This window comes from Amblyomma maculatum, chromosome 7 (genome assembly GCF_055883805.1).
Source record: "Amblyomma maculatum isolate TAMU_Amacu chromosome 7, ASM5588380v1, whole genome shotgun sequence".
Lineage (NCBI taxonomy): Eukaryota > Metazoa > Arthropoda > Arachnida > Ixodida > Ixodidae > Amblyomma > Amblyomma maculatum.
In genome coordinates, this window is record NC_139350.1 from 104,067,873 (window position 1) to 104,356,230 (window position 288,358).

At 45.1% G+C, this 288,358-nt stretch overlaps 2 protein-coding genes across 2 annotated transcripts; both read right to left on the minus strand.

Moving 5' to 3' along the window:
- Positions 1-19,281: 19,281 nt before the first annotated feature.
- LOC146184239 (uncharacterized) lies at positions 19,282-222,308 on the minus strand. The gene is made up of 20 exons (XM_084608511.1): positions 222,117-222,308; positions 207,410-207,450; positions 206,560-206,661; positions 206,400-206,498; positions 196,802-196,906; positions 194,346-194,450; positions 191,913-192,017; positions 183,948-184,101; positions 164,205-164,356; positions 155,458-155,625; positions 145,781-145,947; positions 142,245-142,397; positions 132,442-132,591; positions 131,314-131,460; positions 126,820-126,933; positions 26,424-26,582; positions 24,650-24,808; positions 22,876-23,034; positions 21,102-21,260; positions 19,282-19,486 (listed from the first exon to the last, which is right to left on the minus strand). The coding sequence occupies exons 1-20, from the start codon at positions 222,229-222,231 to the stop codon at positions 19,282-19,284; spliced, it is 2,718 nt and encodes a 905-aa protein (XP_084464637.1). The 5' UTR covers positions 222,232-222,308.
- A 56,084-nt stretch (positions 222,309-278,392) lies between these two features.
- LOC146184240 (uncharacterized) lies at positions 278,393-282,077 on the minus strand. Its single transcript, XM_084609313.1, has 2 exons — positions 281,109-282,077; positions 278,393-280,534 (listed from the first exon to the last, which is right to left on the minus strand). The coding sequence occupies exons 1-2, from the start codon at positions 281,227-281,229 to the stop codon at positions 280,326-280,328; spliced, it is 330 nt and encodes a 109-aa protein (XP_084465439.1). The 5' UTR covers positions 281,230-282,077; the 3' UTR covers positions 278,393-280,325.
- Between the last annotated feature and the right edge of the window lie 6,281 nt (positions 282,078-288,358).

The window sequence follows — 288,358 nt, forward strand, 5'->3', positions numbered from 1 at the left end:
ACATCCAAAAGCACATCAAAATTGTACAGGGGGAGGATGCTCCAGAGGTGGTAGACAGCCGGCTATTGCAGATGTGGGAAGCCAAGCAGAGTCGAAAGATGCCTTAAAAACCAAAATAAAACAGGTGTCTTAGAAGGAGGATAACGATGCCTAACAAAAAAATAGAAGAAAACGCACAAAACCTATGCAGGCAAAACTGGGGAGACATATGCAATCAAATGGAAAACTAAATGGACATGTCTAAGACATGGAGCATAATGCGACACCTGCAAGATTCAGAGAAAACTAAAACACACACTTTCATTAAATTGATAAAGGCTAGGCACCATCATGGAGGCAGCGATGATGACTTCCTTAAAGAACTTAGACAAATATATCGGAGAAGTAAGGAAAGATAAATTATATACCTAAAAAGGACACCCAAAACTGAGACTAGATGCCCCCTTAACGCTAGCTGAAGTGGTAGCAGAAATCTGTAGACTAAAGACAAAATTAGCCCCACGGCAGGATGGGATAACAAACAAGATGCTAAGGAACTTGAATAACGGCTCGGTAGTGAATTTAACTATAATTTCATGCAGAGATACTAGGAAATAGGAGAAATCCCAGAGCAATGGAAATTTGCTGAGATAGTGCTAATACCGAAATCCGGAAAAACGCCAAGGATTGATAGTTTGAGACCAATATCACTCACATCATCTGTAGCTAAACTATTCGAACATGTGATTCAGAGCCGACTGAACAGATACATGGAGGAGAATGAGCTATGGTCCCGGGTGATAACAGGTTCAGGCAACCTCTTAGTATGCAAGATATTATACTCAGGATACACCCTGATATAGTAAAATCAAGATCAAAAGATGGTAAAGTTTTCTTAGTATTGGACCTGAAGAAGGCATTTGACAGTGTATAACAGGATGCTATTCTACAGGGCCTCACAAAACTAAACGTAGGGTAAAGTATGTATGAACATATAATTTTGTAATTGACAGAAAAGCAAAAAAAGATACCAGGGAGTAGAATCTCAGATATTCGAACCGGGGAGCAGGGGACACCACAAGGAGCATCGCCCACACTTTTCAACATAGCCACGCATGGACTTCCAGAAAAGTTAAGGAAAATAGAAGAAATAAAATTCAGCCTATATGTGGATGACATAACCATTTGGACACACAAAGGTAACGATCCTGAAATCGAGAACAAATTGCAAGAGGCGGCAAACAACACTGTACAATATTAAAAAAGGACGACATGAAATGCTCTTCAGAAAAACCGGAGTTGTTTATTTATAATCCAAAACATCCAAAGCAAAAAGAACAAGTGGACGTAAATATAGAAGTGGAGGGACAAGCTGTCCCGAAAGCCGAGCAAATGAGGGTGCTAAGAATAGTCATCCAAACAAACGGATACAACGGAGAAACGATAAAGAAACTGGAAGGACAGGTCATACAAACGACAAACCTTATAAGGAGAACAGATAATAAAAAAGGAGGCCTTAAGGAAAGTAACCTATTAAGGCTCACACAAGCTTTTGTAATAGGCAGGGTCGGGTATGTCAAGCCATATTTACACCTGAAAAAGGCCGAAAAATATACGATCGATAACATGATCACAAAATGCATTAAAAAAGCACTACACATCCTGGCAAGCGCCTCAACAAACAGGCTAATGATGCTGAGAATACAGAACATATTCTATGAAATAATTGAGGCAACACTAGCTACGCAACAAAAAAGGCTAGCGAAAACTAAGGATGGAAGGAACATATTGAGGGAAATAGGTATACAACCGAAGGAATACTGAGACAAGACAGAGGAAATGAGAGGGGAGGTCCGGAAACGAATCCATATCCCCCCATTATCAAAGAACATGCATCCTGAATATAATAAGCAAAGACGAAAAAAAAGGACTGAAACACAGACACGGAGATTCGAGGCATAAAATCCAGGTAGAATTGCATATGTAGACGCTAAATACTGCGGCAAACGAAAAATGCATGCAGTCGTACTCAATGGCAAGCGAGAAATGGTACAACAGTCTTTATAAAAACAAAATCGATACAGACAGCGGAACAGGCCGCCAGAGCACTGGTTCTTGCTCAGACAGAGGCAAAATACATAGTCAGTGACAGCAAAAGCGCAATCAGGAGCTACACCGCAGTAGTAATAACAAATATCGCGGCTAGAATCCTCGATCAAAACCGAATAGAGAGAGACGTCACCCTTGTTTGGACGCAGGCCCACGCAGGCGTGCCCGGAAACGAGACAGCACACAAACTAGCCCGAGATCTCACAAACCGGGCTGGAGGAGCGTCACCGGAGCAAGGCAAACAAGAGGACCTGAATAACTATAGCAATATAACGCACTACAGACTGAGCAAGCGGGTCCTACCACCACCAGACCCAACGTTAGGCAAAAATAGGCAGACGAATGGAGAAATACATACCCGACCCCAGTTCTAGTCAATCATATATGGCCGGGAATATGATTAGACCTATGTTCATTTTTTAAGGAAAGGGGATCACTAGATCACATAATATAGGAATGTGCGAAGTTAACAACAGGGCTGAAATATAACGAAAGGAACCTGGGAGACCCTTCTGCAAAGCTCAGACCCAAGAGCCTAAAGAGAAATTGTTTGACTAGCCGAAGATGCCACCGGAGTCCAAGAACTACCGGCCTGCAACTAAGGCGACTGTCTCACCTACCGGGTCTAACCCCCGAAGAGCGGGATAGTCACTCTGCCGGACAAATGAAAGTTATATCTCTCTTGGAATTTACATGCATGAACAGAGGAGCTAGTAATAGAATTAGAATTAGTAATTCCGGAGCAGTCCAGGACGCCGTAACGTTGAGCTGCAACTAACTGCCTGCTTCATTCTGTGCAGCCTGTCATCGAAAAAAAAATCCTCAAGCCATCACCTGAAATCCTGCTTATTGCCTACATCGAGCGTCCACGTGCTGCGGCTGCCAGATACCAGGGGCGCACCGCTCTCAAACGGATCGCTCTCAAAATCGCTCTCAAAGGCCTATGTCCTATTGGTCAGTTCTGACCGGTCAGTTCTGCGTCACCGGTGGACGTCATCAGACGTCATGAACACGAAAGAAATGATGACGTTAGGCACTTAAATATGGCCGCCAATTGAGAGCGTTTTTTTGAAAGCGACAGAAGCAGTCTCAAACGTTTGAGAGTGAAAATGGCGGCCGCGTAAATTGCGATGCGCCGCTTTGAGGCATTGTATCGGCGATCCACAGCGAAGAATGAAGCACGAGGACGCGTTTGACTTGCCGGACAAGTTGCTCCGGCTCTGTTCAACTCGGGAACAAAGTGTAGTGACTGCGCGACGATTGCCGACGAACATCGATGAACGGCGGCTTGCGGGCGAGTGCGTCGTCACCGCGGCGGCAAGCGCACCGCATTTTTTTGCTACCGGAGGCTTCCAACCACGATTATACCGTGCTTCCAACGTACGTAGGGAATGTAAGATCGTTTGCATCACGCAGTGCGTCGGTAGCGGAAGCCATCGGACGGAACGATGATTGCCGTCAAGGATACGGAAATACTACGCACGTTGTGAACATCACAATAGTGAGTAGATTTTGTTATTGACTGCGTGTGTTTGCCGAAGAGTTCTGAAGATCATAGTAAACTTGTATTGTGCCTGCTTTATCTCAGATCTGCGAAGCGAACACGCGCATTTCGTGACCCTGGCTGCCCCGCCGGACCAACGCCTCCTCCACGGCGCGTTCGTCTAGCGTTTGTGAATGCGCCGTAAAAACGCCTGCTTCTTTTCAATTCATCCTTCTGTCAATTATATATGCGCGAATCAAAAGCGTCCAAAATAAAGTTGTAAGTTCAGTGCAGTTGTGTGTGTCCCTAGTCTTGTCTTTGTCTGCCAGCGCTGCGACACCATAATGTTTGATAGCGGTACTCCTGTGCACCGAAAGGTGATCGAAGGTCTGCTGAACACCTGCGTCTTTTTCCTGATTAAGATCTAAAAACCTGTGTTGGTCATCGAACGATCTTGATTATATGCATTGATGTGTGCAATACCACTTGTTGTAAGTCGGCTTCTCTGCAAGGCTTATTTTTTTTTTTTTTTTTTTGAAAGCAAGCCTTGCAGGGAGAGACTGACTTAGATTTCGGCTTCGGCAAGAGATACATTTCCTGAATATGCTGAGACGGGCTATATGCCAAAGAATGCATGTTGCAGTGAAATTTTGTTCATGGCAAAAGCAATAGGAGACAAATATTTATAGTGTTTAAATTTATTTGCTGCCTAAGAAATCGGGGTGCTTCTGTTATGCAGGTAATCATCACTACCAAGTTACAAGGCTGTCCCTACAATGATGCTTGCCTAAACAGCATTGGCACACGTTGTAAGCATTCCTGCGAATGTTTACGATTCTGGCTGTGGGCTACTTAGTATGGATCTTCAATTGAGTGCTAAAGCATGCTCAAAAGCTGTTGAGATTAGCAAAAGATGGGCCTAAGTGGATGTCATATTTTGGTTACCCATGAGACGGCAACTACCCACTGAAGTCATGGCTGATTACACCAGCGCCAAGCCATCCCAGTCCCAGCTCGCTGTCTCTTCTCTGCTACCGTCTTGCAGCCTGGTAGAGTCGGCTGTCGTCACTGTGGTGTAAACATGCTTAAACTGAAAAGTGCAGTATTACAGCAAGGCAGTAAATGTTCATGATGTTGACTGTAATCAGAAAATACTACCAACAAAGATTTTTTTTTTTTTTTTACTGCCACTTATATTCAGTAGAAACACTTATTTCTTGGCAGCAGCATTTCACTCGAGTGTTTTTACTGCAAAAGAGGCAGCATATAGAGAAGCACATGTACCTTGATATACATTGACCATACAACATTGACATGTACATTCGAGAATAAATTACTAGGCCCAAAGAAGCCATTCCATTGCATATTGAAGCTACCTATACAAATAGGTACTGTATGCATGGTGCAGTATACAAAATGCTTATATATCAGATATAACAAAGCTGTAGCTGCTGCTCTGCTGTAGCAGCTGCTAGGAGAATAGTGCATTTTACTTGGCTTCAGTGCCCAGAATGACTGCTGAATGACAAAAATCTTAGGTACAATAAAATAACTGCAATCATAACAAATGCATTGCCGGGGCTATGTGTGAATAAAGGTTATTTTACACTAATAAAACGTGCAACACTGTCAAGAAGAATGCTAAACAGCTTGAAGACAGTAGAGGAAGCTAAACTATAAGCATCCAATAAATGACTACGCCATAAATGTGTGATATACACATTTTGCACAGCTACTTTTGTCATTGGCATTTATTTTCAAAGTCTTTTCAACCAATAACCAAAAAAAATCATCTTCTGTTCAAACTGATATTTTAATAGAAAAGTCTTGTACATAATTCACACAATATTGAAAGAGAATGCGTAATGTGTGTAAAATGAACATATTTTGAAACACTAAAGACTCTTTGATGGATATAAAGGCACTTGAAAGCTAGTTGTCATAGTGCGATCGCAGAAATTGAGCCGATTTCGAGCTCGCTCGCGGCATCACATGCATGATACGCTTGCTTTTCCTGCCGACAGAGTGGACACCGTCTAGCACGAACAGAAACTATGACACCGTCAGAGAGGCCTTGCAACAATGTGCGACCAACACCATCACTCTTACCGCTGCGCGAAATGCAACATACTAGACATCCCTACCTTTATCGCCTCTAAACTGAGGTCTGGTAGAACAAACTCGTTCTCGCCTCGGTGACAATTAAAAAAAAAAAAAAGAGTGCTTTCTTTCTCTTGCACAAACCAAAACGGAGCGTAAACGTCGGTTTCTGTACCTCACACAGAACATCAGCTACTGAACATGAACGGAATGGAGCAGCAGTAGCATCAATCGCAATATGAAGAACCGAGCCCAATGTGCCTGAGGTCAACTGGTTGCGAAGCACAGCAGCGAGTCACTGTGGCTTGCACGACAAGTCAGTGGTGAAGGGTCGTGCGTGGGATCTCGTTTCCCGCACTGCAGTCGCGAGCTCTTGCATAGCGGCTGACACCTACTATACTGATACTGTCAGCTTCCATCTATCGGTAGAAGTAATAGTGTAGCCTTCATTTTCCTCTTGTATTTTCCAAAGAAACAACACTAGATCACATGGCTACCGCTCGTCGCTCTTGTCATCGTATTTTCCAAAGAAACAACACTAGATCACATGGCTACCGCTCGTCGCTCTTGTCATCGCTGGTAAGCACTGAAAAACACTCTTCAGCAAGCTATTTTCGTGACAAACACTTTCACCAAGCTGTTCACTGCAGGTTCGTAGCCTTTACTGCTTTCAGTCAGATGTTTCCGGCAACTAACAACATCCGCAGAGGACCTCGATTTTAAACTACGCGTAAAAAGCAGCAACTAGACGGGAAAATCAGCTGTTTCTTTGCAGGCCGCCATGTTCACGCCTCGCTGTCGTCAGCTGACCCTCGCGGCGAAAATCGTTACCTAGGCGCACATTTAATTGTAATACTGAAAATGCTTCTATTTTTAGTTGTCGTATTATAGCTTCGAACAATGTTTCTTAGGTAAATAGAACATTTATACTTTTATTCGCTGCGTTTTCACGAAAAATTTTTGCACACGGCCCCTTTATCGTGCAAATAAAAGTTTCCGGGGTGGGGCTTTGCTATTAAGCACCCTAGCCTGCTTGTAATTGGCTAAAGCCGTGATGTCGTCACACTTCACATGTCTGAGCCTCGTCATTTTGACGTCACGCTCTCAAACTTGAGAGCGATTTTGAGAGCGGTGAGTAATACGGCCTCAGCTGTGCCTGCGCTTTGCTGTTGGGCTGTTGGAGGGCCGTCGGCGACACTTTATCATCCGGCAGTCAGCTGCGCTTGCGCAGCTCGAAGGGCCATGACGTCACAGGAAGGCTATAAAAGCCGCTGTCTAGCCCACCCTCAGCACCATTCCGGAAGAGTCCAGGACGCCGTAACGTTGAGCTGCAACTAACTGCCTGCTTCATTCTGTGCAGCCTGTCATCGAAAAAAAAATCCTCAAGCCATCGCCTAAATCCTGCTTATTGCCTACATCGAGCGTCCACGTGCTGCGTCTGCCAGATACCAGCTGTGCCTGCGCTTTGCTGTAGGGCTGTTTGAGGGCCGTCGGCGACACTTTATCATCCGGCAGTCAGCTGCGCTTGCGCAGCTCGAAGTGCCATCGACGTCAAAGGAAGGCTATAAAAGCCGCTGTCTAGCCCACCCTCAGCACCATTCCGGAGCAGCTGCAACTAACTGCCTGCTTCATTCTGTGCGGGTACGTGTGTGAGCCTTCTTTTACTTAAGGTGCTTCTTGCTATATAGCGGCTCTTGGATTGCTCCGTACGTCTGTACATGATATTATGGGAGACAAGGCACCTTCGACTATAAAGGAAGACGTGAAAGCACTTGCTGACATGTCAGCACACTTTGAGACAAATGAACTAGAGGTGAAAGAGGCCCTCAAAAAGGTAATTGAAGATGAGCTTGAGCCAGTGCGGAAATCCATGGAGTTCATTAACACAATTTTTGAGTTGCTTAAGGCAGAAATAGTTGAAATGAAAAAGGAACTGAAATATGTGAAAGCTGAAAGTGTAGAAATAAAGAAAGACAACGATCGCCTCTCAAAAGAACTAGAAGTCGTGAAGAAAGAGGTGATTGACTTGCAGCAATATAGCAGGAGAAGTAATCTGGAAATCAAGGGGCTTCCTGTAGTCCAGGGTGAAAACCTTGTCGCTACTTTGACAGATAAATCACGCCATTTGCAAATTGAAATCAGTGAGAGTGACATGGATGTCGTTCGCCAAGTGCCATCAATGAACAAAAAAATAGTCAAATGTGGTGGTCAAATTTCATTCCCATACCGCTAGAGACAAAATGCTGAAAGCTGCCAAAAAACAGACTAAACACATTTCACCTAGGTTTCAACAGCTCAGAAGAAAAGAGTTCACCAGTCTATGTAAATGAGCATTTGTGCCCGGCAAAGAAAGTATTGCTGGGTCACGCTTTGAAGGCAAAAAAAGAGAAGGGTTGGAAGTATGCCTGGGTCATAGAAAGTGAAATCTTGATGCGCAAGACAGACGACTCGCACGTGCTGCAGGTGACGCGGATGGCTGACCTCGCCCAGGTACAGTAATAAATAGGCTACCCTGTTATCGCTATATCTCCAAATGACTTACACTTCTGCTCAAATCGAAAACAAATGGCTTGGGCGTGGTCAGGTATCTGTGTTACACTGCAACATCCGGAGTGCTAGGAAAAACCTCGATCATTTGGTTGCTTATCTGTCACATTACTCGTATAGTTTTGGTGTTATTGCGCTGACAGAAACATGGCTCAAGCAAGGTGAAACTGTTGAAATTCCTGGGTACAATTTCCTCTCACGACCGCGGGATAGTGTATCACGTTGTGCTGGCCTCGCACTTTTTGTTCGAAAAGGGATCGACTACTGCTGTAAATGCAATGCAGGTTATGAAGCAGGTGTAGTTGAAACACTGTTCGTTGAAATGAAGTGTGGCATCATTATAGGTGTTGTTTACCGCCCACCTAGCGCTTGTCTAAACAAATTCTATTCTGTAATGGAAACTACGCTATTATCACTTGCGACGGGTAAATCGTCTTTGATTGTCTGTGGTGATTTCAACATTGATTTGTTGAAAGATGATCGCCGTGATTGCCTCTTGCTGATACTTGACAAATGTTATAGATGAGCCAACTCGAGTCACTAACCAATCCGCCTCGCTGATTGACCATGTGCTTTGCAACAAGGACATAAATGTGTTTGCTGGTGTGTGCGACATTGCCATCTCAGACCACAATCCCATCTTTATTCTTTATCCCTGTGACCCTTTGCTCTATCCTCCCAAGCAGTAAAAAAAACGTACGACCCGAATCGATTACGATCAAGTGCGATCGCTGCTTCAGTGCACCGATTTCGAAGGCGTGCATGATGATGACATAGATATTGAGTATCAGTACCTGGTAAGGAAAATCACAGACGTCATTGACCGATCCACTTACACATACACTAGGCGTAACTACGACTATGGTATATGCCCTTGGATGACAAAAGCTATACTTGAAGTCCTGAAAAAGAAAGATTCATACTATCATAAGTGGAAAAACAATCGGACTAATAGGTATTACCGGGAACAGTTTCGACGCAACAGAAACAAATCGGTCGCCATGATGAGGAACTCAAAGAAACAATACTACACTAATCTAATTATGAGACAGGAAGGAAATTCTAAAAAGATATGGGGGATTGTGAGCGATGTTGTTGGATTAAAGAAAAAAGAACATATCCTTCCGGACTTAATCTCAGAGGAGATGGCTGATACCTTCAATAAAAATTTCGTCGATCGAGGAAGAAAATGGTTAATGCCTTTCCTTCAACGCCTCACCTAGGAAGACCTATAGCAACAAATAATACCTTCGCTTTCCGGGAGATAACTGAAGAAGAAATGACGTCAGTAATTAAAACCCTGCGTGAAAACAAAGCTCGTGGTTATGACGGAATACCATCGAAGGTGCTAAAAGACAATATCGACATTCTTTGCACCCCCTTATGCAACATAATTAACCATGCGATGGTTAGCTCTCAGTATCCAAAAAAAGATTGCGAAAGTTGTGCCAGTCTACAAGACAGGAGATCCCAATGACCCCAGTAGTTACAGACCCATATCTGTGCTTAGTATAATCAATACTGTTTTTTTTTTTAAATTAATATCCTTGCAATTGAACAAGTTTCTGCTTGATAATATTGTAATCTGTGCTGAGCAGCATGGCTTTATCTCAGCCAAATCAACAACCACTGCTGTCACATCACTTTCTCACCATAATAACACTGCTCTTCACAAAAATCAAATTGCAATAGTAATATTATTCGACATAAAAAAGGCATTTGAGTGCGTCTGTCACTCAGAGTTATTGGAAAAATTAAAAGCGCGTGGTATTAATAATGCCTCTCTCCAGTTCTTTGATAGCTACCTTTCCGCCAGAAAGCAAAAAGTAGCGCTGAGTGACACACTCCACACTACTACCCGTGACTTGCGGGGTCCCGCAAGGATCTGTATTGGGTCCTGTTTTGTTTTCCATTTTCGTGAATGACCTACCGCAGGCCGTTCAATTTTCAAACGTCTTTATGTATGCAGATGACACTGCTCTTTTGTTCACATCTGAGTCACTCTTGGGCCTAGAAAATAGGATAACGTCCGAACTGTTTATTGTTTCAGAATGGTTTCGTGCTAATAAACTAACAATAAATGTAGATAAAACTAAATATGTAGTATTCCACTCCAAGAGAAGAAACATTGACCCTAGTACGATTCACATATCTCTAAACAACGATTGTGTTCAGCAAGTTTGTTCTTTCAAATACCTTGGTATCATCTTTGACCAACACTTGCACTGGCAAGAGCAGATAGATAAGCTATCTAAAAAGCTAGCTTTCAGTTGCTACGCGCTTACCAAGGCGAAAAGGTATTTCCCGTACACCATACTACGTTCCCTGTATTTTTCGTTATTTCACTGCCACATCAGCTACTGCTGTGAATCTTGGGGACAAACGTACAAAACTTATCTACTTCCCTTACACAGACTGCAGAAGAGAGCATTGCGTGTAATATATCACGTATCTTCCAACTGCAGCAAAAATAATTTATTTCTAGAAAATCGAGTACTTTCTTTGGAATCCATGCTTAAATACAAAATCTGTGTATTGGTAAATAACATCATTAATACTAGTATTCCTTTGCCACTTGGTATTTTTTTGTTACCATCTCGCAATACAAGACATGCATTAAATGGTAATGTCAACCTCCCTGCCTCCCACAATGTGTATGGAGAACGTTTAGTGCAATTTTCAGGAGCAAAACATTGGAACACGTTGCCTATTAATGTGAAACGTGCAGGTAACTTTAAAATGAGTTGCAAAATGTTCTTTATTAACAGCCAAGACGAGTTATGATCCCTTCCCCCCCTCCCCATTTTTTTTGTGTGCTCTTGCGTTTTGTATTAATTGCCTATGAATTGTTTGCTGAAATGTATTTTCCTCCGTGCGTCTTGATTCTTGTTTGTCTGTTTTAGTCTTTTTTGTGTGTGTGTTTGTATGCGCTCATTACGGCTGCCTGATCAAGATTATTCTGTACTGGACCGTCTACTAGCCCAGCAGCTATCGGTCCAAATATTATTTATGTATTTTGTTTCATACAAATAAAGATCACTTTGATTGATTGATTGATTATCTCTTTAATACCTCATGCACTACGTGCATAGACTCTTCCTCGTAAGACATTTGTGACCCTGTCTTCTTTACGAATACAATTTCTGGGCGATACCCGTGGCTTAAGTTTCCAAACCTCTGCACAGTTTAATCCTTCTAAGCTGCGCTAACAATTTTCCCGCCTTATCTGAAGCTGAGAAGAACGACTCAAATTCGGCTTGTTACAGCGACAGCTTTTTGGGGCTACTTAGCCGAACAGCCCAGCGTGACACTGTGGAATATACAGCGTCTATCGCTAGGCCGAAATTACTCCTTACTTATTATATGCCGACTACTAAGGCGCGAAGACGGCAGAGGAGAGAGATAAGAACCTCTTTCCACTTTTGAAAGGAGAAGGAAGAGAGGGAGAATGGGAGGGAGGATTGGTGGCCTAGTGGCATGGGGGATTATGACCAGGCAGGAAGAAAGCGAAACCTTTTAGGGGGTCCAGGGCATAATGCATGCAGTACAAGTGGCGAAACCCGGGCTAAAAGGCTTTCGCTAAGCCATGCGCTGCGCCGGTATGCTTATTTCCAAGGTTTACCCCGAAGACTTTGTACGGAACCTTCTCAGCAGCGAATTTACGATTCATATCGTACACAGTCAACATCAAGTCCTGTACTTGCATTTCCTACATGACCATGTACACATTTTGTTTCCAGAAAAAAACGTCACTTGTCAAAAACAAGAATTACACCAGGTCAAGATTTTCGAGCTTTTTTTTTCAAAATCCGCGGCTGGTAGGTGTGGGATAACGTAAGATACTGCTATGCACGCATTGATGAGAATGGTCGAAGATTTAGATGGGGGGTGAAACTTTCGCTTCTGCATCGTGTCCTTCCCTTACAACAGAAATACAAAGAAGCGCGCTTTTGAATATCACAGCAAAAAGACCAGAAGACTACAGATAGAAGATATGCGGATATTTTGATTGTTATCGTGAAGTTGCACAATATGTGAAAAACAAAAGAAGCATAATATGTCTTTCCGAGATGCCGTCGACATTTGCGAGTATATATGGACTTCGCGAAGTACAATGATCCGGTCTGGTTATGTGACCGTTTTCTTCTCTCCCATGATGGAATGATTCGCTAAAAAACAATCTGGCTGATTTTAGTAGCGGAAACAACTTTTGGGTGATGACGCAAATAATGATTCGTTCATAAATGTATTCATCAGAATATGTTATTACCTCCAGTTTTAAAATTGTGAGGGGTGAATGAATTGTTTACTTTTTTGAACAATTTATTTTATTTTTGTGTAACAGGATGATTGATATATACGCAAATGATTTAGGATGTTTTTCTCAATAACAGAACATTACACCTGACTGGAAGGATAAGCCACCGCTATTCAACTGGAGGTCATGGCGGCTTCCATGGTGAATAATTATCTCACTGCACCCGATGAAGTTACTCTCGGAACGAGGACATTGGAATTACTACAAGTGCATTAGTGAGGCATATCGTTAGGAGATTTACGCTTTCCACAATATTTACTGGACATGTGAATTTTCTTAAGGGTAGGCTCAAGATAGAATTCGTATTAGGAAAAAAATCAAAAGAAAACCAACGAGGCCAAAACACGTTCCAAGCCCCCGGAGCACACAGCGCGTGAAGCTTAAAAACGCGGGAAGAAGAATAACACCATTATTCCACCACGTCGCAGACAATCAAAGAGAAATATGCCCATGGATCGTTGCAGCGCTCCCGCGAACGCTGTACGCGCATTCGCTCAAGTTCATTTATCGAGCGGAGCAGTACACTTTGGCTCCACAACCACCTCGAGGCTACAAAGCTGGCCATCATCATTAATTTTGATTCCAGCCCGCAGGCACACTCGACCTGTCTCACCAATGTCTCGACTTGCCCATATGCTAGAGTTCGGCGACGGATTGTATCAGTAAGTCTGGATCGGCTGTTTCTAACAGGGAATCAGTATTCGATTTTCAACGCCGGCGTTCTCGTAGTTCACTGGGCATGCGAAGTTGTAAAAAACAATGGCACAGCTAGTTTTTTTTTGTCTTAGCGCTCGCAACGGTGGCAGCTGTTGCAGCGTCGGCTTAGCTGTACAGTCCTGCCATCTGCGTGAAGCGGCGTTCTGGTTGCACATTTCTCCGCCCTATCATCTCGTTCCATTGCGCCACCCGGGCCGGTCGACCTCTCTTCTCCCTCGCACGTCCAAATTCCTCCTTTCATCTAGCTCAGAGAATAATGCTCCCTCACTCTTTGCGTGGGATTTCCCCCTTTCACATTGCCACTAGTTTCCTGGATACGTAACAGCCGTCAATCATGATTAAGAAGCGCGATATGAATCGAATATTTTAAATAAATGTAAGTCAATTCAGTTCCGTCTACCAACCTCGGCAGGTGCCACTTAAATTCATGGCAATCAATGAGAGCTTACGGTCGACCCTGTATATTCTACGGTAAAACTCTGAGCTATGTTGCTAAACCCGCTTTTTCAAGAGCTTTCGCTCTAGGCTCCCACACTGAACTACTTTCAGCGACACATGCAGGCCCACTCCACCCGGAGTACCACGAGTTATGCGCCCTTTCCGGACACTACCGGGAGGATGGGCTTATGCGACCTCTCCTCCGCCCCGACACAAATGGAAGTGTGACAGCTAGATGAAGAAAATATCCCCTGCCCTCGTGTAAGGAGGACGCAGAATAGGCGAAACATTCGGATGTAACGAAAGCTTGAGAAAGAAAATAATTCCTAATTACGCAAATAAAGCACGTGCTACTTCCTGAAGAAACTGGGGTAGCACGAGAGAAAGAAGATGAGTACGCGGTATAGAAGAGGGACTGAAGAAGAGTTTAGGAGTTGGGGAGGGTACCCATTTCGCAACCCCAGCCAACGTTTCAAGCTGACGAAACAACGTTTCCAGCCAAAGAAGACAAGTTCCCAAATCGGAACTTTGCCTCGGCTTGCAAACTGAGGCTTCTCCACAACCTTTGTTCAGTGCTCTTTCATACCCTACAGAACCTGTAACACAGGTACCCTTATTTCCTTCAGTCTACCAGACAGACACGTTTACTCATGAATTCGGTTCGTCAGTAAAGTATTCATTCTTCTGGTATAAAATACTAAATATTTTTAATACAGCGGTACAGAAGTGAATAAGAGTGGGCATGTTGGTTAAGCTTCTTAAATCAAAGAACATAGCTCAGGAAAAAAAAGAACTTTGACGACGACAAGACAGGACAAGCGCTAAATTTCAACAGAGTGTTTATCGTCGAAAGGATAACATATATAGCCTTCGAGATCAGCAGAGAATGAGAAACAAAAACAAATTTCTATCACACTGGCACGTGCTACGCCAATATTTCAAGCTCTTTACTTGACAACGCTATAGGCGCCTGCCCTAGCTATCTCCAGTGCTTCCATTATTTCCCTTGTCGGCTCGTTGCGTTGTCAATACAGGATGATTCTCTTATCAAACAGGGGATGGCAAGATGCTTCCGCATCACATCTACAGTGCGCAGCCAGATAGCTGTCTGTGGCATTGGTGCCAACGTTTTTATTGTGCTTCAGAAGACGCACGTTAAACGTCTGCCAGTTTGGCCAACGTAGTGCTTTCTACAGTCGTGTATATGACACAAACGCATCAATTTACAAAGAAGCACCATTCCCTGTACATTGGTGCATTGTGATCGTCGAGCTAGCCCGCTGCTATCATTGTGTGCACTGCGGTGGAAGCCATGTCTGTTATGGTCAATGCAGAAGTACTTAAGGGGATCTGTAGTACGGCTATAGGTGGTACTCTGCACTTTTTGTGTAAGGTGGGTCGCACTTCCTTTAAGCGCAGCCTATCTTAACGACCGTTTATATTCATCTTCACAAAAGCCGATCTATGAATTAATGCTGCCTAATTTTCTTTCCCTGGCTACGCGCGTTTTCTACACGCTTGAAGGGGGGCGCACCACTAGTCTTGCCAATCACTGCTCTGATTAAAAGCGGGATAAACGCGGTCCAAAGACGAGGTGCATTAGGTACACTGGACAGAAAGCAAACTGTAATTTACATCTAAAGCGGAGTCTCAAACTAGTTTCTGCGAAACTCAGGCGTTCCGCGGTGTCCTAATGCGGTTTCTGCGAACTCCTACCGTTCTACACCCGCCCCCCCCCCCTCTCCTCTATTCCCTATTCCATATCATTTTACACATGCGGACCTGACACCAGCTCTTTCAACCCAATTTATAGCGCCCGCTTTTATTATCCTACTCATTTCTCTGTTTCGGGCCAACAGCGTACACTATGCGCCACAAATCCGTCCTTGGCATCGCGCTGAGAGCAACATCGCCAGGTTGAGATAGGGGGGTTCCTAGGCAAAGATTCAGAGCTAGTTGAAGTTCCGTGAGACAAAAAGTTTGAGAACCCCTGATCTAACGGAACATTCGATCTCGAGGCCACAGATATATTATAGGAAAGGTCAATTATGTGTACTTTTGTTTTGCTGACGAGGAGGTCTGGGCATGTTGATAGTACATCATATGATTAACCGTAGCACCCCCCAGACGAGGACAAAAGAACAGTAGCGTTCGTATGCCCACAGTTGTCCCATCCTCGTCTAGTTGTGCGTTGAACTTTTATTGTGAAAGCAATACTACGTCACGTCTAACTGCTCGTCGCTGTGTATCGTGTCCGTGGTCCCCTGGCCGGAGCTGCCAACCTGGGTCTCTCGTTTCACATGGGATGATTTTGTCAGAATCAGCCTGCTAGGATCCTGGAATTCACGTTACCCCTATAGGCCACTAAGGTACGTTCATACGGGGTGGTTATAGCGAGGCTTTATATGTGGGCTGGGGAAGAAGAACGCTTCTTCTCTTCTCAACCGGCCTTGTCAACCGCAACTTATGCTTTTCCTCAATATTCAGTTCAGTAGCGTTCAACCCTTCTAATTGTTTTGCTATTATTTATTTTCGCATATGCAGAGAGGAATAACGTGCGAAGTTTTACCGCCATCGTTACACAGCGATGCTAATCTCGGCTAAGCCAGGCAGGCAAACCATGTTCTAGAGTGGAACGTCAAAAGAGACTTAACCCTATTGTTATCTTCTTGCTGGTCAGAGCCGTTTCCACAAATGCCCGGTCTCCCAGCTAAATGTTATGCTTTAAAAATGCGGTGTTTCCTAGCTCCATTGTAACTAGCTCAAACCTGTTGAGGCTAGCCTAGTCTCTTGTATTTTGTGTTGGCGAATGTTAGTAAAAGCTAACTAGGTCTCCTTTCAACTATTGCTTACGAAACAAAGTGGTAATATATAGTTTTAGAGTGCTTACGAAACTACTTAGCAGCGATGTGTCTATGAAGGAAAATTTTTCACCCCCATCCGTAGAACATGCCAGTAGCTTACTGATTTGAAGCCTACCAAATCACCTAAGTTCCAATTGTGTCAAAACAAATTAAGTTAAATGCTAAATGTACGACCACATCACCAATGAAATTAAGCTGATAAATGATTTGCCAGTAAAATCATCACAAGAGCGCGCACATGCTGAGTAGGCACACAGCAGGAGTGTGTAGAATCCCTCGTATCAAGTGAGGACCGTCCATGCTCAACCAGTAATACTACACGAGAACAAAATACACCTTCAACGAGCAAAGTAGCGTCGATGAGTGCCCTTTATAATGGTACCAGCAAATTCGAAGATGTGCATTGTGCATTGCACACCATGTGCAATCTAGGCCGAAAGGCCATGACGTCAGAAAACAGCACAGGAGCGTCACTTGAAGCTGCTTACCTACACCACCTACAAGCACCAGGACTGACGTTAAAGTACTAGTCGGTACGCGTTTTGCAGCGAAACCTACACTGCGGTAGGTTTTCGAGACCTTGGATGGCTGCAGCTACGTTGTAAAGAGGCGTAGCTAGGGTGTCCTCATAAAAAATCAGCCTGCAATGACACAATAATTCACGTTACCCCTATGCAACGGGCAAGAGCTGCTAAATCAGGTTGCTCCTTTCATATATTGAAGGGTAGTTGTTACTTGTGACTCCTAAGACACGCTGACCCGTCCATATGGCTTGGTTGAAACGTGACTTTATAAGGGGGCTGATAGCTTACGCTTTCGCGTCATATCCTTAAAAGATTACCTTAAGTGGCTTGAAAACAGTGTCATTGTAAATTAAAAATTATTACAACGCATGTGAGTAACTTGAGAGTTGTTATTAATATGAGAATGGTGTTAGGCAAGGAGACACGATCTCCCCAGGACTATTCACAGCTTGTTTAGCGGAAGTATTCAGAGACTTGGAATGGGAGCAGTTAGGGATAAGGGTAGATGGAGAATACCGCAGTAATCGGCGATTTGCTGATGACATTGCCTCGCTAAGAAACTCGGGGGATGAACTGCAAATGATGATTGATGACTTAGACATGGAAAGTAGAAAGGTAGGCTCGAAAATCAATATGCAGAAGACTAAGGTAATGTTCAACAGCCTCGGGAAGGAACAGCATTTTACGTTAGGTAGCGAAGTACTGGAATTAGTAGGCGAATATGTCTACTTAGGAGAGGTAGTAACCGCAGATCCGGACCATGAAAAGGAAATAAGAAGAAGAATAAGGTTGGGATGGAGCGCATTTGGCAAGCACTCGCAGATTATGACTAGCAGCTTACCGGTATCGCTCAAAAGGTAAGTGTACAACAGTTGCATCTTACCTGTACTCACCTATGGGGCTGAAACATTGAGGCTAACCAAAAGAGTTCTACTTAAGTTTAGGACAACCCAGAGGGTTATGGAAAGAAAAATGGTAGGGGTAACATTAAGAGATAGGAAGCGTGCAGAGTGGGTCAGAGAAATAACTCAAGTTACCGACAGTCTAGTGGAAATTAAGAAGAAGAAATGGGCATGGGCAGGACATGTAGTGCGAAGAGAGGATAACCGATGGTCGCTAAGGGTAACAAACTGGATTCCAAGGGAAGGAAAGCGTAGCAGGGGGCGGCAGAAAGTTAGGTGGGCGGATGAGATTAAGAAGTTCGCAGGGGTCAAATGGATGCAGCTAGCACAGAACCGGGTTAAGTGGAGAAATATGGGAGAGGCTTTCGCCCTGCAGTGGGTATAATCAGGCTGCTGCTGATGATGATCCTTTTGTCTCCTTGAGTCGCTGCACCACTTTAAAGACGGGCATGTAAGCTCCTTACTGGCGCTCAATGCGGTGCGCCATCTGGCGAATATCATGAATCGAAGTATACGTCCCGAATGACCATCGCGCATGCAAAGTCAGGTGTCGGCTCCAAGCGGTTACAAAAGGTGGCAGTTGGCACTCCGGACGTTTGTAAGGTCCCAGAAAATGTGCCCAGCGCTTCGTTTGGACCCTGATGAGGAGAGTGCATTATATCGTTGAGCAGCCCTCACTTGCATCATCACGAGAGTGTGAAACCACGTTGCCATTCGCACATTTATGTTTACAAAGAGCTATGCGTGCGAACCAAACATGCGATATCAACCTTTAATTGTGGCACACGGCAGCATTTTACAATTGCGGAAAATTCTGTTTTTCCATCAGGCATAAACTGCTCTGAAAATTTTGTCACTGTCAGTTTCTCTTACTTTGTTCCCCGAGTGCGTGTTCTGTTGCGTGAAGTAGATAAAAACAGAGATGCATACCAAAATTATTCTGCAATTCTTTAAGACCTTTCTGTCACACAAAATTTATCTACGGGTTCAAAAAAGCAAAGAATTACTTTTAAACGTTCTAAATGAGTTCTAAGCAAGAATACGCTAAAGCTACTCTGACAACAACAATATATTTATATATTTTAGATGAGTATTATGCCAGTCCATTCAAAAATTTATTTGTAAAGCTCGGATCAATTCCATACCGAGCAAAAGTGCAAACCTTTTGTGGCCTTAATTCATGCTGTTCCGTTGGGCTACAAATTTGGCGCTGATATAAAATGGCGCAGCTACTTCCGTATATTTTTAACATGAGTTCTGGCTGCATTTAGAGTGTGTCTTTTGGTAAAGTTGGCACAAATCACAGAAACTCGAAGCCGGCTCCGAGAGAGGAATTCGTCACGCACCCCTCGGTGCGGCCGCCTTGTTCTGCTCGTCGCTGTAGGCCGGCTGGTGTCTTCGCATGGCTGGACCCATCTCCCTTGGCGTCTTCTTCAATAGCTGGCGGCCCTGCTGAGGTTGGAGCAAACTGCTTTCCGCCACGTTCTTGCAATGGTGAAACCGCCCTGCACATTTTGTCAATGCTTGGAATTACGTTTCCATATGATAGCACGCAGTTTACATTAGGTAGCGAAGTACTGGAAGTAGTAGGCGAATATGTCTACTTAGGAGAGGTAGTAACCGCAGATCCGGACTATGAAAAGGAAATAAGAGGACTAAGGTTGGGATGAAGCGCATTTGGCAAGCACTCGCAGATTATGACTAGCAGCTTACCGGTATCGCTCAAGAAGAAAGTATACAACAGTTGCATCTTACCTGTACTCACCTATGAGGCTGAAACATGGAGGCTAACCAAGAGGGTTCTACTTAACTTGACGACAACGCAGAGGGGTATGGAACAAAAAATGGTAGGGGTAACATTAAGAGATATGAAACGTGCAGAGTGGGTCAGCGAAATAACTCAAGTTACAGACATTCTAGTGGAAATCAGAAGAAGAAATGGGCATGGGCGGGACACGTTCGAAGAGAGGATAACCGATGGTCGCTTAGGGTAACAAACTGGATTCCAAGGGAAGGAAAGTGTAGCAGGGGGCGGCAGAAAGTTAGGTGGGCGGATGAGATTAAGAAGTTCGCAGGGGTCAAGTGGATGCAGCTAGCACAGAACCGGGTTAAGTGGAGAAATATGGGAGAGGCTTTCGCCCTGCAGTGGGTATAATCAGGCTGCTGCTGATGATGATCCTTTTGTCTCCTTGAGTCGCTGCACCACTTTAAAGACGGGCATGTAAGCTCCTTACTGGCGCTCAATGCGGTGCGCCATCTGGCGAATATCATGAATCGAAGTATACGTCCCGAATGACCATCGCGCATGCCAAGTCAGGTGTCGGCTCCAAGCGGTTACAAAAGGTGGCAGTTGGCACTCCGGACGTTTGTAAGGTCCCAGAAAATGTGCCCAGCGCTTCGTTTGGACCCTGATGAGGAGAGTGCATTATATCGTTGAGCAGCCCTCACTTGCATCATCACGAGAGTGTGAAACCCCGTTGCCATTCGCACATTTATGTTTACAAAGAGCTATGTGTGCGAACCAAACATGCGATATCAACCTTTAATTGTGGCACACGGCAGCATTTTACAATTGCGGAAAATTCTGTTTTTCCATCAGGCATAAACTGCTCTGAAAATTTTGTCACTGTCAGTTTCTCTTACTTTGTTCCCCGAGTGCGTGTTCTGTTGCGTGAAGTAGATAAAAACAGAGATGCATACCAAAATTATTCTGCAATTCTTTAAGACCTTTCTGTCACACAAAATTTGTCTATCTACGGGTTCAAAAAAGCAAAGAATTATTTTTAAACGTTCTAAATGAGTTCTAAGCAAGAATACGCTAAAGCTACTCTGACAACAACAATATATTTATATATTTTAGATGAGTATTATGCCAGTCCATTCAAAAATTTATTTGTAAAGCTCGGATCAATTCCATACCGAGCAAAAGTGCAAACCTTTTGTGGCCTTAATTCATGCTGTTCCGTTGGGCTACAAATTTGGCGCTGATATAAAATGGCGCAGCTACTTCCGTATATTTTTATCATGAGTTCTGGCTGCATTTAGAGTGTGTCTTTTGGTAACGTTGGCACAAATCACAGAAACTCGAAGCCGGCTCCGAGAGAGGAATTCGTCCCGCACCCCTCGGTGTGGCCGCCTTGTTCTGCTCGTCGCTGTAGGCCGGCTGGTGTCTTCGCATGGCTGGACCCATCTCCCTTGGCGTCCTCTTCAATAGCTGGCGGCCCTGCTGAGGTTGGAGCAAACTGCTTTCCGCCACGTTCTTGCAATGGTGAAACCGCCCTGCACATTTTGTCAATGCTTGGAATTACGTTTCCATATGATAGCACGCAGTTTACATTAGGTAGCGAAGTACTGGAAGTAGTAGGCGAATATGTCTACTTAGGAGAGGTAGTAACCGCAGATCCGGACTATGAAAAGGAAATAAGAGGAATAAGATTGGGATGAAGCGCATTTGGCAAGCACTCGCAGATTATGACTAGCAGCTTACCGGTATCGCTCAAGAGGAAAGTATACAACAGTTGCATCTTACCTGTACTCACCTATGAGGCTGAAACATGGAGGCTAACCAAGAGGGTTCTACTTAACTTGACGACAACGCAGAGGGGTATGGAACGAAAAATGGTAGGGGTAACATTAAGAGATATGAAACGTGCAGAGTGGGTCAGCGAAATAACTCAAGTTACAGACATTCTAGTGGAAATCAGAAGAAGAAATGGGCATGGGCGGGACACGTGCGAAGAGAGGATAATCGATGGTCGCTTAGGGTAACAAACTGGATTCCAAGGGAAGGAAAGTGTAGCAGGGGGCGGCAGAAAGTTAGGTGGGCGGATGAGATTAAGAAGTTCGCAGGGGTCAAGTGGATGCAGCTAGCACAGAACCGGGTTAAGTGGAGAAATATGGGAGAGGCTTTCGCCCTGCAGAGGGTATAATCAGGCTGCTGCTGATGATGATCCTTTTGTCTCCTTGAGTCGCTGCACCACTTTAAAGACGGGCATGTAAGCTCCTTACTGGCGCTCAATGCGGTGCGCCATCTGGCGAATATTATGAATCGAAGTATACGTCCCGAATGACCATCGCGCATGCCAAGTCAGGTGTCGGCTCCAAGCGGTTACAAAAGGTGGCAGTTGGCACTCCGGACGTTTGTAAGGTCCCAGAAAATGTGCCCAGCGCTTCGTTTGGACCCTGATGAGGAGAGTGCATTATATCGTTGAGCAGCCCTCACTTGCATCATCACGAGAGTGTGAAACCCCGTTGCCATTCGCACATTTATGTTTACAAAGAGCTATGTGTGCGAACCAAACATGCGATATCAACCTTTAATTGTGGCACACGGCAGCATTTTACAATTGCGGAAAATTCTGTTTTTCCTTCAGGCATAAACTGCTCTGAAAATTTTGTCACTGTCAGTTTCTCTTACTTTGTTCCCCGAGTGCGTGTTCTTGTGCGTGAAGTAGATAAAAACAGAGATGCATACCAAAATTATTCTGCAATTCTTTAAGACCTTTCTGTCACACAAAATTTGTCTATCTACGGGTTCAAAAAAGCAAAGAATTACTTTTAAACGTTCTAAATGAGTTCTAAGCAAGAATACGCTAAAGCTACTCTGACAACAACAATATATTTATATATTTTAGATGAGTATTATGCCAGTCCATTCAAAAATTTATTTGTAAAGCTCGGATCAATTCCATACCGAGCAAAAGTGGAAATCATTTGTGGCCTTAATTCATGCTGTTCCGTTGGGCTACAAATTTGGCGCTGATATAAAATGGCGCAGCTACTTCCGTATATTTTTAACATGAGTTCTGGCTGCATTTAGAGTGTGTCTTTTGGTAAAGTTGGCACAAATCACAGAAACTCGAAGCCGGCTCCGAGAGAGGAATTCGTCACGCACCCCTCGGTGCGGCCGCCTTGTTCTGCTCGTCGCTGTAGGCCGGCTGGTGTCTTCGCATGTCTGGACCCATCTCCCTTGGCGTCCTCTTCAATAGCTGGCGGCCCTGCTGAGGTTGGAGCAAACTGCTTTCCGCCACGTTCTTGCAATGGTGAAACCGCCCTGCACATTTTGTCAATGCTTGGAATTACGTTTCCATATGATAGCACGCAGTTTACATTAGGTAGCGAAGTACTGGAAGTAGTAGGCGAATATGTCTACTTAGGAGAGGTAGTAACCGCAGATCCGGACTATGAAAAGGAAATAAGAGGACTAAGATTGGGATGAAGCGCATTTGGCAAGCACTCGCAGATTATGACTAGCAGCTTACCGGTATCGCTCAAGAGGAAAGTATACAACAGTTGCATCTTACGTGTACTCACCTATGAGGCTGAAACATGGAGGCTAACCAAGAGGGTTCTACTTAACTTGACGACAACGCAGAGGGGTATGGAACGAAAAATGGTAGGGGTAACATTAAGAAATATGAAACGTGCAGAGTGGGTCAGCGAAATAACTCAAGTTACAGACATTCTAGTGGAAATCAGAAGAAGAAATGGGCATGGGCGGGACACGTGCGAAGAGAGGATAACCGATGGTCGCTTAGGGTAACAAACTGGATTCCAAGGGAAGGAAAGTGTAGCAGGGGGCGGCAGAAAGTTAGGTGGGCGGATGAGATTAAGAAGTTCGCAGGGGTCAAGTGGATGCAGCTAGCACAGAACCGGGTTAAGTGGAGAAATATGGGAGAGGCTTTCGCCCTGCAGTGGGTATAATCAGGCTGCTGCTGATGATGATCCTTTTGTCTCCTTGAGTCGCTGCACCACTTTAAATACGGGCATGTAAGCTCCTTACTGGCGCTCAATGCGGTGCGCCATCTGGCGAATATCATGAAACGAAGTATACGTCCCGAATGACCATCGCGCGTGCCAAGTCAGGTGTCGGCTCCAAGCGGTTACAAAAGGTGGCAGTTGGCACTCCGGACGTTTGTAAGGTCCCAGAAAATGTGCCCAGCGCTTCGTTTGGACCCTGATGAGGAGAGTGCATTATATCGTTGAGCAGCCCTCACTTGCATCATCACGAGAGTGTGAAACCCCGTTGCCATTCGCACATTTATGTTTACAAAGAGCTATGTGTGCGAACCAAACATGCGATATCAACCTTTAATTGTGGCACACGGCAGCATTTTACAATTGCGGAAAATTCAGTTTTTCCATCAGGCATAAACTGCTCTGGAAATTTTGTCACTGTCAGTTTCTCTTACTTTGTTCCCCGAGTGCGTGTTCTGTTGCGTGAAGTAGATAAAAACAGAGATGCATACCAAAATTATTCTGCAATTCTTTAAGTCCTTTCTGTCACACAAAATTTGTCTATCTACGGGTTCAAAAAAGCAAAGAATTACTTTTAAACGTTCTAAATGAGTTCTAAGCAAGAATACGCTAAAGCTACTCTGACAACAACAATATATTTATATATTTTAGATGAGTATTATGCCAGTCCATTCAAAAATTTATTTGTAAAGCTCGGATCAATTCCATACCGAGCAAAAGTGCAAACCTTTTGTGGCCTTAATTCATGCTGTTCCGTTGGGCTACAAATTTGGCGCTGATATAAAATGGCGCAGCTACTTCCGTATATTTTTAACATGAGTTCTGGCTGCATTTAGAGTGTGTCTTTTGGTAACGTTGGCACAAATCACAGAAACTCGAAGCCGGCTCCGAGAGAGGAATTCGTCACGCACCCCTCGGTGCGGCCGCCTTGTTCTGCTCGTCGCTGTAGGCCGGCTGGTGTCTTCGCATGGCTGGACCCATCTCCCTTGGCGTCCTCTTCTATAGCTGGCGGCCCTGCTGAGGTTGGAGCAAACTGCTTTCCGCCACGTTCTTGCAATGGTGAAACCGCCCTGCACATTTTGTCAATGCTTGGAATTACGTTTCCATATGATAGCACGCAGTTTACATTAGGTAGCGAAGTACTGGAAGTAGTAGGCGAATATGTCTACTTAGGAGAGGTAGTAACCGCAGATCCGGACTATGAAAAGGAAATAAGAGGAATAAGATTGGGATGAAGCGCATTTGGCAAGCACTCGCAGATTATGACTAGCAGCTTACCGGTATCGCTCAAGAGGAAAGTATACAACAGTTGCATCTTACCTGTACTCACCTATGAGGCTGAAACATGGAGGCTAACCAAGAGGGTTCTACTTAACTTGACGACAACGCAGAGGGGTATGGAACGAAAAATGGTAGGGGTAACATTAAGAGATATGAAACGTGCAGAGTGGGTCAGCGAAATAACTCAAGTTACAGACATTCTAGTGGAAATCAGAAGAAGAAATGGGCATGGGCGGGACACGTGCGAAGAGATGATAACCGATGGTCGCTTAGGGTAACAAACTGGATTCCAAGGGAAGGAAAGTGTAGCAGGGGGCGGCAGAAAGTTAGGTGGGCGGATGAGATTAAGAAGTTCGCAGGGGTCAAGTGGATGCAGCTAGCACAGAACCGGGTTAAGTGGAGAAATATGGGAGAGGTTTTCGCCCTGCAGTGGGTATAATCAGGCTGCTGCTGATGATGATCCTTTTGTCTCCTTGAGTCGCTGCACCACTTTAAAGACGGGCATGTAAGCTCCTTACTGGCGCTCAATGCGGTGCGCCATCTGGCGAATATCATGAATCGAAGTATACGTCCCGAATGACCATCGCGCATGCCAAGTCAGGTGTCGGCTCCAAGCGGTTACAAAAGGTGGCAGTTGGCACTCCGGACGTTTGTAAGGTCCCAGAAAATGTGCCCAGCGCTTCGTTTGGACCCTGATGAGGAGAGTGCATTATATCGTTGAGCAGCCCTCACTTGCATCATCACGAGAGTGTGAAACCCCGTTGCCATTCGCACATTTATGTTTACAAAGAGCTATGTGTGCGAACCAAACATGCGATATCAACCTTTAATTGTGGCACACGGCAGCATTTTACAATTGCGGAAAATTCAGTTTTTCCATCAGGCATAAACTGCTCTGGAAATTTTGTCACTGTCAGTTTCTCTTACTTTGTTCCCCGAGTGCGTGTTCTGTTGCGTGAAGTAGATAAAAACAGAGATGCATACCAAAATTATTCTGCAATTCTTTAAGTCCTTTCTGTCACACAAAATTTGTCTATCTACGGGTTCAAAAAAGCAAAGAATTACTTTTAAACGTTCTAAATGAGTTCTAAGCAAGAATACGCTAAAGCTACTCTGACAACAACAATATATTTATATATTTTAGATGAGTATTATGCCAGTCCATTCAAAAATTTATTTGTAAAGCTCGGATCAATTCCATACCGAGCAAAAGTGCAAACCTTTTGTGGCCTTAATTCATGCTGTTCCGTTGGGCTACAAATTTGGCGCTGATATAAAATGGCTCAGCTACTTCCGTATATTTTTAACATGAGTTCTGGCTGCATTTAGAGTGTGTCTTTTGGTAACGTTGGCACAAATCACAGAAACTCGAAGCCGGCTCCGAGAGAGGAATTCGTCACGCACCCCTCGGTGCGGCCGCCTTGTTCTGCTCGTCGCTGTAGGCCGGCTGGTGTCTTCGCATGGCTGGACCCATCTCCCTTGGCGTCCTCTTCAATAGCTGGCGGCCCTGCTGAGGTTGGAGCAAACTGCTTTCCGCCACGTTCTTGCAATGGTGAAACCGCCCTGCACATTTTGTCAATGCTTGGAATTACGTTTTCATATGATAGCACGCAGTTTACATTAGGTAGCGAAGTACTGGAAGTAGTAGGCGAATATGTCTACTTAGGAGAGGTAGTAACCGCAGATCCGGACTATGAAAAGGAAATAAGAGGACTAAGATTGGGATGAAGCGCGTTTGGCAAGCACTCGCAGATTATGACTAGCAGCTTACCGGTATCGCTCAAGAGGAAAGTATACAACAGTTGCATCTTACCTGTACTCACCTATGAGGCTGAAACATGGAGGCTAACCAAGAGGGTTCTACTTAAGTTGACGACAATGCAGAGGGGTATGGAACGAAAAATGGTAGGGGTAACATTAAGAGATATGAAACGTGCAGAGTGGGTCAGCGAAATAACTCAAGTTACAGACATTCTAGTGGAAATCAGAAGAAGAAATGGGCATGGGCGGGACACGTTCGAAGAGAGGATAACCGATGGTCGCTTAGGGTAACAAACTGGATTCCAAGGGAAGGAAAGTGTAGCAGGGGACGGCAGAAATTTAGGTGAACAGATGAGGTTAAGAATTTCACAGAAGTCGAGTGGATGCAGCTAGCACAGAACCGGGTTAAATGGAGAAATATGGGAGAGGCCTTCGCCCTGCAGTGGGTATAGTCAGGCTGATGATGATGATGATGATGATGATGATGATGATGATGATGATGTGAGTAACAAGACAGCGTTGCACAAGTGCACAAATTCTTGCCTAAAGCCCTTTGTGTACCTGTAGCAAAAGCTTCGACCCCGTCTCCTTGATACTCTACACTACCTGTACCAGCATCGTCCGATACGAAGCGGAGATGACAGTGGCCGTTGCGCCCATGGCATTTCCGTTGCAATCTCATTTTCTTTTTCGAATGGTGTGTTTGCGTACGGCAGTTCACGCCACAGATTAAAGGCGGCGGACACGAAGCGGAAGCTTTCGCGATGCGCGATCTGTACACAGGACATTTAGACCGCTATTGCGCAGTGCAGAAAGAGCATGATAAACGGCGCTAGAGAGAAGACAAACGCTACAAAATGTGAAATAAGAGACACATGCGTTCACTGGTCGTTGACTTTCTTTATGCAATGCGAAAATATGAAGATAATAAAGTTTGTGCGCTGTTCCGTTATTCTCAGGTAAATGGTACATCGCTAAAATATTACTTCGTTCGCTTTGTGTTTAATTTCGCAGTACACGTTTTCTATTTAACGAGTGCTTACATTATTAATATTCGCGTATGATACTAATCGAAAGATTGCCTAGTGGCACCAAAAGCTAGGAGTATTAAGCAGAATAATCGCGGATAGCAAAAGATTTTGGAACGCACTTCGCTCAACTGGTGAATCTGAAAAAGGCCGAGAAGTTTTCCTTTGAAAGGCGTCGCTTCCACAACAGCCAGTCAAAATGCAAGACTTCCTTCTCGAGCTGCGATGTGAATGACCCATCGCAGTGCTTTAAGTTCATGGGAATATTTCGTTGAATAGAAGGAGGAGTTATATTCGGCAGTCACGCCGTTAGCTAAGGCGCTTTAAAAAAGGGTCTTAGTGAGCCAACGACCTATATACAGTTCATTCCTGGTTGAATGTGTGGTGCGAGCGGAATCTGTCTTTACTAGCAACTCGAAGCGAATGAACAGCAGCTGAGGGCGATAAGGGGTCATGTATTGAGAACAGAATTAGGCCTGTGTGACGATGGAATTTGACCAGCTGAACTTGATGTTCTGGCAGGGACATTGAGGCGACGTAAACTTCCCCGCCTTACAGTGCCTCGGACTGACACTGTTTTTTTATATATATTGAGAACTCCGCTATTTTCTGACGATTCCCAGGTTTATTAAAAGCCTGTGCGAGATGTTAGAAACATCCTGGAAGTATTTTCTGGAATCAGCTGGAAGGTGTGTACAGCACCTTTCGTCAGTGGTTAGAAGTAGAATGTTTCTTCTCTTTTAGATCTGTCAAACATCAAGGCCTCCGCTACCAGTGACCATAGTGGCATGTTGCTTTTTATGCTGCATTATTTCGGAGATACATCAGAGCAAAAAGTTTCGTTTAAACCGTGGTCCCTAAATTAACGATATTTTTTACAGCAAAACTGGGAGAACTCCAGCCTCCCGCCAATTTAGTTGAATTTTGAGATGCCTCTCAGCCATAATCACTTCACGTTATGGTACATCAAGACATTGTCAGTTCCCATCTGTATAAGGTACTGTTTCATTATACGCAGCAACCTCCAACCTCATGATCACTGCATCACTCGGTCCACCGTTACTGTCCCTTGTGAGAAGGGACCAAGGAGAAGGATTGCAGGCAGCCTAATCACTTTTCTGAAGTCATTTTCCCTTCTAAAGTAAATAGCGCAGACAGATACGAGGACATGAGAAGCGGACAGGACGAGCGCAGACCCTCAACCGCCTCATAACTTGAACGGCGATAGAGCGCATTGTGCTCACTATTCGTCTGCTCGTTTACTTTCTGCGATGTTCAATTCGAAACAACATTTTCTCCATTATTTATTTAGGCATCACACAAGTGTCGGTGGCTAGTGATACTGAAGAGTGGGGGCCCTGTGTGGCGGGGGTCTCATATCAAATCCCCGGATTGCGAGAATCGCAATCCGGGCGTGGCAGAATTTGATGGTTGGAACGGCGCTACGAAACTCAGGCAAGTCTACTTTGCTCTACAAGAACGTTCCTGAGCCTGGTTCGAAAATTATGAGACTTTTATGAAGGACTAGGAGACACTCCAAGCAGAATTTTTGACGGCCTTTGCGAGCTCTGTCCGAAAAAGAGAACCCAAGCCCTCCTCCAAAAAAATCTTTATCTCCAAATTGAGCGTTTCCTGGCCTATGTTGAGGAGATGAAGTATCTCTTCCACCACGCCGATCCCAGCATGACAGAGAAGACCCAAGGCGAACCTGTCGATGTGTGACATGAAAGATCAGCTATTTGTAGATCTTTTCGCCAGCTGCCAAAGACTCTTGCGGAGTTGTGCCAGAAACCAGCAAATAGCGAAAAGACCTTAGAAAAGCAAGGACGCCACTCTACAAACCGTCTCTTGAAACGCTGTCTGCATGCCCCTACGAGGCTACATCTACAAGCGGAGATAACCTCCGTGAGATCGCCGTCACGTCATTCGTGATGAACTGCGTCGACACCTGCCGTCGCAAGCGCAGCCGCAGGCAGTGTCGCTCACGGATGTCATCTGTTAAGAAGTCCGGCAAGCATTGGGCGTTCCTCAGGCGACGGCTCCGAGAGCTCAAACACAAGAAGCAACAGACATCAATTATGCAGCTTATTTACGTCGTACTGCGTGCCGACGTGACCTTCCAACCCCTCGCCGCTATAGTCCAGTTCTCGAAAGCCGCTTTTGGCCTCCTCCCACCAAGCCTACCAACGAACTCCAAGCCCCAGAATATGTTACGCTTTGAGGACGTCTCACGAACGACCACTTTGTTTTGATTGTGGTGTGGCTGGACACATCCTCCGTCACTGTCCGCACAGGCGAATCGGCCTGCTTGATTTCGCATCGACGGCCCACGACCTTATCCTGGTGGGTGATTACGCAAAACAGACGAATTTCTGAGGAGGGGAGAGCACGCGTCGCCAAGTCGTTGGTCACACTTCCCATCGCCGTTCAGGTCCTGCTTTGCGTCACCGGTCCAAAGCTACATGCGTGGCAGGTCTCCTAGACCGCGCAGGAAAAACTAAAGGCAGCAACCTTTGGAGGTGAGATTTCTCTCCGGCAAAAAACCGAAGATCCCCCGCCAATGAAGGCAAGAGACAACGATATCACATTTACGACGACACTCCTTATGAAGACTACTTCGATGATCTCGCGTTAAGGCTCTTAAAAGACACCGCCGCTACGTACGACCACAAAATCGGCAACAACATGATCAAAGTGCAAGCTGACACCACCGCCCAGTGATGTGACAACGATGTGCCTCGGCCGGGGCCTTAATAAACGACGAAGCCTGGATAGGCCACCAAGGCCCATGTGCAATACGACGATGTGAACAAGCGACCTTGAAGTTACTGTCAACGGTCGCACAGTCACTGCCTTAGTAGGTCATCAGTGGACCGGTTGCCTTCCAGCTCAGGACATTAACGACCGCTTGGGATTGGCCCAGTGGTTCGCACTGCTGGTGATAACCTCATTACTCCTTCCGGGCGGCGCACTGCAAGAGTAACCGTAAAGGGGCGTACTTACACAAGTAGCTTTGCGGTCCTACACCAGTGTTCGCGCGACGTGATTTTAGACATAGACTTTCTAAATGGACATATGGCGGTCATCAACCTCTGAAACAAGCTCATCAAGCTCTCGGCGGACAAAGCTATACCTGCTATGACGACTTCGACGCAAAACGTCGATCTAAACGTCCTCGATGGAGAATTGAACGTGCCGCCCCAATCAGGCGTCGTAGTCTGCGTGGGTAGCGCAGATATCGAAACCACTGAAAACGTCATCGAAGGAAACACCCATTTGCTCTCGGATACGAGGTCTCGGCATCGCCAACTTCTGGAGAGAACAAGCTCAGATGTTGGCAACAAACTTCACAGAAGAATGCCGGCATCACAACACGGGCATAACGATCACATTTAAACAACAAGTTAGCGGACATACGAGATCTATTCTCCCTCCCCGACCAACCCCTAGAATATGCACCTGACCAAGTTTGCCAGCCTACGTTTGACATCAACCGGCATTACCTCATAGCAGATACACCAAGTTAACAGCAACCTTCGAAGCTACAGGGAGGGCTTCTCATCTTCGAAGGTTACACAAACACCACTTACCAAGCACCGCATTATAACAGACGAACACGCCCGGCCTCTGCGCCAAAGCGCCTACCGCGTATGGCCGCAAAAACACCGAGCCATCCGCGAGCAAGTCAATAAAACGCTTCGTGACGACACTATCAAGCCATCAGAGTCCCTGTGCGGCACTATTCGTTTTGGTGAAGAAGAAAGACGGGACATTTCAATTCTCGTAGACTACCGCCACCTAAAGAGCATAACAAAGGAGTATATGTACCCATTCCCGCTGATCGAGGACGCACTGGACAAGCTTTGTAATGCAAGGTACATCTCGTCGATGAACCTGAAGAGCGGCTATTGGCAAATTGAGACCAACAAGAGAGATTGTGAGAAGACTACATTCATCACACCAGATGGTCTATTCGAGTTCAAAGTGACGCCATTTGGTCTCTGATCCACACTAGCGACGTTTCAACGCGTAATGTACACTGTGCTGGCGAGTTGAAGTGGCAGATTTGTCTGCTATAGACCGTTTCACCGATAGCAAGCTGGAGAGGAGGAAAACACTCTCCAAAAAGATTCATTCGCCGGCCCATTGTTGCCAGTCCCGAGTGGCCTGTGCATTCGCATGCTTCATGCATAGCACAGCGGCCTTGCACCTCGGTATATTGTCGTTTGAGAGACCTAAATACCTTTAATAGCGCCCCTTTTAGTTGTAATGCCATCGGAACAGCAATGCGTGTTCGTGGACTGCAAAAATAATCAAAGAAATCACAAGAACCTTAGTAGTACCGAACATGGAATGGTAGTAATGATATAAATTTGTTGTCTAAGTTGCCTGAATGTTGCTTAACATTCTGTGACATAAATATAACATTAGTAGAACATTTAAAAGAAACATTTTTCTAATATTGCCTTTGGAATGTTATGAGAATGTTATTAAATGTTTGCGTTGCATCGTAATCATTATTTTAATGTTACAAACAAATGTTCTCGAAATATTGTCTTCGAAATGTTAAAGTAATATTTGAATCAGAACTATAAAACAACTTTAGCATATACATTTCGAACACTGAGTCCCAGCACTTTTCCCCTTTTTCTTCCAGTATAATCACGTTTTTTTTTTTCAATAACACTTCATTGCAACTAGAGCTTTGAGGTGATGCCTACCGTAGAATGCAAGCACAGCCCTAATATGTTTCAAGAAAGTACTACTAATTATCCATTCGCCACTATCACTCTTAAAACACCCATCAGCGATGGATATAAAAGGTTGACTGTATGCTATCTGTTCAGAGGTCAGTGGAGGAATAGTGTCGTATTATGAAGTTGTTCTGTATTGTGGTCTTTGTAAAGCGTGAAAGCTGTGTACCATCACGAGGAGTGGGCTTCCATGCTTGTGCAAGGTTGCTCCACTTTTTCACGAATGTTACATTTATGTTGCATATATATTAGGTTTATGTTGTTTAAATGTTTATGAAAACATTATACCAATATTTATACGTAAAGTTGCTAAAAGATTAGGAAGAAAGGACAATAAAAACATCAAAATAACGTTCGACTGAAACAAAAGTATACCATTACTCCAATGTTTCGGTGCTACCTGGGATGATTGTGAAAGCGTATGCGGGAAACATGCAACGATAGTCCGAGTGAGGCTGTGATATGTTTCTGCTTCATCGCTTTCCAGGAACGTTTTGCACAAGCCAGACAGACTTAGCACCTATGACGGACTCACGAATATGATGCCCCTTTTACTTCCTCCGCCGTAGTAAACACGCACACCGCGCCGGTCATGCCTCCCGCAAGCCTTGAACGCCAACGACACGGTGGATCTCTTCCGTCAGCGCCAGAAGAGCGTGCTAAAATCTGTTCTTCATTTAAACAATAAGTCAACAGCAAAAAAAAATCTTTCTTCGGATCTTTCACCCGTACCGTGTTGTTGATAATCGCAATACGAACAAATTTCTCAACATAGCCAGCTGCCGCTCGTGCGGCGCGCGGCTCATCGTCTGCACGCAGGCTCCGCTGCTAAGGCGCCACAGAAGTTTACATCTTTGTTTTACTGATACAATATGATCAGCCGTAAAATAGTTTCGCGAGAGATCATTTACTCTGGTGCTGAACAATTTTAGAGCGCCATCGGATGTACCTTCGATGCGAAACAATTAAGCCTAGCGACAACTATGAAGTAGAACTCGGCAAGAGTGCCGTCGTCCGCCGAGCTAGCGGCCGGCGCCGCTTTCGTTAGGGCTGCTGTATGTGCTGCGAATTTGTAGTCTTTGTTCATGGTGAAGCTGAGAGCACACGTTTTTTGGCGTTTTGCTCAACAATACTTCGAGCAAACGATATTGCTACGACGGGACGGGGATACGATGTTGCTGCGCCGCCTGACGTACACCAAGGATGCAAAAAAACGTCGACGGATGCACTTCATACACAACTTCTTTTATGTGCTGTTCTTGAACCGTGGTTTAACTTAAAACTATACATTATTGAAGCAGGACAGCTCGATAGTATGCTTTTCACCACTAGGTCGCCGGTGCACCACTGACACGTATGCATTCGCCAAGCTCAGTTCGCGATATCAGCGCGGTTAGCGTCGTAACCGCGCTGAATGCTGCCCGCGCCTTTAATGCGAAATGAAAGCAGCGCAACATCGACTATAAATATGCACTGTCGAGAGGAAATGCACGCCATGGATTGGGTCGCACTTCACGTTAAATCAATACTGGAAAGCATGTTTCGTATTATCTATTCCGCGTTCGGCAGCTGCCCGTACCGTTCATTCGCTGTGTGCATGCTTGTGTGTGCAGTTACCCTTGCGATTATAAAATATAATTGAAAATACATGTATCGTGAAAGATTCAACAGATATATGCTCACAGTTAACTCTGATGAGTCCGGCCTGCGGAAGCTAAGCGCAGTCCTTCGCAGTCGCCCGGCCGCTAGTGCTGTTTCCAACAGCTCCCGCCATGCCAAATGGATGGTATACGGTTTGCTGGCACGCTCAAAAAAGACACAAAATAGCCCCAAGGTGTTGAGTAGCTTTCACGAGCACCCCGAAACAGCACTTTTACACTGCCGCATCGCAGCATCAACACGCACAGTACAGCCTAAGATGACGTCAAGAACAGCCGGAGTGGACTTTCTCAGTTTGGCTCATACGGGGCTTCGAAGACCATCTTAAAAGGCTGCGGACAATGCTCGAAGCAATCAAGTCGTCAGGGCTAACGCGGAAAGCAGAGAAATGCCACTTCACTCACGGCGAACTGCAGTTTCTAGGTCACATCGTGTGCAAGGATGGTATTCTCCCAGACCCGGGGAAAACAGCTGCGATCGCACAGTTTTCATCACCTGCCGACAAGAAAGCTGTGCGCAGATTTCTTGGGCTGTGTGCTTACTACCGCCGATTTGTCAATGACGTTTTGCGCATCGCCGAACCGCTGACTCAAGTTACAAAACTTCAGGTGGCGTTTAAATAGGAATCACCGCAAGCGGGAGCTTTCGAAGAATTTAAGCGCCGCTTACAGTTCCTTCCTGTCCCCGGACACTTCGACGAAAACGTCGAGACAGAAATACATACAGAGGCGTGCAATCATGTCTTAGCCGTCGTTCTCGTTCAGAAAATCGGCAGACAGCAAAAAGCTATTCTGTACACTAGCCGTTCCATATCAAAAGGCGAAAACTATTCCACGATGCAGAAGGAATGCCTTACCATCATTTGGGCCACATCAATATTTCGCCCCTATTTGTGACGACGGCCATTGAGGGTTGTGAGCGATCACCATGTTCTTTGCTAGCTCATCAACTTAAAAGATCCCTCCGGCCGCCTTGCGCGATGGAGCCTGCGGCTTCAGGAATTCAACATCACAGTCGTGTATCAGACGTCCGACTGCAAGCAATCCGATGCAGGCTGCTAGTCACGGGCTCCCGTTGACACGCCGCTGACAGAAAACGACAAAACGGTTTTTTAGGACCGGTAACCGCCAGCTGGTTTTCACAGCTGCAGCGCTCGGACTCTGATTGTAAAGATCTTACCTTACCGACACCGTTCAAACGTTTACACGTCAGGGAGCCCACAACTACGATTGTTACAATGCTGACGCACGTAACTGACGAGTAGGCTCTGGACGCCACCACCTACCTTCAGCGGGCAGAGGAAGCATGACGGCTTGCCCTGCTGCGCGTAAAAGACCAGCAACACACTGGCGCCCGACGATACTACTTGCGACGACGCGACGCAGAGTACAGGCCGGGAGACCAAGTATCGGTTTGGCGCCGATACGCTGCTGCGGACGGAGTGAAAAGCTCTTGCGGCGGTACTTTCGACAAATAGAGTCCTTCAATGCATCGGAAAGCTTGACTACCAGGTAATCCTAGTCGGCACGACCACATCCAAACGGCGCCGGGCGGGACGAGAAGTCATCCATATTGTGTGCCTCAAGCCATATTATGCGCGCTAAAGTAATTTCATATCTAATGTTTTGTTTACCTTTCTGCGTTTATTTTTTAAGCATCGGGTCAAAGCCTTTTTAAGGGGCTAGTAATGCCGCACAACATTCAAATCTTTATTTCTTCTTTTTTCGAAAGCTGCCGGCATGCGGCTTTATCAATCTGATTTTGGCACTGGATCAATTCTGTATTCTTTGTTCATGATTGTTGTGGCAGGATCCAGCTTTATCATTTTTGTTTTGTCGCGCAAGATGCGCTAAGATATGTCTCGAAGATGCGGCCACTAGCGTATCTTTCTGCAATGTTCTGTGTTGTGCTAGTCCACATTTGGTGAGGACGTCTGACCGGCCCGTCAGCCCTGTTTCACCAACTATAACTCTGCCCAGGGGGTTAAACAGGACTGACGGGCTGGCCAGACGTCCCCACTCTCTACGTCCCCTTCACCAGAGGCCACGTAATCTCACAAAAATATTCGCTCGAGCACCACATAAAATCACCTAAAATTTATCTCAAAGCAAGTCTTCAAATTTAACAATGCAGCTGAGATCTGCGCAAATAAATTCCATAAATATTGACGAGATAACCGAAAGATAACATTTGGAGACACCCAACGAGCGCTTCAACACTCCCCTTACCCCCTATATTCAATGAATAGATATTTTTAATCGAAAGGATAACAAAGGTAACTTCTCAAAAGCATCACTAACCAACACACACAGATACACACACACACACACACATACACACGTATATATATATATATATATATATATATATATATATATATATATATATATATATATATATATATATATATATATATATATATATATATATATATATATAAAGCCTGTAGAACCAGATATACTTCACGCTTCCGCAAAACAAACGCCTGGATCGCCAAACTTTCAATAAACGAACGTGATGCTTTAGATTCTTTGAACAAACAAAATGATATCACTATAGAACCCGAGGACAAAGGAGAGGGCACAGTAATTTTGGATACAAAAAATACATACAGGAAGCAAACCACCAATTTAACTATACCCAATTTTGGAAATCTCTTCTTGCACACCCCACCGTCGACCATCAAAACCCTATAACGACAACTCTGAACCAACTAACCCCGGAAGGAGAAATAATACATCGAATAAACAAGGAGCTTACAGTAGCCAACCCGTCTCCGGGCCGATTCTACTTTCTCCCAAAAGTTCATAACGAAAACAACCCCGGTCGACCAATATTTTCCGGCATCGGCACTCTTACGGAACCCATTTCCGCTTAGATAGACTCCCTAATCAAACATACTTCTCACTCACCGGTCCTACATACGTGACACCAGCCACTTTCTCGAAGAGTTCACGATAATAAAAGTTTCCGAAGGCGCAATACTTGTAACCCTATATGTGGTTTCTCTCTACACCAATATTCCACACGATGATGACATCCAGGCCCTAGTCACAGCTTACAGAAAACTAGCTATGTCATCCAAACGAGCGGCACGGCCAAGGGAATAAAACGGCACCAAATTACGCCAATGTATTTATGCATCATATCGAGCCAAATTTTCTTTCCTCAAATCCGTTTAAGCCGGCTTTTTACAAGCGATTCCTTGACGACATATTAATGATACGGACAGACACAGAAAACAACCTAACCTAGTTTACTTGAGCATTTACTAACATCCATCCAGTACTATATCTTTCACACACACCTACTCCGTGAACCAAATAAACTTTGTGAACCTCACGACCCAAGTCGAAGGGCAAACTACTCACTAGCATCTACAAAAAAGCCCACTGACAGCCAACAATACCTTCCTTTTGAGATGCCATCCACGACAATGCACAACATATATCTCCTGCTCCCAGACCCTTAGATTTAAGCGCGTTTGCTCGCGCCCTGATGATTTGGAGGAAAACGCCGACTGCCTGCGGACGGTCCATAAGAACAAGCACTATCCGGCTCCTATCATTGACGACGATATTAAAGGGGTCATGCAATGCCTAAAATGGGGTAAAGAAAATCGGTCGAGAGATAGGTACTCCCTCACAGGTCAATTAACCGCAAGAATGTTTTAGCTAGCTTCATTAACAGCAGAGATATCGGCTATTAAAAATGGCGCTCCTCCTTGCTCCCCTCAACTCAACACTCGGAGAAACCAGAAAAAAAACGAAGAAAACAGCTCGGGAACTCCACCCCGCTAGCCCCGCCCACGAAGCGTCATCGGGTGACGCTCGGTTCTCAGACTTGCGGTCGTCGGGCCTGTTTTCCCCGAGCTTCGCCTATGCATTCACGGTCTCTGCCTTTCCCGTCCCGTCTGCGTTTGCATGGCTTTCAACCTTGTCTGCTGTCTTCCTCGGCCGCCGGTTTCTTCAGTTTCTTGACCTCTCTGAATTGTGTGCGACAGCAGCCCGAACGACTCGGGTCGTTCGCGAGCGCATAGCTGCAGGTAGAAAGCTGTCCGCACATACCGGCGGCCGCCGCGGAGGGAGCACTTCCCTTCATATCCCTGTCCCATTCAGCGCAAATTAGCGTGCACTCCTGCTGAGCACGGCTTTCTACAAGACCGCTTTCTTCTCTCGCGCTGCCTGGGTCAGTCTCTTCGGTACCGTCTTCTGCGGTTTGACCAATGGCGGCCGGTGACCCTTCGCGGAGTTGACGGGATAGCATCGACTCTGCATGGATGCTAGCAGACGATCGAGCGTGCGAGTTGCCCGCGTGCAAACATATGCCGTCGTCGTTTTTAGTCCGGAGCTGCTTTCATTATGGTCGGCGAGAGGCATTTCTTGTGCATAACGAATGGAATGTATACGCGTACGTATCACCAACGAGAGCACGGACTGATGATCGCTACAGAGTTTGGATATCGGATGACTAAATGAACACGAATTATTCGTCCGCGAATCTTAAAATTGAGATTAACAAAAAGGATAATGCAGTGGTTTTTTTTTTTTGACGTCCTTTCGCACATCGTTTAGGAAGTGCCAATGTGTAGCGTGCACGCGTGTTTATCTCATGTGTACGCATCGTCCGAGCCAGAATCGACGGCGCAAAACAGCAAGCAGCTCGGCACATTCAGTTCGGCAGCGCAGGTTGTCACCGATTTTCGCAGCGACACGCAAGAATCGTGCACATGAGCATGCGAGCGGCTACGCTAGAGACGCAGCGAAGCGGGTGATTCCAAAACGCCGTCCGCCGTGGCTTCGACGCAAATAAACGAGGCCTAGCGACGACCAGGGAGCAGCGCACGACCGGAGTGCCGTCGGCCGCAGCGCCCGCGGACGGCATCTCTGCAGTAACCTGGCGACATCTGTGCTGCACATAAGCGGTGCGAATTTGTTTACTTTCGCGATGAAGCTGAGGAAAGACCTTTTTTGACGCACGTTTTCATTTACACGAAGGTTGATGCTGCCTTTTTAACCGGTACGGTGTTGAATCGGACCAGCTTGTGCTCTTTTCGCACTGCTGCACCGACGCGCACTTTCAGTCGGACGCACATCGTTTAGGAAGTGCCAATGCGTAAAGTGCACGCGTGTTTTATCTCATGTGTACGCATCGGCCGAGCCAGAAACAACGGCTCAAAACATGAGCAAAGCAGCTCGCCACATGCAGTTCGGCAGCGCAGGTTGTCACCGCTTTCCGAAGCTACACGCAAGAATCGTGCACAGGAGCACGCGAGCGACTACACTAGAGACGCGGCGAAGCGGACGATTCTAAAACGCCGTACGCCGTGGCTGCGATGCAAAAGAAACAAGGCCTAGCGACGAGCAGGGAGCAGCGCACGACCGGAGTGCCGTCGGCCGCAGCGCCGCGCCTGGCGGCATCGGGTGCTGCACTTACGCTGCTTACGCAGTGCGAATTTGTGTACTTTTGCGATGAAGCTGAGGGTAGATCTTTTTTTTTTCTGACGCACGTTCCATTCAATTATCAACACGCAGCACAAATGGTTGATGCGGCAAAGACGAGACGGGACACGAGACTACAGTACGCTGCTGCGCCGTCGGTCGGTAAATGAAGGTTGATGCTGCCTATTAATTCGGTACGGTGTTAAATCGGACAAGCTGGTGCTCGTTTCGCACTCCTGCAGCGACGCGCACTTTCAGTCGGACGCCAACACCTTTTCGGTTAACATCGCGGACCGAAGCGCCAAGCTTGGGTTCACGCATGCATTGCACATGTAATTGCAGCACTCGAGCAGACGACTTTCGCAGCTACCGGAAGTGTGTCCGTGACGTAGTGGCCGTCGCGGCTGCAGCCAATGGAAGCCTGTCGTGGCCTGTCACTCTGTGACATGTGACGTAGGTAATCACGGCAGAATAGTCCCGAATCTCGCCGCCACGCGGAAATGGCGCAGCCCGCGAATTTCAAAAAACGCTGTTTTTAAAAATTAATAATAATTCGCTGGATTTTTTCCAAGGTGTTGTACTTTGGACGATTGCTCAGAAGCATTTATTCTACACATTGAAAACGTTTGTCAGTGACCTTTCTAGCCGTTTCATGACCCCTTTAATAAGGTTACCAAACGAAGTGGCGAGAAGATTGTCAGGAAATGTGAAATTGCGCCCGCGAAACTTTACCCCTCATACTTGATACTAACCTTCACAAATAACACCCCTAAAATCATCCAGACATTTTGAAGAAGCACTTTATTATTACTGAGCAGAGTGACCGACTCTAAAACATTTTATCAAATCCTTCACGGGTAACCTATAGACGGCCAAAAATATACAAAGTTACGTAGTCGACACTAAATTATATAAACTATCAACCGCAGGTTGCCTACCTTGTGGCAAGAGTTGATGCCAGTTGTGCAAACACATGCAGAGAACAAAACAAGCTAACAGCACACATTTTAAGTTCAAACATGACCTTAAAGAAAACCCTAACTGCGACTCGGGCAACGTTGTATACCTGCTAGAATATGGCCACTACCAGACCAGATGCAATACATAGGTAAAACCCACACTTTCTTTAGAATCAGATTCAATAACCACCGCGCACACGTCATGCCACTACCTCATCTTCCTCTATCCAATACACCAATCAAACAGGTCATGCATTTGAAAAACTAAAAGTTACTCTACTACAAACTAACTTCAAAACTAATCGTGAGTATGAACAATGTGATCCGTATTTTATCCATAAATTAAACACTGTGGATTGTGGCATAAATAAAAATCCGGAAACACTTTCGGCCCTTCGGGGTCACTAAACAATTGAAGCGTTTCAAGTAGCAGATTCACTGTGAAGATAACCTTAGACCTGTGCGCCTGCGTTTACTTAACTGCCTTCACAAAACGATACAGCTTGCACCCTCGTCTGCTATCATAACCAAAGTGTTTTGTCCACATTTCTTCCCAATCCTTCACTCCCATTATAGTCCCCCCCCCCCATCGCTTTCTTTTTTCTCTTCCCTTTTTTTCTTATTTTGCTACTCTGCCTGTCCCACTCTTTAACGGCAGGAGATGAAACCATCAGAAGCTCTTCTTCTCCCAATCTTTTTCATTTTTTCATAGCTCCCCGAATATTTGTTGCTTGTCCGCCCACCCTTACTCATGTTTCCTCTTTTCCCATTTTTTTTCCGCATACAACAGGTCCCCTATAGTCGAGTTTTTCTCAACCTTTCCTCCTGTGATCCCCTTTCCTGTGTCTGCACAATTATCAAACCTTTAAAGCAGAAACTCAAGCAATGTAACGACAATCTTGAGAAAGACCGGACCTCGGTCAAAACGTCGTCGAAGAAAGCATAGAAGAAGTGCTCCCTATCTCCGCCATATATATGTATATGTATATATATATATATATATATATATATATATATATATATATATATATATATATATATATATATATATATATATCCCCTTCATGGATCACTGCCTTGTCGTGGCGAAGGGGCTTGCTAAACTCGATGAAGTCGTGAGCTCTGCTGTGTAGGGCCACCCAAGATAGACAGGTCACGACAGAAAGTTCTGACAAAATGTGATTCACTGGAGAAGGTACTGGCAACCCACGCCAGTATTTCCTGCCAAGAAAATCCTATGACCAGCCACAGTAGAGTTAATGATATGGCGCCGGAAGATGAGCCCCACAAGTTGGAAGGCGTCCCACATGTTACTGGGGATTAACAAAGGGCGATTCCTAGTAGCTCCAGGACGAATGAAGCGGCTGGGCTAAAGCCACAAGGACGCTCAGTTGTGGATGTGTCGGGAAGCGACCGGAAAGTCCGATGTTGCAAGGAGATATATCACATAGCAACATGGAATGTAAGATTTATGACGCAAGGTAAACTGGATGTTGTCAAGCGAGAAATGGACAGATTGAACATTGATATCTTTGGTATCAGCGAGCTCAAGTGGACCGGAATGGGAGAATTTAATTCCGGTGACCATTATGTCTTTTATTGTGGGCTCGAATCCAGGAGAAGGAATGGTGTCGCTCTCAAAGTAAACAGAATAATGGGCAAAGCAGTGCTAGGGTACAACCCCAAAAACGACCGAATGATTCACTTCGGATCCAAGGCGATCTTTTCAACATAACAGTTATCCAAGTCTATGCACCAACCACTACTGCTGAAGAAGCTGACGAGATATTTTATGCTGACCTGCAATGCCTTTTAGACTGGAATGCTAAGGTGGGGAGTGAAGTAATATCCGGAATTACAGGCAAGTTCGGTATTCGTGTGCCAAATGAAGCTGGGCAGAGGCTAGTAGAGTGTTGTCAAGAAAACAACCTGACCATAGCGAATACTCATTTTCAACAGAACAAGAGGCGCCTGTACACATGGACTTCACCAGACGGTCTATACAGGAATCAGATTGATTATATTCTTTGCCGGCAGAGATGGAGAAGCGTTATACAAGCAGTAAAAACAAGGCCTGGGGCCGATTGTGGCACCGATCAGCTTCTTGTTGCCAAATTTAAGCTTCGATTGAGGAAAACGCAGAAAACTAGAAGGCCTTTCAGGTATGATCTGGATCAAATTCCATCAGAATATGTAGTGGAAGTGAGGAACCGATTTTAAGAATTAGAACTAGAAGACAGAAAGACTGAAGAGATGTGGACTGATGTTCGCAATATAATACAAGTTGCTACTAAGGTAGTTCCAAAGCAAAGAAATGCAAGAAAGCAAACTGGTTATCTGAAGAGGCTTTGTAATAGCTGAGGAAAGGAGGAGGGCAAAAGTTATGGGGGAAAGAGAAAGATACAAGGATCTCAATGCGGATTTACAGAACATAGCAAGAAGAGATAAGAATGCCTTCCTGAACATACAGTGCCAAGCAGTTGAGGACAACAGCCAAATGAGCAACACAAGAGCTCTGTATCAGACAATCATAGATATCAAAGGAAGCTTCTGTGCTAAGCTGGGCGTGATATAGGACAAACGAGGCAGGGACCTCACTGAAGCCTCAGAGATCAAGAAAAGGTGGCAGAAATACACAGAAGAACTGTGCAAGAAGGACCCGGATGTGCACACCCAACATAAGACGGTTGTGATTACTGATCTCGAGCCGGGCATCCTGAAGAGTGAAGTTGAATGGGCCTTAGCCAGCCATGCTAAGAACAAAGCTAGCGGAATTTATGGCATTCCAGCTGAGTTGCTTCAAAACCTCAACCATGACGACGCTGTTAATGTTCTGTATACATTATGTCAGCAAATTTGTACAACCGTGCAGTGGCCACAGGATTTAAGAAGGTCAGTTTACATCCACATTCCAAAGATAGGCAGTGCCAAAGATTGTTCCAACTACTGCACGATCGCGCTTATTTCGCATGCTATCAAGGTGATGTTGAAATTCCTCCAAGGTAGGCTGCAGCAGTATGTAGATCGGGAGCTTCGGACTTGCAAGCTGGGTTTCGCAAGTTCAGAGAAACTAGAGACCAGATTGCCAACCTTCGCTGGGTCATGGAAAAAGCAAGAGAGTTCCAGAAACCCATCTACTTCTGCTTTATTGATTATGCGAAAGCGTTTGACTGCATAGATTATAGCAGATTGTGGCAAGCTCTCCAAGAGATGGGAGTTCCAATTCACCTCATCTGTCTCCTCAGGAACCTGTATGAAGGGCACGAGGCCACAGTCAGAACTGGGCATGGTTTTACTGATTGGTTTCCGATCGAGAAAGGAGTGAGACAAGGCTGCATACTGTCACCCTTCCTATTTAACCTATATGTTGAGGGCATCACGAGGAAGGCCGGTCTGGACGAGTCTTCAGCTGGAGTGAAGATTGCTGGGAAACGTATCAAAAACCTTAGATATGCGGATGATACCACTTTAATGGCAGAAAGTGAAGTGAGACTCAAGAGACTTCTGTTGCGCGTATACAAAAAGAGAGTGAGAAGTTTGGGCCTTAACTAAACATTCTAAAGACAAAGATTATGGCGTCATGCCCTATCAAGTCCTGGAGCATCAAGGGACAAGAAGTGGAAGCTGTGACAGATTTTCTCTTCTTGGGCTCTAAGATTACCCCTGAAGGAGACTGCAGCCATAAAATTAGGAGACGCCTGCTTCTTGGAAGGAGAGCCATGGCTAGCCTTGACCGCCTAGTAAAGAGCAGAGCCATTACACTGCCAACCAAGATCCGTATAACTCGTACTATAGTCTTTCCAGTTGTGATGTATGGATGCGAGAGTTGGACTGTGAAGAAGGCTGACCGTAGAAGAATTGACGCATTTGAGTTGTGGTGCTGGCGGAGACTGTTGAGAGTTCCCTGGACGGCCAGAAGATCAAATCAGTCGATATTGCCGACCATAAACCCTGACTGCGCATTGGATGGTCAAATTCTAAAGTTAAAGCTCAGCTACTTTGGTCATCTGATGAGAAGAGAGGAGTCGCTGGAGAAAGATTTGATGTTGGAAAAGGTTGGGGGTCACCGGAGAAGGGGTAGGTAGCGAACGCGATGGTTAGATGGCATCTTCGAGGCGCTGCAGATGAAGTTATGTGATGTTAGGAAGATAGTGAGAGACCAGAAAGCATGGCGTGATATGGTCTATAGCATCACGAAGACTCGGACACGACTGAACGACTGAACTGAACTGATATATATATATATATATATATATATATATATATATATATATATATATATATATATATATCTTGTAGTAGATCTAACCGACAGCAGCTCACGCGACAAATCGAATACGCCAACGAAGTAGAGTTGGAAACCAGGTTGACACTGGAGTGCTGCTCCGAGCGACGCGGTAGAGTCATCGCTTACCATCATGAAGTTCCAATATGCATTACGCTCGTCGGCTACCATGCAAAAAGCTCCAAGCAATCATCCGAGCCCATTCCTGCCACCATTCTCTGTTACGGCGTACAACGCCAGCGCGACCCTGTTTCTTCAGCGGTACCGATGACCACGGCGCTGATGACTGGCTTGCCTTTTTTGAGCGTTTTACCAGAGCAATCTTACATTTTATACTCGACCCCTTAGTATGGACACGGCCGTTAGCTCCTCCAGTTTTATACAATGTAGCACTGCTCATTGGGACAGGTACTTTCCGACAGACTTACATTTTCCTTACGCAACTGAAAGAATTGTGCAGCCTATGCAGGACCGGCTACTAATTTCAGAATAATATTTTCACTCTATCAGATGGTTGCGGATATGGTTTTCTCCTTTATCAAAATTTACCTGTCCCGACGTGCATCGAGTCTATAGACTCCGGCAAAGTAAAAGAACGCCATACCTCTGGCAGCACGGCCCCACGATATAGCAGTTAAGGGAAATGCCTCACAAAGTGACGACAAAACCTAAAACCTGTCTTCGATGCGTGTAGCGTGTGTCCACTTTTAAGACATACATAGAGGCCTACCGACGTAAGTGCTAAGCACAGTCGTGGACGGTCCCTTTCAAGAGTGTTGTCCGCTTGTTTCGGTTCAGGATGTCCAAAACAGGTGTCAGTATACCGGGCAGCACACAAGCTCACCATTATGCGCAAGCATTGGGGACATGACAAAAAGCGGTAGCCCCAAGCATTCGGCCAAATCGAATTTTACAACGCCTTTACGTCTTGTAGGTCGACGTATAGTTATTTAAGAGAAGGCATTCCTCTTAATCCCCTTTAATTCTACGGATCTGACAACCCAATTCAGTTTGAGTGGTATGTCTACTTTGGAAAACTGTACGTTAGTTACAAAGCGTCAATAGGTTTCAAAAGTGTATTGCTGCAAATGTCGCGACGCCCGACCTCGCATTATTAAGGATCTTCACGCCGCCTTACGGACTAACGGGCGCAGGAATAGGGTAGCAGATATTGTACGCTTTCGAAGAGCAACGCCTGTAACCATCTCGTTTCTTCCTATAAAGCTTTTAAAGCTGTAATGCAGGGGGAAGAGATAAGGAGACCCACTTGACTAGATAAGTTCGCGAAAAAGAGATTATGTTGAAGCCTAAAAAGAGAGTAAACCAAATTGCTCATCGGCAACACAAAAAACATAGGACATGTTATTCTCTGTTATCTGTAATATGCGGCCACAGGTTAAGGGAACCCACCGGGGAATGCCGGGAGGTGTGCTTGATGCGTTGTGACGGACGACCGGCTTGACCACCCTGGCACAATCCTCCGAGACAAGTGCCCGTTCCGCCGAGTCCTGCACAAATGTTTCGTCGATAGAGCTTGTAGGCCGACGGTATTGTTATTAAACAAGGCATTCCTCTAGAACAGCTTTAATTCTGCGCAACTGAATTCCAGCGTCGTCCTTGTGCACTCCTTCCTTGTTAAGGCGTCCCCTTTTCGCTGATTTTCACCTTCAACTATGCACCAACTGGCCCAACGAGCTACGCTTCTTGAATTCTACACATATTTGGGCGTCTTCTTACGTTTTCAGTCTCCTTCAGACCAGGCAGCCTTTTGCGTCAGCGGAGTCGCCTACATTTCCTGCAAAGCCCGAGTTCCAGCGTCGTCCTTGTGCACTCCTTCCTTGTTAACGCGTCCCCTTTTCGCTGGTTTTCACCAACTATGCACCAGCTGACCCAACAAGCTACGCTTCTTGATATCCCTATTCAGTGTGAGTGATACGTCTACTTTGGAAAACAGTACGTAAGTTACGAAGCGTCAATAGGTTTCAAAAGTCTGTTAATTGTTGCAAATGTCGCGACGTCCATCCTCGCATTATTAAGGATCATCATACCACCTTACGAACTCACAGGCACAGGAATGGGGTATCAGATATTGTACGCTTTAGAAGAGCAATACCAGTAGCTATCTCGTTTCTTCCTATAAAACTGTTAATGCTATGACGCAAGGGGTAGAGACAAGGAGATCCACTAGATTAGATAAGTTCGCGAAAAAGGATTATATTGAAGCCCAAAAAGAAAGTAAACTAAGTTGCTCATCGGCAACACAAAAAAGCTAGGAGATGTTATTCTCTGCTATCTGCAATATGCGGGCACAGGTTAAGGGAACCCACGGTGGAATGCAGGGTAGGTGTACTTGAGGCGCAATGCAGGTCGCCCGGCTTGACCACTCTGTCGCGATCTTCCAAGACAAGTGTCTGCTCCGCCAACACCTCCACAAATGTTTCGCGGATTGAGCTTGTAGGCCGACGTTATTGTTATTATACAAGGCATTCCTATAAGGCAGCTTTAATTCTGTAGGACTGATATCACAAGTCACTTTGAGCAGCTTGTCAACTTCGAAAAACTGTAGTATCACTACGCAGCATTAATACGTTTCAAAATTGTGTTAAGTAATGCACAGGTCGCTCAAGCATCATCACGCCACCTTACGGACTCACAGGCACAGGAATGGGGTAGCAGATATTGTACGCTTTAGAAGAGCAATATCTGTAACTATCTCGCTTCTTCCTATAAATCTTTTAATGCTGTGACGCAAGGGGAAGAGACAAGGATATCCACTCAATTAGATAAGTTCGTGAAAAAGAGATTATGTTGAAGCGCAAAAAAAAAAGTCAGTAAACGAAACGGTTTATCTTGAATGCAAGAGAAACTAGCATATTTTTTTTGTCGCAGCTTTCATCAAGCTCTGCAAACTGAAAACATAGGACTAAAATAAGACCTTTCAACTGCACGTGAACGACAAAAACATTATCTGCGGAATTCTGATCTGGCGAAAGATAAAGTGTGTGCTTATGTTTTTATTCATTTATATATTGCTTTGTTTAGTTTCGTATGAATAATTCTTCAAACTCATGCTTGTACATGTCGGAATGATAAAAAAATCAAAAGTGAACCAGCAAGTAACAAGTACCACTCAGGGCATGCAGGAGTAGTTAAAAATCTAAACTAATCCTAACTGCCAATGCACAGTAGAAGGCAGTGTATATTTTTTGCTGCCTCCTCTTGGAACAAAGCGATTCGAATACCATGGCAAACCGTTTTTTCGGGGGGGGGGGGGGGGGGGGGGGGGGTAGTCCCAATATACGATTCACGAAACTTCTTGGCGGGTTGTCGGCACTGTCCGTTCGCCCGTTGCTGCTCGACGCCATCTTGACTCATTTGAGTTCGTGCGTGGTTTGTGTAGTTTGCTAAATGCGCTTTCTTGATACCGGTGGTGCCTGTGTTTGAGCCTCACGTCGTAGTGTCTGTAGTAATTTTTTTACCTTTAGCCGGCGCCAGCCTGTTTTTTCCGCATCCCCTCATTTGATTCAAATTTGGGGAGATTTAAAGATCCGAGGTTTAATGGGTTAACCACGGGGCTCCAAGTGCGAGGTTACATGCATCTAGCTGGGTGTACGGTGCTTGCTGAAAGTTGTTTGTAAATATTTTTGCATTGTACTTAGGTGTAGAATTTATGGGATATAGTAAACACTCGCTTTTCACCCATTTTAAACTTTGTAAGCAGAGTATGAAACGTGCCGTTTGTCACAACCTAATCCATCAGCACTGCTAATCTCACCAGGGATAATTTAAATATGAGGACGCCTATTTAACGCTCTCTTTTAAGAGCAGAATGCGATTGTATTGTCGGAATCCATTCACGTCGCGCATTCAGTATGTATACAATTGTTCAGCTTGAACCAGTGACCCTCTTTGGTTTATGACCAGCATGTTTATACCGTAGTTTGAATTTCTGAGATGGACTTCCTCTCCCTCTCAAAATGAACTCAAGTTTCCGCTTAATATAGTTTCCTTAGGTTACAAGAACGTCCTTCAGGAAGTTGGGTAAATATAAAAAAAAAACGAAAACACTGGTTAGAGGGGATCCAGGCACTGGTAGTGGGCATTGGTAGCGAGTAAGACCGGAGCGGGGGTGGCTCAACTTGTAGACAGCTTGTCCACAAAAGGCACTTCTTCTTTCTTGGCGATCTGTCCGCCTGATTGGAACTTCCTCTTTACAATCTTGCCCCCGCAGAAAAGAGGAGCCATCCTGGCGACTCAAGGATACAAAAGGATCATCATCATCATCATCAGCCTGATTATACCCACTGCAGGGCGAAGGCCTCTCCCATATTTCTCCACTTAACCCGGTTCTGTGCTAGCTGCATCCACTTGACTTCTTAATCTCATCCGTCCACCAAACTTTCTGCCGCCCCCTGCTACGCTTTCCTTCCCTTGGAATCCAGTTTGTTACCCTTAGCGACCATCGGTTACCCTCTCTTCGCACTACATGTCCTGCCCATGTCCATTTCTTCTTCTTAATTTCTACTAGAATGTCGGTAACTTGAGTTATTTCTCTGACCCACTCTGCACGCTTTCTATCTCTTAATGTTACCCCTACCATTTTTCGTTCCATAGCCCTCTGGGTTGTCCTCAACTTAAGTAGAACTCTCTTGGTTAGCCTCCACGTTTCAGCCCCATAGGTGAGTACAGGCAAGATGCAACTGTTGTATACTTTCCTCTTGAGCGATACCGGTAAGCTGCTAGTCATAATTTGCGAGTGCTTGCCAAATGCGCTCCATCCCGATCGTATTCTTCTTGTTATTTCCTTTTCGTGGTCCGGATCTGCGGTTACTACCTGTGCTAAGTAGACATATTCGCCTACTACTTCCTGTATTTCGCTACCTAATGTAAACTGCTGTTCCTTCCCGAGGCTGTTGAACATTACCTTAGTCTTCTGCATATTGATTTTCAAGCCTACCTTTCTACTTTTCCTGTCTAGGTCATCAATCATTATTTGCAGTTCATCCCCTGAGTTGCTTAGCAAGGTAATGTCATCAGCAAATCGCAGATTACTGAGGTATTCTCCATCTACCCTTATCCCTAACTGCTCCCATTCCAAGTCTCTGAATACTTCCTCTGAACAAGCTGTGAATAGTACTGGGGAGATTGTGTCTCCTTGCCTAACACCTTTCTTTATGGGAATTTTGTTACTTTCTTTATGCAGAACTATGGTTGCTGTGCAGCCACTATATATATCTTCCAGCACTTTCACGTACGGCTCGTCTACCCCCCGATTTCGCAATGCCTGCATCACCGCCGAGGTTTCAACTGAGTCAAATGCTTTTTCGTAATCAATGAACGCTATGTATAAGGGCGGGTTATATTCCGCGCATTTTTCTATCACCTGATTGATGGTATGGGTATGATCGATAGTAGAGTACCGTTTCCGAAACCCTGCTTGATCCTTTGCTTGATTGCAGTCTAAGGTTGTCCTGATTCTATTAGCGATTACCTTAGTAAATACCTTATACGTAACAGACAGTAAGCTGATTCGTCTGTAATTTTTAAGGTCCTTAGAGTCCCCTTTCTTGTGAATGAGGATAATGTTTGCATTCTTCCATGGTTCCGGTACCGTCGATGACACCAGGCACTGCGTATACAGGGTGGCCAGTTTTTCTAGCACGATATCCCCCCGTCCTTCAGCAAATCTGTAGTTATCTGATCCTCTCCAGCTGATTTCCCCCTTTTCATAGTTTCTAGTGCTTTCTTGACCTCGTCCTTCGTCACTGGTGGAACGTCTGATTGTTTTTCCCTACCGCCAATCTCATTACGGTCCTGACTACTATTGCTACTGTAGAGAGTTGTATAGAACTCCTCGGCTACTTTGACTATCTTTTCCATATTAGTGATGACGTTGCCCGCCTTGTCCCTTATCGCATACATCTGGTTTTTGCCTATGCCCAATTTCTACTTTACCGCTTTAAGGCTTCCCCCGTTCTTTACAGCATGCTCAATTTTCTCCATGTTATACTTCCTTATATCGGCCACCTTGCGCTTATTGATTAGCTTTGATATCTCGGCCAATTCGATCTGGTCTGTTGGATTGGAAGCTTTCATACTCTGGCGTTTCTTAATCAAATCTTTCGTCTCCTTAGACAGCTTGCCGGTATCCTCTCTAACTATCCTACCGCCTACTTCTACAGCGCACTCAGTAATGACATCTCTGAAATTATTGTTCCTTGCATCTAGGGTAATGTCACCATCCTCAGTTAGAGCTGAAAACCTATTCTGTAGCGAGATCCTGAACTCTTCTGCCATCCCCCTCACCGCTAATTCGTTGATGGGTTTCTTTCTTACTAATCTGTTGCGTTCCTTCTTCAGATTTAGGCTAATTCGGGACCTCACCATCCTGTCGTCACTGCATCGCACTTTCCCGATTACCTCTACATCTTGCATAATGGCGGGGGTTGAACACATTATGAAGTCGATTTCATTTTTAGTCTCTCCGTTAGGACTTTTCCATGTCCATTTCCGGTTCTTCCGTTTGCTGAAGAAGGTATTCATGATTCGTAAGTTATTGCGCTCTGCAAACTCAACTAGTAACTCCCCCCTGCTATTCCTAGAACCAATGCCATAGTCACCTACTGCCTTGTCTCCTGCCTGTTTTTTCCCTACCTTGGCATTGAAATCGCCACAGTATACTGCGTCTTTACTTTTCGCATTGCCGATTCCACATCTTCATAGAAGCTCTCAACTGCCTGGTCATCATAACTACATGTAGGTGCATAGGCCTGTACAACCTTCAGTTTATACCGCTTATTAAGCCTAATTACGATGCGTGCAACCCTCTCATTAATACTATAGAATTCATCTATAAAACCCGCTATATACTTATTGACAAGGAAACCTACTCCTAGTTGTCGCCTCTCTGGTAAGCCTCGATAACACAGTACATGCCCATCCTTCAGTACAGTATATGCCTCATTCGGCCTCCTAACCTCACTAAGCCCTATGACATCCCATTTCATGCCCTCTAGTTCCTCTAACAGCACTGCTAAGCTAGCTTCACCAGCTAGGGTTCTAGCATTAAACGTTGCCAGGGCCAGTTTCCAATGGCGGCCTGTCCAGCGGACAAAAGGATAGCGGGATCGTAATAGGGTTTCAAACGGTCCGCGTGAACAATCTCACGCCCACAGCGACGATGGTCGGTGGAAGCGGCTAGCGGTTCAACTAGGTAATTGACGGGAGACGTCTGTTCGAGCACTAGATATGGTCCGTGGTATTTGGCAGTAAACTTGCTGGTCAGACCTGGTGGTGTCGATGGGACCCAGAGCCATACGTGAGCACCGGGAGAGAATTGATGCACACGGTGGCTGCTGTCGCTGTGCGCTTTCTTCTGGGCTTGCTCGTCCGAAGTAAGCGAGCGAGCCAGCTTGCGACATTCTTCAGCGTGCCTGGCAGCTGCTGAAAGTGATGTGTACTCTGAGATATCAGGACGGTAGGGGAGGATGGTGTCGAGTGGAGACGAAGGTTCACGCCCGTACAGCAGAAAAAATGGTGAGAATCCGGTAGTTGCTTGAACGGCGGTGTTATAGGCATAGGTTATAAATGGCAGAATCTTGTCGCAATCGGAGTGGTCGGAGGCGATATACTTGGACATCATGTCACCCAGTGTGCGGTTGAAGCGCTTTGTGAGGCCATTCGTTTGAGGGTGGTACGCACTGGCTGTCCGGTGGAATCTGACATTCGCGTAGGAGCGCTTCGACAACCTCGGATAGGAAAGACTTTCCTCGATCACTTTGAAGTTCACGAGGGGCCCCGTGCCGCAGAATGAAACGATGAAGAAAGGACGCGATGTTGGGTCCGGTGGCATCCTGAAGTGCTGCTGTCTCCGCATAGCGAGTAAGGTGATCGACGGCCACGATGATCCAACGGTTCCCTGCAGGTGTGTATGGCAAAGGTCCATACAAATCGTTGCCAACACGATCGAATGGTCGGTACGGGCACGGAAGATGCTGTAGCGGAGCCGGCTGATGGAGAGGAGAAGGCTTGCGACGCTGGCAATCGATGCATGAACGCACATACTTATGGAATTGAACGGCGGCGCAACACGGAAACGGACACAGACAAGAAGGGGACACCACATGCGCACGTGGTGTCATGTGGTGTCCCCTTCTTGTCTGTGTCCGTTTCCGTGTTGCGCCGCCGTTCAATTCCATCATGCACCAACTCGCCCCCCAGGCCGTTATTCTGCACATACTTATTGACGAAGGTGTACATACCGCGCCAGTAAAACCGCTGTCGCAACCGTTCATAAGTCTTAAATACACCCAAATGACCACGCTGCGGATCATTATGGAAAGATGCGCATATATCACACGGAGCTGGCGAGGTATGACGAGCAGCCACTTACGGCCATCTGACATATAACTTAGTCGATAGAGGAGACGGTTACGAAGGGTGAAATGCTGCGCTTGAAGACGAAGGGCGCGAGGAGGCGGTGAAAGGGACGAGTTCGTAAGAAGATCGATTAGTGAAGTTAGCCACGGATCCTTGCGCTGTTCTGATGACATGTCGTCGATGGACAGGGAAGACAGGGCGATGCTGGAGGCAAGTGACAACGGAGCGTCAGGCGGCACCGGCGAGCGAGATAAAGCGTCTGCGTCGGAATGCTTGCGCCCTGTACGATGGATAACTCGGATAGCATACTCTTGCAGTCTAAGCGACCAGCGGGTGAGACGGCCGGTGGGGTCTTTTAGTGAAGACAACCAACACAAAGCGTGGTGGTCTGTAACAACATCGAATGGGCGCCCATACAAGTATGGCCGAAATTTCTGAAGCGCCCAAGCAATGGCCAAGCATTCCTTTTCTGTCACCGAGTAGTTGGTCTCGGCCTTGGTCAAAGTTCGATTTGCGTACGCCACAACGTATTCATCAACACCGTTTTTTTTTGGGCAAGAACAGCGCCGAGGCCGGCGTCGCTGGTATCGGTGTGCACTTCAGTAGGAGCAGCAGAGTCAAAATGGCGCAATACGGGGGTGAGGTAAGTATCGTGCGCAATTTCGTAAAAGCAGCATCGCAAGCCGGCGACCAGGCAGAAAGATCTTTGTGAGCGCCGAGAAGTCGCGTCAGAGAGGCAATGATGGTTGCAAAGTTCCGAACGAAACACCTAAAATAGGAGCATAAGCCTATAAAGCTGCGTAATTGCTTGATAGATGTTGGCTTCGGGAACTCACCGACAGCGCGGAGTTTAGATGGATCAGGAAGGATGCCATTCTTGGAGACTGAATGCCCCAAAATAGTAAGTTGGCGAGCGGCGAAATGGCACTTTTTCAGATTGAGCTGCAGACCGGCGTTGCTAAGGCATTGCAAGACAGTTTCAAGGTGAGTTAGGTGGGTCGCGAAGTCGGATGAAAATACAACAATATCATCCAAGTAGCAGAGACATGTGTGCCACTTCAAACCGCGGAGAATATTGTCCATCATGCGTTCAAATGTGGCGGGCGCATTACACAGGCCAAATGGCATGACGTTGAACTCATAGAGCCCGTCGGGCGTGACAAAAGCTGTCTTGGGGCGATCGTCCTCAGCCATCGGAACGTGCCAGTAGCCAGAACGTAAATCGATTGAAAAGAAAAATTCCGCTCCATGCAAAGTGTCCAGCGCGTCGTCTATGCGTGGTAGCGGATAGACGTCCTTTCGTGTGATCGCATTAAGGCGTCGGTAGTCCACACAGAACCGAATAGACCCGTCTTGACTAAAAGGACCGGGGACGCCCAATGGCAACTGGAAGGCTGAATTACACCCCTACTGAGCATTTTGTTGACTTGCTCATCAATAATGCGGCGCTCTGAGGCTGATACACGATAAGGGCGTTGGCGTAATGGGGCGTGCGTACTAGTATAGATGTGGTGAGAAACAGTTGATGTACGACCCAAGGATATCTGCTGGATGTCAAAGGAAGCTCGGAATTGGTTCAGCAAGTCGAGGAGCTTGGCGCGTTGATCTGGAGCGAGAGCACTGTCGATGGCTTTGTCGAAGGTTGCCAGAGACGATGAAGGAGACGAGGAACGAGGTGGGCTAAGGGCACTGACGTTGTGGGAGATTGTGTCGGCACAGGTGGAGAAAACTGGTGGGATGGTCACAAAATTTTCTGATCGAACAGGCTCAGCATGCCCAACCCACTCGCCATGTTGCAACGTGAGTGGATAGAACGAATCGTTAGTAATGGCTAGTTCGGTGCGTCCGATTCGTACACTAAGGACGGCGCAGGGCAGGGGAAGACAGCGTCTCGAGCCGAAGAGGGAAAATGGGGTGAAGAGCACTGTACAGTCTTGAAGAGATAGGGACAGTTTATAGGCACAATCGCAGCAGATGAAGGCGGGATATCAGTAGCATCCGCAACGTGGCATTTGGCTTCCCCAAGAACGTTAGCGGTAGTCGGTGCGGTGTACAGCGGAAAAAACTCTACTTCGGCACGAGCGCAATGAATTACGGCGCGATTGCGACACAAGAAGTCCCATCCTAAAATAATGTCATGAGAGCAGTCACGGAGAACGATAAAACTTATGACGTAGAGAACGTTCTGAATGGTGACTCGAGCCGTGCAGGTACCGATCTGTTCGATGTGCTGAGCAGTGGCGGTGTGCAATAAAACCCCAGAATATGGCAGAACAACTTTTCGTAACAAGCGGCACAGTCTAACGTCAATAACCGACACAGCAGCACCAGTATCTACAAGTGCAAGAGTACAAATATTTTCAATGGTAAGTTCAATTAAATTGTTCGGTGGCGAAGCAGGACTTTCACTGGTCGACGGAAGCGCAGTTCTGCGGAACTGCGTCTAGTGCTTTTCCGGCATTGCCGAGGTAGAACGGCGACGCATCGGCGACGGAGAGCGACGGCGCGGAGAGGTTGAGCAGTTGTCATTCGAGAAGTGGTCAAAGTTGGACGAGAGCTGAGGGGACGCACGGAGATGGGACGGCGGCTGCGCGTAGTTGACCGGGCTCTGATCGAAAGCGTACGGGGCCGGGTGACGGCGGCACAGGCGTGCAACATGGCCAGGGAGACCACATGCAAAGCAAATGGGCCGGTTGTCAGATGTGCGCCAAGGGCGTAAAATAGGTGGCGCACGGTGCTGGGTGAAAAATGCCCGCTGAGGTGAACCGTACGATGGAAAAGGCGTAGGAGATTGTGGTCTTGCGGCAACCTCATCCTACTACAGTGGAGTGTGTGCGGGCGTCGGGACAGCGTCGGCATGAATGAGCGGAGCTGTCAGTGGAGCGGCATGAAGACTTGGTTGTCGAGGGGGCGAAAGTGCGTCGGCAACCCTTTCCTGAATAACCTGGCGTATGGTCGGAGCCAGGTGTGAACTGGAATGCGGAACGTTAGGAATTAGCGATAATTGCCGTGCAACTTCTTCCCGTACGAAGTCTTTGATTTCTTAAATTAGTGTGGAGCTGACAGGGGCGTCAGTCATAGCCGCGATTGTGGCTTCAGGTTGTCGAGAGACGATGCGTTGCCGACGAAAGTCGTCGTAGCTTTGACACATTGTGACAACCTCAATTACAGTACGGGGATCTTTTGCCATCAGAATGTTGAATACGCCTTCGTGGATGCCCATCATGATGTGGCGAATCTTCTCGGCTTCAGTCATCGATGCGTTTACACGATGGCACACATCTAAAACGTCTTCGATGTAGCTAGTGAAGGTTTCTCCTGTCTGCTGCACCAGCTCGCGCAAACGATGTTCGGCGCGAAGCTTGCGGACCGCAGGGCAACCGAAGACATCCACAAAGCGAGATTTGAACACAAGGCTCAGGTTGGAATGTCAGCCTCGTGATTGGTGAACCACAACTTTGCCACTTGTGTAAGGTAGAAGATAACGTTGTTAAGTTTCAAGACGTCATCCCACTTATTGTGGGTGCTTACACGCTCATACGACGAAAACCAGTCCTCTACGCCCTGATCGTCGGTACCGCTGAAGAACGGCGGGTCCCGCTGTCGAAGACCCCGGAGCATAGAACTGAAGAGGCCGAAGAGGCCGAGGTAGCGGGGCCGGTGGTGTTGGTGCTGGAGTCAGTCATTGCGGTCGGAATTCGGCGGCTGCGGAGCTTCAGGGCGAGAAAATAGAAGAGAAATCCCGCGACCTCCACCAAGTGTTAAGCGGGGATCCAGGCACTGGTAGTGGGCACTGGTAGCGAGTAAGACCGGAGCGGGGGTTGCTCAGCTTGTAGACAGCTTGTCCGCAAAAGGCACTTCCTCTTTCTCGGCGATCTGTCCGCCTGATTGGAACTTTCTCTTTACAACACGATGAATTCTTCTGCTAAAGCAATTATCAGCCAATGCCGCATGCCAAACATCAAGCTGGGCTCACAATTGAAGCAGCTATGCAGCGCCTGCTAGTTGGAGGCCCATGGGGCGTGTATGCATTAGTTTCTGCTACATGGGTGCAACGTCATCAATGTTAAAGCTTCTAAACAAAGGAATATTCTAAATTTATGTTTCAAGCCACCGCAGAAGAAATTGGCAGGAGTGGAAAAAGAAAGTTGGAGAGATAACTTTCCATCACTAAACTGCGGAGAGGCGAAAGCCTTTATAGCGCATTGGTTGTTGAGTATTTTTTGCGATCTTTATTGAACTGCGGATGACTGCTTACTGATTCTTTAGCGCCTGTTACATAATTTTACAAACTCTGAAATTTCGAAGTTTTAACGTTTATTCATGTATGTGACAGCTACTGCGGACGGACGCAAGCACGGATGCACACACTCGTGAAACTCTAAATGCTTCCGTATTTGCGTTCCTTGATGCGCTTTCGTGTCAGTGCTCAGTGAAGTGTGGGGTTGGTCACACGGCATCGCTCTTACTGTGCAGCGTTCTCATAGCCACGTGACATTCCGACACAATCCGGAAGTGCCTGAAGAGGATTCGACGCGCATCACCTTTCTAGGTCTTATTTTTTCATCGCGCCGCCGGCTTCTCCCATGACGTCCCGTTACTGCTAGGATGCGCCATGACGTCATCGGCGGCGGTATCCATGGCAACCGTGTTGGCATGACGCTAGACAGAGAATTAAAATACGCTTTTTACATTCCCAGCGTGGCTTAGTCTGTTAACGCGCTCGCCTGGGGATCGGAGGCGTAGGAGTTCAATTCCCATTGGACCAAAACTTTTTTTCTTAAAGAGTAAAAGATGCGTTCAAAGAAACGCCGCATCAATCCTCTCGCGGTATCCGTGGAGTCTCGCGAAGAAGTGTGACACTTCTCACGAAAGGACAGCCCGAACAGCCATGAGCTGCAATAGTCTCTCGCCTTAAAAAAAAAGATAAATCGCCGCCGCGAATGTTAGCGGCGGCTCGTATCTTTAAATGAGTTTTGTAAACGACCGCTGGTCGGGTTTCAGTGTTGCCCCTATAGGGAGCGCACGGGGCGTATAATATTAGTTTGCTGGCATGCATTTATTGCGTGTCAACCCTGCATACGTTGGCGGAACGTTGACGCAAACTGACTAGTGCTGACTATCAGCAGTGGATTGTGCCGACTACCCGTAGCCGATAGTCGGCGCCAGGCTATTGGTGTATACGTCCCGTTACACTGTGAGCAACAGTCCCACAAAGCAACACCTAGCAGACGGAACTACCCCACCTAATTCTGTGGATTTGACTGAATCTCTGCGTGAGTAACGCGGCCGCGGTAAATGTCCTTTTCTCTGGAAAACCCGGAGTCGCGGGAGCGTTGGCGCCGACGTTGTGACCAAAACATCAGCGGTATGCTTAAGGCAGGTGATATGACCCTGCTCTGATTATTCGGCGGGTTCTATGAACCTAGAGACTACGTGCCATAAAGCAATGTAGCTCAGCTGATACGGATCCGAGGGTCTCCGGAGGGTTCAATTACCAACTTCGAAGAGCTGTCCGTGCCAATCAGGCAGCTCTTTGAAGTTGGAAATTGAACCCTCTGGAGACCCCTCTTGCAGCGTCTCAGTGGACCCCGAGGAGAGATTAAAGGCAGAGTGTCTTGAATGGGGAACCGCAGGCAGTGCTGTCCTGCAGCTTCCTTCTGTTCGAGCATGCCGCTCGTGTACCTTGCCATCGTCTTCGATGTAGTGAAGCGAAAGCTTCAATAGCGAAGTTCCAGAACCACACATGAGGTCTCCAATGAAGAATTGACTGTCACACACGAAGCATAATGCGTGCAATAAAGAAAAGAGCGAAGCATAGCGCTTGGATGGAAGAAAAACGGTCACTGAGAGATAAACCCTGGTGGAAAGCGAGCGCTTAACAAGGGAGCGAAGAGCGCGCAGACTACTATTGCAACGGAGCTAGCCATCAAATGACGCGGTACAACGCAGCATGTCTCAAACTCAGGAGTAGTATCCGGTGTTGTACCGTAGCTGAGGAATATATAGATGAAACTGCTGTATTGGGCGTTTTGTTTGTATGTTATGTGGTAACGTCAATGATGTGATTTGCCTCGTAATGTAGCAAGAATAAGAAGTCAGCGACTGACAAACGGAAGCTCACGCGTGACCACCATGCTTGGGAGTACAGCGCAGCCACAAGAGGCGCTGCTACTTCGGACAAGCACGAGAAGCGGAATCAAGACCGGGCTCGCCGTGCGGCTGCAGAGAGAAGACGACGTCTTACGGTACTCCAAGTTTGGACACGTTCGCGGAGGTGTTCTTTGTGTGTCTCGCTGTCGTTGGCTCATTGCACGTACAAATTGTGTACGACTGGTCTTTTACAATCGCCACCTTTCTTGTTTGCTTGCATTCTCCAGAATGACCTTATTTCCAGAGAACTTAACGAGAAGGAAGACCACAAGTATAGAGCAAGGCCGGGTGCAAACTAGGACAGAGATGCAAAAACGAGCCTGCCACTCCAGCCATCGCGCCAGAAAGGTATTGTTTTTAATGTGCTAGGCCAGTAACCTTACTGAAGTAAAACTTGTTGCTGGGCTAATTGGCTCACGACCGTACGGGAGAAAAGCAAGCGCAAAAAATACAAACACAAAAGAGGAGACAGGGCAACGCGCTTCCTGTCTCCTCTCTTGTGTTTGTGTTTTTGCGCTTACTTTTCTCCCGTACGACCAGTAACCTTAGCTCTGCTAATATTTCAGCAATGTGTTGGCTGACGACTGTGAGCTAGTGAAGGTGTGTCCGATAACAGAAGCAAAAATAAGCAGTCGGTAATGAAATATGCGCAACAAAGTTCACGTATTAAGCGAAGATCAGCTAAGAGCAGCGTACGTCTAGAGCATTTGATGCTATCGCGTTATACCTTCAAAAGTGGGCGTGTCTACTGAACATTCTGCCTCTGCGGCGCGCTGTCTTCGTCTAAATTACAATCCCTAGTTGCGTAGCACACAATCGTGGAAATCAACCTGTCCGCACCGCATTTTGAACCCCGCGTAAGACTTGTGCAGCCTAAAATAAGCGTAACTATGAGGGAAAACTTGCCCCGGCTGAGATTTCCACGACCAGTTTCATTCCTTCTGCCACATTATACGCGCGCGGCATAATTTGTCCAAACCGCTTCGACGAACGGTCATGATACCCCCCCGCCCTTTCTTTCCGCATGCTTTACTACTATGGACCTTCGCTCCACTGTCTTTCTTGTTTGGCCTCGTCTATACTGCACTGCTCGTGAACTCAGTGAGGCTGCCACGCAGCTTCCCGTGAACAACGAGGGCAGCAGAACACAGGCCGAATCTGCCACATTTAGCTGCAGTCGAGTACCCTGCCTGGCAAACAGAGAGTAGTGCCACCAAAGGAGCTTTGCTTCCTCTAAATTATACCGCTTACCATGTAGAGCCGTTCGGGGCACGTCCCTGCTATGAACGTGGTAAAGAAATCGCCACTTTTTTCGAATATTAGTTACCCCGCTGACGCCAGTTCTCTCCGAACTAGTAGTCATTTGTTCGCAGTGTTGTGCCTCGATGACCTGCTTGATTGTTACCGTCGACTACTGTGTCTGCAATGCCACTTTTGCCTAACGCCCATTTGGTATGCCTATTTTATCTCATGTCGGAAGATGTGGAATGAAATCCAGAAAATTCAAATGATATCTCATTTGTATTGCTCGAATCCATTACGCTAACACTGTCCCGCCTACAACAGTGCCAAACCGCCTTCATCGCCGAACTCTTCGTAATCCGCGCTGCCCAAACTAATATAGAAGGTATAGCGGCAGCCTGCCCTCGTGTGCCGACCCACTGGAAAATGTCGCAGTTACTGAAGGCTCTCAGGTTCTGCTTGCAATTTCAAAACAAGCATCAAAGCATTTCTGCGGAAATCAAAAGCCTTACCGAAAAACTTTATGGCACATCCAATCGCCTCCGCTAGACCAATTTGATTTTTTTTTTAAAGAATGCCAATGACGAAACCTGGGCTGAGTTTGAGACTCGAATTATTTCAATTTCCTCGAAGAAAGTTGGCCTAATCTTAAATTCAGATGACATATTTAACACGCGTACAGGCTAGAACGATTCCACCCAGAAAAAAACTGGCTTGATAGTTGTGAAACAAGTGCATTTCAAGTTGAAATAAACAATTGTATAGGAGGGGACCGAAGCTTAATGATTTCGTTTGGTCAAATCGTGATGATTTTTCAACATGTGTGCAAACTGCCCAAAAGATTCTTTTGCCTTGCGCCGAAGAAAGAAGCAATAATTTTGAGATCCGATTTTACAAGCTCATCGTGAATTGCCGGGTATTCATGTGCAATACGAAAACGCATTCTGTTGATGAAATGAAACTATAGCCTTTGCCGCGCGCTTGCAAGCCAACGCCACGCACCCGACCGCAGTCGCCACGCCTGATACTTCGTAAACACTTATACTTTAGCTATTCTACTAGCCCAAATTCGCAGTTATCTGCCCAAGAAAACCGTTGAAGGCTTGCTAAACGATAGCAATAGAAATATAGCTATATTTACCTAGTCGTGACTAACCACGAATATCTTGAATGACGAGCTCCTGCACGATGTACGTTCCTTCACAATCCACATGTGTGACAGAGTGAGGCGGAAGGGAGTCTTTCTCTGTTTGGCGGATCAGTAATCATGAGATTATTCCTGTGAAGTAATCAATTCTCCCTAGTACAATAATTCTAATCGCATGCTATCGTGCCCCGGACTCCGGCATTTCGTTTGTCAAGGAGCTTTGTTCAACGCTACTGCATCGCAAAGCCCGCTTTCTCCGCGCAGGATAATTCTTGCGCCGATTTTAATTTCCCTAACATTAACTGGTTGCACATATCAGCCCATAGTGATGGATCGAGAGAGGTTCTTGAATTAGTTCTTACTTTCCACTTTAAACAAAATTGACATATCAAGTCGCCAAAACAATACACTTGACCTTGGTCTTGCTTCTCACCCCGAATCTATCCAGTCATTATCGTGCACTGCCGGCTTCAGCGACCATTGCACCTTACTGTTTAGCTTATCCCTACCAATCGCTACTCGTCAACCATCCTTTAAGTTTATTCGAGACTATAAGAAGTCTGATATCTCAAGTATTAAAACCCAGTTATAAAGTTTCTTTATCATTTCAGCATGGCTTCCTCTGCAGGGATCATTAATGAAAATTGGCTGCTAGTCTAAAAAGAATGAACACTAAATAGTCTATATGTGCACCTTGTATGCGTTCTAGGCGATGCCGGCCGACTGGTCTTCTATTATCCCCAGAAAGCTTTCTAATTAAAAGGAATTGCTTTTTTATGCAGCAAAGCATTCGGTCAGCGCTCTCAGGTGTGAAGAATATATCTCATGCCTTTACAATAACACCAGACTATCACGGTGTTCAGAAAGAATATTTTATTATCGGGACTTGGTCGGACATCATTCGATCCAATCCAAAAAATTCTGGTAAGTTTTAATTTAACGTAATAAGTCTTCGCATATTATCTGAATTGGTTAATAATGCCGGTTTCGCGGTATTATAAGACCAACGTAGTCAGGAAACGAACTCTTACTTTTCTTTTTTTCACTAATGAACCTACTTTAAGTACCTCTCCCTCATCTAACTCTTCATTTTCAAAGTTGCCACCTATTGCTATCTCATCCCAAGGTATTTCAAATCTCATTGATAAGCTTAACGCTCCAAGAGCACAAGGAGTAGGATAATATACAATCTAAAATATTAAAGGTACAAAGGACCTCTGAAGACAGATCTTGCAGATACTTTTCGTGCTGTCGATTGCTACCGGCTCAATTCGAGCCAACTGGAAGCTGAGTAGGCAAATCCGCAATTTACGGCAAGCAACCGTTCTGTGCATTCTACTACCGACCGATTTCATTAACATGCACTGTCTGTAAATTACTCTGTTCAGTTCAGTTCGGTCGTTCAGTCGTGCCCGACTCTTCGTGAGCCTATGGACCATATCATGCCATGCATTCCGGTCTCTCACTATCTTCCTAACGTCATATAACTTCATCCGCACGCCTCGAGGATTCCATCTAACCATCGCGTTCACTGCCTACCCCTTCTCCGGTGACCATCATCATCATCAGCCTGACTATACCCACTGCAGGGCGAAGGCCTCTCCCATATTTCTCCACTTAACCCGGTTCTGTGCTAGCTGCATCCACTTGACCCCAGCGAACTTCTTAACCTCATCCGCCCACCTAAATTTCTGCCGCCCCTGCTACGCTCTCCTTCCCTATCTAGTTTGTTACCCTAAGCGACCGTTGGTTACCCTCAACCTTACCAACATCAAATCTTTCTCCATCGACCCCTCTCTTCTCATCAGATGACCAAATTAGCAGAGCTTTCACTTTAGAATTTGACCCCCCAATGAGCAGTCAGGGTTTATGGTCGACAATATAGACTGATTTGATCTTCTGGCAGTCCAAGGAAGTCTCAAGAGTCTCTGCCAGCACCACAATTCAAACGCGTCAATTCTTCGGCGGTCAGCCTTCTTCACAGTCCAACTCTCGCATCCATACATCACAGCTGGAAAGACCATAGCACGAGTTATACGGATCTTGGTTGGCAGACCAATGTCTGTGCTCTTTACTAGGCGGTCAAGGCTAGCCATGGCTCTCTTTACCAGAAGCAGGCATCTCCTAATTTTATGGTCGCAGTCTCTTTCGGGGGTAATCTTGGAGCCAGAGAAGAGAAAATCTGTCACAGCTTCCACTTCTTGTCCCTTGATGCTCCAGGACTCGATAGGGCAAGACGCCATGATCTTTGTCTTTTTAATGTTCAGTGCAAGCCCAAACTTCCCACTCTCTTGTTGTACTCGCATCAGAAGTCTCTTGAGGTCTACTTTACTTTCTGCCATTAAAGTGGTATCATCAGCATATCTAAGGTTGTTGATACGTTTTCCAGCAATCTTCACTTCAGCTGAACACTCGACCAGACCGGCCTTCCTCATGATGCACTCAGCTAAATAGGCAGGGCGACAGTATGCATCCTTGTCTCACTCCTTTCCCAATCGGAAATCAATCAGTAAGACCATGCCCAGTTCTGACTGTGGCCTCTTGCCCTTCATACAGGTTCCTGAGGAGACAGATGAGGTGAATTGAAACTCCCATCTCTTCGAGGGCTTGCCATAATCTGCTGTGATCTACGCAGTCAAACGCTTTCGCATAATCAATAAAGCAGCAGTAGATGGGTTTCTGGAGCTCTCTTGCGTTTTCCATGATCCAGCGAAGGTTGGCAATCTGGTCTCTAGTTCATCTTCCCTTGCGAAACCCACCTTGCACGTCCGGAAGATCCCGATCCACATACTGCTGCAGCCTTCCTTGGAGGATTTTCAACATCACCTTGCTAGCATGCGAAATAAGCGCGATCGTACGTTAGCTGGAACAGTTTTTAGCACTGCCTTTCTTTGAAATGGGGATGTAAACTGACCTCCTCCAATCCCGTGGCCACTGTAGGTTTGTCCAAATGTGTATACAGAACGTTAACAGTGTCATGGTTGAGGTTTTGAAGCAACTTAGCTGAAATGCCATCAATTCTGCTAGCTTTGTTCTTAGCAAGGCTGGCTAATGCACACTCAACTTCACTCTTCACGATGCCCGGCTCGAGATCAGTAATCACAACCGTCTTATGTTGGGTTTGCACATCCGGGTCCTTTTTGTACAGTTCTTTTGTGTATTCCTGCCACTTCATCTTAATCTCTGAGGCTTCAGTGATAAATTTAACTCGTCCTTGAAAACTCTCCTCAAACCGGGCCGAACGGTTGGAAGCAAATTACTCGATCACAGTATATATTCAGAAGTAGCATCTCACGTTCATTCCAAATGCTTTTTTTTCCAAACCAGCATGGCTTTAAATCTGGTTATTCACGCTAAACATAACTTTTCCATTACACTACCGATCATATACTAAATTTAGATTTTCGTTGGAGACTGGTGTCATATATCTGAACTTTTCGAAAGCATTCAGTCGTGTACCCCACCAAAGCCTTTTATTCATACCTTCATGCTTGTGTTTTGATCCTCTGATAGTAACATGGACTCGTTTCCTAACCGGTCGCTGTCTGTTCACTGAAATTGATGCTGATATTTCGCCTACAACTGAAGTTCCGTATGGCGTACCGCAGGGCTCGGTGGTCAGCCCAACGCTGTTCTTAATTTCATAAACGATCTCCCGGCCGGCATTTCATCGGCGTTCACCTTTTCGCAGATGACCGCTTCTTGTACCGCCGCATACCCACCAACAATGACCAGCTGTATTAAAGTGTGTGTTTACATCATAACGACACGGATGCTCCAACAGTGAGAGGCCTCGCTATTTATAAATCTCCACGTTAAATCTTTTTTCAAGCCACGACTGCATTGTAGTACTTTTCACAGAACGGAACATGAGCATAACAAAGAGCTTAGCAGGACCTTTTTAAAGAGAGCCACCCGAACGCCATTGTATTCCGCGCCCCGCCATGCGCCTTTTGAACTATTGTTCGCGCCTCCTTTTGCAGCCACTGAGATAGTGTATGGAAGTCACGGGATATGATTAACCTGTATAGGGGAGAAAACCTGGGCCAGGGGGCGCTGCGCCGCTCTGTGCGTCAGCGCCCTCCATGGAGATCCCGTCAAAACCTCCGCGCAGTGCGGCCGCGTCGTCTGCTCTCCGCTGCATAGAAAAGGATGCTGTCGTCTGCTCCGCGCTGCTTTCCAGCACGTGTTAGCGCGCGCGTGCTCGGTTGTTTCTCTCCTCCTCCGGCCGCATTCTGGCCGCCGTCGCGCTCCAGCAAAGGGGGCAAGAAAAAAAAAACTGGAATGAAAAAGTGACGGCGCGCTTTTTCGCAAAACTCGTGAAAGTGTTTTTCTCTCTTCTCTCTTTCGTGTTGAAACGATGGTTGTCGTTTTTTTAGGTATCTCGCACCTCTGTTTGTAACTGGCGGTGCCGCAGCAGCCATCGCGGAACCAAGTCGGCCTGAAGAAACAGATATATGTCATTAATTAATGCCATCACTCGGCGCTTATAAAGGGGAAACACATACGTTAATCGTTCTATCCTCATACGCGATCCTGCTTCGGGAGCTCAAAACTGCGCATTCGCTAGAGGAGATAACTGAACTAGGGATTGCACAGCGTAGCTGTGGAATTAAGAAGACAAAGGTTTACATGGAGAGATGTCCCCGCCTGCATGAAAAGTCGTCAGGCATTTCCTCGCCCTTCGTCTCGCGGAGAGAGGAAACTGCCGAAAAAATGGCATGCCTCGGCTTCTCGTCAGTGATCCAGGTCGTTAAGAAACCTGTCATCGTTAAAGGTAGATAAGTCATTGATTTCGGATGGCAGCGCCACAGCAGCGAACTCCCCCTGACCGCTGTCAGCAGGAACCAAATGGTAAGGCGGCATGCTTTGTTACTTTGTAGGGAACGCGTCCTAAACGCGCCGAAAGCAGGCACCACAGCGCCGGCAGCATCACCTAAAACGTCTGTCCCCAAAGAGTTGAATAGGCCCCTTTGGAGTGAGCAGTCACAAATGGAAAGGAAGCTCCTCAACCAGCGCCCGGAGCACTCGTCGCTGTGTACACGCGTATCAATTCTCAACGAGAAGGCTGAACCCTTCATTCTCTGAACAACATGGAAGAGACATCAAGAGGTGCCGCCTCAAGTCCTTCAAAATACCTGTCGCTTGCCTCTGCCTGCCTTCGAGTACCGAATTCGCGTTCATGTTTTTTTTTGTCTGAGCCTGCCAACAAGCGCTCTTTGAAAACAATGTCCGCGGCGATCAATTAATCATGATTTCTCACTTTCGAAAGCACCGATAAAAAGCGTGCCTCCAGCCAGCCTCTATGTCAGCCGGGGTACAGAAAAAAGCAAAAATAAGAAACACCCCTGGCAAAGAGCGCCGGCTTTGCGCGCACAGACGCACGACCATCCCCCCTCGTCCTCACTCTCCTTCTCCCGCTCCGCGTGCACGTGCGGCTGCCTGTAGCACGCGCTCCCGAGCGAGCGGGCTCCGCAGACTCCGCAGACAGCCGCGCGCAGCGCGGGCACGGATGCGCGTAGGTTTCGTAGTTCCTCTCGGTTCCGTTGGAAACCGAGCGCTGGCGTCGCGGAGCAAACTCCAGCTTTGGTTCCCTATATCAGCACTCCTAGCCACATACAGAAGAACGGGTTCCAAATTGATTGTTTTAATTTGAGGATAAAAAATACTAGTTTAGCGAAAAGTTTCGCTTTCGCACCGCTTGGTCGTCAACCGTGTGAACACGCAGCGCCACACCTGTGGGCAGTCGCCACGGTCGCATGGGGCTAATACCAAGCGCTTGCATCGCGGATGAATCTGCAGCATGAATTTGTTATATGGAATCCTGTGAGAAAAAAGTCACGAAAAATGTCTAATAAAGAAATAAGCGTGGTTATAGCTAGTGCATTCAATCTGTAGAAGGGGGCGCAAATACCAAAATTTTGGTTCAGGAAAGACAGTTAGTAATTTGATGCAGTATATGATGTTTACGTTCCAAAATGACACATGATCTTCAAAAGGACGCCAAAATGGTGAGCTTCGGATGATTTTGACTACCTGAATTTCTTTACCGCTCGCTATCGCACCGTACTCGAACGCCTTATTGCGTTTCATATCCTTCGAAAACCAGTCGCAGCGGCCAAGATCGATCCCTCGTACACCTGCTCACAAGTCGATTGCTCTAACAACTTAGGGACATGGTCTGTAGCGACGACACAGTTAAAGGTACTGCGTTGAAGAAAACTTTATTCAGTGTTTAGTGCAAAGCTTACTTCCCTCGTTACACCTAAAAGCCATAGCCATACCCCGGTTTGAGGAGAGTTGTCCAGGACGAGTTAAATTCTGGATGGCAAAAATATTTAGATGGCCTCGTCATGCGATGCAGCAGCCACCCTACCTACACACCTTATAGTCTTTCCAAAGTACCTGGCGCCTCCAAGTTCTAGTGCATCATCACCATAAACCGCGCGTCTACATCACGACCGAGTCGAAATAGATGCAGGAAGAATGCTACAGGCCTTGTGTGAAGTGCATGCAATATATTTAGTGTCGGTTTATCGACTGGGGGGGTGTGATAACGTCACTGATCAGTAAGCAATAATTGGTGATTAATCAAAGAAACCAGCGCTGATTAAGCAAATAACCTAGTGTGTGTCAGAGAATTTTAACATGTGCTCTGGCTTGTGGGTGGGGCTGGTGCAACAACGTCGTCTGAAATTGTACTAGATGAGCATCGGCAGAACATGTTATGCGAAGGCAAGATAACCTGTGGTCTCTACAAGGAACAAACTGATTCCAAGGGATCGAGGGCAAGCATAACATGGCGGGGAGGGGGCGGATGAGGTTATGTTGTCGGCGGGTATCAAATAGTTGCAGCTGGCAAAGGAGAGGTTAATTGGAAGGATATTAGAGGGACGCTCCTTTGGGCCATTGTGCGTTCTGTTTAAAGCTGTTGACGTGTGGCAATTGAGTCCACGACGTATAGGTCGGAAAATGGGATGAGGTTATTGACAATAGTCACGCGATTGAAGTATACGCCATTTGCACGCCAGTGAACTTGCTCGCTTCTGTTATTACCTTGATATCTGGAGTACCATTCGACATACACCTGGAGGTGATATCGAGAGCGGATCTAAGGTAATAGCGTGCGGCATGTGACCACGAGGCAGTATTTTGTTTGGGCGCTGGTCATTCGGCGGAGATACCTTGATATCTGGAGTACCATTCGACATACACCTGGAGGTTATATCGAGAGCGGATCTAAGGTAATAGCGTGCGGCATATGACCACGAGGCTGTATTTTGCTTGGGCGCTGGTCATTCGGCGGACGGCTTCGGTTGAGTCATTAGAAACTGATGAAGAGCCACCGGTGTTCAGTAGGTTGTGCTGTAGCAGTTCTGTTTCCGTGAGAGCACAGATGATTGCGAAGAGCTCTGCTGTTGTGCTGCTTACTCTTGCAATGATGTCGAAGCGGCAAACCGCTTCGAGTTAGTCCTTGAGTATATTCTAGCCGTGCAGTAGGTGCTTGTGGTGGATATCGGTGAATATCTCTTATTCAGTTGTTGCAGCAACAGTGATACCGCAGGGAAGTGTGTTATGAGCGTGATTGTGCTCCCTGGACGTCTTTTTGGCAGGGCGCGTGAAAACATCGCTTGTCAGATCTGAAGAAGGTGTCTCGAAAAGCTGATAGTTTGGTTTATACAGATGTCGTATTCTTGGAGGCCGGCGTTTTGGGCCTTGTAGATGGGCCAATCAGAATGAATGGCCTTCGCGAATTCAGTGAGTGAGGTCCGTAACAGGTTCCATTTCACTGAGGTAGGCGAGTTTTTCGAGAATCGTGGGGCGCAGAAGGCCGGTAATTGTTCGAAGTAGCTTCTTGCAGAGTATTTTCAGTTTGGATAGCTGGCTCTGCTTAAGGTTGTAGCGTAAGGTGCTGTCAGTAATCTCCATTGGTAGGGCAGACCTGCCAAGCGTGCGGATGATGCGGGCGAAGCGCCACCTCTATAGTTACCCATATATGAGACGTGTTAACTTAATCAGCGGAAACCATTGGCACCTCAGCTCACAGGTCCATGTTCCAGAATTGCCTTTTTTGTTGAAATAGGCACCAAGTATTTTTATGCAGTCATTAGGGGATGCTTGCTGTCGTTTGTCGCCTACAAACAGTTGTACTGGCTCGTTAATGTATTCTGCACCCTACACAAAAGAATTTGGTCTTTCCCGGTGAGAGAGGCGTGCCAGTGACCTGGAGAGGGGATTAAAGTGTATTAAGTTCAAGTGTGGTTTTCTCTTTGTCTTACGTTCCTTCGCGCTGTTTTTTTTCACCCGTTATGAATGTAATAAGTTCAGCTTGCATTTCTGTCATCACTATTTTAGTGCTCGGGTAATTCGCTCGTTTAATGCGCTTTGTGATGTCTCAGTGTACATGGTTTGCGTACAGCTTATGTAGTGCCGGAGGCGTGTATTTATGAGGCACATTACCAGATTGAAGGCGCATGGCGATATTATTGAGCCTTTAGGACGCCGATATTGTTCAAGGAAGTACAGTGTACGCTCCGGTTTTGGTGGATCTCGGATGCTCAATTTTCTAGGAAGCAAGTTGTGTCGGTGAGCCACTATCTGGGCATAGCAAAAATCTTCCTGAATAACCTGAGTGACATTATCAAATGCCTTGCGCTTACCGTATGAGGCGAGGATGTTTGGAGCGCGGATTGGACTGCCTCTGCGGCTGTCGTCCATCAGACGACGAAGCCAGAGGCTGTCATGGATGCACATATTCGGTTGTAATCCGGCTTGGCTGGGATGTATGTGGCATTCCGGCGTTCAAGAACCGTACGTTTTGTTAATTTGCATCAGGTGGATACAACAGCAATCTGTCGAAGGTTCCAGAAGACGGAGCGATCTTTGCCGGTTTTGGAATGCGCTTTATGACTGAGCGTTATTTTAGCTCTATTGGGCTTACACCAGAAAGTCAGATAGTGTTGATATCACTGGAGAGTTTCTTTAAGGGGCCACTAGCATTGATGACCATGTTCCAAGTGGCGCGATCTCCTCCCGGAGCACTCTGTGCGTTGGCTTGGTGGAGAGCCCAGTTCCGCATACATAAACTTGAGGCTCCCTCCCTGCTCTTCCTCGGGCGCGAAGCCGAGGGTTTTCAAAAGTGCTTGAAAACACCACGAATAATGAGAGCGTACTCAGCTAATGGTAAAGCCAGGAACATTTTGTCATGAAAATTACAAAGGGCCAGCTGAAACTCGTCCCAGCCAACGCCCAACGCTGAATACATCAAGTGGCAAAGGCCGGCTTAAATCGCGGAACCCAAGCAATATCGACAGCTCTGTGCCAACACCTGCGATGGGTAGATAGACCCAAGGCAAGATTCATCCGTGGCTATCAGAAGCTTGCTCCACCAGAAAACATAGTCTGCAATGATCGCATTTCGAAGCGAAAGATTCATTGGCCGCGATGCAGTGATTTTGCCGCGGCGCCAATTTCCACCGTGATTGCACCGTACTTTCCATTTTCACTCACACCTTCCTCCCTTACGACCCAGTTCAGGTGTTCACAGAACACGTGCGACAGATACTGCGCCTTTCTTTCCTATGAACTAATTAAAACGGAGAGGCAGCCCTGAGTTGCGCGATGTCACATTGAAAAACCTTGAAGGTCGAAGACGTATACTGCGCCTTGCCTTTCTTAAAAATCAATGTACAATATACAATAAAAATATCGAAACATGATTAGGTGTAGACAGATACTGCATCTTTCCTATCTTTGGTTATAAACCAAAGTACAATATACAATATAAATGACCTCGCTAGTTGTAAGGGCCCACAATTTCGTGGACACCATTCAAAAGCATACGGCTCCTTTCTGTGCCCAAAACCTAATTTGAATAAAAATTAAGAAAAACAGCCGACTGAAAAGCAGGTGTTAAACAAGTTATCGCGGCATCACTCAGCTTTCGCTCTATCACTAAATTCAAGCCATGCTTAAACCCCCATAATTTTTCCTCCTGCTACTGCCCTAACCGCCATTCATGGACTTCGGACCCTAATCCTGAAATAAATTCATTGATTCATTGATTTAGTAGAGACATTTGCCAGGCAGTGGGTATAGTCAGGCTGGCGATGATTGCGGTGATAGAATAGTGTGAGGGCTTAGTTTGAGTCTTTGTCTTCTTCTGATGGTGGTTGTCGACGGCCAAGGAAAATTCGCGAGACGGATGTCGAGAAGCTGAGAAGAACGCTTGGTGTGGGGCCGCTATGCGATCGAAGCGGAGGCGGAAGGCCGAAGTACGAGCATAAGCAAGTACGCAGGTCCGCTTTTAATGGGAACATGAAGAGTCAGTTATTTTTTTTGCTTAGTGGAAATCTTTTCAGTGCCTCTTTCTTGCCGTGGGGGTATTTATCCGGTAGCACGTGGCAATTTTATTGCTCGGAGTTTTGTGTCCAAGTAATTAATTGCCAATCGAAGAATTCTTGAGCATGCTAACCTTAACTACCTTCGGGATTAGGTTTTAAATGACTGGAAGTGCACCCTATCCTCCTCTGGGGTGGGTTTGAAGGAAGGTGTCTGAGAGCACCACATTTATCCAGCGAAGTTGGCCGCTGCTTCGGACACCCACCTTTATTTTTGGGGCTTTCTTTAGCGTGCAATTCCGCACCTTGAGCGGAAGCTGTCTCACCCCAAAAACATATTAACACAGACATGCTTCAGTTTTTCCCTTCAGTATCCTATAATTTACGGAAATAAGATCTAGAAGCAATAATATGAGAATAAAATTTCGAAGCTGAATACAATACTACCTAAAGGATATAGGTTAAGCGGCGAAGTGTGTTGTGCACATGCTGTCCAAGTCATTGTCTGAGTTGCAAAATAAAGCGCACCCCACAAAGCCTTAACTGTAAAAAAAGGACATTTAGCATTAGATCTCTGGTCAAGTCTCCCTGAACAACAATATTTAAGAACATACAGCCATGCACTTGTGAAAAGAAATGTTGCACATTGTCTTTTTCATTTTCTGCTAGCGCAAATGGAAATATCCTGTATATTTCGTCTCTGACGCTGCCCCGATATCACCCTTGCCTATATCCCTACCTTCCTCCATATGTTCAGGCCTCTCAACAGGCTTGATAAATGAAATCCGCTTGTCTGTGGCACTTGGAGTGAACTGTGAATGCTTAATGTTTGAGGTGTATTGGCAATGTTTGCCAGCGTAACCCAAAAGCAGCGATAAAGCAAATATATACGAATAGTACGTTTTCAAGACCGGCAAATCACCAGCACCATGCATCGACGTGTGGTTCTGTGGCTGCCATTGATCAGCAGCCATGGGTCGACTCCCGTTGGAAAAGCTATAAAGGAGGCGAACCGCCCAGCTGCTTGCGATGCAGCGTGGAACGATTGCAGTAAGTAAAGTAAACAGAATGACGATTCTAGAAAGAACAAACACTCACCGGGAGTTGATGGCTTCCCGGTTCCGTCAGTCTACGCCGCATGGCCCACAACAACTTGGTGTGCCCAGTAAGTGGCACAGCAGGAGGCCGCCTTCCCAATTCCCAGGCAGTGGCTTGCAACTACGACGTGAAGTGTGAAGTCCAACAAGGAGAATTTTATTGCTAAAGCAATACTACTCACACTTTCAAGCCTTCGCGTGGCCCGACCATAGTTACGTCTTAACCACGTGACGCTGTGACGTCACACCCCACATGATACACGGGCTGGCAGGAGCTGCTAACTTGGGTCTCTCGTTTCACATGGGATGGTTATATGAGAATTAGTCTGTTAGGACCCTGGCATTCGCGTTACCCCTATAGCCAACTAAGGCACGTTAATATGGGTTGGTTAAGGCGGGGCTTTATATGTGGACTGAGGAAGAAGACAAAGAGAAGAAGAATGCTCGGTCACCCATAGCTAATGCTTTCGCTCAATATTTGGTTCAGCAGCAGTGACCCCTTGTAATTTTTTTTCGCGTGCGCTCAGATTTTTGAGGAGGATATCAGGGCAGGTTGTGGTACCAAAATATATCTGCCAAATTAGGCAGTCTAGAAACACCGGAACCTGTGGCTGTGCAGTATAAAAATACCAAAATTAGAGTTACTGAAGAAAGAGCTCACATTGTATTTTATCTCGATGCCTTCTACGACTAAAGCAGCTACACATATCGCTTCTCGTAGGTACACGCCATGAAAACGTAATTAATAAATCTTGTTGATCAGTCATATTACGACAACAATTATACTCACAGTTTGCGTCCGTTCGGACGCATATTTCATGAAAAAAATAATTTTTGTGTAATGCCTTTGTTATGCATAAAAGTTCTACAGGTCAAATTTTAAACATCATGTATACTTGTATGCAAAGTACAGGAAGTGGATCATATGAGAGAAAATGTAATAACAGATAAGGCAGCAAGGTATATGTGTATAATTCTGCTGAAAATCCTGGTATGGAATTTATCCGTGATACGGTACAACAGCTTATTGCACAAAACGTGCACGTATAAACCACGGTCGAGATGTCATAAGCGACCGTACTCAGTCAGCGGTCATAATTAGCGAGAAAAATGTGGCCCAACGTTCAAGACCACGCGTCCATACATCAACGATATTTAGAGAGGCGCTATTTAGAACACGGCCGCGCGTATTCACAGGGACCGCAGTCCTTCAAAGAATCCGCCGTGGTGGCTAAGTGGATAAGTGCTCGCTTACAGAGGCACAATATCTGGAATAGAACCAGGCATCGGCACCCGTGTTTCGATGGTGGCGAAACTCGGGTTCCTCAGGTTAGCTGCACGATGTCAGAGCAAGCAAAACATTCATATGTGGTTCAGTAGACCCGCAGTCATCCCATAAGAAGTCCCTCACAGCCTGAGCCGCTTCAGTACGTTAAACGCCTCACACAAATACAGATGCTACGACCTATTCCGGTACATTGTTAATTTCTGGTAACCCACAACTCAGAATTCGAAGACATGAGGGGATTCTCAGACACCAGAGCGGAGTCGTCATGGGAAGTGAAGGACAGCGCTGCCATGTACTACCTTGTCTGTTTGAAATAGGTGCCGAATCCCAATCTAGGAGCGTTGTCAGATGCTAAACACGCACCTTGAACGGGGTGGCGCAGGCTTCAGGTGTAAAATTAGTCGCAGAAACCCGTCGGCAGGAACAAGACGTGGGGTAGATCGAAATACTATGCTCGCTTCTTTTTCTTATAGAACCCCGGATGATTTAACGCGTGCCGTCGCGAGCTACTTCGTCTACGCGGAGCGCGAGCTTGCACCGACCGTATCGCCTGAACGAAATTTGCAGAAAAAAAGAAAGAACATTAGGTGCAATACCTTTGTAACGGCATAATATGTCAGCATGAGTCGCACAGGCCCACGCAAATGCAGAGCCGAAACGCCTCTACGAACTGCGTATGCGGTATTGCACAGATGTCTCAGTCAAAACAAATTTTAGACAACATTATTCCAAATGCTCAATTTTAAACGAAATTCAATGAAAATGTTAAATAAAACTGCAGAAAGCTAAACGTGCCTCTAGACGCGTTATTATTTCCTCCGAAAGCTCCCAGAACAAATTAATATTGTAAACAACAATTTATCTTTTAAACCTGCTTCAATTTATTCCTGAAGGAAAAAGAAAGCGTGGTTTATTATTTCGCCTTGTCTTGAATCAAATGCGATAATCTTCCTAATCAGGGGGGTAGAAAGCTTGATCCTTATAAGTGTTATTAACGTACAGCATTAGGCAGTGCTCTCCAGAATTTACCTTTGGCATTGTGGCTTTGCCAGCGAAAAATCGCGGGCATGGCTCTGTCAAGCGCGTAGCTGGCAGCTGACAAGTACGACTGGGTACCGATGTGTCGTAAGGTGTTGCGTCGTCACGGGGCTATGAGATTGCCGATGTGTCAGCAGCTGCCAACTCTGGCGCCTTATTCCAAAGAAGAGTGGTAGGGGAATCAAACGCACCAGGACATTAACTCCGACTGAAATATGTTGCCCCTAGGCCTTGCAGAAATGTTTGTATGGCTTGGTAAGCGAGTCGTTATGTTTGGGACGGGTGGCTTTTTACAAACCATGGTAGCTTAAGACTGCATTCTAAAGCCTATAGGGGCAGTGAAAAGTACAGACTTCTGAGATAAAACGGCTACTTTTAAGGAAAACAAAAAGTGAAATGGAGAAGTACCGCGTCCTCGCTGCATACCGTCTTCTGCATGCATCTTCTGCATGCGGTCTGGCATACGCAAAACGCTACTATATGCCGAGAACTCAGAAACGATGTCGTACTTCTCCTTGTTCAGCGATCCTCCGGAGTTTGTATATTTTTGCAGTTTTTGCAGGGCGTACAAATTGCTTTCGTAGTTAACCGATTGCTGTATAAGCAGGTTCAATCTTTTTACTGTTTATTAAAAGGTACCGCCGATGTGGAAGATGTAAAATTCGCAAAAAACTTGATTTAAGGCAGTGGAGGCGAACAGTCTGTAGAGCTAAGCTTTCATGGAGTCCTCGTGACTAAACACGGCGTATAGACGATCTGCGGAGGTGTTTGTGGTTGGAGTTTACTAGTACTGATGACAAAGGTACCCAAACTGCAACATGGATGTGAATGTTCTGTTTGAATTTTTATTGGATATACAAGATGACCTAGAAGCACGTAGTGTGGGCAAAAACTAAGTTACTAAGTTCTGCGACCACATGATCTGGGTCGTTAGGAACAAACAAGATAATGTGAATGCGCAACCCCTAACGGTATTGAACCCGAAGCCTTCACTCCTTGTAGTAGGATGTACTCGAATCACTTTGCCGCCTTGGCAGGGCTTTCGACGTAACGTGTATTGTAATGTGTGCTGCATTTTTAAGCGTTCTCCACGACTGTCTTTTGCTTTTTAAATTTCACCTCTACCCACATGCCATTTCCTGGATGAATCTCAGATGCTTATACCTGCTTGTGTACCTCCAGGGATTTTGCACCAATGCTACAGCCACTACGGGCACAAAAACTCGAAAGATATGTTATGCATTGAATTTTTTAACCTTATTTTTGATATTCTAAACTATTTATCAGTAATATAAGCTACTTGAGTCACTCCCCCAAATTGTCATCTTGTGAGCATGCATGCATTCTGTTCACCTTAACGCTATTTGAAGGAATACAGCGCATAAAAGCCTGTTATGGAGACTGCCCTGCGCCAAACTATATTGAAGATAGCACTACTTGTGCCATGTTTCTGATATCTGATGTGTGTATAATTCTTTTGATTTTGATCTCATGTACATATCCATTTTTGGACTGTGTTGTGAAATCCTCTGCGAGATGCTGCCTGTAGGGCCCCAGGGCCCAGTCAAGCTATCTGTGACAGCTTTTTCCCTGGGGGCCCCCAACTTGTAGGTTGGAAATAAAGTGGATTTGGTATTTGGTATGTTTCTGCACTGGTATGTGGCATACTTAATTTCTTGATTCAATAATGCGCCAAACCTCCCATAAAAACCCTGCTAGCTTACAATCATTAAACAGTGATTTGTTTCTGTCACCTCCCCTCTGAGTAGCACAATTGTGGAGCAGGTGTTAGGGCTCATAGGAATCACTGTCGATTCTATTTCAGGCAGTTGGTTTCACTGCTGTATATTAAAGGATGTGAAATTCTGCAGCAAAATAAAGGAGCGAAGTGGATCAACGTACTGTTAAAAACTTCTGAGACAATTTCACTTCCAACTAGCATCGCAATTGCGGCCTCGTGAAACACTTTATTTATGAATTCAAAACACAAGCACACAGACATTAATGCGCAAAGCTGTTGGCAACAGTGAAGCGGCTGCACGAAGACCAATCTGGATTGACGGATGAGGTGTTTCAACGCATGCTATTAATCGAGAAGATGCCTCTTCGTCGTAGCAAGCTTTTTTGAAAAAAAAAAAAACGGCTGAGTGGGCGAGTTGGTGAACCATGACAAACAGTAATATAAGAGCGCCACAAAAACCTGACAAGGCGCAGAGATGTTTGGACACAAATACAAGTCCGTGTACAAGAAAGGACTGTAGAAGAACGGTTGATTAGGCGAGTTGGTGCACCACGTCAAACAGTAATATAAGAGCGCAATAAAAACGTGAGAAAGAAGACAAGAGGACAGCAACGGCATCGTGGCGCGTTGATATAAAACAAAAGTCCGTCCACAAGAAATGAACTGTAGAAGAACGGATGATTGGGCGAATTGGTGAAATATGACAAGCAGTAATATAGGAGCGCAACAAAAACCTGGCAAAGAGGAGAAGAGGACAGCAACGGAGCAGAGATGTTTCGACAAAAAACAGAACTCCGTGTACAAGAAATAAACTATAGAAGAATGGTTGATTGGGCGAGTTGGTGAACCACATTAAACCGTAATATAAGAGCGCACCGAAAACGTGACAAAGAGAAGAGACGAGGACAACAACGGCGCAGAGATGTTTCGACACAAAATAGAAGTCCGTGTACAAGAAATGAACCGTAGAAGAACTGTTGATTAGTCGAGTTTGTGAACCATGACAAACAGTAATATCCGACCGCAACAAAAACATGACAAAGAGGAGAAGAGGCCAACAACGGCGCAGAGATGTTCCGACACAAAATAAAAGTCCGAGTACAAGAAATGGACAGTAGAAGAATGGTTGATTGGGCGAGTTAGTGAACCACGACAAACAGTAATATCCGAGCGAAACAAAAACGTGACAAAGAGGAGAAGAGGACAACAATGGCGTAGAGATCTTTTAACACAAAGTAGAAGTCCGTGTGCAAGAAATCGACTGTAGAAGAACTCTTGATTAGGCGAGTTGGTGAACCACGACAAACAGTAATGTCCGACGCAACAAAAACGCGACAAAGAGGAGAAGAGGACAACAATGGCGCAGACATTTTTCGACACAAAATAGACGTCCGTATACAAGAACTTGACTACAGAAGAACAGTTGATTGGGCGAGTTGGTGAACCACAACAAACAGTAATATAAGAGCTCAAAAAAAAACGTGACAAAGAGGAGAAGAGGACAACCACAGCGCAGTTATTGGGAACAGAAATGAAGCGAGAGACTTGGACTTGCCCGCCAGTGAAGAGTTGGTGAGTTGCATGTGTATAGGCTCCCGAAGCACCGCCGGCAGCGCTGCTGCTCCTAGCGGGGAGAGCCAGTTATGGCATAAAAGGTGAAACTAGGAAATCGGCAGTGTGTTCCCTTGACCTGCCGCATATCCGCTCCTTGCCGTTGCCACGAAATCGGCGCACATTTTATCAAGCCGGCGCGGCGCGAGGCCCGCGCGGCTCCGCATCGAAATTTCCGCAAGGTTCTAGAAAAACCTCCTTCCCCGCGCGAGAAAGCGCGTAGCTTTGTACTCGTCGCCTTCACCCTCTTTCTCATCACCCGGCGATGACGGTGATTCATCAGTCTGGAAAATGCCAGCTCTCTCCAGAACTTTCGGCGGCGCGTAACCAATGACGACACGCGGCTTGACGGGAGGAAAAGGGTACGCTTCATCAAGAGTGTGTGCGCGCTACCCTTAGCGTGTCTTAACAGAGAGACACGGCGCGCTCTTTTTAAGAAATCGCGCCGCATTTCTTGCGGCGCGGCGTGTTCGCTAGTGCTTCGGCTGGACTGCCAGGGATCACCCGCTGCTGGCAAGCCCACAGACCTGCGAGGGAGCGGCGCTCGTCTTGTATGGCGGCCACATCGTTACTCTCGAGGCGTCGGACTGCAACAATGCCCGGTGAACAATTTGGTGTTTTTTTATGTGACTCTCATGTTTGATCTGTGTTGTAAAGCCTCTTTGTTATTGAATACCTCTTTAGCTACAAGCTTAGCGTTTGTTCTCCTGGGAACCTCTCGTCTGTACAATTTTAGTATTTGCGTATTCCTCTGTATCGTCTCTTGCTGTGTATAAAGTGTGTTTTGTTACTTCTCACCCCAACCCTTACTCTGGATTGAACCGGCGAAAGCTAGGCACCAGACGGCCATCCCCTTCTGTCACTACAAGGTAGTGGAATTCTGGCTAAGCTTGCCACGCAAGTCGAGGGCATCTCCTTTGCGACCGCCACAGCTACCCCCACTCAATCTAAGGGTGTCTGGGAGTGTGCGCATCGTTAAGGGCGCATCATTATTAAACCTCATAATTATTAACGGGGGACAGCCGTGCACGTGCATACCTCTTGGGCATCTGCGGCGCGTCGTACTGTAGAATTATCGCTATGGGTTCAGAAAAATCTGCTAATATTGCGTAAATCGAACTTGAAAAGTTCGTGTACAACGTGTGCTCTCTGAAGCAGGCGATTGATATCTAGCATACATGACGGGACGTGATGTGCTCTACGGAAGTCAGAGATCACATTGCATACGCTGTTTGCTTTTGTTAGTCATTTGCAGCGACAGCCTATAAAGCAAATTCGGTCGAAAAGCCACCGGCGTAGTTGTGGTAGTAGTCCGCACCGCCTGTCACAAATAATCGAGGGGTGCACAAAAAAAACGTATCTTCTTCATTTTTGTTATAAGATTGATGATTAATTGGTGTGTAACAGGTGATGACGAGTTTTGAAATGAATATATTTAATTTATGAATTCAAGTGATCAAAAACTAAGCACTTGAATAAGGGGTAAAAGGTGTCACAATGCTGAGAATTAGAAGTTAATGCTTCATGATGCTAAATTAAAATGTTCGAATTGTAAAAATGTGCAATTGAATAATTAGTTCATTCGGTAATATAAAAACTAAAAATGCGTTCGAATGTGTCAAGCTGCTTAGAACTGCAAGCCAATGTTTCCTAATGGTAAGTATCGGTGTGTAAAATAAAAATAAATTTCAAAATAAAGATTTCAAAATTCAAAAAAAAAAAAACTACAGCAGGATAGCTATTCAAATGCGAAGTAGGTGCGTAGCACTGCTTATCCCTGCTATACCTATTCATTGCTTGCAGTCGCGCAGCCCGTTGTCCTGTAGTTTCTACCGCACGTTTGTTTGTCTTCGCTTCGGCATCAGGTTTCACAATGACGCTCAGTTTCTTGAGCCGTTTCCAGAGCATGCTCGGCACGTTTCCTTATTATTTGTTCTTCTAGATTCTTCCACCCTTAAGTTGCAATATCACAATCAGTAGGCTCACGATCCCGCTGCCTTTCTAACCGTTGTACTTCACGTTAAAGGGACACAGCAGTGGTTTCCAACTTGCTCACCTTCCACTGTGCTGAAGTAGACTCATTGTTGATCAGGTCTGTGAAGTTATTTTTACGATTATTGCAATAACACCAGTGCAATTGCCGCTTGAAAGCGCATCGTTCAAACTTCCCGCGGCCCGCGACGGCGCAAGAGACGAGGAGTATGAGAAAAACCTCACCCCCGCCGGCGTGCGTGACGTCCCCGTCAGGATAGGCCGGGCGCTCCCAACAGCCCGAGTGCGTTTTCAGCTTGTGTTGTTGCTCGTGTTTCGAGGTTGCTGAAGTTCAACGTGTCGCTTGAATTGAACACCCGTCCCAACATGCGGAACTGCTGTGTCTTCGGCTGTACGAGCAGCTTCGGCCGCGACGATGTCAGTTTCCACAAGTTCCCGACAGGCAAAATACTCCGAGCGCAGGGGGTCACTTCTGTGAAAAGGGACAAGTTCACGCCGACCATATTACTGGGCAGTAAAAACGGCAGTAATTGCTGAATTCAGTATGTTGTATTCTGAGAGCAGCTGCAATGCACATGGCAGAGCTATCTTCTTGCAATATATAAACACCTATTGTGAAAGAATATAATCTCCTAAGCAAAAATACGATTATTTGCGCGAAAAAAAATCGCAGACGAGCCTGTTTTTTTTCTTCTTCCAATTTTTTTTTTTAATTGACCACGACCGAATTTGAGCAGTTCCCTTTCGGATCGATGCTTTGCACCAGCAGCTGCGAGCCTCGATTATCTGTTTCGTCGAGCTTACCGTATAGTTGCCACTGGAGCATAACCATGAAAAGTAATATTGCGAATATACTGCTGTAGATCAACGCAGATATGCAAGCTAGAGTGACATAATCCACTGCCGCATCCCTATATCGAAAACCAGTGCCGCTGGGTCCCAGCGCCCTAGTGCCATACCTAATTATGGGGCCAGTATGACGCTGGAGACTGGGCGTACTGGGACGCGGCATAGTGGCAAGCGCCGCACTGGTGCACTGGTCGCCCGGAGGTAAAAAAACGCGTCGGATAGAAAGTAAAAGCTGAAAAGTAACGAAGCACCTACACTACATTAAAAAAGCTGAAAAAAAACTAGGCGAAAAAAGAAACTGGACCACTAGCGCGCTTCGAACTCGGTACCTCATACTCTGTAGCTTTCTCCGCTAACCACTGGGCCACGCCGAGTTTTATTTTCCTTTATTTCCTGTTAACAATGATATTTACAGTGGAGCAAAGTCTGAGTATAAAGCCACGAAGCGCTCTAGCAAAGGTAAGGGTGCACAAAGTTTAAAAACTCTTTAGTTTAGCCAGTTAGCTCAAAACTGGCATCCATTCAGGTTTGTCACTTTGGGGATGGCGGTCAGGTTGTTGATATTCTCAATGAAATACTCTCTCGCTGAGCGAGCATCCACGTCGGCGTATCTCACAGCCATTCTCGTTTTACATACACTGTAGAGGCAAAGCAACATGAACAAGTGATATGGCACACCCCCTTGATTATGTCCGGCAGGAACCGTATATCATAGGGCGTATTTGGCAAATCCTTTTTTAAAGTACTCTGCAAGATATCCCACAGAAAGACTGCATCCCAGCAGTCAAGAAAATTATGGTCTAAGGTTTCCGGCTCATGGTAAATCAAGTAGTTCACGGACCACGGAACAAAGACACATTTTTCTCTCAACCACGGTTTAACAGGTAATGTGCCACTGTGTAATAGGACGCACGTGGTGTTTATACCAAAAAGCGATGACCCCGTCAAATTGCTCTCAGTGAAGTCATACCGGCCTATAACGCTTGCCAATGTGGATTACAAAATCTTCATGAAGGTCCTAGCGAAACGATTGCAGAAAGTAATTAAAGGTATTGTTGGGCCACATCAAACATGGGGAATTAAAGGGAGAAGCATAGCTAGAAGCATTTATGAATGTTGTGACGTGTTTGAAGATCACGTTACAATGTTGCAACTAGACCTGGAGAAAGCTCTTGCCCGGGTTAGTCACGAAATTTTATTTTCAATACTGGATCAGGTAAATGTAGGCTTCGTCATATTAGATAGACTTAAAATGGCACATGCGAATTGTTTCATTAGCACAATTGTAAATAAGGAAGTCACAGAAAGTTTTCAGATAAGATCGTCCGTAAGACAGGGATGTCCACTTTCTCCTCTGTTCTTTGCCACATATATAGAACCGTTTTGTTTGAAGGTGATAAAAATGAAAGGGTCCGAAAATTTAGACTTATAGACAGCGATGTAAAGATATTTTCATATGCGGACGACATAGCTGTTTTCTGTCAAGATCAAGACAACGTTTCAAAAGCAATCACAGATGCTAGTCGATTTTTGTAGGCAAATCGCCAGTGAGGTCAACGAGGACAAATGTTTGGGGCTGTGGGGTGGCCTTGATTTATCAATGTTCGCGCGTTCAACTGTATGCAATTTGTTCGATGTTGCGAAAGTTTTTATGTTTTGCCAGCATTGTCTATGTCAAGAGTTAGCGTCCAGAAATTTCAACTATTGCTGGCGGTTTTTGTCTGGGGTTCAGTTTGGGAGAGAACAAGTCGTACAAATTTGTTTCGCTCGGTAAAAAGTGGAGGACTTGGTTAGGGCCCATTTTTTTTACGACAAAGAGTATCCAGGTTTATGTTCTTACGGAACCAAACCGCCATTTTCTGCATATCGGTTTTCAAGTTAAACTGAGCCAAGACTTACCCAAATTTTTGGTGTCCTCTAGCAACTTTAAACATAGAAGACTGATTGTTTTTTTTTTTCTGTGAGGTTGTAGCTTCCTTCAAGATTTTAAAAGTGAGACTCTCAATGAAATACCTAAGCGCTGTAACCCAAACGTAACTGTATAAGGGCCTTCTTGATGTAATGATGCCAGTGCTGTTCTATTCATCAATACACTGCAGAGGGGAAGGTAAGGATGTCCTAAAAAGAGTTAAAAAGATGCCAGCATGGTCGTCAGCAAAACGTTTTTTCTTCATATTACTTAGTGGGCCACGCCGAGGAATGAGGACTTTCGAAACATTTTGCATCTCATGTGATGATCGCATTCATAAAGTTTGGACTTCATGTTTCGAAGTGTACAGGCCCCATTGCTTCCGCTCTAACAATTACAACTTCTAGACCATTCAAGCTTGCTGCCTGCTCTTACTGCTTGTAACTAATGATGTGGATGTCTATGCGTACTATTTTGTGCACTGGAATCACTTTAACATACCGAGCTTGGCATCGCTGGAAAATGTACCAGCGCCGGCTCTTCAGTAGTGTTCTGCTACCGTGGGCATGATTTTCGCTCAACACGGAGCTGTAGAACAAACCTTCAAGGAAAACGGTGCGACCAAGCTTCAATACCGGCAAGCGCAGCAGCGAGGACACTAATTTGCTGGTAACTAAATCTTATTTGTATGTAAACATGTCGGGAAGCGATGCGATGACCGAGGGCTTGGTTAATTTGTACTCAGAGCAAGAAGGAGCTCAAAAGCTTGAGAAATACGCAAAATATTATGCATTACAAGTGCTGTATGTTGTTTTTTCTCTCATGGGCCCATCGCTCGGTAAACTACTCTCTTTCTTGTTTTTTTTCTTTCTCGCTGTTTATACTAGGCCACGATGCAGGCTACGGTCGCTAATGCGTAGGTCCTGTTTGAAGCTTGCAATTGAGCCCGCATTGAACATTTTAGCAGTAATCATTGTGTTAGAGTGCCCTCAAGATGAGCTGTGAAGTTTTATATGCATGGTAGCCCACATTATTCAATTCCAATATTGGTTGTACGAAATCGTTAGTGTGTCATGAGATATCAGAGACGCGGTGATCGTGGTCTCTTTCGAAACGCTCGAAACGACCTATCGAAACATGAAAACTCTAGAAAAAAGATGCTGCCTTTGTTTGATTACAGGTGCGCAACGACATAGCAGCAAAAAGCGCTTACTTGAACCATATTTTTCATATGCGCCCCGATGGTCGATTGCGAGTACGCTGTTGCCATGGTGGCCCCTGAGGGATGCTAACCGGGACCAGTGCTTCTCCCAATGCATCGCGGATGCCAGTGACACACCCAGCGTCAAAAAGCTGGTCCCAGCGTTTTTCTCCTATCGTACAGTGCAACAAATGTCTTCCCATCACTGCTCAAGTGAATATCACAGACCTCCAGTGTCCCTAGCAGATCCAGTGCCAAACCGGCGCAAAAAACTTACTGGTTTCGCACTGGAAGACGCTGGGAGACGCTGTTTTTTTTAGGTTCAAAATATGTGGCTGGAACATGCCGAATCATGTCTCACCATGTCTCGAGAAAACCGAAAACACTCTACACCACAATCAAGAATACACCGAGTACTCGGTTCGCACGCAGCAAGGTAGGCAACAAGCAAACACCTAAACGGGTTGCGTTACTTCTTTACTAGGCAGAGCGTTAGAGACGCCTGAATCTGCCTCCGAGTCGGAAATATAATGTTAGAAGCGCTTCGTCGTAGAAACGCTCCCACACATACAAGTAATTTCGGCTAATAAAAACACATGCAGCTTTGCAAAATGCCGTTCTACATGCCAGAGCCACATTTCGATGCCAGTAGACGCTGATGGCTGGCCTTCGCTTCGTCGATGCTGCGTCGTTTGCGACCGTATCTGGTACGTATACATACGACGAGACCCAGATAGTCACTTTAGCGTGTCACTTTAGTTTTTATAACGTCGCAGAGAGCTGTGACGGCTGCAATCTACATGCAGCGCAGCGCAGGATGCATATCGGCAAAATCTCGGATCCTCACGACTACGTCACGACAGCTCGACCAATCGCAGGCGGCGGCGCTGCCCGCGGCGTGTCTTGAGGTGTCGGCAGGGCTGGTTGCATATTTTAACTAAAAAAAACATTTGCACTTGTTTCTGCCTATATTTAATTAGATAGTTGAGTTCGCGGCATGAGAAACTGTTACAAATCACTAAAATCTCGATTTCTGCGAAATGTGCTGCAGTGGCCTTTTAGGCACAGCGAGCCTGTGCCGCAGTGCCAGACGGCCCTGCTTTATTCATTGCGACGCGATGCGAACGCGGGACGCCGCCGCCTTCTCAGGTTTTTTTACACCATTTTCAGCATATAATGAAAACAGGCAAAATGTACCCCTTTACAGTGCATTGCTCTGCGGCCGAGAGGTCTGGGGTGGGATCATAGAGAGACACTATAGGAGGAAACGCGCTTAAAGGCGAGCGCCAGTTAAGGCGCGGAGGTGAGCACAAGCCGCTTCACGACGCGGCGAGCAGTTCGGAGCCGCGCGTGAACGTATGCTCTCTGGGAAGGCTCAGGAGTGACTGATGCGAGAGGAGAGATGCCGAAAGTGAGGACGCGCGAGCGACACACGACTGCTCACTCCGGAGTAACACAGACTTGTGCAACGCTACCCAGTGACGGCCGCCACGTCCGCAACTGACACGGCCCTCTCTCACTGCCTTATTATCTTACTGGGTACATCTATGCGACCGCTCCGCCCCCTCATTGTTAGGTCGCATGATGCAGGCGTCACCACATTCCCTTCTTCCTCTTTAAATCCTCTTAGAGACGGATGGCCAGAGAGAGCGAGGGAGAGAGTGGCTTCTGCTGCAGCTGTGTTACCGCTCCGCCTTCTCAGTGCTGAGCCGAGCGACTGACGCGTCGCCACCTTCTCTTTCTCCACTTCAAGTTCACGAAAAGAGAGATTGAGCGGCTTCGGACAGACATCGGTGAAATCCGTGATTGCGGCTAGTAGCGCTACGCACTAAGAGTGTAAAACACCACCCGTGTGGGCGTGAAACCTTATCACGTCATACCCTTAACGACAATTAACTTCTAATTTTTGTGGTTTTATTTGGTTTATAGGGTTTAAGTCTCAAAGCGATTCAGGTTATGTGAGACGCTGTAGTGGAGGGCTCCAGAAATCACGAAACACTTGGCATTTTTCAACGTGCATTGACGCCACCATACATATCGCCTCCACCGAAGATCAAAATATTTTATATGCTCGAAATGCTGAACGCTCTATAAGCATTACGAATCAAAGCACGCAATGGCGCACTCAATCGATGTTCACTGCTGTCGAATATGAAGAGCACACTGTATGTTTTCGTATGGTATCCTTGTGTAAATAATCGTGTTCTCTAAGGGTTGAAAGGTCACCGAGTGCGAAAAACCTTTTTATGTGAGTCATATCTATTGGTCAGAGACACGCATTCTCCATTCATTTAAATATCACCCACTTAATTGCTCGTGAGGAAGCGGAATGTTTAAGCTACGGAAAACTAGGCTCGGTTAGAAGCTAGGCTGGCAAGCTAGAAGAGGCTAGACTCGGGAATTTTGACTCTCACGCCTTGTGTTAACTTCAAATATGTGAGAATCTGAGCTTCACTGGCGCACGACTGGTTCCGAGAACTCAGTGTTCAGTGCCTATTGGGTCACGCTAGTCCACGCGACGTGCACGCGTGAACCTAGGGCACAAACATATTCGAAAAAGTGTTAAGAAAATTTAAAACACGTTTTAGTACTTGTAGCTTGACTCCTACTCCCTAAGGTTTTAACCGGAACGCTAACAAGGTTAGCATTTGCTTAGAAAAGTCTGGGAAGGAAATAGCAGTTTTGAGATTGTGGTATAGTAAGTCAACGCTTGCTCACATTTCTTCAATCAATGCAGGTAATATCTCCCATGGTAAGTGAGAGCTTTTATTTCGAGGCGGACGATTCTCTTGCAAAGCTGGAGCTCCCGCTCACTTCAAAGCGAAGCTGCTGTGGCCTACACATAGATATGTAGACTCATGCGCCAGAGTGGCAGTAGCCAATGGTTCGGCCTCTTCTCCCACGATGTGGAAAAACCTTCATACTATATTGCAGTGTTTCCGTAAATTGGTGGGTCAATCCTGAATTCAGGAAATATGCATTCTGGCAAGCAGGGTTTAATATTTAACTTCATGGGCAGCTTCCACTTTTTAATGAAAAGTTAATCTGTTCCTCTCATTTCATCCTCCATACCAGGAAGGAGCCAGCATTCTTGAATGGAAACCTATGAGTCAAATCTTTTTATCGCTTCGCACAAATGCATCCACTGAAAAAGCACACACGTGCGCCCGTCACCGCCCCCCCTCCTTCCTACACACTGCAAGAACAGAAGGGCGCGTACGCGCGCGAGCTACAGGTGAAGTTATACTCCGACGTTTTCGGCGTGCAGGCGAGTGCTGGTCGAAGTCGGATACGTCAAGTTGGCGACGCCGCGCCAGGTGCAAAAGCCGCCCGCTACAGTGAAACTGATTCTGCCGTGGCGAGACGGCTGCAGTTCAACAGGCGCATGTGCAGAAGGTGAGAATCAACGAGAGAAGTGTGCGCGCGTGCGCAGAAGGCCCGGCGCGGCCAGCGCGAAATACAACCAGGCAGCACACCAACATCGCACCAACCCCGGCCCAATGTCGACTAAAATTGGTACCAAAATTGGCGCAGCACTGTTTTTTTGAGAAATTGCTACATTTTTATATATTGGTCCGGCGTATATGCGAACACTGCACCTCTCTCGGCACTGCCAACATAGGCAATAAATAGGCAGTGCCGCTAGTATCACATATTAGTATTTATTGACATACAATAAGTATTCATTGGTACACGTGGCATTGGCACTGCCACTGGTAAGCCCCCTTTAGCCATGCAAAGTTATTTCGCCCTTGCCCTTGACTAACTGCTGCCATTTTCTTTAAATAACTCTCAGTCTGGCACTTGTGTTTTTCTGATGCAGTTATTTCCCAATACCATCTTGTATGTCACCTGCCTAAGGAGCCATAAAAACCACGCAATTAAATGAGGCAGGCAAACTATTTTCCGAAAACATTTTATTGAGAGCGCATATACATGTACCGTCTTTGCCAAAAGTAACCAGGCTGCATGTTTTGCTTCTCACTCGTATTATACAGACAATAATGATTCCCAAATAATCATTTCATAAAAAGTGAGTATAGGCATTGACCTTTAGTTTTCACAAATTTAAAGCTTCATATGTAATATGAATTCACTATCATACGGCCCAGAAGCAGACGCTGCAGCCTGGTTACATTTGGCAAAGACCGTACATGCCACAAGGACATCAGAGAGTCAAATTGCAGTGCAGGAAGAGAAGGCATTGGGGACAGGGTCAAGATGGGAGGGGCTAGTTGGTGGGATTGGGAACAGGGCTCTAAGCCGCATATGACCAGGTAGTGCAGGGAGAAGTGATGGGGTGCAGTGTGCATTTGGTCCTGATGGAAGGGGCTGGGCATCAGGACCTGATTTGATGCACATTACATTTGTAGTACGAGAGGTGTTGCAGCAGTTGGAGGCTGGGCATAGGTGCCTTCCAGGGCAGGTTCGTCATGGATGAAAAATGGCAGTGGACTGTGTTGAGTATGGTAGTTGACAGTGTAGGGTCGATGGATCAAGTGACGAGGTTGAGGGACCAGCCGAAACGCATAACCCAGGCAATAAGCTGGGCACCCCCCAGGAAGCAGAACCATTCAGGAACAGTTTGCTGAGGAGAATGGGCAGTGAGTCTTACAAATGACATCTGCACATAAAACAAGCATATATCACCATAACATCCAAACTCAGCTTCTCAACACTTATCCAAACACATATCTGAAGTCTGGGTGCCCTATATGATTGAGCACAAAGTGGAACCCCGCTATAGTAAACTCGGATATAGTAAACACTTTGATATAGTAAGTGAAACTGAAGTGCCAGTTCATCTTCTATAGACAACTGTACACTTTTCCACCTTCATAGTAAAAACGTTTTTGTAAAAATAGATTATAGTAAAGTGCTCCTGGCCACGGCAATGACTCCCACGATATGACATTGCCACCCGCGCACTACCTAGAACAGCGAGGCAAAGATTTTTTGTATTTGAAAACCGAAAAATCACGCCGAGTGTTCGTTCAGGTGGCTTTACCACTAGACGTAGCAGCAGTCAGAAGAAGCCTTCTTTACAATGACCTTGGAGCCGTGAGAGAAAGCGCGCAGCGCGCAGGAACAAAAAGTAAAGCTGTGTACAAATATGGCAAGGAGGCGGCGTGGTCCGTTCAGAAAGTAAAGGAGAGTAAAATTGCAGCAACAAATAGGGAAGAGGAAGAAATGGGTAAACATTCACTGCAATCTGCAGCACAAAGCATGAGGCAGCGGAGGCTGAAAGTAGAGCTGCAGCGAGTGAGGTCTTACAGCACTTGAGTGCCACGCGCCTTTATCATTTATTATCTTTTAAAAGACAGAATCAGCAAAGAGGGACATCATGTTCATGCAAGGCTTTGGCTTTCACATGAAATTGAATTTGGTTGCATTCGTAATCACGTCCTCATGCTTAAAAGGTACTTCCACAAGATATGAAAAAATTTATAATGTAAATATTGCACAAAGAGATGATAAAAGCGAGATGGAAGGTATTTCCGAGATCTTTTTTTCATTAAGCAACAGGACGTGTTCAGTAAGTGCCTATTTAACTACCGCACAGCATCTTCAGGACCACGTCATCACCGACCAGTGAGATAATAAAGGCTATAATATAGTAATTATTTTTGCTGGTCGCAGTGATTTTACTCTAAAGGAGTTCTACTGTATATATTGAATGCCTCTTTCGACACATGTTTCTTTTATATCGTTTTACCACAGGTCTCTGGGCCTGGAAGGACATGCAGCATCTTATGATGTAGCGATAATAAAAATACATGCAAAATATTACGCATCCCACATACAACCAATATTTGTGAGGAAAACCTGCTTTTGGCAAACCAATAACTTCAGGTGGATTCTTAGTGTTCATATAAAATTAGAGATCCCGAAAAAATTACAGTTCAGGCTCCAGAACTTACCACTTTTTGAAAAAAAGTCCTTAAAAATCCTGCAATAAACAATATGGATAACTAAGCATGCAAAACCGGATGATATTAAAGAACACATTAAAAAAACATTTTTTTGCAATACACCAGTTACAGGCACACATACATTACTGCGGCCAGAATAAATAAAATATTGCCCTGCGAGAATCAATCAAACTATATTCAATCTGAGTGCTTCAATCAAACAAAAGCTAACTAAAGGTGATGTGTACATTGCAGATATTCTCAAGGCTGTGTATACATTATATATTCTCAAGGTCAGTGTTGAATGAGACACACCTGTTTGGTTTGCAACAACCATACCATTTCATGTTCCAGCTTTTTAGTTCTCACTGTTTTATTGCATTCTGCATTCTACTATAAACAATTGCCTCACTTGTAATGTACGAAGCAATAGTTTTCATACAGTGCTGCTTGTTCAGCTGAAATTATTACAGTCAGCCTGCAATGAGCAATTGAGAAAGCACTATAAATTTACTTTGCATAGGCAGGAAAATATTATGCTAAATCTGAGTACAATATCATACTTCCTTGTCGGCTAGCAGCCTATCAGGTATACGTTTCCCTCATCACAGCTTATCATATGGCCATTTCCAGTTAGGCAGTTAGGCATACATGGGTCATTCCATATCCAGGTACCAGGTGTGGTGCTCGGGCATCTCTGATTTCTTCAGACCAATTCAGTGTAGCTGTTGGTATAAAGAACAGTAATCTGCCTGAATATCTGAGGCGAAAAATGATTTTCATTGCTTAAGCACATCTTAAAATACAATGCTTGATGTGACTGTCCGATTACAAAAAAAAGATACATCTAGCATGACAGCGATATTTCATTTTCATCCAATCACAAGTTGTTGAAACACCAGTCTAATCCTGAGCAGAAAAGTTGTTTCGCACACATTTTATATTTCAATATATATAAAGTGTTGCTATTTTGTGAATTTATTTCAAAATCAAAACTTCTTAACAGCCTCACGAATTATTTTTTTTTTTTCAAAAATTGACAATATTTTGTATTCAAATTAAAAATAAGATTGTGCCTGGAGAAATAGTTTTGTTTCCAGAGAAAAACACATATGCAAAAAAGCACCAATATCTCTCAAATTTAATGTGCAATGCATGAACTGAGAGTTCATTTAAAATTACAAGTACAATAGCCCTGTATACATGGACTTGACAGCACCGGGTTGATTTAGCGTTGAGTAAGCGAGGTTATCATTACTCGACCCGGTTGATGTCTACATGAACTTGATTTCTAGTAGTGAGCAAGTATCGCAGTGGAGCGTAGGGTCGAGATTCGAAGTTATTGTGCAAGTTTCTTACTCGTATTTGATTCCATTACCTTTACTATCAAGAGCTTCGATTCTATTTTATCATAGATGAGCGCAGAAAAGCATTCAATTTTGCTGACGCTCCTCGCCGCTCTGGAGGCTTTTTGATATCCCAGAGTTCCCCATAACTCGACTCCCTGACTCGACAGTGTCTACATGCTTTTAGATAAGCGGGTAAAGCGAGTTAACCTACCCCCTGCAAGAGAGTTAACGCGGCACGTTCCGTCGCCTATTTTACTCGACCCGACTGTGTATACATGAATCCTACAACTAGTTTTTTACTCGACAGGCGTACTCGACCCAATTCTGTTGAGTTCATGTATAAAGGGGTGGAACGCACGTGTAACAAGTAACAATGCTGTTGAGAATCCAATCTATTGTCTTCTGGCTCATCCAGTGTATTAAATAAATATCTTGTCTGACAAAGGAGAATATTTGGAGTTAAGCAGCTAAGCAACACAAGATCCATATGCGCGCTCCAAAGGATGACTCCTCAATGCACTTACACTTGCAATTTGCTTGATAATGTGGCAGTTCACCAAAGCATCATCTGACCAGACACGACAATTAAAAAGAAATCGGGGGATCATTTTTGCTTTCAATAAGACATACAAAAGCCGTCTGGTATGGTTTTTGTTGTTGGCATAGCTTTCAGAAACTGCGGGAGTTCGGCAAAGTATTACACGTCTCATTTCATTTGGCAGAAGTAGTAAGTGGATTCAGAAAAAAAATGAGTATGGAGTATAACGGGTGACATCCCGAAATGAACATAATGGACCAGTGATGCACACTGTGTATGTTAAATGGCGTCACTGGTCACATCAGACAAAGAACATTGTCACTGAGTATCACAAATTTGAAGCCCAGGAGGTGGGTTGGTTGTAGGCAGGTAGTTAGAAATGGGCAGTCCCCCTGAGAGGTGAGCGGGAAGATCACTGCCACCCATTATGGAGAAAGCTTTGGCAAGCATTAAGGCAAAACTTCACACATATAACAGCAATAAAAGCACAATAAATGCAACCCTGAATGAGCAGCTGCACTAATAATTTCCTTTTGTCTTGCAGGCCACCCCCCCTGCACTGTAAGCAAGCCTGCTCAAGTTTTCCAAACTCAGAAGCATATGCAAAAACAAAATGTTCTCTAAAAATGACAAAATTTCAACGAGCACTTCGTGATGTTCTTCTTTCTGTAAATGTCTTGCTATAGCGTTAAACAATAAATTCATTGAAGCTGTAATGTCAAATGGCAAATGGCAAGTCTGAATGGCTTGGGGAGATAACTATTTATAATTCTCGCTTTGAGCAAAACAAATAGCCTGGTTTAGGTCAAAGTAATATTACATTCTACATGGCTAAAGCCGGTGTAAGCAACCAGCAATGTACAAGCAATCAGTAACTGTATATCTGTATGAACAAATACGTACAGTGCAGGCAGCTGTAATGAAGGGAGAGTGGAAGGCAAACAACCTGAGCAATACTGAATTGCATTCTTCTCTGCAGCCTCAATACATGCTTCCTGCGAATTCTTGTAATGCAAACATAATCAAGTACGCTATATATTTCATCGCTTAAAGGGCCTGCACCTCCCAAGTCGAGTGTTATTCAAATGATAACAACTTCGTCATTTCAATAAGATATGTCTGTTATTGTTCTATAACACCACAGGTTTACTCAATCTTGCCAAACTTGAAATACTCACATACGGTTGAAGTAAAGCAGCAAAATATAGAACCAGCTTTTAAAGCACTCCCAAAGCCACGAAGGGTATTATTTTCTGCATACTATGGGCAAGACTCCCGAACTAGTAAGTCGAGCTCAAAAGGCAGAAAAAGTCTATAGCACGCAATCATATAGCAAAAAGCTAGCAGAGCATTTAAAGCCAATATATGAATACAACACAAAGGCAACATGTCATACCTACCGAGGCAATGTTTCTTTACAGATAGCATGTTTCATGGCAAGGCTCCCTCAGTTGTTGACAGGTTATGCGGCACCAAAGGTTGATGATGTTGTCATCCTCACATTCAGGCAGCACCCCTTTGATGGCAGATGATTGCTGGTGCAAAAGCAATGCGATGATACAGGTGGACAGCTGGACTGCGGGCGTTATGGAGGAAAGATCCCTAAATGCAAGGAATGAAAATCTCCATAAAATCAATGCCTCTAAAACATGATACCAGTATACCACCGCTCTTCTCTGCTCAGTTCACCTATACTTGTCATTGAAAGCTGTCTCGAAAAATGGACTACTGGCAAGTCTATGTTACACATGGAATAAGATGGCTGAGCCAGAATGGCGGGTATCAGTAAGCATAACGACCGGAAAATGCATACTTGATATTCCATGCAGTCCTGACGCTGATGCAGTGTCGCGGTGCGAAGAAAAAAAAGCAGGCGCGGGCGCCAAACATACGCCACACAACCGACGCGACTAGAGGTGTGCATGGGCATAAATTTCGAGCCCGACCCGGGCCTCATGCCACAAACCCGAGCCCGGCCTGACACTGAAATTGCAAGAGCCCACCCGGCGCTCACAGTTCAGGCTCGAGCCCGGCTTGACATACTATAATTGCAATTGAAGCGACGATACAGTAAGAAAACAAAATTACGCAGCACTGCAGAATCTGCATTGGAGTAATACGAAAGCACGGATGATGCTGCTGGTTGCTTCTAGTTTGTTAATTCACTTCTTCTTTACCCATTTTAGTCTTTGCTGTCTTCAAAATGCATGCCAATCCCTTCGTATGCCCTTTTTTCGCTCTACTTCCGGCTGCGTGACGTCACATCCGCTACGTCACATTTAATCACTTCTTGTTTATTCATTTTAGTGTTTGGTACTTTCAAATTGCGCGCCAATCCCTTCCTATGCCCTTTTTCGGCTCTACTTTCGGTTGCATGATGTCACATCCTTGACATCATCCTAATTGACTGATTTAATTAACTACTTTAGTATTTGATACATTCAAATGTGGCACCAAGCCATTTGCTAATGAGACCATTTTCGTATTCGCTTTTTATTTTTGTCTCTAATTATTTGCCTAATTAGCCTATTGGTCTAATTATTGTTTCGCACACAACATTACATTATGCTCTATTGATTGACACCACTCATTAACCTCTACTACTTCTCAATTATCACAACTGCAGCGGACACGATTTTGCGTATTTTGCCTCTAATTAATTACCTAATTGGCGTAATCATTATTTTGGACACAACATTACGTCGCCCTCTATTGATTGACACAACACATTAACCTCCCCACTTCTCAATTACTCACAACTGCTGTGGACTGCAACATTTATTGCCTGTAATTACCTAATTTCCTTATTGGCGTAATTATTTTTCCGGCCGCAACATTACGTCAGCCTGTATCGATTGACACCCCTCATTAACTTCTATCACTTCTCAATTACTCGCAACTGCTGCGGACATGATTTTGCGGACGCGGTCTGCGGACAGAAAACTGTGAACATACCGAAGTAACGCTTTCGCGTTAATAGGCGACAATCCCTGGCACATACGTATAAGGTATTTACTAAGGTAATCGCTAATAGAATCAGGACAACCTTAGACTGCAATCAAGCAAAGGATCAAGCAGGTTTTCGGAAACGGTACTCTACTATCGATCATATTCATACCATCAATCAGGTGATAGAAAAATGCTCGGAATATAACCAGCCCTTATACATAGCATTCATTGATTACGAAAAAGCATTTGACTCAGTTGAAACATCGGCGGTGATGCAGGCATTGCGAAATCAAGGGGTAGACGAGCCGTACGTAAAAGTGCTGGAACATATATATAGTGGCTGCACAGCAACCATAGTTCTGCATATAGAAAGTAACAAAATTCCCATAAAGAAAGCTGTTAGGCAAGAAGACACAATCTCCCCAGTACTATTCACAGCTTGCTTAGAGGAAGTATTCAGAGATTTAGAATGGGAGCAGCTAGGGATAAGGGTAGATGGAGAATACCTCAGTAATCTGCGATTAACTGATGACATTGCCTTGCTAAGCAACTCGGGGGATGAACTGCAAATAATGATTGATGACCTAGACAGGAAAAGTAGAAAGGTAGGCTTGAAAATCAATATGCAGAAGACTAAGGTAATGTTCAACAGCCTCTGGAAGGAACAGCAGTTTACATTAGGTAGCGAAGTACTGGAAGTAGTAGGCGAATATGTCTACTTAGGAGAGGTAGTAACCGCAGATCCGGACCATGAAAAGGAAATAACAAGAAGAATAAGATTGGGATGGAGCGCATTTGACAAGCACTCGCAGATTATGACTAGCAGCTTACCGGTATCGCTCAAGAGGTAAGTGTACAACAGTTGCATCTTACCTGTACTCACCTATGGGGCTGAAACATTGAGGCTAACCAAGAGAGTTCTACTTAAGTTTAGGACAACCCAGAGGGTTATGGAAAGAAAAATGGTAGGGGTAACATTAAGAGATAGGAAGCGTGCAGAGTGGGTCAGAGAAATAACTCAAGTTACCGACAGTCTAGTGGAAATTAAGAAGAAGAAATTGGCATGGGCAGGACATGTAGTGCGAAGAGAGGATAACCGATGGTCGCTTAGGATAACAAACTGGATTCCAAGGGACGGAAAGCGTAGCAGGGGCGGCAGAAAGTTAGGTGGGCGGATGAGGTTAAGAAGTTTGCAGGGGTCAAGTGGATGCAGCTAGCACAGAACCGGGTTAAGGGGCGAAATATGGGAGAGGCCTTCGCCCTGCACTGGGTATAGTCAGGCTGATGATGATGATAAATCACTGGCAATGCGTCGCGCGACGACGCCAGCGCCTTTCGCTGCCGCTGGTGCACATCGCACGGAGCGAAGGACCTCAGTCACCGACAGAGACGAGTTTTCAGCATTGCTTTCCTACCGCCACCTCGTCGTTCGGTAAAGGGGAGTACAGTTCCGCTATATGCAGTTCTTTGCACTAAACAGCATGAAGTATGATAAAACACTGATGAAATTTCTTGAAACGCATAGCATTAAAAAAAAAACACGGTCCCAGAGCAGCGGTGCGCTTCTAAACTGCGATGCAGACATGATTGCAAACAGTAGCTTTCTCCTGCCATTTTCGAAAATTAGCAATTTCTAGCCACACTAGCCATCTTTTTTTTTTGGTTTGTATTGCCACCATATCAAGCTTTTATTATACCGTATCGACGCGCTCATATATGCACGGATCAGACGAAATGAGCGTCTGTAGGTTCTTCGCTCATACCGGAATAAGGAAACAAACTTCGCAGGCAAAACAAAAAAAGAACAGAACGAAAGGCGAGTACCCCAAAGCCTTTTGCGATTGACTGCCTCGCGAGCTGGTTCCGGGTGGCATCTAAAATTGTCTAAAACCAGCGACGAGCAGCAATGCTTTGGCGGTCCTCAGCCCACTGCGCATGGTGCCGCCGCGCGACTCACGCAATTAGTGCTTTATCGCACCCAGGCCGCATCTCCGCCTTCTCAAAAGATGCATGAGCTCGGGATCAGGGTGTCTGGCCCAGCCCAAACGACATGAGAAATATGCTTTTGCCCGGACTCCGCAGACTCCACCCGAGCCCGACGGATCCCGAGCGGCCGAGCCACGCGACGGCTCTGCGCCGCTCCGGGCGCATTTTCGAATATGCGAAGTTTGAGTTTAGGGCTATGAGGCCAGGCAGTTGTTTACTGTAGGAACTTAGTGATATCTAACGAAAACAGTAACTGTTTAACTTGAAATAAGCTGCACAATGATGGGAATCATGTCGCGGACACTACAGAACCACTTTTGAAAAGTTAACAATGTAATAAATATGCTAAAAGAAGACCAACCTCCCTAGCACGTGGCTTGTGCAACCAGCAGCAACAATGAAATGTAAGACAACGCTTGTAATTTAAAAAAATCCTCAATCTATGAGGCTAATACTTTGCTCCGGTATACACAAAGGCTTTATAAAATCGGAATAAAAAATTTGAAACCTTACATGGAATATTTCCTGAAGAAAGAAGTATTTTCCGTGCGGGGTGCCACCGAACGGGCATTGTATGTATGTATGTATGTATGTATGTATGTATGTATGTATGTATGTATGTATGTATGTATGTATGTATGTATGTATGTATGTATGTATGTATGTATGTATGTATGTATGTATGTATGTATGTATGTATGTATGTATGTATGTGTGTGTGTGTGTGTGTGTGTGTGTGTGTGTGTGTGTGTGTGTGTGTGTGTGTGTGTGTGTGTGTGTGTGTGTGTGTGTGTGTGTGTGTGTGTGTGTGTGTGTGTGTGTGTGTGTGTGTGTGTGTGTGTGTGTGTGTGTGTGTGTGTGTGTGTGTGTGTGTGTGTATGTATGTATGTATGTATGTATGTATGTATGTATGTATGTATGTATGTATGTATGGTGGGTGGGTGGATGGATGGATGGATGGATGGATGGATGGATGGATGGATGGATGGATGGATGGATGGATGGAATATAGGAGTGTTCCCTTTGAAACGGGGTGTTTGCTTTCTACAATACTAACATTATGTCACTTTTCTGCTTTTAAGCCACCAATCTTCCAATCGTTTTTTGCTAGCTTGAACTGCAGTTTTATTCACCCGGCGACTGTTATCTCTAAACCCCAGAGCTTCAGGAAGAGTGACTGCGCCTGCATCGCACTTCCGGATGGATACCATTATATTTGAGTATGATATGGTCAATTGTTTTTGTGGATTTACCACATACGGCACATGTGTCATCTTCCTTGTTAAAGTTCTTTTTGTAGCTGTGTGTTTTAAGACACCCTGATCTAGCTTCAAAAAGTAGGACACTGCCTCTTGAGTTATCAAAGAAAGCTTCCTTCCTGATCAGGCTTTTCCACTTTCGGTATAGTTCCTCACTATGTTTCTTTTCCATCGAATTTATCCAATTTTTACCTTCTGTGTTTTTCACCTGTTGTTTAACGCTCTTTATTTTTTCGTCCTTGTGACCAACATACTTACTGGTTAGTTTCCTAGTTCTTCTCCTCCATTGTGAGTCAACGCAATTGACGAAACAACGGAGCGCCCTCTTTGAGACAAAATGGCAACTGTCGCCGTCACTGGCCGTCATGCCGGCTAAGCAATATTCGCGCCATCCTCTGGGCTTCATAGTAATCGCTTTTTTAGCAGTAATCGCTTACCCCGTCTGGGCAACGTGAAATTGGTGAAATACCGTCGGCCGAGGAAATTTTTGGCTTTTTCTGCAGTACTGGGGGCTTACATCTCTAACTGGTGCCAGGTTCCGCACCTTCCGTTTAGCAAGCGTTACGCGAATGGCAGGACTTGAACCATCCTTGAACGATGCGCTGCTACTGCTGCTCATCTATGTAGGGCTCTGTGCCAGCAGCGAAGCGCATCGTCACCCTGAAGAGACGCCTAGCTGTTTTGTTTACAACACCCACGCCTATTTTGCTTACTTATAGCATACCCACAAAAACGTTTTCACACAATGGTGCTCAACCGAGCGGATTATTTCAATCGTACTGAAATGAGAATTTGAAGCAAGTTTGTTGAAAATTATAGAGCTAAGCATCAGTACCACGACTTGCCACCTCATTAAGCTAGTTGCATATGATGCTTACATTTTACCTCATAACGGGCAGTTGTATATTCGCACTGTCAGCATCATTCGATCTATCTACTAGATTAGTCGTTTGTTGGCCCGATTCATTAAGCTCTTGTTTCTTTCTCACAGTATTTTCTTGCGTACATTTATTGTCAAAAAAAATGCGGTAAAAACACATTTCTCTATGAAACCTGTTATGAGAGGCCGAGAATGATTGAAAGAAGTCTCCTGTGAGTTTACATGTGGGTGTCTTCTCTCCATGAACAATATTTGTAAAAAAAAAAAAAACTACCTTCCCCGCGCCGCGCCTGTATCTGTTCTCATTACACAGAGAGAGAATACATAAGCTTTGATACCGAATTAAGCTTAATTGTAAAACAACGATTGCTTTATTTAGTTTTTGAATTCCACAGTGTTTTAGTTATTCCTTCTTGCCATATATAGCGCAAGCATTGTATTGCAGTGAACGTCGACGGAATCGCGAAATTGCTCGGGTGAAGAAAAGCGGAGAAAGTTAGACTTCTTTTTTTTTTCCCACTTGTAAAAAAAAAGCAGAAATTCTAAATTTATGCTACCCATTTTTGATACTGCAGTGATTTGAATATTCGTGGCTTGTTTAGCAAATAGCTGGCGTACTCGTTTGCCAATTGAGTGTTTCAAAAATCAGAGCATTCACCAGTACCGCCTGTGTGCGATATTCCATCAGTGATTATTGCGCCGCGGTCAATGCAGTCATACTTTTGCTCTGTCGGCGCCAGCAACAGCGGCGCCGACTTGCCCGAGTGGATGCGCTCTGCAGGTGGAGTTGTCGGGTTACATGCTGCTCAATGCATTCCAAGACGCAAGCCCTGGACGCTTCACGTGTGGTTCAAGGCGCACACAGCCGCCGCCCAGGCAGGAATTTACGACGCAATGCGTTGGCCGCTGTACTTAAAGTTGATATTTCTTTCCTACACCTATTTCACATAAGCAGAGCTCGCGTAACTTACGTCTAGAAGTCTAAGAAGAGGAGTAGAACGCAGGCTAGCAGCAAGGGAACGACACAAAATCTACATTATCTTATTATGACTTTCCATGAAGCAATAGACACAATAAAAACAATTGCCAAAGGACTGGAGAAGCGTTTCTCATCTGCACTTCCTTCATTCTTGATATCTGTAATGTCAATGGATCCAGTTAATTACGATCCTCAAATTTCTGTTTCTGAGCGTTCTCCTATAGTTATGAGATTACCAGCTGCTGATCCCGGTCCTGATAACGTAACTTCAAAAATGATAAAGATTCTTTTTGAGGAGCCACCTGACACGTTATTAGAGCTAGTAAATTATTCCATCAAACATGCTTGGATACAGCCAGAATGGAAACTTGCCAAAGTAATTCTTTTACTTAAGAACAACGGTGGTGCCTTTTCCATAGATAATATTACACCCATTTCATTAACATTAAAATTGTAAAATTAATTTAAAGAGTCATACTTATATGTATTTCGGACTTCATGAAGAAAGAAAATATCCTCAGCCCTTGCCAAATTGGTTTCCGTCAAAAGTGTTCCTTCTGGAATGCGCATGCTGACCTCAAAAGTCGAGTTCTTTTAGTGCGGCGCCAAAACATGCACGCTGCCTTGACGCTTGATATAGCCAAAGCCTGGGATAGTGTTAAACATAGCATTCTATTGCAAAAATGATTATATATTCAGTTTCCACATTATTTAGTAACCTGGATATCTGCATTCCTTCAAAACCGAGAGTTTTACTGTGCAATAAATGGCGCTCATTCTGGAAGATATAAGCAAGCCAGGGGAGTGCCGCAAGGAGCAGTCCTCTCAACTGTGGTTTTCAACATACTACTCAGCTCAGTTCCAGTTAATTATGACGTTTGCACTTACGTATATGCAGATGATATCGCGTTTTTTGCCGCTGCATCGGATATTCAATTCCCTTATCTCCGCTTGCAAACGTACCTAAACCCTATTTAGTATTGATTGTGTGGCTTGCGTCTCACAATAAATGTTAACAAAACCCGGTCCTTGTATTCAATATAAAAGATCCTGTAAGTCTGTTTGTAATGTATCAGCAACAAAAAATACATCAAGTTAAATCAGTAAAGCATTTAGGGGTCACTTATGATGATAATCGTTCATGGCAGCCAGAAATTAACTATATTGCTACGAAAGGGGCTCGGGCCGTGGGCATGTTGCGCCGAATTAGTCGTCCCCGGTCTGGAATGCGGAGAGATGTGCTTTTAATGGTTTATGTTATGTATGCGCGTCCAGTTTTAGAGTTCCGTTCATCCTTGTTTTCTGGTTCAGGAGCTTATAAATTTCGGTCGCTTGTTCTCTTGGAGCGAGCAGCACTTCGGTTGTGTCTTGGACTTCCAAAATAATTTGTAAAAAATATGCTCTACCTTGAAGCCCGGATTCCTCCTTTTATATGTAGATTACAAATTCTAACTGTTCAGACGTACCTAAGGAATTATTAAGCAGAGTTACCGATCTATGTCTATTTTTTGCTGTCAACCGACCTCCTTTTTCGGTGTCCATTGGCCTAAATTTCACACCCCGCAGGCAGTTATGGTCAAAAATTTGCTAGACCTTTTAAATGTTTCCCTTCCTTTTATTCTACCCATACAAACCAGCTGGTCGTCAGTTGAAATTGTCTTTGATGACATATTCCTGAATAACGTTAAAAACTTATCAATTGTTCTAAACGGATCATTAGATCATTAAGAAGCCTTTGTGCTAGATTAGCAATAACTACTGACGCATCTCAGTACAATGAAAAGGCGGGTGTGGATATATATTGCCCGCATTGAGAATGGTCTTTTCTTGTTCGTCTTCCGGACTTCACCCCAATTTTTGAAGCAGAGTTTCTGGCGGTGGTACTCGCTTTACGGAAACTAGACTCATCTTTTTCTAAAGTGGCTGCAATTTCTGACTCTCTATCTTTGTGTTCATTCCTTTCTTCGACAGTGAAATCTGCAATTGTAAAAACCTTTCTCTCCTTGATCCCTCGACATTTGAAACTTGCACATATGCTATGGGTATCAGGCCACAGCCATGCGAATTTAAATGAATATGCTGATAGTTTGACAAAAGAGTTCCTCAATGGCGCCGTATTATATATCCTTCCTGCTACAGCGTACATCACCGCAGCGAGGCTTCGGAGAAACGTCCTATTAAATATGCAAACTGGGCATCTTTCAGGACCTGATGACTTCCTGCATCTAAATTATTTTTAGAATAGGAAATTATGCCATTCACGGCAACAATTGAGATTTCTCTAACAAAGCTGCGATGCCGTATCCCACCTTTAAACTTCTATCTTCACAGGTCTGTTTTGGCACTTTCTCCAGTCTGCGCATTTTGCGGTGAACAGGAATCATTAGATCCCTTTTTATTGTTTTACCACCGCTTCACTACGTTGACAAGACAGTTGATGGAAAAGCCATCGCAACAGCTTGACCTCAGTTTAAGTAGCCCGATATTGTTATCAGTTGGCGCCACCATCCCTAGGCACAGTCACAGGCCTGTTTTCACCGCCATGCAAAATGTTTTGCGGCAATCAGATTGTTTGCCTTGCTAAATATTTCAACATCACTTGTTCTACAATTCCAGTGTCAACCTCCCGTGTGTGTTACCACTTTTCATTTTATATTTCATTTATTTCCTTTTTGTTTCCTATCCTCTACCCCTCAAATTACTTCTTTTTATTACATGGAAGAATACTTCAATAATTGTCTTTGCTAGCCAATTCTTGGCCGATACCCCTCTGTGGGTATGTGCCATGTTATTTGTTCAACATCAACAACGACAAGAGCGGGAAGCAACATTTGTGAAGTAGCGGCAAGAAATAGAGACGCTAGACGCTGAAATCGAGCTGCTTGAGCTCGAACTTGAGATAAAGCGAAAGGCAGGCGGAAAAGACGAGAAATAAGAGCGGCAGGAATCGGACACACAAAAGTGAGTCGTGATCATTCAGATGAGGGGCTGAATGACTACTCAATAAGAAATAACGTTCAATTGCGACGCTTCAAAGTTAATTCCGAGTAACAATGCTGCAGGACGAACTTAGATTCAGGAGGGAAGCGCGATTGGACATCTGTTCAGCTGAGATCCGTTCGGCTTCAGACTGTAGCCGATTTACCAACTTCAAAAGCAGCGAATAAGAAACGAGTGTCTGCCCGTTTAAATTTGAAATCAGTTAAAAATCAACAGAGAGATGCGCTGCAGGCAAAGGGAACAGTTGACCAGCTAAGTAGCCGCGTTGACCGGATAAGGGATCTCGTGCAAGTGTGCGGCGTAGAGAAAGCTAGAAAAGGGAAATGTTGACTTCAGTCCGAAGGAAAGCGGCATGCGAGGCCAAGTTGGATACGTGTGAACGTAAGGACGAACTAAATGAGAGCATTCAAAAGCCACTGGCGTAGAAAGACACAGTATATGCCCAAATGCACAGTTCTGAAACACAAAGTTCAGCGCAGTCTTGGAATGTGTGCACAACATCAGTGTGGAGGAGCGCCACCACATGGTCTGTGACACAGGGGAGCTAGGCGATCTGAAAGGCAGTCAGGGTAACATGCAAACAACAGAGAACAACCCTCAATAAAGAGAGCCTGAGGTAGGGAGTCGTTGTTCAGTAGATGATCTAGAGTTTGCCCTTGGCTGGAATGCTATTGAGAGCAGTAAAATAGAAAGCTGGGCCAGTTGGTAAATATTCATGTTAACATGGAGCCCATTGAACACGAAGACACAGATGAGAACAATACGGACAGGCGTGTTGTTTATCAACCGGGAGAGCAGTGTACCCGCTGGGCTTATGGGAATTCCGCAGGGTTGGTTAACAAACGAGATGCACGCGGAAGGCACTCAGCCACGAGAAGGGCAGAGGGCGGCACTGCCGAAAGTTGAAGACAATGAACGCCCCTGTCTCGAGTTAGCAGTGCTAATTGTCAGTGATGAGAAGGGTGGGATTGTTTCGAAACCTCAAGAAAACATCCGCACTGCGTGTCAGAAACCCAGGAGAGTAAATTCTGAAAATGCGACGAATGGGGGTATTTCAGATAATAAGCTAAGCAAGAGTGAAGGACTGTTGTCTTTTGAGGGCACTACGTTGGCAAACTTAATTATTAGGCAGTGTGAGACAGTCTAGGAATTCGGAAGCAAGAGCGTGCAGAAGTTGAGCCACACGGACGCTGTCAGCGAGAGGCTATTATTAAGCTTCACAGGCCATAACAGCTCAGTGTGTAGGACTGTAAAGCAGCTGCAGCGGAGTACATGGTCCATCGAAATGTGCAAGTGGGATCGTGAATACACGATATACAGCCAGTCGATTCAAGAGCGATGACGCTACGCTTGTAGGGCCGAGAGGCCATTTTGTAAAAAGAAGGAGTATTCACACCGTGCGAGTCGAAAACCGCAAGCTGATTTTGGTGGCGAAACGCCCATAAAATATTCTACGCGTGAAAGAAACAGAGCCATTGTTAAACAGAGACAGACCAAGTGCGAAGCTCTAAATTCAGTCACCCGAAAGGCCGTCTGTAAAAGTAGTAGCACGAACGCTAGCGACTCAGAACAAAAACGGGCGCCTCGGAAACGCGTGTAGTCTGTTTGCGATATGGCGGCGTCTGCAAGAGGTCCAAGCGCTAGCGCGAGAGATGGGAAAAGGAGAGTTCTGTGGCCATCCGAAGCAACTGCGAAACCTCTGAAAATGTGTCTGTCCTCCAGAAGACCTGAATCGCGCCGTCTGGAGAAAAAGACAGTAGGGATAAAGTGAAAACCGCCTGAGATATCTAGAGGGAATAGGGGGCACGGAGCTCGGAATAGACCAGCAGGCAATTCGAATGAAACGAAAAACAACGCCTAAGCTGGTCCTCCACGCAAACATTTGAAAAGAATTGCCGGTAACATGTACCGAGCCGCTCTGTCGAAAGCAGTCAGTAAAGAACCGTTTAAAGACCCAACCCGAAGGGAGAGGCGAGAAACTCGTCGCGCTTTGTTCTTCAGCATTGCTTTTTGACTTCTTTCGCATTGTAAAAGCATTCATGACGCTAAACGTATGCAGAGAAACGGCGGTCAAGCACGGACTTGTCGCGACTCCTATCGTAAAGCCTCAACAGAGGTACAAAGAGACAGGCCGAGGCCCAACAGGGCGCACCAGAAAGAGTGATGCTTTCGACATGGCGGAGTTGTAATTACCCCTGCGTAGCATTTTTAATCAGCTGTTTATTCAGCTTCCAGATTCTTGGAACGAAATTCTACTTCGTTTTGAGCTAATGCTTTGAGGCTAACTAGACTTTTCATCGCAGAATATAAGTCAACTGTACCTTTCAGATGCCAATGCCAAATGTCTAAAAAAGGAGGTACTCAGACGAGCTTATGAAGTCTTACATAGACTGGAGAGACGCATTAATGAGAATTTAAACTCAGTTTGAGGCCCAGAGGTGTCCAGTTTTAGCTACAATTTCGTTTGGAAATCATTACTCTCAAAAGCACAGACACTGCAAAATTGCTTTTATTAACTTTTGTGGCAACAATTGAGGAACAAGCTTGGCGATAGGGGACTGCCGCTTTCGAACCATCTCAGTTTCGAGCAATGATGCTTGTCCGGTGAGAGCTCTAAGGTAAATCTGAACGATGAGAGAAAAAGGTGAAGGAAAGTTGCTTCGATTATTGCGATTGTAAGGGGAAGTGAGCGATGTTGGTGAAAATGTTAGGTTTTATTTTCTAAGCTCAGCGGAACACCCACCCAACTTTGGTATACAGCCTGCAGGACTTGTCTTTCGTTGATTCAACTGGTATATGGAAGCTTGCTCTGACTCGAAATTCGGGCAAAATTGAGGTAATCAGGATCCAGCAGTTTGATTTATTAGGAAGCCTGGTGGATGTTAAATGAATTCCTAGCGCTTGCGCGAGCGACAATGCCGTGTTGTGTGGAGACCTTGGCCTGCCTTCCTTTTTTTGTGTTGGTTGCCTTTGGTTGTTGTTGCCTGAGAAGACACTGTCTTTCAAACCAGGTCACTGTTAATGTTCGTGCCCCATATCTGGAAACACGCACCGCTCGCTTACTCGTGCACTTCGGCTGTGCCGAGGACAAACCCGACGATGAAGGGTATGCTGCTCTGACGAAGTAGCCTTTCTTCGCCACCACCCTAGCTGCACTGCCCACCAAACACAGTTTCCTAATGTAGCCTTCTGAGGCCGATTATCGCCTCGCTTCCAGTAGCGACTTGAAAGCGTCTAGCAGTTACGAAAAAGGCGCAGCGCACAGTACCTGCCACCGCGCTGACAGCGCACTCAGCTGCTCAGTTCAGTCGTTCAGTCGTGTCCGACTCTTCGTGACCCTATGGAACATGTCACGCCACGCTTTCCGGTCTCTCACTATCTTCCTAACATCACATAACTTCATCTGCAGTGCCTCGAGGATGCCATCTAACCATCGCGTTCGCTGCCTACCCCTTCTCCGGCGACCCTCAACCTTTCCCAACATCAAATCTTTCTCCAGCGACTCCTCTCTTCTCATCACATGACCAAAGTAGCTGAGCGTTAACTTTAGAATTTGACCCTCCAATGAGCAGTCAGGGTTTATGGTCGACAATATCGACTGATTTGATCTTCTGGCAGTCCAAGGAACTCTCAAGAGTCTTCGCCAGCACCACAATTCAAACGCGTCAATTTTTCGGCGGTCAGCCTTTTTCACAGTCCAACTCTCGCATCCATACATTACAATTGGAAACACCATAGCACGAGTTATACGGATCTTGGTTGACAGACTAATGTCTCTGCTCTTTACTAGGCGGTCAAGGCTAACCATTGCTCTCTTTCCCAGAAGCAGGCGTCTCCTAATTTCATGGCTGCAGTCTCCTTGCGAGGTAATCTTGAAGCCCAAGAAGAGAAAATCTGTCACAGCTTCCACTTCTTGTCCATTGATGCTCCAGGACTTGATAGGGCAAGACGCCATGATCTTTGTCTTTTTTAATGTTCAATTTAAGCCCAAACTTCTCACTCTCTTCTTGTACGCGTATCAGAAGTCTCTTGAGTTCCACTTCACTTTCTGCCATTAAAGTGATATCATCTGCATATCTAAGGTTGTTGATACGTTTTCCAGCAATCTTCAATCCAGCTGAAGACTCGTCCAGACCGGCCTTCCTCATGATGCACTCTGCATATAGGTTAAATAGGCAGGGCGACAGTATGCAGCCTTGCCTTACTCCTTTCTCGATAGGAAACCAATCAGCAAGACCATGCCCAGATCTGACTGTGGCCTCTTGCTTTTCATACAGGTTCCCGAGGAGACAGATGAGGTGAATTGGAACTCCCATCTCTTGGAGAGCTTGCCACAATCTGCTGTGATCTACGCAGTCAAACGCTTTCGCATAATCAATAAAGCAGAAGTAGATGGGTTTCTGGAACTCTCTTGCTTTTTCGATGATCCAGCGAAGGTTGGCAATTTGGTCTCTAGTTCCTCTGCCCTTGCGAAACCCAGCTTGCACGTCCGGAAGCTCCCGATCCACATACTGCTTCAGCCTACCTTGGAGGATTTTCAACATCACCTTGCTAGCATGCGAAATAAGCGCGATCGTGCGGTAGTTGGAACAATCTTTGGCACTGCCTTTCTTTGGAATGGGGAGGTAAACTGACCTCCTTCAATCTTGGGGCCACTGCAGGGTTGTCCAAATCTTCTGACATAATGTATGCAGAATGTTAACAGCGTCATGGTTGAGGTTTTGAAGCAACTCAGCTGGAATGCCATCAATTCCGCTAGCTTTGTTCTTAGCAAGGCTGGCTAAGGCCCATTCAACTTCACTCTTCAGGATGCCCGGCTCGAGATCAGTAATCACAACCGTATTATGTTGGGTTTGCACATTCAGGTCCTTCTTGCACAGTTATTCTGTGTATTCCTGCCACCTCTTCTTTATCTCTGAGGCTTCAGTGAGGTCCTTGCCTCGTTGGTCCTTTATCACGCCCAGCTTAGCACAGAAGCTTCCTTTGATATCTTTGATTGTCTTATACAGACCTCTTGTGTTCCTTAATTGGCTGTTGTCCTCAACTGCTTGGCACTGCATGTTCAGGAAGGCATCGTTCTCTCTCCTTGCTATTTTCTGAAAATCCGCATTGAGAACCTTGTATCTTTCTCTTTCCCCCATAACTTTTGCCATCCTCCTTTCCTCAGCTATTTGCAAAGCCTAACATCTCTCATCTCATTGCATAGCACAGCCACTGTACTTTATCCTTCTCGAGTAGAACCATGCGTTGAACCACCTCGCCCGGTAGGTCAAGCGGTCTTCGTAGAACGTACTTCATCCTCGATTGCGTCAGCTCCACCGCTACCGCCTCAGGCGAATGCCGGCGCCGCATAGGTCACCGTCATTCCTCCCTTTGTGAACACTCACATCGAGTTGCTAGCGGCTCTCGCCACTAAAAAAAATGCTCACAGCCCGCATAAACGTGACCACTTCAAGCGGGTGCATAACGTAAACCGCAAACGTGGATGACTAAAAAAAGACATTACTTATGCGGTCGGCGCTGGTCAGCAGTGGCAGTATTGTGAGTGTAGTTGTGAGGATGAGCCATCGGTAATTCTGCGCCTGGGCCGTCTTTGTTGACGAAGGAAAGTTGGCCTGGGAAATTAGAACCTCAGCGAGAGGACGGCATGCTATCTATCTCGCCTCCTTTTTTTTTTTTTCTGCGGCGCCCTGTTTCGTTTCGTACATGTACGCTCTTATTAAGTTCTTTTTTTTTTATGCCGGAAAGATTCATGCGCTAGAAGTGCACTTATCCTTGACGTATAAGTGTCCAGTGCCTGTTTAGTGTTCAGCGCGCTTTGCTCAACCAACACCACCTAGAATACTAAAAGGCCTGTGCAAGCTTATGTGACGTCATCGTAGTGAGGTCATATTGAAAGTCGGCTTGACCATACGCGGTTGCGTTTTTTTTATTCAACGCTGCTCTGGAGCTACTTGAAATTTTTAGTGCTAGCGATGAAGAGGGTTATACTTGTGTTACCTGTGTTATGTAATATTGGCAGTCTTTTGAAGCATATGAGAAGTTTGACACAATCCACCTCGCGTTTGTTTCAATGGCAGAAATGAAGTTGCGAGGAAATTTTCACATTCATTCGGAGTTACTGAATGAACATCAAGACTGGAACGAAGTTCATCTAGAACACATTTATTATTAGAGGGATAGATAAAGATGAGGACGGTGGGCAAAGACATTGCTCAGAACGGTGACCTTGACAACACTGTATAGCTTGTCGTGAACACGAGGTCGCTTTCACGGAAGCGCTGGTCACAAAGGTTTACCGTAAATATAAAAAAGCTGCTTAAGCTGGGAGCATGTATAATAACATAGCGAGCAGCTAACTTGACTTTAAAACAGTCATTTACTACTTCAACTACGATCACGTGACCACTATCAAAATAAAATAGGTTACATAAGAAAATAATTTAGGTTCCAAAACATTTTTTTTCCGCAATCAAAACAGGGCGAATGCTGCTCGATTATTATTAGCTGTGCTGTCCAAATTGTGTGCTCGATATGGGCACGCCTACGCTTTAATACACTGTGCTAAATTAAATAGTGGTCAATAGCTGCGCGAGTATTAGGAAGCAAACAAGAACGCTTTCTTACCACAGTGCACTTCATCGGTAATAAGTTTTTCTAGGTCACAGCCTTTGTCCACGCTACATTTTGAGTCGAGGCCGACAGAAACTTGTACACTTGCGCTTTGGATTCATTGGCATAGTTAGAGCGACAGTTTAGCGCACAACGACACCCAGACATTGTAGATACCTTGCTCGCAAGCGCCTATGAAGCACGGATTAGGGACACAGCAAACACAGGCTGAAAACACGCGCACTCAGGCCGAGTCATTGCAGATCGCTTTGCTTGCGTACGCGTGCGCTCTACGCCGCCGATCTATTCCCAGATCTCACTGTCGTGACGCAGAACTTGTGGAAAGGGGGACTTGCTCTGGCCTTCTCTTAGTCTAGGTGGTGTTGGCTCAACGCGAAAAAAATAAACGTCGTAGTGTTAGGCGTTGTTCACGCCGACGGAAGGCTGAAGTGTGTTGCTTGCGAGCGAGAGGAGATAAAATCGAAGAAACGTAGACAAATTCATGTTTTGGTGCACTTCCAATCTCTCTTGTCAGGACGGAAGCACATTAATTGCCAAGCAAGGGGTATCAATGCAGCATAAAAATTTGATTGCAAAGCCAAGCACCTTGTCCTCAAAGCCATCTGCCCTCGAGCCGAGGCTGGCGTCGTCCACTTGACCGACTGGAATATTGGAATCGTGTCACGCAGTCATGAACAAAAATTACGAGACGCCTATCGCTGTTCCAAATCTGAAACAAAAGGCAGCGCGTTGCGTGCGTAGACGCTCATTTACTTTAGGTGACGCTGCGCTGGGCGAGGATGAGGTACTATCCACGTCAAATGAAACGCGGAACGCGTGGCGATAGGCCCAACTAAGGCCACTTGCCTTTCGTTATCAGTGAGAGGCGCGAATTAGCGGTTCGCAATAGTGTACTTCTATTTTATTTGGCATTTGTTTCCTACTTTGCCACCGCAGCGCCACATTCATACTTAGCGCCGATTACACCTTGTACAGCGCTTTGATTGCGCTTCCACCGACGCCATGTTATCAGCATCTGGTTGCGATGCAAACAGCGTGGGCCGCCGACCAGGAACTGTCGGTGCGTTACGTGATGTTTTAATCGCTCTTGTTTTTTGATAAGCGTCTTTACCCAGAGAAACAGCGCTGCGGCAGTTGCGATCGGTGGTGTCTGGCGCTCCAATGGCAAAATAAGAAAACGTACCTCAAATAAAATAGAAGCAAACTATCGCGAACCAAAAATTCGCGCCTATCAATGATAACGACAAGCAGGCGGCCTCAGTTGGGCCTATCGCCTCGCGTTTCGCTTTTCGCGTTTCATTTGATGCCGATAGTACCTGCCGTTATCTCCCTTAGTTACTCATTTCGGTTGAAGCGCGGCGTATTCCACGCCTGGGCACGGGTTGTCGCTTTCTGCTGATTGCGCTGCTCGAACCACGTCGATCGAACAATGCGCTCATCGTTCTCGGCGCTCAGCCATTTGACAACGATAGGAGCGCGTTTAGCGCCGCCTTTGCACCGCGTCTTTTAGGAAAACAAATAGGTGCCGGGTGTGCATTGAGAAACATATTTACGTACAGAGCGGACACTTCTATAGGGCCCTGCGGCCGAGCTACTGCACTACCGCCAGCGCCCCGAGCGGCTGGTCAGACCGCTAATTACGTCCTCCGAAATTTCAGGCGTGTGCTTTTGCTGTTTCGGTTTTGGTTTCGATAGCAGTGCTTTCGATTTTGATTTACCTTTGGCTGTTAAAACATTAAACTACAACGTCTATAGTGGCGCGTAATCTCTGTAATGATGCCTTGCATACAGACGTAATAAAGTCGCGGATCGCGGACGTTTTACTGGAAATACCGCCAAGGTTCTCGAAGAACCTAAGCGCCGCTTACTTTGTTGATGCAGGTTGGACTAACAAGATTGAAGCTGTTCTTATTCTACTTCTTTCATGTCATTTAGCCTGTTTTCTCAGTTGAAGACAAAGGAGGCATGGGTTCCATGCAAAAAAGTTTCTGCGGTTTTATTGAGAATTGCACAAACAGATTACTGGATCACACACTTTATAAATTGCAAAAAATCACATAAGGAAGCAGGCATGGTAAAGCACGCTGCCCAGTGCCACGAAGAAGAAAAAAATTTCGCATGCCAGCAGCGTGTTTTTCCTCGATAACTTCACCCGTGAGAGCAACACAAAAGGAGTTGTGAAAGGCTAGACACAAGTAAGGAGGAAAAAATGGAGGTACAGCCCACGTGGAATTTCTCTACTTCAGCCTGGACCAATATATGCTGTTCAAACATTTAAACACGACACATTGAATACATAATATTTTCACAATACTATGCTTATACTCCTAATTGCGATCAAAACGCCCTCTGACCGTATGAAAAAAGCATTACAAGGAGCCCATTGCACAAGACTAATAGCAGTAGATGTCTTAAAGAATTCAGGCCACAAACAGGCAGCAGCGCTTTTCAGACCACAACAAGAATGCTTTAGCCATGGCAAGGAACTCGACATGTAAACATGGTGCTTACGAACCGGCAAAAGCACATGCATTGTGCAAATACAGCGAGATAAACATCGTTCACAAGACGATCTCAAATGCTCAATACAGTGTTCTTGTAGTGCGAAATAAAAGTTTATGTTAGAATACATGTGATCCACCACTGATCTCCGCGTTTAAAACCGTGGGTGTTACGGGTTACTTTCGAAAATTACGCAAAAGAAGGAAGCACATGTTCTTCAGCAAAACACGGTCCAAAAACAAACAGTAACTACACACTGACAGGGCGTCATGGTTCATATTCTATGTTACATCTGAAAGATACGCTCACGCAGAGCAACAAGTGACTTACTTAAAGCATTTTTCGCTCAAAAAGCACCAAAATAATTCTGCTGGCAAAAGGAAACAAGTTACCTGCAAAATGAGGCGACGCATTGAAAAGTGCGGTGAGGCATGCAAAATTTCGTCGCCTAGGTTTTTGGGAACGGCGAGTAATTAATGGCGACTGTTGAGGGCGAATTTCTTGAAAAGCACGTCGTCAGGTAGCCAAAGAGAAAATAAAGCACTCTGGTAGGCTGTAGGCTCTCTGCCGCTAGCACTATGCAGGTAATTATTGCTTGAAGATCAGAGCCGGTACGTTGTTGCGCACCGAAGACCACAGTTTACTGGGCTGATGAAGGTGTCTGCTCTTGCGTCGGTCCGGCAGGGTTGCGGGGGCACGGGAAAGACAATATGCATCCAAGTCCTTACGGCCGGATGTGTAGGTCACTGGATGTCATATTTTTGCAGACGCGAATTCCCTCTTGCAAGGCACCCTGAAGGATCATTAATATTGGCTAGCTAGAAAAATGCGTGATGATCCATCACTACTTTTAAAGGTTTCCCGTACAGATATGGTCTGAACGTCATAATTGCTAACACGATAGTGATGCACACTTTTTCAATGGCATTATAGTTGCCCTCGGTCTTCGACAATGAACGACTTGCGTAAGCAAGTATGGAAGTGTGGATGCTTTTGAACCTCAACTAGGATGGCACCCAAACCTAAATTACTCGCATTGGTGTGTGCCTCCGTATCAGCGTGGTCATCAAAGTGCACCAGAAGAGGTGGTGATTGAAGGCGGCGTTGAATGTTCTGGAATTCCTGCTGCTGCGGTGTTCCCCATTGGAACGGTGCATCTGCCTTAACAAGAAGCGTGAGGCTCGAGGCAATTTTGGAGACTTTTGGCACAATGCGGCGGTAGTGGGCACATACTCGAGTAAGCGCTGAACTCTTTCTGTTCTCGTGGCGGCGGCATATTCGCGATGGCAACGGTTTTCTCGGAATAGGGAAGGACCCCTTCCTTGTCGACGACGTGGCCTAAGAACAATTCTTGGTAAGCGAATTGACATTTGTCAGCTTGTAAGGTAGGAAGCCGGGAATTGTATTGCTTTTAGTACCGCCTCGAGGCGGCGAACCTAGTCTATAAAACTTGGGGCGAAGACACCCACATCGTCAGGTATACGAGACAAGTCTGCGATTTCTGGTTCGGATGATGCCAATAAGACTTTGAAAGATCGCTGGCGTGGACAAAATGCCAAACGGCATTACCTGATACTCAAACAATCCGTGAGGAGTGATGAATTCAATCTTTTCGCGGTGACTCATCCACGTCGATTTGCCATTGCCCAGATTAGAGATCCATGGAGGAGAAATACCTTATGAAGCATAGAAGATTTAAAGTGTCATCGATTTTGGGCATGATGTAAATATCTTTTTTAGTAACATTGTTCAATAGTCGGTAGTGAACATAGAACCGTATAATCTTCCGTCTCTTCTTGACAAGTAATACAGGTGCCGTCGATGTGCTCTGATATGGTCCAACAACGTCGTCACCAAGCATTTCCTTGATTGGGGGATAATTCCGGGACGTTCTTTAGGTTAAACACGATAGAGTGACTGTCGCAGTGGTTGTACTGTACCGTTGGTAATAATATGATGTTTTACGAGATGTTTGGCAGACACCCGGCCATGTAACTTTGCAACTGCAGGCGACCAGAGGCATGCCTGCAAGTTTTCTTTCGCAACATTGGCGCCGAAGTTTGAGGATAATGAGGTATTTATTGTATGACGCTTGAGTTATTCCCATTATTATCATTATTATTATCATGTAATTGCAGTAAAAATGTAAAAACAGTATGTAACTAGCAGAAGTCATGTATACGTTGAAGCTTCAACAAAACTATAAGGTAAGATTTCCTTTCCAGCGCTACAGCACACGCGCAGTGAAGTACATCAAACATAATGAATGGGCACCTATTATCCAGTGATAAATGAACTTTTTTATTCTTTTCGAACACGTCCATCAAACGAAATCTGTAATTAAAAGCCTGATAAGCTTCAGAGGCCTGAAAACGGCTTGTTTGATATCAGACAAAAGTTTGAAATTGTTCGCGTGAAGTATCAGACTAAATATGCGGTCATTTATTGCCTTCACGGGAAGCGCTTGCTTTCATCTTGGCAGCCCGGGAGCGCGTCTTCCTTCCTTCGCCTGCACCCGGAATGGTCTCACGTTCGTGGACCGCAGTGGAAGCCGCTGCTTCGCCGTCCTTGGATTTGTTTTTGGCACTGAATAGGGTACAGATGCAAACAGTTACGGCATGAACGCGGTATAAATTATTGCCTGTTATGAATTTGATTACGACTGCCTAGAAACGATAAGGATTCATCTTCACCGGCTTGTGGCGAAAGCGTATTGCTACAAGGCGCTCAAGCTTATACAACGGCGAGCAAGCATCCTAAATATGTCCCCAAATACAGGGACGCAAAGAAGCAGCAGAGTACTGGACAAGTGAATAAATTAGCATACACACAAATTAAAAATATTTGATGTTTATGTACAGCCTATAACAAGTACAGGCTCGTCTTAACCGGCTTAGTTAAGTATCCCCCTCCACTGCGCGAACTGCCATTAAAGCTGCAGATTACTGAACGTTTGTTCGAGAATGGCAGTTATGATTAACAGCGATGGTTCCCATTCTACGTGAGGAGACATGAGCCTAGTGTACATCTGCAGCTGGCAAGCGTCTTATGTCAAGTTCGGGGGTAACACACTGAGTGCTGCATCAGTGGCCTGAAAGCGGCGGTGTCGAAGATAGCTAAGAATTAGCGCAGTAAGTGAAGGGCGGTAAAGCCGTGCATCATTCACTTCGACTTGTTTTTTCATTGACAAGAGCACAAGTCAAGTTAGCACTCACGATGTTGTTTGTGAGAGCGTCACATCGCCACACATCGATTCGATGGCTGATGCTCACGCGTTAAAATTGTTAAACATTTAATCATTTGGACGCTGTATATGTCGCTGTAATGTGATTGTGACGACTGTTCAATGCGGTGCCTTTTTGCATGGAAAAGGCGGCAAAACAAAGCATTGGTGACCTCTAACTAGCTGAGCGGGCACAGATAAATGTTCGGGAGCACTTAAGCTTCATTCTCTAACCAAATGACGCTACAGCGAGAATGAGCCCTACCAGTCATTTAAATCAGTCGTAGTTCTTTCTTGTGTAACTGTTACTGAGTGGTCATTTTTACAACGCTCAGATGCTCTTCTCCTGGCTCTCTGGCAACGAAGAGGCTATCATGTCTGAAAACGGCCGTATCCAGGTGCCCGCTGTGCTGCGTCGCCTATCGCGCAGCCGAGCCGCCATCGCATGTATACATAGCCCTCCACTTGGAAAGGCGCACCTTGCGATTTTTTTCCCACGCCGATATTAACAACAACCGTGACGATGAACACGCTGCATTTCCTAAGCAACAGGAACCTTAGGTCATCCCCTAAATGGAACTGCACATATAAGGTTTTCCATTGATGGTAACTCTGCGCCCCATTTGATATTTTACGACTCCTATCTGGCAAATTCGAACGCTTCTTTTGCAGCATTTACTAGCCGCCTTAAGTAATGGGACATACAGTATCAAGCAAATGTAAAGACAGCCTATTATTTCCAAGCTTTTGCGACCTACGTTGACAGCCGTGCTGCCCGCCAGTGGGGGTGGTGTACATCAAGAAATGTTTCGCAAACCTGGGGAACCTACTTGCGGTCGCTGCACCACTTTAAGACGGGCATGTAAGCTCCTTACTGGCGCTCAACGCGGTGCGCCATCTGGCGAATATCATCAATCGAAGTATACGTCCCGAATGACCATCACGCATGCCAAGTCAGGTGTCGGCTCCAAGCGGTTACAAAAGGTAGCAGTTGGCACTCCGGACTTTTGTAAGGTCCCAGATAATGTGTCCAGCGCTTCGTTTGGACCCTGATGAGGAGAGTGCATTATATCGTTGAGCAGCCCTCACTTGCACCATCACGAGAGTGTGAAACCCCGTTGCCATTCGCACATTTATGTTTACAAAGAGCTATGTGCGCTAACCAAACATGCGATATCAACCTTTAATTGTGGCACACGGCAGCATTTTAAAATTGCGGAAAATTCTGTTTTTCCATCAGACACAAACTGCTCTGAAAATTTTGTCACTGTCAGTTTCTCTTACTTTGTTCCCCGAGTGCGTGTTCTGTTGCGTGAAGTAGATAAAAACAGATGCATACCAAAATTATTCTGCAATTCTTTAAGACCCTTCTGTCACACAAAATTTGTCTATTTATCTACGGGTTCAAAAAAGCAAAGCATTACTTTTAAACGTTCTAAATGAGTTATAGGCAAGAATACGCTAAAGCTACTCTGACAACAATATATTTATATATTTTAGATGAGTATTATGCCAGTCCATTCAACAATTTATTTTTAAAGCACGGATCAATTCCAGACCGAGCAAAAGTGCAAATCTTTTGTGGCCTTAATTCATGCTTTTCCGTTGGGCTACAAATTTGGCGCTGATATAAAATGGCGCGACTACTTCCGTATATTTTTAACATGAGTTCTGGCTGTATTTAGAGTGTGTCCATTGGTAACGTTGGCACAAATCACAGAAACTCGAAGCCGGCTCCGAGAGAGGAATTCGTCACGCACCCCTCGGTGCGGCCGCCTTGTTCTGCTCGTCGCTGTCTGCCGGCTCGTGTCTTCGCATGGCTGGACCCATCTCCCTTGGCGTCCTCTTCAATGGCTAGCGGCCCTGCCGAGGTTGGAGCAACCTGCTTTCCGCCACGTTCTTGCAATGGTGAAACCGCCCTGCACATTTTGTCAATACTTGGAATTACGTTTCCAAATGATAGCACGCAGTTTACATTAGGTAGCGAAGTACTGGAAGTAGTAGGCGAATATGTCTACTTAGGAAAGGTAGTAAACAAAGATCTGGACCATGAAAAGGAAATAACAAGAAGAATAAGATTGGGATGGAGCGCATTTGGCAAGCACTCGCAGATTATGACCAGCAGCTTACCGGTATCGCTCAAGAGGAAAGTATTGGACAGTTGCATCTTGCCTGTACTCACCTATGGGACTGAAACGTGGAGGATAACCAAAAGAGTTCTACTTAAGTTGAGGACAACCCAGAGGGCTATGGAACGAAAAATTGTAGGGGTAACATTAAGAGATAGGAAGCGTGCAGAGTGGGTCAGAGAAATAACTCAAGTTACAGACATTCTAGCAAAAATTAAGAAGAAATGGGCATGGGCAGGACATGTAGGGCGAAGAGAGGATAATCGATGGTCGCTTAGGGTAACAAACTGGATTCCAAGGGAAGGAAAGCGTAGCAGGGGGCGGCAGAAAGTTAGGTGGGCGAATGAGGTTAAGAAGTTCACAGGGGTCAAGTGGATGCAGCTAGCACAGAACCGGGTTAAGTGGAGGGATATGGGAGAGGCCTTCGCCCTGCAGTGGGTATAGCCAGGCTGATGATGATGATGATGATAGTACGAATACATGGATTACATGTCTAACGTTCCGTTGTCATTTCGAATGATCGCTGTAGCAAGAGAATAGTATTTCTCGAAGCACTTTTTTTTCAAGTTTATTTTTTTTGAGGTTCAATGGCTTCTTCTCTAAGCAGGCGCTCACATATGTTTTATGCGAGATTTTATGACAAGCGTGGAAGTATTTTCCCTTGGAATCTATATGAAAGTAAATGTGCTCCATTTGTGCTGTAAAAACTGGCACATAAATAACTGAGGCATATGCCAAAATGGAGGGTAGAATTTTGTTGGTAGATTGTATAAATTGTGCTGTTTATTTGGTTTAGAGTTTGATGAACGCGTGCTCTTTTAAAATTCTAAAAAGATTTGGAATGCTCACCTGAGACGAACATTGGGTTTGAAGGTATTCATGTATCGCATTATTGACTGAAATATTTTTCTTAGTTTCTTAGTGTTCTCAAAGCATTGAAATGTGATTTGCTGGAAGCTCGTTTCCACATTTTCCACAAGAATGTTCGACACTTTTTCTGAGAAAACGTTGCGTGCAATGTATGTGTGACCAATGTGAAGGCGGCATAACGTTACATCAAATAGGGCCCTCTTGGTGCTTCCAGGCTTACATTAACATAAATTAGGCTTCACGAAATGGATTTCTTCTTTAGTTCGTTGTTCCTAGCCTTGTGCCATTTATATTTTGATTTAACGCATATTACCTATACGCAGTCTTTATGGTCTATTGAAACAGTTTTATTTCAAAAGTGTGGGCTCGTGTTATGCCCCACCTCTTTCATTACCATCTATGCCGACATGGCTTGAGAAACAGCTAAATCATATAATATGCTTTTGCGTTGTGACTTCTCTATGTTGTGCGTGATATCTCGTGCGAATGACTGAACTACGTATCTTGACTGGAGTGCTTTGATGGATTAAACAAGTCAGTGTAGACTGTACTGCTTTTTATCTTCACATTTAATATTTTCTGGGCAGCTATAATCACGTGCATTCGTCAGTACAAATTGATACCCAATGTAGATGTTTTAAGTTTTTTGTCATTTTCCTGCTCGTTTGTAGTACGTTTTTCTTTTGGTTTTGACGTATATTTTGTGAAGAAGGAGTAGCAAAGGATTGACCGGTTTGGGTATACAGAACAATGTTCTAGATGTGCACCTAGTGTCGATACAGGGGCGTAGCCAGGGGGAGGGCTTATGGGGCTTTAGCCCCCCACGAAATTTTTTCGTACTGTCATACACCGCAGTCCAAAACAACCACCAGAGCCGGAAATCAATCTGGACTTTTGTCTCCAGTATGTCTTTTTCACGCTTAAAAAAAGAGATTTCGGCGCGAATAAAAACAAAAAAAGATGCATTTAGTTTTCTTAAATTGTTCATCGGATCATAAAAAGGAGAGCAGCCATACTATCAGATAAGGTGACAAAGCAAGCAGAGATGGGATGCGTGGACTAAGAAAAACTAGGAGGGAGCGTGACGCCACCTGCACAGCCTCCGCCGGCCAAACTCCATCTTCTGACGCCGCGCTGTCTTTTCCCTCTCGGGCCTCTTGTTCGCACTGAATCTTGGTGTTTTTAGCCGCTATTTATGCTCCGGTGGAAATTATGTCGAAGTGGTCTGCTGAGAGTCCTCGTCTGTTCGTAACACTTCAGTTTGTTAGAGTGTAGGTGCTGCATTATAATCAATGTTATAAGCACACTGGAGAGGGTGCAAGCAACTATTTCATCTGCGGGTCCGTCATGAAGACTCCGTGTTCGAACTAATGTTAATTGTGCGGCTGGAAAACTAGCTATGATGAATATTTAGTTCTGCAATCGATAAATTGAACAAATGATTTTCGTTTGAAACAATACATGCGCAGGATACTCGATGGAACGAAAGCCTCGGACGGTACCAATCTTCCGCGCAATATTTCCATCCAGGTATGCACAATTTATGGCGCAGTTCGGAGATGACAGGTTGGTGATAGGTATCTCGATACGGAGGAGGCTGAGCAGTGACGTCAGCCCCCTCGAAAAAAATTTCTGGCTACGCCACTGTGACGATAGGATGACAAAGGTAGTTTGGAAGAGACTATTTTCAGTAAAGGATGGTTCATCAGTTTTTACGCAAAATATGTTAATGAGTGATATTCTCCACGCACCAGATGAGAGATGCAAACCCAGGTTTTGTACCTTGTCGAGGAGCTTATGGTATGATGTTCACGCTAACCGACACATTTCCATTATATAAGCTTGAAGGTAGAAATGAGCACTATATGTGTAAAAGAGACGTTCTGTCAGACCCCTAGTATATTTGCAAGAGTACCTTGAGTGTATTGAAGGACTAGGATGCTTTATTTTGAGGTTGTTTGTACAAGGTAGCGATAACGTTTCGAGAATAACATTAACTAATTTTTTTTTCGCTTTTAAAAGGTGTTTTTTTTTTTTTTTTGGTGCAGGTCAGGATCAGAATTGTCGTTTCAGCAAAAACAGAAAAGCTACTGATATCAGTGGGGAGAAATGAAAACTTTTTCGCCCTTCCATGTTGCCAATTTATAGTAAGCTGAAAAACTTTTCTCGCGCGTCGATATATTCCGGGATGTGGAAGCTATCAAATGATCATGAACACAATCTGAATAGGTACACCACAAGGGAAGTGAATAGTGGTCAATGACATGTTTCGAATGTTTCGAAACACCGTGCGGGTTCTTTGTTCACTGAGCTGGACAAGACATCGTGACCACTTGCATACGCAACACGTGACGTAACGAGCATGAGTAATTGGCTATCATAATCCTCAGCATCCGGTTCGTGGTAGATGGCGTTGGCAGAATGATTAGTGATCCCCGCGGCAGGCGATATGACACATTAATTTCTTTGGTAACAATAGGGGCGATTCCCGAGTAATTGTTTATGTTCGTACACATGTTTGACATAAGCGTTCATTGTGTGGTTGTTGTTCCTTACGCCATTTTTGAGGTCGTTAAGCAGTCTTGAGAACTTTCCTGTTTCTTACATGTGCACTTGGGGGAATTGGCACATGAAAGCCATCATAAAACGCCTAGTCTTTTTCCTATTAGCAGTTTATCTTCCATATTCAGGAGTTATTTCCGAAGCTTGCTGGTCGGAGTGTGGCAAATGCGCCTGTCATACTCGAAAATACACGCAATAGCGGCTCACTGGTTCATTTATAACGGATGCATCATGAATTCGGGGATTAATGTGGATATGTAATTCCTTTCTACAAGAAATAATGTAATACTTGACATAATCTCCTCGGACATCCACTTTACCGGATAAAGTCCTCAGAAGGGTTGACTCCTGAGCACACATTAAATGCATGGTTTGAAAGGAATTCAGCCAGCAAGGTCAGCATTCCGCAGTGGATGCCTAGATCAACTAGCTCAATGAGAACGCCGAACCTCCAGGCCTAGTCTTCTATTACCGCTGATCGAAAACGATGGAAAGGCACTGCTCTATTTGTGAATGCTTCTCGGAGAGGATTATCAAATCGAACGAGGTTGTCAAGTGGAGCACCCGGCCTCATACCTATACTCATGAATGTCGAGAAGTGCCTGTGATGTATAACAAATATTAACCAAATATTGCGAAGACTTTATTTGGCGAGGCAGCTTCTCAGTGTGTATAGGCCTATAACTACGACGTGAGATTGTCAGTTCTTCAGGTTTCAGAAAAAGCACACTAACGGTTGCTCTTCCACGCCTCAAAAAATTTTCCTGCTATCTTTATTTTGTTAAAAACATCCCTTGAGGAACTACAACAAAGATTGGCACGCCAGCATTCAGATGTGAAATTCGTCCGTCCTTGAAATGGTTTGCTTTCCCTAAGACAGTAGGAGCTTTAAACGGTGAGTAGCTGCTAGTCGGCTTTCGAACATACTCCCACATGTTTTCTAGGTTATAGAGGCGCTCATAGAGCAGATATACTGGTCCCATGACAATTTCTCAATATTTTGATGGATATAGGATGCTTCTGCTCGCCATTTTTTAGTTGAAGGGTATTTATGCACTGGGTATCTTCGAAAGGGACCCCACGCTTTATTCAGGATTTTTTTCGCTTCTCTATATTCTCGTGTCCACCAAAATGTGTCCTCCTTTGGACTTTGAATTGACAGACGCGCAGCGGCAGGAATGCATGCTGTCGACATTTCGTTGATTTAGTCTACGCTATGGTACTTTAAACTACATTTAACTGTCTTATCTAAATAACTGCTAGTTCTCTAAATGGAGTTCCACTGGCAGGAATTCTTCGGGATGACTGATGCGAGGTTGATACGCTGATCATGCCAGGCGGGTGATCGCTTAGGTATGAATTATCCAAAACTTCCCCTTTAATATCAATAAAATTAGAAGGCAAACAATTAGACAAACTTCTGCAGCTGTTTTTATGTGAGATTCAAGAGCATTATGTGGCCTTATCCGGGCTCTGTAAACAGATTCGTTGCACAGAATATATTTCTCTGTAAGCTTACCTCGAATATCTATTTTATCACTATCCCAAAGACAAGAATGGCCATTAAAATGTCCAAATACAATATTTGCCTTTGTAACCGTCTGTAGCAGATCCTCTAAATCGTCGAGGTTATCCTGAGGTATATTCATGCATTATCTTATTACATTACTTCACTATATTCACAGATTTCTGTGCGCAGAACGTGTCCGCAAAATCGTGTTTGCAGCAGTTGTATTTGAGAAGTGGTATAAATTAATGAGTGGTGTTAATCAATAGAGGGTGACATAGTGCGTCAAAAAAATAATTAAACCAAAAAGTTATTTAGGTAAATTATTACAATAAATGGATCACAGAAAAGGAAAGGCGCACTTTCTGTCACACTTGTTGGTGGACATCTGAAACGCGCCGTAATGGAAGGGGTGAAGGTAAGAGTGAAAGCGGAAATAGAAATGGGTGCCGTAGTGGATGTGATGTCACGCAACCGTAAGTAGAGATGAAAAGGGGCATATGAATGGATGGCGTGCCATTTGAAAGTACCAAAGGCTAAAATGAGTAAACAAGAAGTCAATGTGACGTAGAGAATTTCACGTCACGCAACCGGAAGTAGAGCTGAAAAAGGCCATAGAAAGAAATTGGCGTGCAATTTTAAAGTACCAACGACTAAAATGGCTAAACAAGAAGTGAAATAATCAAATAGAAGCAACCAGAAGCGAACAGCAGCATCCGTGCTTTCGCATTACTCCAATGCATATTCTGCAGTGCTCTTTAAATATTTGGTGTATAAATAGAGTGAGGACTGGTTAGTTTTTTCCGTGCTACGACTCGGGGCTTGTCCATTTTAGGCAACTCAAGGAGCACCACCATCCGTCCGACATCCACGGCATAGCGGTTACTTAGGCTGGTATTCACTGCCTTCTCCGAGGCACTGACGACCATGCTGCAGACACGTTTTGTAGCGAAAGCTACACTGCGCAAGGTTTTCAAGCCTTTGGCTTGGCACCATGTACCATGTGCTACGCGGAGCATCGCGCGGTTGCCTAGGAACTGTCATGTGAACTAGAGAGAGAGCTGGGCCAGGAGTTGGAGGAGAAAAGAAGAAAAGGAGAAGCGGAAGGAAAAGAGTAATAAGAAAGAGAAGAAGAGAAAGAAGTAGAAGAGAAAGAAGGAAAGAAAGAAGAAAAGGAAGAAGAACAAGAAAAAGAAGAAAAATAAGAGGAAGGAAAAGAAGAAGAAGGAGGAGTAGATGAAGACATATCTTGACAGTTGGTAGAGGCGAAGGACAACAACCAATTGCTAGGATAGAAGGCTCGTTCGAATGTTTTGACAGTGGCACATTAAATTTTGGTGTCCGCAGAAAAATGCGCTCCAACACTCAGTTTTCTCTCTCTCACCTAGTTCAAGCCATGCTTAAACCCCCACAATTTTTTGTGTCTTAGACAAGGTCAGTTGTTGGGCGAGTTCAGCGAGTACAGTGCTGTGTTGGTCTTTATATGTTTTCTCTCTTGTCCCGTTTATCGCGTTGTGCCTTCCGCTGGACTCTATGTTCATCTTATTCAAAGTCCGAAACAACCGCACATTTTAGCCCTCGACAGCACAAGGTGTACGTGCACGTAACCACGAACCTTCGGAAAGATCTCGTAGAGTATACCGAGCGTAACCACGCTACCTTACTTCTGATTACAAACAGAAGGCTATCACAACGCGTGCCGGCGGTTGCCGCGAACTGGAAATCATAAAAACAGCTCAAGTAAGCGAGCGTTCTGAAAATCTGTAATAAATAGAAAATGAAGCTTCTCACTCTTAATATCTATGCTCGAGCGGATTGTAAAGCAAAGCAACTTTCATATGATTGTTGGCCATTTCCTTCCTTCTTCCCCAAGCAATTTATTTTCACCAAAATATTTTCTTTCTTTATACTTAAAACGCCTAGTCTTCATACACACGCACAAATACCGCACGAACACACAACTCTCTCTGCCTTTGAGAAGAGCTGACAGAATGTAAAACGGTACCCTTTCTCTTCCTGTAGCAAACAAAATTGGGAAGTAGCAAGCAAAGAAAGGCGACCGGACATCGTTGCCATTGCCTTCAGCAGTATATAACAACACTTTATCAGTTTTGCTGGTAGTGAGTTCTGCGTACAAACAATAAGGCATTCGCGTGTACCAAAGGAAGGGAAGGTGTCTGAAATATGCTACTGACAAGCGCATAACGTTGTACAAGAAAAAATGGTTGACATGCACATACCAAAATCAGCAGGCCACTGTCGAAATTATTTCAAGTGAAGCCCTGCAGTGTGCCTTTTTGGTATAAATTGATTGGCACCATCATTAACAAAAAAAGAGGACAACACAGGAATGGGCTTAAACTCTGGTCGGATCAGTTTCACAGAACAGCCAGGCCGCGGTCACATGCACCGGATATTTCATTGCGCGCACGCTTATATTACCGCACATTTCGGGACGGTGCTCTAGCATACTGCTCTTATCGAATTGGCGGTCGACGTTTCACACTGATGCTAAACTAGATGGACGTAGGGCCCAGCGTGCTGTATTTATGACAATACCTGAGAGCACTTTTCACCGGTAATCTCTCAAGCAGCACTTTGCGGCACGAAAAGGTCCGCACAAAAACGAGTCGTGACCTCTAGACAGTGCACAGAATCAAGCAACAATTTGTGAGGCTTTTCGGCTCCATGCAGCGGAGCTTAAATGCGAAAGAGTTAAATGAGGCCAATTAGCAGTTCCACTTGCCCGTAGCTCCTTCTTTCGACTGTTGCTGAGACTTGGGGTACTGTTTCGGGATCCACGGCAAAAGAAAAATTGCCAAGTCCAAGCACGGCTGAGTCCAGATTTCTACTGCTCATCCTAACTGGCATGGAGCCGCTACTGTGTGAGCCAGCATATATTCTTTGTGCGCGACGTCTCGCACCACACCGTACATTCAGAGACCTAGCTTCGCTCGAAACCGTGCATCTGGGTATTTTCACCAATTGCGTATATGGCCCGTTTCACTGAAAAGCCGCCACCGCCGTAGACAGAGGCCGGCAAAATTCATGGTTCGTTGAGAAGATGATTAAGTTCATATGACCACGCCAGAGAACTTCAAACACGTCCCATTCAGATAACAATTACGGATTCGCGAAGACCCACATAAAGCATAATTACGCGAGCATGTTCCTGCCATGAAAATGTTTAGTAAATAGCGATATTTTCATAAATTAAATTTGTAGCCACCCGTGTTCGCATCCAGGTCGTCTGCGTGCCAGAACGGGCATGCGTAGGCCATGATAGGTAGTTGGTACCAAGCGTGTTAGAGGGATATGTAGTGAACGCGTTGGGGTGTGTATCACTTACTAACATATTTTGGGATGTGTACTGATGTTGCAGTAACAATACATTCAGTAAGAGCAAACAAGAATCATCAGCGAAAAATATTCACGCAATGAAGAGGCAACGCTAAAGCCGATAGCGCGCCTACTCTTAAGGTGAAGATTATGCGTCCACCCAATTTTTTTTCTCTCACGCTGCCACCAAAGATCACGATTACGAGAAGGCCAGATGTTTGTCACGGAAATTTTATGCTACTGGGTAAGACTAACTGCTCACATCAAGTAAACACGGAGTTATCTGTGGGACAAAATTTCGTCACGCACCCAGTGGCGCGGCGCCCTCCTGGTCGCTGTGGGCCACCTCGAGCCTTGGCACCCCCTGAGGATGCCGTGGAAGTGGTCTTTGTGCCGGCGCCATCTACCGGCTGGTCGACAGCCCTGCGCATGATAAAAACAATTGGAATGATGTTTTCATTTGATAATAGTGTTGCATGTCAAACGTTCAGAAAACAATTCGAATCATCACTGTAGAAAGAGCATATCGGTACAATCTCTAACCTTTATCTCGCGTTTAATTTTTGACGGCTTCGGTAACTCTTGCACCCTACTGGACGGTTATTGCTGTGTTTTGCGAGATTCAAAGATAGTCATGCTAGTATTTTCATTGCAAAATATCTTGACCTGAGCGATCAATCTAACAGCCATATTCACGCATGTGTAGTCATAGAGCATACTTGTGTAGTTGTTGGTGGCTGCTACACAAGTACTGAAATACGAGCTACGGTGGAGGGCCTTTACCGGCTGTCGTTGTAAAGTAAAACACACTTCTCATTCAACCACGCATTGCTCACTCTAGCTGCACCTTATCCATTCTCCGTTAACCCTCCTCCGCTCTCCACGGAGAGAGCCCTCCGCAAGTTTCCAGCCACAGCCAACTTACAGCAACGACTGCTCCAATAAAAACGTTATTTTCTTCATTCGAACCAGCGCATTCGGAAGAGATGGCTGCTAACAAAACATTTAGATGCTGAATGGCCATCTCGCATTGTACCGAAAGCATTACTATGCTCGTATATTGGAAGGACGCAGTCGTTTCTGCTTGATGATATGGTTGGGGGTTTGGGATTGACATCTGCAGCCATTCTCATGACTCGAACGACTGTCTCAAAGGACGGAAAACGATGCCCATTCACATTTCCTAAACCTGAAACCACGCACTCACTAAGAAAGCTTTGTATTCTTTGATTACTGAAGTATTACTCTTATCCTGACTTAGTTTCTCGTGTTATGCGGTTTCAGTCAGCGCAGATATTCCTGCTCGAAATACAAGGCAACCAAGGTGCGAACTCCTCCATGTATGACGAGGTGCACGTTTATACGGCTGTGGTTATCGTCTCCCAATTAAAACAAGCCGAAAAGAGGAGCTTGAGGCGATCCTTAATGAACCTCGGCCGAATATGTGCTTGTTTACTTCAGTGCATTCAGTGAGCAGAAATAATGGTATAGACGTTCAAGCGTTCCTAAAAAGGCAAAGTTTCGGTTCAGGAGCGGCCCTCCTAAAGCAAAATATTCATTTCATATTTCACAGCCCTATGCCGCAGGGGGAAGTTGATTCCCACATAAAGTACCCCTGTTTTTACTTTAAGGAGGGTTCTAGATCAAGCAATGCGGTCAAGCAATTCCAGATCGTTTTCGTCTGTTTTCTCACTCCTTGTAACACGCTTAGTTTGGAATGCAAAAGTGCGTTAACATGCCCAAAAAAGTCTAGAATTGCCTTCAGTTGCTTGTAAATTCACTTCTGTAGTATTTACTCTAATACTGTCGCCAGAATTTGCGCATCGCCACCGCATCATTTTCGGGTGAAATTTCAGTCTTGGTTCGTGACTGCCAAAGGCTTCAACGAAGCGCAAGATTCGAGGTGACAAGAGATACCTTGAGCACTGATAGCACAGTCGTATTTCTTCAACTAATCACCGGACAAGACTATTAATTTTTGCGGCCTGCAGTGTCTGTCTGCTGAAAAAAGGGAACCTGCATTCCATTTCGTGTCAGGTGATCTTGACAAGTGCAGTTCCCTGACTGGAAAGACGCCTGATAACAGGGTGGCTGAATTAAAGGCATGGCTTGAAAATCTGCAGGCCGGTTGCCAATACAGCAAAACAGCTGACCTGAGAGTGAGAGGAAAATTTACCATTTTGTGCCCAAAAAATAATGATTTCATTCCTGTGGTATTTGCAAACAGTTGCTGGATTGAAGAAGAAGGTGCTACCTGTACCAGCATGAAACGCATTTCAGAAATTGCGCCTCTTTTTCCAGTAAAGTTGCAAAGAGAACAACAAAGGTGAGCCCGGCATCACTGTAAATGCTTTGATCTACCAGTGCCAAAACTTAGAATACTTTTTCTCTAGCTATAGACGAAAGCTTTGACATTGCAGATGATTAAGGTCCAATGTGGCATTACAAAGCTAGAGAAAAATGTCAACATTTCATAAGAGTAAATGAGTTTCGTTTTAATGAAAGACAACACTACAGCGGCAGATATATTTCTGGTACTCAAAGAATTGTTCAAGATATCTGTTTGCACCGCAAGATGATGAGTCTGTGCAATTCAACGGCTTAAATTCAGTGGTCGGAAGTGACGGGAGGAAACAGACCAAATATTACAATGCTCGATGGCACCCTTGCAGTGTTCTGCATCTCTCACCAAAAAGTGATCATGAGATCTGTAATTAAGACACTATTTGACGCAACAAACTTCATTAGTTGAAGAAAGCTGAAATATCGCCAGGTACGTTCATTGTTATGAGAGATAGAAAGAAATCGTAGGCCATCATAAATTTGCTTAATGTTATGTATATGATGGCAAGAAGAACTCATTTTTATCTCTTTCAGATAAAATGTATGGCGATTATATTCTCAACGTTAATTTAACCTACGGAAGAGTCCAGCATAGACAACCACGTACACGAAAACAAAGAACCACCGGAAGTCTAATGAGTAAATAAACCAACAAACGCATCGAAAATCAACATATCACTTTTAAATAGATTTAATCATTGCAGCTCCACCTTTTCTGCTTTAGCCTCGTCTCCTCTTACGATAAAAGAACTGAACTTATATGAGGGACCCATGTTTCTGCTTGTCTGTTAAACATTATGAGTCATGTTGATCAACGGTGCTTCTAATGCTCTTTGAGGAGATCAGTGCGAAATTCATTTACAGCCGCTAAGCGCTATACTTGCAGTTTTCGAGAACCAGGCTGGACGCTGCACCTGTGCCCCACAAGCAATAATTTCTTCCAAGATATCCAGCAATGAACCGCGTCTCTGAAGGGTGGTGAAAAAGTGCATCATAAAATTCGACTTGTTCTTAAAGTCGGTATAAAACCTCAAGATGGGCGTTTACACAAACAATTTTGTATGAATCACATCGTTACTAATTGATTAGACGATCGGCGAGACTGGGGACTAATGTTAAAAATAGGACCGACTGGTGTACTTAGGCCACACACTGTGAATGTGACGATTATTGAATGCGGAAACTTACGCATCGCAAAGGAATGCAAAATAAGACAGTCATTACTTCCAGACAGTGTAGTGGATGACGAAAGATGTAACGCCAAATAATGCTCCGCTCTCTGACTGCATTAGGTGTATTAGGCTACAACTTCAATGGGTTCTGTCAGCGGTTCTACTTCTAGCACCTCCGTACAATTGCATTGAGTGGGTGCTTTCAACAAGGCACAAGTACTTTCATTTTGACTCCGTGACAACGGAGATTCTGTCACGTCTGCAAACAGTTGTCCTCGGGTGACGACTCTGAGCCGCGGCCACTCTGCTATTCAACGCGAATTCATACCCCACGCCCGCCACACAAAGACCTTTACTCGAAACGGTGCACCTCGCGGTTTTTCGCTCAAGCCGATACCGATAACGCACTCAAAAGGCGCGCTTGTAAGCTGTACTTGAGTCTCACGCAGCTAACCATATGAGTAGGATCGTACATCTTAGTGCTTCCTCCATGAGGACCACGCTAACCACCGTAAAATTTTGTCCGGCCCCAGAAAAAAGCGCCGAGCTCTTCGTTCGCAGTTTGATGAGTGAGGAGTATCATATCATGATGTAGCCTTTATTTGCTCCATCCCGATAGTTGAGGCCTTTCCACTCTTACTTCTGTTCCTTTTCGTTTACAGAGATCTCACTTCCCAACAAATATGCAGTTCCCAAAAGGTTCGATATAAACATTGCAGCATGCGGCCGTATCATACAGGGACACAACTGGGCTAGATTCAGTTCTCCACAAGTTCTAGAAAGAGCACTGAAAATTTTTCAATGCTTGTTTCCATCAGTTTACTACCTGAGCGGATAACCTCTTGTAAGATCAAGATAAAAACAGATACACATAGGAAAAGAAGCAGGAGCTTCTTAATAAAAAATCGGCTGTAATTTGGCCCATGGCGCCAAGAAAGGATGCATCTATGTTTAACGGTCCAGCACAGTTGCTGGCTAGATTGCGATAATTTTTTCCAGCCCCAACACTTATTCCACGCAATCACCACGCACGCTCACCGAATGCATTGTGCTCATTAGTTATTTGTCACCAGCGCACACTTGGACTGAAGACCAAGCAAAATGGTCAAACCTTGGTGAACTTCACGCTGCTTTCTTTGAAAAAAACTTTGGAGTTAACCTCTAAAAGCGGGGCTAGATTGGAGTACTCTACGTTGAGTTCTGGCTCCTTTTAATATCTACCCAATGTCAGCTCTACCAAAAACACAGAAGCAAAGAGTATCATCCAGGACGAAATTTTGTCACCAACCTTTCCAGTGTTCGTCGCTGTCTACCGGCGCGAGGTTTCAATTCCCGCATCTCGATCTCCTGAGCGTCTGGTTCACAGGCCATCGCCCCTGGTGAAAGAGGCCGAGTCCGAGACGCCGAAGCACCTTCTGGTGGTTGCTTGGCCATCCTGCACATTATGCCGACGCTTGGAATCATGTTTGAACACGAAATCATTGCATGCACGATTTGTGCTTAAGGCGTTCAACCATTGTTCCCATGAATGCGAGATCGAACCTGTGGCTAAAAACAGCACTAATACGACACCAAGAAGAAAGATTTGGTCTTGTGTTAGCGCTGGGTTTAGTCTCAAGATAATGCACCAACCTGCCCAAATTTCCACCCTGTTAATACAGGACAAAAGCACGGGCGTGGCGGCCGCTTTTCAATCCCGGCGGGAAGCTAGCTGCCCATGTGTCGTGCCATCTCAGTGCACGGTGAAGAAATCGAGGTAGTCGAACTTTCAGCAGCCTTCCACTGCGCGGTCTCTCATAGCCTTAGTCGCTCTCAGACTTTTAACCCCACAAACCAAACTTAACCAAACATTTCTAAACGAGAGATCTTTGTCGAAACGCATTGACTTTAGATACTGAAATGCTCTCTCCTCGAACACTTAAGAATATGTAAGTTCATAACCAGTAACCAAAAGCTTTAGAATTTCACTTTGGCGATATCAGCAAGAGGTTCAGTAATGGTACAAGGCTTCCCCATATCTTCAAGGATCACTTGGCTGGAAGGTAAGTCCACTTCCGAAATAATAGATGAACAGAAAAAAATGTGTGACAGACATTAGGAAAGATGCATACAAAAATGGAGCTGGAGATCATTGATAAAGATTGGGTTTAATCGAGCCCAGTGTTAAAGCATTGTTTTAAGTTAAACGTTCCAGCACAGTTGGATAGATTGCGATAAAATTACTCTGGCAAGAACATTATCTAATATACACAAGCTATATTCATCCAAACTGAGAGCACTGAGATCATTATTTATTTGTTTGCAAAACACTCATGAACAGAAGACGAAGTTAAATGACCAACCTTTTGTGACCTTCATGCTCCTCACTTCTGGAAAACGACATGGCGTAGCCTTGGGAAAGGATTTCGTCACGAACCTTTTCACTGCTCGCTGCCGTCCGCTGGTGGGAGGAGGCTTCACTTTTCGCATCTTGTTCCCCTCGGCGTTTTCTTCACAGGCCATGGTCTCTAGGGAAGGAGGAGCATTCCCAGACGCCGAGGCGCCTTCCGGTGCTGGTGCGACCGCCCTGCACATTATGCCGATATTTTGAATCATGTTTCATATGCGATAATATTATTGCATGTATAACGTTCAGTGAATCAACAGTTGGATTCATCGCCGCAGAAAGGTCATGGTTATTTCTCGTGTTCCCTTTTCGCCACCTTGAAGACGTGTTTCCCGCCACAGGTGCTCCCAGGACATGTATCGCTGTATTACGTGAGATTCAGTGCCCCCCCCCAGGCGCAGAATAATTTGATCAAACAATATATTGACGCAAATCTTTAACACCAGTTTAAGAGATGACCCCACACCACTAAGACGGCGTTTGCTCAGTCGCGCTGTAAGGGAACGGAGCAAGTCTTCTCTTCGACAACGCCGGCAAAGTCGCATCCGATAGTAAATGTGGGCACATGAACGCGACGGCGTTGCATCCGCGTCAACAATGCGCAAATATGCGTGGCGTCTTTAGGAGTCTGCGGAAGTAGCTCCAATTGCTTAAGATGTGGCTAAACAGCGAGGAACGTTATTGAAGGCCGCGTGATCACGGCTCACGTAAAACGCCCATTCCAAATGTGCGGTCCTTGCAACATTGAAGGAGGACGATAAAAAAGCACAAAACGCTCAATAGGTAATGGTGACTTCAGTGCTTCGTCGTGTCGATGTCATAAGGTTACCGCCAGTAGTACGAATTTGCGCTCCACGCCATACAATTATATTCATTGCAAGTCTATCCAAAGAATCCTCTCCGATTGTTGAAAGTCGGCTCCCGTATCTACTAAATCAGTCACTGTGTACGCATGAACAAGAACGGTAAAGCGGGTGCTCGCGCTGTAATTCGTCGAGGAGATCTCGGAGTAACGGAATCCCGCTGTGTCGTGACAGGATGGGGGGGGGGGGGGGGGGGTTCTTGGCGTTTCGTCGTTGTTTAGTAACATGCCCTTTTAATGTCGCCAATTTCTGTTCACCCGAAGATAGCTTGGCTGATCGCACTCTCGGTGTATTAGTAACAAACGACAGATCGGTGACTGGCAGCGCACGGGAAAAGGTGGTCGTTTGGTGAGGTTGCACAGGCATTCCTCGGTTTCTCGAGGTCGCTTACCGAACTGTGGACGCGGGGCTTCACATGAAAAGCCTCGAAGCCTGTGTTCTCCGTAGGGGCCGCTCCTATAAAGGCAGTCGTCTTCCCCGCGGTGGTAGCAAAGCGGCAGTTGACGAGAAGTGCGGTAAATGTCTGCCTTTCGAAACGGTGGTTGCAAGGTGAGTCCCTGCCAAGATGGGCGCTAGTAACGAGACGTGCTTTGCGGGAGGCACCGCTTGCTGGCAAAGACCTGCTCCATAAGTGAAGGTACGTGACTGTGACAACCGAGGCGGTGCAAAGGCTTGCTGGATCTCTTCACGCAAAGCTTCAGTCATCTTCAGTCGTAGCAGGCAGTCGGATTAGACAAATTGAGGTGGAAGTTCGCAAACTCCTTTTGAACTGTCTTCAGGATCAGCTCAAGTAGAGACGAATGTTCAATGGAGCCGCACAAGTGGCCACACAGCTGAAGGGCTAACCGCAAGCAGGCTTAATGTGCTGGTAGTGTTGCTGCATAGCTCGCTCAATGAGAGTAGCTTCATTGATAAGATCGGCGACGATATAAGGAACATTGCGCAACAGAGAAGTGAAAAGCGTTATTTTACCCCTGCATAGGGTGCGCTTCTTCGCGGCTTCCGTCAAGTCCAGATCAGCCCGACCAGAAAGATGGCCACGTCCTCGGCAAACATGGCCACGCTCTCGTTAGGATTTTAGACGGGGGCTGCGAGGAAGCGGTGTGCATGATCGCGCTGGTTGCTACTAGCAAACTTATCCCACATCTGCCGGTGGAAGGCACCTCAATATTGAAGACCACTTCCCTGTTCTCGTACCATCACTTGAAGGGTCTTCCTGTGCGAAATACATGTTCCGCATCTTCTGGGCAGGGCTACACTTGTTGAAGTTATCTATGCCCACAAACTCGTCTAGGCAGTCATAGATGTCTTCAGAAGGATCAATATTGAAACTGGCCATAACATTAGTTGCTGAAGAGTTACATGAGGTGAATTTGCCTGTTTCGGTCGGTGAGACCCATTTCGAGGAGGCAACCTATTTCCTAGGTCATCCCTGCAGGTGGTGGCTGTTGTGATGTACAGGCGTAAATACGTGCGGGAGTCTGTTGGCATCGTAACGGCTCAGAGGCCCGAGACATATGGGATCTTAAACGCGCAAATACCCTAGTGTAGCGTAGCAGTTTTTTCTCGCAACAAAAGGCATTATTAGTGGGGTTCACCAGGACAGCACCGAATAGAAAGCCATGACTATGAACTGCTGGCCGGATCGGACTTCAGCTTCTGTTTACAGCAGCTGCCGACTAGCTGCTGGTGCGAACGTGGCGATATGAGGGCCTGTCACCATGCCAAATGGCGTTCGGCGATAGCCTGCTCCTATTTCTGTTTCATCGCCACGATATCGAATTGAATATTTCAACAGAATTTCCGGCTGAGATAACATATCCTGTTTGCAATGAAGGTTCAAAGTTCGTTAGTGCGTTGTTGTCGAAGGCTTCAATGAGAGCAATGAAGCAGATTAGAAAAGATTTGATTTCATTTTCATTTAATTTATTCCTTTCGGACATATCTTCACAACGTGATGTTTCAGACGAGAAAAGGCAAAAGAGGGCGATAATGTCTCCTGAAGAGGCCTTACCCCAGTCTTACAAGCTCAACAGCAGGCACAAAGGGCTCAAGTAGTCAGGTTACAACAAATTAGTGATGTTACTCAGATATGCATAAAAATTAAAGGAAATACAAATAGTGTAACTAAAGCATAATATTTCTGAGGATAGTTATACAATTTCTGGTTCTACAAATACTAACAAATACTTGCAATTACAAAGCATTCTAGAACATAGCAGCAGATTTATAAGTAAACAAAACTAAATTATACAGTGTAGGAATTTTTTATTACCTTGCAGGACATCCCAAAAGATATTGCGCCTTTGCCGAAGGCATGAGGAATAATTGTATTTTCATTAAGGCCAGTCAGCAGGCCAAATACCGTGCCCTGACGGTAAAGATCACCCAGCGCAGTTGGGAGGAACTGAAGTGGACGTTCCAGCAACTGCAGTACGTTTTCAACGCTCTGAAAAATCTACGAAAGGAATGATAGCTGGAATGTTGCCATTTCATGCCTGATGACAAAATCCGCAGATTATTCTACTGCTGTGTTTTTGACCAAAGCTGCTTGATTGGAGACGCAGATGCTATTTGAAGCAGCACGAAAAAAATTCTGAAAAATTCGTCGTTTTGCCTTTACTGCTACGCTGAGAACAATTTTACGAGCAAGGTACTGAAAACTGATGAATTAATGTCGGCATATCAAGGCATTCATTTCCCTTGCTATTGAAGAAACCATTGATATACAGACATGCCCTATGTATCATTTTCGTTAGGTGCATAAAAAAAACCCATCAACATGACATACGAAGTACTAGAATGGGTTAGGATTAAAAGCGCCACTACAAAAGCTGATATAATTTTGATGCTTTAAGGAATCTCTGAATATATCTGATTGCACTGGAAGCTGATGGTGCGAGCGCAAACCGACGGTCCACCATGAACGGCCGAAAGCAGCTGTGACCTTACAAGCCTTGCGAACTAAACTTACAATGCTAAAGTTCTCCCAGTATTCGCGACGCCCTGCATTAGCAACAAGCAACTGATCATGCAATTTTTAAAAGGTATAGTGTTTGACAAACTAAACCTAACAGATTCAAGAGCTCTCAACCATCCTGAGGGCACTTCTATGTTCCAAGCGATGAAACACAATCAAAGGAAATTCCTCTACCATATGAGCCTGCACTGGTCTAGGTTAAGAAAAGTACTGAAGAGAATTTGATCTCAGGCAGGAAATCGAAAGCTTCTGAAAGGAATAAAATCAGCAAAATTCTGAGCTGCCTGAGAAGAAGTCGCTTCGTTCTCAAGCATTTCTAACAAGCATTGTGGTCCCATGAACATCTTAAACACAAAGATTCAGAGAAAAGGAAAACTACCAGAAACCAGTAAGAGCTGCAGCGAGTCACCATTGCGGCAGCCCCACATATTGCTAATAAGCTGGGCCACTTCCCGAAAGTTGCTAGGAAACGTTCAGAAATCTTGCAGTGACTGCGCAAAGTTCCTTCGTAACTTGTTTGAAGTGGGTTGAAGCTTCGAAGCTGGCGCCACATTGATGGGCAGCAGACCTGAGCATAGTCCTGTGATTTTTCTGTGCAAATTGACAAGGCTTAGCACTAGTTACAAATGCAGTATATTGTACTTCTAGCAAGTGTCACGTTCCGATAGACATTCCGAAAGGAATTAAAATGCAATTTCAAAACATCTGTAGGCTATCCATACAGTTTAGAATCTGTTTTTATCTCTTTCTCTGCAAGCGGATGAATATGAGCACTTCATACAAAAGCATATTGATCTAAGCATCCCTTTACGACGAATGTTTTGAAAACGCACGCGATACGGATTTATATAATTTTCTGATAAGGCATCTTTCGAAATCTATATAGCACAGAGTGGCAGTAATAATTGCCACTTGCCCCCAAACTTGTGCAAGCCCCTATTTTCTGTAATGAATGTGAAGGAGACTGTTTTTGCGTGTAAGAATGGCTGACGACCACCTGAGCGCTCGCAGTCAAATCGCCTTCATACATGTCGTAAATTGGTTCTCTTGTAGATGGCGAGCATTGTAAAACTTCAAGACGGTAACACGGCTAGAACTAAAGGCTAATTCCTTTGGTTGAAAGACAAAAGCAAGCAAGCTCTTTTTCCTAAGGCCAGTTTTCTTCGTTGTTCCTTCATCTGAAGCGCACTTGTCAGAAAACGACGCCCTTGTTAGCACCCTCCCTCCCCTCCCCCATTCCTATGCTTCTTCCGTTATTTCCCAGGGATTCGTCAGTGGGGCATGAAGGTTTCAGAGTACTACCCGCACAGCAATGACTGATATTACTGCTACCAAAGCCTTCATCTGTGAATAAGCAGTAGCAGTCAGTATATGCTTCCTGCTATCCATATTTGCAGTGCAGTTATGTAGTTTCGTATGCTATGAGAACTTAAGATTAGATACTACTGTCGACTTGTAGGCAAGAACTTTCCCATATGTGATTTGATCCACAGTCCACCCTGGTATCACATGGGGTTAATTTATTTTAACATCGAATTGACAAGAGTCGTTACAGAGGAGAATGGTGATTGCCAAAAAAGGAAATGCAGAAAAAAATAATGCAGACAAGTAAGTAAACTACATAGGAAAGGTTAGGTATGACGTTAGGAAAATAATTATCGTCTGCAATCCTGGCAATTGATCCGATGTGGTAGCCCCAGTCTTTGGGGGTAAGGGGGATGAACTACTGGCTGCATGTTTTTGTTGTGAGCGGTAAGGTCCGTAGTTTATAGCGTGGTCCAGTCATGAATGTACGAAGGCGAAAAAACAAGTTCTGCATAGATGGGGGGTAAAGTATAAAATATTTTATAAAAAAACAAATGCATTAAGTTTTTCACCGAGAAGCTAATGAAGGGAGTTGTAAAATGCGTTTCATTGCTGATATGCTAGCGGTACAATGATAGTTGTGCACGATGAATCGAAAAGAGGTTTTTTTTTTTTTTTTTGCAAGCTTGCTGTAAGGTATAATAGGTAAAATCACGGAAATCCTTTTCTTTCAGGAAAGTGGGGACTAATGGCGACAAGGGAAGATTTTTGTTAGTGGGTGACCGACTGCAATGAGAGGAGGAGCCTTCTTCGGTTCCTGCCAGAATGGAGTTACTTTTATTCATTTCGAAGAGGCTAGTTAGGTTAGCACAACTGGTGTCCCAGATAGTTAAATTAAAGCACGTGTGTACGGAGGGTATTGAAGGATGGTCATACAGGGCGTCATACGAAAAGCACTAAACTTCATTGCCCGCTTGTCCGGCGACACGTGCCTGGCTGTAACGCAGACTTCTTGAGTAAGACAGTTTATTCACGACAGAACGAGGTATGCGAGGCAGTTAGAAAGAATGCCGACCCGAGGCGGCCAACAATCGGCGTTCCCGCATTTCGCCCCAAAACATTCCCTTGAATCTTTTTGGCCACGATCGGTGGTCCAAATTTACAAACCAGTTTAAACTGAGTTTAGACTGAACCGGCTAATGACGCACCGGCGCCAGCAAGAATGTTTTCCTTGCAGGCACCACACGCATTTCCCGAAGCCGTTGAACATTTCCGCACCTGGCTACAGCCCCGCGGACCGACAGGAAAAAGCAGCGGGGGCCGCATGCACAATAACGTCCCCCCCCCCCCCCTCCCCAGTCTCTCTTTCTGGACCATCTGTTGTTCCTCGCCGAGCGTATCTTCGACCGGCCATCAATAGCCACGCCCCTCCTCAAAACCTGATGGGCTCGCGCTGCCGGATTGCCGCCGTCGACTACACCGACACAACTACTAGCTGATGGTCTGTTTGTCACAGCGAAGTGCCCCGCCGGACACGCACGACAGAAGCGACGAAAAAAAGAGGAGGGGGCGGGGACCCCACACGGGCGGCAAGACGCCGGCGCCACAGTCTGCTACTAAGGTGAAGATAACTAAGCATGCGTATACCATTACTAATTATATTGTTGCTGTGAAGTGACCAGGTAGGACCCGAAGAGATTTAAACGGCTAGGTAACGATAGGAATTAACAGGTTCGAGAAAGATATTGAATAGATAGCAGAGCCCAGGATAGAATGAAATTATAGATGCACGGAAGAGTTTTGCAATTAAAGCTATAAAGGCCCCATTTTCAACAAAATACTGAAGTTAAAGATAACATCAGTGCCGTGTTGAATGGTTCTAAATTAATCAGAATTATTAATCCAAAAAAGAAAATGCCAATAATCAAAAAATAATTTATTGCTAGATGAAACAAAGTTAGACTCCTAGTATACATATATAAGAAACAATATTGGACCCAAAACGGAGCGTTGAGGCACATCGAATACGATTGCTGGCGGAAACTAAGAAAAGCCTAAAAGAAAGCATTCTATACAACATAGAACTTAGGTTCAGGATTTGTTTGTAATAGCTGAAAAAGCACAGGCGCCTGTGAGAAACATTCCTGAAAGCTTGTCGAAATCGGGAAGTAAGCAGTCTTCTAGAGAACTCCGATCGATGATAACATCAAGGTTGTGAGTCAATAATAGCACTCGTGTTTCACGTGAGATAGGCAGTTAAGCTTCAAGAAAGTTAACGATGCTTGCGTAAAGGATGAATCCTAGCAATTTGTATGGTATACTTGCTTATGCCATCAAATGGTAGTTGAGAGTAGAACTTTTGCTACCCGATTCGTGGACGGGAAGCAACTTCCGAAGCTTCTAGTCAGCCAGAAAATTGCTGGTGCTGATGGACTGCCGAAAACTCTTGCAGGTAACAAGTTATGTGCAGGTGTGTTTGAAAACGTTGATAATCTGGTGCCAGGGCCAGATGAAGATTAATGCGCGCCAACTGATTTCATGATACCCGCGCCGCAGTGGCTATGTTGTTAACGCTCCACTGCTGAACCCACAGATGGAATATCGAATTCCAGCCCCGGCGGACGCTTTTGCATGAAGGCGAAAAGCAAGGCGCCCGTGTACTGTGCGCTGTCAGTGAGCGTTAAAAAAACGCTATGTGGTAAAATTTTTGGAGCCCTTCAGTGCGGCATCCCTCATAAGGGCTGAGTCGCTGTAGAGCATTAAAATCTAAAACCACATGAAAGGCTCATTTTGTAAAGCCAGTAGGATCAATGCAGACAAGATTGTTCATTCGATGGGCGTATGACTGACCAGGTGGCAATGTCCTAATAGGACCGAGGTCAAACGTTAGTGCAGGAGGTTTAGTTTAAGACTTCGGGGCGTCCCGAATTCGGAAATTGCAGTCCGTTGGGCTGTATTAAGTGATTTAAGTTATCTTTCCGTGGTTTAACTGTGCGCCATATACTTTTGGGGCCAGTGGAAACCACAGATGTTTAGGAAGTTACGTTTTGCATTTTTAAATGTGTATATACATGTCGCATTAGCTGCGAGCATAGGCTACTCGCTGAGAGTCTTGAGGGCCACACATAGCTTGACGGAACAAGCATTTTTATTAAACACCTTTTCTAGTTAGAGGTTTTACCAAGGAGCTTTCGAGTTGGAAGAAATCTTATATAGACGAAAATACTTTTCTACCAGTTGATGGACTTAAGTAATGAAGTTGAGCCAGTTGCTTCCTATAAACCAAGGTGCGAAATCATGCAGGAAGACGTCAATTAAAAGAGAACATTTGTTAAGTGACCAAATAAGACCTCAAAAAAATATTAGCGGCTAGGTAACGGTAGGAAGTGCCTGATTCGAGAATATTTGATTCTATTTGTTTCATGTGAAGGGTCTGAAAATATATAGTGGATAGTTAAATGGTCAGTATTCCGTGTCAGGTAGAGTCTTAACCTAGTAGGCTGTGTCACAAGCAGAGAAAAGAGAAAACAGCATATATAGGTTCAGAAAAATCATGACTGACGTATAGAGTGGATTAAAAATAGGTGGAAATATAAGGCCAGAAAATAATGTGTACGTTGAAGTCACCAAGTAATATATTATCAGCCGTAGGGTGTCATAAGTAGATGCTGTTAACAACATCGTGTAAGATGATAACGGTTAAATTACCGGGACGGTAGCATAGACTAAAACTAATTTTAACATCCTGAAGTTCAATGTAAGCCCAGGTGGTTTCAAGATTGGCATCAACAGGTTTGGAGATGACAAAGCTTTTTTTAAATACCGAGCAGCGCACCACACCTCCTTGGTTTTACGTGGCGTCACCGGAGGCCACAGAGTACCGTAACAAATCATTCATACCATTGCTCACATGTTAGACTGCTGATTCCAAGGACACTAGTTCATTTCCGAATGAAGCGGGAGAGGTTCGATGGAGTTTAATCGCAAGACGCCCTTGTTCGTTACGGTGTCAAATCATGTTGAAGCCCAGCTCCGATGATAGCTTTGCATCCTCAGATTTTAAAACACTTTTTTAAGTATGTCATCAACCGTTCTTCGGCTGTATTCCTTCGCTATGGTATTCCACATTTAAAACCACAAATAAATTTCGCATCAGTTGCACTCCATACAAAAAAGAAATTACAATCCTTGTAAGATCAATAACACGACAAATTCAGACCTTAAGACAGCATAATTATCGAGACTCACCTCGATTTCGAGGTTTCGGAACCACCAGTTACCGTTGCGTTACAAAACATTTCTAAAAATGAATTTACATAGGCACAAAAAATGTTCCAAAAAGAGTTTTTTTATGAGGCTGCACCTAGCGGGCGATTCAGATGTGCATCGCGTTGAAGTGGTGTAATCACCCTTTCCGCCTCTTTCATGCCTTTTCTATAAGTCAAGTCAGATTGTATGCAATTTAATGTAACATGACAGACAGCAAATAAAGCAGGAGACGGATGCGAGAGGCGGGCACGCTGGCGCAAAGGCCGAACGGACAAATAATTAGGCAAACCCGAGCACGAGATAGTTAAGCGGGCGAAACAAACGAAACAGGACGCATATTGCTTAATGAAATGCAGGAATGCTGTGAAACAGCGCGAATCGAAGCACCGGCACTGAGAATGAGGCTGCGCACTTACGAGGGTGCGCCGTCATCCCCCTTCGCCTGGCGCAGAGGATCAGCGGGGGCCTTTGTCCTTCCTTTGTCACCACCTTCAGGAACTTTCTCAGAGGCGTCTTTGGGTCTTATTACACCCGTGTTCAGGGCTTCACCTTCAGGCTCCATGGCTGCCCTGCAGTTATTTTAGATACTACGACTGATGGCCCATATGAGGTATAAATCAGCACATCTCGAAACAGCGTGAACTTCAATAACAATTAGCATGAGATGTCAACATTGCTTACTGCTTCGCAAATAAGGCTTTAATTTTTCATATTCCGTTTTCTATTAAAAAGCACCCAGTTTTCTGCAGAACACATTCTTCCACAAGAACAGATTTAGCAAATGCTGGAAGAATTTTTTCAACAGCCGGTAAAAAAAAAAATTCATGAAAACAAGGCTAATGCTTGAGATCCTTTCGTGCTAGACACAGTGCAGTACAAAATAATATACAACCCTTTTGAACATGAAGGCGCCCTTCATTTCGTACGCGAATTTTACACGCAGCAGGAGTGTTTTCTTTACACGGGGCTGTAAACTTTCGTGCTCACAGTTCCATTCACCTTTCCTAGCGCACAACACGTATTGCGAATTTGCTTACGTTTGTCGGCACAAAATCAAGCAATGTAGGTACACCGCTCGGGTCTTGCGGTTTAGAAACGACAGCACGTCATGCTTTAAAGCACTTTCAAACAGCCCATCTTGGTGGTAGAGCGTTAAGGGCGCTCGACTAATGTGTCCTAGAATGCGGGATAGAATTCAAACCGCGGCAGCCGCTTTTCGGTGGACGCGAAAAGCTTTTGATGGAGGAGAAAAACTTAGAGTTCTAAACGAGAAAGATCTCTATCGAAACGTGTCGGCTTTAAATAGAGAAATACTCTTTACTCGAACCCTTAATATGTAACGACATAAGATTGAGCCAAATATTATCTTAGCATTTCACTCTGAAGTTATCAGCGAGATGCTCAGGAACGGTACGAGGTTTCCCATGTATTCAAGGCTTCCTTGGCAGGAAGGTAAGTCCACTTTCGAATTAATAGATTAGCCAAAATATTAGGAGTATTTAAAAACATCGGTAAATCGAAGCTGAAGCAATAGATTTTCGTAATCATGCTAACAATTGTCTTTTTGTTTACAATATCAAATGCTTTGGAGCTGGCTTGAACGACGGTTGCTGAAGTGTGCATCGAGCGCTTTCGCTCATGGGTCCATTCCTGGCAAGCTGCGAACCACAGTTTCTATCGTTATTACCTACATTCCCCCGTCTCTGTTGGTTTGCTTCCACTGTCATTGCTGCACAAATTTATTTCCTCGGTGAGCTGTAGCCTCCGAGTGATATGAATCCCCCATCCGTTGGTGACACCAAAATTTCCAAGCATAGTGAACCTCCCGTTGCGATGTGCTCGGGGTCATGATTCACAATTTGCGAAACAGGTGCACGACAGCCATTCTGTACAAAGTGATTACGCGATAACGTTTCCGTACATTGTTCAGTTACCAGGTTGACTGAAGATCATTTCAAGGTCAAATGCTTGGCACGACATGCAAATAAGCTTTCGTGTTAAGTAGAGCTATACTGTTAAAGTACGCTGCAAACCTCGTAAACGTTCAAAAAACAAAACCCTCCAAACTTATATCGCAAACTGACTGAGCGCCGATCCTGTCCCGCATGAAAGACCAGTCTGGCCTTTTAATCTATCAGATGTTGTATGCACTACATAGCCACAGTGTCCGGTCCGTAGTAGAGGGTTCGGACAGAGGAACATACCATAAGGACATTTATTTCCTCAGGAGACTCGCAAATAAGAGTAATACGTTAGGAAATCTGCCCAACCGGATTATGTCCTTGCAATGCAGGAAGGGCATCCTATGTCTCCTAACACCCATAACAACTTCGGTTGGTCAATGGACAATGTCAGGGATACGCATGATGAAATGCAGAAACCCTGCCTAATCGCATGCAAAGAACTTTTCGGCTGTATGCGCGCAGAGATCGTAACAATGGAAAATAATAAGGGTAACTGGTGCGGTGTGGGGGAACCTGGGGGAGGGGGGGGGGTGCCTGGTGTGTGCTGTAATATAAAATATCTATATGGCAGACCTAAAATATATAACAACATTCCGGCAACATATATATCAACACGGGAAGCTTGTCATTTGTTCTGCTACGCATGGGCAGGCTCATGTTGTAGCTTACATAACTAAAAGTTGCAGTCTGTATATTGCGTCGTTTGTAGGAGGGCATAGCGGCCAAATATTGGAAGACGTTATACAACACTTTTAACTCATTGAATCGGCTTTCTTTCTTTAAAGAAATATGATTTTGTCTCAAAGCGTTTTTCCTGACCCCTAATGCCACATTGTTATACTCAATCGTTCCACATACGAACCCCAGGAATCTCGAAGGCAGTTGATGTTCTCAATATTGGCAAAGGTTGTTCTACCGAAACCTTTTATTTTGTCATTTTATTGCACAGCGCGGATCCGGATTGAAAGCTGGGCCTGCATATGCAAAATAATTATTTTTCTTGATTTTTTTCAACGATGTAGACTACCATGACGTATGGCGACACCAGCAAAATCCAGCGGGTAAACGGAATAGAAGTATTCTTATGATGGACGTGATATTTTCAACTGTTCTTGTGTGGCTGTAAATATGTTTACGATTTTTTGCCGGTGCCAGTATACAAAATGCGAGAAGTGATACCGATAAATGTCTCGACACTGGGAAAATGTTTCTTCAAGTTACCAGTGTCGTCCTGGATTTAGAACGACATCAAAAATTATCAATTATTTTGCATATTCCCACATCAATTTATTTTCCATTTTCATCTGCAGCTGAACTGCAATGTTACTGTCGCCATTTTTCAGTAATGGTAAGGCAGCGTAAGATGAGGCAGGCTATCGCCGCAAGAAAACAAAAGGAAGAATGCACAGAGGAATTCTAGACACTTCTGAGAAGAGATCGGTTCATATTTAGTGACTTATTGGCCAACTCCCCCATAACAGTCAATGTAATCGTAGATTCACCCTAGAAATGCTAGCGAGTTGTTTGGCATTAATTTTCAAAACCGCATCCCATACTTCTAGGACGGCAATCTTAAATACTCGTCGTTTAAAGCAGCACGAAACTAGGAAACAAAATATTTCTCTGAAACAGGAAACTTCGGTCATTTCTGTCAATATGTTGATATAATTTGCCTCGAATATCACCCCGTTTCTCCCAAACGTTTTCAAGAACTCGGCTTACAGGTTTTTCAATGGCAGCTTTAACGGCTTTGTGCAAGCGAAAGGTAAGCGTTTAAAGCAAATCTAGCTACGCAACGGATGCTTGGACAACTCTCACAAACATGCGCATAACACCTTATCGGAGTATCCTGTTGCTGCCTTGTATTATAAGTGCAATCTTAGGAAGATGGACTCTGTCATACTTGGCACCATATGCAGCGACTGGAATGAATAAAGCACACCGTGCTCGGGATCAAACAACCGGGGAGGGAATCGAGAAGTGCTCACTCGCTCCCGAGGGCTGTGTTCCGCCGTTGTTTGCTGCAAGTAGTGGACGGCGCTGCCTTGCTTTTCTCTTCATCTTCCTTCACCTCCTGGCTCTCGACAGCACCAGAGCAGTCTTCCCGTCCAACAGGCTCAACAGTGTCGGTGCAGCCAGAGGTTGGAGCCCAATGCTGCACATTTGATGTGATACCGAAGAAGAAAATGTTCACCCGCGAAAAAACAAATGCCCATATCTAGGTGATCTCCTTGAAAACATTATCAGCTAAAACTACTATCCGTTAGTCTCGTCGCTTTTTAAGTTCATTCAAAGACAATTCTAGAAGAAGGACTTCAGAAAAAAGGGTGGGGAAAGGAGGAAAACGCTGAAGAAAAAAATTACGTTGCTGCCGTTTTAGTCTGTTTATTATGAGGCATTTTAACAGTATAATTATTTTGGGTCAGGATAACGGTAACATTGCTTTCGGCGCAGACTGCGAACTTTCGCTACTTCACTAGGCTAGATGTGCTGTTGAAGAGAGCGACATAAAGGCACATTCTCGCGTGTTTCTTGATCGTGGTGATATTTTTTTAGGTCGCGTTATCAAAAGCAACGCGATGTTCAATGGTGTTGAACCTCGCATGGAAACTGCGCATCTATATTGCCCGTGCAGCCGGTTTGTTGCGAGCGTGGTTGCTCACTTACATGTTGATAGAACGAGTAGGCCTCTGAGGCTAGATCGGATCAAGAAAAGATCCCCGATGAACCGGCGGAGTTTTTTTTTCTGTTTAACAACGGTCAGGAAACGCCAATCTCACAATAAAAGGGTGCGCTGCCATGCGACAGCGACGGATCCTTTTCTTTTTTTCTTCAATGCGTTGACCCGGGTGTCGCAAAACAATCCGAAGCCAACCACTGTAGAGCACGCTTATAACAGATTAGTGGTTCATCACGTTAGTTCCACTATTCCGCGATATCTACCTATGCGCTTCTTTTTACCTCTACACTGGTAATTACTTTGCACCCCCCCCCCCCCAACTTTGGCTCTCGTGATGTTTCGATATGTTTGCGGGGAATTCACGGGCAGCCTCGGTTTATCATCCATTTAAGACTATGCTGCCTGGTTGCACTTCACTATCAGCGCAAAATTTAATTCCCATTAAGCGTGTTTTGACTTGAATACACTACGTACTTGCAGCAACACGGGTGGCACAAGCGACTACATAAACGGGTGCAATAGCGTACGTTCGGCGACCCATACGCCTGCGTTTCACGTGCTGAACTCTCCAGGCGGGCCAAGCGTAACACAAGCGCGTGAACGGAAAAATGATCAAAGACAAGAGATAGAACGTGCCACTTTGAATGATGTCTTTCACTTTGTTCTATGAGAGAGGTAAACTTTTTTATTAAACACTTCATTTTCTTTTCAATTTTTCGACACTCTTTCCGAGTACCATTTTAATATTGTTTCAGAATTTGGTGAGATGCTGTCCCATCACGCTGTCTTCGATGGTGCTCCCGGGAATGGTATCAAGTTACCTCGCTTACTTATGGGCTGGCTGCGAAGTTGCCGTCTTGCATGTAAGTTGCTTCTCAGTCGTTACTATTAGGTAGGGTGCCTCCCAGTTTTTCTTTAGTCATTTATTTAGTTAATGTTTTATATATTCTGTAGCTCCTTTAAGGGGCTATTACAAGGGTGGGATATACAATTCTATTGCAAATGTCATAAAAATGCAAATAAACAATAAAGATAAAAATTCACGAGAAATAAGGCAGAGGGCAAATATGTAACTCAAAATAACAGCACAAACACTAGAATGCAGCGATAAATTGCAACAACAACAAAATAAATAAAATTAGGTGAAATCACCTTTAAACAGCGAATTGTTTAATGGTAGTGAAATAATTGTTCCAAGCATGAAGTTTTAGAATTCAGCAATGCGTAGAAAACACTATTTCAAGTTATCAGATTGAGCAAAGTAAAGTTTATTTTAAGGCGATAATGGCTCCTATTGACCGGCAAATATCTGAAGGAATATATATGGGATATGAGACAAGATAAGAAAAATTGATGACGCCACGCAAAAACTCAATGACTCGGTGCGGCGGCCTACAGATAAAGGGGTTAGGTTCATACAAGACAGGGCACGAGAGGGTGAGAAATATTAATCATAGGGACGATATATGAACCGCATAGATTTTTGTTGTATGCTCTCAATGGGTTAATGTCACAATGGTTAGTAGGGTTCCAGACAGGAGAAACATAATAGACGATAGGACGAATTAAAGTTTTATAGATTAGTCTTAGCCTCCTTTGGAGAATTGCCTAAATGGCGCCTCAAATACCCAAGCTTACTGATTGCTTACTGTTTTGGCCAAAACATCTTAGTGGTAAATATGGCGCCAAGATACTTATATTCTGAAATCCTGGGCAAGGATAAGTCATTGAGAGGGTAAGTGAAGAATAAAAGAAAAGAAACGTACTATTAGAAAATGACACTATCACTGTTTTAGTAAAAGTTATTTTCATTCGCTAAGTGTAATACCGAGTACCGTAGCCTGCAAAATAAGTATTTAGTTCAATATGATCTGGTGTGTTAAACAGGCCATATAAAACACAGTAATCCGCATAAAGGCGTAAGTGTAAAGTGACGTTTCGAGCTAAGTCATTAACGTATAGTAAAAATAATAAACAAAGAACCGACCCTCTGTCCGTTCTTGTTCCGTCGTTTTCTCGTTCTACGGGCGGCCAGAGCTAAATCACGTTGCGCCATTGTGAGACGCTTTTCGTTTCTTTCAAAGCGCTTGGCGTCTATAGAAATTAGTTCGAGGCATGCGAAGGGCGGATGCACAATGCAACTGTGAGAACTCTAACGTCGGTGTAACACTACATTGTTTCCCGCAAGACCTTCACGCGCGAGCTCCATTCTGCATGTGTAGTCTGCCTTGCGTGTGCGCATTGGTAAGTTGAAAGTGTTGGTCAGTGCCGGCTTTGTACATTTCGCTGAAAAGTTTCATTACTCTATTTGTGGCCCTGATATAATACAGCACGAACATTTCCGAGCTATTCTTGTTGGACACTCTATAGCTAATTGTGCGGATACACCAACTTTTTCGAGTACATTGAGCCAGTCCATTTGGAAGAGGTGCTAGTTTGCTCCCTTCCTGTGTCGTCTTCTAACTGCTGGGTTTAATTGTCAACTGCAATCAACAAGCAGGATTCGAGCCCAAGAGAAAGACGAAGTTTGGCGAGAGCTGAAAGGCCCAGCTTAAAAGGACGGAGTCAAAAATACGCCAGGGTGTATCTAGAAAAGTGACACTAATTACACCATCGTCATCAGCTTTAGCTTTTTCATTTTCTGATACTGTACTTGCTCGGCTCGCTATGCTTGCTTTCGCCGTGTTAGTGTCCTGGTTGTGTCTGAGTTACATTTTTCATTTTTGTTTCCTCAGTGCTCTGTTCGTTTTGTATCCAGGCTGCTGAATTGAATGTCCTTAATTGCCTCCTAGCGCTTTCTGAAGTGTGCGAAACACAAAAATGAATTTTATGATGTCGCTACACGTGAATAAACACAGGTGGCTGGAATTTAGGAGTGACGTTTCTACCGTTTGTCCACGTTGAGAGAGCTGTGGTGAGTTGGACGTCCCCTGGCCAGAGAACATTCGACGTATACGACCGCGTGAGTTTCAGCTGTATGAAATCAAGACGCGGCGTCTCAATGCAATAGCACCAGCAAAAAAAAAAATTGCTGTTGTTTTGGGGGAAGGCCGGGACCAGATTTGCTGAATACTTCAACTACCTGTGAGTTCGCGCCGCATAAACCACCCAGGACTTTTCGGCATGCATGGTTCCACGTGTGGATGACTGTCAGTATAACAGAGGGCCCATTTTTGTTTTCGTGGAGTCTACTGCGCTAGCTGGCTGACCACTGGGCACAGCCGGTCGTGCCTTTAAAAGGGCACCTCGTCCCCTCATCTGCATCCCTGCGCAACGATTAAGTCGTGTGGGTGATGCAATGTAACCGATCTTGAATAATAACCATACTTATCTACGAACCCGTCATCACTGTTCCGGGGTCGGGCCGGAAGAGGAGTCACTGGGCCGAGGAAGTCTGTTTTGAGCTTTCGTTATGGCCGAGCACATGCCTAAAGTGAAGTGATTACTGATTAGGCATTATATTAAAATCACCTCTGTCACCTTTCGTCTATCCTGGTAGTTTTCTGCCATGCTGGACTTTAACCGAACTCCAAGAAGTGTCGTTTTAGTTGCCGCACACTTAAAGTGCTTCGCCATTTGGGAAATGCCAGCAGAGTGCAAACCGATCTCGACAAAGTTCGCGGTGTCGGTGTTTTTCCATCTCCCCGTTCACCCCGTGATGTTCACAGTTTTGTAGCACTGTGTTCATATTTTCACCGCTTCGTCCTAAACTTCACAGCCTTCGCACGCCCTCTCGCGAACCTGCTGAAGAGAGGCGTTCCTTTTTCTTGGGGACCAGAGCAAGCTACCTCATTCTCCAGCCTCATCGCTATACTCACAAATCTTCATGTGTTAGCCTATTTCACCCCGTCTGTCCCGACGGAACTTTGCACCGACACCAGTGGCCACCGAATTGGCGCCATTCTCGCACAGCGACAGCGGCGCCAAATTTGCGTGATTGCGTACGAAAGCTGCGCACTGTCTTCGGCGGAGCAAAACCAGTCTATTACGGAACGGGAGTGCCTGGCTCTTGTTTGGGCCATTGAAAAATTTGGACCCTACGTTTGACCAACCCTTCACTGTTATTACTGACTATAACGCCTTGTGTTGGCTTTCTTCCCTCAAGGACCCTGCTGGTCGCCTCTGCCGCTGGGCACTACGCTTGCAGGAGTATACCTTTTTCGCTGTGCACAAATCCGGTAGGCCGCACCAGGATGCAGACTGCCTGTAACGTTATCCCGTCGATCCCCCTTCCCATACAGACCATGAGTTGGACCACTGCGTCTTATCCAAAGTCTGCCACATCGCCCGATGAACAGCGCTTGGGCACAACCCTGCGGCTCTCTCATCGACCGCCTCCACACAGACAGCCGTGGCTCTTCCCTCGCCACGTTCTTGCTGCATGAGAACACGCTGTACCTCCGCAACATGCGACCTGATAGCTCTCTGCACTTGCTTGTCGTTCCTCAACACTTATTCTGTACTGTTCTCGAACAAATGCATGACGTTCCTACAGCTGGTTATCTTGGCCTCTCACGTACATACCACCGCGTGCACCGGTGTTTCTTGTGACGTGGCCTCTATCGCTCCGTCTAACATTATGTAGCCGCCCGCGACCTCTGTCGACGCCGGGAGAAACCCACTGTTCTGCCTCCTGGGCACCTACAGCCGATTGCCATCCCGACTGAGCCGTTTCATTGCCTTGGCCTTGACCGGCTAGGGCTCTTTTCGGTGTCATCAGGAAACATATGGATCGCTGTGGCCCCCGATTATGCCGCGTGGTACGTGATAACTCCCGCTATTTCAACCAGCTGCGCCACTGACATTGCTAAATTCCTTCTGCACGACGTCATACTTCACCATGGCGCTCCTCGTCAAATGCTAACCTAACGTGGCCGCTGCTTCTTTCCCCGAGCTGAGAAAATACTTCGTTCGTCCACCTTTCGTCAGAAATTCACGGCGGCCTATCACCCTCAGACGAACGGCATTATGGAACGCCTTAACCGCACACTCACCGACATGCTCGTCATGTATGTCTTCATCGGTCACCGCGACTGGGACATTAGAGAGATTTAGCTTGCCGTGGTCCGCGATCCGCCTCCGTGACCCTCTACCGCGCGTGGGTGGGGTGCGCAAGTTTATTGGTGCCGACGTGGCAGGTCTATGTGCCGACTTCTAGTATGTGGCGCCATCTATTGGCGTCAGGAGGATCTGGGAATGTGCAGTGGAACGCGCGATGGCGGATCGCAAAAGCGGATCGCGGACCCCGGTAACCTTAAACTCTCTATTAGCTTGCCATTTGTCACCTTCGCATGCAACTCTTAGCGCCATGATACTACTGGGTACTCTCCTACCTTCTTTTTGGAAAAGACCCTTTACTGTCCTTCGAGATTTTGCTACCCGAGACTGGACCTGTCACTACTTACACCCGCGATACCATCGCCCGAGCCGATGCTGCCCGGTAGATTGCTCGTCACAAGCTCTTCGTCTCACAAGAAGCTTAAAACGCCGCTAGACGCTCAACACCGTGATGTTCATTATCCTTCCGGATTTCTGGTATTGTTCTGTCTCCGGTCGCGCTGTGTGGGGTTGTACGAATAACTTCTTTCCCGCTATTCCGGTGCTTATCGTGCATCACACCCAGTGACTAACGCAACATTCGAGATTATGACGCTCCGCGCAAAGTCGCCATCTGCTACACTCACTTCCGATATAGTGCATGTGGCCCACTTAAAGCCATATTATTCCCACTCTATACCGCACGCCTAACACGCACCGGGACGTCGCCTTTTGCAGAGGGGGATATTGTTCCCGGGAAACTCGTGGCCGACGAAGTGGTGTGGTCGCAGACGCAGAAGTGCGTGAAAGATGAAGGGCTGTTCTAAGAAGATGACGATGCAGTCAGTGTGAACGCTTGATTGCCCTTGAAGTCTATGCACCGACTTCTGCCCCTCGCAGCGCAAGTCTTAACAAATAGATCTTCGTAACAATATAAATGTACATTCTCCGCCCAGGAGCAGATGAACAGGCAACCGTATTAAAAGCAAGGCCGAAAGTCCTCCGTTTCAGTGTTCATCATAAACCTGTTAAATTCCTCTAAATTGCGATCCGTCTCTGATTATGTGACCACCACCCTACATATGTCTGAGTGCCTTTACAAGGTAGCCAAGCCTTACTCAGCGCTTGGCTACCTTGTAACCTTAGCCGGTGCAAGCTGACTTAATTTATAGTCTCGGTTTGTGTATTTACATATGGGATGCTTAACAAATGTATACTGATCCGGAGTTCTCCAAAGCGGCTTTGCCCGCCCACTAGAGTAGTTTTTGTGTTGTTAAACTGAAAGGCTACTACCGTAAAACTGTTTCCTACGCTTAATGCGAAACTGCTTTTGCGGGGTCATGTCGAAGTCAATAAAGTGCAGGCTCTTGTAAACTGCATAGCTGCATTGCTTAATACCCATGTGTATGACAGAAGTTTGCAGCTAATGCGCTTGCTATTTTCGTCTTTGAAATGGTACGCACTGCCGGTTTACAGGGGCCGGGTAAGAGCGCACCGCATAATGAAGGACCGCAGGCGTGCTTTTTTTGTTGGCGCAGGCGACGTATCATTCCAATTGCTTCCCAGTTAAAGCTGTATAGTCATGACCTACTGCACTGATATTTTACTTACATATACAATTCTTGCTACCCGCCTAGAGTTTCAGTGGATAACACACAACTCACTAGGCGAAAGCGTCATCTGAGGAAACCAGGGGGAAACAAGCAATGCACCTCCCCGCATTTATGCAGTCGCAACGCCGTTTCAGCGTCACTAAACTACCCACCGAAAAACAATTGGCGCACGGTCGTGCCACCGGGAATCTGCTGCACGAGCCGCGGTCGAGAAAAGACAAGCGCAATGCGCGTGAGCAGCCCACGGAGAGATAAAGCGCACACAGCCTCTTTTGTATGGTCAGTCAAGGCGCCGCGGTAGCGTCGTGCCCGACGAGCGCCGCTGAATTTCACCGCTTGGGGAGGAGCGCGCCCTGCTTTCGAGTAAAAAAAACTTGAGGTTGGGTTTCCTATCCACCTCCTTCATAAAGCCCTACTCCATGCCCCTGCTGAAGAGATTGAGGCAGAAGGGAAAAGCCGGCGTAAACTATGCAATGATAAGCTGATGTCCTACACACGGGGAGGAAGAGGATGTTTCGAAAATTTTGCACTTCTGAGCTCAAAATTCTGAAACTAAACATCGCGAATGTTTACAGCATTTCTTACCATAACAGCTGCACCAGAAATTGTCATTACGACATCATCGGGAGTTAACACAAGAGGCAGCGCCACAAAACACCGCTAACAAGACCTGCAGGGATTTTGCAGTCAGTCCAACCGCCCATGAGAAAGCTCCAACTGGTTGGCATGGGACTTTCGCGGCCCCTTCATGACGTCGACATCCAGCAACAAGTACATATCAGTAGCAGTGGAATGCATAATTCGCAAAGGCGATTCAAAATTCCTTTCTTGTGGTACCGCTGTAGAATTCGCGAAGTTTCTCGTTAAAAGCATCCTAAGGCAGCATGGCGCCTCCGAAATGCTTATGACGGACAAATGTTTTATTGAGGCTATATTAAATAAATAGATGCTTTTTGAACCTGCAGTAATGCCGCGAATATTCGTTCACCATTTTGCTCACGCATAATGCCCCCGAGGAGCAGCTTTATCACTTTCTTTGTAATGCCGATGCGCTGTGATATGTCTAGAATAATCATAGCTATCCGCCATTGCTTCCATATTGGCCCAAATTATTATAAGTGCCATTGCATAGTATAATTCGATGTTTCTTTGCCGGCTTTAATTGAGCCTTTCATAGAGCAGTGGGCATTCGGTAGTTGGACGATTGCCGAGAATGTCTGGTGCTATCACTGCTGCGATAATTTGCCACGTATTTGCTTGCAAAATCTGCCCCGTAAAGTAAATGCTTTAGCAAGCCTTGCATTGTCCTTCTGAGTGATTCCGGCCATGACGGTATGAATCCAGTAGGAAGAGCAACAGAAAATTTTCTGTAGTCACAACAGAGTTTATGCGCGGCGATTAACCGCGAAACCTGATGAAACAGCAGAAATTTGTAACTTCAGTATATTTTGAGTATGATTATTACCTCCCAAAACCACTGCGGGAAATTACTACAGAAGCACAAGAGGCACTCACAACATCATAAATGACCACGTTACACCAGGAGTACAGAATACTCTGTAGTTTTAATATGGTTCTATCGCAGTTTTCGACCGGGAATGCAGATATTTGTATATTACATACTAAAATCTATTGCAAACTGGAACTCCATCTGCAAACCACACTGCAACCATTAGCCTGCACCATATATTGCACCATAGCCTGTACACTGCAACATATATTGCATTGAAGGATCTACTCTGAACATGTTCTGAAAAGCACGATTAAGCAGAGTAATTCTACCTAATCTGTAGCAGCACATCGAATAATCGGCACTTTGGAGCCACAGGAAATGAAATACTTAGTGCTCATTGGCTAACACCACTGTGTCGTAAATGTCAGGGGTAACTTGGTATAGAGGAGTAGAGGAGCTTTGCGTTTACTTTTGGCGGGTAGCTTACGATTCGAGCTTTTCTTTGGTGCGGACGAAAAATGACAGTCCAGACCGTACTCACCTTACGCTCAGATTCTCAGCGCAATTTAGGCAGATGGAAAAGAGGCTTTCAATTATTTTTAGTAGTTCGGTTTATGACGTCTCTAATGTTGGTTATGTTCGCATCGCTCACTATTTAATTGCTCTTCATTTACACAGACTCTCCCTATTAATTTCTTCCACGCTGTCGTCACCTGGTCAGACGTCGAGTTGATACTTCAGGTGACAGTTTATGATTTGAAACATACATTTTTTTTTTCAGCTCCGAGATCACTGACATGGGAAACTTGTCACATTCAAACTGCGTGCTGAAATGGATTTATAATGTTATTTTAGTGCATCCTTTTAGAATAGCGAACCCACCTCGATTTTTCCCAGGGCTCGGAGAAACTCTTCGCGCTGCTGGTCGAACCTTGTGATTGCGTCGTAGGCAAGCTGGAGCACATGACGGGTAGCTGCAAGGTCGTTCTGCAATTTCCGATTTTCTTCCTTCACAGCAGCCAGCTTCTTCTCAGCGTCCTCTTGCTCAGCCTTTGCAAAAAGCTTAATGTACACGTGAAAGCACGGAAGTCAAATATTTCATAACACACTCGTTTTAATCGGTGTATTAGACACAGGGCCCTCGCGAAGAAGTTGTCAAGAATGCATTGTAACGCAGTCCGCGCGAACATATTGTCACGTAGTGGTGACGAGGTCGACGAAACAAATGAAGGGTCGATGACTGCACTAAAGAAAATTTATTTGGGCTGACTTGCGCCCGCAAAAGAACTAAGCAACTCGGCGGCGGCGATAGCAGCAAACGCGCTCGTCGGTCGTCGAACAAAGAATGCTCGTCACACTCGGCAACGCTCAATTTAAAGGCTGCACAGAACAATCTAGATAACGTCGCAAACAGCTACCAGCACGGGCTGGAACATTGTGGAAAGACACCCGAGTGGCCGGAACCTTCCAGACAGATCTCGGTGCGTCTTGCGCTACGACAAAACTGATAAAGGTGTGACTAGCGACATCGAGCAGTAACAAACAAAGATTACAGAACTGATACGCGGTCCAGAATCAGAGTGATAAGCCTGTATGCCGGCGGCTGTTAAAAAACAACAAATACTGTTTTGCAGGTTTCGCGGCAATATCACGATCGTTGAGGAGAGCATGTTGCCGGGCTAGTTGGTGATCCATTAAGTAAAAAATTTAGCGTAAAAAATGAACACAAAGGACAAAGAAGAACACATAAGACGTTTGACGAGCGCTATCTTATGTGTTCTTTTTGTGTTCTTTTTTTGCGCTAAATTTTTTACTTAATATATCACGATCGTGCCGCAGGAAGACCTATAAACACAAGGATTGAAATTGGAATTTATCCGCAGAGGGAAATAAAACGCTAAAGTAAAAGTGTTTAAGCATTAGATCGTCAGCATTGAAGCCACGTATGGTTAGTCACTTTCCGTTCGTGTTTTCAAGCTACGGGAGCAAAAAGCTAAAAATGCTGATGTCGAGCACAATTGACCAGTTCCTGGCCGTATTCTACACTCCCGAGTCTTCATGTTCTCCTCTCGTTTCACGATACCATGGGAAAAATTGTCTAATACAGAGTAAGCCTTTTCATCGATACTACACTATGCAATATAAAAGTGTACAGTATCATTTTGTTGTAGAGGTCTAGACCTGTTGGCCCCGCGCAATTAAATCTCAGCTTAGAATATGGCTAACTGCTTCCTGGCAAGCCGCCTGGGCTTACCTCGATTGCAGATCGAGTTGGCTGCACATCCGCGCACACGTGTCATATAAGCTCTGGAAAGCTGAAACAAGGCGCTGATTTCTCAGCAGCAAGGTGCGCCATTCGAGCGCTATTCACAAGATTTTCGCAGTCTGTCCTTATCTTCAAGCAGTCACTTTTAAACTAAACGTCAACAATTGGTGCACATTTTAACGCCGTGGTCAAAGAAGAGCAAACTCCTAGCCTTATGAACAACGTCTGCTTTTCAAGCACAAAGCTCGGACGTTGCAAAGAGGACTCGTGTCATCTAAACGCGGTTGTGTACACCCAGTTCTGATTTTGAAGCGCAAACGGCAACTTGCGCCCAACTGACACTTAAAGGGAGACATTGCAGGTTTTCAAAGCTGGCCCTTGCTGTAGCAAACCTTCATAGCAATGCGCCCAAGACGCACTGAAGCGCTCGTCAAGATGTTACTTTAACGTCCGCACCAGGCAGCCGTTTTCTTAATGCGGCGCAAGTGAGCGGAGGTGTAAAATTCCAGATTTGCACAATCTGCATTTACCGCAGCGTACTTCTGTCCTATCAGAAATACTTTGCTTCAATGTACGTTGCTTTCTTTTTTACTGGCTGATTTTGACGGACAAGAATATCGCAATGCGACTTAGAAGAAAGCGCACATATAGGAGAAATTATGCATTGTACTCTTTTCGCGGATCACTAACTGTTTCCCCGGCAAACAAATAGAGAATATAACTTTTCTAACGCTAGAAGTTTAAGAAGTGCTTATTGTGAATTACAGTTCATGGGACAGCCGGATGTCTTCGACGGTTTTGATTTTACCAATAGCCCATCTAACAAAATATATCCAATAATGCGAAACGCAACGCTCCTTCACAGCAAAAAGCCGACATTGCTTAGAGATAAAACATCGGCTGTACAAGTTTTTTATCACGGCTTTATTTAATGTGTGTTCTCTGAAGGAGGAATATGTACACCCTCGCACTTTTTTTTTAACATGAACGCACGAGCGTCGACCGCCGAGTCGATAAGCGCCGTACGACGGAACAAAGCGGCGAAATGAGCGAGAATACGCGCGTGCGCGCAATGAGCCCTCCAGTGCAGCTGTCCTCTGCCAGACTGTTACGGGAATCAGATCCAACCCCAGCTGCTTTTTTGTGCGTTATCGCATTTCCTTCTGTTTTCTGAATGCCGCTGGTAGAAGGCCACGAGGTACCGCCTGCTTTCTTTTTTAGTTCTGTTACACATTGGCAATGCGTCCGCGCTTTTCCTTGCAAGATGAAAGTTCCTGCTCAGCAGGACTTCGAGTTGCAGATACCTTTAATTTGCCGCAGGAAAGTGCTACATGATCCATAGGAAAAAGAAACAAAATGCTGATACGCACGTTGTATAATTAGCGGGCGTACATCGCATTCCATCCAGCGCTACTACCTGACCGCTTATTTATAACTTGCTGAAAGCGTTCAGAAATGAAAAGGGATGATTACGATAACGGTGCTCAAAAGAAAAAGAGGTGAGAAACGTTACTACACCAAACTGCAGAGGTATCCCCGGTGGCGGTCGCATGAACGGCTCAGCAGTCTACTCTTGCTTCTTGACGGGCGCGTCGTCTGCTACACGCGGCGAAAAAGCATAGAGCGGCTTTTCCGGATCTGTGTGCACTAATCTTCGTAATCTGTGTGCACTATATCGTTTGACGCAAGTAGCCAGATTCATGAACTACATGAACAGGCTGCCCAGGCTAGCAGATTTCGCCGTGTAATGAAGGCAATCTGCGCAGCGCAGTAGTAAACGCGACACCTTCCAAGGTTAGAGTGCTACTGTGCACTGAAAATTTTAATAATTTATTTGCATCACAAGATCTTTGTTCTGAAAGACATGTTACAAAACACAGGCCATTCAGCAAAGCAAGAAACAGTGCTTGTGAGCAAGCCGACGGGCGCACACTTGTTTCACGGCATTAATTCAAATGAATTTTGCATAAGACAAACGCGTTTTCCAATGTAATGCGTCGCTTCGAAGCCAAAGCTGTCGCAACGTAGTTATAAATTATGCTGCAGCCATGTACAGTGCAGCGGCTGCACGCAAAAGCTACGCGTGTGCTGGCCGCTCCATGTTTTAGCAGACGACGCGCCCGGGAAGGAGCAAGAGTTGACTGCAGCGCCGCTAGTTCTCGCGACCGTTACCTGGGACACACTTCTCCGCTGGGCGGTATGGGGTATGGGGAGATGTCAGAGGACAGCTGCCCCAGAGTGCTCATTGCGCGCATGCGCGTATTCTCGCTTATTTCGCCGCTGTGCCATGTCATACGGCACTTATTGACTCGACGGTCTATGCTCGTGCATTCAGCACAAAAAACGTGGGAAGGCGTATTTTGCGACACTGTGGTCAGAAAACAGCTGGTTCTTGTTGTTAGCAAACGCAGATAATGAGGAAAAACACTTCTACTTCACACGGCTGCCTCTGGCACCTAACTCCCAAATTCACCCGCAGATATTTTAATGTTTGGTACACCGCCCCGGTCTTCTCTGGCCGTCGCAAAAATTTCGTGCGGACACAAGTGACGCTGTTTAGGTATTTACTCATCAAGCAGCAAGGTTCACCCATAGCGATCATCAATTTTGCGTGAGTTCCTCTCGGGAAGCCTCGCAGCGTCTTTCTTGGGCTCTCTTTGGTATCCTGATTGGTGAGTGGAATGACTGATTCCTCAGCGTATTTTGTTATCCGGCTTTGTGATCGCGTAGCATCAATAAATGCATTTTTGTTAATATGTATTGTTCTTCTGTTTCCATCGCATATGGTACCGTAGGTCGGCGTGGGAATTTTTTTTTTTTTGCTTACAATCCTTGGTCGGGGGTTGTGATCGAATGTCCATCTACGAACAAGCGGCAGGTAGAAAGTTTTGAATGAGCTATATAACCCTCACTATGTTCTATTAGAAACCCTAAGCGTTCGTAACAACATTTGAACTCTTCTTTGAGAGAAATCCTGGACAAGCTCTGATAAAGGCTGACAAAACGTTTACCTGCTCTTTTTTTCGTCTGATGCAGTTTTTGTGCGCTTGGTGCCAGGTAGCATTTATTCGATCCGTGCGCATATGTTAGCATTAGAGTACATGCTCCGCACACGCACCTGAGTCCTAACTAACGTCATATCAGTTGCATCGGACTACCGGGAGGAAAAAAAAATAATTGTGACGCTTGATAACTTGCGCACTCTGTTTCACGTTCCTTGCAAATTCGCCTTCGCTTCAACGTCTATCTGTCTCGCACAAAGCCTACTTTCCAGAGTTCTCGGAATCTGCCACAAAATCTCCCTGGTCGTTGGGACCACCATTATGACAAGACATGCTCAAACGATGCCCCGACCCCTCCACTACACGCATCAGGTACAATGTATGCGGACGTTGCCGAACAGTACTCGGCCACTGGCTCCATCATAGGTGTTCGAACTGAGCAACAGACGAGAATAGTCGTCTACAGCAGGCTCGCTTTATTCACTGATCTCCAATCAGTACTCACTAATCAATCAACAATCACACAATTAATCATCCATAATCAATGATGCAAGACGACATATCTCATATACACTCTATACTGGTGTCAGTTACTTCGCCGGCTCGTTTCTTGATTTGTCTTTAAAGTAGACGCCCAGTGAATGGATTGCAGAGATACCATCTGCCTTGCAAAAAATGAACAGGTACATCCGGTGGTCACCTCATGCTGGCGCCATTCGGATGTTTTCACCGATAATCGCATTGCGGAATATGCATTGACATATGGAGGATCTGTATGGTCGCACAGACGGCTATGACAATTTAATGCTGCATCTATAAAAGGCGTTGAATCTAGTTATTCTGGATATTTAACAGAGTATACTGTGGGACCAGTTGGTGAGACAGTTCAGCGAAAAACGTAGCATTAAGAAAGGACTAGAGAGACGAGGAGAGGACAGAGCTAAATGTAGCTCTGTCTTGGCCTCGTCTCTCTAGTCCTGTCTTAACGCTATGTTTTTCGCTGAACTATGTCTGAATAGACAAACGAAATATGAAGGAACGGTCATGTGGGAATCGCGGAATAGGCAAGCGATCATTTATTACTAGTTAAGGCCACCAGGAACGAACAGTAATATCACGAGGACGGAAATAGAGGAGGAAGGCTTACATAGCTTGGGAAATGAATATAAGCGATAGGCCTGCAGATGATCCACATAGTCAAAAGAAAGAAAAAAATTGGAAATCCAGAGAGCAAATGCAATGTTAACCGATAATCAAAACCTCTAATAGAATCAGTCAATGAGGATACGACAGAGAAACAAAGCAAGGAGAATTGGGCTTATAACAAGTTAGCACCACTCATCCCTAGAAGAATTCAATAAATAAAAACATCAAATAGGTGGCAAAATAGGCGGACGCTGCGGAGTTTGTGGAAGAACAAATTAATCAAGCGATCGAGCGAGGACGAGTGCTTTGTACAGAACGCGGGGAGGCAAAGAAGGCGCAGCTTTCTGAAGACGAAATAGTCAGAAAATGGGAATCCTATTGGCGAAAGAAACTAGAAGTGCAGGTATCCGTGCAGGATAGAATAAAGCAACACACAGATCATTGGATGACCGAAGTGCGCGACCAAACACAAAGTGGGAGGGGGGAGTGAAGAAATTCTGGAGCCATTATAAGCTCTTTGGGTAAAATGAATCGAAGAGAGCCGGGGCAGATCCACACTCCGAAAGAAAATGTCTAGAGGGGAACGACGCTATAACTTATATTATCTCAGTTACAGCCAAACAAAATAGGCGCGATGATGCGGTAACCTCCTATAATGCAAAATAAGCATCAGAAACTTTCACAGAACGTATCTTAGCACTGACCAATCAGAGATCGAAAAAGGCGGACACAAATATTCCAGATATACAACTGCAAAGATGAACGAAATTCCCATCAAGCAGATTCATGTCATTGTTTCACGAAGCAAGGAAACGTTGTTAAAAGGGTTTGAAACAGTCATAAAAATAACCACACTTTCTGAACAGTGAGTGACAGAGTAATTCAGAGATCAAAAGCAAAATCAAAACCAAAAATCAAGCAAACCTTTAAACAAAACGGCTATAGGAAGAAAAGAATTCATTTAGACCAATCAATACAAGGTCTGTAGTGTACAAGCTGGACATTAAAACTTCATGCATTAGTAGAATGTAATAATGCACTGGAAGAATTGCAGAATAGGTTCCCAAGGGGTTGGTGCCGAGATGATAGCATTTTAGTGTTACCGCGCAATGCATAGGAATAGCCAGGGCGGAAAACAGACTGCTGTTTCCAGAATTCTTGGGCACAAGCGGTGCTTCCGAAAGTGTGAATAGACAACTGCTGTGAAACACTCAAATATGAAGGAATCGGCCATGAGGTAATTGCATTACTAACGGAAATATATTGAGACAATTAGGTTGAGGCTTCATCAGATGGCTTAAGAAGAAAGTATACGGTCGAGGCACGGAGTAACTTAAGGCAAGCTTCTCAGCTATCACAGCCGCTGTTTATGATTTAAATGAAGAATATGGAAAAGTTTCTTCGAAAAAAAGCAATCGTATCTATTTTATTGTTTCACCTAAACTTGGCAGAATGGACGTAGGGCGGAGGACATGGTTGAATTAGCGGATGGCCAGGAAGATTTCAAAGCGACAGTTAATGCCTGTGCATGGAGACGCAGAAGAGGTTCTGGCTTCACCTTCAGCGTCATTAAGTCGGTACTCGTAGCATTCAACGATTTCATCGCGAATAGCTTAAAATGCACGGAAGTGAGATAGTAACAGAGATGGAATAAAAACGTCTCGGAGTATGTAAAAACGATGGACAGGTATACATGGACAAGTGTGAACAGACTACCAGGATGAAGAGAGTAAGAGATGCTGCAATAATAAAGCACAGAGAATTATTTAGATACAACAGGTATGAAGTACTTAAGATATTTCGTAAGCCATAGTGACAGCACTGATTACCTTAGCAAACGCCATTTTATGCTTAACGGCAGAAGTCCACCAGGGGTTAAGAATAAATTGGTGCGCTGTCGAAAGATTAGCACAAGTGGGACGTGGCAAAACTACGAAACCGGCAGTAGGAGGAGATATGAGCTGTGCAGCTTTTGAAAAACCAGTATTATACGAAGGATGCGTCAGAGAAATGGACAATAATGGTGGGCAGTCAAAGTATTTAAAAACAAATACCGAAAGTGCGTTAGCTAAAAGTTAAGAAAAAGGCCAAGAAAACTTACTAGTTGGTAAGTCGGAAGAGGGGATGAAGAAATAGAGAACATGAAACGACACTTAAAAACACGGAGATTAAAAAGAGGAATAATTCCATGGAAAGAACGGAGACCCGAAGCCTATATAGACACTGGAGAAAGCAAATTGAGAAGGCAGCTTACTGTGCCAACTCAAGATGCTGTGGCCTTCTCCTAAAAAGTAGATCAGGGTGGCTTAAAACGCGAAGCTACAAAAACTCAGGGATGCACGTGAATCTGTCTAAGCACAGTAATGCGAAAGCACTTCTCTTATTGCGGCAGATTATGTTACTGCATTCTCATTTTTTATAGATATTTTAAATTTGTTTACAGGAAAAGAAAGACGCAATATCTCACTTTTTTTGCGGACACCTGACCCACGTAGTAAGAAAAGGTAAGAATGTGGGAGTGAATGATGCCTGGTTATAAATCATGGGTAATAATTGAGGCTTGGGACTCATTTCCTGCGGTGGCACAGGAGACGCTTGTGATGTGTTTTGTGTCAACCTATCTAGATGGCGCAACGAGTCTTTTTAAGGGGAGGTTAGCCTTCGCTGTTTCGTTTTGAATTTTGCATGCACATGTTCCGAAACACTGTCTTTGTCGGCAATACGTTTATTCTGACACAAATGTTTAAAAATTCCCCCCTTATTGTTACTGTGGTCCTTCCCCTCAGCACCCTCTCGCATCTTTACGCTTGACAAGGGATGCACAAACGGGTTCATAGGCAGTCAACGTGCGTAGTCTTGCGATATATATGGGCCATATGTGTTTTAAATGAAAGTTCTCAGTACCGCCCTGTGTTGTCTCATTGCGTCTCTAGTTGTTTATGCGGTGTTGATTATTACTCTGAATTTATCAATTACAGTTCCTATAACTTTTGTTTATATCTGCCACAATAATGTATTTTGTCGTGCTACTTAGACACGTTGTCTTTTCAGGAGTATTAGAGCCGTTCATTCTGTCGCTGCAGGAGTGATGATAGCTCCTACCAGAAAGTAGTAATAAATCCTGCTTGCGTATTCTTGCTAGCACCTAATATTTTGTAACTCTGAACAAGCACGTTAGAACACATGAAAAATCGAAAGGGACACAACTTGCTTACCTTGATCGTGATGATCTCTACTCTAAGCTGCTTTGCTTCAGCTGCGGCTGCGGCAGCTTCTTTCTCTGGGGCAGCCATTTTCAGGTGCATTTTTTCCGTCTTCTCCATGGACGTTTCTGTCTGCGTCCCTGCCGACTGGGTTTTCCTCAATTCTGCGACGCAGAGAAGACCACGCAAAGTGGTGAGGTTCTCTCATATTTTTGTGCGTGTGTAAATGTGCTAAAGTACTTCAATGCATATAAGATTCGCATGTTACGTATTTATTAACTCGTATACTAAATGCCTACACATATGCTCGCAAAGCCTTAATTACTGTCTTCGATACGAACATATTTACTGCATGGTGCTCGTAGCTCGATTTTCCGAACCTTTGCAGGGTTCAAGCATCCTGAGCTGCTTTAGCAATTATCCCGCCTAGTGTGGAGCTCAGAAGAGCGACTGAAATTCTGCTTGTTACAGAGAGATCTTTTATAGGATTATCTTAGCGATAAAGCCCCGCATTCCACTCTGCAATAGAAAGCTTCAACCGCAAGGCCTTACAATTAACCACGCCTAGATTTATTTGTCATGATAAGAAGGAGCCAAAGTGGGAAGGAGGAATCTCATTCCACTCATGCGAGAAGGAAGGAGAGGAAAGTGAGAAATGGTGGGAGGCGACAGCTGGCCACGCAGCATGACACGTTAACGACAGCGGACGAAAGCTCAAACCAAGTTCGTTCTAGGGCAGAGTGGTGTACCAGTGGCTGAGCCAAAACCATAAAGGCTGTGGTTTTTTGCCAGTTAACTTAGAAAAGTATGCCGAATGGCTATATATGAAGCCTTTTCTGCGGCTTATTAACGATTCAGAGCGTAGATGCTCATAACCTAATCATGTGCTTCTATTTTCCACGCGAGCTGGTTTTCACTGTTTTCGGTCCAGAATTAAGAAGGCGTCTGTTTTCAAAGATATATACACCATGCCAATGACTCTCTGGGACACCTTTGAACTGCGTGCAAACATTTTCCTGTGAAGTTTGTACTGACCAAACTACAACTTAGTCAGGTTCTTAGAAAAATACCGTGGCTCGCATTTCTGACGATAATATCAAAAGTTGACGCCTGCAAAGGGGCGATATCCGGATATATTGATTAATATTACGAAAGTGAAGAAAGCGCAGTTCAAGGACTCCTTTCCAGGAAGTGTGCAAAATATCTTGGAAGTGGACATTCTGGAGTACAACAGTTCGCCTATAGAACGTGCAGTCTGGTGATGTCCCCTTTTTCTTCTCACCGAAAAAGAATGATTTACTAAAGAACATTGCAGCGATTCTTTTTTTGTTTTGCAGGAATAGCTTCAGATAAAAATAAACATTAATTGCCATGCAGGTCTCTATAGCAACCTTTTATTAATGTCTGCGGGTTCAAAATTTCTAGGTGAGCGTGAATTCCTTAGCTTTTTGAAAAACAGTTTTAAGCACGAAATCTACTGCGCAAATTGTGTAGGGTACTCTAGACCAGTCCGTGGATGGTAGTAGTACTCAAGAGGCTGCTTTGAGCCTTCGCCTACGCTCGTTCATCGAGCAGGGCAGTGGGCTTATGCTCCACAGCAGCAGTCGTGGCTTCAAGCTGGCCGCCATCACTCATTCTGTTTCCAGCTAGAACGCGCAATCAGTTTGCCCCGCCGCTTTTGGTGCTGAGACTGCGAGTTTCTTGTGCTAGGGCTAGACGTCACAACATAAATTCGTGTCGCGGGTGTTTGCGAAAGGGGCGTCGGTTTTTGGTTTTCAATATAGCTATTGCCGAAACCTGCAGAGAAAAAATTATGGTTCTCAACTTCTATGATGATGAAAAAGAGCAGTAGAGGTATGAACAGCATTTAAATTGGCGATAGATTTACAGCCTTCCCTTCTGCGTAGATTTGCCCTCTGCTTGAGAACTCCTTCCAGTGGAAGCCGGCTATCACACGGCTAACCTCTGCCTAACGTCTTACGCCAATCATCGCCTCGTATCCTCTCTTTCCTATGTCTTTGTCCTCTCTTTGTCTATGTCCTCTCAACGAAAAGTGGAGGGCGCTATTGTATCACCTGGCTTACGCCTACCTACAATGTGTCCGCGATTGTAATTCAAGCAGTCCAGTCCATTGCCATCTCCGGCGTCATCTTTACCGCAGAGTTTTTCGCTTCGCATCTCTCAGGTCGGGGTGACAGAAGACGTTTGCTTGGCTTCGTGCTGCCCAGATGCCTTCGGATAATTACAGACTGCCTTCGTCCTCCCTCGCCTTAAATTTTGTGCCTCTATATAGAGTCAAGGGACAAGTGGAAGCTGTGACAGATTTTCTCTTCTTGGGCTCCAAGATTACTCCGGAAGGAGACTGCAGCCATGAAATTAAGAGACGCCTGCTTCTGGGAAATAGAGCCATGGCTAGCCTTGACCGCCTAGTAAAGAGCAGAGACATTACACTGCCAACCAAGATCCGTATACCTCGTGCTATGGTCTTTCTCCACTTGTGATGTATAGATGCGAGAGTTGGACCGTGAAGGAGGCTGACCGCCGAAGAATTGACGTGTTTGAATTGTGGTGCTGGTGCAGAGTCTTGAGAGTTCCTTGGACGGCCAGAAGATGAAATCAGTCGATATTGTCGACCATAAACCCTGACCGCGCATTGGAGAGTCAAATTCTAAAGTTAAAGCTCAGCTACTGTGGTCATCGGATGGGGAGAGAGAAGTCGCTGGAGAAAGATTTGATGTTGGGAACGCTTGAGGGTCACCGGAGAAGGGGTAGGCAGCGAACGCGATGGTTAGATGGCATCCTCGATGCGCTGCAGATGAAGTTATGTGATGTTAGGAAGGTAGTGAGAGACCGGAAAGCGAGGCGTGATATGGTCCATAGGGTCACGAAGAGTCGGGCACGACTCAACGACTGAACTGAACTGATAGAGTCCTTTATTAGGAAATCTAATATAGGCACTTGAAAGAGTGCAAACAAGAGCCACGATCACCTTGTGCGCTCGGCTTGTCCAGCGCAGCGATCTCCAGCCAGGTTATGCATCTAAGCTAAAACCACTAGGGCGGCGGACCCTCGAGAGCCGCCGCCGATTGGCCCGCCTTAGGGCCCTCTGCTCAACCCTCGACGGCTCGCTCGATGGAGGTTACCTTCATTCGGCCACCATGTGCAACAAACGCATTGGTCAGCCTGAGCCCATCCCCGCCCGTACTGTCCTCCAGAAACTATCCTGGCGGCAAAAGCTGCCTTTCTGTCTATCCGAACGACACAGAGGACACCTCTCCTTCTTGCTCGTGCTGAGTCACTGGACTTGAGCCGTGCCCTGGCAAGACACCTGGACTAATATTCCAGTATGAGTTGTGTGTTTGTTGGTGCGACCCTTCGTCCTTTACTCCCTCCCTATCCGCGTTAGCAATTTGCTGAGCGGTGCGCGGCGTAGGAGTTTTCACCTTTCGGTTCAGCGTCGCACCTTTCTTTACGCTTTTCTCTTTCATTTTCTTTTTCTACCTTCCCAGCACTTTTTCTTCTTCTAAGTGCATAATAATTATTACTAATATTACTACTAATACTAATATTAATATTATTATTAGCATAGAATAAATTGAAATGAATAAAATTATGTGAACTTTAGTCGGTTCCAGATGCCCGCTGCGGCAGGCAAAATTGCAATTATATCTGTAAATGATTAGGGTAATAAGGTCGACAATCGTTATTCTACGGTTGGATACCGAGATATATAGCTTAAGCAATCATTTTGATGCAAGCACCCGGATAAAGTGCTCGCGGCGACGGACGCGAGCACACGCCACACAGAGTAGCACTTGTTATGCGCCCTTCTCACGAGCATACCGGGCGGGGCTGCGGTACACGGCCTGGGTCATGCCCCGACACGCACTTAAGTGTGGTGGCCAGATGGGATGGATGAGGAGCAAGAAATATCCTCTCTCCTTTTGTAGAGTAGAGGCGGGACAGCAAAACGACTTGCATAGAACGAAAAACTGTGACACAGAAAACATTTCTTCATTACGCAAATAAAGCCCGTTTTCAAATCTCTAGAGACACTAACTCAGACCCTAATTTCCTATCATCAACAAGGCAGACAGGTGTACTCTCCATTGGATGCGTCCTTAAAGGATTAGCTTATTTGACATAAAACAAACTTTTTTCCGATGTGTCGGAAAACAGCGCTGTACACAAAAAAGGGACAATACTCCTTATCAGCCCGATTCATTCCTACAGTTCATTCATGAAGCTACCCCTCAATTAACCTCCTGTATGGTACGCAGAAAGCAAAGTTTTTATGCCGTACTGCATAAATATTTAATGCAGTGCGGGCTAATACGAATCAGTACAGTCGATACTGGTACTCTGCTAGGTTAATGTAATGTGTCGCGGAATTTTTTTTAAGCACCGCACATATTACCCCCTCTATATTCGCATTTGGAAAGGTACTGTAATTTGGGGGAACCGCGCTCCAATCTCCAATCACTGCCCTTGTTTAAGTTCGCGATACACACAATCCTCAGACAAGGAGAAATAGAAAATTGGAAAAACCGAAACGTAAATTGACAAATTGTAGGTAGCGGTCGACATGGCCAGAGACGATTGATCACAGGTGTGTGTGCCCGCGCCATTTGACGCCCTTTGAGTGTGAGCCCCTTTTGCTCAGTTGTAAACTGAACGTTGTTCGACGTTCGAAAAATATTCCGTTTCAGAGGTCGGTTTTCCGCCGTTCCTGCACCCCTACTTGTAGCGGTCGCTTTCAGGGCATTTCTAAGTGCTTTAACAAGGTTCTGTGCCCCTACGCCCTCCCGGCACACTTTCAGAGTGTTTACTCGACACCTCTTAGGGGAATTGACTAAGCCAAGACAAGAGTAGGAAAATAGTAAAGGTGAACTTTCTCTTCCTTATCTCTACACGTGAGCAGAGGATACAAAACGTGCGAGCTACGTCACACAGTGACTCAGGTCTTGGTTGAAGGCAGGCGCCCAGACCGTACCTGGGAACGAGGTTCACAAGACGGCCAGGGGCGCTCAATGCTGTCATCATCTTCGTACGTCTCGCAGTATGTGACACAAATGTCCCGTGACCCAGCGTCTAATTAAGAGTTTAGAACACGCAGACTTGCCTAGCCTAGTGATGTAAACTGAGTGCTCTTGAGATAGCGGTATGTGCAATGTTTTCCTGTCACGAGTGTTATTTACTAAATACTCGCTACCTTTTTCACTATTGGCCTAAAAAACAGTGTCGCGAAACATTGTTAGTTGTGTAGAGAAGCGGATACTCACGATATTTCTATCAAGACATGTTTTACAGTATCGTATTTACTGCCCTCAAATGCAGCTATCGCGAAACCAGCTGGTAGCAAACATCTCGACCAGTGGGCGCCCAAAGTTTCAACTGGAAAAGCCGTTGTTTGTTTCATTGAGTAAGTTATCCCTTAGCGCCACAAGAAACCATGTATTCTTAAATAGTGACTTGGTGCAAACGATACAGTAAGCTTTCTTAACACAATGCAATTTTCGTATGCACTCTATTTTTCTGAATGCAATATTTAAATGGTCAGCCTAATTGGCCCATAAATAATAATATGATTAAGTGAGCACAAATGAGCAGACAATGCTTCATGACTTGCAAAAGACCTGAACAACTGGGGTCATAAAACGATGAAGACTAAAACGAAAGGGTGAAAACGATGCCGATGTGTCTCTCGATGTGAATCTGGAGAAAGTATCAGACACCACGGAGTTAGACAGCGAAGATGACGATGATTATTTGCTTGTTTTGTAGGGTTTAACGTCCCAAAGCGACTCGGGCTATGAGAGACGCCGTAGTGGAGGACTCCGGAAATTTCGACCACCTGGAGTTCTTTAACGTGCACTGACATCGAACAGTACATGGGCGCCTTGCTTTTCGCCCTCAGCGAAAAGCGGCCGCCGAGGCCCGGATTCGACCCCGCGTCCTTGAGAACAGTACTCGAGCGCCGTAACCACTGCGCCACCCCGGCTGGGGAAAACGACGATAAGATGAGTGATAGCCCATGCATACCTTTGCCTGAGTACGAAATGGAATAATAATGGAAATGACAGAAAAGCAGAGAAAAGCATTAGGTCTTGACCTTCTGTTTGCTTGGCTCCAATGACACACCGCTAATAGCACAAATGAATAGGTGAGCGATAGAACTAGCAGAATATGGATTGAGGAATTTTACTAAATTATTGGCAATATTCATACGACCTGAATACGCTGTTAGCGTGCAAGAGGTTTTGGAGAACGAAAAAAAGTCCTGGGGTATACTCCTTTTTTATCAATGTGGAGCGATGCCACGCCTTATTACTTGACTCACACCCGCACAACACCGGCACTATGACGTGCTCAAGGGAACAGTACTTCAAGAACTAGAGTTGTGAACACTTGAATACGAGAATAGTTTTTGGCAAGCTGTTAAACGAGGAGAGGCATTGAAGGAGTGTACGAAGTATCTGGGGAGCGAACGCAACATTCCCGCAGGCGTTCGTGGCATGAAATTGACGATCTTTTACAGCTCCTAGGTGCTGACCAAATTATTACAGACCTAATCAACGCTATAATGAGAAGGTCAAATTGCGTGAAAGCGAAAATAATTCAAATATCACAAAATGGCTCCATCTTGCAGACCTTCGAAGAGATTGCGGGCGACGATAGCGCATGTAGAAATAACAGCAATGCTGATGTTCTGTCAGTGGGTGTGGCTAATATGATAGGAGCGAGGCAAAGAACCCTTTCAGATCAAAGGGGAGGCCTTGCCTCCATTATATAAGCTGGGAATCGGCAACCTGCCCACGGAGGATGAGTAGTGTGCTCGATTAGAAGAATGCTTTAGGCGATGAGACAAGTCATTCTAGGCGTACTAAACTGGCGGATGTGACGCTAAACTGCCTAGAGAAAGCAAGTGATGTCTTGTCAGCGCAGGTGCAGACATAAAGTAGAATTCGCTCCGCCGCAGTAGTGTAGTAATCAGGGCTCTCGACTGCTTTGCCGATGGATGCGGGATCGAATCCAAGTCGCGGCTGCCACTTCTTGATCAGGCGAATAGCAAGGCGCTGTATGCTCTATGATGTCTGTGCACGTGAAACCGCCGAAAGTGGGAGAAATTTCCAGAGCCCTCCACTACGACATCTCTAACAACCTGGGATGCTTTGGAGCGCCACACCCGATAAACCAAACGCAACATGACTGTTATTAAGAAAATGAGGGGTTCAAAACAGGGAACTTCAGAGCGAAAAGCATAGCTGGTGTCAGCCTTTCCTCGCAAGCTAGTGCTAACCTGGCGCTCCCAGCTGAGTAAAGCTTTAATATCTTGCACTGCCAGTTCTCTGGGGGATGATCGTTCGCTTAAATGTATTTTGCCACTTACGTATTGAGTAATCATTTATTTCGTATCTGAAATACTCCGCTTAAACATCTACGCACACAGTCATAGGATACTATATGATGTAAAGGATCATCTGACGCAGATATAAAACACAGATCTTAGCGAGTCATATTAACACGTCTACATGGATTAAACTAACTCTGTATTGAATAGTACCGAAGTTCTAGATTGCGAGCCCGAGTTGGCAAAGTCTACCCATTCGGCCGCATCCCGTGGCCTCGTATTGTCATACACCACGACGACCATTTGACCAGCCAGCTACAACTTTCCCGAGACAAGCCACGATTTTTCGCTCACAACCCCGACGCCAGATTTAGTGGGGAACGGGGTCCGTAACACTGTTACGTTATTAAGAGAGGAGTTGAAGCGAGAACACAGAGCCACCGAAAAGTGCAGACTACGATAGCACCACTAGTAATGCATCGGTTGCATGTGAGGAGGTTGAGGAAGGCCACAGTGAGTTGAGCCAACAAGCTCTGCCTGCACACGGCAGTGATGTACGGAACATTGTGAGCACTCGTATTACGTGCCGACGATCGATATTTAACAAATACTAGTATCCGAGAACAAAATGATCCCCTTACGATCAGTCTAACGTCGGTAAATGTCATTTTTCGTGGTAGCGGCGACTTCGAAGAAGTACGGCCGGGGCGCTATCGTGAACAAAAGGCCATGAGGACAGACAACGCCAGATCGTGTCAGTACCACTTCGAGCTACAGTGTATTGCGTGTATACTCCTCCATCTATAGTGAGCAGAAAATTAAAGGCAAAGTAGGCGTCAAGGGGCGTATTTGTGCCTTATGGCATTCTGTTTTCAAGCAAAGTAAACCGTCTCAGAAAAGTTTGCTTGCGTGTGGGTATCGGATGTCCTCTTCGGCGCTCAGAAAGAGCAGCAAAGGCTGCCGAAGGCTTCGAGAGTCAGCTTTAGGCGATAATCTGTATATAAGGGTGACGCCATGTAGGAAGCCCGGCGTCGCCGTCAGCGAACAATTTCGAGATGGAATGTTTCATGCTCCATTTGCCTTGTGCGACTTAGTGGCACTCCGATGCGGTCCCCAGCCGAGATGGTCTGATATAAGCCGTTCCCTGGCCAGGTTACGCGCGAGCTGTGTAAAGTACAGTGTGCTTCCGTGCACTGCGGACGCAGTGTTTCTGCGTCCATGGATTAGCGCGTGCTGATCGGAACCAGGTGGGCTGGCGACAGTGGAGCGAAGGGAACGCGCCATAAGTATAAGTCGATTCTTTTATTTTACTAGAGTTCCCTATTGCTCTAAACGAAAAAGTTAGGTGTCCTGGCGGTTAGATTTTAGAACTGGTCATTTGGCACTGGTGTAAATATTTGTGTTTAAATTGGTTTAAATTCGTGTTGCTAGCATGCATAAAAAGAAACAGATGAAGTGCACAAAATGCGAGGTGTGGGGGATTTTCAATGATACGCAGTGCAAGTCGATAGAAAAGGCGGATATAGATTTCAAGGGCAGGCGTTGCTTGCTCTGCAAATGCCTAAAAAAAGTAGAGGGGGAGAATGCCGGACTGGTGTGACGTTTGGTTGCATTAGAAAATCAACTGAAGCTAGAAAAGGCTGTCACTGGCAGGCTGAGGAGACATGTGGCCAACATGGTGGAAAAATGACGGCATTTCTCATCGAAAACGAAAGACGTGCTCCATGTGGTGAGGAGTTCGGCCAGAAAAGGTGCTACAGAGGGGGCTGGATAGGGATAGAGTGCACAAAGGCACACAAGTCGCGAGGTTATCTGCAGGTGACATGCATAATACCAGGGAAGATCACTGGAAATTGGTCGTGGGGGTACTAGTGAGCGTGTGGGTACACCGCTCTAGAAAGAGAACCGCGAACTGGTTCCGGAAGAATAGGAAGCCCAGCCAGCAGGAATTAATCCGCTGCGATTCAAACATAAAAAAGTGCAGCTGAGCTACCGGGAAAGAGTAAAAAAAGAGCCGAGTTGAGATCGGGGAGTTTCTCGGATATACATTATGCCACGTGCTACAGATAACGAGAGAACTGTGAGAAATCTGCAGATATTAGCTTAGTGACGGTAACTGCAGGATTAAATAATGTTTTGAGTGGTGACGGGGAGAGAGTGGTGGAGCGGTTGACACAGGGAGTGAAAGATTTTGCGGGCACTACCTCCAAGGAAGCAGATTATGGTATGCACAGTACCAGATGTGGTTAGAAGGAACCTAAAGCTTGAAATGGAATTGACGAGGGTTAACCAAGAACGTAGAGAATTAAGACGGAGATATGCTTTTTGGCAACAAATATCAACACAGAAGTGCGTAGAGCAGGCCCTAGCAAGAGAAAAAGGTTGGCGCTGAGGTCGGCTGGTGACTAGCAGGCCGTGCAGTCCCTTTTTTTAGGGGTCCGCGAGAATTCTTAGCATAGAGCGTAAGAGTGAAGTAGAAAATTTGATGCTGGAGAACAATTACAACTAACCAACCAAAGGAAGACGTAGGAAGAAAGCTAAAAATAATAAGTTCACCTCCACTATTTATTACATAAACATGCAAGGCGGCAGAGAGAGGTCGAGGTGGTTGGAAATAAAAGAGGAGTTAAGAGGTCATGAAGTCGGTGTATCTGCTCTGCGCGAGACACACTTCAGGGACCTGGAAGAACCACCGGTTATAGCATACTATGTTTGGGAATGGTGCAACAGAATAGCAACGGAGAAGGGTGATAGTGCTAGTATACTACACACCATAGGACCAATTGGCAAAGGATAAAATCGGCTTGCAAAGAACGTGTCTGGGTTTCAGGAACAATATAAATAAGAAATTATGGCTAAGGGTAGCCTATTTATGGTCAAAGAGGAAATGCAAAGAAGATAACATGGATCTAGTTAAATGTATCAGTGAAGATATCAAACAGCTTGGAGACATGGCCGAGATAGTTTAACTGGGTGACAGGAATGTACAGGTACGGACAGAAGTAAATGGAGCGCTCAGCCCAAGAAAAAACAGAGGGTCAGCGCCGCCTAGACTAGCCAGCCGAAAGCAGAAAATCGTCACGCGCATGTCCCCGCCTCCTGCTGGGGCGACCCTCGCATTGCTCCACATGCCTTGTCGCCGGCGTCACTGTCACCATAATGATCATTATCGGATGGTCGCTGTCTTCAAAGCGAGCGGACATTAGAGGTGCGCGGACCGATGCCTTGATAGATCATAGTCCGCGGGGGCGGTGCTGATTCAGCCGTTTCGTGTGGTTTGGTTTGTGGAGTTTAACGTCCCAAAGCGACTCAGGCTATGAGAGACGCCGTAGCGGAGCACTCTGGAAATTTTGACCACCTGGGGTTTTTTAACCTGCACTGACATCGCACAGTACATGGGTGCCTTGCTTTTCGCCTCCATCGAAAAGCGGCCACCAAGGCCGGGATTCGATCCCGCGTCCTTGGGAACAATAGTCGAGTGCCGTAACCACTGCACCACCCCGGCGGGGCTCTTCGTTTAGAAAGCGGCAGATGTGCCCGCGTGTTTTGAACACTCGCCGCCCCTCAAATACGTTTTAAAGGAACCAAGATGCGCTATAAAAAGACAGCCACAGGAAAAAGCAAAGAAGACAGACAGAGCGCAAATGCACCAACTCGCACAACAAGAAGTTCTTCTAAACTACTCAAATACGTCCCAAAGGAAATTGGGTTCGTTCAATTTGGGGGACCATTGGTCCATACTTGTTTAAACATCGAGAGCACGACTGATCTGGTCATTGTCAAGTATAATTGGATATCAAATTTGAAACTCGGACCATGTCAAATTTTCAGGGTCCAGATTGCCAAATTTTAGGAGTGGCCACATTAATTTGGTACTCATCAATATGTTTACCACAGCTAAGTATTCATATACCGATTTGTAGTTGCCAATAACTCCCTATCAATCTTATGTTTATCCATACACCTTCTGCGCAAATATTCTGTATACAGGTGCTGTTCCGCCCCATGGTCGTCGTATTAATGTCAAAACAGTAACTGTAATAAACGAACCCAAAATTGCGCCGGCATGTCGAGGTCGAACACATTTCGTCGGCAGCGAGATAAAAATGAATCCCGGAAGCAACAAAACTTCACAGCGCAAAACACGCTGGCATCTGCGGGCGTGTCTCTACTACTGTCTGAATGAAGCAGCTTAAACATTCTGGCTCCGCTATCAAGGAAGTGGTCCGCGCACCTTAAATGCCTGCTCGCCTTGAAGAGCGCGACTATCCAATGATGATCATCGTTATCGTGACAGTGACAAGGCATGCGCAGCAAAGTGAGGGTCGCGCTGGCAGGGGTGTGCAGATGCGCGCTACGATTTCCTGCTTTCGGCCAGCTCGGCTAGGCGGCGCTGACCCTCAGGTTTTTCTTGGGCTGGGCACTCCGTTTACTTCTGTCCGCACCTGTACACATTGAAGGTCTAAATTCGTCTACGGCAACAGAAATATATGCTAGAAATATTTGAGCAGTTTTAACTAGATATTGTGAATAGTGAAAGGAATTGTGAAGTCCAGATCACGTGGGAATTCCGGAATAGGCAAACGACCATTGCTTACTACTTGATGTCACCGGGAATCAACAATAAGCTCGCGAGTACAGAAATACATGAGGAAGGCGCGTATGGCCTGAGAAGTGACAATGAATGTATTAGCCTACATATGGGACACCTTCTCGAAAGGAAAAACCAGGAAGCACAAGAAGACCAACTCAAATTTAACCGAAAAAAAAAAAAAACGAAATTCTCGATCGTCCATAAGTAGACGATCGAGAATTACCCCTTGGAGTAGTGGTATTATAAAGTTAGAACAACTCATCCGTAAAAACGTCGGCAAGTAAAAGAATCAAATTGGTGGAAAGGTATGAGGACTCTGAAGCTGCTGGAATAGTGAAGTAAATAGGCAATAAAACGAAGACGGATGGCTCAGACAGAATCAAAAGAAGCTAAGAAAGCGCAGCTATCTCAAGAGGAAATTGACAGAAAATGTGAATCCTATCGTCAGTGCAAACTGGAAGTACAGGTACTTGTGCAGACTAAAATTGCGCACCGACCGCTGAATGAACAAAGTGCGCGACTCAATTAAAGAGTTGATAAATGAATTCTGGAGCCATATAACCTGCCTGGGTAAGAGAAACCAAAAGGAGCAGGAACAGATTCAGGACGCCGAGGGAAGATTTCTACATAGGGATGATGCCATAGGATATAGAATCATTTAGGCGCAATAATAGCGTAATAGCTCCGAATGAAGAAGCAGTAACAGACAGCATGAAGGAAAACAGCTTCCAATTGTCAAATCTTAACTATTGGATCCGGTGAAAAATATTCCATTTTGTACAGACATAGGGATGGACGAAATAATGTTATTAGTCCAAGAAGCAAGGACAAGTTGTTAAAGACATTGGGAACATTCATAACAAATAAAGAAATTTCGTACAGCTGGCAACTAAATAGGACGACTTTAATCTATAAAAGAAAAGGAGATAGGAGGGACGAATAATCATTTAGGCCGACCACGATAACGTCAGTTACGGTACAGGTTGGCAATGCAGGCAGTCAAGCAAAAGATGCTTCCATGGATACAAAGTAATAATTTAGTAGGTGAACTGCTGAACTGTTTAGGGAGTGGTTGGCGCCCAGATGATAGCATTTTTGTAATTTCCCAATGCATAGAAATTGCCCGCTCTATTTAGCTTTTCTGGACATAAGAGGTGCATACGACTGCGGAAATAGGGAACTTTTGTGGAACATACTCGAATATGAATGCTTCGGTAAAGAAGTAATTACATTACTATCCATGGAAGGGGTTAATAAGTACGTCTTATGTCGAGGTATGCGAAGGACTAAGGCAAGGATACCTGCTATCACCGCTGTTCATGATTTATATGAAAAATATAAAAATAGATTTCTAAAAGCAGTCTTAGTTTTAATTTCTCGTATAAGCCAGGTGGAATGAATGTAGAGCAAACGCTTCCAGGATTAATATACGCAGACGACATTCCTCTGTTAGCCAACAGCCATGAAAATTTACAAGCATTGGTTAATATATGTGGATAGGAGGGAGATGCAGTTGGCTTTACCTCGAGTGCTATTAAGCCGGGTGTGATTATATTCGGCTATTTCACTGATAAAAATCTTAGAATACAAGAGTGAGATACCAAGACTGGCAGTATAAAAATATCTTGGGGTATGGATAAACGAAGGAGAGTACACATGCAAAAACATGAACATGCCACAACGGCAAAGGGACGAAGTGATGCCGCCATAATAAAGCAGAGGGAAGTATCGGGATACAACTAATATGAAGCACTTAAAGGCATTTGAAAATATAATGGTGGCAGGGCTTACCTTCGGAAACACAGTATTTTGCTTAAGGGCAGAAGTCCAGTCTGGGTTAGAATATATCAAAGATATGTAGGAAGGACAGAACTTCGAACTGACGACAGAAGTACAAACAAAGCAGTACAGGGAGACATGGGCTCGGGGTCTTTCGAGGCACGGGAGACTCGTAACAAAATATTGTATGAAGAACGCCCCCAAAAAATAGACCACAATAGATGGGCGGGTAAAATAATACTTCAAAAAAAGCGCATTGACTCACATTAACGGAAAAGGACCAGAAAACTAACCAGTGTGTAGGAATGCAGGATGAAAAAATAAGAAAAAATAAACGATAGGTAAAGAATACAGAGGTTAAAAACTTAAATCCTTCAATAGAAAAGAAGACGACCATATACTTATAAGGAAAAGTGAAATATTACATAAATAAGGAAAATTTCTATGACAACTCAAGAGATAGCGGCCTTCCCTTTGAAGTGTTATGACCTTGCATCGTTCGCACTGGCGCGCTCTATTGTTCGCCTGTGGGCATGGATATGTGCTGAGGATATGTGCTGCTGGTGCAAGGGCGCTAAGTGAGCCTATTTCCATGAATCCTTTTGTGTAAGCCTGTTTTGCTTTGTGGAGACCCTGCAAATGCCAAATTGGCCCTGTCAAGGGAACGTCTAGAAAAATACAAAGAAATGTCACCCTGCGGGAAATAGCCGGAAGTGCTTTCGTTCAATTGTTCACCCTTCCCGTCGAGAAGCGCTATCGTCCAGTGAGGAATGCCTACTGTCCAAAGGAGACGAGAGAGTGACACGTCCGCTGACGTACAGGACAAGAAAGGAGCAAGGTGATTACGGCCATTAGAGGATTTCCCGGGAATGCAGGAAAGATTTGCAATTGCTGGAAAGGGACAATGCTGGGAGCAGTATGCGGCGCGCACGTGCACTTGGGTTTCTGAGAAGGAAATCCACTTACCGGAACCAGCATATCGAATCTTTGCTGAAGAATAGAAATGTACCTCCTCGCCGTTCCCAAGCTCTTCCCGCCAACAAGTGACCACGCCCAACGAAACAATGCCGGACCAGTCAGTGCATCAGACCATCAGTGCAGTGATGTGTTCGATTGGATGCCGATATCTGAGGGGCGTGCCCTGGAACTGGTTGGTCAGCATCTTCAGAGAGGGGCTGGACATAGGGGGTTTTAAGGACATTGCAGAGCACGAAAAGACGCTCTGAGCCCTGGGTAAACGGCTCATCCAGACGCTTCTCGCTATGAACTCTTTACGCTTGCCATTTTGTTAATATACCCTTCTTTTTCATGTAAATAATCATGTAACTAAGTTTTCTCAAAGTGCCAATAAACCTGCTTGTATATATTTTACCAACTTCGAAGATTCAATCCTTCATCAACCCCGAGTCTCTGCACGCTACCAAGTGAAGGCCGGGTCGACTTAGTCCCAGCGTCACGACAGAAGCTAGATCAAGATGTCTTTGAAGCCGATGCTGCAGAAGCAAGTTTAATAAAGAAGATAAAACTTATGCTATCCGTGGTAGATGGTCAGAAAAAATTGAACATCTTATACTGGACTGTGTGCAGTATTCATCCAGATGTTGATGCGGATATAGTTACAATAGCCGAGGCCCTGGGTTTCGAAGTTACAAAGAAAGCGTGAATGAACCATCGGTAGATGTTATCAAAAGCTGTTTGGAAGATTAGTGGATAAATAGCAGAGAGGGAACGCCTCGAAGCGAAATCGAAATTAAAGAAGGATATTTAACGATACCCTTACCTAAAAGAAAAGTAGTTAAAGTTGAAGAGGTATGCAAGTTAAAAAGCATAAAAAAGAAATGTTGACCATGCATGGTGATGATTACCACCACCCCTTTTCAATCGGGTCGTTCTTAGCATCCATTCACTCATGTTCAAGAAAGTGCCGTCAAAGTTCGATCAGTGGTGGAGATGCGAAAAATGGTTATTGCTTGTCAACGAATTCCCTCTGAAGAAGCAAGGATGTCCTGGACTTTGTGCGAATTACCGATGTCGTGTAATATCCTTATGGGAGAGCTGAACTGTCCCCTAGGTTTTTGTAGACGATCGGCTGAGGCACACAAAAGGGAAGATATCGACAAAATTGCGCTCAGGAGATGACTCGCGGAGCCATGTGGAGCGCCTTCTCTGCTTCAAATCTGTACACAACACCTCTGAATCTGAAAATCTTATAAGACAGGCCGGCCGGCATTCATAGTACTTCAGCGCATAGTGCAAGAAGTGACAGTAACGTGAGGAGAGGGAGTGGATATAATTTATTTCTCTCCACGTAGTGTACTTATAGGGACTCCGTTCTGGTTCACAAAGAAAAGTGCGGAGAGGTGTGTACTCTAGGCAGTGAGCATTGCGCTTATTTATTAACATCCATATATTGTGTTCCGCTGCCCTTCCTGCAAGCACAATGATCTAACATACATTAATCTGCAGCCGATGTGAAAAAAAAAAAACATTACTTTCTCAATTTTAATTTTACACGCCAATAAATCTCAAATTTCAAAACTGCAACCAAAATGCAATATATTAGTTAAACACTTGATTTTTGAAGCGTAGAGCTGTACCTTTTGCTTGTTTCCAAGTAATTTGAAAATAGTTCTTGTGTTATTAGCGCAAACTACAAATGAGTACGAGAACACATATTAGCAACAAGAGGCTTTGCACAAGTGTACAAAATCTCACTCAGTGCATTTAGTCTAATTTTAGCATGTACATCTACCCCATCTCCTTAACACTATATTCTAGGTTACCAGCGTCATCCGTGACGAAGCGGAAATGGCGGTGGCTGTTGCACCAGTGGCGTTGCCGACGCGATTACATGTTTTTCGAATGCTTTGCTGAAGTACGGCAGTTCTAGGTGCCGAGTTAAGGCGGATAGATAGCGGAAGCATGTACGGTGCCCGCTTAGTACACTGAACATTTTGGTTCCGTAATTACTCAGCGCAGAAATAACAAGACAAACAGTGCTAAATACATGGGGCAAGCGGTGAAATAAGTAAGGAGACAAAAATCAGTTCGTTTTGAATTGTTTCTGCACAGCGAAAATATGAACACATTAAAGCGTGTGCCATGTTCCACTGTTGTGAGGAAATTTGGTACTTTGTCAATTGGAAATTCTTTGTCTTTGGTGTTAGAGTTAATGTTTATAATTTAAAAAAGGCTTAAGAAATCAATATTCGTTAAACTACTTCCGTCGCAGCGTACGTTTTCGGTCTACACTGCCCGCGACTAAGGCCTGGTGCATCCTTGCCCATAGCGATGGGGTGGAAGCTCTGAGCCCAGGCGGCGACCTTATAGGAGGTGAGGAAGCACACTGAGAGCGAGTAGCCGCTGTTGAGATTCCCCTTCTCTCCAGCGCAGCTATTCTCCTTTCCCTCTGCGCCCTCTGGTGCCCCTAGACCAACTAAGGAGAATTATGCACTCATTTTTATGAAATTGGCATAGAGTAGTGGTTTGCGCGTTTGTTGGGGGAGCGAGAGTAGGGGGGTTTGAGGCCAGGTGTGGACATGATTCACTGGATGCAAACTATCGTCGCTATAGTTTGCATCTACTGTCCGCACATTGTGACTACTCTCCACCCATGAGATACGAAAGGTGTTCGCCTTAAATAACAAAGCAGGGCGAAATATACGATGAAACTCTTTGCAGTACTGTAACGTCAGACTTGTGCATTTCTGTATCACTATTTTCTTCTTCGGTACTTTCTTGTGAAGCACTTTCCTTCGTCAGCAGCACAAAGGTCTATGGTTAATACACAAACGGCTGATTTAGTTTGGTTAGTTTATGGGGTTTAAAGTTCCAAGTGACTCGGGCATAGAAACACCGTAGTGGGGGTTTCAGGAAATTTTGACGTGGGAAACTTCAACGTGCATTGACATCGCACAGCACACAGCTAACGAAAACGGGATTGGATCCCACATCATTGTGCAGAGTCGAGCTTCCTAGCCAATGCGCAACGGCCTCGAATTGCACAGACACCTGTGGTCGGCATCTGGTCCCTGCCAAAAGCTGCACAGAGATTTGTTGTGACGACAGAAACTGTTCTGTAGCCTTTGTCAACCGGGAATGCTTGCACTATTGCTGCTAAAATCAATAAACATGGCGATAATCTGTTACAAATCGTATTGCGCAACGCCCCTATTGCCTGCTTTGCCTCACATCACTACTGAGTCTGATACCCTTGCCATTATTGCAGTACTCAGTCATACCTACACCGCTTCCATGGTTTTTGTAGAGCACATGTGATTATGTGGAAATTTGGGGGCGTGATTCAAGTGAAGGTATGACCTAAGTATGGAGCCTATTGCTGCAAACTATTTAAGTCTTTATTTCTTCTTTTTTGAGAGCTTCTGACATGCAGCCAAATCAGTGATTCTAGCACGCGGATTGATTTAGTATTCTTTGTTCCTGCGCGTTCTCGCTAGACGACGCCTTAAACTTTTCTTCGTCGCGCAATATACGTTGAGATAAACCTGGAAGATTCCAGCCACTGGCGTGTGTTTCTACATGTTCTAAGTTAGGCTATTCACCGTTTGCGGCTTAATATTAATCTTGCGGCTGGGTGCGCCATCAAAACGTAAATAGAAGTTCTTTTATTCTATTCTAATCTAGACGTTTCTTCGCCACCTTTAAACTGTGCGCTGACGGGGCCGACAGGCATTTTCTGTTCGACAACCAGCAAGGCCGTTTGCTGCTATCGCCGCCGCTGAGTACTTAGTTTCTATTGTGCACTGCCAGACTCATTTTGTTGCCGTGAACCTTGTCGCCATCACGTGACACTATGTATGTAGCGTTTATATGTTTAAGCTTTTTAAAAAGAATAAAAATAGAGTGTTCAGGCCCGTACCGCGCCACTAAAACGGGTTCCTATTTATGAGGTGTATGATATATACGAGGACCCCACGCACTCTGATACACTCCTCATATACACTCGTCACAGCACCTCCTTCGCTTTCTTTGCGAATATCCCCTTTCTCTCTTATCAATAGCCGGTTGCCTCCATACGCCACAAAATGTTAACGAGGGCAGCAAGTTCATTTTCGGAAAGGAGCCACAAAGGGAAGTTCGTCCATATAGGTACTTTTCTCAATAATGCGGTATTTTCCGGCTCTTTTCTATATAAGCTAACGTTCACGTACAGCCGAAAAACCCATTTGTTGCTGAAACAAAATGCTGCAAATTTCTGACCGCTTCAATCCGTTTTGCGATGTGCACACCAAGAGTCAGTCGACTGCCACCGTTTCGAACTGAATTGCGCTGTGGAATAACCTCCGGAATCCACGCGAAAATCGCCTCCAACGCATCTGTATATTGGCCTTGTTAACCGGCTCTACATTTAAGGCGAAAGCGTTTATGGGCTCATAAATGTGCGTCCGAGTGCAGAAAATCCCCCACTTAACCTGTCAATAAAATGACGGCCGGGTTTTGCTTAACCTTTACAAAATAAAACCACCTTTCACCGGGAATAGACTTCCTACCCCTCTGATCACTAGCCGAGCGCATTAACCGACTAATAAACGCCGGGTGCATCAAAAATAGTTCTCCTTTCTGCCACAGTCAACTCACTTTATCGCGCTGCTAGCGACAGTTCCCGTCTGTATAGGGAACACAGTTTGGAGATGCGGCACTTGTAACCTCCCACTCGCTGTGTCACCCGGTTCGTTAGTGTCCGTTGTGAGAAGGGACCAAGGAGAAGGAAGCCACAGGTAAGGCTTGGTCATTTTTTCACTCCACTCTTTCCATTTTTCTAAGAGAAGCGGACAGTACAATCGCAGATCTTCAACAGCCTCCTAACCTGAACGGCGATAAAGCTCATTGTGCTCACTTTTCTTTTCCCCGTCTACTTTAAACAATATTTTTCTATTCAGTTAATTCAGCCTCACTTCAGTGAGCAATGATTCGTTAAGACTCCTCTTGGGCTGGCTCGTATCGCAGCAGAAACAATGCACACCTTAACTAGCATTGCAAGGATTACGCTACTGTCATAAGTGTTGCGCACCTGAGACTGCCTTGACGTTCGGTGGCGTCCTTTCGGTGGAGGCGGCGATGTATTCAGGCACACTGGTGGACGTCCCTGAACACGGCACTTCCAAGAAGCCTGTCGCCCCTGTGACCTGCCTCCCTGACAGTCTCGTGGGCTTTGTTGGGCCGTGCTGGCAGGTGCATTTGGAGACAGTGAAAAAAAGCGGGCGTTTTTAACACCGCATATTTGAGAATCAAGAGCAGACAAGTGTTGCGTTGAACCCAAACAGACCAGTAATGTGTTCTTCTCAGAAGGCATTCTGTCGTATAAGTTAAACTCGCGTCATGTAATTACTAACCTAATACCCGGGCCCCATTGGAATTATATTCAAGTAAATGACAGGACCTTCTGCAAGTTATAAAAATATTTGTTCAAATGCAACCGTCGCTTGTTCTTAGCAAATATTTCTTTAATATTTAGTAACATCAGTCAGGGCATATTTTGAAACAAATGGATCCAATCATGATAAAACAGTCCGCCTGCAGTCGTAAGAAATCCTTACCCGACAGTGCAAGCCTGACTGTTCCTCGTAGAGGTAACAATGGTATTTGATTAGGCGGTTGTTGTCTTAATTTCAAAGAAATACCTTTTGCGGAGGATACAAGCGAAATGCACCTATTCGTCTCATCTAAAGCCGATGCTGCTATTCACGGCTGGTATTCACTAGGGCGTGCACTGTCCGTCAAGAAGCCGCAGCACAAGCGATGTCGATTAAAATTCAAGGAAAATTACTCAATATGCGATGATATCAAATCGCCCTAAAGTACCGCCCGTTCCCCCCCTCTCATGTGGGCGTCCCTTCGCTTTTTCTGAGAATCTTACAAATCCGTGCGCTCCCAACTAAGCTCCCTCCTTTTTCTCTCTGCAGGTACTGAAAAGAAATTCCTTTTGGGAATTGTTTTTTTTTTAGAGAACACACGTATCCAAGTCAAAGTGGGTGGTTTGTTCTTGCTCAATCCAACTCTCTGCTATTCTACTGATCTACAATTGGCCAGATAGAGGTCATAGTGTCGGACAGACAGACTACCAAAAAAGTGCATCGAACGTTTCATGCCTTCGAGAAGTATAAAGCCACATGTGCTAGATGGGCTCAAGATGGCGACCTGCACATTCGACTCGCAGAGACTGGCGCAGGGGCTGAAGGAGTTCGGGAACCCTCTTGCACTACACCAGCACTGCTTCCGCACTCCCTAAATGATTCAACTTTGTAGCAAATAAATCAACTGAAATTTTAGTAAGTTTCCTTGGCTTCCCCAGCTTAAAAAGTTCATTGGTTCCAGTTGGAATTCCAGCTGGTTTTAACTGGAACCAAATAGAACTTGCGGGTTTCAATTGGCAACAACTTGCCCAATTGGTTTTTCTAGCTGGCAAAATTTTCTCCTATTGGAATTTTAAATGGTAACAGAATATGGCAATGGACATAGATGGCATGCTTATCACCAGTTAGAAACTTAATTGGTTCCAATTAGATGTCCAATGGGTTCAAGTAGGAAACTAGTCCGATTACAACTAGGCATCCGACTTTTAATTTACCGGTCCCCCTTCCAATATCCCACTGGTTCCAAACAAAAATGAAGTGGTTTCTTATTGAAAAGAAGGAAGTAAGTTTAAAATGTCACACTGTTTCCTTTGGTCATCCAGCATGGATTTAAGCAGTTAATGAAAATGTAATTTACGTGCACGACCATGTTGCAGCGTACATAAAGTGAATGCTATTTTTGGCGTAGTTTAATCTGGTTGACTCATAAAATAGTGACATTGCCAAGAACGTCAAAATCATTGATGTTAAATATTGTTACAGACAACTGCTTCTTTAAATATTCCTTTGAATACATGAAATATTTAAAACCAATTTTAAGTTCTAGTTTATAGGGAAAGGAAATATTTTCATGATTTCCATAGAACAGAATTCTTGAAACTATTGTAAACTGATGTTTCTTGATTGAGTACTGAATTGAAACCCTGCTAATAATCGAGTGAAAAACCTAGCACTTTATGGCAAGAGTACTGGTGAAAGATAAGCAAACTCAATGCTTTGGATGAGTTCAAAACATTTGCACACATATAGGTGCATATCTACAGGCATATGTACGACATTCCTTCAGCTGCTGTCTGCTAGCGTAGCAGACGACGCGAGTTCCGATGATCGCCTACATCACTCAAAGCAAAGTGCTGCGAAAACAATTATTTGCAAAAAACTTAAAATTAATATAATAGCAGTAATGTTAAATATGTCACTTATCACTTGCCGTATAATTTGATTAATGCATGTTTTCCGCATAGTGAGCGACATCGCTGTCGTGCCTACGGCTTTAGCCTTCAGAAGCCAAAAGTAGCCGTTCCGAAGTCTAGACTAGACGACTAGCGATGGACAACATGGAGGTGACAATGGCAAGTATGACGGCATGTTTGTGCAAACGCGTGTTTGCAAATGCTCTGTGCGGCTAGAATCCTGAGCTAATTATCTGTTACCATAATTTTAACGTAGCCGTCATTAGTAATGATTTTTCTGCATTTCATCTGACAGACTAAGTGGTATCAACTTCTGGCAAGACTCAAAAATGTGAAGCGACTTCTAGAAGGCCTACGACATGCTACTCTTCGGTAAGTAAAACGTTTCTCATCTATTGTGGTCATCCCGCCCTGTGTAAGTGTTCTAAAGTTGCGTTGGAGTTCAGCTAAATTTTTGGAGCTTATTTAAGGCACTGACAAAGACAAACATTGAGTGAAACAGGCCCGATGGCTGCGATGACCGCTGCTGATCTCATTCGACCGAACTTTCCAAGTGAGGAGATAACTTTTGCTCTCCGTAGATTGATTTCCGTAGATTGATTGCATTGGTCTGTCGAACTACGTTTGGATTTATCTGCGGCCCGCAAAACACCAACTTCATTATCCGATTGTTGCCGCCTGAGAACCGTCACTGCATATCCAGGTGACTTCACTGTGATGACGTGAAGCGCTGGTAGTTAGGTTTAAAACTAAAAAAACTAGGCCAAATTGTGTCAACAGGCCAAGACTGGTGGCTGAATGACTCGGTCTATACCTATTGCGACTAGGTTTATTCATGATGCGATTGTGCGAGATGCTGCCCCCCCCCCTCCCCTTCGCCAAAGTCGGGCGCAGTTTTTTTTTAACTTCCGTTAAGCTTGCCTTTACAAAGGGTGGCTATAGTTCGATAGACTACTTAGCAGTGTGGTCGCTGGAGAAAAATTATAAACTTGCTAATAGGAAGGTTACTTTCACCAGCAGTTTAGCTGGAGGTAGATTGTGCAGTACTGATACCTGACCATTAATGCAAAATATTTTTTCATCACTTGGCTTGGCCTGATGCTGCATGGTAGAATCATTTTTGTGAATACTGCTGTGTTAGCACACTGTAGCTAATTTGAAAAGAATCCAGAAATTCTTGCGCATTATTTTCATGCTTTGCAGTTAATTGCAGTCAGGGCAACATGGGTTGATGAGGGCTTTGCTGTTTTTGTTTTGTCGTTATTTTAAACTGCATGCACACTAACTTTGTGAAAGCTCTTAATCAGATATTTTTGCTAACTGGGTGTTATGGCATATTTGGGGACAAATCATGGTAACAGCCATTCAAGGCATAAGAACGTGCTTTTCATTCGCTTAGCGCTGCCGGCTTTGGTCTGATCTGTGTAAGCTATGTCTTGGACTCCATCATGGCTTCTGTGACAACACTCGTAAAACCCTTGAAGGATGAGGGTATTATCAACTTGCTTGTGGTGACGGCATGCACTCATGCTATCCTTCCACTAATCTGCATCATAACTTTGAAGGCATGCACTGTGCAACAGTGGCGTTTGGGTAGTTCATTCCATGCCCTTCAGTCTATGTGGGACGTTTCTCAGAACCAACAAATGTAATCCTTGTGACTGTGCCGCAGTATCATCAAGCTACCTACTTTATTGCATCAGTGCTGACTGCACTACTTTTGCACTGCAACACTACCATGAGTAGGCTGGCTTTCAGGACTTATTCATTTTGGAGGGTCTTGTTACTATAACTATTGCAGGTGGGTGTCGCAAAGCCACCAAGCCTCGCTCGCACATTTTACGTGCAACCTCACTGGTTGCACCAGTAGTAACGAGGCCGTGATCTAAGACCATGCGCTCACACTGCTCCTAGGAATGGCTTTTTTGTTTTTGAATGGATGAAACATAGTGGGTGTATGTGGTATTTGGTGCAATGTTCATATGCTCACCCAGCATGTACCTCACTCACCTTTCACTTGTTCCATTTGGAAGCACCAATCAAGGAAAATATTTATAGACCACATGCTTGTACAAGGCTTCACTTGTCCCTGTGAGAATTCTTGCCACATGTGTTTTTGCATTTGTATGTGGTTTTGCATTTTACTCGTTCCAGAGCAAGAACTTGCAGTCGATGACTTGTACTTGCTAACTAAACTAAGCTTTGCTAAATGCACTTTTTTTTCTCTAGACTGCTACAGGAAGCGGCTGCATACAGGACATGCCACTGCAAATGGCTCTGGAGGCTGCCATAAAGGACGTGACGGGCCTCATCAATAAAAAGATTGCAGATCTCAGAAGGCAAGTGAGGAGGTAATTGAATAATTTTATGCCATTTTGAGCGTGACATTCAAGAACCATCCAAGCTTGTCAGCTTTGTCATTACTTATGCTTGCCTTTATTACTTTAGGGAACAAGCGGCCAAAGGAGCACTGCAGGGAGCAACCACACAAGAAGCTACGGCAGATGGGAATTGCTGATGAATGCACAAAGGCACATTCAAGCAATTTTTTGAATTTGGAACTTTCACCATTCAGCGGAGCTGCTTTATGGGTATCTAGTTTAAAAGGATCTTAGTTGTTTCAAGTAGAGAAGCACTTTGCATTGCAAGTACATTAAAGTAATAAATGTGAAAGTGTGTTATTGAATAGAGCTGTGTTGTCTTGATTTCAAGTAATTCATGCAGATCTTGTTCTGGACCACTCCAAACACATGTAAATTTAGTCGAATATAGGCAGCCTTGTAACGACGAACATTTTAAAGAAATCAGTCCTGCAAGCATCAACATGCACCAAATGATGAGAGTATGGGTCTAGTATTAGTTCCTTAGTGAATACTCAGTGGAGTAGGAACTTCCCAACTCTAATGGGAACGCATTGATTCTATTATGTTATAATGGGTACTAGTTGGAATCGCCCAGTTAAAACCTATTGGATTTGCCCAGTCGAAGCTAGCTGGAATCGCCCAATTATAACCAGCTGGAATCGCCCAGTTGTGACCAGCTGAAATCGCCCAAATGGAACCAGCTGAAATCGCCCAAATGGAACCAGCTGAAATTGACCAATTGGTGTCAGAAAACCTAACTGGTACCAATTGGAAAACTCCCAATAGGAACCAATGAACTTTTTTGGCTGGGTCGCCGACTGTTGGCATCCTCTCATTATGTATCAAACCGATCCCCTCAATTTCTCTTCAATTTTCTGCTTAATACCTTGCGTGCATCTCGGTCCTTGCACTCATGAAACTTTAGGTAGCACAAAGGCGTCCTGCACAGCTTTAGCTCTCGGACTCCATCAAGTTCCATCTGAAACTCGTGCCGACAAAGGAAGCTTCACCTCCGCCGCTATAGACGAGGGAGGCGCTGATGAACCCTCTGAAGCTTCAGTTTACAGGCAACATTAATTCCTAAGAATGTTGGAGGTTGGACACCCACCGAAGTAGCTCAGGTAGGAAGAGAACCGGACGTGCAATTCAGAGTTCGTAGGCTCTGTTTCCAAAAGTGGTGCTTTCTTTTGCTTTCTAATTTGTATTTATTTACCTTTCTCACAAAAATGATTACAGTACTAATTCAAGTTACTAGAAAATAAAATTAAATACCAACTACGCTCACGTTGGTCTCGCCAACAGTTTGCTGCTTTCATTCCTTATTTAACTAGCCCCTGATTCCACCTAAATTTCTTGCCTATTCATTTATCTGTCTATCCGTCCTTCACCTTCCGGTCGGATAGTCAGAAATTAATTCCCCAGTGACTGTAAGACGTAGCCCTCAGAACGCCAAGCAGCAAACATTTTTTTTTTAAACCAGAATTAGCAGCACAGTTGCAGCCTCCGCAATCAACCGATTCTGTCGTGTTTCCCTCCTCCCGTTCCCTTGCAGAAGTTTTTTACTCTCCTGCCTCCCCATATAGCTTCCGTCATGCTTTCTCAAGCCAACATTTCCTTCCTCATCTGCGTCTGACGGAAGCGTAGCGTCCAGAACGATCTCGCAGCAGGAAAACCGCGTGCGAGACAACAAAACTGGCAAGATAGAAGGGATGTTCTTTTATATTGCTCCTTTTGCAACACTGTTGCAAAGTATTCCTAATTTATGGAAGGTTTTTGACAAATGATGCTTCTGCGAATTTGGACGATACTTTGCAACACCGTTCAAAGTGTTTGCAGTCGGTGGAAGGCTTTTGAAATTACGAGGCACCTTATCAAATGCTTTCGCGAAGTCAAATATAGCGTCAGTTCTTAATTTTGCATGAATGGCATGATGCAGGTCAGTTAAACACAATAAATGGTGTTCGCCCACCATTCACCCGTCAGTCAGAAAGATGGACCCGTGGATGCCGCCTTGGGTTTTGGCGTCACCGTCCTAGGTCACTGGCCAGAGTAGACCGCAGGACATTCGAATGGAGAGTATGAGAGAGCTGCTTTCCGGAGGCGCCAATCGCCCTAGTAATTTGCAGATACTACCTTCGATATCTCAATCTTTGGGACGAGGAATACACTGAACATTGATGTGTTCTGTCTCCCTCGTCTCAAAGTTTAAGCTGGCAATCATACCAACTAGCCCGGGAGAATGCCATAATGCTCTAATACCTGATCAAACCTTTGGGCTTGTTTGTCCAAATACCATGCCCTTGTCAGTGGCTTGTTAGGAAGGCAACCAAAAGTCAATGAAAGAAAGTGTACTCGATATTTATGGATGTAAGTAATAAATGAATGTGGAGTAATTGGCTACAAATCCGAAGAAAACGCAACCGGGTGCCGCTAGTGGGATCCGAACCCATGTCCTCCTAATGTCACGACCGGCGCTTTAGCACACAGCTACTCTCCGTTAAATCTTCCACTTACTTAGGCATGCATGCTGCGTACAGCCTCTCTTTGATGTTGTCCGCCAGCGCCACTATTCTCTACAGCGGTGGACGTGGAACAAGTGTGCTATCGCAAGTGTCAGAGAGTAATTTAGTGGGAAAGTTGAGGGCTGTGCGATAATTCTTTTACGCTTCCTAGGAAGACAAAGCCAGCAGCTTGACTGGGCAAGGAATTCAGCATTAATTTACACTATATCAAATCCTCGCTTATTCACCTTTTACATGGCCAAGGTACTGGCGCTTCAACATGCACTCATTCACGAAATCCTTTGCAGTAGACAAACGCCGTATCATTTCGCGCAACCCCGCCTCGAGGTAGCAGTTCGTGAAAATGTCTCACAAAACCCTCTGTTGACGATAGAAACGTACTCTCTACGCGACAGCACATGCATGAAGGGAGCGGGTTTGTGGCCTTGAGGCAGAACACAATACACCACAAGTGTGTTACGGGAACAATAATGAAACATCTCAAAAGCAACTGCCGCTGATTATCTTCAAGAATGACAACTTGATCCTTCGTTTAAAGTGCGCCTCGTTACCGTTTTTACAGTGAAATATACTATATTGTTTCTTCTTTTCTCGCGCACGTTCGAGGCGAATGCGGTTAATTCTTCTTGGCTTCATTGCCTGCTAAGTGGAGCCCTGTGGTTCACTACATTCTAGCAGTTGATCCTAGTGCTGATGTAGTTCCAAAGGAGTACTTGGTGACTGTAACCTAGCGTAACGGTACTATTCTTTTCCATGTTGAGTTCAGGAGAAGACATCGCCGACGTATGCGAGAAATGTGAGGGCACATGAAAAAGGGAACCAACCGGGAGACTTTCTAGGGAGGCAGCGCTGGAGCTGCGGCTACGGGTGGTCGGCTTTGGCAGGTGGTCTCGCGTGCAGGACGAGGAGGAGTCATGCGCGACGGCAACCTGCAAAACGTTTCACCGAGATAACTTTTAGGCCGATGTTATAGTTATGTAAACATGGCATTTCCCTCAATTCTGTTTTCTTCAGGGCAGCTGACATTCTGAGTCGGTTTTAGTGGCATGCCTTCGTTAGAAAACTGCATGTTCGCTACACTTCACGCCCACTTTTGTTGCCATGTTTAAATTGCCGCGTGCATCACGATGCCCGAACTTCACATAATTAATGATCATACAGCCACTTAATACACCCACAGAGATTGCATGATATCGTGCTCTTCCGAAGGGCTAAATTTTAAGGACGCTTAAGCTTCGTCTTTAAGAATGGAACGCGATAGCGTGACACAAAGACGTAGTTCACATGATAGACCACTCGTTAACTTGTCCAAAGTTACTCATTTCTATTTATTAATCCTTCCGGGACGTAGAAACGCTGCCAGCTACCTTGCCGAAACGCGCGGGCCTCAAGTTGCCGATCCAAGCCGGCGCGATGAAGATCTCGGAGACCATGCCCTGTCTATTTTATTCCGTGCGCCACACGCATGATGGCGCTAAGTACACGCCAAGCGAAGATTAAGTACAGCGGAAAAGCAATTTGCCACTTGCTTAACTGCACATTCTGTAATTTACATGCTCATAATTATTATTATACGCCAAATACACTTCTCTAAGGGACATTTCTCAGAGAGCACTGCAATCAATACACGCGACTTTGTCAATTTCATACCATCTAGTCCATTGGTTTATGGAGATTGTGATGTTTGTCGATGATAATCCTGAATGGTTGCCAAAGGTAGAACATTTGATGGATCTAAAAAAACTTTAGAACGACGAAGCCATCCCCTGCAGTCTTATTATATCAGTGTCTTGGGTGTGTTTGTGTTGTCTTGCAAGAGACAGGCAATAAAAAAAAAAGCTGGCGACGCGGAGTGGTTAGCGTTCTCGCCTCGCACATCGGAGGCCTACGTTCGATTCCTCAGGCCGGCGAATGTTCTTATTTGTTTTTATTTATTAATGCGTCTCGGTGTTATCGCTCACGGCCAACGCCGGACGACGCAGGACGGCATCCGCCGACGACGACACCGAGTTTTTTGGGACACTGGGCCCTTAACGCTACTGCGTTAACGTAGATGTCAAGCAACCATAACAGTCATTGCTACAAAGCTGTAGCAACTACGATGCAAAGGGAAGAGACACAACCAGGTTCATTAGAATAGTCATGTGCGCTAAGAAATTCTAGTGATCGCGTATTTCCAATTACGTAGCCAGAGGCATTGTTCTTGTACAGAGTTCATAAAGGCCGATTCCGGCGATTTTTCGACTGCACTCAGTTAATGATGGTTTTATGTGGCTGAAGGCTTAGTCATCACAGTACGCACTGTCTTTTGCGATAAGCAAGCAATAATTTTTGCATCCGATGGCGGAGCATGTAGCCCCGTTCCGTCATCTCAAGATCGTTTCCTCGGCATATTAAATGTTAAGCGGTATATCAAACTATGATCGACCTCAGCCGCATCAAGTAATTAGACGAAAAATTCGCAACAGTTGCCGCACTGAATGGTAAGAGATTACCGCAATGATTCTGCCCACGAGAGCAGCTGACAACGGCGCTCTGGCAATGGGCGGCGCCCTAGTCGTCGCTAGGCCTAAACTGTTTCACACCAAGCCGTAGCGGACGGCGCTTCGGAACTGATTGGCGCTACAGTAAAAGGTCTGTTTGTGGAACAGTCTTACTGTCAACCTAACTGTTTCAGAGTGAAAGAAAGATGTAATTTCGGCAGCGCCTTAGCCGCGGAGGTAGAGTACCAGACCGGATGAGTTGAGCGACATATCGGCTGTGAGATTCGAGCAGAAATTCACTTGTATTGCAGTTATCCTCAGAATTTCACTGCAGATGAGCGATCCTCAGTAAGGGTTTTTTTTTCATTAATTTATTTTAAAACGTATTACATAACAGATCAACAGATTTCAGCATGCTCTTTTTGCCGACGGTGGCTCGCAGACAATCAGCCATGCCGGCACCGGGGGACTGCAGCAGGCAGGTAAGTTTTGTGATGTGCACACAACAGCGAAATATACTATAATGTTTCTTTTTTTTCTCGTGCACGTTCGGGGCAAATGCAGTTAATTGTTCTTTGTTTCATTACATGCTATGTTGGCACACCGTGGTTCACCACATTCTAGCAATTGATCTCTAGTGCTGATGCATTTCCAAAGGAGTACTTGGTGACTGTAACCTGGCGTAACGGTACTATTCTTTTCCATGTTGATTTCAGGAGAAGGCATCGCAGACGTATGCGAGAAATGTGAGGGCACATGAAAAAAGGAACCAACCGGGAGACTTCCTAGGGAGGCAGCGCTGGAGCTGCGGCTACGGGTGGTCGGCTTTGGCAGGTGGTCTCGCGTGCATGACGAGGAGGAGTCATGCGCGACAGCAACCTGCAAAACGTTTAACCGAAATAACTTGTAGGCCGATGTTATCGTTATGTGAACATTTCCCTCAATTCTGTCTTTTTCAGGGCAGCTGACATTCTGAGTCAGTTTTTGTGGCATGCCTTCGTTAGAAAACTGCATGTTCGCTACGCTGCACGCCCACTTTTGCTGCCATGTTTAAATTTCCGCGTGCATCGCGATGCCCAAACTTCACATAATTAATGATCATACAGCCACTTAATACACCCACAGAGATTGCATGATATCGTGCTCTTCCGAAGGGCTAAATTTTAAGGACGCTTAAGCTTCGTCTTTAAGAATGGAACGCGATAGCGTGACACAAAGACGTAGTTCACATGATAGACCACTCGTTAACTTGTCCAAAGTTACTCATTTCTATTTATTAATCCTTCCGGGACGTAGAAGCGCTGCCAGCCGCCTTCCCGAAACGCGCGGGCCTCAAGTTGCAGTCATAGTTCCTCGGCAAAATCGTTGCCGATCCGAGCCGGCGCGATGAAGATCTCGGAGGCCATGCCCTGTCTATCTTATTCCATGCGCCACACGCATGATGGCGCTACGTGCACGCCAAGCGAAGAAGTACAGCGGAAAAGCAATCTGCCAATCGCTTAACTGCATGTTCTGTAATTCTGTAATTTACATGCTCATATTTATTATACGCCACAATACACTTCTCTAAGGGACATTTCTGAGACAACACTGCAATCAATAGACGCGACTTTGTCTATTTCAAACCATCTAGTCCATTGGTTTATGGAGATTGTGATGTTTGTCGATGATAATCCTGAATGGTTGCCAAAGGTAGAACATATGATGGATCTAAAGGAAATTTAGAACGACGAAGCCAGCCCCTGCAGTCTTATTATATCAGTGTCTTGGGTGTGTTCGTATTGTCTTGAAAAAGACAGGCAATAAAGAAGAAAAAAACTGGCGCGGCGGAGTGGTTAGCGTGCTCGTCTCGCACCCTGGAGGCCTACGTTCGATTCTTCAGGTCGGAGAATTTTCTTACTTGTTTTTATTTATTAATGCTTCTCGGATTTTTCGCTCACGGTCAAATGCTGGACGATGCAGGACGGCAGCCGCCGACGACGACACTGAGTTTTTTGCGACACGGGGCCCTTAAAGCTATCGCGTTAACATAGATGTCAAGTAACCATAACAGTCATGGCTACGAAGTTGTCGCAACTACGACGCAAAGGGAAGAGACACAACCAGGTTCATTAGAATAGTCAAGTGCGCGAAGAAATTATGGTTATTGCGTATTTACGATTACGTAGCCAGAGGCATTGTTCTTGTACAGAGTTCATAAAGGCCGATTTCGGCGATTTTTCGACTGTACTCATTTAATGATGGTTTTTTGTTGCTGAAGGCTTAGTCATCAAAGTACGCAATGTCTTTTACGATACGCAAGCAATAATGTTTGCATCCGATGGCGCGGCATGTACCCCCGTTCCGTCATCTGAAGATCGTTTGCTGGGCGCATTAAATATTAAGCAACACATCAAAATATGACTGACCTCAGCCATATGAAGGAATTAGACGAAAGATTCGCAATACTTGCCGTACTTAAAGGTGCGAGATTACCGCAACCATTCTGGCCGCGAGAGCAGCGGACAACTGCGTTCTGGCCATGCCTGCGCCCTAGTAGTCGCTAGGCCTAAACTGTTAAACACGAAGTCGTAGCGGACGGCGCTTCAGAACTGATTGGCGCTATAGTAAATGGTCGGTTCGTGGAACAGTCTTACTGTCAACCTAACTGCCTCAGAGTGAAAGATATAATTTCGGCAGCGCCTTAGCCGCGGAGGTAGAGTACCAGATCGGATGATTTGAGCGACATATCGGCAGTTGTGAGATTAGAGCAGAAATTCACTTGTATTGCAGTTATCCTCAGAATTTCGCTGGAGATGAGTGATCCTCAGTAAGGGTTTTTTCATCAATTTATTTTAACGCGTATTATATAACATATGAACAGATTTCAGCATGCTTTTTTGCCGACGGTGGCTCGCAGACAATCAGCCGTGCCGGCCCCGGGGGACTGCAGCAGGAAGGTAACTTATGTGATTTGCACACAACAGCGAAATATACTATAATGTTTCTTCCTTTCTCGTGCACGTTCGGGGCAAATGCAGTCAATTGTTCTTTGCTTCATTGCCTGCTATTTTGGCACCCTGTGGTTCGCCACATTCTAGCAATTGATCTCTAGTGCTGATGTAGTTCCAAAGGAGTACTTGGTGACTGTAACCTAGCGTAATGGTACTATTCTTTTCTATGCTGAGTTCAGGGGAACACATCGCCGGCGTATGCGAGAAATGTGAGGGCACATGAAAAAGGGAACCCACCGGGAGACTTCCTAGAGAAGCAGCGCTGGAGCTGCGGCTACGGGTGGTCGGCTTTGGCAGGTGGTCTCGCGTGAATGACGAGGACGACTCATGCGCGATGGCAACCTGCAAAAAGGTTCACCGAGATAGCTTGTAGGCCGATGTTATAGTTATGTAAACATGGCATTTCCCTCAATTCTGTTCTCTTCAGTTCAGCTGACATTCTGAGTCAGTTTTAGTGGCATGCCTTCGTTAGAAAGCTGCATGTTCCCTATGCTGCACGCACATTTTTGCTGTCATGTTTAAATTGCCACCTTTATGGCGATGCCCAAACTTCACATAATTAATGATCATCCCGTCACTTTACACACCCTCAGGGTTTGCATGATATCGTGCACTTCCGAAGGGCAACATAGATGTCACGTAAAAATAACAGTCATTGCTACGAAGCTGTAGCAGCTAGGACACAAAGTATTTAGTGAGTAAACGCTAAACTCCAGAAGAAATTCGCAGATTTTCGGATTACGACTACGCTCTAGCGTGTGTGTTTACATAGTTTTTGCAATGACTCCATGTATGCTGCTCATTCGGTTTTTTTTTTGCATCGGCGTGCTATGGTGTTTAAAAGGAAGATGATCCTTTGGTCCTTCTTCCCGATAATGATTTCTATTAGGATCGCTTCTATGTCGCGAGCTGTGATGTCGTAATTTATGGCGACAATGTTTCATTTTATGAAGGTTGTGATTCTATACTTGTCTCCTCGACAGCTTCTAAAATCCTGGTAGCCCAATCATTTGACTGGGTTTTTACCAGTCTACTTTAATGCAGTGGGTAAAAGTTACTCTCCTATTTGGTCTATGTGTTGTTGCAATAGCGCTCGCTTTCTCTGGTACCCTTGGCAGTTCCACTGCCAGATTGTAGAGCTGTCATTTTGGTTGCGGCGTCTGCCCATGTTTACCAAACATTTTTTCTTCTACTTTTGTGAGGCTGTAGTTAAAATCTGAGGAGGCGATGGCCAATGTCTGTATAGCCTGCGTCTGCTCCTGCATTTGCTTTTGCAGACAGGAACCCTTTAGGGACAGCAGGAGACTTCAATACCACACAACAGGAGCAGAGCTACACAAGACAAGACACTAAAGGTAGACAATTGTGGGAAGACATACAAAAACCAGGGCTAATACTGCCCACCGACCCAAACGTACCTACACGAACGGGCAATAGGGTTAGCAAAGACAGCACTTCCGATCTAACGTTAAGCAAAAACACGAGAACAACAGACTGGAGAACACAGCGCAAAATTATGAAGCAACCACTTTATTATGGCGTTCACGATAGGTAAGGGGGCCAAAGCCAGTAGATTTAAGCATCTCAAGATCACAGAATGAGACAAATGTAGCCAGATTTGAGAGATTGAAGTTATTGAAAACAACACCAACATAAATAAATAATCGGAAAGACTCCAGAAGCACGCGGCCAAAACATCCACTACCCTAGAGGATGAGTATGCACCGCCAGACATTGACAGCAAACTCTTCAATATGTGGAAGAAAAAAAGGGGACCTTGAAAAGAAGCTCAAAGCCCGGAGATTGAACCGCAACATTAGGAGGGAATTAGCCGGACACAACAGAGATAGAAACAGACGACATAAAATTAAATTATCAAAACTGGTGCGGCAGGTGCGATTACATGGAACAGGGTATGAGCCTGTCCAAAACGTGGAGAATCCACAGACACCTGCTAGATCCGGACAAATCGAAAATACAGGCAAACATCAATCAAACCAAGGCTATGCACGAGTTAGAAGAGACGGATGGCCAGCTATATATATATATATATATAGACAAATTGTTGGATATATACACAGTCCAAATAGAAGTCGAAGCGCTACCACAATATACTGGAAAACGCAATCTTGATTTCGATGGTACAATCACAGAAGCAGAGGTTTGAGCCGAAATAATCGGCCTGAGAACGAGATCGGCTCCAGGACAGGCTGGAATCACAAATACGATCCTCGGAAACCTAGACGATGAATCAATGTCGGCGTTTACAAATACATGGGTGAAGTATGGAAACCCGGAAGCCTTCTACTAGCATGGAAGACAGCGAATGTAGTACTCATACCCAAGCCAGATAAACCATCAAAATTGGACAACCCGAGATCCATCTGCTAACCTCGTGCGTGGGTAAACTGACGGAACACGTGGTGCAGACGAAACTCGCCAAATACATGGAACAAAAAAGCCTCTGTCCACATGTAATGGTGGGCTTAAGGCCGGGCCTCAGCACACAAGACGTTAGGCTCCTACTTAAGTACGACATTCTAAACTAACATACTCTGGACACAAATGCTATTCTCGGATGTCAACATGGGCAATACTCACTGGACTTCAAGAAATTGAAGTTGACGAGAAAACTTACCACTACATTAAATACTTTTTCTCGAACAGAGCAATAGTTTGGTTTTATTTGTGGGCGTTAACGTCCCAAAGCTAGTAAGGAACTGAGAATTAGTCACAATCTTGAAAGACATCAAATACCCTACAACCACACTAGGGAGCAAGCGAACCCCCCAAGGCTCCGTCCTGTCCCCATTTTTGTTCAACAAAGCAGTGAGAGGACTTCCCCCTATATTAAACCGGATGCGAGACCGAAAATTTAGTATGTACGTGAACGACACGATTTCTGGAAAATAGGAGCAGTGGCGCGCAGATAGATTGGAAGCTGAAGCCTACCCCAGACGCAGTTGTCAAATACGACGGCGACAGAGGCCTATCATGCTCACCGCAGAAATCGGAACACTGTATCTACATCCCAAAAAGCAGGAAAAAGAAAGAGGCAGAAATAAAATCAAATTTGAAGATTCTTTTGTCCTTCGAGTAGATGAAATCAGAATATTGGGTATTTTCATTCAAATATATGGCCAAATTACAAACACCATAAGGAAACTGGAAAATTACGCGGCCCAGGTTACGGGAATATTTAGGAGGGTTGCGCTCGGAGTCCACAGCCTCAAAGAGCGTAGCTTCTTAAAGATGACGCAGTCTTACATCATCAGCCTCATATGTTACGCCACACCCTTCCTCGATATTAAGAAAGTTGAACGCGACAGAATTAACACCATAATAAAAAATGCATCAAGTGGGCACTAGGACTCCCTATATCCACTTCGACAGAGAAGCAGGAAAAGATGGAAACTTACAATACATGGCAAGAACTTACTGAGGCGGTCCGAATAGCGCATCTAGAAAAATTAAGCCAGAGAAAAACTTGGAGAACCATACTAGAGTAGAGAGGCCTCCAACAAGATAAGGCCTACATGTAAAAACTAACATTCCCTTCTACACGAGGAAATACGTATTGGTTCCATCTTTGCCGAGGAACATGCACCCGGTACATAATAAAGAACGCAGGGAACAAGGAACAAAAACTATTGCAAAAAATATGAGGAAAAAAATTAGCCCATGAAGTAGCCTGTGCTGATGCATCATGCAGGAAACATGGAGCTGCAGTCTAGAAGGTGGTCGATGGAAACGGAATTACCGAGATCACAGCCTCGTCACGCACCCGCGACACAGACACAGCTGAAGAGGTTGCAATAGCGCTTGCTTACACTGGTTCGGAGGCAAGCGTGGATATTAGCGACCGCAAAACTGCTTTTTGGAATTTCGGAAAAGGGCGGATCTCGGAGGAGGCCAAGCGCATCCTCTTAGAAAAACCTATTGATAAAAGAATATCCATTATATGGATACCTGCACACGAATCTGTCACTGGCGACGAGGCTGCGCACGAGCTCGCCCGAGCTCTCTACCCCCGGGAGGCTGCAGAACAGCCCGATTGCAAGGGAATGAAAGATTGCATCATAACATATCATGCAATTAGCGAGCACTATAAGCAAAATTGAAGGAGCTATCAGCCCATAGATCGGTCTGTCTACAACAATGAGGCGTGCATTTGGAGCCGTTTGCAAGCTGGAAAATAGTTATGTCCAGTTTGGTCTTCTTGACATAGACCGGAGGTGAAAATAATTCCAAATGAAAAAAACTGTAGTCTAAAGGGCACTCTCGATCCCATAATTTGGGAATGCGCTGACATCCCAAGCGCCGGCTTAAACATAGACAGTAGAGAAGCCAGGGGAGCTTGGCTCCGGAGCGGAGATGCCGCAATCCAGCAGCTTGCCATCCGCCTGGCGGCTGAGGCTATGAAGAAACAATGTAACTTCACTAATCCTTAGTACGCGGGGTATATACTGACCCGCGCCTCCGGCCTGCGTACCGGGGCCGGGGAATAGGAGGCCCCTTATCGGTGGTATAATGAAGTTTTCATACATACATACTGCTCGTTCCCACGGCATAAAATGCACGCTCAGCCAGCAGTACCAAACCTATCGACTTCTTTTCGCTTTGGTTGCACCTTTATTTGTTCACAAACTACAGCTGCCTGCGATCCAAGAAGCGCCGTGGATGCTACGTCCCCTGTCTTCGCTGGGTATACACACAAGCGGAGCCCACCGCTGCCGGCTGCGCTCGTAGAGAAACGATTGCTGCGCTCGCTAGAGAGGGTAACATATCGACGCTTCCCGCCCAATGTGCACTCGCTTTGTGATGTAAGCAGTCGTTGATGTTGGGTCGCTACTGCCAGAACTACACTTGATAGCCACATGCGACCACTAAAGATTGAAAATGTGCTCTCCATAAGCCCCGAAACTCTAGTTCCGAACACCGCGTACTCGCGCTAGGCCTACTCGTCGCTCTGTGAGCCGGCAATTCGGCGCCGATTAACATTTCTGGCCAAGGCCATTGCTGATGGCAAGGAGGAACATATAAAGTGTGGCTTCTTTTCCTTTTTCTAACCCGGTTAAGCTACAGACAAGCTCAGCTGTTTAGGCTGTGTGTCAAGTTCTCGCTCGGCCTCCGATCCGACCAAAACAGATCTGACGACCATCCGCTGATCAGTTCCGTTGGTTTCGCGGGGCCGAAAACTACACACTACGGTGATAGGCGACCGTTGGCCGTGTTTACGTCATCGCCGGTGTAATGCGAAATATCAGTGCGTCGATAAGCTAAGGAAATAACTGTGCAGCCCACTGACTTTTACCGTGCCTTATGCTAAAGAAAATATGCCTTACTCTATATCGTTTTCGTGCGGTAACATCTTCATCAAGCACTTCTTCATGTGAGACGACCACTGTGTCAATCGTCCGAAAAAATAAAAACACTTTCCTTTGATATTGCAGTTTGCATTGCGGATGACGTACCGCCGCGTATCCTCTCTGACGTCACACGAGCATTACAAAATGGCGGTCGCTCTCGGTGAGAGGAGCTTCCCGATTCCGATTTCAATACCGTTTTTTTGTAACATTCGCTGCTCGCTAAGCACTGAAACTTTGCGAGCAGATTCACAGACCGGTATATTATTCATAGAAGTATACAACGGCAATACATCGACAATGTCATCTCCCCTTTAAAGCGGGTCTTAATAGCGGTCTCCGGCTTTCTTTCAGATAAGGCGGTAACTAGCTACTGTATGTTAAAGAACATATATGGTCAAGAGAGGCAGAAAGCAAGGGATAATGCGATTAAGTGAGTAGTTGATTGCAGGTACGAGAACGAGATTCCGTAAAGGGAGTCCCAGATGGGAGCCATCGAGGCAGTCGTGTCAAACCCTTGAGGCTGAGATTGAGTGTATCCTAAATAAATTATTCTTCTTGGCATTTTAGTTTGTTTTCAATCTTATTCGAAAGCCAGCCCAAAAGAAGGCAACTTTTCAACCTCGTGCTTAATCTTTGTGAAACTTCGTCTGTGAAATTACGTATTACGAAACACTATCTGTAAAACCACGTGTTCATTCTGGTAGCCATTTAGTAACATATTTTTTCCAAATGTAATCAGCCTGCATTTTTAAAAGAATGTGACTATGACTAGTTAGTAATGATGTCTTTTTATAAGAGCACTTACGATTCTCTACCTCTTTGTGTGATGTTATTAGAACTGCACACATGAAAGGGACAGCTCAATCACGCAAGCACGTTTCAGCGTTAGCGAAGAAAGAACAGTGTTCTCACAATGGTGCTCTATCCTTGTTTCCTACGTTAAACTGATCACTGAAAATATCGAATCTCAACCGTGAAAAATAAGTCGGCAATTTCTCAGACCTCATTTCTTATAAAATTTCTCATTGTAAATGTTTACCAAAGGCTTGTGTGTTACGTAATATGAAACTATCACATTTATAAGATTCTAACTTCATCTAAAAACAATAGATAAGAAATCTCGTTGTGAAAGTTAACAAAATATCCCCATCCTGCCGTTACTGCTGCGCGAAGCGTACGTGACATTGGAAATAGCACCCCTGCAGCGCTTGCCTCTCAGTTTGGAAGAGCCATGTGATGCTCTCGCTTTCAGAATACACGAGGAGGCCTTTTTTTCAGGTGGAATTTTCCCTAAAAGCCGCAAGGAGACCAAAATATATCGAGTAGAATGGAAAAGATGTCGCGGCGAAGAAAAGTGCTTGATGGGTCGGGTGTTTGCAGTCTCATATCGGCGTACATTTTTTCACACTGAGAATTTTCTATTTCTTAAATGTCACGTTAGCACATCTTAAAGCAGTGCCTGCATTGCAATGCGTTTGACAAAAGAGAAAATAACATAGAAAGAGTGAAAAAGGACCTCTTCAAAAAGAGCCATGTGCCACTGTGTTCTACACCCTGCCAAGTATGCGCATTCGGAGAGCTGTGTCCCAGTGTCCTTTCCCAGGACCCGAAGCAGCATGTACTGGTCTCGGGAGATAGATTAACCTTCATATCTCGCTGTACTGACCGCAGAAAAAGACTGGTTTCCGATTTGAATTTTTTTAAAGCGCGGAATAAAAAAAGTAAAAGCAAAACAGCACTTTGACGAAAAGCATTGTTTTCGCACATTTTTTATCCTCAACCACGCTAAAGCTTCGCGCCAGCTCAGCCAGCAGCCTCCCAGGTCGCGCAGAGTAGGATCGCTCCTGTAGAGCTGAAACCGAAGCTAGAGTTGCGATAGAGACTCCGGCATGGATTCGCCAGCAGGATTCCCACGCGAAAATATTCCTAAGAAATCTAAAATAAAAATGGACCTCGATTATCATTCGTCCCATTCGAGCTGTGGAACAGAGCACAGGCAACAAATACAATACAATACAGAATACAGAAATACAGCAGGTATTGTCATCATAATCATCATCAGCAGCAGCAGTCAGACCATAGCCACTGCAGGACTTCACCCCAGAGAACTTCGTAACCTCAGCTGCCCACCCAACTTTCTGCCGCCTCCTTTTGCGCGTTTCCTTCCCTTGTACTCCATTTTGCTGCCTTAAGCGACCATTGGTTATCGTCTCTTTGCACTACACGCCCTTCCCACGGCCACTTTTTTTTTTATTTTGACTAGAATGTCATTATTCGAGTTATGTCTTTGACGCACTCTGCACGCTTCGTACCTCTTAACGTTTCACCGACCATTTTGCCTTCCACGGCCCTAGCGTTGTCCTCAACTTATGTAGAAACCTTTTCGTTAATCCCCATGTTGCCGCCCCATAGAGGAGTACCGATATGATGCAACCGCTATATAATTTCATCTTTAGGAATATCGGTAAGTTGCCATGTTAGTCATAATGGGCGAGAACTCTGCGAATGCGCTACATCCCAATCTTGCTCTATTTATTTTCATTTCGTGCTCCGATCTGCGGTTAATACCGGCCCTTACTTGACATATTTGCCTACCACTTCCAGTGCGTCGCCGCCTATTGTAAATTGCGATTCCTACCCGAGGCTGTTGAACAATACCTTAGTCTTCTGCATATAAATTTTCAAGCCTACGGTTGTGCTTTTTCTGCATAGATCATCAATCAATCTTTTGCACTTCATCCCCCGAGTTACTTAGCAAGGAAATGTCATCAGCGAATCACAGATTACTGAGGTATTCTTCATCAGACCTGATCCCTGACTGCTCCCATTCGAAATCTCTGAATACTTACTCCAAACAAAATATGAATAGTACTGGAGAGATTGTGTCTCCTTGCATAACGCCTTACTTTTTGGGATTCGTTTTACTTTCTTTGTGGAGGACTATGGTTGTAGTGAAGCCACTATAGATATCTCTAGTGCGTTCACATGCGGCTCGTTTACAGCCTGATTTCTCAAAGCTTGTATGACTGCCTAAGCTTCTCCTGAGTTAAACGCCTTTTCATATTCAATGAATGCTACGTATAAGGGCTGCTTATATGCGGAGCATTTTTCTATTACCTGGTTGCAGGTATGAATATGACCGAAAATTGTTGGCCCTTTTCAAAAACCTGCTTGGTCGTTTGCTTGATTGAAGACTAAGATGGTCAATATTCTGTTAGCGATTAGCTTAGTAAAGGCATTATCGTAAAAGATAGCTAATTGGGCTGCAAATGTTCAAGTCCTTAGCGTCCCATTTCTTACGAAGTAAGGTACCGTTAGCGTTCTTCGAAGCTTTCGGCACGACAAAGTGGTATGGTGCAGTATATGGAAATGCCGTAAAATAGCGACGCGGGCTACACGAGTGACTGCGTAGGGGAGGGCTCTAAATAATTTCGATCACCTGTGGTTACTTTACGTCATTTACCTCGCATCGTGAACAGAAGCTCTTTTTCCTCTCTTACACCGAAACGCGCCGCCGCAGGATGGATCGAACCCCCGTCCTCTTGCTCAGTAATCGAGCACCCTAACGGCTCAAGGGTGCAGTCTCTAACGATGCAACAGTGAAAGGCACATATAAGAAAGATCAATCTAATGCTTCTTTTTTCCCCAGTGACAATCTATTATATAGCTCCCTCCTGTGTTTTTATATTTGCGCACCGTCACCATAATGCTCTCCGTGATACGTTTTTGAATGACTCGAAGTGCAGCACAGCCATCGCCGGGATCGCAGCGAAAGAAACTGCCCAAGCACACCGCAGTTTACGCGTGAAATAAGCCGGTTGAGCGAACACCTGTATTTAATTTTTTTTACCCCTTTTAGAACAAAACATTTTCCCCTTGAGTGGAAGTTGCGTCGCTGTCAAGAAGTCGGCAAATTATTAATACAGTCAACCTTCAGGTATTTTTGTTCACTGATCTTTATTGTACAAAAAAAAAAAAGCTCTAGAAGCAGCCATTTGGTGAAAAGCTGATTACATGCTGAATATAAAACTGATTAAGGGTGACATGAATGCGCCGCGTTATGTTCGCAGGCTACCAGCGTGTATTTTAGGCTGAAAATTAAGGGGAATCCCAAAAACGCCCCGTTTGTGATTAAAAAAAAAATCATGAAGCGTCAGGGATCTCTGGCCAAGTTTCCCTATACATCAGAACCTAAGAATACCCAGCAGCGCACAAACCAAATTTATTTGCAGCCTGCGTAAATGGAATAAAATTTTGTACTTTAACGCTACCCTCATAGCCCCCCCTCTGGCTCCCCTATGGGGACCTCTCAACCCACCTGCTAAATACAGCGTCGCTCTTTTGTGCTACTTGGACGCACCTGTGAATATGCGAGCTTTGTGGTTTATGGCTATTTGTCAGCGTACTACAAAAGCTCAAAAAGGCAAATATCTACAAATGATAGGCGCACAAGAGCGGCTACTCACCGGTTCGGGCTGTCGCGGAGTAGTCAGCCGTGCGCGATTTCCGTCTGAGCGGGGGATGGATGATGAAGTGCAACGAGGTCCTTGCAATGTGATATGCAACTACAATGAAAGAACTGAAGTCATACTGAGAGCGAGGTTTCCAGCAAGACCGGCCACTTACCGAGCGGCGATGGCGGCATAAAGGTATACCGAAGCTGCGCCGAATCGGCCGCTGGTCGTTGTCTGGTCCTGGCAAGGCTAGAAACGATGGCTGGCGTTCCAACTGCAAGCGTGAGGTTTGAAGTCACATCGAAGAAATTTTGCTCGTGTTAGCTCATGACATTGAGGAGAATATCCAGGCAGGCGGGAGCCGTGAATGATTTCTATGAAAGTAAGCTGTCTTAGACAACCAGCGCCTATAGGTTTTCACTATGAACACGGACTAAATGTAGACTGCGCTCAAAAGTAATTTCTGATTTGAGTTATTCAGGAAATTAGTTTGGGGAAGGCAGTTTGCTCGATTTTTGCCAGCATTTCCTGCACTATCATTTTACAGTTTTTAGAACCATTGTAAGCCCTATAGTAGAACAATTATTGGTGTCTTATTAGAAATTTTGTGCAAAGATCTCATACGTTCTCCGCATTTAAGGTTACAGAAATTTTGTATCGATGATTCAACGAGCCCCACGATGATATACTCGAAGCGTCGCGTCGCACGGCGTCAAAGCTTAAGCCGCTTTTCTGTCGAAACCAACGGCGCAGGTTAAATACAGAACGCGGCGGCCGTTTTTCCGAGGGTAGCGAAAAGCAAGGCATCCTTGTAGCATATTATTTTAATCCACGTTTAAGAATCCCAAATAGTAGAAATTGCTGGAGCACTCCTTTACGGCATCCCTCACAGCCTGTCTTTTAGGAATACTAAACGCTAGAATCCAAACCAAATAATGTCCGGAATGATACATCATGGGCAGGGTTCCTCAGGAGAATATATATAAAGTTATATGGTGAAAAAACCAAACATACTCACTTACCGTGGCAACTTGAGGTAGGCGGCTGGCTGTAGACTGGTTGCCTAGAATGAGGAGCAACAGTTCAATGAAATCACAGAGATACTAGATGCCAGTAGTGTAACCCAATAAGAGATTGATTACGGCTACAGGAACCAACAGTTTTGTTCCCTCAAATACATGGCGTAGGTAGCTATAGCACTACAGAAGGCGAGCGAAATTTGTGTTCTTGAGTGTATATTTTGCACTGTGGCAGGATAGGCAGTAAACATACTTTGCGCTTCAAATCAATTCATTGCAAGAACAATCCCACTTCCCCATGCGTAACGCGCACGAGCCTACAGTAACCCTTTAAATCTCGCACCCCGCTGACAGCGCTCAGAGCACAGGATTATTTGTTCCCTGTTCCGATGTCTACGGACATCAAAAATTGAGTACGCCGTGCTCGTAGAGGCGGCAGTGAACGAGATGTCTGCCGCGCAACAAGAACACTGAAGGACCACCGTTTTTGTGCGAAGCTGTGTACTCGAGCTTTCAGGAGCGTGGATCAGACATTTTTCTTAGCATTTCCGGCGGGTGGGTTTTGAACTTTCTAAAGCGCACGCTTCTCGCACAAAAAAAAAAAAAATGGAGGGTTGAAAAAACCTTTCCTAAAGTAAGGGGATATCAAGCCGACGTTTTCATAATCTAATTCAGTCCGCTGATAAGGCAGCGGCCGGACCAATCACCCAGGTACGAACTGTCAGTTTACCAAGAGTGGTCTTGGAGGATTCTGTTCACAGCTATTGCTTTCAAAATGACGTTTTAATTTCTTTTGGAGCCCCGCTGCTTAGGAACTCTCATTGCCCTGGACACAGTGTTTAAAGAAACCAAATTATGGTGCGAAAAACTATTTGTAGAATTTATTGGCTAAGTTGCGTTTTATCTGTTAGCAAATGTAAAAGATATCAAGACATCCGCTTCTCAATATACGAGGGTTGACGCCACGTGCAATAATGACGCCAGTGGCACATAAAAATCGCTGCGCTTCTCCGACTGCGAAGAACAGCCTCCCACCGCCTGGGGTGATGCTTGGCAGAGTAAGGTCTCATGAAAACTTCCTCCAATATCGCCATCAGCATACCATCTACATCCTCCTCTAAAATCTGACTAAACTACAACAGGTGATGCGGTGCCAGATTCAGTCTCGTATTTTCCCATCCCCTACTTCTTTTCTCTACAAAGTGCACTCTTTCGGGGCGTATACAGCTACTTTCAATCACATCACATTTCAGTGTTCGGAGTTCTAACCCTCCTCCCTCGGCAACTGTCCCACCACAACCTCGAGCGATGGGAGCTTTGACCGGGACTTTCGAAAGCGGCTGGCGGAATTGGCTTTGAGAGTAGCTGGGTAGACGCAGCCTCCAGTCACGACACAAAATAGAGAGCCATCCCTTAACAGCATAGGGCTCCCAATGCTGTAATACTGTTTCTCCTCATCACCAGCGACTGAGATACAAGATGGCTTTGCGATTACGCTGAAACGAGTCCTGTTGCAGCCATGTTGCACGGACAGGTAGGTCACAATACAAGAAACTGGCGTCCAGAAGGCAACAGCTGTTACACGAAGTGAAGGATTCATTGTTATGCCACGATTTTTCCTGAGAAGGATAGCATAGCCCTATACGCCCCGATACAGTGACACACACATTCACAAACACATCATGCAACACACCGTGGTGGTGCCGTAATTAGGGCTTTCGACTACTGTGCCAGAGAATGCCGGATCGAATCCCGGATGCAGCGGCCGCTTTTCGATAGAGGCGAAAAGCAAAACTCTCGTGTGCTGTGCGATGTAAGTGCATTTTAGAGAACCGAAAAGGGTCAAAATTTCCGAAGCCCTTGACTACTGCCTCTTCATAGCCTGAGTCTCTTTGGGACGTTATACCCCATAAACCAAACCAAACACACTAATCATAACTGGCGCGCTGGACGAAGGCTCATCGCCGCCTTCACGGTCGATTCGAGTAGTCCTGCGACCGGCCTGCTCCTGTGGGTCCTTTGCGGTGGCGACGCTTGTGAACGATGGAATGTTCATGAGCTCTGATGAAGGGGTAGGCGACGGTCGCCGATTATGCTGAGCGTGCTGCGGTCGCAGCGCGTATTCGGCGGACGCAATAGTACTTTGGCTGATCAGGATTGGCCGGCGCGACCGTGGTTGTCTGCTGTGGTGGCTGTTGCATTTAAAAAAAAAATGCCTCAAGTCCCTCATGAGCAATTTACATTCATATTTTACATTTACAGAGTAAACGCTACATACAAAAAAAAATGCCTCTTAAATAAATCCATATTTAAGAGGCCACCGCTCTCACTGGAAAGGAGCGACTGCATTGTTATGACAGGATTGTTTGTCTGAAAGAGGGTAATGCCCCTGGCAAACTGACAGAGGCGCGCGCGAATGCACGCACCAAAGTGCGCACGAAAAGTCTAAACCGTTCAGTCTGTCGTTTCTCGGTTTTCAATTTTTGTTCTTGTATTGTAACTGCTTATTGGTCGTCCTTAAGAAGCAGACTGAGCACACAGCATAGTCTTCCCCCCCCCCCCCCCCCAAATGATGCCTTCTAGAAATAAACTAGCAGCACATTGGGCTTCTCGTACGTAAACCTAATGAAAAGGTAACTACTACATCGCATTGATAATTCATATTACGGTGACAATCATCCTCACAGACCCCGCGGGACCACGTTGTATTAGGCACCAGTCCTGGTTCCAGAGAAAAATGTACGTTTGCATTATAAGAAGGCCGCGCATACATAAACGGTGTTGAGGGAGGTGCTTTTTAGAAAACTGCCGCGTTTATTCACTGCGACCGAACCTCCGGAGAGAACCCCCTGTGGTGACTCAGTGGCTTAGTGCTCGATTACAGGGCCAAGACATCCGCATTCGAACCTGGCAGCCGCGTCCGCGTTTCAATAGCGGCGAAACTCTGAAGTTCCTCCCATTTACTGCATGATGTCACGGCAAGCCGAACATCCCATCTAGTCGAGTTAACTCGCATTCCTATCTTCATAGCCTCAGCCACTTCAGTACCTTGAACCGCACATACCAGTACCTATGCTGATGCCTACTTCGGTATATTGTTGATATGCAGGGAACCGCAACGCCTCATTCGAAGACATGAAGGGCTGATCAGATACTCAAATACCACAGCGGAGCCATCATGTGAAGTGAGCGTCACCGCGGCCAGTATCCTGTCTCCCTGATATAGGTGCCGAATCCGAATCACAAAAGCGATACCCGGAGGCTGCACACGCACCTTGGTTGGAGTCACCCAGGGTTCGGAGATTGATGAGCAAGGAAAAACAATTGTTTAACGGAAGAAGAAGTGCCTTGACAAGCTACTGACTGTGGCTCGCGAGAAGCTATTTCATGTACACGGAACGCGAGCTGGTACCGGTCGCATGACAAGATGGAAAGTGGAAGAAAACAAAGAACAGTTCCCAATATATCTGCTTATGTGGTGATGATCGTGTCTTGAGTCCACAGGCACAAGCAACTGGAGAGAGCCGAAATGGATCTGAGAAAAACTGTAGCTGGTCAGGGTCTCTTTACCACCGGCCGACCTCCCGGTCTTCACTTTCGATAAATACCTTTCTCTATCTGTATTTGGTACATGTTTAAAGTCGAAGGCTTGACAAATTTGAGACAACTTTAACCGAACTGTTTATTCCTGAACAAAATGTAATGAAAACAAAAATAAAACTGCAGAAAAATAAACACGTCTCTAGGCACGTTACGTGACCAGTGAACGATAGTATTAGGTAGGCAACCCTCCGAAGGAGTAAATCTTGTAAGCAATACTTCATAGTTTAATAATGGTTGAATTTTGTCTTGCAGGAAAAAGAAGATGTGGTTTATAATTTTTCCTTTCCTTGAATCAAAGACATCAATCTTCCTTATGATAGAGGTTGGAAAGGCCCACTCTGGAAATCTGCTTTTCCCGTGCGAACGCTAATGGTCACGTTCTGCAGAAAACGCACTTTCTGAATTGTCGGTGTTGCAAATGAAGTATCGCGGACATGGCTCTGGGAAAAGTGTAGCTGGCACCTTACTGACACGTTCGACTGGACACCAATTCGTCGTAAGGTGATGTTTCGTGAAGCGGCTACGTAACACAGCCCATTTGGCAGGAGCTGCAAACTCTGGCCCCTCACCACAGATGGCATGCAGGGTTAATGTATTCGAGCTGACCGGACCCTTCTATCAATTTCAAATTATACCTACTGCCTCTAGGTCACGCAAGCACATTAGTAAGTCATTGTAAGGTGTGTCCTTACATCTACGTTGGGTGGACTTTTACATAACGTGGTAGCTTACGACGACTTGCTAAAAAGCATACGGTCTGGAAAAAAGTTCGGAAATAACATGCCTACTTACAAAAATATCAAAAATAATAAAGGAGAAGCTGTGCGTCCGCACAGAAATTCACACCACTATTTTCTGCATGGAATACCCCAACCACTACCCTACGCCAAGAACTCCGAGACGATGTCGTACGTCTTCATGTCCAGCGGTCTTTCGCACTGTGCATACCTTTCGCAGGTGCGGAAATCCCGTTCCTAGTTAACCAATTGCTATTTAAGAATGCTGAATCGTTTTCCTCGCTAAAAGGTGCCATAAATGCCCCGCATCCTTATTACGCATTTCTATTATGCGAGAAACATTTCACAATATCCAAATTATCAGTCATCGCTTTTTTTGTCCTCGTCTTATAACGCATATGGTAGAAAGAGGCAAAGAAGATAGCTACATAAAGCAAACGAAACACGATGCAGTGTTGAAACAGAGCCTCCGCTTGTAGGCCAGAGTTTGGGAGAACAAAACTTGTCTTCGCCTCGCCAGACGAAGGCTGTCCTCTTCTCGAAGCTTTCACTCGTCTACCTTGGCTCCCTCTTAATCTTTGTACAATTTTCTTATGCTCCAACTTCAAGCGCACGTACTTTTTGCTTCTTGATAGATGTGTAGCACGATAACGAATGTCACTTTGGTCTTTTAGCTTCAACTGGGTCACCAGATCAACGACGACACTAATGCACTTCTGACAATGTTTTCAGTGTCGTAAGCTAAATGAGCCAAGCGTTGAACGCACTACAGCTAGGCTGGTTCACACCTAGAACTGCCAACAGTGAAGAATACGGGAGATAGTGTGCAGAACACGCTGCGTTTCTTTAGATCTTAAGCTTTACTAGATGCTAAAATCGGTCTTCAGGTTGTACAGGGTCATCCACTTCTAGCTGTAACACGGTCACTACTTTCAAAGCAGCATTGCGTCGGATGCACGCGCATATCGAAGCAAATTGATATATGCACAGTGGGACGCGCAGGTGATGCTTCGTATGGCCTGTCGCCTAGCTTAATGGAATGGCGGGGTCGGATGCAATGATGCTTTGAAAGCAATGACTGTGTTATAGCTAGAAGTGGGTCATCCTGTACATAAGCTTATTTTTGATTTGACCGTGAGAAGCCGCACAGCCAACACTTGGCAAACGAGTGCTATTCCAGGCTAATAGAAGTGCGCACGCCCACCACCTGCTGTGGCTGAGTTAAGCTCCGAAAGAAAAGATGGAAAACTATTGCACGCCGACAAAGTGTTGATAGCCGAGAAGTTAATATCGCTGGATCATATTGCTCTCAATTGAATCCTAACTTCGTCGTATTGGATGATGGTGAGCTTCAGAAAAGTATGCCGAGCAGTTGCCTTCGGCCCCTGCAGTGACAGAGCTAAAGCTGGATAAACAGGTTCGGCTACGGTTGAACAACACTTATCATTTCCGTACTGCATGCTTCACCAGCTGCTAATCCTTTAAAGAACCCCACATGGTCGAAATTTCCGGAGTCCTCCACTACGGCGTCTCTCATAGCCTGAGTTGCTTTGGGACGTTAAACCCCACAAACCAACCTTTTGCAGTGCTCTTAACATTTGGCCGGTATGAAGCGATAGTGTGTTCGTCGTAACTACTTCGTGTAGTATGTCGCCTGCTGTGTGGCTCAGACTGCCTACGTCGGAGATTACCGCTCTGTTTAAGTTATGCCCCCCTAGAGGACATTTTTCTTTCATGTTGCTGATGACATACGCACAGAAGCTTTTCTTCAATCTCCGACTCACTGATATGAAGCGGTATCGCAAGATCTGATGAGTTGACTAAGGAAGTTGTCGGTGATAAACAGTGCCGGTCTCATCGGTATAAGTGCTGTACAGAATAATAAGGTCACTGGCCTTGCTCGTGCGTGACTAGTAGACAAAAGGCTCAAGAGTAGACAGGACAGGCCATATTCGTGTCCATTATTTCTTCGTCCTATCCACTCTTGCGCCTTGTATCTACGAATCAGTGCTATACCGGAAACGGGCAAACCACTTTTGGCGTGGTATCAATTTGTTACCTGCAAATGAGACCAGTATTTAACCTTGCTGTTCTTTTAAGAACAGCATTAAGACTTCCTTCCGGGCGAGTTGGTAGTTCATCTCAATGCAGGGGGGTTTTTAGCGCAAAAACCCCTACATCAAGATTTTAAGAGCAGCTTTCCTTGGATCGGATTTTTTTTTTAATAAGGATGAGTTTGTGAACACCCATCGTAGGGATAGGGAGCAACCCTCCCGTGGTAACTGTATGCATGCAAATATTTCAACAAGACTGAGGGTAGCATAAATCAGGTAAGATGATGCATTCATTCATCAGCTTAGGAAGAGGCAAATACAGGAGTTTAAAGAGGAATTATGGCTAACAGAAAAATGCCAGGGGAGCAAGCACTCTTTATATTTTTGTCGCCGAAACAAGAATGGAAGAAGAAAACAAAAAGGGTAGGTAGAATAAATAGGAAGTGTAATTCATTACATAGGTTCGAGATAATTATAATAGGGCATATCAATGCGCACAGAGAAAATCCGGATAGGTGCACAGACTAGATTGGTAACATCCTGCTGGATGTTCTGAAATGTATAGCCTTAGACTGAGAACTGGTAAACACTAGGGGATATCAATGCGCACGTATCAAATTCGGATGAATGCACAGAATTGACCGGTAACATGCTGCTGGATGTGTCTCAAATGTATACGGTAGCGATATTTATCACTAGTGATGACTGTGAAAGGTTCATAACATGGAAGGTAGGGAGTCTGCATTTGATGATATATTATGCGCTATAGCCACATGGTATGTATTTGATAGGAGTCATTAAAATAAATGAATATGGCTCCAGACGTCTAATCAGTGATCGATAGCGTATCCAATCCGGCTTCAGACAAGTAACTAATGTAGGAACGAAAGATAATGAACCGCAAGACTAAATATTTTACTTGGAGCATCAATAAAGTAGCAACTGAAGAAATTCGGGCCGTAGTTTTCTAGGTTGCTATAGCAGAATGGATTCACAGGAATTTCACAAGATTGTTTGATCTACAGCCAACTAATGTATGAGTCAGGCCGAAAGCGAAAAAAATTGAAACCCCAGAGCTGGTGGGATCGAGGGGTTAAGAGAGCCACAGAGAAATATCGAAATATGTGAAAGCTTCCAGGAGCCTTGAAATTTTATGCGGAGGGGAAAAACAAGGGTTCACATTAAGCGAAAAATGAGATGAATTCCCAAATTGTAGAACGAAACCATTCTTTTTTTTTTTTTTTGTCAAAGGGAGAATAGAAGAAAGTTTGCTAGCAGTCTTCAGGAATAAGCAAAAATCTTTAAAATCACAAAATGCTCTCGACATCTCAACTGCTAGAGTAATCAGACCAGCCTAGTTCAAGGTTCATAATTACAACTCAGGGCAGATGGCTGGGCTTAGAAGATAAAATGAAACATAGAAATAGTGATGACAAAACGAAATCTCAGGAGTTTTCTATCGGAGAAAAACAGATCGGTTAGCACAATGGTATTACTTAGGCAATGGAATGGAAAGTAGCAAAATTCTTTAGAAGAAGGTTCTATGTATTTTGTAAAAGGTCGTGAGTGGCATCGCAATTAGGTTATAAAGAAATTGGGCTCAAAATAAGAAGCGAACATAACGTAGGTGGAGTGCTAACTGTCGGTGAGTGATCAAGCCTCAATAAATTAACACTAAGGAAGATGCGTCTCATTTTAACAAGGGAAGAAAGCCGACAGAAACAACCACAGTCATATAAAAAGCAGGTAACTATTTTATAAAGGACATAATGTAGGCTTGATTGGATAACGACAGTGAGATAGGAGAACTGCAAAGCGGATTCCAAAAAAAAACAAAGCGAGTTAGAGGACAATCTGTTCTCACTGACTAAGGGTACCGAAGTGAAGAAAAGAAATGCCGGTCCCTATGAGTAGCTTTTCTGAATATTAAGGAAGCATGCGACAGTGGAGTTCGAGGGTTTCTAGGACACACTGCAGGTGGAAGCTGGAGTTACTATTCTTTTAAAATAAATCGTTAAAAGTAAAAAGAGTAAAACATCAGCTTATAGACAAGGACGTTCTTGTCACCTTTGTTTTCTTTGAATCAGCTACAAGGACTGAATGCCAAACCAGAGAACACTGCACTAGTCCCCAAACGTTTTCTTCAATTAAGAAGCATAGATTAAACAGTCATTACTAGGATTGAGACACATGGATAATAGAGACACATGGATAACAGACATCTGTGGTACAAGGAGAGATTAGATCCGAAGTTTGGAAACAATGAGCTCTAAAGGTTTTTATTGATATAGAGGGCGACGACCACATAATATATGATAGCAGGGTGAAGCTGGTAGATAAGTACAAGTAGCTTAGAATGTAGAGAAATAATCAAGCAGGACCCTAACAGATTAAAATATGAATCGGCTAAATATAGCATCAATGCAGAGGTGATGAAAAATATCGCACTGTGGAATTTAAAGAGTTCAGAAATAGTACTGCCAAACTGAAAAATAATTATAAACGATATTGTTTCCAAAATCTAATTTAAACCAGGTTATTTCGCTATTAAACCAAAGATATCAAACGACTTGCTGTTATAGCTGTGGAGTGCACGATACATCGTAAGGCTTCATTACAGTATATACCTCAGACTGATTATATAAACACGAATGATAATTTATAGGGCACGCAATATATCATGCGTTCATATGATAAATCAAGCAGATATGTGGATTTATAATGCACAGCTGGCCCTAGATACAAATTATTCACCCACTGCAACGTTTAAAATTTTAATTGCTATAATGAAGAACGCAATGGGTAGGCGTCGAGAAATTTGCAAAGGCGTGGTTGTAGTTACTCCGACATTTACCAATGCGCTCCAGTCCATAATATCAGAGAATCGATCCCGATTAGAAATTAAGCATAATGGAAACAAGGATTGCGTTGAGCGCATGGAAATACCGCGGATCTGGGGGACAAAGAGACATCGGACGGCCATCATTCTAAGGTAGGGAATCAAGCAGCAAAATGAAATTGAAGCAGCGACTGAGAGAAATTCAGGAAACGTGGTAGGCTGAGCAAGTTACACGTCGCCTGTACTTGCGGAACGTCGACACGAAATTAAGTATACTAGCTCAATAATTGAAAAGCTAATTGTCAATATAGATAAGATTAAAGAAACACGAACAGGTCTGCGAAAAACTAATACAGAAAAACCCAGCACAATGTGACAACGAAACACTTGATGTAGTTGTTTTGCTGAGAACATCCACAGTATTTAAGCAGGAAATAACCACAGAAAATATCCAATATTATTTGGGGATGGCTCTCTGTTGTGCGAAGGTAGGGGGTACTTACTAACTCGGACGTATCGAGTCAAGCCTACCAAAAGATACGTTATCCACTGGATGTTGAGAGGAAGAGAAACAAATGAACATTTGATAATTTTGTGTTAAGGGTTCCACCCCGAATTTACAGGCAAGAAGGATGATTTAACAAAATATTGAAGTTAAAAGATGGCGAAATAAATGTACACACTTAATGATTAGCGACAATCAAACAGTAAGTATTCTATTTTTGGCTAACTGAGGCATGCGCAAGTGCAAAATAACCTGGCAGCACTGCAAGACCTGCACTGAAGAAATTCGAAAGTGCGAGCATTTTTGCTGTTGTTGTGACAGTACATGAGTAATTTATTTTTATTCTTTTTACATGTAATATTCGATATTTTTATTCTTTTTTATCTTCCATTTCCCTCACACTCTCAGCGTCTTTCGATAAACATGAATTATGGACACTTTCGCAGGACGTCGGCGTACAGTAGTGCTTAGCGCGCTCGGCTGAGACGCGGAAGGATGATGGTTTGATTCCTGGCGTGGATATTTTTTAAGTAGCAGGTAATAAGAACACGTTGTGATGACACGCTCTGGTGACACGCACTGACGGCAAGCTGGTATTACGCCACTAATTAGCCAAGATCTAATTTCGCATTAACACAGAAATTCACGGCTAGTTGGCCTGCTCCGCCACTGCCTTATTCAAATAGTTCCGCCTTTCCATTCAGTCGTATTTCCAGTCAACAATCCGCCTGGCCAACCACATACCCTGTCCGTCCGTCAGTTTCTCCCTCCCTCTTTCTACTCGTCCGTTCGTCCGTCCATCCATAGACTTTCGATGTGCACAGTCACAGCAGTACAGTCGTGAGCAGCCTTGCCTAGAGCGCACCGACGGCGTTTTGCGGAGCAAGTCAGCGACATCTAACGTTAGGCTATGGGTTCGAGCTATGCGTCCCGTGCGCATGCGCGGCAAATCAGAAGGATGCCTCCTCATCACTTCCTTATCCAGCCCCCGCCTTGGGAGTACGTTTCTTGCCGCTAGGGTCGCATTGCCTGCATTTGTGATACGGTGCCTCGATGCGCGCCCGCTGTCCGAGGCACCCTAATTTGTTAAGTTGTTATGGTTGCCAGATCGTCGCGATGACGCCGTGTTTATCGAGTGTAACGAGATGGCCAGGCAAGCGTGACTGATAGCGGGTTAATACGCGTTCCTGCATACGCACCACTCACCGCCTCTCTACTTTATCGTGCAGGAATTAAAGTTCCTATATCTGCAGGGATACCAAATGCTTTGTCCATTATAGCTGATAACCCGGCCCAAAGACAAGCCCTCAAGCGAGACGCCTGCAGCGCATGGTGCGTGGTCGTAACCTTATGCGGACAGGACGAAAACATACACCTAGCAGCCAACCAGCCCCAATTATCGCTCTCTTTGCTATTATTTGTTTGAAACGGGCGATCATCCGTTATCACTTGCAATTGCTTCTGAGCTCAGTGATCACACGATATATCATTGCACTTGCCTAGCCGCTTCATGATTCGCGCGAAATGCGTTAGTTTTCAGGTCGCCGTTACATATCATTACGCGATCATTACGCCCTTACCTGGCGGCATGAAGCGCAATCGCTGAATGGAAACGAAGCCGAGAACCCACGAGCAGGCACTGCTTTATTTTGGCGGCGCATGAGCCCGGGACGCATAACTCAAACCCAGAGCCTAACGTTAGATGGCGCTGACTTGCTCCGCGGAGCACCGTCGGCGCGTTCGAGACAAGGCTGCTCACCACTGTACAGCGCTTCAGGTTATTTATATAGGACCGTCCCGGCACTTTTGTACTATCGATAAGTTTGTGAAACGCGTCCGGATCAGTCATTGTTCCGTAGACAAGCAATACCTGGTCTTTTGTTTGGAGACGAAAGAAGGATGGTGGGGGAAAATCAAGCCTCAGCGAGTGGACGGCGTGCCTATCTAGCTCGCCTGTATTCTGTCGCATCTAGGGTCATTTTGCGTTCGTACGCTCTGATTCACGGATATTTTTATGCCGGAAAGTTTTGTACGTTAAAAGTGTGACTTTACTCGACAAATTAATGTCCAGTGCCGGTTTAGGAACAACCTGTCTGTATTTTCGAACCGGTTTCCTCGAAGCGAGTGAGCGTCGCAGTGTTAAGCGGTATAGTATGCGTCTACGGAAAGCTGTGGTGTGCTGACTACGATAGGAGATAAAAGCGCAAAAGCTTAGAATAACGTCGGTGTTGATGTACTCACTAACTGTCCGGAGAGGACGGAAGCAGGTTACTCGCAGAGTAGGTAGTATTCTTAAGGTATAAAATTGATAACGACGGCAAGTAGCCTGTCTGCCCTCTGGCCTCAGCTGGCGTTTTGGGCGTGGCAGTCCGGAACATTAAAACGCCTGTCTTTCGACAAAATCTGAAAGGTGAATCGTGTCCCGCACAATCACGGGCGAAATTATGAGATGACGAACCGCTGTTTCAAAGCTGCCTCCGAGACATAAAGCGACGCCGTAAGTGCGTGGACGCTTAAGTGTGATTTGGTTAGTTTATAGGGTTTAACTTCTTAAAGCGACTCACGCTATGAAACACACCGTTCGAACACATGGGATTTTTTAACGTGCGCTAAAATCACGCAGCACACGGATGCTACTGCGTTTCGCCTCCATCGAAACGCAGCCGCCGAGGTCGGGACCGAACCCGGAAACTCTGACACAGTATTCGGGCATCTTAACAGCTGTACTACCGCGGCGGGGCAGACGCTGAAGTGACTACACTTGAATCAGCGAGTGCGATAACTAGGTGCATGCGCGTCGCCTTGCTGGACGCTATTTTTGCGTGAAGTGCTGGGTATTCAGTGCTGGGGCACGGGTGGTTGATTTTCAGTGTTCGCGCTGCTCGACCCGTGCGGCCGTCGTGCTCGCTGATTCGGTAGCGAGAACAGCGCGCGTTCACGGGGTCACGGGGCTTGCCACCTTTATACCCACGTCTTTTAGAAAAAAATAGGAACCTGGTCTGTTCTTTCTTTAGAGAATCATTTCAAATTTCTTGCTTGCGATAGACGCCGCATTTCTGCAAGCTTCCTACGCGACAAAGACCTCTCTCTTCAAAGAAACTCTGTCGGTATGCTTCGACTGTCAGCACTAGCGTGCATCGCAACCTGTACATAGTTATAGTGCCGGCTTAAAGCGTCAAATGTAGAAAGATGGGCAGACTGTTCAGGCAACATTCTTTGCCGAAACAAAACATGGAACGAGAAACAAACTACGCATCACTGGCAAAGCAACAATTCTTATAACTTAGAAAAATCGCTGTACTTCGAAACAGTGTACGCAGTACTGAGAAAAATCAATTCGTATAGGGAATGAACCACATCTAGTCGGTGCGAAGCATTCCCATGGACCTTTTTATAAGAATACATGTACCTCAGAAAGGAGTCATATGCTCCCTGTGGGAAAGATCACATGCACGTCCACGGTGCTCAGTGTTCAGCAGTGTGTCGTACAGCCTGTCAATTCTTCAAGAGTACCGCGCGAGCGTCGCCTTCCCGGCGCAGCTACGCCGGGAAACGCAGGAAATACCAAGGCAAGCGAGGGAAAGGGCATGCCCACAATTCCTGCTGCTGCAGTGAGCTTCATCTGCTAGGCTGTTCTGATTAGTATGAAGCAGCCCCTGCCGCAATTAGCTCGTAGGCATCGGTACGCGCAGAAGCTGTCAGTACTAGTTTTCATCCGCTATATGTGCATATATTGCGAAAAATATCTTGAAAATATACACATTTGAAATAAAAAAAACCCAACATGCCCAATAATTTCTTGCAGTCATTATATTGGCCAAAATATTGTCGAGGACATGAAATATCGTAAACTTGATTGTTTCCAAAATACACCTTCTCGCGAAAGTACCTGCAGATGGAAGCAGGGACAAGTAATATGTCTGATGTTACAAGTTAGCACCAATCGAAGCCACAAGCATACATCAGTTAGAACAAGAGCTCGAAGAACACGGGCATGAAACGTAATTCAAGGGGTTGCTTCCGACGGGGCTGAACAGCCAAGCAGACTGCACTCGCTCCAACAGCATGATTACGCCCCCTTGCTCGTTCTATCTCCCAATTTCCGCTCTGCTCGGGCTCAGTGCCGCTACACCGGACAGTCGACGCTCGCGCGGCACTTGAACAATTAACAGGCCGTACATGCAACGGACAGAGCCACTTCGCCATATGTTGCACAGCAGACTCGAGTCGCAGAAATTTATTTATGCACAGTACGAGAACAACTTCGACGTTCTAGACATCGTGTTTGGTGCCGTCGGCACTGACCGCGATTGGCTCGTCAAAGTGACGATCGGCACAAGAGAGGTGTCAGTGAAGGTAGATACAGGATGTCAAGCGAACCTAATTACACTCTCAATGACCTCAAGCTGAGTGACGGCCCCCTAAAATCCGGCATGGTAACTATGAGCTAATAATGGTGGCATCATTAAGCATTGCGACGTAGTCTCGGCAACTGTCATGACCGGTGACCGAAACATCTCCATCGGCTTTCTTCGTGGTAAATAAGGATCACTTGGCTATTCTGGGACTTGACGCGGGCGAACGCCTTCGGCTACTTCATCTACACGTCGGGACCGTCACGGCAAGCAATGACGTCTTTTAAGAATTCCTCAGCTCTTAAAGTAACGGGACACATCCACCGCGAGTACAAAATAGTGCTACAAGAAGACCCTATCCCAATTCTACAGCTTGCGCAGGGGATTCCGTTGGCGCTGCAGCAACCACTTCGGATGAGCTGACGCGTGTATGACGCGAGAGCATATCGTTCCAAAAGTCAGTGAGCCAACGGACTGGGTAAGCCTTTCTGTCTTGTTCGGAAGATGCAACGTACGTGTTTGCATAGACCTGAGAAGGATAACTAAATCTCTAAAAAGGGAGCATTATAAAATACCCCCCCCCCCCCCCCCCCAGAAGACATCGAGGCTGAACTTACACGCGCGAAGTTCTTCCTCGTCTTGACGCCGGCTTCCATCAACTTCCGCTAGATGAATTTTCATCACAAATGTGCACGGTTGCCGCACCCTTTGGTCGCTACCTTTTCCTTCCATCAGCCGTTCGGCACTGCAACGGCTAGCGAATTATTTCAGAAGGTGTAAAACGAGACCTTTGATTACATGCCAGGCGTATGCACGCGTGTACGTGGGCGACGTGCTGATTTGAGAAACTGATAAGGTGGAGTATGCCACGCGCTGCTTGGCGCTCTGAGAACAGCGCAGTCAGCGCGAGGGACGTCCAATGCACAAAAATACAAGTACGGTGCGTAAGAGATAAACTTTCTGGGCAATATTATCAGTGCCATAGGAGACAGCCGAAATCTCGCCCTAGTTGCCAGTCTAGTGCAGATGCCAAAGCGCGATAAAAGGCTCCTTTCATGCTTCTTTTATTGGACAAACTTTCCGCCAATAGAAGTACGTTCATGGTAGTCGACAACCGCTGGGGGCGCCGTAACAGATCTGCAACACCAATTCGTCTACATCTGTCCGGAACCCCACTTCAGGAAAGTACGACAGCAGAAATATTAGGTTTGAAAATTTGTTATCAGGAACCAGAACTTCATGGCTGCTGCGCTCAAAAACAGGCGATCTGCAGTCTCGGGATCTGATCAGACGCATTACAGCAAAAACGGGCGGCGCCCGCTCAAATGTTGCACAAAACTTGATGCGGGCAGTTGTGCAGCCGCCCCTTGTTTATGATGAAACATTTGAACGTTTTACAAGGGCACAACGGGATCGCCTTGAAGCTATAAATCGATGCTGATGAAGCAACATTTATTGGGCCTGAAATAAATTCGTGGTGCACGCAGGCCCCAGATGGGGTGGTTCCCTAGTTGCGGTACCTATATGTTCCCAACATCTCCTGGCCCCTGCCCGTTACTGCCAGCTGAATCAACAGGGCGGGGCTGGATAACGAGGTCTCCCATTGCTCAAGCGGTTGGGGGTATCAAGAGGCCATGAGATTTTCACCTGCCTTCCTCGTATCACCGCAATCGTGGCGCTCCAAAACAAACGCGAAGTTGAACACAATAGATGAACTGGTACAGCAACGACGTTATGCTACCAGGCTTGCGTCACCCTCTCTCACGCAATATGTACTCTCAGGGCTTGTTTCGTCGCATTCCATTCTACCGCCACCAATGCCAGTTTGTTCTCCTTGCCGTTCTGTACAGCTGAATGATAACAAGCCAGCGGATTTACGATGACCAAAAATACAGGAATCGGCATCGTCACTTCGCGGCCGAATTATAGCACAAGATGCCCGCTGGCTATACAAGGTTCCATCGTAATTAACGTTGATGCAAGGATCCATGCCTGCGAAGTGACAACTGCAGTTTACTACCCTTGCAAGTCGGCACTGAATAAGACATCAAGATTCCATTTACCGGAACCTCCACCTTTGTTGAGCGCAGCTGCTTTCTGTTCAAGGGCCTTTCGCTCCTTGACCGCGATTCCTATGCTTCTCACGGCTCGTATTGTCACGTACCGATGTCCTTCAGATGACAAAGCTACTTAGACGCGTCAGAGGCAGCGCAGAAATCTGTCAAAATGTGCGTTGTCTAGCGGCAGGAATTCTGCAGCCAATTCGTATTAAATGGATTTCACGTGATCTGAGTTTCCAAAGCTATACGCTTTCTGCTATCCGCCATTGCTCCCCAACCTCGTCCTCACCAAAGCTCTGGAAATTCGATAATGCCCCCCTCCTTTTAACAAGAAAGGAGCACCTCCAACACTGTACACATGCAATCATACCTCCGTGTGCGGTAAGCCTGTTCTGTGGTCTAACTCATGGAACGGAGGTTGCACTTCGAAGAGTTCAAGTTGAGGTTGTCATAACACCTGCAGTGATTCGAAAGCGGCCTTAGTTTTGAGATTTGTATCCACAGCCTGGGTGTCCCGTCTGCAAGTCTCAAGATTCTGGAACCGACATCCACCATCTACTGCAGGAATGTTCAGCGCTGAAGTCGACGCCGATCCGATACCTCATGGCAGCTTGTCTCTCCCCCTTAATACGTCGTCATATGCCGCTTGGACGTAGGGACAGCATCATCGTTCACTCCTGGACTTCAATGATTCATCCAACCTTTTTTGACTTATTTGACCATACCCTTCGTCTTTCATAACATAGTTTTACACCGCGAGGCCAAAAACATTGCAAAAAGATGAAAAGCTTGCAGTTCAGAGGTTTCTAGTCGTTTTTAAATACTTCAACCAATACTTGCCATCACTTGGCTAGAAAAAGGCAGCGTTGTGATCTTTTATCGAGCAGCAAGCCGTATTTGACTGGACACAGCATCATGATGAAGTGGAGAGACATATAAGGATTACTAAGCGAGAATCTGTTACTTACTTTTTGATCCAGGCGGGTAAACAAAAAAGAAGTCAGAAGGTCCCCAGAGCGGTATTGGATCTCCTCTTCTGCAGATATACGAGAACGGCTCGAGGCTAGCAGCTTATGCATTTAAAGCTCTGATAGATACGGAGCAACAATATTCTCAGATAGAAAAGGAGGGTCCTGCTATTTTATTTGGTTGTGAGTTCTTCCACTTCATTTATGAGAGGTCAATCCTACTTGGAAATCACCATAGGCCTCTGATTCATATTGCCAAGGATGCTTTTGCCGATATACCACCCTGGGAGAACAATGTTTACCTAAGACTTCTGAAGTATGATCACAACCTGCTGTTTGTTCCCGGAAAACGGATTGAGCAGGAGGACATTTTAACATCGACAGCAGATGGCACTGGCGACATCACTGCGGCGGACACAGACTACGTCAATGTTTATGTCATCAGCGTCATGGCAGCACCCGTAAGTGAAAATATAATGGCTCGGCTAGCACAGCATATAGCGTTAGATCTACACTTGAAGATTGTCCTGCAGTATTACGGAAGGAAAACATATGACAGGAAAGCTTATACCGGTGGCTTTTGAGCTGTCGGTAATGAGCAGAATAATATTGAAAAAGGAAAAAGGTTGTGTTTCCCGCAAGTAAGTGGCCAGAAATTCTCAAACGTATGCATGAGGTTCATCTCGATACAAATGAATGCAAATCAAGAGCATGACAGCTGCTTTATACTTCAGGCCTCGCTTGTGGCATTGAAACCCTAATTCAAAAAAGCGTAGTTTGTAGACGGTTGCATATAGCCGACCTTCAGAACCACTACTGATGCGTCCAACCTTGACTACCGCATGGTTTCGCATTCGAGTAGATTTATTAAAGTACGCCGGCAGATACTACGTATGTGCGTAGTATCAAACTTCCCAGAAGTCGAGTTGCTGCACGAGACCATGGCTACTTCGGTAATCCAAAAGCTAGGTGGAGGCTTTGCATATTACGGCATCCCCGACGAGGTACGCACGGACAACGGGGCCCTGGTTTCCTGTCGCGGATTCGCACAGTTCGCGAAAGCCTACCGTTTAAGTCACGTCACTTCATGTCGAGTTCACAGTTTACGAGGTCATATCGTCTGGCTGAAAAACGAGTGCAAATTGTTAAGACGATCTTTGAAAAAAAATTAGAGGCTAAGGAGGGATGGTCGGTTTCCAGGTGACCTCCTTCAAGGACGCCACCTGCGGACATCACTGCCTGACCTTCGCGAACAACCAATCGTGGAGGTGACGAAGCACGAATAGACAAGCATCAATCCCGCACCCCTCTAGCGCCTGCACAAGGATGACGTGGTAGGCATAAATAAGGGCGCATGGTCACGCAAGGCCAGAGTGTTAGGACTAGCAGAGCCGAGGTCCTATTATTATCAGCAGACAGACGATAAGCAGCCACAGCGAAACCGCCAGCTATTGCTGAGAACGAAAGTTACTTCCACCGCGAAGCATCGAAGGATGAATCGAGTGACATCTCAGATGATGACGCTATCATATGGGCTGTGCTGTTGTCTACAAGAAACATTTCGGCAATAAACGTGTTACTGCCTGCGATAGCATTGAGGCCGCCGTCGTGAATCTTAAGATCACAGAGGAAATATAGACAACTGGAACGCTCGGGCTACACGAAGAACTTGGAACAATTCAGCAAGTGACGACGAAAGGTTCCAAAGTGAACTCTTCATTCAGGAGGGGGATGTATCAAATCTGATTGTGCATGAGTTTACCTTTGCTTCCAAGCCTAAACGTTCCGACGTTTCTTGATAACTGTTAATCCCAACGGTACTTTTCCTTTCACACTAACCTTCTCGCCTGAAGTAGATCATATACGACGCAATAAACGATTGCTGATAATCAATCCCTCGATACGAACTGGCGTTCATCACTCTGTCAGTCACCATGAGAGATACAGGTGTGACGCCGGCTTTTCTGGAGATCGTGACAGCTAGCACATTACACGAGCGTAGGGTGCCTCGGTAGTTCCGCGTCTGAACGGCAGCGCTACTATCGAGGCGCCCTACGCGAGAACAGCTGTAGAGTTCAAATTTTGGCAATAAATTGTCATAAGTATATCACCCATGTTTTCAGCACAAGCACACGTGTAAACAGTGGAAAAATGTTTCTACATTATCAAGCTCATAGTACTATGTTTAAGCACCAAATTTATTGTAATCAAATTTGCCACCTGAGAGTATCAAATTTGGTACTGAATAGTCCGAATGTGGAAACGTTTCTTGCTGTTTCGAGGGCGTTGTGTGTTTAAAGTTTGCGATGTGTTCGTGCAGTACATACAAGTATTGTAACACATGCTTGATTGTATCATTACTGTGCGTATGCAGTTGTCTTTATGTATTACATTATTTCATTTTATTGTGTTATATTGGGGTCGTCCCTGCATGGTGTCAAGCAAGTCTGTTATATTGTCACGTGGTGTTGACAAGGCCATGGACACCAAAAAGGCACCGCGTGATAGTACTGAAATGAACCCTTTTTCTAGGCTGACTTGCACCCGCAAAAGAACTAAGCAACACGGTGGTGACGGTAGCATGAAACGTGAACTCTGGTCATCGAACTAAGAAAATTCCCGCCGCACCCATCAACGCTAAATTAAAAGGCACCGAAAAAACATCTAGACAAAGCCGCAAATGATTACTAGCTTAACCTGGAACAATGTAAAAACACACGCGAGGAGCTGAAATCTTCGCGAGACCTTTCGGTGCTTATTGCGCAACAAAGAAAATGATAAGGCTGCGTCTCGCGACAAAGAGCATGAAGAAACAAGGAATAAAGAATCGTCTCGTGCGCTGCAATCAGTGATAAGACAGCATGCCGGCAGCTGTCGACAGAATAAAGCTATCAGTGATTCGCAGCATTATTCCCCCCTTATAGAAACATCGCCTCGATGTATCAAAATAGACAGGAGTTAACATAAACGTTGGAAATTAAACAGGAGGAGACAGGGCGTGTCATACAGCTTGAGGAATACAACATGCACAACTGCTGGGTGCCCGCGGCGGCGCTGGGATGCTGTCGGGCCGTCGGGAGTGACATCGTAGTCTAATTGTCCTACTCGACGAAGCACCTTGTAGGGGCTGAAGTATCGGCGTAAAAGCTTTTTGCTGAGTCCACGGCGGCGAATCGACGTCAAAACCCAGATGATCTCTCTGCTTGTACTCAGCATCGCGTTGTCGTAAGTTGTAACGTCGGGCGGCGGTTCGCTGCTGATCTCTAATGCGCATTCGGGCGAGCCTTGGTGCTTCTTTTGCACATTGAAGATTAGCGGCAAAGCGATGTTTTCTTCGTCTGGGACGTGCGGTAGCATTGCGTGTAGTGTTGTGGGCTCTCTGCCACACGAAATACTAAACAGAATCGCCCTGGTTGTCTCCTTGGCGGCGGGGCTACACGCGAAAATCACTAAGGCAGGATGGAATCCCATGTTTTGGTGTTCGGCATCGACTTACATGGCAATCATGTCCGCAATCGTTTTGTTGATATTTGTTGAGACACTTCGTAAGTCAGTTTGTGAGATAATGTTCCACCGTTGTTCGTCGGTGGCTTGTATGGCTGTATTCCAGGGCAGCTTGCATCAGCTCCGTCGTGAATGCCGTCCCCCCGTCTGAGAGGAGCACTTCTGGAGCGCCGTGTCACAAGAGAATTTGTTCGACGAGAAATGAAATATGGCTTAGCTCTGCTATGCCTTGATATATGTAGCGAAAAGCAGCGACTACCCCAGGATCAGAAGAAGTTTTTTCTCAATCTTCTGCGCCGTTCTCCAGCAGCAAAACTCTCCTTGGCTTCCATGTCGAGCGCGTCTAAGTTCACCGGCGTTATATAATTCGTTTACAGGAAAGGAACGGGGCAGCATCTGTCACTCGCGGAAGGCAGTAAGCGCCGCCCGGCGGCGTTGGAGCGCACTTGTTCCCGCTAGGTCCTCATAGCTGATGGCAAATGGGTGACGTCACATCCTTGACGTCACTCTAATTGAGCGACTTAACTATATTAGTCTCTGGTACTTTCAAATCGCACGCCAATCGCAGGTAAGTGGGCGTGGGGACAGCGTCGTAATGTGGCTGTTTCACAGCGCGCGTTTCTTCGTGCAAATAATGGCAGTCTTTGAACTCAGTGACGGATCTAGGGCGCCAGCTGATACCATCCCGGCTGCGCCTGTGACTGCCGACGGTCAAGTTGACAGCGTGGACCACGACCAGTACTGGAAACCCTGCTTTACCATAGCTCCATCGCATAAGCCCTGCGCATCGTCCATGACATCACCTTCCTGCCTGGATGAAAATGGACGGCAGTGGCCTGCGCTTTTCAGTGGGCGTGGGGACAGTGTCGTCATTCGGCTGTTTCACAGCGTGCGTTTCTTCGTGCAGGTTGGTAATGTTTCCATGTTCGCTAAGAAATCGAGCAATAGGTGTCTGCTGCTGTTCCCACGCCCGGGAATGCTATTGCTTTTACTTGTCCAGTGCTTCGATGTTTCTACACAACTGCTTTTGGTGTCGGGGGATATTGAACTTATCACTGGATCTGGAAAGGGCGCTGGTGTTGTCACGCGGTCCAGAGCCGGCACTGTTGATAATTCTTTGCAGAAACAGCTTACCCAGTCGAAAAAAACTACAGAACATATTCTGATGTTACGACAGAATTTCTGTGCGGTTTTTGACGGGAAACCTGTTGTCACAACAGAACATTCTGTAGTAACATCAGAAAGGTCTACAGTTACAACATAAAGCTGCTGCAGAACTACAGACAACAGAAATATACTACAGAAAAACTACAGAACTACCGAAAAGTCTGATGGTTACGACAAAACTACAGGATATTTTGTCGCATTTTTGACAGTTCTATAGTTTTGTTCTACTGGGTAATGACATGTTGACGCTATTAGAAGGCGTTAGTTCAAGGACCGCTAAAATGGAGTTAGAGCAATCGCACTTAATAGCCTCTATAAATGAAATGAAACTAAATCAGGAATATATGATTTGAAGTACTGCCGATATTGACGCAAAACTATCGGCAGTCGAATTCAAATCATCTGCCAGTGATGGTGCCCATGAGGAATTGCGCAGTTTGCGTGAGCTAACGGATAAGCTTGTCAATGAAAATAACAAGATAAGCTGGAAGACAGGCAGCGAAGGGACAATCTTCTGTTCTATGGTATACCCGACAGTATGTCCGAAACATGAGATGAATCGGAAGAAAATTTATTGAACCTAGTTTCAGGTGCTTTGTTCCTGTTCTTACAAAGGACGTGGTTGAACGAGTTCACAGGTTTGGCGTTTTCTCTGACAAAAAATGTAGTCCGATTGTTGTGAAGTTCATGTCTTTCAAAACAAAACAACAAATCCTAGTCCAGTCCGCCAAACTTAAAGATAAAAAGGTGACTCTAAGTGAAGATTATCCTTTGCAGACAAGAGTGGCCAGGAAGAAGCTTCTGCAGTTCACGAAGGAGGCTGACTTGAAGTATAAGCTGAGGTAGTATAATAAATTGTTTAGTAATGAAATGCTGCGGCTATGACCCTATTCATGGTAGCGTTTTTGAGCAAGCTGACCCACCGGGATCTTTATCGGCCCCTCACCAAGATTCAGCTCGTGCTACGCCTATCTCGCCACGGGTTTCACCATAGCGGTGCGGAAGGGGCAGTGGACGGACGCCTTGTGATAAGACAGCACTATCATTTCTTTTTAAAAACGTAAGAAGTATAATACCTAAGCGGGAAGATCTAAACTGTCATTGATTCACGTGATGCCGATGTTGTATTATTGACAGAAACGTGGCTTTCTGCTAAGATAGAGAGCAGGGAACTGTTTCATTGCAAGAAGCTTTACAATGTTTATCTTTCTGATAGAGGTGAAAGAAGTGGAGGAGGTGTCCTAATAGCCATCGCCGATAATATCGTGTCTTCCCCATTATTCTTCCATTATTCTAGGAATATGCTACCGTTCCCCGTCTTCATGCGCATCTTTCGTTGATGACTTGCATGATGCTCTGAACATGATCTCAGTACGTTATCCGGGTGCGCCGCTCCTTCTAGCTGGTGACTTCAATTATCCCAGTATCGTGCGGGCTAATACATTGCCTTATCCTTGCCCCTTTTCCACTGAATGCAACAACTTTTTGCGAACCTGTTTTAACGTCAACCTCTTACAGTTGGTTACTAAAACAACTTTAACCACGCCAGTTTTCATCTAATGTATTAGACCTTGTACTAACTAACGCGAGGGATCTTATCTCGTCTATCTCATATTTACCTGGTCTTAGTGATCACTCCTTGCTTCACTTCGATGTAAAGATTCATATTCCTAATCGCCGCAGCCATTTCAAGTCTATTAGAGATTACAAAAAGGGCCTACTATGATGCCATTAATCATGAACAAGCTCTTTTTTTTGAACAATTATTTACAAGAATTTTCACAGCGTTCTGTTGACACTAACTGGCAGTTGTTTAGGGACAATGTTGAAAGTCTCGCTGATAAATTAGTGCCGCTAAGACATTTGCGGTGCAATTACCAATCTCCATGGTTTAGCAACACTTCAAAAAAGGCTATCCAACAAGAAAAAAGGTTTGTTTCGCTTTCCCTCATTATCAACCTCCCAACAACGTTAGAATGCCTACCTTTCTACGGCCGCTGAGTACAAACTAGCTGTAAAAAACTAAAAACCCCTTCTTTAACACTACCTTGCCTGCTCTACTGATTAATCATCGTGGATAGTTTTGGAACACTGTCAACCAGAAAGATAAATCATCAATACTACTTCGATCTTCTGACGGTGTTGGATTTTCACCTAACGAATGTGCGAGTGTTCTTATTAGTGTTTTTGTTAGTGCTTTTTCTGACAATGTTTCCCCTACCAATCGTGAGTGTCCTGTTCTTGATGCTTTTCCCATGGATCCAATTTTTTTTATAAAACTGGTATTCTGAGAATAATTGAAAACCTTAAGATTTCCTCTTCCTGTGGCGTCGATAATACTATTTCCAAATTCTTTGTTAATACAAAGATGTACACTTCAGTTACCAAATTATTTTACCAGTCTTTGTAAGCAGGTTGCATTCCCGATGACTGGAAAGTCGGCAAGGTGATTCCACTGCACAAGTCCAGAGATAAACATTGCCCTGATAACTTTCGCCCTGTATCGCTCACCAGCATTCCGTGTAAAATCATGGAACATGTCATCTATTCTCATCTTATTACCTTTTTGGAATCTAATCGCTTTTTCAGTAATGTCCAGCACGGTTTCCGTAAATTATTTTCATGCGAAACACAACTCATATGTTTCACAAATGACTTGCATTACATTCTAGATCGTGGGTATCAGGCTGGTTGTATATGAATTTTTCAAAAGCATTTGACAAGGTTTCTCATGAGCTTCTTTTCCTTCAACTAAAATGCCTTAACTCTGATTCCACATTACTTGCATGGTTGCATTCTTTCTTTTCTAATCAAAGTCAGTTCGTAACAGCCAATAACGTTAATTCAGATGCTTCGCCTGTTTTCTCTGGTGGGCCTCAGGGTTCTGTCCCTGGGCCCCTCCTTTTTGTCATTTATATAAACGACTTACCAACTAATATATTGTCTTCCGCTTGTATTTTTGCTGATGACTGTGTTATTTACCGCGAAATTATAGATGATAACGGCGTATCTGTTCCTCAGTCAGATATTCTTCAGTCAATGGTGTTCTTCAGTCAATGGTGTCGCCTGTGGAATATGAAGCTAAACATTACTAAATGCAAACATTTGCCCATTACTCGTCTGTCTAATACAGTCTACCTACCACATTAATGGCATCTCTTTTGAAACTGTGTCGTCTTATAAATATCTGGACATTCCCGTCTCTTCTAACAATTCGTGGAAAACCCATGTTGACTACATCCTAAATAATGCCAACCGCATTCTTGGATATCTTCGAAAAAATGTTTCATGTGCTCGAAGTTCATTAAAATTACTACTTTACAAAACATTGGTCCGCTCTAAATTAAACTATGCGGCATCGGTCTGGAACCCCGGGGTTGAATCTCTCATTTCTGACTTAGAATCTGTTCAAAACCGCGGTTGTCGTTTTATACTTTCCAACTATCATCGCACTAGTAGTGTTACTGCCATGAAAGTCAACCCTTCTCTCCCCCTTTTTTTTTCATCGCCGGTCAATAGCTTCTTTGTGTACTTTTCACAAGATTTATCATAATCTTTATCTTAAAGACAAGTTATTAAAAAGACCAACATATATTTCAGCATGCATCGATCACCACCATAAAGTTTGCATCCCCCCTTGTCACAAAAGATGTTTTCATAATTTATTCATACCTAGAACTTGTCAGCTGGAATCACCTTCCCCATAATATTGCTGAAATTACTGATGCTGTTGCCTTTCGAAATGCTGTTATAGATTTTATATAAGGTGTGCCTGTACTACTTTTAATTTATTATCTTCTGCTTTTTTGTGTCTCTTCGTATATGTTATACCCACTCTCCTCTGTAACGCCTGACGGCCCTGAGGGTAAAATAAATAAATAAATAAACAAGCTGATGTACAAACGGGTGCTGAAGGCCAGCTCCACCTGCCTTCGGAGGGAGAAACAAATTATCTCGACGCATAAACTCCAACTGAGAGCGACACACAAAAGTAGCAAAAGTTCTATGCACAGACTGTACTTTGTTTCTTGCACAATGCAACACCTGCAATACATATATAATCTTAGAAATCGGGAAGACTGCAAACTTGTGCTCGTGCAAATAGAGATAGCTCCCTGCTCATGAAGATCTCATGAATTATAAACAGCGTTTCACGACCCGGGACGTGGCATCGCTGAGATTCTAAGATCTCATCAGGTAGGCGACAAACCCAGGCATGGATGAGTAGGGAGCTGTCTATAATGCACAAGCACAAATTTGCAATGTCTTTCTGATGACATCTGAGATGTGTTCCTGTGTAGCCAAAGTGAGAGCTCGATGCTGGTGTAACTGTGTATTGACAGGTTGCGGTATGCGATCAGGTTAAATTGCTCGAAGTATTTTCATGCAATAAAGAAAAAAAACCCGGTGCGTGGTACAGCGGTAAAGAGCTCGGTTGGGGATCCAAGCGATGGAGGTTCAATTCCGGGAAGGAGGCAATTTATTTTATTGAGCAGTCGCACACTTTTTAAGCGTTGCTAGTCAACGCCGGTAGAGTTTAGCGAGGGGACTGCGCTGCTCGCTTTGGCTGTGACGTCACTCGGTTGTGGCATACGGCATACGCGAAGCTCGGCTCTACCCTTGTAGTGAAGCTTTTCACTTCAAAAGTTCGCGACATCTCCCCCGGTACCATTGGGCAGTGCCTTTGTTCGGCGTAGCAGGTAACGTAGTCAGTGACAACGATCATCCACTTGTTACCACTAGATGAAGTCAGAAAGGGGCGAGCAGATCCATCCCAATTTGTTGAAAGGATTTCAATGCGGGCGGTATGGGGTTCAGTAGCCCAGGTCTGATCGGGGATGTCTTGCGCCGCTGGCACTCACGCACGTTTTCACGTAATGGGCAACGTCGGCAGGTAACTGCTCTTAAATCTGATGCAACTTGCGCGACATCCCGATGTGCCCCGCTGTCGGCTCATTGTGGAAGGCCTGCGAAATTACTTTTCGGAGTTCGTTAGTCACGAGGAGGTACAGTCATGGACAAAATTTTGCGAGATGCCGGAGCACCGTTTTAAAACTGCGTTGGCGTCACTAGGCGGCGATATGATAGCGCCGAGGTTACGCTGGGTGATGCCTATGCGCATGCGCGTCCTATATCTCGCCCGCTGGCCTGTCTTATAGCTCGTTTTGCTTGGACAGACGCTTTTTCTGAGCTTGTCTGCAGGCGGCCGCTTTTCGCCATTTGCACTCGTCAGCCGCAGTAGACTGCACGCATTCCGGTACCTGTGATGACGGGCACATTCAATGAGCCCGTCGCATTTAAGCCTGGTTTTTAAGGTGAAAACTCCCAGTTTTTTTAATCGTAACCCTAATCGTTGACAAAGCAGCTGATAGCAGACTACAACGAACTGTTTCCAAAAACCCCGGCCTCACTCTCAGGAAAAAAGATGATTAGCGATAGGAAAAAAGCGCTTTATTTCCTTATATAACAGGGTCAAATATGATCGGCACCAGGAAAGCTTCAATCATCGCAGTCACCGGGCCGCGCTCTGAGTACGGAGGCTCACGAACGCGAGCGGCGAAAAGAGGCCGTCCGCGGCCAAGCCATGGTAGAAGAGATCGGAAAAAGCAGCTGCTCATGCGAAACAATCTATCAGGTTGGCAAACGAGCGTGTATAGGACGCGCATGCTTTATTCATCACCCAATGTAACCTCGATGGTATCATATGCAGCCTAGTGACGCCAAGGCAGTTTTAAAATGGTGCTTCGGCATCCCGCAAAATTTTGTCCATGACTGTACGTAGTCCTTTTGAGCACAAAGTTATTCTTCATGAGGACGCCGTCTCGCAATGCGTAGGACGGAAACTGACATCTGAACACAGCAGGAGGGGACGCGAGCTTTCCTTCTAAGTAGTCTGCTAGGTCTTTCAACTCAGGGTCCGAGCGTTGCTGTTGAGCGAATAACTGCTTCCGCTTATCGGTCCTAAGAAGGCATCGTTGTCGTCTTTTGGGGGGCGCGTTTTTAGGGGCCCGGGACCAGCAGTCTGCGTCGGAATGCTTGCAACCAGACTTGTAGATTATTGTAATGCCGAATTTTTGGAGACGCAAACTCTATCGCGCAAGGCGGCCGGATCAGCCCTTCAATTTGGCGAGCCAGCAGAACGCATGCTGATCGCTTACTACCTTCAATGATCGACTGTATAACTTCGAATCGAACTTCGACGTTACCCAGATGATCACGATGCAATCCTTTTTGGCCGTCGAGTAATATTCTTCGGATTTTGAGAGCGAACGGCTTGCGTACGCAATAACGTTATCATGTCCATCAGTTTTCAGAACCAAAACTGCGCCTAGACCAATGCTACTTGCGTCGGTATCAGTTTCTTTCTAGCCATTTTTGTCGAAGTACCCGGGAACAGGATGGGATTCGTAAGCGGCGCTAAGTTCCTTGAAGGCTTCTGCTTGCGGCATGGCGGAAGTAGAATGGTGGCGAAGGCTGGGCCCAAAAGCGGTTCAGCGGTACCGCAGCATAGACACAGGTCGGGGGGCCAACCACTCAGATTAAGAAATTATACTACAAATTAAAAAGTATCAGTCAACATAAAAAGAATAGGCGTTTTTATAACTTCGCTTGTCAATGAGGTAAGGTATTTTATAAATGCATTCGTAATTTTTTTTTTAATCTTGCAACACTCTTATCACCCCACCCCCTTGATGTTGCATCGGTCAGGAGGCGCTGCCAGAGGTAACCAAGGCAACGGAGATAACGAAGCTGACGAAGCACGAAACGGTTTCTTATCGCTGTCTGCTACTCGTCTGCTGTGGTGCGGGCCTTGGTGCGCCCGGGAAAGCTTGATTTAGTTCGCAAGTCTTAAAATGCCCCTTTTGCGAAGATTTCGACGTTCTTGCTGGTCGCTGCTCTGTCGCCGTTTGGTGAGATTTAATATCCCCTGCAGCAGTGTTTTTTTGCTTTCGTCCAATTCGTGGTGCGGGCAGTTCGAAGTCTTTTTGCAGAATTGTATTGCGCTTAGCGTTTTATCGCAAGATGAGCCCGCACAAAGTGAGGAAGCGATGCTCTGTGGCACGTTGTGACAGCGTGGACTCAACCGTCGGTGTCTTACCGCTTCCCGGCTGACTTTCACGGTGAGCAGATCTGGAGGTTGCACACAGACTCAATGTATGCTCTAATGCTCCTGTGTTAAGCACGTTTATTGATGCTAAAGCTGTCTGGACTGGTGCAACCTTGAAATTGCCTTGAAAACTGCTGTATACTTTCTGCCGAAGCATTTAAATGTGAAGAGTGATCCCAGTGCTCTATGCTCCACGTATGTTTTGATGCACCTACTAATTCATGGCATTTTTATTTCAACTGCAGCTGTCATAGCTTTGTTTTCTGTGCATGCATGTTTCGTTCTGTGGCAGGCACTTCAAACCTTTTCCATGCCTCGGCTGTGATCATTGAGATGATTAACCCGCTTAAACAGTGCTACTGTTTGTGCTGTCTGCGTCATGCATTTTTATTGTTGTGATTTGTTGCTGTATTTTATCGGTTGATGCAATAAACCATGGATATGAAAACCATAATTGTTCACTTGGTACACTCTGTTGCGAATTTGGCACGACTGCCCCGTTGCACCAGTGTTTCTGGACCGCCCCTTACAGTGCTAAGGGACAAAGTAAATGGCCAAAGTACTTGCATGACTTGCAGCAGTATTTTTATTATGAATTTGCATGCGTGGTCTCTATTTGGAAGTGTTGCTGCCTTTCTATGCCGCCACCTTTGCCAACCACTTTGATCGTGCTGGAGCAACTGCTTATAAAAAAGGGCGTAAACAACAGAAACTCGAGTTCTTTTAGATGGCAAAGGTTGGCGCGCGCTGAAAGGCAACAACCTTCAAAAGATGCAGGCTCGTCAATGCAACGCGGCGTTTTTTTAAAAAAAGCTTTATAGTTCGCGCCAAAGTGAACGTATGCGTGACGTCATATGACGTCATGGCCCCCCAATTTTCATTGGTCGCTGGAGCCCATGAGCCGCCATGTATATGTACCATGGAGCCTTCGCTACCATAGTACATATACCTTGCTTGCGGTGCCTTCCACTTAAATGACACGTCTGCCTTTATAATCATCTTCAAAGTTTCTGGGAGGCGGGAAAAGTTCTTGAAGAACTGTCGGAAAAAGGTGTGCCCACATGACGAACCATAGTCCTGTTTTAGCCCGGGGGCTCAGTTCGTTGTGACGTACCACTTCCGGTCTAACAGATCCACACCAAGGCCGCCGACCGGTACAAACGAGAAATTTGGTACCATTTTTTTCTAGGGGCAGCCTTTGGATATTTTAGAGGATGTACGGTCATTGGCTCTGGCAGTGGTACAGCGCTTGCCTTTCTTGTTCGGTAGCTGAAGTGGCATCGCTAGCATCTTCTTATTCAAAGAAGGAGCGGGTGACCAGCGGATTGTTACGTGCTACTGCGACCATGGCATTGTGGTCGAATAACGCCACATTCTATTTTTTGGCGCTTGTGCAACCATTTCCTACTTTGTGGAGCAGCAGCCGAGACTTCTTAAGTTGTCCGAAGAAACGACTGTTGTGGATAAACATTTGCAAGTAGAAGTCATCTGAATACCCAACTCACGGGCCATACAGCGTGAGTGAGTAAAACGGGTTTTGTACCTCTTTTGGACGTAGGCTTCTCTTTCCGAAGGGTGGCGGATGGGGCTAGTTTGTGCAAGTATAAAACATTTCCGTTGTGTTTTTTATCGCTGTAGTTTACCATGTTGAAAATATATCTTCTTACGCGACAACAGCGTTTTAAATACGTAGAGCACATTGAGCGCGTGAATTCTCTTGTAAAGTTTCCGCATGCAGTTCACGGACTGGATCGTTAATTTTGTGTTTATGTGCCACATCTACAAAAATTCCTATTCACGGAGTGCTACTGTAACTTTTATAACAGAACGGATAAAAATAGCGCTGGCGAACAAGCGGCGACGAGTATTCAATATTTATTGGCGGCATAACATGGCATTGTACTGATCGTTGTGCACTGTTCGCCTTCGGTGACCCCTCAAGATTAAGATTGTCTTGATTGTGATCGCAGCGCAGCCTCATCGCCCGCCCAGGCGCATCAAGAACTGTCAGCGAAATCAATGGGGCCGTTCTCATCAATGCGGCTTGGTCTGGCTTCCGCTAGAGGCACTAAATCATTCTTCATCGCCTTCAAAAAGCCACAGAATCCGGGCAGTCGTTGTAGTTGGCTGCATATCATGGCCATGTGCTGATCACACTCTGTCACGCAGGTGAGCGCAGAAGCGTGTGTGTGTGTGTGTGTGTGTGTGTGTGTGTGTGTGTGTGTGTGTGTGTGTGTGTGTGTGTGTGTGTGTGTGTGTGTGTGTGTGTGTGTGTGTGTGTGTGTGTGTGTGTGTGTGTGTGTGTGTGTGTGTGTGTGTGTGTGTGTGTGTGTGTGTGTGTGTGTGTGTGTGTGTGTGTGTGTGTGTGTGTGTGTGTGTGTGTGTGTGTGTGTGTGTGTGTGTGTGTGTGTGTGTGTGTGTGTGTGTGTGTGTGTGTGTGTGTGTGTGTGTGTGTGTGTGTGTGTGTGTGTGTGTGTGTGTGTGTGTGTGTGTGTGTGTGTGTGTGTGTGTGTGTGTGTGTGTGTGTGTGTGTGTGTGTGTGTGTGTGTGTGTGTGTGTGTGTGTGTGTGTGTGTGTGTGTGTGTGTGTGTGTGTGTGTGTGTGTGTGTGTGTGTGTGTGTGTGTGTGTGTGTGTGTGTGTGTGTGTGTGTGTGTGTTGACTTCTACCGCCAACTCCAAACATTGTAGAGCTTTATCATGTCTGAGAGAGAGTGCGCTCACTGCCTAAAGCCCCTTGATACAGATTGTAGATATATGTTGTAGTTGCTCTAGCCACTATCATTTGGGTCAAGACTCTAATGGGGTTGCAGATGCTACTTACTCTTCGATGGGAGCAAAACGCGATAAATGGCGGTGCAAGCAGTGCCGTGCCGTTACTACTTCTCGGTCAGATACCGCCAGCTCATCTGTGCAACTAGCTGCTATCTACGGAAGGCTTGAGGTATTTCAGTCGATCAAAGAACGTGTTGGCTCTATTTCCACGCTGGACCTGAAATTGGACGAACTTTTTTCATTGAAACCTGAAGTCCAAACTCTGACATCTGGGGTGAATTAAGTTCAGACATCTCTTGATGGTCTTTCTAAAAACTGACTCGTTCCTGGCTTGTTCTCTGGCTCGAGATGAGACCATTGATGCGCTTACCACTCAGGTGCACTCCCTAGAAACGTGTGTCACTTTCCAACTATAATGAAACTACAATCCGATTTGAATGAATCGGAACAATACAGCAGGTTGTACAACCTAGAGATACATCGCCTTCCCACAAATCTGGATGAGAATCTGATGGAAGTCCTGAAGGATTTGAGTGTTCAGCTTGCAATTGATTCCTTCTCACAGGATCAGGTGATGGCTGTGCATAGCCGTGCCCCTCGTAGGAATGGTCCTGCTCCCATTTTAGTAAGATTTTCAGCCGTCTGCATTCGAGATAAGTGGCTCCAAGCTAGGTCAAAACTCCGATTATTGGATCAAAGCAATGATAAGTTAAGGTTATTCTTCGCCAAGAACCTTTCAAAAAGTAACAGATAACGTTTTGGGCTTCACGCCCTGCAGGCAAGGCAAAGGCCTACGATTTTATGTGGGTTAAGAACGGTAACATTTACTTACGTAAGAAGGAAGGGGACCCATCCATTCGTGTTAGGCATTTTTCGGACTTATCTGAGTTGACTTAAACTATCTTAATCGCCTCCTTTCTTCTCATGCATTCTGGTTTGCTTCCATTTTGTCATTTTTCTGCTTTACATGACACATACCTTAGTGCCACTGAAGGTTGTTTTACTGTTCTTCATGTGAACATTAGAAGCCTACGGAAGCACTGGGACGAATTTTGCTTTGCAGCCAGTGTATTAAATGATTTCATTGAAGCTTTCGTTTTGACTGAGATTAACATTTCGCATAACCATTGGCAGCAATTTTCGATTCTGGGATACAATAACTTTTTCTTTACTCGTGACTCTGCGTCAGGGGGTGGTATAGCGATTTTTGTTAAGGCCGGTTGGGTTTCGATGACTACTTCCATTTCTTTCAACACAGCAGAATCATTAGCTGTCTCCATTCGCAAGGGACTGCTTGAAATAACTGCGGTTGCAATTTATCGTCCGCCAAAGCAAAATATTGCCTACTTCATCGAAGAGTTCAGCAAGACCACCTTTCCACAGGGTCGTATTTGCATGATTGGTGATATTAATATCGACCTTCTAAAAGGTAAAAAAACTATTGGTTGTCGATTACTTAAACACTCTTGCCAATGCCGCCATTGATGCCCCAATCAACCTTCCCATGGGCGTTGAAATGTTTGATAGTAAATTAGTATCATCATGCCTTGACCACGTGAACGTTCGCCTTGAACACTTTGAATCCAGTTAATTTATCGTAAAACAAAAAATGTCGGACAATTTCTTCGTTGGCTGCCGTGTTTTTTCACAAGCTGGTATAACGGCTATGACGCAAGATAAACTGGAGACAATCAATGTCGTTGACAGACATCGACTTGACTCCGCAATTGTAAAGTACGACTGGGATCTGTTCCTGGCTTGGGCCGGCCCGTTGTAGGCGTTCGCCTACAAACACTGAATTGAGGGCACTGTACAGGTCTGCCCGCAACAGGGCTAACGCATTACTCCGATCAAAAAGACGTCAATATTTCCAGGCAAGGTTTAAGGCATTGAAAGGGAAGCCAGCTAGGTCCTAGGATGTTGTTACTCGCTTACGTGCTTGTGCACCTAGGAACGTAGCTGATTCGATTTCCCGCAACTTTGGGGCGTTATCTGTGACACTTGCTGATGAGTTCAATTCTTTCTTTTCGACTGCTGGTGTGGCCGTAAATTCAACAGTACGTAATCTACCATCTCACAACATGCAATCGGTGCTTGAATCAGAATTTTTGCCTTCTTGCACCCAGGATAATCTACGTTGCATCCTTTCTGGGTTTAGCAGGTGAAAGTCTCCAGGGTGGGATGGTATCTATGTCGATACACTTATCAGAAATTTAGAACGACCAAATCATGTTCTGCTCGCGATTATCTTTGCATTATTTCCAACCAAACAGTACCTGAGAGCTTGAAGTAGGCGATGGTTATCTCTATCTACAAGAATGGAGTAAAAAATAAAGTTTAAAATTATCGTGGTATCTCGATCCTACCATGCATTGCGCTCGTGTTATACACATTTAAATGGTGATAATCAGTTTTCTTGGAGCTCATGACGTGTTCTCTGGTAATCAGTTTGGGTTTATTAGGGGTGGTGGTACGCAGAACGCGCTAGATGATCTATGTGATTTTCTAAACAGATGCATTGAAGAAAATTAATTTGCTTGTGCCTTATGTTTTATGTCCAAGGCGTTTGACTCTGTTAATCATGATGTGTTGTCAGATAAACTCCACAATTATGGGTTTAGAGGTCCTTTTCTGTCTCTTCTTGTTAATTATCTATCCAATCGCTCACAGTATGTTGAATTAGGCAAATATAGAAGTGGCCAGCAGCAGACTACATCCGGTGTTCCTCAGGGATCTATACTTGCACCTATTTTGTTTAATTTATAGGTCAATGATTTGAGCTCTGCAAACTGCTGTGTTTTTCAATATGCTGATGATACGCTCTTAGTCTCTAGACACAAGGACTATAGGTTAGGATTATAATTTATTCAACATGACAGCGAGTTAGTTATGGAATGGTTCAGCAATAACCTAAGTGTTAACAATAAAAAGACACAATTAGTATTTTTCCGCAATTATTTGAAGGGAATACCTAATGGCATGTCAATTCGTTTGCGCAGACCTAATTGTGTTCATTGCAAGTCTCCGTCAATTATGCCTGTGTCAACAGTCAAATACTTAGGAGTATTCTTTGATTCCGACCCGTCTTGAAATACTCATTTGTCTCTTGTATGTACTCAGCTCCGGAAAGTTGCCTGTTTGCTGTACTGTCCAGTCCCTTTGCCTTATGAATGTACGCAAGCAAATAGTATACGCTTTAGTCTACAGTTTATTATGCTATGGTATTTGCTGCTTTTATTTCTGCTCTGCCTTTTGGCGAAAGAAAGTGAATAGTTTACTGAAATCAGTCCTTCAATCAGTATTACATGGTAGGTCACGTAATAAACATAGTAACGCTTTTGAACTTCTACGTATGCCTGACGTTTTTCATCTATTTTCTGAAACAAAAGTTTTTAAACACATCTGTTCAAACGATTTTTGCACATCTTATATTACTCTGAAATATCTGATCTGCGAAGTCGCGATCGTTTTCTTGTACCTAGAGTGTGTACAGGCTATGGCAAGCGTCTTCGAAAACATTATGTTGCCTCTGCTCTTAACCGGTTACCGAAAAAAATATTTTCTGCTAATTCCAAAAAGATAGTGAAGGATTGCCTTGTGAAATTAAGATGTTAGTTCTAGTACATAGCATTGTTACTTATGTTTTTACATGTTTTCTCACCTGGCATGTGTACATTTTTGCGTTCGCTCTTTTGAATCCATTTTTTTTCTTTTTTTGTAGCTTTTTCGTTCTTTTCTTTTGTTTTTACATGTCTGCTCGGCTCATTGCTTATATGCTGTCTACTGCCGAGCACTGACATTCAAGCCTCCGGAGGCTTTGGCAGGCCTGCATTTGTACTGCAAAAACGAAATAATTAATTTTATTATTATTATACAAAATATTCATAGCCACCAGATGAACTAATTGCTAACACCCCCTGCTGGCTTGGCTCGTGCTAACACGGAAGCTTACAGAAAGAATATTGTGGCTACTGCCAAATCGTATAGACACAGAAGTCTAGCTTGAGCAGCGCCCACCAGCGTCAACTAAACCTAGCTATGACGATTTGTGATGTGCCTCGGCTGCACAAAACAGCCTAAACTGTAACCGAAAGCCGGGCACGACGCTTACCCGCGCGTGCCTCTCCTCAAGCCAATGCGGACTGCTAGCAGCGCCCTCTCATCGCTGCATTGGGTGCACCTGCTAGGGCCTGGGAAAATCTGCGCGCATTTTCCACTATGGTTGGTGGGTCAGTGTCAACACCAAACATATGCTTATATCGTGGTCAGTACCCAGCACCTCCACCAAGTTGTAACGCTGAAGTCATTAGTGCAAGACGGCACGTATGGGACTTCAGGGTCACCGTGTCAGTAGTCAGTCGTCTCTCGCTCTGCGCACGCATCGCACCACTTTGTCATCTTTCTTACCGCACAGCTCTTCATTTTTTGCAGCCCGTTACAATATCGTAAAGAGAAGAATAAAGTTGACGAGAAGAGAAGTGGCCAAGCATGTGGGGACGGCTATAGAGTGAAATGGAAATTATTCCGCTGTTTGGAGTTCCTTGATGCTGTGCCACGCCCGGGGCACCAGTGAAGCCACTGAAGCATTTTCAGAAGGGGCAGAACTGGCAAGCACATTTCCTAGTATTATAGCATCGACACTAAATTACTCTTCAGATAACGTTTGCTGAAATTTGCATGTTTTGCACATTTTCAAAAAAGATTTACTTTACACATGAAAGGTGCTCGAACTTTTTGTCGAGTCTACCAGCTATACATTCATAAATAGGTTGTGCATTTTACATTTCGTGAGCATAGAATAAATTATTGAGTTTTGTTCTCAACAACTAGAGCTCTCAGGTTGACACTCAAGACTACGAGATTCTGCTCTGCCAACATGCAAATGTTTTTACGTGAACAGTGTTTCTTTGTAATTCATCAAGTAATCCACTGGTATTCAAGAAGCCGCAAAGTTTTCTTTGGCTAGAGATAATCTGCTTTTTTGCATTCACGACTTTTTGGTAAGTAACCTAATGTATTGTGCTTGCATTGGCTTTCAGAGTAACATCTGGCAATACTAAGCTCACCGTATGCCCGATGCCATACGAGCCTGATGCAGAAAGTTACAGGAAGCCTCTACAGTTAGAAGTAGGTTCAGCGGCACAGATGCAACTATGTTAAAGCCCAGTGGACATAACACGCATACCCACCAGCAAAGCGACCGAGACAGGGTAGAGAAAGTGCTGTATCAAATCCAATTTTAGTAAGCGACATACGGCCCTCGAGACCCTGGTCAACGCAATCCAAAAGCCATCTGTCCCTGATAAAACAACACATTTTGCTATTTATTCTGGTGCACGACGGAAGCACTACCAAGCAGGTGAAATGTGAAAAAGAACTTCTTGAAATCATTAGAGGCACCTGAATGCAGCTGAAAAAAGGGCACCCTGCTGAATACTTTTTATATAGAACACTCATTGCCGCAGCGATTAATACCAGTGACCATGCTGCCATGGCACTGCATGTCTTTGCCCAATAAAAATGTCATCTGGCCGGATCTTTCCTTCAGTACACTATCTGTGAACTGCCTATTAAGGTGAGCAGAGTCCTGCTGCAACGACATTGCATCTCTGTCCTTAAAGTATCAGCAAAGCTGCTCCCAGACAGCAGCCTCGAATGTATTGGGGCATCCAAAGGCGCCCCCGTGTTGCCTGTTGCAAGCTAAAGAGTGTGTTGTCACTAGCCTCCTCCACACACTGTTCCAGTGGAGCTTGCATCTCATATCTGAGGAAATTGTGTATAGCACAAGCTGCGAAGATGACGACACAACTCTCTCCGGTCTTGCTTCAATAACTGTGCAGGCACCGAAAACGGGTTGCCAGAATCCCAAAGGCGGTTTTGGCAACCCTCCGAGCTCTGGACAGCCAGTAAAACACAAATTGTATCAAAGCAAAATGAAGATTGCCAACTTCATAAATGAAGGTGATGCACTCGCAGTAGGACAACCTTGTGGTCAATTTGATTGAATTTGATAAACAATAGGGCTGCCCGACTAGGACAGGGCCAGTGGAAGAAATTGAAACGGCCCCATGGGAAGAGTATTCACTACCATTGTAATCCAGAGCATGCACAGACACTCATAACTGTCTCACGTTAAAGAAAATTCGCTGGCATTTCAGCTTCATTGCCTTAAAACCCTCTGCAGGGGTTATCACATACATATTTGACGATTACTGCTGGTATGCCATGGGCATAGAGTGAAGCAGCATTCCAATCCTCTTTGTGTAATGACTGAGTTAGAATGTCAGAGTGCAACATATGTTATCATGAGAACAAAAAAAGAGATGTGAAAGAAAAGACGACACAGAAATAAAATACGAAAACTTACAATGGGTATATTAACAATTAACTAAATTACAATTGCACTTCTTCGTCTCGCACACGCACGTTCATAGAGTTTTTAAGCGTCCGCTCTCCGTGTTGACGCACCGCTCACACCCGTCCTGACGCACTTCGCACTCCTGGCGTTCCCGGGATCGCACTCTCTCAACACAAGCGTTGCCAGCAGGGTCCGGTGTTGCACGCGTGCGTTGAAATCCAGGCACACGTGCCAAAGCGGTGGTCGGGACGCACCACTCAGAGTCCAAGGGGCGGACGGCCGCTGCCCAGGGGAAGGAATGGCGCGGTAATGAAAAGACGATCGCTACCACTTGGGCATTCTGACAGTTATTAACGTCCTCGTTAATCAAAGTGAATAAAAAAAACTTAAAACGTACACGGACTGCCCGTTAACGCTAAAGAACGCCGAACAAATAGGAACAAAACTAATTTTGTATAAAGTGAATGTAATCAATTGACAGGTGAATCAAATTACTTGCATTCACCCTTGGAACGTGCCCTAAAAGCTGTTCAGCTCGACACTGCTTATCTGCTTATTGAAAGCCAGAGGGGCCGCGGCGCGTATTGTCAGTCCCTGAAAACTGCAGCAACGAAAATGCCTGGTGGCGTCACTAAGAAATAAAACACAACAAAAAGGAGGTCAGTAAAGCTTTATGTTTTTAAGTGCACATTGCAGTGCATAAAGTAAAATGCATACGTAATAAAATAGTTCGCTGTATTAAAATGCCTTGCAGTAATTCTCTGATCATGTCAATTGCGTCCGTCGCGCCATTTTTAGGGCGTTCAATAAAAACGAATGAGAGCGTATTTAAAGACCGCACTACCTGTCGCTCCTGTGGTGTAATGGATTAACACCACTTACCTGATTGTAAGAGGTGTTCGACCCTTGTAGCTACAATTTTTTATTTTTATTAAATTCACAACTTTCAAATGAATTACGATCATATTTTCTGAGGTATGTTTCCGTTTAGGTTGCATAATACCATGTTTTTTGTTCTTAATAGCAGCAAAAAGCCGCAAACGCAGCCAGGATGTGACGGTATGACAACAGTTACACTATTCATTTATCTTCACCTTATTTTATTCCTGTCTTCAGTGAATGTATGTTATCTTTTGATTGCGTTCAGAGACGGCTCTCAGCAACAATCGCCTTTTAACATTCATTCTTTAAAGGCTTTTTATGGATTTACGGAAAGGAGATTTTTCAAGTTAACTGATTCAACGTCGCAAAGATGGCGCGACGAACGCCACCGATGTATTATTCTCTGTACAGAAGTAAATTTATTCCATGAAACTATTTTATTAATATTGCATTTCAGTTTCAGTACTGCGCTTCACGCTTCGAACAAAACTTAAGGTTGTGTTTTATCATTGCGTTGTCCTCCCGGCACTTTCGTTGCTGCAGTTTTTGGAGAACGGCAATACGCGGGCGCGGCACACCGTTTTACTCACTCGCAGTGTCTTCATTTTCAGTGGACGACTCATTGTTTTCTAAACTGTCTTGCGGATAAGTCGTCGTCCATCCTTTAAGGTGAGAAACATGAGCCGTAGTCGCAAAGCGGATGTTCTTGCGCTGTCTTGCTCTGTCACTCGGTACGTGTCAGACGGTAGAACTTCAGTGACCACTAAAGGGCCCTCTATACTTCTGTTAAGCCTTCGTGGGCTTGCGGTTTGTTCAGGCGCCTTGTTCATAAATACGATGTCACCCACATTGTAGAGACGCGCTCGAAAGTGTCTGCGGTCGTAAGCTGCTTTGCTTTTCTTCTACTCAGTGAGGATGCACTGTCGAACTCGTCTTCGCAACTCCTCAGGATTCTCCCACTCAGCGTGTTCGCTGCTCACAATTCTCTTTAAGGCGGCGCTGTGAAAATCTGGCTGCTACCCATATAACATCTCGAACGGCGGCTTCCCAGATGTCTTGTTGACGAAATTGGTGGGATCGCGTTCTGCCTTGCCCAACTTCGCGTCCCAGTCGCGCTGCGGTGGGTCGTTCATCGAAGTCGCGATGACTGGAAGAATGGTTCTATCACTCTTTCCACGAGGCAGTTAGCTTGCAGGAGGCGAGTCGAGTTAAGAAGATTTTGTATGAGTGGAGCTGAGCAAAAGTCTTTAAAAGCGCACAATGTGAAACAACTGCCTCTATCGGTGATAACGGTTCTCGGCAGACCTCTCTCAAGGACGAACTCCTCAAGCGCAGCTAGAACGAGCTTCGTTGATGTATCGCGTGCTGCGAGCAGTCTCACAAATCTTGTTAGATAGCCGATGAACACACGGAGGTACTGGTTGCGCTTCTTGATTGGGACGAATGTTCTCATGTTGTCTATGTGTGTTGTCTCGAACTGACGTTTTCCTGTTGGGAGAGGTTGTAAGGACCCTATCGTCTGCCTGCAGGCGCCTTGTTGTAAATGCATTAGAAATAGTGCGAAATATGTTTCCGGACACAATTTCTCATTCGAAGGAACCAGAAACTCTCTTGGATCTTGAAACTGCCTTATCCAATGCGAAATGGTGCATTAAATCATTGGACTGTACCACAACTTCCTTTCGCATGTACTTTGGTAGCACGAACTTGAACTTGATATTTCAGTTCTGCTCTAGTTCTCTCACGAGTCTGCCTTTTTTCAGGCTGTAGCCTTTCACTTTTCCGTTCTCCTCCTTGGCACGGCCACTCGCAGGCTTCTCCAAAACGGTTATTGGCTCTCGCAGTTCTTCTCTCTGAAGAACTAGCACTTGGTCGGCGAGGTCGCACGTGATGCAGACTTCAAGCCTCTCCTCGAGCAGAGAATCATATCGTGTCTTGAGACATCTCCACAGGGCCTCGGCTGAGAGAGTCAACGAGGTGCATTCGTGCTCCTGCACGGTGCTTGACCGAAAACCCGAATTCATGGATTAAGCCAAACCACCTTGCGATTTGGGGTTTCTGAGTTTTCTGCGCGTTCAGGTAGACTAACGCTTGACAGTTGGTCACGACTCTTAATCGGATTCGTAGCAATAGGGGTCTGAGGCGATCCACTGCCCTAACAATCGCCATTAATTCCAGCATTGATTGGTGGTAATTTCTTTCTGCATCCGTGGTCTTTTTAATTCCGCAGTAAACGAGATGCCACCGGCCAACGTTTTTTTGAAGGGGCATTCCAGCGAGACCATTCGAACAAGCGCCGGTATGCAACAGTAAAATGCGTTGTCGGCCTAGTTGGTGCAGTACTTCAGACATCTTATAGTAGCGCGAAAAAACACACACAAGACAGGGTACAGGACGAGCGCTAACTGCCAGCTGTTTATTGGAAGGAAAGAGGAACGTATATTTAAACCCTCGGCCACTCAGGTGTTCATAGCCCCAATCGCACTCACCCCACCCGGTATCAAAATTCATCAATGACAGGCCTAGGCATGTGTGAATAAACACAACAAGGAAGCGATAAATAAACGATACAGATCTTAACAACAGTCAAACGTAGCAAAGCAGTGTGAAGACTTGAAGCAAAAGCAGACAAAACTAAACAACGTAAAAATTAGAGCTCACAACAAGGTAATAACCAAAGGTAACTAGCAAAGAGGCAATAGCAGTCAATCCCTCGTAGCAAAAGCAGTGTCCATAGCAAAGCAAAAGCAGTCTAACAAAAAGCCGTAAAAAACCAGAACAAAACACCAAGGTAACAAAAGCATTTTAACAAAAAAACCAACAAGGTAAGATCAAGGTAAAAAACCAAACCCAAGGGTAACTAACAAAAAAATTGTAGCAATAGCAGTCAATATCTCGTAGCAAAGGCAGTGTCATGTATACGAAGCAAAAGCAGTTAAAACCTAAAAATTAAGCAAGGTAAAAAATCTATATATAAAAATATAAAAAAACGCCACAAATACCAAAGACAAGTCGTCCGAAGCAGGTTACAAACAGTGGACAATGGAATACTCATTTCAGATCATATTATCGTGGAAAGATACCTCACTCCTGTAGAGCACTTCAGGTATGCAACTCTGTCTCTGCCTTCGGATCGTACAGCTGCAGAACTCGTCCACTTCTGAGCTCTGTTTTCAACTCCAGAAAACATCTCTTGCTCAGGTCCCCACACATATGTTTGGTCTTTCTTTGTGAGCCTAGTGAAAGGTTCAGAGACGAGATAATACCTCGGGATGAAACGACCAAAGAAGCTCGCTAATCCCAGAAATTGTCTCACGTCATGGACGTTCTTCAAAATAGAGAAAAGGGAAATTGCTTGCACATTGGTTTCGCCAGGCTGCACCGTTCCCTTGCTGAGGCGAAAACCCAAAAATTCCACGCTGTCTTTCCCGAATGCACACTCACTGAGTCGGAGGGTCAGGTTCACTTTTTTGAAGATGTCAAGTTCTTGGCGCAGCCTTACAAGCAGCTCATCCCAATTTCTTGCAGGAATAAGCAGATCGTCCAGCTACCACATGGCGACCGTACCCCTCAAAGGTGCCAATACGCGATTCATGAGACGCTGGAATACGGATGGAGCATTAGTGAGCCCAAAAGTCATTCTTTCGAATTGTGTGGTTCCATCAGGGGTTATGAAGGCAGACTTTATTTTCGCTTCTTCACTCAGTGGCACCTGTAGGTAACCGTGGGCAAGGTCCAGCACCGTGTACAGTTTCGTTCCGGATAATCTCTCAAGCTGTTCGTCCTTGGTAGGAAGGGGGTATCTTTCTTTTATCGTCTGCGCGTTCAAACGGCGCTAATCGACGACCAACTGCTTTTCGCCGATTTTATTTTGTACTAGGATTACTGGGCTGCCGTAAGGTGATGATGTCTCGCTCACGATTCCCTCTCGCTTCCAGTCTCCGATGATTTTTCTTTATGGTCTCTCGCTCTGTGGTATTCGTCTTGTACGGCCTAATCGCCATGGGGCTACTGCACGGCATCTCAAACATATCCATCTTCAGGACGGGTGTGCATCCTAGCTCGCTCAAATCACAGGCGAAACATTCTCGATACTTGTTCAAAAAGTTGAGCTGACCCTTTTGTTTTGTGGTTACTGAAGGTCCCATCTCCAGTTGTTTTTCCTCGATCGGTTTCAACGCAGAAAGTTTCTGGCTCGTCTACATGGCAATCTGGGTGATCGGGTACCTCAACAATATCCACCTCTGCTACCCGCCCAAATCGCGGTCCTTTTCTGATAACGACGTCTCGGTCCCGGTTCGTGAAAACTGGCATAGCAATTCCTCTGTTCTTTATTTCAACAAAGATTTAGTTTTGAATGGATCGGAATAAAACTGAGCCAGAAAGATCAAAAGTAGTCGACAGTGTTATCCAATTGATTCAGTGGGGCCGCAGGACGCTCTCACTAGTTATCAGCACTAGAAATTTTGACTCATCGAGGGGCTCCAGATGGGAAAACGGGCATTCTTCTCTGCGCCAGAAACTCAGGCAACCTCCAAGCCTTCCGTACACCACGTATGGAAGCTCCGTATAACTTCTACCCACGAGAAGATCAACCAAAAAAGTATCGTCCAGGTCATCACGAATTGAAATGTTTTGCCTTTAACTTCGTCCATCTCCAGGTCAGAGTAACTCTCCCCCTTGCTGTTGCCGATGGTGTGCACTGACTGCCGAAATCGTAGAGTGCTGTGGAATCTTCTGTCAGTTCTGCGTCGCAGCATGCTGCCGCCGATGCGCGCAGGAGACACCCAGAGCTTCCGTTGTCAATTGTGCCAACGAGGGTCTTCGTCCCATTCCAGATCACTTGCTTAAGTAGTGCTCCTGGAGTGAATTTCTCCTCTGAACTGTATTGGTATCCCTGCTTTTGGCGTAGCAGTGACGCTGAGTATGGCCGCTCTTTCCACAACGCAAGCACTTCATTTCACACAGTTTTTCTGGGCAGTCACGGGAGATGTGGCAAAATCGCTCCCCAGTTGTAGCATTTTGGCTCGCCTTTATTATTACTCAGAGGGAGTCTCTAGTCCTTGTTTGGTCACTAGAAGGTGCTTTTCCCCGCCAGAGGTCTTGTTAGATCCCTTATGTTTGGTCACTGTGAACGGCTGCCAATACGAAGAGCCGAACCATTGCTCCCGCTCTCGGTCTCGGTATATGCGCTCAAACTCAATGATGTCATAGAGGAAGTCATCATCGTCATCGTGCGCGCGTCCTAGTAGCATCGCACAATGTTGTCTCGAACGCAATCCAGTCAACACCTGCTCTCTGGTGTTGCAGAAGTCGAGATTGCCCTCCCGACACAAGCGAACTTTTGAGTGGAACTATGCCGTCGTACTTTCATTGCGCTACTGCACGCGTTCCTCCATCTTCCTCCATCTCTGGGCTGCTCGGGTATGGCCACAGAAGGTGCGGTGGAAGTGGTATTCGAAGTTTCCGCATGGCAATGTTATTTCGCTTCGAAAACGTAGCCAGTCCTTGGCATGTCCGTCCAAATGGCGTTTTGCAGTTTCTAACCAAAGCTCCTCCGGCCACCAATGTAAGGTAACCGTCGTTTAGAGGTTTTCGAGGCACTCCTTTGTAGGAGCCGCATCGCCATCACCATCGACGTAGGCAATGTTCTTGCCTAGGTCAGGCATAACGTGATAGGTGGGTGCTGCTGATGTAGTGCCTGGAGCTCCCGATGACCCCGGCAAGACGAGCCGCTCCAGCAGACTTGTTAGAAGGCGGTCCTTTCGCTCATCACATAGAAGTTCCATCACGGTATTGCTCTCGTTCGCCCTTGCGCCATCCGCGCCATCAGCACCTTCACTGGTGTCCGCTGTCCTATCTTTAGGTGTTAAACTCATGCTAGTTCCTTTAGCGCACATGGTCACAGCTCACCCAGTTCGCTCACGAGAAGGGTTTCGCAGTCCTCAATGTTTTCCGGTTTGCGTTGGTCACAATCCCACATCTGATATGTTATCATTAGAACGAAAAAAAGAGATCTGAAAGAAAAGACTGGACGCAAAATAAAATACGAAAAAGTACAATGCGTATATTAGCAATTAATAACTGACTTACAATTGCACTCCTTTCTTTCGCACACGCACGTTCACACAGTTTTCAAGCGTCTTCTCTCCATGCTGACGCATCGCTCACTCCTGTCCTCATGCACTTCGCATTCCTGGCGTTCCCCCGATCGCACCCTCTCACCGCATGCGATGCGAGCAAGGTCCGATGTTGCATGCGCGCGTTGAAATTCAGGCACGTGCGCCAAAGCGGTGGTCGGGACGCACAACTCAGGGTCCAAGGGGCGGACGGCCGCCGCCCAGGGGAAGGAATCGCGCAGTAATAAAACTACGACTGCTAACCCATATTATTCTAGACAAGACCATACCGTTTTACTCTATAAATCACAATGCAGGAAATAGAATACATGACTACATTGTGCTTTTCACGGTAAATGGTTGAAGGCGAGAAAGGCCTCTATTCAGATACTCAGTCATACTGGAGCCTTATTATTGACTCAAGATGCACGATCTCGCACGAATGCAAGAAATATTTTCCCGTTTTCATTGTTGGTCTCACAGTGCAAGGCATGGTAATCTATTACCCGGGATTTTTGTTTAGATAGTGTGGGCATTGTGTACAGTGCCTACTGAGTTGTTCTGGCTCTTAACGTTGTGTAAGAGATTCCTTTTTCTGGTATTTGGCTGTTTGCGGCATTGCAGAAAATGGAAAGGTTTCATAACAACCGCGCTGCCACATACTGAAAAGCTGCGCACATTGAATGACATTTGTTGGCACCTATTGTAGTATTCAGCTTGGAATACACTAGCGCTCTTAAAATTCATAGCATGCATCTCGGAGCTTGCTTGTAATTGAGGACCATCTGATCAGATCGCACGACGTTGCCTTTATACGGCGTCATAAGGTTCCTGCCTATTGGAAACGCATCATCACCCACAAAGACAGGTGGCAGACATATATCTGATGTAGCTTTGGTCAAATCGGGCGAATTGGCCCTCTCGTCCTCCACAGCTTGTTGCAGTGGTCTTTCTGCCAAACTCCAGTGTCACTTGTGACCCTGGAGCTCCTACATCAAGGTAGACAAATTTGTAACTTACATCCACCACAGCAAAGAGGACTGTAATAAACGGCTTTTCATAGTTGAATATATGTACCCCAATCGTGGCGCCTTCTGAATCGCATCGTTTCCCGTCCATGGCACCCACGCAGTTCGTGAATTGCCACTTGTCCCTCAACCCTTTGTTCACTTCGTCCCAGTCTTCTGTGTTGGGGGCATTCAGATAGTCCCCCTTCAGCTCTTGATATATTGCATGAAAGGTTTTTGGGGCAATTTTGTTACCTGTTAAGTGTCCCATCCGGAACACTAGGCTCAGTGAGTAGTGGCTCGCTCCTTGAAAAAGAGAAGGCATTTGCTAGAAAATTTAGAACCTCAGTCTAAAGCTATGTATACCACTGAGCTACGAAAAGTTGTTCCTTGTTGTCACTTGGTTGTTTTTCACGTTTTTTGTATTTCCGGTTTTTTAATAGTGTGTGTGTGTGAGTATGTGGTGAAACAAGATATTCAACGGTGTCGTTCCAAGCCAAAAATCTAAAAAAGACAACTCCGAGGACTTTTACCGAGTTTAGAAGATAAGATTGTTCTGTTCCTAATCATGTTTACATTATCTGACACGTACTTTCCCTTTCAGTGGGCGACACAATGTTTTGTTCTGGTTGTGTTAACATCCAAGCAACTTGCTTCCACTGAAGCATCCACGGCATTTAGCTCACTATTTACTCGTTTCCTAGTGTTCACAGCTAGCTGCAAGTGTAGCTCTAATCGCATGAAGATGATAAGTTTGCTTTTAGCGTTACAAACATTATTGGTGAAACACTTTTTGGGTGTGCTTTGCCTGTGCGCCTGAGGATGCGAAGCTCTGCAGACCTAGTGACAAGGTCATAGAATAATAATTCAGAGTAAACTTACTAACCAGACGCAAAGTAGCGAAGAGCAAATTGCACTCTTGTCGTCGGCGAAATGGGCGAGCACATCATTGTCTCCTCTCGCGCTATCCTGGGTCTGACGGGCGATAACAGCTGCATAATCGGCTCCGGGGTGACGCGGACTAGTCGCAGGTACTCGCTTGGTTCCGAGAACAGCAGCTCTTTTTAGAGCTAGTTCTGCTTCAAAAGAACATTTATTTAAGCTGTATGGTTCAGCATGTTCAAGACAGGATAATATAGCGCGAATAGAGACCAACACAGACAGAAACGACGCAGGAAAGGCGAGCTTCATCTAACTTTATGTGCTGAGCAGCCAGCAAATATATACCAATCAAGGCATGCGCAGAAACCAGCAAAATTTAGTGTCAGCCAAAACGTGCAAGACAAGACATCTCGGTTTTCGAAAGGGCAGCATAGGCCTTCCCGAAAGTCAGCGCTATCTGATATACCACTCCGGTGCAGCTCTTCACAAACTGGTTCCATGCTTCTTTTTGCACCAGCTTCTATCTCCTTTATTCGCTGTGCGCGCACAGAGCTGCGCAAGTTTCCGTGGAACGTGGAGCCACCTTTCTGATGTTGTGGGCGATCCTCTCCACATACGGAAACCCTTTCGGTTTCACGGGTTTCTTAGCTGACTCACACGGCTTCTGAAATACGGTTTGTTTAATTTTTGGTAGGTCTTCAGCAATTGCCAAAACCAACCGTTCCACCTGTTTATCAAAACTAGCCTGCATGCCATGGTGAAACGACCTCGCGAGAGAAGACTGGAGGCAAAGGGTAGCTGTGGAGAGTTTAACTCTCTTTGAATCAGCCGACGCATAAGACAGCAGCTCCTTCTGTGTCCACGGTGCATACTACTAACACACATGGTCATCGTCCAACACAAAATTCCAATCTAAAAACTACAAAGCACTCTCCCCGGTTATTTCATTAGTGAAAAGCAGACCACACCTCCACCCCCCATGCTCACTACAGCTGTCTAAAACTGTGCTCAGAACATCTGTAAAGTTAACTCATTTTATTTTATAAAACCTATCGAAAATAGTCTACATTTCTGAACACCTTCAGTACTCTCACCAATTAAACTTGGTACTAGGGCTAGGTGAATAAAGGCTAAACATATGTTAGTAAGCACTAGTGCTATGCAGGATCCTATGGAGATCCCTTGTCTTCTGCGAAAAAAAATATTTGTCCTTAAAATAGACAAATGTCACTCAGGTACAATTCAGGCAACCACATGAAATCATCTGTTGTGGTTCGCCGCCCACCAATGAGGGAATAGTCAGCTCTAGTGTCCACTAAGACAGTAACTGTGCGGCTGTGGATACTTACTTTAAGGTCACTTGTTCGTCTGACCTTACGTGTTTTCCTGGGTGTTGAATCTCGGCTTCGTCATGTACAGCGGTATCGGTCGGGGTACACCTTTGACACTTGACTGGGCGGTGACGTCAGCTCGGCGTCTAGCCACGTCGTCGTTGATGCTGTCGTCGTGCATAGCGGCGGTGTAAATTCTGCAGCGTCGTCACCGTCGTCGTAGTCGGATCTTTGTTTTTTGCCGATGAGCAACCTCCTCTCTAAAAATTGCTGTCTTCAGTTTCCCCTACAGAGGCTTGGGGATATGTGGACATAACTGCAAACCCACGACGCAACTCTGGCGCTATACGGCGATGGGGAGCGGTACCGACGGCTTGGTGACTGCCGTGCGCAAGTAGTTATCGATTTCATCTGGTCGTTCTCCTGAACGTGGTCGTGGTGCTTCGATGGCAATGGCGCGCAGGCTGATTAGCCTGTGCGGGCAGTGGCGTACAACTTGGTGGCCGGGCTCACCGCAATGCAAGCAGAGCGAGCGATTGTTGAACCTCCACCAGGCGTCGCACTTCCTGGGGCTTGAAGATCGTTTGTAGGTTTGGCGTTCGGGAGGCACTTGTTCGCGTCAAGGGGGTTTGGTGGGTCGCATCGGGATGGAAGACGGCGTGCGTAAGCGGCGTAATTCATAGCTGGTGGTTCGTGCGTCTGAGCTGTCGCAGCCGTTTCTTGAGGAAAGCCCAGTGCCTGCTGGTCTTCTTCGCAATGATGTCCGTGAGCGACTCCGCTGGACGTTGCATTGGCGATGGTAGGAGCCGGCGCAGTTCTTCACGAACGACATCGCGGATGAGTTCCTGCAGGGTACCTGCGTTTGTAGCTGCAGCGTCGCATTAGCTTGCAGCAACCATGTGAAGTGGCAGGTGGTACTGGAGCAATCTGGTGTCCGAAGTCTTTTATATTGTTGCTGCTTCCTAGCAGAACTGCGGCACTGTCATGGCAGCTGGTGTAGAACCCAAGCAGCACACCAGCATTGGTCCAACAATGGTTCATCACTGGAAAAGAATGGCATCAATATTGGACTGATATTGGCATTTAAGCATTTTACTACATTCTCCATTCTTGGCCCATCTTTTGTTCCAAGATTGGTCCAGTGTTCAACCAAGCTGGAGCCACCAATGTAGGCATAATATTAGACTTTCCATTCATGCACCATGATTCTTGCCAATACTGTCCAGCATTATACCATCATTGTATTACCAATATTTGTTTAATACCAGCTATTCCATTGATGGCCCATTGTCAATGCCAATATCATACCAATGGTTAGCCATTGCAGGTGCACTGGCTACTCCATTCATGCCGCATATTGTCGATACCAATATTAATCCAATGGTTTATGGGTACACCGGCTACTCCATTCATGTACCATTGATGATGTCAAGATTACACATTTTGTGGCACTGCCTGTGCAGGCCATAAAATGCAGCCTTTTTCATTCTAGCCATATTCGTGACAGCACATCGAACTTGCTGGGACAATAATGGCCTTTCAAATAGGAGTGGCCATATAAATTCAAATTGTCGCTCATGAGCAACCAGTAGATATTCACAAAACCAGGGCATGGTTTACAAAAAGATAATATTTATTGCAATTGTTACTATAGACGGCAGTTGTTACTAGCCAGCGGTGACGGCACACACAGCAGCAGTTAGCGGGGCAGTGGCAGGGTTGGTCAGGGCAGGGCGGGCTCTCGGGAAGTGGAAGGGGCCAGGGAGCTGGAGGGCACACTCATAGGCGTAGTGAGGGGGCTGACCCTGCAATTGCATTCACAGGTGGCATGCCTGGTTCGCCAGGGGAGGTTTCAGCATAACGCCTTTTTCTTCCACCCCCCCTGTCACAGGAACCAGGCAGCCACCTGCGAATAAATGCGTGTGCCTCCAAATCGTCCACCCCAACTTTTTCGCAAATGGCACCTGCACAAAAACAATGAGGAAACAAAATTTACAACACTATTACGAGGCATATAAAATCGCGCGCATTATTTTAGGAAGATGTAGAAAATTCCAGGATTCATGTACCGAAATTTATGGTCAATGAGAAACACTATACTGATGAGTTCCAGATTAGTTTCAGCTGCCTTGGGTTTATTATGATGAAAGACGCACATACATTGCATAGCATGTGCCCTGTTGCATTTTGATCGCCTCCACAGCAATACGGCTGAGACAGCCAGTGTTTCATCCCACACTAGGAATTAGTGCTTGATTGTCGGCTGTCTCCGCATATGACTGGCGCGCTAGTTTTTTTGCCGCTTCTACGCTTTCTGCAATGTGCAAACAGTTTATACTAAATATCGTTACCAAGAGAATGTTCGGCGACCATTTGCATTTTTTTTAAATGGCTAGATATAATATACACAAGCGATCTAAGCCCACGACTGCTGCACTGGCCGCTGGTTAGCTGATATACGCTTTTGACTGGTTTTGTGGGTAGTTCACTTAAACGGGAGCTCACTTAAACGGGTAGCTCACAGGTGCATCATTTTTACACATATACTGCTTGTCCAAGCAAATTTGATCCAAGGGATAAAAAAAAACATTTCGGAGGCAGGCAAAGGAAACCAGATATATATTGCTGGAAGCTACCTCGAGCGCCACAGAAAAGGATTTGTTTGGAATCCTTAATTGACATTATTTACCTAAATTACTCATTAATGACTTACACAATAAATGGTGTTGCTACTTTGAAGAGTACCGGCACAAACCACGTTTGATTATTTGTGATAAAGAACCCTCACGTCTGCATTTTGAACGCCAGATACAATAGGAAACCACGAAAATACAGAAATCTGATTCCCGGACAATACAATTCAGGACTTGGCTTGGCTCGACAGCCCTGTGTAGCGTTAGACCTACAAGTTGCTTATGGTTTCTTCGTCCGCGCCAGCACATCGTCCAACAAGACTGTATTTGTATTTTACAGCTGAAAAATACTGTTAAACTCATTTATATTCTTACCGCTTTGTAGTCATTATCCGCATTGCAAAGTTCGGCGCGATCATTGTAACTCGAGCCTTCATGTGCGCCAAAGGGCCGACGCGAAGCAACCATCGCCAGCATATCCCCCTTACTCATGCATGGGGCTAGCAATCATAGCGGCAGGTTGTTTTGTCCGCTCAAAATCATGTTGTGAGCAGCACAATTGAGGTGCGCGAATGGGCTGGTAACGGTTTCGGTATCTACATAACCCGGAATTTATCTGCAGCTGGAAAAAAAGGTACACATGAGGTTTCTAACCGCAAATATTGAAACAGGGGTTTCCGAACGTGCTCACCGACTCTGTAAGTCCTATTTATTATCTAAAGTGAATATTTAGTACTTGAAGCGAATAACCTCACTTCCCCACGTACAAAATAAAAATTTTCTGCGCTGTCCTAAGTGGCTGCCCAATGCACCACCGGTTTCCATCGTCTGTTTCTAATGGTTTATTTATAACCCTTGGCTCAAGCTATGGGGCGCAGCAGGTGTAATGCAGCTTGAATAAAACCTGCAAGAGATCATATATATGGGTAGAGTTGTAAGGTTTACAGATTTCACTTACAAATTCTACAGGAATCGCGTCACTGCGGCCTTTCTTTAAAATTGACACGTAATAGCGCTATATTCGTGGCTAAAATAAAGTACTCAACGCATATTCAGCTTAGCAAATGCAGCTGTAACAGAAAGTGAGGGCTGGCGACACCTAAGGTGTGCCTAGCTTTCAAATTTTCTTAGATGGCACAACCGTTCGAAATATGGAATATTAAAAAAAGCCCTTGATATTGGCTCTCACCGCGTAATATGGGTGCCTTAGATAAGAAACATAATCGAGGTCCCATGGCCATCTTTCGTTTCCAATGAAATTCTTATATGTGGTGGGCAAATATCTAGACACAAAAGAATTAACCTTAGTTTTTCAAGATACGCGTAATTTCCTCGAAAAAAACAATTGTATGGTATATCTCTAGAGGTAGAAAACGCTGTTTTTGCCATTTCAAAATGTTGCAAGTTTGGATACCATGATTTTGTCATCTGCTCTTTTTTACTCACTAAATATATGCAGGTTTTATATTTACAAACACTATTTGAAACCTATTTTGTTTTTGCAGTTGTGTTATTAAAAAATCGCTAACTTTTCTTCAGGAGCGATACGCTGCAAAAATATTCATTTTTAACCTTATGTACTGGCATATGATGCATTAGGTTGGTTGCACTAAATATGTTTTCACTTCCTGACGCATGTTCTTAATTCCAGGCAGTATCTGGAGCTCCAGACCACTAGGTGTGTTCTCCACAACGCATCAATATTGCTCAGAATTCGAAAACAGCAGTAAAGGGCAAATTTGGGGCAAATAAAAAAAAGATCTTCGATTTTCATTCAAATCCCTCTCAAAAATCTTCAGTACCTCAAAAATATCACGGACTAAAAAGTGTTGCGTTATACTGTTTAAAAATATAACATTAAATATTAAACCGAGTGCTTGTGCTGATAATGGCCAAACTCAGCCTGCATTCTTGCAAGATCCAATAATATCTTGGCACAGAAACTATTTCTCTACATTATCTAGGTTCCATTCTTTATTTCTGAAAAAATTTGAAGCTCTAGATTTGTGTGTGTATCTGCATATTATTTTGAAATTGGACAAAAGTAAGAAAATGGTAAAATAACGAAAACTGATTAGAATTGAAGAAACGGCCTCAACATCAATTTTTATCAACATCTGTGGAAACAATGCAAAGTACTTTGTTAATTTGAGTCAGTAAATATATTGAATTCTGCAAAATGTAATATTAGAAATATAAAAATGCTTGTTTTTGTTCTATAGATGTGCTTATATGGCTCCCCCTTATGGAATAGGCATCAAAACTTCAATTTAGTATTTGCTGAATTAGTTACATTTTACCTTAAGTAAAATTTAAAACCTTGTCAGCGCTTATACACCCTTTTTCTGCTTGTGGGCAAATACTTAATATAGCTTAAAATGGTATTAATTCACTATTTCTGTCAATTTCATGGCAGAACGCAAGTGAAGGCTGAACTTTTTCTCTGTCCTGCATTCTTTTTTATTGCCAGGTGCAATAGTATTCAATCTAGGTTATTAATATATTATTCCATTTCTCAGCTTTGACCACCACTAACAATACTATATTTTTGAAGATAATTTTTCAATGTGTAATTTGTATAATTACAATCATAAGCAAATCGCTTTCCAGCATAATACTTTTGGTGGCGTTACAGAGAACACACATAGCAGCTTAGAGCTCCAAATTCTGCCTTAAATTAACAATATGACCTGCGTAATAAACACAGAATGTTTTAGTGCAAACAACGCAACGCGTCACGCCAGTATGTAAGGTTGAACATTAACATTTTTGTAGCGCGTTGTTCTTGAAGCAAAGTTTGCGATTTTTTACTAAATCAACTGCATCAATGAAGCACACTTTTAATACTTCTTATACAAGTAAATGTTACCCAAATGCGGTGAGTAAAAAACAGTGGATGACAAAATTTTACGCAACCAGCCGGCCTCCAAACGTGCAACTTTTTGAAACGACAAAAACGGCGTTTTCCAGCTTTAGTGATAGGCGTCTTTTTTTTTTCGAGAATACTACGCCGCATCTGGCAAACCTAAGGGTCATTCCTTTGTGTCGCGACATTAGCCCACGACATATGAAAATTTAATAAAAAAAAATGGTCATGGCACCACGATTACTGTTCCTGTCCGAAGACATCCATATTTGTTTTCATTTCGTCTCTTCAAACAGGCTGGTTTAGCCAATGCGGTGAATAAAAATATCATCGCATATATTAAAGATTTTCGCGCTATATGTTATACCTAAAGCTACCTATATTGTCACAACTGTCATACACTATTTGTAGCTGAAACGACATCACAAAAGGGATTCGATTGCAAATTGTTCGCTAGTTAAATAGACGTACGAGATGACCCACGTATACTTTGTAGAATACAATTTAGGAAAGAGCAGATACAAACTACAGGCGAATAATGCTATGATATGGAGCATATGTATTACTCCGGTTAACAGTAAAAAAATCTACTTTTAACATATTAATATATTCGACAAACTGTTGCATGCTCACATAGGAACACAATTAACAAGCTCATCCACGCATCTAATGTCTATGGGCATTAGATGTGTGGATGACTTCGTTTTATTCCAATTCGTGCGTCACTCAAAATAATTGAACGAGAAAAAAGTTAATGCCTACACAATTTTCAGTGAGTATACCACAAATTATACTAAGGTGCTTCATATATGTCACATCACCTAGCAAGTGAAATGGGATAACAGAAGTAAACATACTCTAACCCTGATCAGCATTTCGCTTTTGCGCCATCTTCGTAAGTTTTTAGGCAGGCTTTTCCACTGATTATCCTCTTCTATATACCCTTGCCACCCACAGGACACAGACCTTGTGGGGGTACCGAACTGTTGGTTTTCGCACCAGTGATACAACTTAATCGATCCATTTCTACGTAGAAAACACTCTCGATGCGCACCTAAAAAAAATGAAAGCATGTATGTTTATGCGAAATCATTCACCGACGATTTAATAATATGATTTGAACAATAAAATCAAAGGATCGCACTCGAAGTAACAAAAAAGTGGTGGAGAGATAGGAATTGAAGCAATGAAAGGCGGTTGCTTTCTGCAAAAAGCCAAATAGCAAGAGGTCCACCGTCTATAAGAATCAGTTCAGTTCAGGCGTTCAGTCGTGTCCGACTCTTCGTGACCCTATGGACCATGTCACGCCACGCTTTCCGGTCTCTCACTATCTTCTTAACATCACATAGCTTCATCTGCAATGCCTCGAGGATGCCATCTAACCATCACGTTCGCTGCCTACCCCTTCTCCGGCGACCCTCAACCTTTCCCAACATCAAATCTTTCTCCAGCGACTCCTCTCTTCTCATCAGATAACCAAAGTAGCTGAGCTTTAACTTTAGAATTTGACCCTCCAATGAGCAGTCAGGGTGTCTATAAGAATAATATGCAAAAATAAGGCATATTTAAAGGTGCATGCAGCAGTTACAATGATGCAGTGCTACCTTTTTTAGGCAGGCTTTTCCGCTGATTTTCTTCTTCTTTATTGCCCTTCCAACCACAGGACACATATCTTCTGGGGGTTGTCAGTTTTCGCACCAGTGATACAACTCAATCGATCCATTTCTACGTAGAAAACGCTCCCGACGCGCATCTAAAAAAATGAAAGCATGTATGTGCAGGCTAAATCATTCACACATGATAAAACAATATGATTTGAACAATGAAATCAAATGATCACACCCAGAGCAACAAGAAAGTGGTGGAGAGATAGAAATTGAAGCAATGAAAGACGGTTGCTTACTGAACAAAGCCTATAGCAAGAGGTCCTGCGTCTATAAGAATAGGCAATAAATTAAGGCACGTTTATAGGTGCATGCAGCAGTTAAAGTGATGCAGTGTTACCTTTATTTTTCACTGCAGTGATTGGTATAAATATTACAGCAATTGCTAGGCATCTCAGGTAACCCCATTGAAAACTTCATCCAAGGTACCGAGGAGCAGTGGCGTGTTATTTGCAGCTGTTAACGGAAAGACAGGCTATCCTATGAGTGCATGCGCATTTCCTCCTTTTTGTACCTTGAATAAAAGCGACTGAACAGTGAGTGTTGTAAGAGGTGCAGCGTCCCTAGAAATGGGGAACAAAATTAAGTTTTAGTAAACAGAGGTACAAAAAGAAGCAAATATGCCTGCAATAATAGCATGATGGCCTACCTTTTGATCAACAGCTGTAAACAACCTGTCACTGCCAGTCGGTTCTTTAGATAGGCTTATCAATGCCAGAGCTTAAAGCTAAGAGCAATATGAGTAATGTTTATTGCGGTCACGGCCGTAAACAATTCTAGCGGAACACTCCATTACTGTAACTATTCAACCGTCCATTTATACATATCGTTCATTAAAGAACCATGCACATCATATTAAGTTGCTCTTTTCTACTCCCAAATGATTTCCTGTAGAATTAGAATACGTGGATCGGTGCTTCGGTTTCAACATTCTTGCACGATGGCTATGGCGTGCACTTCATGCATACGGTACGGTACGTGAGGTACAAAGAGCTGTAATTGCCGAACAGGCGGACCTCACGGCCTGTCCCATTTCGCCTGAAAGTGCGCGCCGTCATCGAGCGCTTCGCGAGCAATATTTCGGACGATATGGTTGCCTCATACCGGCCGTCAATGCTTTGTACAATGTGTCCCGCGTGCACGTTGTTTACTCTGCAGTGACAGGGACGCAGTGCACACACAGCTGACGTGCCTATTTTGCTTGTATTGTTATTTTCCCCCGCCTTCGAAGCGCGTCTGCGAAATCGCTCTCCTATTGTCGCCGCTTTCTGATAACGCCCTCACCTGAAGGCGCGGGCTCAGAAGGGGGGCGTCGATTAAGAAAATTTTGAAAAGGGGCTCACATGCACTGTTCACGGCTTTCAATTCCTCAATATGATATTAACCATTATAAAAGTGGAGGTTCATTATGACTTAATTATAGCCTAATCATCAAGCGGCATCACGCACATGTCTGCCCCACTGTAAAATTCGCTTGCACAGACGGCACGAACAGTTTTCAAAACTTCGTCTGTACATCTGAAAACAAAAAAACTGCCCTTAACTCTTAACAAAATCCAAAAACTGTGTGAACATAGCTTCCTGCGCGCAGAAGAGAGGCTGTCCAAAATATATGTACAAAGCCGGGCGCATAGTATCTGGTTACTAATTGATTGCGGCGCGCTGCACAGTCAAAAAACTGCGCAAATGACTGCCTGCAGTGTTCTGTCACGTGTTGGTGGCATACACACCTGTTACGCACGGCTCCTCTATTTTCGGCGCAAATGCTATTCATATCGCAGCCAGCAAATAAGTCCACGCACTTGCTTGCATGTAACCCGGACGAGAATTCGCTTAGTTCTTGAAGTCATGCTTCGCGCAGTTGTTTCGAGGAGAATACGGAAAGAGAACATTTGGGACTGGTAGGAGATTATATAGAACCAATTATAAAGCAATGGCATGCTGCAAAGATATATACTCACGGTCTAAGATGACGGCGTTCACTGAGTCCGATAATGCCGATGGTTTCTCGCCGTTGCTGTAATCCGTACTCCGGCGACATTTCACAGCTCAGCTATTCACTGATATGTAGTAAGCACCAACCGGAGCACATGGACATGTATAGGCGCAAGAGAAAATTATGCACAGCACAATGAAAAAGAAAATTAATGAGGGAAGAAATTAAAGAAAGGTTTAAGAAGCTGTCACAAGTCTTGTAGCGTCTCCAACAAGCTCTGAAATGAACGCTTCGGGAGGAGGCCGCACAGCAGCGCAGCTGGGGATGCTGTCTGTTGTGTCTTGCACGTAGACGCGTAGGCGAGGGGGAACAACGACCCGCTCAACCAGCGCGCGATTCCCGCCACGGTGTTGTGTTCGCAAGGGCTGCGCGTGGAAACGAAGGACCAACGACCCTCTCAACATTCCATTCCTCCTTTACCCAGCCCTCTTCTGCTTGCACCGGCCAGCCGTGACTTCGGACCGTGCCGATGAGCGGCCGCCAGCGCGCACCGCTCGAGTCGAGTTCTAATAAATAGTTTTGTTTTGTGTGTTCGCAAACGCATTGTTTCTTCAAGCCAACCACGGACAAACATTCTCTAAAAAAATAGAAAGCCTCCCCATCTACCATCCACATTCTTGCGTAAATCCATACAGTTGGTGCATCGACAAATGCGCGCGTCCCCTCCCTTTCGCCACCTATGATCGAACAAAGGATGGTCGTTCGACCTTTTATATTTACTTCAAAATATTATATATTGTTGCGTGATGACTGATTAATAATGTCAAAGAGGCGGAGTTCCGAGCTTCTCTTCTATTCTTGCCAACTTTGGTTATAGATTATACAAATTATGCTCAAGTTAGCTAGCTGAAAATTATCCGACTAAATATGTACATGTTTTTATTTGTATACAGTTAATGTTTGCTTTTCGGGTATGAGTAGATGTTTTTATAAAAATTGTCAACATCGGCCCAGGAAACGAAAATTTTCCTAATTTGCAGGCCTTTATTTCAGAAAAGGTTCATGGTAGAGCAGCAATAATTCCACAATATGTTCTCAGCATAATTATCCGCAAACAGCGAAAGCTCATATTTTTATGACATTTGGATACAGAGATACGATCGCGCTAATTTACTGAAAACAGCGAACATTGAAAATTTTTAGGAAAACAAAAACAGTTTACACATTGTTTAAACTTTTTCCACCTATTCTACACTACCTCAGCTTTCAAAACCATTAAAACACCTTGCATAATTTTGTTGCGCAAGTAATTATGGCCACATCGATAAAGCCTTTGTCCAATTATAGCGCACCGCGCTGTTCTGAACATTCTACGGAATTTGTGAATTGTTCAAGGTTTTTAAATTTTGGCATATAATTTTGTAACAGGGAGAAATATATTTACAAAAGAGGATTAAAGATATATACATTGAGGAACAGCCAAGGAGCCAGGCTACGAGGGCCGCCCATTCGACGCACTTCTTTTTCTTAATCTTCCACAAACGAGCGCGCCACTTCGTCCTCATCATTCTCCAGCTGTAACAATATTTCTTCGCTCATGTTTTGTCTCGACTTCGCAAATCGACGGTGACAGACACAGCAATGAATGATTCAGAATCAATTTTGTGCGCGTCGAGGTCCTGATGCGCTGTGGCATCAGGCAATACACAGGCGTTTTTCGCAATCACCTTCACCTTAACGCGGATTGCACAAAAAGACGATAACGTTCAATGAGCAAGCAACGTATTCCAAATCATTTTAGTAGAATGAAAGAATTGGAAAGGGCATGGAAAACTGCCTCATTAAAACAGTGTTTCTAGGCTGCATTCGTTTTTTCGAATAACTCGACAGCGCACATTATTTTCATACCTGTACAGTTTTTTTTATTCCTTTGCCACCGCCTAGCGCGGTTGGAATGGTCAAACTCTAAACTAATAGGCGGAAAAAACTATTTTTTTGTTTATGGGCGATATATATGTTGTGCGCCATATAAATGTACCGGGGCCTTCATGCTCGCAGTCTGCACGAAAAACTGTCATTTTTTTTTACCACCGTGTGAATGCCCAAAACTAAAATGGTAACCTCGCGAGTCTTCCGGCTTTTCATTTTCCAGTGATTGCGTCTAGAAAGTACACACATCGTATTCGGTCCTTTCTCCAGGTAAACAGACGATGCTGCGCGTAGTTCCTTATGGATAATACAAAAGCACTAGAACAAAAACATCGATGAGAAAATGGTCATTTGTTCCTTCAACTTGAGGCAACGTTTTCCTTCTCGGCAATGAAAAAGCTACCTTCTAATCACTAATTTAATGTCACATGAACATGCCATGGCGACACGATTTCGTTTTTATGCGCGTTCTCACTGACAACTGGATTTGTACTACAGGTTAAGTATAGATGCAGGGATGTAATCGGCGTCCAATACAGGCATATTGGGTCGTGAGTGCTAGCCGGTCTGGGGTATACATATGTGGTCGCACGGTCGTGCTATCATTAGATATAATTGTGCGACAAACGTATGCGCCTGCGACGAAATCTGCATGCATGCCAATAGGCTAAAACCATGAACACATATAGCTGACCCCCAAAGGTGCGCCGCATATGAGCGCACCGAAAAGACGAATCCAGACAGTTGCAGCGGTACGTGCTTGAATGCGTTATAGTAATTGTCGTCCCGTACGTGGTACTTTGTGAAGTCCGAACGATCGGCTGAAATGTTGTCGGAATTAAATACCGCGGTTTGGCGTCCAGCGCACGTGTATTCAACCATAAAAATGGAGAATTTGTTTTGATTGAATGGTCAACGGAAAATATTCACTTCGGCAGCCCATTAAAGCTGTGTTTTTAGGATGGCAATGACAATTGCGAGATCAGGGGACAAAGTGGTCCATCGTGGGCAGTTTTCATACAGGGATAGCTAATACTGGAAAAACACAAGACAAATTGCAATGGTCCATTACAGCCAGTTTAAAACAACGGAACGGTCAATGTCGGAAGAACACAGGACACCTTGGTCCATTGTAGCCAGTTCTAAAAACTGAACGGGCAACGCCGGAAGAACACTGGACAACATGGTCCATTGTAGCCAGTTTTAAAAAAGGAACGGCCAACGTCGGCGGAACACAGGACAACTTGGTCCATTGTAGCCATCTTTAAAAAACTGAACATCCAATACTGAAGAACAGAGGATAACATTGTCCATTGTAGCCATGTTTAAAAACCGGAACATCCAATGCCGCAAGAACACAGGACAACTTGGTCCATTGTAGCCAGTTTTAAAAAACGGAAAATTCAATGACGGAGGAACGCAGGACAGCTTGGCGCATTATAGCCAGTTTTAAAACCCGGTGCGACCATTATTGGAGGAAGAACGGCAATCTCGGTCCAACATAGACATTCTGCATGTACGGCAGTGCCAATATCGGGAACTCACTGTACATCTTGGCCCAAGCTAGCCAGTGTTGGCTACTGGCAGCGCCATCACTGGGAGAGCACTGGCTAGACTGGGCCATTGTTGGACATTGTGTTGACTGGCATGTCCTATGTTGGATGCATGCTGGTTAGGCTGGCCCAATGTAGGGCCACTGTTTGCCGTCGTACTTACAACATTGGCTTAATGCTTTGTGCTGCCTGGGAAGATCTGCAACAACTGATCTTTCACGCTGTGCGTGAGCAGGTTCACTCTAATGTCCTCGTTCATGTTGGTATCGGCGCGGCGGAAGAGGCACTTCATCCTTCAATGTAAGCCAAGACCGAGTCATCAGGCAGCTGAATCCTTAATTTAAGGAGAGACAGGGCTTTTTTTTCTCATTATAGTCGTGAAAGCCTTCACAGTGTCTGTCGTTAATGCGTCCCAATTACTCAAATAAGTCTCATGACTCTCAAACTATATTTGGACTGACCCCTTGAGAGCAAAATAGACTCATTAGACTCGCTTCCTCATTCGAGCCGTTAACCGTTGCCATGCATTCGAACTGGTTCAGCCAGTTTTTCCGCATCCTCATCTGGTGGTGCTTTGAAGCAGTTGGCTTAGAGGGTTGGTGCTTTCTTCTTGAGCTGTACCATTTTCGGGGGCATGTTAATATGTCTGCAAATTACGAGCGCTGCGACGGAGAACAACATTAAGGCCTGTCCTTGTCATTACTCTTTCGTTGTTGTTCTCCGTCGCAGCGCTCGTAATTTGCAATCATGTACCAACTAGCTCAACTTTCCGTATTACTACAAGTTAATATGTCGGGATTGACCACCTCTACCAGATGTCAAGGGATGGGGACAAGGCCGTAGACACACAAAAAAACAGTCATTAGTACTGAAATCAGCTCTTTATTGTGCTGTTTGAGTCCGCAAAAGAACTAAGCAACTCGGCGGCGGCTAGAGCAACAAACGTACTCTCTGGTCGTCTAACTAAGAATGCCATTAACGTTAAATAAAAAGGCGGCGACGAAACATCTACAAAAAGCCGCAAAATATCACCAGCGTAACCTGGAACATTGTAGAAACACACATGAGTAGGTGGAATCTTCGAGACATATCAGCGCTTCTTGCGCAACAAAGAAAATGATAAGGCTGCCTCTCGCGACAAATAACATGAACAAACAAACAAAACATAATCGATTGCTGCGCTAGAACCAAAGCCATAAGGCCGCATGCCGGCGGCTGTCGAAACAATAAATATTTGAATGGTTCGCGGCATTATTTATAAACAAATGAAGATGAAGTGTTTTGTGTTTGCTTTCTTCAGTTCTACTTCAGTGTCTATCGTCGCTCCCCTCGCAGCTATCTCTGTACACTATTTAACACCGCGCTCTGTACGCTCACTTCAACCTCTACACACGCCGGGCGCATATCCTAATCGGCGCCAGGCGCCGCTTTGATAACGAGCTAGCATCTGCTCGAGCCGCTGTTATGAGTTAAGCAGGTTGTACGCCGGCTGCAAGGTTCATCCTATGATAGCGTTACTATAGAGAATGGGATTGGGTAAAGAGCGGACACTTCCATAGGCTCCAGTGGCCCAATTGACTGTAGCGCAAGAAGCGGCTGGAGCTTTACGCACATCCACTTTAGGATAAAGGCGCGCAGTTTGAATGCTGAAATGCGCTGCGCCAAATCTCGCAGTTTGAATTATTAGAAAGCGCCTGCCGTATTACCGCGCCCTGTTGGCGCATTATTTGTGTTCTGTATGGTGCGGTATATTTATTTTCAGCAATGAAATTTAAAATTAGGACACAATTACTGCTGACTGGCCATCAACGCAGCTGCGTCAAAGCCTCTGCCAAACAGCACTATTACAGGAAAGATGCCAAGAGCTCTGTGAAATAAACATTTATTTTGCTTCATACGAGAACAAAACCAATACAATTCCGACACAATTGTGTGCAAAAACGCCACCACGAAGACAGACAAAAGGTAGGATACATCAGTGCACGTGTACATTAGAAAAAAGTGAAAAAAAAAAATATCGCACAAGGCAAGAAACAATACATAGGTAGACAAATGTAGTATTACATGCAGATATATAAAGTATGGGAAATGATACATATGAAAATAGACACACGATGCTCATAATTCGTTCGCGGCTCCCTCGAATACCTTGCATTTTGTTTTAAGTACAGATTTCAAGCAAATATACTTCAAGTCGTCTTGGGTATTATGCCACTGAGACATTGCTTCAAGCTTAAATGCGCATCCCTTCCCCACACCATCATCAGCAAAATTCCAGCAGACAGTCACGTGTTTCATGCTCAAGATACATAGCGCGGACCGGGAAGTTTTTCCCCACATACGTCTACTTTAAAATTTTCACGCATCACTAAGGATTTCGCATAGGTTGGATACCACAAATACAAATGTGCGCTTCGATCGTAACAGATAGGGAAAATCGAAGTTGGCACAACTGCACAAATGTAAGTAGAGCGTCGGTTAGCTTCAGCCACTGTTTTTCTCTTGTCTATCTAGACACTGCTTTAAATGGGGCGATTAGCATCAAACATCGTTTGATTCAACTTATGAAATAAACTGTCACCATGTGCTCTGCGTATGTGCGCGACAGCAGCATGCCTTTTGGCTATACACTGCTTGGGACAAGTCACTGGTCAGCAGCTTTCAATTGTAAATGCATTCCTACCTACTTCCATGCAAACATCTGACTTCTTCCAGTGTGCTGAAGCTCGATGCATTCGCTCGTATGTGACGACCACTAAGCGTGGGCCACTCGCTCGGCTTATTACGCTTTCCTCGAACATACGAGAGTTTAAACTCCATCTATACCAAATGTGAGGTGAAACAAAGCTGCTGGTTGAGCACTTAAATTTTTAGTCCTCAAAATACCCAATGAACGTTGCTGTTCCTGCGGAAGCGAAAACCCGGTGCTTCTGGATTCCGGTTGTACGATCATGTAGTGCGGTGAAGCGTGTCTTCGCCTCGACAGGCTCGCCGGCTGTACCAACATCGGCCTGAATTAAGCGTTTTCGACACGTTTTTCGTCGTGACTGTGAGGTAGTAGCTAAGTCAAGAATTGTATTACAAAAAACTTCCTCTTCCATCTGTCTCCCTAGAAAGAACCAGTATAGCATTTCATACGGATAACAACGTACGTGTTATGGACGCGTGGGTACAGTACGACGATGTGCCGCTGCAGGAACGAATACAGAGGAAACGCTAGGAATTACTAGCTTGCATTAGGAGCAGATTGAGATGACAGTTTGTTTCGAAGCGAAAGCTGCCGGAGAATGCGTAGGTCCCTACTGACTGATGTACATAGGGAACCAAAGCTGGAGTTTGGATGGATGGTTGGAATGTAGGAGCGTACCCTTTGAAACAGGGTGGTAGCAGTTGCTACCATGTTTATTTTCCACCTTATATCTTAATTACTGTTTTAGACTGGTTAACTATACCATCATTCTATTTATTGAATTTTTGTTTCTACATTACAAACAGTTTGCTCCACGACACCAGCGCTTGGTTTCTGGCGGAGTGGAGAGGAACTACGAAACCTACGCGCAGTCGCGGCCGCTCAGCGCGCGGCTGTCTCTGGAGTCTGCGCAGCCTGCTCGCGCGGGAGCGTGTGCCACGAGCAGCCCCGCGTGGACGCGGAGCAGGAGAAGGAGAATAAGGAGGATGGGGAACGGGCGCTGAAGACGCGCTAAAAAACGGCGCTCTTTGCCATTGGTGTTTCTTACTTTTGCTTTTTTCGGTTCCCTCGGTAATAAAGAGGCCGGCTGGAAACGTGTTTTTTATCGGTACTTTCGAAAACGAGAGAATATGATTAATATCGTCGCGAACATTGCTTTCATAGAGCTCTTGTTGACAGGCTTAGACATAGAAAAACATGAACGCGAATTCGCTAGTCGAAGGCGAGCGGCAAGCGATAGGTATATCGAAGGACTTGAGACGGCACATCTTGTCTTGCTACGCTGTGGCAGGGTAAGGATGTTCGAACCGCGATAATAGCTTTCAAAATTTAGATTTTTTTAAAGCGCGTCGTAATTTAACCATATTTCACTTTTTTCTTGGAAATTGACTACGGCTAGAACTGGGCAATGAGAAAAACAACCGCGCGCAAGCAGACAAGTACTAAGCTGCTGCACGGAGCACACGACGTAGCCGAGCATGCAAGCCCGGCCCTTTTTCAAGGCCAAGGAAGTGGTGGTCGGGATGGAGCTTATTTTATTTTTGGTTCCTCAGCTTACAAAAGTTAGCACTAGACATTTTTTTCTCAATGCGACAGCACCGAAATCGGTCCACGCTGTTCAGTGAATGGAACAGTGCATTCTTCTCGTGCAGACTCATTGGTGAAAGGAACAGTGCATTCTTCTCGTGCAGACTCGTTGACGCGCGTGTACAAAGCGATGAGTGTGGCCATTTACTTGGAGAAGGCCCACTCAACCCTCATTGACGGCCGACGTTTTAGTCAACCCCTCGACAAAGGCAACGAAACTAAACGTTGTCATTTAAAATGACCCTTTCGCTCCAGCGGGGTGACAACTAAAGCTACGGACAGGCTACTGCCACCGCGTTGCTTGTCTTCGGCGCGTTCTTGACGTTTTCCTTACAGTGGCAGAAAAAACAACACCTTGCCCTTTGGTTCATGCCGACAGCGGCCAGGGGAAGTCAGCTGCTGTAGCGCTGCCATCTAAAATCAGTGACCTAACAACTTTTAACGATGACGGGTTTCTAACGACATGGGTCATTGATGAGAAGCCGAGGCATGCCATTTTTGCGACAGTTTCCTCTCTCCATGACACAAACAGCGAGGAAATGCCTGACAACTTTCCACGTTGACGGGGACATCTCTCCAAGAAAACCTTTGCTTTCTTAATTCCACAGCTACTCTGTGAAATTCCTACTTCAGTGATCTCCTCTAGCGAGCTCGCAGGTTTGAGCTCCCGAAGCAGGATCGCGTATGAGGATAGAACGATTGACCTATATCTGTTTTTTGTTTTAGGCCAACACGGTTTCGTGATGGCTGCTGCGGCACCGCCAGTTACAAACAGGTGCAAGATACAAGCGGTACGAGATACCTCAAAAAGGCCAACCATCCCGGTACCGCTTCCACACAAGTTTGGCGAGAAATTGCACCATCATTTTTCATTCTAGTTCTTTTTTTTTTGTTTGCCCCCCGTGTTGGAGGGCGACAGCGACCATAACGCGGCAAGAGGAGGAGAGAAACCGCACACGCGCGCGCCTAAACACGAGCTGGAATGCTGCGCGGAGCAGACGACAACATGCTTTTCAATGCAGAGGGAAACCGACGACGCGGCCGCACTGCGTAAAGTTTTGCCGGGCTCTCCATGGAGGGCGCTGACCGTGGTTGGATTGATGAATGGAATATAGGAGCGTCCCCTTTGAAATGGGGTGGTAGCAACTGCTAATATGTTCGTTTCTTTCCCTATATCTTAATTATTGTTTTAGATCGGTGAACTATACCATCATTATATTTATTGAATATTTGTTTCTACATTACTAACATCATGTTAGTTTTTTGCTTTGAAGGCACCAATCTTCCAATCGTTTTTTGCTACCTTCCACTGCAGGGGCCCGATCCTCGACATTCGCCTTTTCGGCCATGTTGTGACGTACCCGTGACGTGTAAATTGGGGCGGTGCTAAAATGCGTGTACACAGAAATTGATGACGAAATTTAAAAAACAAGAAAAAAAGTTACAAAAAATAACGCCGTCGTCTGCTACTTGGCGCCGATTACAAAAATGCCAACGCTGCGATGCCGAGAAGCTGAAGGGTTGGTGCGAACCGTGTTTACGCTGCATACACGCGTCGCGCGGCAGGGCAAGGCTGAGGAGAGATAGTGAGATACTTACGTATACGTTGCGGCTGTACTGTACTATTATAGTTACGGTAGTTGCGACCACAGTGCATCATAGTACACACGCTGTCGGACGTCCAGCAGCAGCTAGGCTGAACGAACGGCGGTACTCGACGCAAACCCCACAAACAGCCGGTCGTCAAGTGTGAGCGATGCCTTACTTGAGATGCGTGCATGTGGTTAGCTGTGCGTAAGTTTCATTTATGGACTTAGTCGCGCAAAGAAATCGGCGAGTATCAGGATCGAGCTTTGCACATTCACTTCTCAGCTAGATATAAAGAAGTTGTTTACAAACACTGAGAATTGGAAGCGCCCAGCAGATTTTCGGGCTGCAGTTGCCACTAGAGAAGAGACACACCTGTCCGACGACAACGCTGGCCTTCTCAAGGTATCACTGCCGTTGGAAATTGCCTGCGGCAGCCCACCGTTATGTTAAGTCTGTTACGGCTACGTGTCGGCTTCAGTGGCGTAGCGTGCGGATATCGGCCCGGTGAAGCGGCGTAGTGAAAACACGCATAGTGGAGAGCTCGATTAGGCCATATATCTGGCGATCTTAGCCTGCGCTGACATCGGACCACCTTTAGGATGGAATTAACACGCTGGCGTGTTAATTCCATCGAAATGCGATCGTCGTGACTGGGCTATACGCACATACTGCGGGTCAGAGAGCCGGCGTCTGCATGGTTACTTTTTATTGAGCCATCGCGGCGGGGACGTTTTCACGCAGCCGCAAAAATAAGCAGATAAGATTTTCTGGCAGCAATGAAAATGCAATAAAAAGTGTAACCATGCAGATGCCCACTGGCAGCAACAGGTTAGCTTTCACGCTGATGGCATTTAATGTGCCTTGAATTAGACGTACATAGCACGTTGTATGCACATTTCACCGCATGCAGAGTGTCACTGTGTTGTGGCAGATGTATTAATTATCTCGTTAAAATAAAAAATCTGTCGGTATTATTCTCCTTGGTTTCTGAGCATGTTGCTTAAAAACATTTTATAAAAGTAGCAACACTGCTCGTCTGATGCAGGTACACATCACACCACAATGTCACAAGTGAAACAAAATTTGTCAGGTACAGCCTAGTTCCTTTGCTACTGTTTACCAGTTTTGCACTTGCAATAGCATCTGGCACTTTCTTTCAGTGCAGCAAGATTCTTTAGAGGAGAGAAGGGTGAAGAGGTCAGCTAGAGAAATGCCTTCACTTTTTTTATTTGACGCTCAGGAAGTGAAGGAACAGACATGAAGAGTGGATATGATATATGATGTCTAATTACAATGAGCTAGATGCAGTATGGAAACCATTTTCTTGAAGCAATTGTCATTGAATGTAGCATTCATGCACACATTAACCAGTGCACATGCTACACAAAGCCCGAACCTGTCTCTGAGTGAAGCAAGGGAGCCAAAGGGGAAAACAAGCGTGACTTTAAGGACACCGTAAGTAAAAAGTAACAGCAACAAAAAAGGAAAACAGAAGTATGCAGAGGGACAATATTAGACAAAAAGAAACATGAATTGCAAGGCTGATGTGGCCTGCAGTACATTATTTTTAGGAGAGACAGCAACGCAATCGGGTGGTGTTCTGGATTTTTTGGCAAAGGGTCATTATTGCCAGGTGATAATACTGTATGATTTGTATTGGCTTTGCCATCTCCTGTGTGCTCTTCCGGCAATGCATAATGTCCAACGTGCAACTGTCTAACATCCACTCTCTAGACTCTGACTCAAAAACATGCTCAAATGAACCTCACCTGAATACGGGCATAAATATGGGAATAAAGCATGGAATTTACTTTTTCGATATTCTGATTGCATATCATTGGAAAACTAACCGTGATGGCTTGTTTAAATGAGCGTATGATTTGCAGCTAGTGTGTCTTGTATGCATGGTTTTTCCAACAGGTTGCAGTATAGCTTCTGTCCTTTATTTTGGCAAAACATGCACACTTTAAGAGACCTGCTACTCACGCAACACATTCCCTGTAGCTTTAAACAGCTCGTCGTTGACTAACAATTGGTGTATTATTTGCTTTCGGTACTTTTTGGCATTTTTTCTACATGCACCTGACATCAAGCCTTGCTTATAAGAAAACTGAAAATGACAATATACAAAACAATACAAAATTTATTTACAGCACTCCACACTCTACAATACACAGCCTAAAAAATGAAAGGCTGTCACACATTCAAGTAATTACAGTATTGTACTTGTACAGCTCATCGCCATATCTGAAAGGTGGCACGGCCTTGGAGACCAAAGAAGAGAAATTAGTTATACAAAGCAAGGGAACACAAGATAGGGTCAAAAACCCATTCTCCAAGTGTTTGGCCCAAGATAACCCCAGCACCAGCAAAGCAAGCACCCACTGTTTTACCAAAGAGTACCCAACACCACTGAGGATTGGTCCCCAAATGCTCAAACCACTAGGCTGCAACTACAGTCAAGGGATGCTATGCGTTCCGCAGTATTACCAGTATTACCAGTATTACCAGTATCAAAGTGATGTCGTATGTGCCAAGAGTTGATGTATTTAAATTTTCGTTTCTGCCTAAAACAATCATTGAATGGAACAACCTTGACCGAAGCGTATTTGAAAAAACTTGTGCTTTAGAAACTTTTGAGAAAGAGTTGGAAATTTGTTGTGCTGCTTGAATGTACATTGCCCACCCTGTAACAGCCTGGAAGGGCTAACAGTACTTGCAAATAAATAAATAAATAAATAAATAAATATGGAACTCGTCATTTAAATGGTAGTCGGCACCTGCGACAGAGCAAGTATTCCCTGATTCTGTTATGGACAGGGCAAAGGTAGTTATAGTGTGTGTAAGAATGATTTTACCTGTGCATAAATGCCTGCCACACCTAGAATGCTCCCTTTATGCAGTCTACCAAGAAGCAGAAATGTTTGTCTCAGGAAGACAAGCCTTAAGCATTATTTCAGCAAGTCACTCAATGTGACGGCTATCAGGCAAACCAGCACAGCACTTGAAAACTTCATGCTCTAAAAACAATTGTGGGGACACGCAAGCTCAGCATTTACCGCTATGACACAACAGCTTTTATGGCTCCTGTCTGCAGACTCTCATTCGTGTGAATCGACTTTGCTACTGCTAACACCTAGTATTTATTCTATGATACATATCAGTAGCGTATACCTGTAAGTTATCCAATTATGTGGAAGACCACTTGTCTAGATACCTATAAAGCCCACTGTAACCAAGCTGTACGGATGCGTTTCCATGGCCTAAGGGTTGCCTGTCTTATTACCCAAAGATCCTGCAAGGTTTATCACCTCACACATTCATCTCAAAGGTGAAGCCAGAGACGTCACATTGAGTACTCGGCCATGTCACCTGTCTGAAATGTGCCCAAGATTTTTCCCTCACAACGTCGCGTTTTGTGCAGAAGAGAGGCTTTAACGTTGCTGCATCAAAAAAAAAAGCAAGAAGCCAATAGCTGAACATCTACGCTACATTAGGCTCTGCTGGCTCGCAAGACATTTGACCACGGTGCCAACAGCCAAGTTATAGATGCAGCTATGGCAGAGGCTGTACCACAGAAACAACAGATGAATGTGGTCAAGATAAAATGAAATCGCTTTGTTCACAAATTCTTCAATACATCATGAAAAAGAATGGCTCACTTATGGATAGTATGACGTCTACTGTGTTCAATAGGATTGTACCTTCAGGAAGTTATCTTTTGAATGCAATCTTAAGAATATATTGTGGTGTTCAATTTAGGCTGTACACATAGCAGACGTGCAAAATATGGAACACATTCTGAGGGTTAAATGCAGAGAGGATTGCTGAAGCTGATACAATAGGAAAGCATAGGGATACTAGATATCGTAGAAAACAAATGTGACAATAGGATAGGTGTAAGTGAAACTAGTGCAGCTGTCACTTATGAGAGCAAAAAGTTATACAACTCACTACTAGCACAATGGTACAAAATGTTAAAAAGTGATGATGAAACAAAAGTTGGTTGGTTTGGTTGGTTTGTGGGGTTTAACGTCCCAAAGCAACTCAGGCTATGAGAGACGCCGTAGTGGAGGACTCCGGAAATTTGGACCACCTGGGGTTCTTTAACGTGCACTGACATCGCACAGCACACGGACGCCTTGCTTTTCGCCTCCACCGAAAAGCTGCCGCCGAGGCCGGGATTCGAAACAAAAGTGTCCTTGAAAGTGCTTCCACATAAATGAGATGAAAGTGATTGGCATAAAATGTATGCCCCTTCCTTAAAATTCTCAATTTGAAGCTCACAAAGAACAATGAAGATAAGGCTACAAAAGCAACTAACAGAAAAAAAATAATGAAGCAGTTATACACAGCTGCAATCATTCGATAAACATCTCGAGTGATGAAGCCATGCTTCAGTGGCTTAGAGCATGAATATGTGAGCTTTACCAACCCTCTTTTAACATATGTGAGTGCCGGAGGGCATGTGGCAGCAGCAAGAATGTGTCAAGAAGCAACTGGCCCAGATAGCAGCCTCATAATAGGGGTATGGAAGGTCTACACACAACGGTATCATGGAGGGAGATATTTTATGGAACAAGATATGTAGCAATGTACAAAAGGAGCAAAGCATTTTGTAGAGCTGCAGTCAAAAATTTATGAAGGCCATTCTTATCAAAAAGTTTTTATTTCATTCCTGCGCTTGTGCATCATTATTGTGACTATGGGTTATATAGTGTAACATGAAATGTCAAGCAATTTATCTCGAACACAAACGAATGCATTCTTTCCCTTGCGAAGCCACCTTCAAGAACTTTTGCCAGTGGGTGCACATGCACATCAATATCACCTAGTTACAAAACAGAGAAGTCAATAGTTGCCTTTGTAAAAAAAAAAATGAATACAAAAATGTTCATTGATAGCCGAGCCACACAAATGATGCAGAGGTTAAACAGGTTATCTGGGATCTTGATTAACATGAATAAAGCATCGGTAATTGCAGTGCAAAGTGAAAATGGCAAATTTTGCAAAAGTGGAATCTAAAATTGCCAAAATGGGTTGACAAGTTGGCGGGGCCCTCATTTTTCGTGCATACAACAATGAAAGACAATGACCACCAAATAGATGCACAAATTATCCTTGGGACAACTAGTTGATTGCTGTTCATCTACATTCAGCATATGAAGGAAGCAATAGAAAACAAGCATAAAGCCAACCAAATACAAAGAAGCACAGCTCGCTTCACTCTGCAGTTTGTGGAAAAACACAGTGGGCACCTCACATTTCACCCTAGTAGCACACAAGATAGGTGTAACGAAATGGACTCTGCTATGGTAAACGACTGCAGACACATCCACCAGGGTACATGTATGTCAAATATTCTCACTGAAGTAGTATGTCGCAGACTGCTTACTTGCCACAAACACCAAAGTGAATTGTGAACTATATGTGCACGCACGTCCTACTCAGAATGGCACTTCTGGAGGTAGAAGGAGAACGTTTTTGTACCTTCCTGCGTTTCATTGACATGAAGCACTTAATAAAATGCACACTGAGTTTAAGCAGAACACAAAAAAGCAAAGTATACAACAAAGAATGACAGCTCTCAGCGAGAGCCACAGCACTTGTAGAATACACTCAGTATGTCTACAGATGGTAGACAAAAAATTATAGCACCAAAGAAAGGTTTGGTTTGGTTTGTGGAGTTTAACGTCCCAAAGTGACTCAGGCTATGAGAGACGCCGTAGTGAAGGGCTCCGGAAATTTCAACCACCTGGGGTTCTTTAACGTACACTAATATCGCACAGCACACGGGCGCCTTGCTTTTCGCCTCCATCGAAAAGCGGCCGCCGAGGCCGGGATTCGATCCCGCGTCTTTGGGAACAATAGTCGAGCGCCGTAACCACTGCGCCACCCCAAAGCTGAACTTGGTTCTTGCACATGCTATCAACAAAATGTACACCAAAGAGATGGTTATATCCCAAACCCACAGAAAAAATTAAGACTTGGACGGCTTTTCAGCAGTATGCTATCGAACATGAAGCAGTAAGAATGTGCACATTGATCACTTGTGGCATATATCAAAATCATGACAGCGAGTGAAAATCTCAAGTGCAGGTGATCAAGTTGTTCCTGTCCAAGTTAATATAAATGTTGCACGTCCTCTTCCTTGTACTTGTTGATGTTCCTGCTGCGATTACCATTTGCAGGTGGCGTCAATGTCATGTGATCTGCACACACTACAAGCTGTAACGATCTTCAAAAAGAGCTGTCCATCTGCATAGCACTTCACATCTGATGTGGCCGTCCAGGGACAAGGCGTGGCCTCCCAGATTATACAAGCCTAGCAGAGAGGTTAATGATGTTGAATATGGCCCCAGGACTTCTCGCCCACACGATGACTCGGATGGGAAGTGCTGCAACGGCTGCACATGGTCCACACGATCACCTGCAAATGTTTAGTGCCTAAATTATATGCAAATAAAATATCAAACACGCATGGCACAGGAACATTCAAAATCATCAAAGCTGCAAGCTATGCTGCGGTAAAGTGTAATCTATGAATGCAAGAAATGGTCAGTGCAAAACCTAAACCTAAGTGAACCCTTTCCGTAACAGGTAAAGACGGCTTGGTGGCGGAAATTGTATTGTGACGGCTAACTTTTTCTTTCTTTTTTTTTTTTTTTTGCAATTAAAGGAACGACTTATATCAGGCGATTTCACTTGTTTTTCCTTTCTCGGTCGTCGAAACCATTAACCAAGAAATCTTGACAACTACAAGCACACTCAGTTTTTTTTTTTTTTTTAAGTTCGTGCAGTGTAGAGAAGTTGAAGAAAATTATAATGCGTCGTAGAAATAGGCAGCTAAAAGCAACGCAAAGTGCTGATTAAAAATATCGGATTCGCCGCATGCGTCCTGTAAGTATTCCTTTATTCTTCAGTCATTTCCCGCCTGTGTACAACTTGAATGCGAATGACGCTGTATGAACAGTCACCTTTGCAGGTTTTCCTATTGCACTTACCTCTGTGATGCTCGACGTGCTGCAGCATTTCCAGCAGATTGACTGCGTTGCCTTGCTGGTCGACACCCATCGAGAAGCCCGACACATTCCAGGAGCTCGTTGCTCGGTCGAACGAATACATTTCGTGCCATCCTACATCAGAGGCGTTCACCACTGCCGATTCCACCCGAAACACCAGTAGCTCAACAGTTCAACACTCCGAGCGCAGGGCAATTCTCGCCTCGGAGCTTGCAAAGCCGCCACACTACACTCCTCAGATCTGACTGTACTGACGAGCTATCTTTCAAGACAATTTGACAGCATTGCTGTGCTGCAGCAAATCCTCGATCACTACTTGCAGACGACGAACGGCACGAAGACCACTCGTAAGCGTACCGCCCTCCATGGCCGCCGCCATTGCTGGGTTATTATAACCGCGCAGACCAATAATTTCTTACCATGGGAAGAAAGGGTTTGAAATAAGAAAGCAGTTAGCGCCGTAACGCGGCCGCACGCTTCTGCCCCAATTAGAGATTGTCTCAAACGTCCTTTATTTCATACGCGCTCGTAATTTGCCTTTCTATTCCGTTTAAAAAGCCATACAAGGTGTATATAAAGTTATCCTTTTACTTTTAATAACAAGCTAAGAAACTACGGTAGGCTAACGGCTGCATAAATCAGCTTGCCTGTCGCCATAGTCTCATTAGCATAATTCGGGCACCTCGCCACTCGGCGAAATTATGGCGGCCAAACGTCAGCAATTTCGGTAATGGCGGCACGTCAGTTACGTCATGACGCGTCAATTTGACGTAATCTAAATATGCTTGCGTATCACGTGTTTCACGTGACATAGCTTCAGCCAATCAAATTTGAGCATCCGCTCCTTCCCAGTATGCCATTATTTTCATCACATTGGTTAATCGAGCGTAAGTGTTCTCCAAACCACCATCAGTAACTTTGCTTCCACTCCAAAATCATTCGTATTTGTCATCCAGGCAACAAGGATAGCTCCGGTTGAAATCAATTTTCACGGCTACGTCATTTTGACGTAACCGCTAAAAGTGCTTGCCTCAACTGATGGTTTCGCGCCACAAGTTTGAAGCAAGTGACTCTTTTCTGAGCCAATCAGAAAGACAATATGGCGCCGCCAGGGGAAGGCGAATATCGAGGATCGGGCCCCAGGTTCATTTACCCGGCCGCTGGTATCTCTGAGCCCCAAGGCCTCAGGAAGAGTGACTGCGCCTGCATCGACTTCCGGATGGGTACCATTACATTCGAGTATAATATGGTTATTGTTTCGGGGGATTTATCACATAATACACATGTTCATCTTCGTGGTTAAATCTCTTTTTTTTTTAGCTGCGTGTTCTAAAGCACCCTTATCTAACTTCAGAAAGTAGGGCGCATCCTCTTGAGTTATCAAAGAAAGCTTCCTTCCTAATCTGCCTTTTCTACTTTCGCTATAGTTCTACACTCTGTATGTTTTCCATAGAATTTATTCAATTTTTATCTTCTGTGTTTTCACCTGTTGCTTAACGCTCTTTATTTCTTCGTCCTTGTGATCAGCATAATTACTGGTTAGTTTGCTAATTCTTTTCCTCCATTGTGAGTCAATGCTTTTTAGGTATAGGTATCTGAATACTTTAGGTGTCCATCTGTTACTGTCCAATTTCCTCAGGTGTTCTTCATATAATATTTTACTTTGAGCTTCCCGTACTTCAAAAGATACCCAGCCCATATCTCCCTGTACCGCCTCATTTATGGTTTTGCCGTAGGCACCCACTGCTAATCGTACGACGGCTCTCTGATTTATTTCTAATGTCGACCGTACCTATGCTTTTAGGCACAAAACCACATTTCCAAAACTAAGCCAGGACACCATAATTCCTTTCCAAATACCGCTCAACACCTGATACCTGTTGTATCCCCTCAATGCACGATTCTTCATTATCCCAGCATTTCTTCGCCCTTTTGCCCTAAGTGATTTCTCATGCTTTTCAATGTATGCCAATCCTTTGTTTACCCATACCCCGAGATATTTATATTTTACCACTATGGGTATTTCATAGCCTTGTATTTTAAGCCCTTCATCAGTTGAGCCGTTGGAACACATCAGCCGTTGGAACACATGCTCTAGAGCGGAAGCCTAGAGCATCTCCTTCGTCTCCGCAATACTTAACTAGAGTTTTGAAATCTCCCTGGCTATCTGCTAACAGCACAATATCGTCTGCACACAGTAAACCGGGGAGGCGCTGCTCTACCGCCTTTCCGCCTAATCTTTGTGACATATGAAAACCTAGGTTACTTTCTTGTATCCTCCGTTCAATCTTTATCTTGTAAAGCATGAACAGCAGCGGTAATAGAGGAGAACTTTGTCTTAATCCTTTGCATACCGTGACAGCTTCCGTACTTCTTTCTCTTCCCATGTAATTTCTACTTTGTTATCTCGGTAAATTTGCTGTAGAAAATCTGTTATCTCATGGCCGGTACCTTCTTCTTTTAATATGGGCCACAGGAGTTCCGTGTTTAGGAAGGCTCAGGAAGGCCAAACACAAAGGTCTATTCTCCACTCTAGATATTTCGATGCATTGAGTAAACACGAACAGACAGTCATCTAAGCGCCTACCATTTCAAAAGCCGTTCTGAAGTTCTCCCAGTATCTTCATACTTGCTACCCGTGACTGCATCTTTAATTTCACCGCCTGCATGGCCAAGCTAAGTAAAATAGATATTATGGTAATCGGCCTGTAGGATTTTATGTGCATCATGTGTCCTTTCCCTTTATGAATTAAATTCAGTTTACTCTGCGGCCAGCTGTCCGGAATTCACTTATTCGTTATGACTGTTTCCAAAGATTTTAACGTTTCCTTACTTCTTCGACCAAGTTCAATAATCAGCTTGATCGGAAGTTCATCTATTCCTGTAGATAAGCTTTTTGTAGGTATATTTTTTCTGCCTTTTTCCCAGTTTAGATTGGTCAGTTCTAAGCTTCTTTGTATTCGGCTATCTTGTGTTGCTTCCTGATTTGTGGAGATTACACTGTCGTCACTCTGACATGCAATTCGGTTAGGCGGATGTTTTCAAGACGTATATGCACCTATACGTCCATACTACTGGCGTGGCATGTAAAACTGTTTTCAAATGACTTCGAGACCATACTTCTGCCTAGTTTCAACCGCTGACTTGTCCCTCTCAACCTTCCGACTGTAGTGACATTGATTTATACAGGTCACACCCTTGCACTGAATCAGGCGAAGGATGGATTATTGCTGTCATTGATCACCTGGCGCGGTATGCAGAAACCGCCGCACTCCCTGCTGCGGCAGCCCAGGATGTGGCATACTTCAGCAGCGGTTCGTCTTTAAACGCGGCCTCCCTCGTGAGCTGCTCAGTGACCTCGCCAGTGTTTTTCTGACGTCATCAAAGTTCTGCTCCGAGAGTGAATCGCACTCTTGGTGACATGCTCGCTATGTTTCCGGGTTCAAATCACACGTACTGGGATCTGGTTCTTGCCTAAATTACGTTCGCGTACATTACTGCCACACAACTTACTACAGAGGTTTCTCCTTTCACTCCTCTTTATGGTCACTTTCCCTCTCTTCCCATCGATGCTATGCTACGCTACCACCCTGACACATCTGAGTGCACCACTGCAGTTTCGGAAGCTGCCAGCAGCGCTGAGTATTGCCGCCAGATTTCTCGGTGCCTCAAGCCAAATACCCAGCGTTGTACCGTAAATGAGACAGAACGCAGCAATCGACTCCACTTCAGTCGTTCTTTATTCTTTCACTTTATGCTCTCCTTCCCATGCGCGCGTAGAATCCCACTTCGTCTTCAAAACATTTCCGCTGCACTTTTAAAAAAAAAAAAGATTAAAATTCTGAGGACTGTCTAAAGGTCCTCTAATGCATCCATAGAATTTGAACCTCGCGGGAAGTTTCTCTTCACGTGTTCTTCTGCGGGGCGCAGGAAGAGGAGTAGAAGTTGCTGCGGTTGCAGTACCCGTGAGCTGAGGTGGTTCTGTGTTAGGCAATGCCGGGCACAAAGGAATGTCCGAGCTAACATCAGCAGTATTGGTATTATGCGAGGTTTACGTGATGTGAACTGGTCGACATTCGAGTGATGTCATTTGGCGGCAAAATGTTAGCGATGAGGGCGGAGGTTGGCGCTGAGCGACGGCTTGGTTTACAGCAGAACATTTGGACGAGTGCCACACAGCTATCTTCAACGTCGCTCATTGATTTGAGTATTTGGCCAGTTGCTCTGTTTAGATAATCGATGTGCAGATATACAGGCTGGTTTGTCAGCTATATATATATATATATATATATATATATATATATATATATATATATATATATATATATATATATATCAACGCCGCAAACATTTGCTTCACTGAATTTTCCAATGTTGTATACTTGTTGCCTCAAACACAAGCAGATTAATAAAATTCGTTACATTCATTGGTTGGAAATTAGGAATGAACTAAAAATTATGTAATTATGTCACCTGTGATTATTTCTTAGAGAGGCACACTTAAAGCTCCAATTTACTGCCTACTAATTTGAACAAATAGTAGTACAAAAATGGGGAAGAAGCTGAAACCGAACGCGATCTCAATCTGGTTCTCTATAGGCCACCGCCAAAGCAACGACAGCCTCCCGCGAAAGAATGTGAGGCTCGCACATATTAGACGCAAGCCGAGAGATGATCCGTGCAAATAATAACAGGACTACAGTCATGCATGTGGCTGCCGCCTCAATTGAATAAAATCCTGCATGCATCATTTCATGCAGAAGTTGTAAGCATGTTTGTGAAAGCTGTGGTTTGTAAATCTGTGGAGTAATTATTTTGCCTCTCATGTGCATCAGTTGTAAATACCTGCGAATTTCTAATAACTACCTATATGTTTGTAAATATCTGTATTGGTATTAAAACGCCTCTATAGAAACCATTACATATCTCTATATCCAGATACATAGGTAAATGTTCTAGTGCACCCCCAATGTTTTTTATGAACGAAGGTAAAATTGGACTGAAACGTGTTGAAAATGTTCGGGAAATAAGTATTCTCTTACGCTTTGCTTTTATATCTTTTATTTCCTTTATGTGCTATCGGCGTTGTCCACAAAATGTGCAAGTGTTTATCGGCACATTCTTTTCAATTTGGAATTCGGTGTTTTGTCATTATTTTAACATCTTATGGCCTTCACGGAAAACCACCACTGTACCAGTCATATGAGGCACTGTTTCTCCTGAGTTACGTTGCTGACCAATCATATTTAAGAAGAAGTAAGTGACTTTTTCGGCCCTACACTACTTCTGATTAGCCGCTGTAGGAGCTTTGGTACCATCTTTGCCAAAAGTAACCGAGCAGCCCCGCCGGCCGGCGGAACACTCACGGGGCCGAGCGAGGGCGCAACCACCGCCGTCGCTGACCGCTGCTCTCCAGCGGCGAGTGTAAGCTGGCTGACGTAAGCATCCTCCCTCGCTCTTCTCTTGGGATGATAAAAAGTAAGCGAGTATCGGCCTCCGATTTCGCGCCTTCTGCGCGCTGTTCTCACGAAAGGCGCTCCGCACAGCAATGCTTGCTCAACGCTTGTTTTTGGCTGGCCCTGTGACGCGGCGCTCTTCGTTAGAATGCCTTCGCGCATAATATCAGTGCAATGGTCCGGTAGTTGCAACGACTGTGCAAATGGTTGTTTTTCTGCTCTTTTGGCGCGTCGGAAAAGTAAAACGGGAAATGGATTTAGAAAACTCGATGCGCGTTTTCTTGCGGTTCCCAGTCGTCTGTTGTGACGACGACCGGCTTGGTTGCGACGCTTCGTAAAGGTGGAAGAGAGAACATGCTGCATACTGTATTTCGCGCTATTTGGTAAAGTACAGAACCTGCATAATGTATTCCGCTTTGATAATTATGTTCACGCAATATAAACCTGCAAGCACTATATTCGTTTTGGTTTAGTTTGTGGGGTTTAACGTCCCAAAGCAGCTGAGGCTATGAGAGACGCCGTAGTTGAGGACTCCGGAAATTTCGACCACCTGGGGTGCTTTACCGTGCACTGACATCGCACAGCACACGGGCGCCTTGCTTTTCGCCTCCATCGAAAAGTGGCCGCCGAGGCCGGGATTCGATCCCGCATCCCTGTGGACAGTAGTGGAGCGCCGTAACCACAGCGCCCCCCCTGGCGGGTCAATTTATTCGTTTAATGAGCGAAGTGAATGAAAGAGTATCATTCCCACAGCTCGAAAATAAGGCAATAATGTCCTCTGAGTACGACAGTTTTTCTTTCTTTGAACAGCATATGACCATCGTAACATCTATATGTTCTGGAAATTTACATAATCTGGACATGCAGAATTTGGACTGCAAACTATTTTTGTGTTACTCGCTATTATCTAGCCACGTGGTTGGTAATTTAATGTTCACTGGCAGTGTGGGGCCGTCAGTAACTCGTCTAATAAGATGTTGGAATGGAACCTTCAAGAGCAACGCAAGATACCCTTCGCAAAGGTGAGATTTCCAGGCCTTGCTGAAGCCCCTAGCCACAACAAGGTGAAGATTCCGCAGAAGGTTCAATGCTAGTAGAAGGACAATTTTTTCGTAGGCACATTACGCAATAATAGAGCCCCTGGTAGTAGCAAGGCGCTCTGGGGGATCATACGCTAGGAAGCATTTATATAACTAATTTCCTATTGCCAAAATTTTTGAGGCAGTTGCAATCTGTGAACAAATTTCAGTTTGGCATCACAATCGCGAAACCCATTTCGCACTTATTTGCGTTAGCAAGCGGAGTCAGTGCGACGTTGGCTGATACCATTAGACTACGAAAAGCAGAATAAACGACCAGAGTTTTCGATATCCATACCCTATCTCACTGTGCTAACATCACAATCGAGAGACAAGCAACTATTTTTTTTAATCGTTGCACCTACAGGAGCTGTAGACTGATATTAAACGCGCAAGATCGATATTCTAACCAAGAGCGCAGCTTCGCGGAGCGAGTCGAATATGAGCATTTGCTGTGCACAGCGCCCTCCATGACTTACCCAGCACTTGCAGAACATAAAATCGGACGCCGCACATGCTACCCGCTTACATTTTATCATCCCAAGAAAGATAGCGAGGGAGCACGCCTACGTCAACCAGCTTACACTCGCTGCCGAAGAGCAGCGGCGACCTACGGCGACTGCCACGCCGCGGCTTTGCCCAGCGCCTGCTCCGCCGGCCGGCCAGGCTGCTGGGTTGCTTTTTGCAAAGACGATAT

Excerpts from the sequence above, each read along its gene's own strand:
- LOC146184239 (XM_084608511.1), bottom strand. The coding sequence starts at position 222,231 with ATGGAAGGAAAAGGTAGCGACCAAAGGGTGCGGCAACCGTGCACATTT. Across the intron at positions 194,451-196,801 it reads CTTCTCTAGGAAGTCTCCCG|GTTGCTGTCGCGCATGACTC; the intron begins GTGGGTTCCCTT and ends AACGTTTTGCAG. Across the intron at positions 142,398-145,780 it reads AACACAGCCCTCGGGAGCGA|GGCAGCCATGGAGCCTGAAG; the intron begins GTGAGCACTTCT and ends AAATAACTGCAG.
- LOC146184240 (XM_084609313.1), bottom strand. The coding sequence starts at position 281,229 with ATGTATTCGTTCGACCGAGCAACGAGCTCCTGGAATGTGTCGGGCTTC. Across the intron at positions 280,535-281,108 it reads GCACGTCGAGCATCACAGAG|GTGATCGTGTGGACCATGTG; the intron begins GTAAGTGCAATA and ends AAACATTTGCAG.